Source organism: Bombina bombina, chromosome 4 (genome assembly GCF_027579735.1).
Source record: "Bombina bombina isolate aBomBom1 chromosome 4, aBomBom1.pri, whole genome shotgun sequence".
Classification (NCBI taxonomy): Eukaryota; Metazoa; Chordata; class Amphibia; order Anura; family Bombinatoridae; genus Bombina; species Bombina bombina.
Genome location: NC_069502.1, coordinates 90,982,449 through 91,270,806, shown reverse-complemented (window position 1 = coordinate 91,270,806; position 288,358 = coordinate 90,982,449). Strand labels below are relative to the sequence as shown.

Below are 288,358 nucleotides of genomic sequence, written 5' to 3'. Positions count from 1 at the left end.
TCATATATAATACTGCTTGGTACTTAGTATGCGTTACATATTACTTATATTTACTTATACATAATACTGCTTGGTACTTAGTATGTGTTACATATTACTTATATTTACTTATATATAATACTGCTTGGTACTTAGTATGCGTTACATATTACTTATATTTACTTATATATAAAACTTCTTGTTACTTAGTATGCTTTACATATTACTTATATTTACTCATATATAATACTGCTTGGTACTAGTTAGTATATATTACTTATATTTACTCATATATAATACTGCTTGTTACTTAGTATGCTTTACATATTACTTATATTTACTCATATATAATACTGCTTGGTACTTAGTTAGCGTTACATATTACTTATATTTACTCATATATAATACTGCTTGGTACTTATTATGCTTTACACATTACTTATATTTACTCATATATAATACTGCTTGGTACTAGTTAGTATATATTACTTATATTTACTCATATATAATACTTCTTGGTACTTAGTATGCTTTACATATTACTTATATTTACTTATATATAATACTGCTTGGTACTTAGTATGCGTTACATATTACTTATATTTACTCATATATAATACTGCTTGGTACTTAGTATGCGTTACATATTACTTATATTTACTTATACATAATACTGCTTGGTACTTAGTATGCGTTACATATTACTTATATTTACTAATATATAATACTGCTTGGTACTTAGTATGCGTTACATATTACTTATATTTACTCATATATAATACTTCTTGGTACTTAGTTAGCATTACATATTACTTATATTTACTTATATATAATACTGCTTGGTACTTAGTATGTGTTACATATTACTTATATTTACTTATATATAATACTGCTTGTTACTTAGTATGCGTTACATATTACTTATATTTACTTATATATAAAACTGCTTGGTACTTAGTATGCTTTACATATTACTTATATTTACTCATATATAAGACTGCTTGGTACTAGTTAGTATATATTACTTATATTTACTCATATATAATACTGCTTGTTACTTAGTATGCTTTACATATTACTTATATTTACTCATATATAATACTGCTTGGTACTTAGTTAGCGTTACATATTACTTATATTTACTCATATATAATACTGCTTGGTACTTATTATGCTTTACACATTACTTATATTTACTCATATATAATACTGTTTGGTACTAGTTAGTATGCTTTACATATTACTTATATTTACTTACAGGAAAAACTATACACCAATTTATATTTATGAGGTGATTGCTAATTGACTGATACACTTAAAGGGACATTCCGGACAAGATTGGAATCCACATAGATACATTTAAGATTTTGAATAGAAAATTATTTGTAATATACATGTATAAGCAAAAAATACTGTAGTAAAAGTTATAGCTGTGTCAACAATGTATTTACGTATGCACCGTGTACCAGCATTTTAAACACAGCAATTGCTCAGAGAGCCTAAGGTGCTTGTACCATCTGGTAATGACTCTATTTTTTAATTGCTGCCATAAGCAAGCCCCACTGGCGCTCTATGGAGCTGTAGTATTTACAATGCTAGTGATAACTTTTACTAGAAGCATATTTGCCAATACATGTATACTACAAATATTGTATACACCAATCACGGTTCCATAAAGGATAAGTCCATATAATCAAGAGGATAGAGGACAACTACAAACAGTGTATGTGAACTGTTCCTGATTAGGTCTCTGAGATATTTTTATTATATCTGTGCATTTGGTGTTTTTAATGTACTTTATGCTTTTAATAAGTATAGTTATACCAGCTTATCATAAGATATACTGTTTGCCTACCAGTAGGTGTGCGCATCACATAGAGCTTAAAGGGACATGAAACCCAAATTTGTTCTTTCATGATTTAGGTAGAACAAACAATTTTAAACAACTTTCCAGTTTCTTTCTCCTGGTATGCTTTGTTGGAAGAGTAGCAATGCACTACTGGTTTCTAACTGAACACATGGGTGAGCCAATGACAATGGGTATATATATGCAGCCAGCAATCTGCAGCTAGAACCTAGGTTCTTTGCTGTTCCTGAGGTTTCCTAGCTAAACCTTTCAGCAAAGGATAACAAGAGATGGAATCAAATTAAATAATAGAAGTAAATTGGAAAGTTTTTTTTAACCCCTTAATGACCACAATGTACCCTGTATGTCACTGGTCGTTAAGGGTTTTTTCAGGACATAATAGCACAAGTCTAGCAAGAACACGCTATTAATGCCCTCCCTCCAGCAGGCTTTGTGGAATAGAGCAGTCTCAACGCTAGTGGCAAGACCATGCTATAAAACAATCAAGTCCCAAAAAAAGGCCAATGACATACAGGGTACGTCGCTGGTCCTTAAGGGGTTAAAATTGTATTCTTTATCTGAATCGTGAAAGAAAAATTTTGGGTTTCGTGTCCCTTTAATGTAGCTCTATTCCACGTGAGTAGAAGATCTTCTGCTTTTAATATTGAGATGTCACAAGGTGGAATCACACTATGATTTATATTTTGTTTTTTTGAGGATCATTGGAATACTACACTTGGAACACTTTATTATATGAACATATCCTTTTAGAAGTTGTGATTGGTTTAAAAAATAGTTTGTATATTGCATTATTATCACATTTATTTCAATTGTATTTTTATTTTGTGAGGTTTTTTGCACATTTATTCAGCTAAATTATAAATATGTTTCTATTTAATGATGTAATTCATCTATGTGCATTTAAATTTTGACCGGAATGTCCCTTTATTTCCCTGCTATTGGTTTAAGCTAACACACCCTTATGAGAATATATATATATATATTTTTAAAGTGCATACAAACTTTAATCTTTTTGATGCTATTCTAAATATCTACCATGCACCATTTTCCTATTTACCATGCCAGATATGCAAACACAATCCTCAAAAAGCTTTTATTTTCTCATTCTGCTCTTTTCCACTTCTCAGTATTCAATAACAGTTATGAAAATGCTGCAGTAAACTCTATCACGTCTCATTAAGATAATGCATCCATTAAATATAACCATCACTCTTTTCAAAGATAGAGAGAAATCAATTGTGTGCACTACATGCAGAGATTCAGCTGGTACGGGCAGGTTCTTCAAGGTCTGTCAGTGACAAAGAGAAAAAAAAATACCACCTTAGAAAATAGTTTAAGTTTAAATTAAGTGACAGTAACATAAACATTTATGCTGAGCAAATAGTTGTATGATTTGAGCCCTATGAGGTATATACAGAGAGGGTAATGATGAAAAAGGCTGTTTATCTCACATATGACAAGTGGGTACTTGTAGATTAATATGGCGTAAGCGTAATATTGATCTCCTCCCTGCACATTACGAATAAATAGGTGTTCCATAAGAGTTTGATGGGCGTTCCATGGGAGTAACCTATTTTTAAGTGGGGAAACATTTTTAAAGCACTGCCCTCCATGTTAGATGCACATTTACAGCCATGTCAGTCTCGCAAGCTTTTCAGTGGCGAGAATTTCCATTGTGAGAAATCTATTAAATCTACAGTGAAACTTATTTTAGATGTGCATTATTTGAAATGTTACCACACAAAAAAAAATTTTTGTTTGAACTAATGCACAGTCTATGTTGTGTAAACATACTTTAAATACTGCCCCCCCCCCTTGAACAAGTGTTTTCGAGCGCAAAAAATGTCTGCATAGGAGCCCAGCTTCCCATTCTATGCACGGTCTGTCATTGCGGTTTTGAGAGCTGTAAACTTTATGGGGCATATTTAATAAGGTGCGAGCGGACGTGATCCGATATCAGCATTTATCATTGCACCAGCAGTTCTTGTGAACTGCTGATGCAACGCCGCCCCCTGCAGATTCGTGGCCAATCATTGGCCGCCAGCAAGGGGTGTCAATCAGCCCGATCGTATTGGATTGGGTTGATTTCCGGCGATCTCTACTTGCCGCATAAGAACAGGCGGACAGGTTATGGAGCAGCAGTCTTTAGACCGCTGCTTCATAACTTGTGTTTCTGGCGAGTCTGAAGGCTCGCCAGAAACACGGGGCTTCAAGCTCCATATGGAGCTTGATAAATATGCCCCTATATTTTTTTAATCACTTGGAATACATTTTGCATGTTTTATCTTTTATCTACTACAGTGTGGATTGTGCTTGGGACATTCTTTGTATTTTTATTACTATTTGGTGTTTTGGACGAAAACGCAGACTTTAGCACATCCCCCCCCCTAGACACCTGATGTCATCCCCACTCTCCTGTGTGCCGCGAATCTACATGAAGCGGGTAAGACAGAGCGCACCGCTTCTTTGTTTGTTTACGAGATTGGAAACAAGTGGCAATGTTTTCGGACTTCGCCACTTGTTGGAACAGAGAGGGTAAGCCCACTTTCTTTGAATATATTGCCAGATACTTTGATCATGAGGGCCTCTGAATCATAAAAGTTATGAAGTCTATGCTCCTTTAATTTTACGCTAAAAGATTAATGCTTGTGGTGTGTAGTGCGGTAAAACATGTTTGCACTATGTTGTAGGGGAAATAAGTCAACTGAAAACAAAGAATTAAAGAACTGACTATGGTACCTTGTGTACTATACTGCTTTTTACAAGAAAGGCTTTCTCTTTCTAACACTGATTTACAAGCACACATCAGCAATAAATATTGACTACAATTTGTCACTATTTCATGTCAATGAAAAGACACGTCAAGATTTCTAGTAAAACAGATAGCAAGTTTACCATGTTACAGCAGCATGAGATAAGGGCTGAGAGGCTATTCATTAAACTGACATATTGTGGACTGCTGTGGACAGCATTGTTTAACACCTGAGAAACAAATAACACAACTTTTTTCTTTTTTTTTGTGGAAATACAATGATCTTTTCCCATGCTGCACCTAAAGTACAGAATTACATTTAACTGCCTTAATCATCTAAAGTTCATCTCAAAAACCTTGCTGACTTATATTTACCAAGAATTAATATTACAAAAGGATTGCGGAGAAGATTTCACATTAAATCTTCCAGTTATTTTGATCAAATATTTTAGGCACCACTTGAAAACATTACCCTATGGTCTCAACTTGTTAGACAGACTCTCATTTCTAGCAAGGGTAGATTCAAAATGTGCCAACCAGCTTATTCTGGTAGCTTTACCAAACCAAGGGTAGATTCAAAAGGTGCCAGTAAGGTTAATGAACAAGTTTACCACTAGCAAGAAGTTAAACCTCTTTTATGTTGATGGTCTGCTCTATCTGTTGAATTTGGATTTATCTGATTATTGGAAGTTCCCTGAAATGACACCCCCCCACACTACAGCATGCACCACTGTAATTAACCCCTTCATCACCACAATGCTTGCACTATAATACTTTCTACAACAATTATTCTTTTTATCAAAAAAGACAGATGAAATATGTATCTCCATTCATATATATAAAATAAAGAAAATATTAAAAAATTAAATAATCTAAACATACTTTATTAAATATATATATATATACAGTATATATATTCTTAGTACAAAAATAACTCACAAGCAATTCATTAAATACTTTGTAACTGTGTTACAGCATGCCTTTGCCCATACTAATCTTAAAGGTACATTGTGCCTTAGAAAATAACCTTTACTGTGTTCCCAATGATTCCTTTGATTTGTTGGAGTGTTTTAATTTGTTTACATATAGTTCATTTACCTTTATTTTTGCATATGAAATAGCATCTTTGCTTGTTGAAACATTCACTAAAAAGTTCAGTACTGCAGTAATGACTACAGAAATGCTTCATAAATCTCTTAGTGGGGGATGGGAAAGGGGCCCAGCCCTCCTGCACCAGCTTTAAATACCTGCTGCTTGCTTGAGTATAATACCTCTCTAGTCATATGAATTACAATAGATACGTTTTTTAATATTTTCCCATTATCTTTCTCATTATTGATTAAATTGATAAATTTATGGGTTTGAATCATTACATATATTTTTATATTGTATAATTTTAGCTCTCACTTGTGGGATTTTTTGAGTAATTACTGTCATTATTTACCTATACCACTCTCAATGCTATACCTGCTACAGTAATTAATATGTACACTGCACAAAACCCACACCTAGGCAAATAACCCTGTCCAGCACAAGTCCTCCCCAATAGTACCTAACCCCCCATAGGTCTAACTCTTCCATAAGACTAACACCCCCCTAGGCTTGCCCACTCCAGAAGACCTAAATCCCATAACACATAATTAACCCACCCACAGAAGGAACCTTACAAACTACCCTCCATTCACATGCAACTTCAGCCAAAGAAATCATCAACCATAACAGTGCTAGGCTTCTGCATACCTCCCAACATTAGCTAGATGGTGGTTAAAGTACTTGTGAGCATTGTGTGCACTGGTCACACCTATCCTCAAAAAACCTTCCCTTGATCCTACCTCCCCATCCAACTACCGCCCTATTTTCCTCCTCCCTCTTGCCTCAAAGCTTTTCGAAAAACTAGTATATGCACGCCTATCCCACTTCCTTACATTAAACTTTATTATTATTATTATTATCAGGTATTTGTAGGACGCTAACAGATTCCGCAGCATATCATGATAATTATGAGATAGCTTCAGGCACACTGTCACACTGGGAACTCCCCTGTTTAGCCCAGCAAACTCCTCTGTCTTTCCACCTTTTTGAAACTAAACTGTTTGTTTTATTTCACATGGAACATAAAACAGGTTATTATACAGCAAGAATAGGGGGTTACTAAGGACACTTGCCAGAGTAGCTAGTTGCAAATTATTCTAACAACCAGATGTAAGGAGCGAACATTCAGGTCTACCCACCTTCATCCCTAAATCCAAAATGTAAAGTAGTGAATCTGCCTCATACAATGTTCACACAGAGGGGCTGAATTATCAAGCTCCCATCAGGCTCGCCGCAAACAGCAGTTATGAAGCAGCGGTCTAAAGACCGCTGCTCCATAACTTGTCCGCCTGCTCTAAGGCTGTGGACATCAATCCCCCAGATCCTATACGATCAGGCTGATTGACACCCCCTGCTAGCGGTCGATTGGCCGTGAATCTTCAGGGGGCGGCATTGCAAAGCAGTTCACAAGAACTGCTTGTTCAATGATAAATGCCGACAGCATATGCTGTTGGCATTTATCGATGTGCGGCGGACATGATACGTTACATTGTATCATGTCCGCTCGCACTTTCATAAATCGGCCCCAGAGAATCACTAAGTAATGGCTCTTTAATAATATAGTAAATACCATAAATAGATAACAGCGAGTAAAGGACAATAATGTGGGGAGGAGAAATAATAATAATATAGTTATAAACCCTTCTTACCACCCGTTAGTAAGTGATAGATGCTACTCTCTTGCATGACTCAAATTCAGTCCTCCACAAGATGCTAAACTAACAGCTCCTGTAGCAAGTTGCTCTCAAATGACTGCCAAGCTCCACTTAATACAAATAGTGCCTATTGGGGTACTGAAAAGTACAAGCACCACGGCTGGCACACACTTGCAGGAGCAGAATGTGTGCAACAAGGTAACTCTCCTGTTTAGGATTGGGGGGACTCAGGGACATAAGCAGATGACTGAGAGACTCATGACATAACCCTTGATTCCAGGCCTGCCCTGGTCATACCTGCAACTTTGATAGTCAAATTTGATAGATATATATGTGGAAAATATGAATTTAAAATGTTGAGAATGGGAACTGGTGGTGGTGGGGGGCAGATTTGCCAGAGCGTAGGGCAGCACAAAAAAAAATATTTTCACAGAGCTGCATAAAATAAATGTGGAAAGTAAAAGTAAAACATGGCAGCTAATTAAGTCTACACTACTGATGACAATATTGCTGGGCAAAAACCACCCCAGTCTTTCAGGTTGCACGGTGCCCCCTGATTGTGCTGATGATCAATAATACAATTAAATAACCCTCCGCATATCTGAACATATCTGATTTTCTCACCTAGCCACAACCCTAGAATGCCTAGCCCAACCAAACAGAAACACCACTGGACCTCCAAATCCGCTAACCATGAAACACCAGCAACTCTGCCATATGATAAAATGCTTATTTCAGTCTTGCCAGTGTCGCCAATCGCCTGCTGGGTGAAATTTTATATAATGTGGCTTCCCCTTGCTGTACAGATGAGTGGCAATGTGCCTTCCATACAATAGTATAAGGCTCGCTGACTTTTCACCAATCCAACCACTTCTATATTAAATGTGCATCTCGGCAGTGTGGAGGGGGTATGTTTGAAAATCATGTTTACACAACATAAAATGCACATTCAATGAATATAAAAATGGTTTCTGTTTAGTAAGAGTTCAAATAATATATATGTAAATTATAAATGCAGTTTATTTCTTACAATTCCAAATCTCGCTACTGTAACGGTGGAAAGACGGGCATGTGTGAAAAGGTTCGACTAAGCTGGCAGATATTGTTTAGAATATTAGAAATTCCTTTCCCAATATAATACAGGTTACTTCCTTGTATGCCTATACTGTATATCTGCTATGTATACAATCACCATTGTTAATTAGGAACCAAAAAATCTATAGGAGCTGGGGGGATTGTGGGTACAGGCGTACATCGCAGATATTGAGGGTCCGGTTCCAGACTGCCGCAATAAAGCAAATATAGCAATTAAGTGAGTCACACTAATATTGTTTGTTTTCTAGTGCATGTAAAAGTTATATTTACACTATACTGTAGTCTATTAAGTGTGCAATAGTATTATGTCTAAAAAAAACAATGTACATAACTTAATTATAAAATACTTTATTGCTAACAAATGCTAACCATCATCTGAGCCTTCAGTGAGTTGTAAGATTTTTGCTGGTGGTGTATATACTGTATATAGGTGTGTATATATGTGTCGATATGCGTAGTCATGTGCATTTATGTGTATATACTGTATATGTATATATGTGTTGATATGTGTATATATGTATAAATATATATATGTGTGTATATATGCAATAAAACGTAGTCACAAACTAATAATCTAAATTTACAGGACACCCACGATCCACATCTCCCTCAGATTCCATCTCCCTAATCACCTATGGGATAACATTTAAGTCTCTTTCCCACTGCCCAGCTTAAAGGCACACCATTCTTAATTGCCTCCTTTACTGAGGCACTAGTCTGGGCTTCTGACTGGTGGCCCTGTTATCAGAGTGCCAGCTACAGTTCCACACGACCTGACTGGAGGTAACTACTATAGTCTGTTAAACAATCTTTATAGTGCACAGTGCAAAACACCTAAATCAACCAGGCCCACATAAACCTCCTCCTTTTGTCCAATACTCCTTGAGGCCTACCATTTTACCCAGGCTTAAAGACCCAACAATAACTCCATTGCACAAGGCTGTAGCACCCCCACTAACCTTCTGCATACCAGCCATAGTGCTCATCATTATACAGCGACTGTGACTCCATCACCTACCACAGACACCCACTGAGGTTTCCTAGTGCTATGGCATCCACACAGGCCTAGAATATTTACCAGCCTTCTATAACCCACCTACTCTTCCTGTTTAGCCTTTCTCCTCCCTTACTGCCTGCGGGTCATACCCCTATATTCTTCTCCCACATCACCTATAGGTGGCACTTCCCCAGGAGAGGGGCACATTCAAATTTATTCTGATCCCCAATCAGTTGATGATCTCATAGGAACCCCCTCAAGGATCAACCACCTCCTACAATGCACAGGAACACCCCTGCAAGTCAGTACAATCTCACCACTAGTCTAATCAACTAACCACACAGTGCTAGCCACCTTAAGTCGGGGGTGCCGGACATACTTCTCCCAGTTCCCATCCACCCCAGGGAAGATATAACTCCTAAACTCCATACTCTCATAAAGGTGAGATAATTTACTTCTCAATATGGCTCAATCTACAAAGAAAAAACAAAAGAAGCAAGATAACCCTAAAAGAACTTAAGCAGACCACTTCAATAGTAGAAAATACTGTGACTATGAGATTTCAGATGAAGACTCCAGAGAATCCAATCTTTACTTCCAGGAATCCATAGACCTGAAAATCAACTTACAGACAGGCCTACTTGCCTCACATTCCTCTATACTTGATTCCATCAAAGCCTTATCAGATAAAATTGATATTCATTACACATATCTTAAACAAGATCTCAAGACATCAGTCAGTGAACTCAAAAGAGTTATCTCATCACTGGGAGAGCGCACGGAAACCCTGAAGAGGAAACATGAAGATCTCAATGTAGACCATACAAACTTACTGTCCTATACCGAAATCTGGCAGAAATGATATCAGACCTAGAATCTAAACTTGCAGACCTTGAGGAAAGGTCACGCCATAATAATATAAGGATACGGGGTATACCTGAAGACATTGGTACTGCAGAACTCTCTACTTGGCCTATTCAAAGAACTACTTGGAACCCTTCAAGATCATAATCCTCTTATCGACAGAGCTCTTCTCCCAGGAAATACAGCCTCAGATACACCTAGAGACGTTATCATTAGACTGCACTACTATACCTTCAAAGAGAAACTCCCTAGAGCCTTGTTTCCCAATAAAAACTTGAAGGAACCATACCACACCATTCAAATCTTTCCAGACCTATCGCCACTTACCCTAGCTAAGAGGTGTTTATTCCAACAGTTTACCCAGTGTCTATGCCAAAATAATGTGAAGTATAGATGGGGCTTTCCTGTCAAGATATTCTTCCAATTTGAAGACCACTCATACAACATCTCCTCACCGGATCAAGGCATGAAACTTCTCCAATCACTAGGCCTTCATTACCCTACAGATCAGAATATTAAACCATCAGAGAACTCAGATCAGAACACCAAACCACCTGAGAACTCCAATAAACTTAATACTGCTGCTCCTGAGTGGCAACCGCTACCCAGAAGATCAACCAAACAATCTAAAAGAAAAGAAACAATACACCTTAGGGAAGTTACTTAAATCCACATCTCCTCTTTTTTCATTGGATTCAACACCCTATATTGATCTTTCCTGGACACCTAACCACCTGACATATTTCCGCATCCTGGTCCTGACTCCATATAGGAATTAACATATCCTTTTCCTAAAAAATGTATATTGTTAGTTTTTGACGTTTATAGATGTTTTGCTCCATAATATATGTTGACCTTGTGACTCTGATTAGGGCTTAACATATACTCTACCTAAAAATATTATGTTTGCTTAAGATTAGTGCTTCTGCCTCAACTGCACTTGGTTCACCGTTATTTAATGTTTTACACATGTGATCTTAGTATTTTAAGCCTAAAATGTGTACAGGTATTACTTAAGCTTTACATATTGGGGGGTAGTTATCAAGCTGTCTACTTTTCTGGCTTCGCCGGCCCAATACGCCCGCCTAAGCTCGCCTACCTTTGACGCCGCGGACCTTGAATACGTTCGCCTAAGTTATCAAATAAAGCTGTCAAAAAGCCGCGGGGCGATGAGCAGCGGACTGTGACAGTTATCACTCATCCGATCTCGCTGCCCTTCGGCTTTTTCCCAGCTTTATTGCTAGCCTGTCACTAAGCACTCACACTAAACTACACTGTTCTACCCCCTATACCGGCGCCCCCGGAGCCCCCCGCAACTAAATAAAGTTACTAACCCCTAAACCGCCGCTCCTAGACCCCGCCGCAACTCTTATAAATGTATTAACCCCTAAACCGCCGCTCCCGGACACCGGTGCCACCTACAGTATACCTAGTAACCCCTATCCTGCCCCCCCTACACCGTCGCCCTCTATTATAAAATTATTAACCCCTATCCTGCTGATCCCGCACCTCTCCGCAACTAAATAAATAGTTTAACCCCTAAACCGCCGCTCCATGAACCCGCCGCAACCTATATTAAACCTATTAACCCCTAACCTGCCCCCCTACACCGTCGCCACCTATAATAAATTTATTAACCCCTATCCTGCTCCCCACTACGCCGCCGCCACTGTAATAAAATTATTAACCCCTAAACCTAAGTCTAACCCTAACGCCCCCCTAACTTAAATATTAATTAAATAAATCTAAATAAATTAACTCTTATTAACTAAATGAATCCTATTTAAAACTAAATACTTACCTGTAAAATAAACCCTAAGATAGCTACAATATAATTAATAATTATATTATAGCTATCTTAGGATTTATATTTATTTTACAGGTAACTTTGTATTTATTTTAGCTAGTTAGAATAGTTATTAAATAGTTATTAACTATTTAATAACTACCTAGCTAAAAGAAATACAAAATTACCTGTAAAATAAATCCTAACCTAAGTTACAATTAAACCTAATACTACACTATCATTAAATTAACTAAATAAACTACCTACAAATAACTACAATTAAATACAATTACATAAACTAACTAAAGTACAAAAAATAAAAAAAGCTAAGTTACAAAAAATAAAAAAATAAGTTACAAACACGTTAAAAATATTACAACAATTTTAAGATACTTACACCTAATCTAAGCCCCCTAATAAAATAACAAACCCCCCAAAATAAGAAAAATCCCTACCCTATTCTAAATTAAATAAATTTCAAAGCTCTTTTACCTTACCAGCCCTTAAAAGGGCCATTTGTGGGGGCATGCCCCAAAAAGTTCAGCTCTTTTGCCTGTAAAAGAAAAATACAACCCCCCCCAACATTAAAACCCACCACCCACATACCCCTAATCTAACCCAAACCCCCCTTACAAAAACCTAACACTAATCCCCTGAAGATCATCCTACCTTGAGTCGTCTTCACTCAGCCGAGCCACCGATGGAACTGAAGAGGACATCCGGAGCGGAAGAAGTTAATCCTCCAAGCGGCGCTGAAGAAATCTTCCATCCGATGAAGTCATCATCCAGGCGGCGCTGAAGAAGTCTTTGATCCGGCCGATGTCATCTTCCAAGAGGCGCTGAAGATGTCTTCTATCCGGGCGAAGTCATCTTCCAAGCCGGGTCTTGAATCTTCCTTCCGCCGACGCGGAACCACCTTCTTCACCGACGGACTACGACGAATGACGGCTCCTTTAAGGGACGTCATCCAAGATGGCGTCCCCTCAATTCCGATTGGCTGATAGGATTATATCAGCCAATCGGAATTAAGGTAGGAAAAATCTGATTGGCTGATGGAATCAGCCAATCAGATTGAGCTCGCATTCTATTGGCTGTTCCGATCAGCCAATAGAATGCGAGCTCAATCTGATTGGCTGATTGGATCAGCCATTCGGATTGAACTTGAATCTGATTGGCTGATTCCATCAGCCAATCAGATTTTCCTACCTTAATTCCGATTGGCTGATAGAATCCTATCAGCCAATCGGAATTGAAGGGACGCCATCTTGGATGACGTCCCTTAAAGGAGCCGTCATTCGTCGTAGTCCGTCGGTGAAGAAGGTGGTTCCGCGTCGGCGGAAGGAAGATTCAAGACCCGGCTTGGAAGATGACTTCACCCGGATAGAAGACATCTTCAGCGCCTCTTGGAAGATGACATCGGCCGGATCAAAGACTTCTTCAGCGCCGCCTGGATGATGACTTCATCGGATGGAAGATTTCTTCAGCGCCGCTTGGAGGATTAACTTCTTCCGCTCCGGATGTCCTCTTCAGTTCCATCGGTGGCTCGGCTGAGTGAAGACGACTCAAAGTAGGATGATCTTCAGGGGATTAGTGTTAGGTTTTTGTAAGGGGGGTTTGGGTTAGATTAGGGGTATGTGGGTGGTGGGTTTTAATGTTGGGGGGGGGTTGTATTTTTCTTTTACAGGCAAAAGAGCTGAACTTTTTGGGGCATGCCCCCACAAATGGCCCTTTTAAGGGCTGGTAAGGTAAAAGAGCTTTGAAATTTATTTAATTTAGAATAGGGTAGGGATTTTTCTTATTTTGGGGGGTTTGTTATTTTATTAGGGGGCTTAGATTAGGTGTAAGTAGCTTAAAATTGTTGTAATATTTTTAACATGTTTGTAACTTATTTTTTAATTTTTTGTAACTTAGCTTTTTTTATTTTTTGTACTTTAGTTAGTTTATGTAATTGTATTTAATTGTAGTTATTTGTAGGTAGTTTATTTAGTTAATTTAATGATAGTGTAGTATTAGGTTTAATTGTAACTTAGGTTAGGATTTATTTTACAGGTAATTTTGTATTTCTTTTAGCTAGGTAGTTATTAAATAGTTAATAACTATTTAATAACTATTCTAACTAGCTAAAATAAATACAAAGTTACCTGTAAAATAAATATAAATCCTAAGATAGCTATAATATAATTATTAATTATATTGTAGCTATATTAGGGTTTATTTTAAAGGTAAGTATTTAGTTTTAAATAGGATTCATTTAGTTAATAAGAGTTAATTTATTTAGATTTATTTAATTAATTATTTAAGTTAGGGGGGCGTTAGGGTTAGGGTTAGACTTAGGTTTAGGGGTTAATAATTTTATTACAGTGGCGGCGGCGTAGTGGGGGGCAGGATAGGGGTTAATAAATTTATTATAGGTGGCGACGGTGTAGGGGGGGCAGGATAGGGGTTAATACATTTAATATAGGTTGCGGCGGGTTCAGGGAGCGGCGGTTTAGGGGTTAATACATTTATTATAGTTGCGGTGGGCTCCGGGAGCGGCGGTTTAGGGGGTAATAACTTTATTTAGTTGCGGCGGTGTAGGGGGGGTCAGATTAGCGGTGTTTAGACTCGGGGTACATGTTAGGGTGTTAGGTGTAGACAGCTCCCATAGGAATCAATGGGATGTCTGTCAGCAGCGAACTTGTACTTTCGCTATGGTCAGACTCCCATTGATTCCTATGGGATCCGCCGCCTCCAGGCTGGCGCTTTGAAAACCAGGTACGCTGGGCCGTAAAAGTGCCGAGCGTACCTGCTAGTTTTTTGATAACTAGCAAAAGTAGTGAGAATGTGCTGCACTTGTGTGCGGAACATCTGGAGTGACGTAAGAATCGATCTGTGTCGGACTGAGTCCGGCGGATCGAAGTTTACGTCACAAAATTCTACTTTTGCCGGTCTCGAGCCTTTGATAACTAAGGCGAATCAGCCTCGCCACAAATACGCTGCGGAATTCCAGCGTATTTGAGGTTGACGGCTTGATAACTAGGCCCCCATGTCTCTATATATAAACCTGTATTACATTTAATTACAAATATTGCTATTATAATACTTTAATCTAAAGCTCCCATCCATTAATAGTTAGACAAATGTTTTACATTTAATTTTAAGTTTATTCAAACCTCCATGAATATACCCTACCTAAAAATGTTATATGTTTGCTTCAATTCAAGATTAGTGCCCTCACCTTACCTGCACTTGTTTCACAGTTATTTAAAGTTTTATACATCTGATCTTGATATCTCAGACCGCAATTAATATAGGTCCTATTTAAGTTTATATTTTATGTTTATAGCTAAAATCTGTTCTGCATTTAATCCTTGGTTTACTCAAAGATGCCTGAGCATACCTTAGGTGTCCCAACATACCTTCACTCTAGGACATATACCAACACTAATATAACTCAGGACATAGAACTGTAGTCTACTCACTCGTGAATAGGCCTATCTCACCCTTAAGTCTATAGTCCATATAGCTCCATACACTTTTCTGTCATCTTACCAACCTCCGGCATAACTGATAGAAATGTGTACTCCCTCCTCCTCTGGTACCCACATCTCTATTCTATCAGCATACTCTCCTACTACCATACCTGACATATCTGCTAACACCCCAGGCTTCCTCATAAATACCTACTACTAACCTCCCATTCACTACTTATAGCCGGCCCTACCGCAGCCACCTGTTAATATAACAGGCCCATACCACTCTCTCAAAAATATGCTCAGTGTTCTCTCCATACCATATTATGCCTGCTGACTTATCCCACTCAAAGTTTACATTAGCACCCAAATACTGTTAACACTCATTTAGATATGTTGGCACTTTCACCACATATTTTACTCCTAGAGGCCAATTTATCAAAGGTCTTGCGGACCTGATCCGACAGTGCGGATCAGGTCCGCAAGGCCTCGCTGAATGCGGAGAGCAATACGCTCTCCGTATTCAGCATTGCACCAGCAGCTCACAAGAGCTGCTGGTGCAACGCCGCCCCCTGCAGACTCGCAGCCAATGGGCCATCAGTAGGGAGGTGTCAATCAACCCGATCGTACTCGATCGGGTTGAATTGCGGCGATTCCTGTCCGCCTCATCAGAGCAGGCGGACAGGGTTATGGAGCAGCTGTCTTTAGACCGCTGCTTCATAACTGGTGTTTCTGGCGAGTCTGAAGACTCGCCAGAAACACAATCCCCTTCGAGCTCTATTCGGAGCTTGATAAATGGGCCTCCTATTGTGTTTCTTAGTAACACGCACCTACACCAGATTACTATTCCCTTTGACAAACAGTATGTTGAACATAGAAAACAGTATATACTTAAAATGAGATTCCTCTCTAATGTATCCATTTGCATTTCGAATGTAAAAGAAGATTTGACTCTTGAAAATCATCTGGATTGTAATGTTCCTTTGCTCTTGTTCCCATTGTAAATCGGCATACACTTAAAAATGCTAACCTTCATCTGAGCCTTCAGTGAGTTATAATCATGTTTATTTGTGTATTTATATGTGTATATACAGTATGTGTATTCAGGTGTATTTATGTGTTTATATGTGTATATACAGTATGTGTATTTAGGTGTATTTATGTGTTTATATGTGTATATATACAGTATGTGTATTCAGGTGTATTTATGTGTTTATATGTGTATATACAGTATGTGTATTTAGGTGTATTTATGTGTTTATATGTGTATATATACAGTATGTGTATTCAGGTGTATTTATGTGTTTATATGTGTATATATACAGTATGTGTATTCAGGTGTATTTATGTGTTTATATGTGTATATACAGTATGTGTATTTAGGTGTATTTATGTGTTTATATGTGTATATATACAGTATGTGTATTCAGGTGTATTTATGTGTTTATATGTGTATATACAGTATGTGTATTTAGGTGTATTTATGTGTTTATATGTGTATATATACAGTATGTGTATTCAGGTGTATTTATGTGTTTATATGTGTATATATACAGTATGCGTATTCAGGTGTATTTATGTGTTTATATGTGTATATACAGTATGTGTATTCAGGTGTATTTATGTGTTTATATGTGTATATACAGTATGTGTATTTAGGTGTATTTATGTGTTTATATGTGTATATATACAGTATGCGTATTCAGGTGTATTTATGTGTTTATATGTGTATATACAGTATGTGTATTCAGGTGTATTTATGTGTTTATATGTGTATATACAGTATGTGTATTCAGGTGTATTTATGTGTTTATATGTGTATATACAGTATGTGTATTCAGGTGTATTTATGTGTTTATATGTGTATATACAGTATGTGTATTCAGGTGTATTTATGTGTTTATATGTGTATATACAATATGTGTATTCAGGTGTATTTATGTGTTTATATGTGTATATATATTGGAAAAATGGCGCTGATTTGTAAAAAGAGCAACATCTGCGAAGTGCAATAAAGCAAGGTATGCCTGTATATTGTACATTTGTATATAGTTTTATATGTATGTATTATACTCTAAAGTACTATATTATGTATTTTAAATATGTTTATTTAAATAATCATTTATTTAATTTTTAACATAGTCTTTTCTTTTTAGGAACAAGATTTTATTTACAAGATATTAATGTCCTATAGGAGACAGTTGCTGTAGCTTTTTAGATTTACAATAGTACATTTTATACACTTTATATAAAATGTTTTTAAAAACGGCTTTTTTAACGTTATAATTGCATAGCTACTACAGGTTTACACTGTATATGTTTAGTTCTAATATCACAACCACACTATACCAAACTTGTTATATTTTAGTAACACATTTATTTCAGTGCAACTGTAATATTAGCGGTAGACCAGCTCAGAACTGAGTAAACTTACTTTTATTTATATTCTAATATTGCAATTGAACTATACCAAAGGTGTTATTAAAATAGGAATTCTGAGACCCTCATTTTAAATATCAGCAAAAAAAAAAAAAAAATACAACTTTTCGTGTTCATTGTATTTAACTGGCTAAAAGACTTTTAGGTTCCCCAAGTGATATGGACGGAAGCCTAGCTCCTTTGATTGTTCACTCTAATGATATAAAATAATATGTCAGTAAGGTGAAACGCATGTGGCTAATAGTCACACCCCTGCAGGGAATTAAACATTTGTACCGAAACAACTTTAACGCATAAAAATTAAAGGGGCATGAAACCCAAAAGTTGTCTTTCTTGATTTAGATAGAGAACACAATTTTAAACAACTTTCCAATTTGCTTCTATTATCAAATTTGCTTCATTCTCTTGATATTCTTTGTTGAAAAAACAGCTACGCACTACTGGAAGCTAGTTCACCCACTGTGTGAGCCAGTAGCACGAGGCATATTTGTGGTGCCACCAATCAGCAGCTCTGGAGCCTACCAAGGTATCGTTTTCAAAAAGGGATACTAAGACAACAAAACAAATTATATATAACAAATAGTGTTTCAAATCCTATACACTATCTGAATCATGAAATAAATAAAAATGAGTATCATGTCCCTTTAAGTGCTGCACATTAATATAGTAATGGATGTGGTGACAAGTGTTTTTTTTTATAGGCATGAACTACTTTCTGCATACATTAACACTTATTCGCTGTAATTATTTTTTTATTGGTCAAACTACACTGTCAGAAAAAAGGGTACGGTTGGGGTCTGTTTGTGAACACTTAGGGTACAACTGCTGTAGTTGTACCCTCAATGAATCATAATTACACCATAAGGAACTAATATGTACCATTTAGCGGTAAATAAGGTAGAAATATGTTTCCAACTGTCAAAGGGTCCATGTCTGTACCATTTAATCCCCCCAAAAAGGTACAATCACTTGTGTGACTAAGAGGTTGAGGAGGATGGGTGGTTCAAGGCTGTCAAATCCTGCAAGTCCATATCATTTGTACAGATCAATTATTCATATTCACATAACTGTCAGTCACCCAAAATGAATGCAACAAACATGTTGTACAGCAAAATAATTATGTTCAATTGCTGTTCAATACTTAAAGGGACAGTCTACACCAGAATTGTTATTGTTTAAAAAGATGGATAATCCCTTTATTACCCATTCCCCAGTTTTGCATAACCAGCACAGTTATATTAATATATGTTTTACCTCTGTGATTACCTTGTATCTAAGCCTCTGCAGACTGCCCCCTTATCTCTGTGCTTTTGACAAGCATGCAGTTTAGCCAATCAGTGCAGACTCCTAAATAACTACATGAGAGTGAGCATATTGTTATCTATATGACACACATGAACTAGTACTGTCTAACTGTGAAAAACTTTCAAAATGCCCTGAGCTAAAAGGCGGTTTTCAACGATTTAGAAATCAGTTTGATCCTACCTAGGTTTAGCTTTTGAAAAATACCACCAAGGGAACAAAGCAAATTTAGTGATAAAAGAAATTGGAAAGTTGTTTAAATTTTCATGCCCTATCTGAATCATGAAAGTTTAATTTTGACTAGACTGTCCCTTTAATAACCCATATATTCAATGATACTGTGTTGCTAGTTCTAAATGGCAAACAAGCACTTAACATTTTAACGTTTATATTTAGAGCATCAAGATGTTAACTCTTAAACATAAAGCAAATGTATTAACTAAAATTACAAATAAAAAAAAATGTGTTTTAAAAGGACAGACTACATCAAATTTTTTCTTATTTAAAAAGATAGATAATCCCTTTATTACCCATTCCCCAGTTTTGCATAACCAACACAGTTATATTAATATATGTTTTACCTCTGTTACTACCTTGCATTTAAGCCTCTGCAGACAGCCTCCTTATCTAAGAGCTTTTGACAGACATGTAGTGTAGTCAATTAGTGAATACTCCTAAATAACTCCACGGGAGTGAGCACAATGTTATCTATATGACACACATGAACTAACACTGTCTAACTGTGAAAAACTTTCAAAATGCCTGAGCTAAGAGGCGGTTTTCAACGGTTTAGAAATCATTTTGAGCCTACCTAGGTTTAGCTTTTCAAAAATGCCACCAAGGGAACAAAGCAAATTTGATGATAAAAGTAAATTGGAAAGTTGTTTAAAATTGCATGTCCTATCTGAATCACGAAAGTTTAGTTTTGAGTTTACTGTCCCTTTAAACTCTATAAAATAACAAGTGCTGTTTAAGAACCAGTTTTATAAAAAAAATAATTGTAACCGTTCCCCAGTCACATACATGGACATTGTGTAACACGCCATAGCGCCATCTGTTGGTTGAAAGTTCCTTGACATGTGTAACACAGCTCCATCTATTGGTAGAAGGTTCATCACCAACATGTGTACTGGGGAAATAGACTCAGTTGCATATATTTGGTATAGAGTGACAATTCAATGTATGGTTGTGAGTTTTATCATTTATCCCTCCCCCGAATCCCCCTTCTTTTTGTTAGAGTTATATTTTATTATTATTATGTTGTTTTCTATGGCCTAGATTTGGAGTTTGGCGTTAGCCGTGAAAACCAGCGTTAGAGGCTCCTAACGCTGGTTTTAGGCTAACTCCGGTATTTGGAGTCACTCAAAAAAGGGTCTAACGCTCACTTTTCAGCCGCAACTTTTCCATACCGCAGATCCCCTTACGTAAATTGCGTATCCTATCTTTTCAATGGGATCTTTCTAACTCCGGTATTTAGAGTCGTGTCTAAAGTGAGCGTTAGAAATCTAACGACAAAACTCCAGCCGCAGAAAAAAGTCAGTAATTAAGAGCTTTTTGGGCTAACGCCGGTTCATAAAGCTCTTAACTACTGTACTCTAAAGTACACAAACACCCATAAACTACCTATGTACCCCTAAACTGAGGTCCCCCCACATCGCCGCCACTCAATTAAATTTTTTTAACCCCTAATCTGCCGACCGCAACCTACGTTATACTTATGTACCCCTAATCTGCTGCCCCTAACACCGCTGACCCCTGTATTATATTTATTAACCCCTAATCTGCCCCCCACAACGTCGCCGCCAGCTACCTACAAAAATTAACCCCTAATCTGCCGACCGCAAAGCGCCGCCACCTACATTATAGCTATGTACCCCTAATCTGCTGCCCCTAACACCGCCGACCCCTATATTATATTTATTAACCCCTAATCTGCCCCCCTCAACGTCGCCTCCACCTGCCTACACTTATTAACCCCTAATCTGCCGAGCGGACCGCACCACTACTATAATAAAGTTATTAACCCCTAATCCGCCTCACTAACCCTATAATAAATAGTATTAACCCCTAATCTGCCCTCCCTAACATAACCGACACCTAACTTCAATTATTAACCCCTAATCTGCCGACCGGAGCTCACCGCTATTCTAATAAATGTATTAACCCCTAAAGCTAAGTCTAACCCTAACACTAACACCCCCCTAAGTTAAATATAATTTTAATCTAATGAAATAAATTAACTCTTATTAAATAAATTATTCCTATTTAAAGCTAAATACTTACCTGTAAAATAAATCCTAATATAGCTACAATATAAATTATAATTACATTGTAGCTATTTTAGGATTAATATTTATTTTACAGGCAACTTTGTAATTATTTTAACCAGGTACAATAGCTATTAAATAGTTAAGAACTATTTAATAGCTACCTAGTTAAAATAATTACAAAATTACCTGTAAAATAAATCCTAACCTAAGTTACAATTAAACCTAACACTATACTATCATTAAATTAATTAAATAAAATACCTATAATTACCTACAATTAAACCTAACACTACACTATCAATACATTAATTAAATACAATATCTACAAATAACTACAATGAAATAAACTAACTAAAGTACAAAAAATAAAAAAGAACTAAGTTACAAAAAATAAAAAAATATTTACAAACATAAGAAAAATATTACATCAATTTTAAACTAATTACACCTACTCTAAGCCCCCTAATAAAATAACAAAGACCCCCAAAATAAAAAATGCCCTACCCTATTCTAAATTACTAAAGTTCAAAGCTCTTTTACCTTGCCAGCCCTGAACAGGGCCCTTTGCGGGGCATGCCCCAAGAAGTTAAGCTCTTTTGCCTGTAAAAAAAAACATACAATACCCCCCCCAACATTACAACCCACCAACCACATACCCCTAATCTAACCCAAACCCCCCTTAAATAAACCTAACACTAAGCCCCTGAAGATCATCCTACCTTGTCTTCACCTCACCAGGTATCACCGATCCGTCCTGGCTCCAAAATCTTCATCCAACCCAAGCGGGGGCTGGCGATCCATCATCCGGTGGCTGAAGAGGTCCAGAAGAGGCTCCAAAGTCTTCATCCTATCCGGGAAGAAGAAGCGATCCGGACCGGCAACCATCTTGATCCAAGCGGCATCTTCTATCTTCATCCGATGACGACCGGCTCCATCCTGAAGACCTCCACCGCGGACCCATCTTCTTCCGGCGACGTCCAACTGAAGAATGACGGTTCCTTTAAGGGACGTCATCCAAGATGGCGTCCCTCGAATTCCGATTGGCTGATAGGATTCTATCAGCCAATCGGAATTAAGGTAGGAATATTCTGATTGGCTGATGGAATCAGCCAATCAGAATCAAGTTCAATCCGATTGGCTGATCCAATCAGCCAATCAGATTGAGCTTGCATTCTATTGGCTGATCAGAACAGATTAAAAGCCAGAGGATACGACGAGGAAGGGTTATATAGAACCTTTGAGGAGATTAAGGACTGGAAAACACCAAACAAATTGCACTTAGATAACATTAAGGACACATCTGAAGGAATAAGACATGCCAATATTAAGGGTAACCAGAAGGGTTATTTGGATGAAAGGAGTATTGTCTTTTCAACTCAATATTCACCCCAATACAACTCCATATGTAGTATCATTAAAAAGCATCTACATTTATTGAAGGGTGATGAGGTTTTACAGTCTTATGTTAAAGATTGCAAATTCGTTGCAAAAAAGCCACCTACGTTAGCCTCTAAACTATCCCCCAGCTTAGTCAAAAATGAGATCAGACCTAGTGCTAATTGGCTTAGGGGTATAGGGAATTTTAGGGCACATCTCACGAATTGTTTAACTTGCGATACTATGGATTACACTAACAAGTTTAGTAGCAAGACCACAGGTGAATCCTTTGAGATGGATTTCTATGCTACATGTCTTACTGACTATATAGTGTATCTATTGGATTGCAAACTTTGTGGGGCCCAATACGTGGGACAATCGACCAGGACTCTCACAGATCGAGCTTGAGAGCATTTAAGGGATATAAAGAAATTTAATAAAGATTCGGCTGTTGCCAAACATTTTAATCTCTTTCATTTCACTAATGTACCCAGTATCAAAATTAAGATCATAGACCTAGCGAGAACCCCACCCAAGGGGGGGAGACAAATCAAAAATTCTGGACAGAAAAGAACTTTTCTGGATTTATAAATTAAAGACCAGGTCCCCTTTGAGTATTAATTTGGAATGGGATATGAGATACTTTGTTGACTAGAATACATCTTATTTAACATATTGAAAGCTATACATATATTTTCCTATTAGTATATATTTTAGTATGCATCTCAATAGTCTCATAGGAATTCTTTTCTCCCTTATAATAAATAAATAAATAAATAAATAAATAAATAAATAACTTTCTCCCCCCAAAACACCTTTCCCCCCCCCCAACCCCCCTTCCATCCCCATACTCCATTAACTTCGGTGTAAACACACTTGTAGTTTTTGGTATATAATGGAATATTGTTAGGTCCTCTCTATTTAGAGTTGATATTAATATGCAGCAATTCATGTCATTTATGACATTTGTATTTGTGTATTTGATTTGTTCATTTAATTTGAAATATATGTCTTTATATGATTATATGAATACCATTGATTAATTTATCTTGCAAACTTAATATGATGTTTTGCAAACATGTTAAAGTGTTCAATGGTGTTCTATGTTTCATATACACATGTTTATACATATATGTTTCTTGTTTTCTATTTTTCTTGAAGGTGCATACATTTATAAGCATATTTATATTATTTATATTGTTTGTGTATGTACCAGATTCTGCTACCCCTTCACAAGTATTTTGTATTTTGTTTTTATCTGATCTGCTTCATTGACTGTGGACACACACCTCACAAATCAAATGCACAAGCTGATAACCAATGATTGCATTATTTAACTAAATGAATGTTCTCATTGGTGTGCTGCCCCTTTAAATGAAGCAGCTGTTTATACTTGTCCCCAGCATCTATGATTAAGCGCAAGTATGCGTGAAACATGTTAGACTGCTGTCTCCTTCCCTGTTTGTTTGTGACTTTGTTCACCTTCATGTGTATTTTTTAACATTGGAAATAAATATACCGTTTTACTGATGCTCAGTAGCCTTCCACCTCTTCTTTTTGTGCATTTTTTGCGGTAGTCCGCCGCTATCCTTTGGTTGGCTCCACACCATTCCCCTTGTTCATACATGGTTTGACCCACACTGCTTCCTGTACCCGACGGATCATCACTGCAGCAGCACCTTCCTCCTCACTAAGGTTAGGGGTGTTTAGACTCGGGGTACATGTTAGAGTGTTAGGTGCAGACGTAGGAAGTGTTTATGCATAGCAAACAATGGGGCTGCGTTAGGAGCTGAACGCGGCTTTTTTGCAGGTGTTAGTTTTTTTTTCAGCTCAAACAGCCCCATTGTTTCCTATGGGGGAATCGTGCACGAGCACGTTTTTGAGGCTGGCCGCTTGCGTAAGCAACTCTGGTATCGAGAGTTGAAGCTACGTTAAATATGCTCTACGCTCCTTTTTTGGAGCCTAACGCAGCCTTTATGTGGACTCTCAATACCAGAGTTATTTTTATGGTGCGGCCAGAAAAAAGCCGGCGTTAGCTTTTCGGGTCGTTACCGACAAAACTCCAAATCTAGCCGTATGTTTTCTATATATTTATGTTTTCTGTGGCAGGTCACCCTAAATTTAAATTTTTTATAGTCTAGTATAGAGTGATAGAAAACACTTTAAGAAGCTCTTTTTGGAACTGGTTGTTTAGCCTGGCTCAATCAGGTGGTTCTGTAGCAGTCTTTGGAATTGCTACATGGCTACAGTTAATACAAACTTTTTTTTAAAGCTGCAGTGTGGCTATTATAATATTTCCTGAAAAAGTACACATTAATTGAATGGATAGTTGAATGTTATATAAAAAATTTAATGGAACAGCATTTGTAATATGCTGTCTTGAGTACAAATTTGCCATCATGAGGTAAAAAGGGCTTGTCACTGGGGCTGTACCCTTAAAAGGCCAAATTTGCACCATTTTTTTAAGGGTACAATATGGTACCATAGGACTGAGGTCCAATCTAGCCACCAAAGGTACATATTTGCCTTTGAAAGGTACAATCTGCAAGGGTACCAATTTGTACCCATTTTAAAGGGTACAGCAGGTGTACCTTTGAGGGTACTGCCCCAGTGACAAGCTGTTGTACCCCTAAAGGTACAATTTTTGCACATTTTTTCTAACAGTGTACCCGATTCCATGCTATTTTTGGTAGAGCAAAGGCAGATTTGTCGCTGGGCTAGATAAGGCTTGTCACTGTCATTGTTTTGCAGTTATCTTATCACATCTCCTGAGACTAATAAGTGACAGATATTTTGCAGGGTTAGGCTTGTGCAGTCTGCAGTGTGCACTGTCAATTCTCAGAATTGGAAAACCCATAATTCAGAGTTAAATAAAACATTAATAAATATTGTAAAGCTTTTACTGTAACTGCACATAATTATACTTTTTATATTACAACATACAGATGTTCTATTTCCCTATAACTGTTTGGGAAATTCAGCTATGTATGTCTAATCACAGATATAACTACATAGTAAGGCTTAGATGACAAGTGGTGCACAAAAATAGCACACTTGTGCATTAAAGGGACAGTCTACACCAGAATTTATATTGTTTAAAAATTTAGATAATCCCTTTATTACCCATTCCCCAGTTTTGCATAACCAACACTGTTATATAAATACGCTTTTTACCTATGTGATTACCATGGGGTCTATTTATTATAGTGCGGACGGACATGATACGATGTAGCGTATCATGTCCACCGCACTAATTGCCGACAGCATACGCTCTCGGCATTTATCATTGCACCAGCAGTTCCTGTGAACTGCTGATGCAATACCACCCCCTGCAGATTCGCAGCCAATCGGCCACTAGCAGGGGATGTCAATGATTTCTGTCTGCTGCCTCAGAGCAGGTGGACAGGTTATGGAGCAGGGGTGTTTAGTCCGCTGCTTCATAACTGCTACGGAGCTTGAAAAATTGACCCCCTTGTATCTAAGCCTCTGCAGACTACCCCCTTATTTCAGTTCTTTTGACAGACTTGCATTTTAGCCAATCAGTGCTGACTCCTAGGTAACTCCACGAGCATGAGCACAATGTTATCTATATGTCCCACATGAACTAACGCCCCCTAGTTGTGAAAAAATGTCAAAATGCAGTCAGATAAGAGGTGGCCTTCAAGGGCTAAGAAATTAGCATATGAAGCTCCTAGGTTTGCCTTTTAACTAAAAATACCAAGAGAACAAAGCAAAATTGATGATAAAAGTACATTGGAAAGTTGTTTAAAATTGCATACCCTATCTGAATCATGAAAGTTTTTTTTTTTACTAGACTGTCCCTTTAAAATCACTTGAGCGCAATCAGCAGTGATTCAATTTCTGCACTCATATTACAAGTCTGCAGGTACCCTAAATCTCTGAAATATTAGACTTCTATAGGAGCATTGTAGTAAAATCCATGTCCGGTATTGCTTGAGCTCTAATTTGCAGTTGCATCCCCAGAAATTTCTTCTTGGGGGGATGGGACAATTTCAGCATGCCCACTGGGGATTTGGGGGTGAGGTAGAGACTGGGTGTATCAAGCCGTCAGGAGCTGCTGCAGTGCCTGGACAGAGTGGTGGTGGGAAGCCACAGTTGGGGGGCACATGAAGGGGCCAGCCATTATGCTAGGTGGGCTAGTGCCCTGCCTGTCCCCCCCCCCCCCCGGCGATGTCACTGCTAAGCCGAGGGTGCATTAAGCCGATGGTGCAGAAGAAGTGCAGTTCTTCATGTACCTCTGTGCTATGAAGGGGCAGAACTACCATTGCTGTAGCAGGTGGAGTGGCACCAGGGCCCAATGGCTGGGGGTCCCATAGCAGCTAGTTATGTTTATCTATGTATTTATCATTTAAGTTGTGTGCTGTCCTGAGTAACATGATGTGGTCCTGCCTTTTTCCCAGCATATCTGCTCTGTATACACTACCCAGCTGTTAGTCAATTAGTAACCGTCTCAGTTATCAGATCAATCTCACGGTATTGCAGTGTTTGTGTTCAAGTCATCCGTATTTTACTTAAGTCACATAACGTTTATTATTATACTTCTTTCATTTGTTATTAGATATTGTTGTTAATGTCATATTGTGCCTGATTTATAAATTAAGCTTTATCATAGGTATAAACTTTAACAGAGGAAATAGTGGGGTCCTACTGTAGGAATATATATAAATATATACTATATATATATACAGAGAAGCATATTATGGGCTCGATTTATCAAGCCCCTACGGCTGCAAGTTCTCACAAGAACTTGCTCGCCGTAATTTATCAAGCAGCGGTCACCAGACCGCTGCATCCCTAAGCTCTTCGCCACCTCTAAGGTGGCAAAATTCAATCTCCGCGGTCGAGTCAGACCGAGGAGATAGACAGCTCCTGCCCGTGCGTGATTGGCTGTGCGCAGGCAGGGGGGGCGATTGCACGAGAGCGCAAAATTGCACTCGTGTGCAATGTTGATTACCTGCGGGTAATTTCGCCCCGCCACAGGCGAGCTGAGGCGCACAGGGGCGCGTATACGTGCCCCTGTACGCCTCAGCTTTGATAAATCTAGCCCTATTTCTATATTGCTATGGGGGCAATAGCATTTTTGCACCAGGGCCCTTTGTTGAGTAAGTCTGTTACTGGTGCTATGCTAATAATAATAATGGTTTACTTCAGGTTCACTTGTAACCTGGCCGTTCTTAACAATCTCTTGGCTAAGCTATAAGGTTTCTCTAACAAAGCAGAAATGTACGATTTTACCACAAACCATATTCGGTGTGGAAAGCATAAAATGCATTGTTAACAGTGAGCACAGTTTCAGATATAAAATAAAAGTACCAAATACAAACTCAGTTGATTGATTTCACACTCATGTTAGGAAGACTCATATCTACAGGTGATTAGTGCCTAGAATGAAGTGACGAGAGAGTTTCACAGAGCTGCATTTTATTCACATCTGAGGGCAGACTGACCTCATGTGGAGAATTTCATAAATATTACACAAGTTGGAAATTTGAGAGACACTCAAGAATTTTCATCCAAGAGAAAACATTTTAACACGTACTAATGTTTTTTTGTTTGTTTTGTTTTGTAAAACAGGAGTTGCTTTATCAGGAAAAATTTTGTTTTTTTACTTGTGAGGTAAATCACCAGTTTAGCACTTGGAGCTCTCCTTATAAGTTAGTGCACAGTCAAGCCTTAAGAATGACTATGCACTTTCTGTTAGCTTTGTGATCACATAAAGAGCTTTAACATAACCTTTTGTTCATGCAAACAGTATTTATATGTTTATGAGTTTATGGTCTCTTTTGTGAATAGAGATGGAAATGCAAAACAACCCTCATGTTCACATTGATTTTGCAGAAAAAAATAATCCCATAGACCTTTGCAAATCCTTACTATCTCTGAAGGGTTAAAACATATCTAATATGGTATAACATTTCCTTAACCAGGCTTCTTGTGCTGGGTGAAGGGAGTATGGGAAGTAACTAAAGGACTACATGGCAATATCATGTCCCCTAAAGACCCCCAGGGGCAGTGATGGTTCTATGGAGCTGTGGGATGTTTTGCTCCTTCATTGATTACTGAAGCACCCCCAGAGCTTATAGATACCAGCTGCCCTAAATTTGCCAGGTAGAGTCTTTTTTACCTGTCTTGTGCTCTCTGCAGGGCAGGGAGAGAGGTAAACGAGAGAGAGACTGGGGTCTTGATGATCCGTAACTCGGCGGCACTGGAGAGAAATCTCAACAAATCTTTAAAGGCTATGTTTGAGCATTATTTTGCAATGTAGGTTTCTCACTTTTACATCCAGAACTCTCCATAGAGATAAGCAATTCTCAAGAAAAAAAATGCCTTTCTAAAAGTCTTTGAAGGACCCCGCGGTACTGACAAGACGTATTAGATCATCTCGCCAGAACAGAGAGGTTTAGATTGTCAGGATATTAAATAAAGGCAGGTAGTAGAATGAGATCCTTCAGCAGTACCACTGTGTCAAAGCCAGCAAGTGATGCATTTGACAGTCGCCTTAATGTTTTTCAAATGATGATATATACAAGCTGCAGGTTATAAAATGTATTGGAAATATGCTCATATATGTTTATTTTTGTATATGAAACAGCTGGTTATGCTCAGTGAAACCACAACCTATTCAAAGTGGCTGAGCTTGAAGGGAGAGCATACCCAATTATCTTAGCTTTTTCTCTATACACAAAGGCTTCCTTATCTTATCTCAGCCTGTATACACAAAGGTGCAATAAATAGATAGAGCAGATGAAAATGTACTTTTTAAAGGGACATTAAACTGCTGGGTACAACTACAGTAGGTTGGTTACTTCTTACCATGCTATTGGTTTTCTCCTATATCTGCAGTTCTCTTTAAAGCTGCATCCTATCATAGGAGAAGTGCACTTTATCTTACTGGATTTTTGTCAGCAGTACCTTTCTCTTTAGTGAAACTCACATAAAAGAGGGCAGAAGCGCTACTTTTTTGCAGTTTTTTGAACATTTTAAAAGTTGCATAAAAAGTTTAAGCTTTATGATGGCGGTGCTCAGTAAAAAGATGCAGAGCTTCACTAACTGATACTTGCAAGGGGTTATAAGCATTTTGTTATATAATAAATAAAAACTTCATGCTAAAAGTACCTTTATTTGCCCACAAGTTTATGCTGAGCTGAGCACCTATGGCCGCCCACAGCAAAATGCTATTTTTGAATGAGGTGACATTTCCACCTCCTAGCCAATAGCTGTGTTTGCCTTCTGGCATAATGCATTATACTTTTAATACTCTATAACTGGTATAACAAGTAATTGGAAACACATTAAGGAAAACAATTATTTTACAGTGCACTGACCCTTTAAAGGGGCAGTATACACCAATTTTCATATAACTGTATGTAATAGACACTAGAATAATATGCATAGATACTGATAAAACCGTTTTAAAAATGTTACTTAGAAGCTCCCAGTTTAGCTCTGTTGAAAAGGTTAGCTGGAATACTCAATGAAAGTGGTTGTATACCAAAAAGAGAAGATACTACCCGCCTCCCCTACATATAATAAGACCCTTTACACAAACAGGAGCAAGCTGCAGTAGGTAGACATCAGTATATTTCTAAAACTTTGGGGCTTGGTTAGGAGTCTGAAAATCAGCGCAATGTTATTTAAAAATAAGCAAAACTATACATTTAAAAAAAAACAAAAAAAAAAACTGTATGGTCTATATAAATGGATCATCTACAAAACATTAATGCAAAGAAAAATCTAGTGTATAATGTCCACTTAAGCAGGTTGCCGCAGGGACGGGGGGGGAAAGAACAATTTTTCACACAAATTAAAGCAAAAGGGGTAAGAAAATCCCATTCTAGCAGGGAGAGTCAAGAATGTAATACACAGACAAGCTGCAGTTGTGCCTATCTTTGTGATCAATAAACAGCCAATGACCAAGGGAAATCTATGAAACCATAAACCTATGAATTATTATGGTCACTAGAACATTATGTATTTAGAAATGTTTGTATACAATCATTATCACTTCCTGTTTGTTTAAAGGGACGTCACCTACATTTTTTATATCATGATTTAGAGCATGTGCAAAACACGGGAGCGAGTACGGACGAAAAAAATAACTGTGAGCACTGCAACATGATGACGATCCTTGTGACGAAATAGGGGAGGGGGCAGGCGGACATTTTTAACAGGCAGAGACGCAAAAAGTAAGTAGAATTACTTATAAACGATTTATGTTACAAAATTGGGCTAAGCGTTTGCAACTTTATAGGAATGAATTATGACAAATTTAGGGTTGACTGTCCCTTTAAGAAAATTTCCATTCTACTTTTATAATCTAATTTGCTTAGTTCTCTTTGTATCCTTTGTTGAAAATCATACCTAGGCTAAGGAGCTAGCTGCTGATTGGTGGCTGCACATATTTGTCTCTTATCTTTGGCTAACTGATGTGTTTACCTAGCTCCCAGTAGCACATCCCTGCTCTTCAACAAAGGATGCAGAGAGAATGAAGCAAACATTATAACAGAAATAAATTGCAAAGTTCTTTAAAATTGTATGCTCTATCTCACTGGTTTTCAAACTGTCCTGAGTCCTCCAGGCCACATTTTGTGGATATCTGAACAGGAGCACAGGTGAAATAATCAGCTGATTAGTACAAATGTTTATTTTACCTGCTCTCATCCAAGGTAATCCTGAAAATCTGGCCTGTTAGAGAGGCCTGAGGTTTAAAAACCACTGCTCTATCAGAATCGTGAAAGGAAAATTTGAGGTTTGATTGTCTCTTTAACCCAGAAAACTATGATAATATCTCCACCTAGTGGCCAACAAAAAGCACTGAAACCATTTTATTTTTACTAATGTGCTTTCGTTTAATCAAAATTAATATCTGAAAGAATGCAGAAGGAAAACTGACGAAAATGAATGGATATTGCCGAATTATTCAATATTACTTTGTTTTCTTAAAAATGCTAAAATACCTATATATGCTGAAGAGCAACCCGCTCCTCTTCACTCCAGATCCCGGCCCGCTCTAACTATAGTGTATTCCCCGGGAGCCGAGCGTGCTAAGCGTCCGGTTAGTGCGGGGCTAGTTTCTAGAGTGAAGAGGAGTGGGTTAGCGCGCTCTAACTATAGTGTATACCCCTGGAGCCGAGCGTGCTAAGCCTCCGGTTAGTGCGGGCTAGGTTCTAGAGTGAAGAAGAGCGGGTTAGCGCACTCTTTGGCACCTGTAGGTATTTTAGGAACAGGTCAATTTTCCCCCTATTCTTTTTAAACATTTATATTCGTTTAATGAAAAAAATGTAAATGTTTAACTAAAATTCGATACTCGTTTTAGTGCAGTCAACGAATATTGGAGGAAACTAATTTCTCTGAATTTTCATTACAAAAATCTCTAATGTAAAGATATTATTTTTTTCTACCTGCTGTCTAATTCCACTTTTTTACACCAAGGGGTTCAGTGTATTAGCATTAAACATTATGTATTAAATGAGGTGTTAGTGCCACTGTCAGCTTCACATTTAGCCATATTGTGTTATGTGTGTGTGTCTATATATATTATCACATTCCACATAAACCTGTAGCTTTCTAACAGTAAAAAAATCTCATAATTTATTCATTGCATCCTTTGATTCAGTTAAGACCAAACATATATATTATTTATTATTGTTTGATCATTTTAAGGTCTTTGGGCTCCATGTACGAAGCAGCGAAAGCTGCTCCGGAGCCTTTGCATATGCGAGCCTGCTTCCCGCAATGTAAGAAGCAGCGGTCATTAGACCGCTGCTTCCTACACCCTACGCCACCTCTTAGGTGGCGAAGCAAAATCACTGAGAGCACACTCGCTCTCGGTGATTGACAGCCCCTTCAGTCGCGTGATTGGTCGCGCGATTGAAGGGGCGGGCAATACACACTCCGATGAGTGTGTAATGATACATACGGGCAAGCGGATCAACAGATTCGCTGCCCGTGTGTAGCGGAGGCGGGCGGACAGCTTCGCAAGTTAAGAAGTTGTCCGCCCGCCGTTTAGTACATGGCGCCCTTTATCTGCAGCTATGTACTGTATATCATGTAAACCGATGTTACTGTGTGTAATACATTCCTGGAATACATTACAATTATTAAACAAACAAGTGAAATAAGTAGACATATGCATTTGTTTTTGGAATATTGGTCCATTCGTCCATTCTGCGGCATACGGAGTGGACGAATGGAATGGAATAGAAAATTAGCTCCTTCATTTGCAGTGATGTACAGGGGGTCTGACCATTCATGTGTGCAAATTTTCCAGTCTAATTCTTAAAGAGCATCACTAAATGATTGATGTGAGGGCCAGCCAATCAGATATAAAATCCCAAACAGGCTTGTCCAATCCACTGTTAACCTATAATAGGGAGGTGTTAGTCTAGTGAGCATCAGCCATCTTCTAGTTATTTTTACTTCTGGTTTTGACCAGAGCAGTGGTGTGTGCCTGTCTCAGCTTGCTGTGCTGTTTTTTGCTGTAAAATTGTGCAGAATAATAGTCCAGATTGCAGTTGGTAAAGGAGGGAGTGTAATGTAAGGAAATGGGATAGGCATACATGTACTAGCTTTTCGAGAAGCTTTGAGACAAAAGGGAGTAGGGAAATAGGGCGGTAGTTGGATGGGGAAGGATTTTTAAGGATAGGTGTGGCCAGTGCATGATTTAGAGATGAGGGAAATATACCAGTGCTGACGGAGAGGTTTAAAATGTGTGTGAGTTTAGGGGTAAGGGTAGAAGAGAGGGAGTTCATGTTTACAGTAAATACACAGTTTAATCTACTAACTGCAAAGGGCTCCAATGCACTTATATATATATATATGTGTGTGTACATATGTATTTATGTCTTTATATGTGTATATATGTCTGTAAATACATACAACATAGACATATAAATACATATAAAAATATATAAATCTGCACTCCACACTGTAAATGGTAAATAGTGGTGTTGGAAAAATAGCAATCACCACTCCAAGTGCTTGAAGATTAAAAAATTATCCAGCATAAGGTTATTCAAAATAATTCCAAAATGCATCCGCAATAAGGAGCACAAGACACTGAGACCTTCTTATGTGTTTATATATAAAAATGGCTACAAACAAAGATTGAGCTTAAAGGAGCTATATAAGTATGTCCCTTTAAACTAATTAGTACATATTGCCCTTTATAAATCGAATATAGGTTTACAAAAATTCAGAAAACCTGGGACATCAATCCTCCTCAAGGGATACTTAATTCAGCAATCTCCTAAACGGTGCAGTCCATGCAGGGATGGCCCAGAGAGTGTGCCTTAAATCCTGCAACAAGTAAGACTATAGGAGGCATTGGAGTTATATCCCTTCTGTAGCAATGTAAGATATACACCCAGGAAATTTCTCAGGATATTGCACGTCATAGGGATTTACCCAAAGCATCTGAAACTAGTGATGTCGCGAACCTAAAATTTTGCATTCGCGAACGGCGGACGCGAACTTCCGCAACTGTTCGCCAACAGGCGAACCAGGCGAACCGCCATAGACTTCAATAGGCAGGCAAATTTTAAAACCCACAGGGACTCTTTCTGGCCACAATAGTGATGGAAAAGTTATTTCAAGGGTACTAACACCTGGACTGTGTCATGCCGGAGGGGTATCCATGGCAAAACTCCCATGGAAAATTACATAGTTGATGCAGAGTCTGGTTTTAATCCATAAAGGGCATAAATCACCTAACATTCCTAAATTGTTTGGAATAACGTGCTTTAAAACATCAGGTATGTACACTACTGTTACACCAGATATGAGTTGCACTGGGGTGACACTGTGCCCTGGCAGGCAGGCACTGAAACGCACACGTGTGAAGGAAACTGACTGCTATTATTTAACACAGTCAAAAAAGTGTTTTTTTTTTTTTTAAATCTACACTACTGTTACACCAGATATGAGTTGCACTGGGGTGACACTGTGCCCTGGCAGGCAGGCACTTAAACGCACACGTGTGAAGGGAACTGACTGCTATTATTTAACACAGTCAAAAAGTTTTTTTTTTTTTTAAATCTACACTACTGTTACACCAGATATGAGTTGCACTGGGGTGACACTGTGCCCTGGCAGGCAGGCACTTAATAAACGCACACGTCTGAAGGAAACTGAGTGCTATTATTTAACACAGTCAAAAAAGTGTTTTTTTTTTTTTTTTTAAATCTACACTACTGTTACACCAGATATGAGTTGCACTGGGGTGACACTGTGCCCTGGCAGGCAGGCACTTAAACGCACACGTGTGAAGGAAACTGACTGCTATTATTTAACACAGTCAAAAAAGTGTTGTTTTTTTTAAATCTACACTACTGTTACACCACATATGAGTTGCACTGGGGTGACACTGTGCCCTGGCAGGCAGGCACTTAAACGCACACGTGTGAAGGAAACTGACTGCTATTATTTAACACAGTCAAAAAAGTGTTTTTTTTTTTTAAATCTACACTACTGTTACACCAGATATGAGTGGTGGCACTGGGCAAGTGGGCACAGTATACGCTGTGAGCCTGACACACACGCTGGCAGGCAGGCAGGCAGGCAGGCAACTGCAATTAGATTACACAGGAAAAAAAAAAAAAGCAGCCCTAAAAAGGGCTTTTTGGGGTGCTGTCCTTACAGCAGAGATCAGATGAGTCCTTCAGGACTGTAGTGGACACTGAATACACTAGCCTAGCTATAGATTTTCCTACTAAATCAGCAGCAGCTACACTGTCCCTCCTAACAATGCAGCTTCCGAATGAATCTAAAATGGATGCTGTCCAGGAGGTAGGAGGGTCTGGGAGGGAGGGTCTGCTGCTGATTGGCTGGAATGTGCCTGCTGACTGTGAGGTACAGGGTCAAAGTATTACTCAATGATGACGAATAGGGGACAGATCGAACATCGCATATGTTCGCCCGCCGCGGCGAACGCGAACATGCTATGTTCGCCGGAAACTATTCGCCGACGAACAATTCGCGACATCACTATCTGAAACCCTTTATCCATACAAACTTGTGCAAACATAAAAAACACAGGTAAAGTAGTACCGCATTTGTTGTGGTTGTCCTCTGGTTGCTCTATCCCAAGTTCTTAGCAGAGCACTCAAGTGGAAGTCCATGCCCCTTCCCCAAGTCTGTGTGGGGAACGCACCTACATTCTCAGAGATTGCCTGCACCAATTGTACATCCAACAGGCTCATAAAGACCGGTGGCTGGCAGCTTCAAAGAACTCCTCCAGTAGCGTGTACAAACAGCTAAGCAGTACATTGTCCCTTTAACCTGAGTGGCTTAAAGATTTATTATGATGTAATTGAAAACTAATTTATAGCAAGTAGTGGCTATTAGTAGAGCATACAGTACCTCCCAACATTTTCATGACTACTGAAAGTTGAAGAGACCTATGGGTGGTTGCCTAGTGGCATTTTATGGACAAAGCTGTGATGGGAGATGTGAGCCATGGGTGTGCAGTGACATGGTCAGCTGTGTTGTGGGCAGATCCTGGACAGTTCCATCCTGGTTTTGCTCTGAAGAGAAAGCGAGAGCAGGGACAATGGAATAGGGTCTGCATAAAGGTCATTTGTATTTAAAGGGATATTAAATACATGCTAGACATAATGATGTATTCAAAGCAAAGATCTGCCTTAGAATAATATGTAGAAGTATTTAGTTGTTTAAATATTAAAAATATAAGCATATAGGTAAGTATTTTAGCTTCTATAAAGTAACTGGTGCCGTCATGTTTGAACTAAAAGTTGTGTAAAATCCCTTTTAATTTATCCTATGTTCCACACAACCTTTTCTGGACAGTCTCTTTTATTGACTGTTTTATTATCTTCAGCAGGGGAAACAGACATGGCGGCACTCATTACTTACTTAGTATAGAAACTCAGTGGAATTTAGGAAACCAACAATGTTCAGAGTTAAATTACAGGAAAAAGAGACAAAATAAATAATGAAAGTATATTGCAAAGTTTTTTAGCTACACATATTTAAACATTTTATAAAATAAATTATGCTTACCCGATAAATGTATTTCTTTCATGGTGGTGAGAGTCCACAAGCAATTACCCATGGGGTTTCAACTCCTGGCCACTAAGAGGAGGCAAAAGATTTCCAGAGCTCTAAGAGAATTTAATCCCTCCCCGATCCGATATGCAGCGTCGCCCGCAAAAGCCGGCGACGCCAAATTTTGCGCTGGTTTGGTATCACATATACGGCGTAACCTAGAAGTTACGCTCGTATATTTCTGCCTTCAGCTGTAGTTTTTTGGGCCATAGACAGGTATACCAAACCAGCGCAGTTTGGTATCCAATATACAGCGTAAGGACTTATGTGGCAAAAATGGAGAAATCTTATTCCATTTTCACCTCGCCACAAAATGCAGCCGTAGTAAGCCTTACGCTCTCTATTGGAGCCCCGTAACTCCCTAAACTAGCTGCCAAATAAAACCTAACACCTAACGCTTGCGCAATGTCTATCTACCTGTCATCCGCGATCTGCTAAATAAAACCTAACACCTAACGCATGCGCAATGTCTATCTACCTGTCAACCGCAATCCCCCGCCACAATCTAATAATAAAGTATTTAACCCCTAAACCGCCGCTCCCGGACCCCGCCGCCACCTACATTAAAAGTATAACCCCCTAATGTGATCCCCCTACACCGTCGCCAGCTACATTACATACCCCCTAATGTGAGCTCCTTACACCGCCGCCATCTACATTATCTACCCCCTAATGTGTGCCCCTTACACCGCCGCCATCTACATTATCTACCCCCATTATATGAGCCCCTTACACCGCCGCAATCTACATTATCTACCCCCTAATGTCAGCCCCTTACACCGACGTCAGCTACATTAAACTACCCCCTAATGTGAGCACCTTACACCGCAGCCAGCTACATTAAACTACCCCCTAATGTGAGCCCCTTACACCGGCGCCAGCTACATTAAACTACCCCCTAATGTGAGCTCCTACACCGCCGCCAGCTATATTAAATTAATTAACCCCTAATCTAATCCCCCTACACCGCCGCCAGCTATATTAAATACATTAACCCCTAATCTAATCCCCTTAAAGTAATCACCTCTATTACCAGCCCTTAAAAGGGCCTTTTGCGTGACATTGCCCCAAAGTAACAGCTCTATTGCCAGCCCTTAAAAGGGCTTTTTGCGGGGCATTGTCACAAAGAAATCAGCTCTTTTGCATCTAATCTAAATCCCCCTACACCGCCGCCACCTATAATAAATGTATTACCCCCTAATCTAATCCCCCTACACCGCCGCCACCTATATTAAATAGATTACCCCCTAATCTAATCCTCCTACACCGCCGCCACCTATATTAAATAGATTACCCCCTAATCTAATCCCCCTACACCGCCGCCACCTATATTAAATAGATTAACCCCTAATCTAATCCCCCTACACCGTTGCCAGCTATATTAACTATATTAACCCTAATTATATTAGGGTTAATCTAGTTAATATAGTTATTATATTATATATATATTAACTATATTAACCCTAATTATATTAGGGTTAATATAGTTAATATCGTTATTATATTATATATATATTAAGTATAATAACATATCTAACTCTAACATCCCTAACTAAATTCTTATTAAAATAAATCTTATTAATATTATTAATTAAAATATTCCTATTTAAATCTAAATACTTACCTATAAAATAAACCCTAAGATAGCTACAATGTAATTAATAATTACATTGTAGCTACAGTATTTTAGGGTTTATATTTATTTTACAGGTAACTTGGTATTTATTTTAACTAGGTACAATAGCTATTAAATAGTTAATAACTATTTAATAGCTACCTAGTTAAAATAATTACCAATTTACCTGTAAAATAATCCTAACCTAAGTTACAAATACACCTACACTATCAATAAATTAAATAAACTACAAATATCTAAACTAAACTACAATTAAATACACTAAACTAAATTACAAAAAAACCACTAAATTACAAAAAATAAAAAAAGATTACAAGAATTTTAAGCTAATTACACCTAAGCCCCCTAATAAAATAACAAAGCCCCCCAAAATAAAAAAAATTCCCTACCCTAATCTAAATTACAAAAGTTAACAGCTCTATTACCTTACCAGGCCTTAAAAGGGCCTTTTGTGGGGCATGCCCCAAAGAAATCAGCTCTTTTGCCTGTAAAAAAAACAAAACAACACCCCCCCCATTACAACCCACCACCCACATACCCCTATTATAACCCACCCAATCCCCCCTTAAAAAAACCTAAGTCTAACTCCCAAGTGCTCCTTACCTGTCCTGAAGAGCGGCGGAGAAGGTCCTGTTCCAGGCGGAGATGTCTTCTTCCAGGCAGCGACCTCTTCTTCTTTCAGGATCCAGCCGGCGCGGAGTGGAGGAATTGAAGACCGATGACCGCGGAGCTGAAGACCGTCCATCTGGAACCAAAGACCTCTGGAACTGAAGACCGGAGCCGGAACGTGGAGGATCCTCTTCATGCGATCGCCGCCGTACACTGAATAGGAATTCAAGGTACGCGATTAAAAATGGCGTCCCTTGAATTCCTATTGGCTGATTTGAGCCTTCAAATTCAAATCAGCCAATCGGATGCGAGCTACTTTAATTCTATTGGCTGATTTGAATAGCCAATAGAATAAGAGCTACTGTAATTCTATTGGCTGATTAGAATAGGAATATTAGGAATATTTTAATTAATAATATTAATATTAATTAGATTTATTTTAATAAGAATTTAGTTAGGGATGTTAGAGTTAGATAGGGTTATTATACTTAATAAATATATACATATATATATATATATATATATATATATATATATATATATATATATAATATAATAACAATATTAACTATATTAACCCTAATATAATTAGGGTTAATATAGTTAATATATATAATATAATAACTATATTAACCAGATTAACCCTAATATAATTAGGGTTAATATAGTTAATATAGCTGGCGGCGTTGTAGGTGGATTAGATTAGGGGTTAATCTATTTAATATAGGTGGCGGCGGTAAAGGGGGATTAGATTAGGGGGTAATCTATTTAATATAGGTGGCGGCGGTGTAGGGGGATTAGATTAGGGGGTAATACATTTATTATAGGTGGCGGCGGTGTAGGGGGATTTAGATTAGATGCAAAAGAGCTGATTTCTTTGTGACAATGCCCCGCAAAAAGCCCTTTTAAGGGCTGGTAAAAGAGCTGATTTCTTTGGGGCATGCCCCGCAAAAAGCCCTTTTAAGGGCTGGCAATAGAGCTGTTACTTTGGGGCAATATCACGCAAAAGGCCCTTTTAAGGGCTGGTAATAGAGGTGATTACTTTAGGGGGATTAGATTAGGGGTTAATGTATTTAATATAGCTGGCGGCGGTGTAGGGGGACTAAATTAGGAGTTAATAATTTTAATATAGCTGGCGGCGGGGTAGGAGCTCACATTAGGGGGTAGGTAATATAGATGGCGGCGGTGTAAGGGGCTCACATTAGGGGGTAGGTAATATAGATGGCGGCGGTGTAAGGGGCTCACATTAGGGGGTAGGTAATATAGATGGCGGCGGTGTAAGGGGCTCACATTAGGGGGTAGGTAATATAGATGGCGGCGGTGTAAGGGGCTCACATTAGGAGGTAGGTAATATAGATGGTGGCGGTGTAAGGGGCTCACATTAGGGGGTAGGTAATATAGATGGCGGCGGTGTAGGAGCTCTCATTAGGGGGTAATATAGATAAAATAGGTAGCGGCGGTGTAGGGGGCTCACATTAGGGGGTAATATAGATAATGTAGTTGGTGGCGGGGTCCGGGAGCGGCGGTTTAGGGGTTAATAACTTTATTAGGTGTGGCGGGGTCCGGGAGAGGCGGTTTAGGGGTTAATACATTTATTATTATTAGGAGAGTGAGGGGGATAGCGGATAGAGGGGTATATGTGTCAGGCTATGTTTAGCAGGCGTGTTAGACAGTACGGGTGATTTAATAACTTAGTCAGGTTTTTTATGCCGCAGCAGTTTCTAAAGTGCCGTAAGTCACTGGCGACTCCAGAAATTTGTACTTACGCAGATTTCTGGACATCGCTGGTTTGTGAGACTTACGGCACTTTAGCCTCTGACGGCGCCGAATATGGGATAGCTCGAGTTGTGAGCTGAAACTACAGAAACTGCTGCCTGCAGAGCTTTCCTACCAAACAGATCAAAGTGGTAGACTTTAAAAAAAGTATATTGCTGCCTTGCAAATTGTTCAGTATAAGCTTTATTCTTTAAAATCCAAGAAGAGTAAACAGATCTAGAAAAACATTTAGAAAAGACTATCCCACCTATCCCGCCTCCAAGTAAACCTTGGTAATCAAGAGATGTGGCCAAAAAGCTAAAGAAACAGATGTAGTCTTCTGACCTTTACGTGGTCCAATGGACATACAAATTAAAGAATTGTCCAAAAACCTTTCGGCTAGATTTAGAGTTTTGTCAGTAAAGACCCGCGTAGCTAACGCTGCTTTTTTTCCCAACGCACCCTTCCAACAACGCTGGTATTTAGAGTTGTCTGAGGGCCTAACTTAGCTCCACTTCAACCCTCAATACCAGCGTTGCTTACGGTAGCGGTAAGCTGGAAAAACGTGCTCGTACACGATATCCCCATAGGAAACAATGGGGCAGTTTTGGCTGAAAAAAAACCCTGCAAAAAAGCAGCGTTCAGCTCCTAACGCAGCCCCATTGTTTCCTATGGGGAAACACTTTCTAAGTCTACACCTAGCACCCTAACATGAACCCCGAGTCTAAACACCCCTAACCTTACACTTATTAACCCCTAATCTGCCGCCCCCGCTATCGCTGACCCCTGCATATTATTATTAACCCCTAATCTTCCGCTCCGGACACCGCTGCAACCTACATTATCCCTATGAATCCCTAATCTGCTGCCCCTAACACCGCCGACCCCTATATTATATTTATTAACCCCCTAATCTGCCCCCCCCAACGTCGCTGCTACCTTACCTACACTTATTAACCCCTAATCTGCCAACCGGACCTCGCCGCCACTATAATAAATGTATTAACCCCTAAACCGCCGCACTCCCGCCTCGCAAACAATATAATAAATTGTATTAACCCCTAATCTGCCCTCCCTAACATCGCCGCCACCTAACTACAATTATTAACCCCTAATCTCCCGCCCGCACCGTCGCCGCTGCTATAATAAAGTTATTAACCCCTAAACATAACTCTAACCCTAACCCTAACACCCCCCTAACATAAATATAATTTATATTAAACGAAATAATATTCCTAAAAGTAACTAAATTATTCCTATTTAAAACTAAATACTTACCTATAAAATAATTAATAATTACATTGTAGCTATTTTAGGATTTATATTTATTTTACAGGCAACTTTGTAAAAAGTTCCCTACCCTATTCTAAAATACAAAAGTAATCAGCTCTTTTACCAGCCCTTAAAAGGGCTTTTTGCGGGGCCTTGCCCCAAAGTAATCAGCTCTTTTGCCTGAAAATAAAAATACAATACCCCCCCAACATTACAACCCACCACCCATATACCCCTACTGTAACCCACCGAAACCCCCCTTAAAAAAACCTATCACTAACCCCCTGAAGATCTCCCTACCTTGAGTCGTCTTCACCCAGCCAATATAATTTTTTCTACCTTAATTCCGATTGGCTGATAGAATTCTATCAGCCAATCAGAATTCAAGGGACGCCATCTTGGATGATGTCATTTAAAGGAACCTTCATTCTTCATTTGGACTTTGTTGGAAGAGGATGCTCCACGTCGGATGTCTTGAAGATGGAGCCGCTCCGAGCCGGATGGATGAAGATAGAAGATGCCGCCTGGATGAAGACTTCTGCCCGTCTGGAGGACCTCTTCTTCCCGGCTTCGATGAAGACTTCTGCCCGTCTGGAGGACCACTTCGCCCGGCTTCGTTGATGACTTCGGCCAGGCTGGGTGAAGACTTCTCACGGTAGGGTGATCTTCAAGGGGTTAGTGTTAGGTTTTATTAAGGGGGTATTGGGTGGGTTTTAGAGTAGGGTTGGGTGTGTGGGTGGTGGGTTTTAATGTTGGGGGGGTATTGTACTTTTTTTTACAGGTAATAGAGCTGATTACTTTGGGGCAATGCCCCGCAAAAGGCCCTTTTAAGGGCTATTTGTAATTTAGTATAGGGTAGGGCTTTTTATTATTTTAGGGGGCTTTTTTATTTTATTAGGGGCATTAGATTAGGTGTAATTAGTTTAAAAAACTTGTAATTATTTTATTATTTTCTGTAATTTAGTGGGGGGGTTTTTCGTACTTTAGATAATTTTTTTAAATTGTATTTAATTGTATTTAGTTTAGGTAATTAATGTAATTATAGTGTAGTGTTAGGTATAATTGTAACTTAGGTTAGGATTTATTTTACAGGTAAATTTGTCTTTATTTTAACTAGGTAGTTATTAAATAGTTAATAACTATTTAATAACTATTGTACCTAGTTAAAATAAATACAAAGTTGCCTGTAAAATAAAAATAAACCCTAAGCTAGATACAATGTAACTATTAGTTATATTGTAGCTATCTTAGGGTTTATTTTATAGGTAAGTATTTAGTTTTAAATTGGAATTATTTAGTGAATTATAGTTATTTTATTTAGATTTATTTAAATTATATTTAAGTTAGGGGGGTGTTAGGGTTAGACTTAGGTTTAGGGGTTAATAACTTTAATATAGTGGCGGCAACATTGGGGGCGGCAGATAAATGTAAGTAGGTTGTGGCGACATTGGGGGTGGCAGATTAGGGGTTAATAAATATAATGTAGGCGTCTGCGATGTTGGGGGCAGCAGATTAGGGGTTCATAAGTATAATGTAGGTTGCGGCGGTGTCCGGAGCGGCAGATTAGGGGTTAATAATATAATGTAGGTGTCAGCGATGTTGGGGGCGGCGGATTAGGGGTTAATAAGTGTAATATTAAGGGTGTTTAGACTCAGGGTTCATGTTAGGGTGTTAGATGTAGACATAACTTTTATTTCCCTATAGGAATCAATGGGGCTGCGTTAGGAGCTTTACACTTTTTTGCAGGTGTTAGGCTTTTTTTCAGCCGGCTCTCCCCCATTGATTCCTATGGGGAAATCGTGCACTAGCACGTTTTGCCAGCTCACCGCTACCGTAAGCAGCGCTGATATTGAGGTGAGATGTGGAGCAAAATTTTGCTCTACGCTCACTTTTTTGCGGCTAACACCGGGTTTGTAAAAACCCGTAACACCAGCGTTGTCTGTAGGTGAGCGGTGAGGGAAAACTGCTCGTTAGCACCGCACAGCCTTACCGACAAAACTCGTAATCTCTAGGCATTAGGGTTTATTTTACAGGTAAGTATTTAGTTTTAAATAGGAATAATTTATTTAATGATAGTAATATTTATTTAGATTTATTTAAATTATATTTAAGTTAGGGGGTTTTAGGGTTAGACTTAGGTTTAGGGGTTAATAAATTTAATATAGTGGTGGCGACGTTGGGAGCGGCAGATTAGGGGTTAATAAATGTAGGTAGGTGGCGGCAGTTTAGGGGGTCAAATTAGGGGTTAATAAATATAATGTAGGTGGCGGCGGTGTAGGGGGGCAGATTAGGGGTTAATAAGTATAATGTAGTTGGCGATGGTGTAGGGGGGGAAGATTAGGGGTTAATAAATTTAATGTAGGTGGCGGTGGGCTCCGGGAGCGGCGGTTTAGGGGTTAATACGTTTATTTAGTTACGGCGGGGGCCGTTAGCGGCGGGATAGGGGTTTATAACTTTTATTTAGGTGGCGGCGGTGTAGGGGCGGCAGATTAGGGGTTAATAAGTATAATGTAGGTGGCGGCGGTGTAGGGGGGGCAGATTAGGCAGAATTCCAGCGTATTTGCGGTTGACGGCTTGATAAATACATGCCATGGTGTCTACATTTCTGTGTGGTTTGCTCTGGGGTTATTTAGCTCCCCTCAGCAGAAATAGGACTATTGCACTTTAAATGGCTAAGGCTCTGTGACGGAAGAGGATTCTCAGGCCCAAAGGCAACCATTCAACTTGTTTCTCCAATATAACATCCCACTTCACATGCAGTGCAATGTATCATGTATACCACATTTACAGATATACATGAATAAGCCCCTCTCATGTTATAGGATTTCCTCTTGTGATTAGCTGTGCTGCTTTCACAAATGTGTTGACATAGTTTGCAGAGAGCTTTATTGCAGTACTTGGTTCCATTCTGAATGTTCTTTTTATCAAGAGGTAGCTTCCTGTGGACCATATACCTTTAAACCAATGTAAAAAAAAGTTAATATTTATATTAATATCTTCTATCAGATGGTGTTTCTATGAGTGTAGCAGTACATAATAATGTATTTATGTTATGATGTCTTCAGTTGTGCTTAATTCAATTGAGCTTGAGCAAATGTATTTACTTTCTACTTGTAAAACAAGCTCAAATGAACGCACCTGCAATATTCTGATATTGTGCACGATAATGTTAGTGCGCCACTTATAATCTAGCCCTAGGTGTGTACGGCCTAGTAGATAATATTCTATTTGGCCTGATTAAGATCACCTACCTTATCTTCTTTGAGAGGCTAAAGAGAGGAGTATGGGGGGGGGGGGTTGGCCTGGGATCAGTGGACATTTTAGGGCATCTGGAGTCAATGTACCCCATTGGAGTCAGATGGTGGTTCCAGTGGCTGGTCTTTTTTTTCTCTAAGGAAGATGGCAATCCTACCCACTATACAGAGGGCAACATGATAGACCTAGGTTCATATCTTTAGCATCCTAGATTTTCTGTAACCTGTGTGTCATCTCTTAAAAGCCAAAACAGTATTAGTGGGCAGTGCAGCCCATAGTTAGATCTTTTTTCTTTTCTAAGACGTGTATCTTGTCTCCTTAACTCTGCAGTTGTAGTCCAGGAACTATTTATTTGTTTGTTTATTATTATTTTCCAACAAATAGACACGTACCTATACACATGAATAGTACAAAGATAAGTTTAATGATACAAGTTTATACAAAACATGATTAAATGAAAAGAGGACTTCATAATAAACACACAACCTAGATAAGTGAGATGCTAGAAAGACCAGGGCCTCAGCAGGCTGTGGTCATATGAAAAAGGTGTTAGGTATAGAAGAGGTTGCATTTGTAAAATAAAAGGGCAAAGTAGTTTTGACTTGAGGAATTAATCAAGAGATATAATAAGATGTAGCTAATTGCCTTAACTGTGACAACTGTAATTACAGATAAGTAGGGTGGGTGGGATGATAGAGTAGGAGGGAAATTACATGTGTGAGGATTCCAGGTGAGCACTGTAACGGTAAATCTGTAAGATTTGTGGATGGAAGATGTTTTTAAATCACAACAAAATGTAAACTATATATTATTGCATTATACAATAAAATGCACATAAATAAATCATTGTATATACATGTACAGCTCCAATAGGTTTAATAGTGAGTTGTTGTTTTTTTTCTTTATTTTCATGGTAGATCACAGACATGATGAATATGTGAGCGTCCCCTGGGAGTAACCTGTATTTTAATGGGAAAACATTGTAGTGAGTTTCTAATATTCAAAGCACTGTGCTCCATGTAAGGTGCCATATCAGTCTTGCTAGCTTTTCGGTGTCAAGCATTTCTTGTGAGAAATCTAGAGAATGTAAAGTGAAAGATTGCATAGGTTAGGTATTATTTGAGGTGTCACTACACAGAAACCATTTTTTGTTTAAGTGAATGCACAGTCTATGATGTGTAAACAAACGCACTTCAAATACAGCCCCCGCTCCCTCACCAAGATCGGAGATGAGTGCTTTTTTTATGTAAGAGGGTCAGCCCTCTTTCTTTGACTATTTTTCCAGACACACGTATTGCGAGACTGGTGAGGCCAAAAAAGCAATTTCTTGTAGGTCTGTCAATGTTTTGTTCATCAGGGCCTATATGTTTAAACCCCCACAAAGGGTTTAAACACATAGTCAACCTAAACGTCCTGCTTTGAAGCCATATAGAACAGCTGATAACATGCAGGAAACAGCTGGTAAGCCAATTAGCAGCAGCAATTGCACGACCCTACCAATCATGTCTGTGTTTAGCTCTAACAAATCAGAGCATAACATTTTTGCACAAGAATATCCCTTTAAAGGGACAGTCTGGTCAAAAATAAACTTTCATGATTCAACTAGGGCAGGTAATTTTAAACTACTTTCCAATTTACTTTTATCATTCATTTTGCTTTGTTCTCTCTGTATTCTTAGTTGAAAGCTAAACCCAGGTAGGCTCATATGCTAATTTCTTAACCCTTAAAGGCCGCCTCTTATCTGAATGCATTTTGATTTTTTTCACAACTAGAGGGCGTTAGTTCATGTGTGTCATACAGATGACATTGTGCTCATGCCCGAGGAGTTACCTAGGAGTCAGCACTGATTGGCTAAATTGCAAGTCTGTCAAAAGAAATGAAATAAGGGGGCAGTCTGCAGAAGCTTTTATATAAGGTAATTACAGAGTTAAAAAGTGTATTAATATAGCCATGCTGGTTATACAAAACTGGGGAATGGGTAATAAAAGGATTATCTATCTTTTTAAACAATAAAAATTCTGGTGTAGACTGTCCCTTTAATTTAATTCACTTTAGATATGACTTAAAGATCCGATCAGACCCACTTTTCTGACCCCACATGAGACACTTAAACAAAAATGTGGCAGTCTTATGTTGTGGAAACAGTCACATAATTTATTACAATATATTTGTTAAGCAAACAATAATGCAACCATTTTACAACAGTACAATAAAATAGTTTATAAACCCCTATATTTAATTGTAACTATTATCTCAAAAAATTTACTAATTGCTCCATTAGCTGCCATCTAACTTAGAGGAGCCTTTATTCCACTTTACACATTTAAATCCTGATGACTTGGTGGGAAGGGGTTATTAACAGCCATGAACTCTAACCAGACAATATTTCCTTTTTACATGCTCTTTCACCCAATTGAAGGACTTCCCCACCTCTACTGTCACAAAATACACAATATGTAACAGAGACAAATGAAAAAGGAGGTTGAATCACTTTTCTCCATGATGACCCTAGTAAATCTCCCCCCTAATTTTCCTTAAAAGACCCTCAACTGTTGCTTGACCTACTGACCGCTTCCAAACTAAAATGTACCACCCATTTACAGTCTCAAGTTACCCCTCTCCCTAAAACTTCAGCTATAATATTATCACAACATGATCACAGACCACAACATATCACTTTTGTGATGGCCACAATACCACCTGGTGTCCAGGTTAGAGTTAGGTATGGTTATGGTTTTGTTGCCATAATATTGCCCACAGTATTATCTCACTGACTGAAATATTGGAGGATGTTGCATTGTATATGAGACCCCTCTATGTCAGCCCAAGGTTTCTATCTAGAAGGGACCATTTTAACAGAACAATCATATGAATTACAAATATAAAACATAGTCATGTCAGATACCAGGTCATAGAGAAAACAATCTTAAACCAAATGTTGGCACTTTTTTCTGCATTCAGAATTGCATGTCTTTATCACTATATTGTCTAAACAAAGGCATAACTTAATAATGTACATCAACGTTGGTAAACTACAAAGCTATTTAGTCAATTACAGATATTCTTATGTTTAAATCAATAACTATAAAATTAAACATGGCTTAACAGTCTCAAGAGACTTAATGTACCCCCCAATAATTAACCCCCATCCTTCTTGGTGATATCTGGGCATCATTTAAATGCAGCAAAGTTGAGGACCTTAATATTGCAGCAACACTGTTATGGCCACATACACTATACTGCCTGATATCACTGAAGTTACTGTTAAGAGTTACATCAGGTGACAAAGTACACAAAAGCACACTGAATGCCTCACCTGGGACATCTATAGAATTAACAATTGTAAAACAATTATATTATGATTTACAAATAGTTAAAATAATTCATGTCAGATATCAGTACATAAAGAAAATGATATATTATAAAAAAATCTTGATACATTTCAACATTCTAAAACGCATGTTCTTTTGCATGACTAAATAAACAGTGCAATATTGTACTAAAGCAATTAAACTATAAATCTTTAAATAATTGGCAAATATGCTACCTAATGCCTAAATTCATGCTTTTCTACCTCAACCCTGATGTGCCACCAAAACGGCAAGATTTTAATGGTTTTACCAACTGTGTATAGATAAATCCATCTTGATGATTATGGGACAATCAGAACTAGATAAGAGAAACTCTGGTTTAACAATGAGTAGACAACATGCAGATGGATTAAAATGTGCAAAATCACTTTTTAAAAAACAAACAAACAAAAAAAATGTTCACAATGAAATCATTAAGAAAAAGCCACAGAATATAATTTTATATTTTACAATAAACCTAAAAGTGTTGTATACAATTTTAAATAATACTAAATATGAGTTTAAATTTGTCTCGGTACATATTTATGCAAAGATCATAACAATTCACTGGACATATTACATCTAAACATCTTTGGCTGAAGCTATGTTCAGGCTTTTCTGTTTAGATTTTCGAGGGAAGTATTATAGTCACATAATAATACTAATGATAAAAACAATAATAAAAAACAATAATACAGTCCCAATTTTCTCAGCTTTTTTTGGTTATAATATTCTGAAGTCTTTTTATAGATAGAGATTTCAATTACTAGCCAATCCTGCAATTGGCTGAAGACTTTTATAATTTCATCAGTTTGACATCCACATTTGAACAAAAAACAGCATTTACTTATGGTTCATCTTCATATTGTTTTTCTGTTGCTGTACTAAAATCTTCCATAACAGACTGGAGATACTCAAAGGTGGGTCTGTCATCAAGTTTTTCCTTCCAACATCTGAGCATGATGTCATAAAGTTCTGTAGAACAGTTCTCGGGGCAAGGCATGCGATAGCCTTGGTCCAGTAAACGAATAACTTCAGGGTTAGTCATACCTAGAAGCCATAAATGTAAAAAAAAAGTCAGTTGCTATTTACCTGGACAATGACCCCCATAGAACTTATGAACATTGCTTTAGATAGTCTACTGTGGTTCAAAACTGGGAAATGATTTAATCTCTTAATGGCTACCAATGAATGCAGCCTCCTTTTTACACAATGTATTACAGCACTCTTTGGCAGCCCAAAGGGATGTCTTAAATTTTGCTATTCGCTTCTACATTATCTTTGACAAAAGTTTCTAGTTTTCACAGTCAAAATGACTTAAGATAGACAAAACAAAGAAAAAAAAACTCCTCAAATTTAGAACATAATTTATGTTGGCTACCATGATTGCAGACAGGGCCAGTTACTTTCTCATCAAATGGTGGTCTCAATTCCTGTATATGGTGGTGTTTCTTTTTTAAATGGCAATTACTGATATATATATATATATATATATATATATATATATATATATATATATATATATATATATATATATATTGCAATTGATATCTATGTTAATTTGAAAAAGTCAATATGTTGTAGATAAATGTTTTTTTGTGTTTATACATTTAATTGATGGTGACATGTGCAGTATCATTTGTTATTTAGGGCTATTCGATCATCACCAAAAAGGGCTTTTGTTGTTGTTGGTATGAGGTCATCTTGTTTTTTTGGGGTACAAACATGCACAAACCAAATGGCCGATATCGTGATTAAGTATTCCATGTGTGTTATAGGTTGATCTGTGTGTGTGTTGAGTATTTATCAAGGGCCTTTGGCTGTTTTGATGTATCCATTTTCTTGATAGCTTGTGGTTGAATGGATTGTGATCACTGAAGTCAATGCTGTCCATACATTTTACATTGTGAGTGTTCCGGTGTCAAAAGGTATATTGGGAGCCGAAAAACAACTGCCTTTCCAACTTATTTTGGAAGATGGAATTTAATGTAATAAGCCTTTCCAGTCTTATTTAATTAAAGAGTGTCTTCCAAGGTCAAACTCATTGTAGTATTTAGAAGCGTTTTTAATGATAGATAAATATAATTAAAAAAAAATTCACCCTGCTATGTATGACCACTGGCATCTATATGATAGACAGGAAAAAAAGACTTCCCAAGCATCCTAAATCTTGTAAGAATATCACAAGTTGTGAGGTTTTGCCCAATTCCTACCTGTGCACCAGTTTTTAGGGAGTCCCAGATCCACCCAGAACATGCTTTATGCCAACACACCTAGTCCCATTTATGAAAAAAACTAAGCTCCACACATGACCCAACTGCAACTCTGTCTCTCCCACCTGGCCCTTACCACAAAATGCTAGTTGGCCACAAGTTCTCTAACCTCACCAGAAACTGTTGAAAGCTTCCAAGAAATGTTGGGAGGTGAACCTCTTGTTAAGCTTATTGGCTATATTAATCAAAACAGTTATCCACATTGCAATGATAAACATTTCATTAGCTATAATAAGAAATAATATTGGATGCAGATGATTATTTTATGGGAATCACCATTTCAAAGATGATGCACTATGGTAGGGCTATAACTTTGCATTATACCTGGGTAAGGAATGCGGCCATATGTCACAATTTCAGTAAGAAGGATTCCAAAAGACCATACATCTGATTTAATGGTGAAAACTCCATAGTTGATAGCTTCTGGCGCTGTCCACTTAATTGGAAATTTGGTACCTGCATTGGAAAATGGAAATTTATATTGGGTTAGCAGTAGAGATGGATGGGAGATTTTTGATAATAAGGGGCCGAATTATCAAGCTCCAAATGGAGCTTGATGCCCCTGTTACCGCGTGAGCCTTCAGGCTCACCGGAAACAGCAGTTATGTAGTATGCAATTACTCTTGTAATATTGTGTTTTATGTATTTTACTGTTTTCCTTCTTGCAAAATGTTTCATATACTCATGGTTCATTTCGCTACCTCTTGACTGTTCAACAAACTATCACCTAGATTACGAGTTTTTGTCAGTAAGGCTTGCGGTGCAAAGAGCCTTTTTTCCCACCGCTCCCTTAAGACAACGCTGGTATTACAGGTTTTTTTAAACCTGGCATTAGCCGCAAAAAGGTGAGCATAGAGCAGAATTTAGCTGCACATCTCACCTCAATACCAGCGTTGCTTAAGTCAGCGGTGAGCTGCCTAAACATACTCGTGCACAATTTCCCCATAGGAAACAATGGGGCTGAGCTGGCTGAAAAAAACCTGACACCTGCAAAAAAGCAGCGTTCAGCTCGTAACGCAGCCCCATTGTTTCCTATGGGGAAATGAATTTTATGTCTGCACCTAACACCCTAACATGAACCCCGAGTCTAAACACCCCTAATCTTACACTTATTAACCCCTAATCTGCCGCCCCTGCTATCGCTGACACCTACATTATATTATTAACCCCTAATCTGACGCTCTGGACCCGGCCGCCACCTACATTATACTTATGAACCCCTAATCTACTGCCCCCAACATCGCCGACACCTACATTATATTTATTAACCCCTATTCTGCCCCCCCCCAACGTCGCCGCAACTATATTAAATTTATTAACCCCTAATCTGCCACGTCGCTGCCACTATTATAAATTTATTAACCCCTAAACCTAAGTCTAACCCTAACCCTAACACCCCCCTAGCTTAAATATAATTTAAATACATCTAAATAAATTTACTAAAATTAAAAAAAAAATATTTCTATTTAAAACTAAATATTTACCAATAAAATAAACCCTAAGATAGCTACAATATAACTAATAGTTACATTGTATCTAGCTTAGGATTTATATTTATTTTACAGGCAACTTTGTATTTATTTTAACTAGATACAATAGTTATAAAATAGTTAATAATTATTTAATAACTTCCTAGTTAAAATAAGTACAAGAGTAGCTATAAAATAAACCCTAACCTAAGTTACAATTACACATAACACTACACTATAATTAAACTAATTACCTAAACTACCTACAATTAATTACAATTAAGTTAAATAAACTAAATTACGAAAAACAAACAAACACTAAATTACAGAAAAAAAAAGGATTACAAGAATTTTAAACTAATTACACCTAATCTAATCCCCCTAATAAAATAAAAAAGCCCCCCAAAATAATAAAATTCCCTACCCTATACTAAATTACAAATAGCCCTTAAAGGACCAGTCAACACAGTAGATTTGCATAATCAACAAGTGCAAGCTAACAAGACAATGAAATAGCACTTAGTCTGAACTTCAAATGAGTATTAGATATTTTTTCTGACAATTTTAAAAGTTATGTCTTTTTCCACTCCCTCTGTACCATGTGACAGCCATCAGCCAAACACAAATGCATACACGTACCATGTGACAGCCATCAGCCATTCACAAATGCATACACACTTATTCTTGCACATGCTCAGTAGGATCTGGCGACTCAAAAAGTTTAAATATAAAAATACTGTGCACTTTTTTTTGAATGGAAGCAAATTGGAAAGTTGTTTAAAATGGCATGCTCTATCTGAATAATTGAAGTTTAATTTTGATTGAGTGTCCCTTTAAAAGGGCCTTTTGCGGGACATTGCCCCAAACACAACCAACCCTACTGTAAAACCCACCCAATCCCCCCTTAAAAAAACCTAACACTACCCCCCTGAAGATCTACCTACCTTGAGCCGTCTTCACCCAGCCAGGCACAAGTGGACCTCCAGAGGGGCAGAAGTCTTCATCCGATCCGGGCAGAAGAGGTCCTCCAAGCGGCAGAAGTCTTCATCCAGGTGGCATCTTCTATCTTCATCTATCCGGAGCGGGTCCATCTTCAATCCAGGTGACGCAGAGCCATCCTCTTCAAACGACGTCCTAACACTGAATGAAGGTTCCTTTAAATGACATCATCCAAGATGTCGTCCCTTGAATTCCGATTGGCTGATAGGATTCTATCAGTCAATCGGAATTAAGGTAGGAAAAATCCAATAGGATTGAGCTTGCATTATATTGGCTGATTGGAACAGCCAATAGAATGCAAGCTCAATCCTATTGGCTGATCCAATCAGCCAATAGGATTGAGCTCGCATTCTATTGGCTGATTGGATCAGCTAATAGGATTTTTCCTACCTCAATTCCGATTGGCTGATAATTTATTTAATTGTAGTAATTTTATTTAGATTATTTTAAATTATATTTGTTAGGGGGGTTAGGGTTAGGTTTAGACTTAGGTTTAGGGGTTAATACCTTTAATATAGTAGCGGCGGCGTTGGGGGTGTCAGATAAGGGGTTAATAAATGTAGGTAGGTGTCGGCGCTGTTAAGGACAGCAGATTAGGGGTTAATAAAAATTTAACTAGTGTTTGCGAGGTGGGAGTGCGGCGGTTTAGGGGTTAATATATTTTTTAAAGTGGCGGCGATGTCCGGTTGGCAGATTAGGGGTTAATATATTTATTAAAGTGTTTCCGATGTGGGGGGGGGGCTCGGTTTAGGGGTTAATAGGTAGTTTATGGGTGTTAGTGTACTTTGTGGAACTTTAGTTAAGAGTTTTATGTTACGGCATTAGCCCATAAAACTCTTAACTACCAATTTTTAAATGCGGTAGGAGTCTTGACAGGAGAGGGTCTACTGCTCACTTCTTCCAAGACTCGTAATACCAGCGTTAGGCAAATCCCATTGAAAAGATAGGATACGCAATTGACGTAAGGGGATTTGCGGTATGCTCGAGTCGCAGAAGAAAAGTGAGCGGTATACCCTCTTCTGCCAGACTCGTAATACCAGCGGGCGTTAAAAAGCAGCGTTGGGACCTCTCAACGCTGCTTTTTAAGGCTAATGCCAAACTCGTAATCTAGCCATAAATTTTTCATTTACTCCTTCCCCTCACCACCTACTACATCCATCGCTCTTACTCATACTAACTGATGGTGATATATCCCCCAATCCCAAACCCCAACCACTTCCTAAACTTGCCCACCCATGTATGTCTTGTCTTTGACCTAAACACCAGAACTTTGAAAACCGTATCCAAGTACCTTTTGTAACTAAAGCCACCACCCCCATCACTTGTGTGCTCTGGAACTCTCACTCTGTGTGCTACAAGCTCACTTCTTTCCACAACCTCTTCATCCCCCACTCCCTAAACCTTCTGGCTCTCACAGAAACCTGGCTCTCTTGCTTTCCCTGTTTCACTGTCACATGGGGGTCTCCACTTCAGCCACACCCTGAGACCTGGAAACAGGCAAGGAGGTGGTGTAGGTATTTTACTGACCAATCTATCTGTCACTATAATTCCACTCTTACAGCAGTCCTTGACAATTTGGCACCGCCTACCATCGCTCAAAGGTCATGCGGTGATCCTCAGCCATGGCATACTCATCTGACACGCTACCTACATAGATGTTCCCGCACTGCTGAGCGACCTTGGATAAAATCCCATTGTTCAGCTGATGACCTTCACTACAAGTTCATCTTAAACTCCTACTATTCTGCCCTTAACCTCTACAACCAGGATTACTTCTCTACTCTACGTCTATTCTTCCCTTTTAACACCCTTCTCCACCCACCTCCACCTCTTATTCCCACTTCTCTCTCAGTTCAAGATTTTGCCAACCACTTCACCAAGAAAATTGATTCAATCAGAAATAAAATCATCTCTCAACACAGTCTCCAACCGCCTCAACCGATCATTGATATCCAAAACCTACAAAGCCACAGATTCAACTTTTTTGCTCCTGCAACTTAGGAAGAAGTTTCTGCCCTTATATCCTCCTCTCACCTCACTACCTGTCCCCTTGATTCCATCCCTTCCCAACTACTACCCACCCTCTCTCCTACTCTTACTCCTATCCTCACACATATTTTTAATCTCTCCCTCAGCACTGGTATATTTCCCTCATCCCTTAAACATGCACTAATCACACCTATCCTCAAAAAAATTGCTCTCGATCCATCATCCACATCCAACAACTGCCCTATTTTCCTACTCCCCCTTGCCTCAAAACTTCTTTAAAGGCTAGTATATACACGTTTATCACATTTTCTCACATTAAACTTCCTCCTTGATCCAGTGCAATCTGGATTTTGCCCCGACACTCAACAGAGACTGCAATCATTAAAGGGGCAGTCTACACCAGAAGTTTTATTGTTTTAAAAGATAGATCATCCCTTTATTACCCATTCCCCAGTTTTGCATAACCAACACATTTATATTTTTTACCTCTGTGATTACCTTGTATCTAAGCATCTTCTTACAGCCCCCTGATCACATTACTTTTAATTATTATCAATTGACTTGCAATTTTGCCAATTAGTGCAGTGTCTGCCACAAGCCACGGGCGTGATCACAATGTTACCTATATGGCTCACATGAACTAGCACTCCCCTGTTGTGAAAAGCAAATATAACTCATGTGATAAGAGGTTGTCTTTAATGACTTAGAAACAGGCAGACATTTAGAGATTTCAATGTTATAAAGTATATTAATATAACAATGTTGGTTGTGCAAAGCTAGGGAATGGGTAGTAAAGGCATTATCTATATTTTTGAGCAATAACAATTTTAGTGTTGACTGTCCCTTTTAGTTTACTAATAACCTACTGACAGCAAAATAAAAAACAAACACTTTTCTCTGTTAATCCACCTTGATCTGTCTGCAGCCTTTGACCACACTCTCTTGCTCCAAACCCTCCAATCCTTTGGCATCTGCAACACAGCCCTCTTCTGGCTCTCCTCTTACCTGTCTAACCTTTAGTGTAACTTTCTCTGGCACATCCTCTGATCCTTTACCACTTTCTGTTGGGGTACCACAAAGCTCTGTCCTTGGTCCCCTTCTCTTCTCAATTTATACATCATCCTTAGGTTCCTTAATACAGTCCCATGGGTTTCAATAACATTTGTATGCTGATTATACCCAAATCTACATCTCTGCACCAGACCTATCCCCTTCCTTACTAACTTGTGTCACTTACTGTCTTTCTAATATTTCATCCTGGATGTCCTCTCACTACCTTAAGCTAAATCTCTTCCAAAATACCTACCCCCAACTTTCTCAAACTTTTTATAATAACATCATTACCCCAACCCGCATACTAATATCTTGGGGGTCACACGACTCAGATTTCTCTTTCCCTCCCCACATCCAGTCTTTGGCCCAATTCCTGCCGCTTCCACCTTAAAAACCTCCTAAATTAGCCACTTTGTCACACAAGACACAATTAAGACTTTAATCCACCCTCATCATTTCCTGCCTTGACTATTGCAACTCCATCCTATCCAACTCCGACCTCTCTAGCTGCCGTCTATCTCCCTTACAATCCACAATAAATGCCTCTGCCAGACTGATCTTCCTTACATGTCACTCCTTATCTGCTGCACCTCTCTGCCAGTCCCTTCACTGGCTTCCTCTAAGCTCCAGAATAAAACACAAAATCCTGACTCAAACTATTAAAGCTCTCAATAACACTGTGCCTCCCTATATCTCCAACCTCATCTCCAGATACTCTCCCTCCTGTCCCCTTTGCTCTGCTCATGACCTCCTTCTTTACTCCTCTCTTGTTACCTCCTCACATTCTACTGCCACATGATTTTTGCAGCAAAGGTCCTCTAATGAGCAGGGGCACAAGAAAATTACTTTAGCTAGCACAGGTGTCTCCTAGCAACCACTTCATATGTTAACCTTCCTGTAGAGACCACAGCCCCCTTCTGAGGCTGTGACAGAAAGTAATGGACCCTACACAAATTAAGTTAAAGAAAAAAGAATTAAAAGATAAAATGCTTTTAAAATCATGAATAATTCATATTGCAATTTTTTTTATTAAGTATAACTCACTGCTTAGTTTTAATTATTACATCAATATCTCTTTAATCACATTGTTTGGTCTGAGGCACAAGTCATGAATCCTACGCTGTTTCCAGTTCCCCATAATGACACTTGCTACAGCAAATATCAGTTAAACTCACCCAAATTCCATAAGGTCTTGTTTTGTTTTTTCCTATGAAAGTGGAAGTCTGCTGTTCTCACTATTACAGAGAGAACCTCTTACTTCTGCTTTTATATGAAGATTTTGACACACACTTTTAGCCAAATACCAAACTCCTTCATTAAACTTAAATATCAAGTTGGTGACATGTAAGATTCATTTTAAAGATGTCATGCAACAGCTTGCATGCTCCAGATGATAGGAAGTAGGTTTTGTAGGCAGATAAGAATTAGAACGCCCATCTGGTTTGCTCATATTCCTATCTGAAGTGTCAGTTCAACGTTTAGCATAATAATTGCAGATTATCTGATTTAAAACAAATCTTTCAATGTTTCTATCATATTGCCATATATATTTTTTTCTTTGTATTAAAATCATCAAAGTTCTGATGATCGAATGTCCTCCGATGCAGCAATGTATTCCAAACGGATCTGCCGTAATGTCGAGCGAGACGGCAAAATATTTCAAGCTGCCGACATCATTGTTAACAGGTGGCATTACTGGGAGGCGTTTTACTAAACATCGCAATGGGATGAATACATTGTTTTTTCCCCCTTAGGTTTTTTAGGTTAAGATTTTTTTAGAATAGGTTTTTTTTATTCACAAAAGAGCTTTATCTGCTTTAGGGCAATTCCCTACCAAATGTCCTAAGGGCAATCTTTTTTTAGGATAGGGTTTTTTTTAACGGTGAATTTTAGGATAGGTTTTTTTAGAATAGGGATTTTCGGGGCAAAAACTGTCCTCCCCAACAGTCCAGGTTTTCTGAATAACCTTAGAGGAGAGCAGGTAAAATAACAATGTTTATTAATCAGACGATTGTTTATCTAGTTCAAATATCCTCAAAATGTGGCCTGTTAGGGAGGCCTGAGAACGGGTTTGAAAACCAGTGCTTTAGGGCAATGCCCCACCAAATACCCTTATAAGGGCAACCTTTTTTTAGGATAGGGATATAGGTAGGATTTTTTTTTAGAAAATATTTTTTTAAAATATAAAAGAGCTAAATCACTTTAGGGCAATGTCCTACAAAATGCCCTTATTAAGGCAATTTTTAGTGTGTTTTTTTTAAGATAGCATTTTTTGGGGGCTGGTGGTGTTTACTTTGATTTTAGAATAGGGATTTTTTATTTTAAATGTAAAAGAGCTGTAATTACTGTAGGGCAATGCCCAACCAAATGCCCTTCTAAGGGCAAATGTTAGAGTAGGTTTTAGCGTTGGTATAAGGTTTTTTATTTTGGGGTGGGCTCATTTTAAAGGGACATTAGCTTTAGGATATTCATAACGGGGGGGGGGAGGGGATATTTTTGGTAGTGTTTATTTTTTTGTAATTTTAGTGTTCATCATTTGTAACGTAGGGAGTGTTAGGTTATGGGTCTGGGCGGGTTTAGCTGTTAGGTAGTTAAAGCATGTATGGGTATTTTGCATTGGGGGTGTGGTGGTTTTGGGGGTAAATAAGTTAGGTGGTTTCTTGTGGTGGGGTGATGTGGAGGTTTAGGGGTTAATAGGTTAGGGGTGGTTAGGTCTTTAGGTTATGGCAGATTTTTTTATACAATGAATAAAATAATATGCATTATACATGAAAAATGCATATCATTTTAACATTGTATTTAAATGTATTGACTAGCTTCTATAGTTACAATGAGGAATTTTTTTGTCTTTATTAGTCAGGTATAGCGAAGACATGACGTAGATGCAGGCGTTCTGTGAGAGGTAGTTGGGCATTCCAGGGGAGTATCCTTCATTTTAATTGGGATACATCGCCAGTAGTTTAATATATTCCAAGGGCAGCCCTGCAGGTTAGGTATAAAATTACAGCCATATTTGTCTCGTCATCTTTTCAGTGTAAGGCAGGTTAGGTGTAGGGGCAGGATACCCAGGCATTATCTGAAGTGTTCCTACACAGAAACTGTGTTTTGCCTGCTATGTAGGAACACTTCAAATATGGTAAAACAAATGGGGATGTCGGAGAAGTTAAGGAGAAGCCTTAATCCCTATTATTTCCAATGGGAGACACATCACCACTCACCGGTACTTTGCGGGTCCGTCCCTTTTATTTGAATATATCGGCAGACCGACAAAGTGTGAGCCTGGCAAACCCAAGCAGGTAGTTTCTCGTCGGTTTGTCTATGTTTTGAAAATTGGGGCAAAAGTCTTAATCTCAATTATGTTCTAATGCTGCCTGGGGAAAAGCCATTCAATCATTTTGGCTGCAACTGCTAAGAACGATTATCCCTTAATGCAATTCTTGTGATGCTAACACATTGTTCCTGCCTATAATATCTGAATGCTACTAGCAGAAGGAAGCAAAGCAATATCTGCTGACGAAATTTAATATCACACAATCAATCATGTGTGCAGCCCTCCAGCCTGTTCTCATACAAGCATTTGTGAAGGAGCAGGGCTCGTCAATAATTCTATACAGATCAGTCTAGTATTTCCTAAGCCACCCCTGATGTGGTGGAAAGGTTAGGAAGCAGCAGTTTTATGGTTAAATAGTGGTTGCAGGTTTCATGAGCAATCCTAAATTGCAAGACCTCCAAAGCTGCATCCTCAACTTCATAAATAAATCCCAAGGTGGATGACATGTCAAGTTTCTTTTGGGACATTGTAGCATGATAAACCTCACCTAACCAAAAACTCATGTTGGTCTTGAAGATACTGGTGAAATTACCTAGTTCCCCAATCTGTGCAGCTATACTGTTTGCAAAGTTTAGCCTGGACTACCCACAACTGAAAATAATTAGGATACAAATGCATTGAAGCCCTTTTATTGAAGGATACCTGAGTGTATTATGTTCCATCTTATCTCCAGATCTGCAAAGTGTTACAAGTCTAACCAATACTGTCTATTACCTTATTTTCTCTATGTATAACCTGAGCATCATTTTATTATCAAGTATTATTCTTTATGATACATTGTAGCCTTACCCTCTTTTGCTATATATTCACTGTCAATGATCCTGGCAAGTCCAAAATCCGCTATTTTACAGGAAAGAATATCAGAAACCAATATGTTAGCAGCTCTGAGGTCCCTGTGAATATAATTCTTCCGTTCAATATACGCCATTCCCTCTGCAACCTGCCAAAACAAAATAATGAAGGAAAAAATACCAAAAATAACATATACAGTCCAGTTAACAAGATTTTTTTTTAAAAAAACCTTCAATTCAAAATTAAATAAATAAAAAATTAAACATTAAAGCCTAAGATATTAATAACAAGTATATATAGACAAATATTTATACTCTGTATGAGCTTACCTAACTTGTGAACAATTATGCTATAATAATTGTAGAGGAGACTCTGATCTTTATGAATTCAGGTTTCTATATAAAAAAATTAGATTTAATATCTCAAAATCATCCTGCATTTTACAGGACAGTCCCAAAGTAAGAGATAAGCTCATTTAAGGGACACTAAACTGTAAGATTATTATTATTTTCATTATTAATAATAATAATAAAAAATGCATGTAAAGAATTGCATTGCAATTACCCTTGGACTTACCTTTAGTGCTGTGAAACCAGCAGCCATTGCTTAGTCGAGCCCTGGTCAGGTGCTTCTATCCTATGCTTGCTACCAGCCTCCTATCCGTAGCTTAGTTTTAAACCTAACAGAGCAGGTGGTATAGCCATTTAAAATCTGCACCACCCGCTCCATAGACTTTAGTTCTGCATTTGAGGCTGTAGATCCAGTGGGTAGCTTTAAATGCAGAACAGTGTGAGTCGCTCTTTGTTTTGTTTTTTTCAAAAGCTCCCACCAGGGGTCTGGCAGAGGGCTCAAGATCGAATCAAAGAACAAGGAGCTAAATGATCCTTTACTGCCAGTTTTATATTAATAAAGACCGTTGATTGCTACAATGCAACACATTGCATGTATTTTTAAATGGACAATGTACTGTAAAATGTACACTCCCTACTTTAGCTTTATTTTGTCATTTGAAATAGTTACTTTTGACTGTGGTATTTCCACCTATACTGAAAATTTCAATACTTAAGTATTGGCTATGGAAAAGCTATATAAGCCTAACCAGAATAAGAAATTATGCTTTCAGTTGGAGGTAGGAAAGATAAGTGATAAAGGGCCAGATTACAAGTGGAGCATTATTTAACGCTCTCGCTCGAGCATTTACTGCACTAGAAGTAAGCTTTTTGCTTGCGTCAGGTTGCGCTCATATTATAAGTTGAAATTAAACTATTTTTGCTTGCGTGCTAACTCAGCGAGCAAAAAAAGGAAAAAACATAGAATATTGTGCGTGCGTTTTCCCATAGAAGTTAATGGAGAAAAAAAGTAGACACAAACCTGATTCTCATGTGCGCTAACCGGACATGAAAATATGAATATTTCACATTCCAATGTTCTTCACATAACAGAATATGTTCTATTTATATATATACACACATACATACTATATATGTATATATATATATATATATATATATATATATATAAATATCTATTTAGAAATACTTAGAATATATTCTGCTATGTGCAGAACATTGGAATGTGAAATATGTACAGTAAATACATAGTTAAAACTTTTATAAAAATGAATATTGCATAAATATGTTTTTTTCATGTTTTCATCTACTTAACTGCAAAGGGTTCCAATGCACTTATATATATCTATACATGTGTACATATGTATTTATGTGTTAAATATATGTATAAATATCTGTAAATACATATAAACACATATAAATACATACTGTATGTTTTTTTCTAACACCTGAGACCTCATTTCTTTGAGCCCTTATATATATATATATTTTTTAAAATAATTTGTACTAGACAGTGTTATTATGGGTGTAACTGTACGTTGTAATGTATTTTTGATGTGTTTTGTGACACTTTTTTGATTCGCAAAACAGTTAACCGGAGCTATGAGGACGCGCTAACTCAATGAGCGTTACCTTGAATTGCACTCAAGCAATCGTGTTTACTTTCAACTTGTAATACAAACGATAAACCTGATGCGTGCAAACACCCGCGATAAACCCCTTATCGCTTTTTTGCGCTCCACTCATAATCTGGCCCAAAATGTTCATTTTCTATTGTTCTCTTTAAGAATACAGACAGAAATGATATAAGGAGGGATTGTTGTGCATAAATAGTGATAAGATAAAGATAATTGATATCCCTATGACCAGAGCCATTTTTAATGGGTTGTGGTTTCAAAGGGCATAACTGGCTAGTTCATATACAAAAATAAACCTTAAGGAACAAATTCCCATACATTTTTTACTCTTAAGCTGGCATAATAAGTAATTGCAAAGACATTGAGGGGCATCCAGTTTTACAGTACACTATCCCTTTAACATTAACATTTATGGCTAGATTACAAGTGGTGCGCTATTTAGTGCTTTTGCTCTAGCGTAAACTTCGCTAAAAGTAAGCTTTTTATGCTCATCAGGTAGTGCGGGTATTACAAGTTAAAAGTAAAAAGTTTCAAAGTCCTTTGGTTACTCGCCGTCTGGTTTTGATCACAAGCTAACCAAATGACTTCAAATATTGCGACCATGTTAACTTATTCTCCCCCATTGGCTTCAATGGAATGCATAGAAGAGAACACCTAGCACTTATTGCTCGCACACTAACCCGACAGGATTTAGGAATATTTAATATTCCAATGTACTTCACAATCACATACAGAAATATTAATAATATTATTATATTCCTATATAACTGTATTGACCTATATATTTATTCCTATAGATTTATAGGTATATAAATCTATTTCACATTACCATTATCAGATATATACAGTATATAGAAATATACATTTAGTAATAAGAATTAAGATTTTTGTATGTGAAGTACATAGGAATGTAAAATATGCGTAACGTGCTTTGTGTTTTGCACAATATGTCTAACGGGGTGTCGGGTTAGCGCACGTAAAGAATTAGTAATCTTAAAGCACATTCTTGAAATATCAAATATAAATATTAAAAAATATTAATAATATTATTATACACATTTTAATTATATATATATTATTTTTTTTACAATATGTATAATAATTTATAACAACTATTATTAATTTCTCAGTCAAACGCCTTGACATATACCACATCCTTTTTCTAACCGTAAGTTATATTTTAAATTTATCATGTTTATATAAGATTTATATTAATATGTTTTACATAACTTTTATTGTAGCCCTAGCACTTTACTGCAGGTCTCAAGTTGCAGTAACTTTATTATTGCTATTATGTGTTGCGCTCGAGCACAAAGTAAAGGCGCAATGGATTTGAAATACCAGATTGTGTACTAATCCTAGTGGGGCCCAGCAATATTGATAGCCTGCCCAGAGAGCAAAGAGGATGTTTTGAAATGTATAGTCGGGGCATGTCCCTGAAACGCGTTGCGGATTGTGAATTCTGGCCACATTCACTTATAGTGTTTGGGAGCAATTTGAATTGTCAACTTTTCCCTATTTTTAGTGCAAAAATTGTTTTTATTACTTTTATATTGTGAACACATTAGAAAGTTAAGATGTATGTGTGCCATTTAGGTATATTTTATGGGGAACTTTATAAAATGGTGATTATATCATAAGGTCATTGTTTATAGTTACATCATTTAAGGATATTTTAGTAGTAATTTGTGTTTGTAATTCTCTATAACTGTTCTTTTTTTACAAAATTTAATTTATTTCATTTTCTTACTAAGGAGTCAAATTTTACATAATAACATAATTTATGTAAGAAAAAGAAAAACATATTATTTAAGCGTTATCTGGTTTTGGTTTTCTTTATTTTAATGCCATAAGTGATTTAGTGAAAAGAGTTTAGTTGCTAAATATATATTAAAATTAGCAATAAACGATTTTGAATTACTAATCTTAAAACTTTAATTGCTTAAGTGATAAATTAAAGGGAATCTAAAAAAAACAAACATTCACGGAAGCAGAGGCAATGGGAAAGCGCTCTCCGTTTTGTCTCTGGTGTGGGTTGCGTGTCATCTAATTGGCTATGATGCCCCCAATATGTGGCTATAGGAGCAGCCAGCAGGGTTTCTAAAGCACACAGTTCTATTTTACTTTGTTAACCACTTCTAACATTTATGTCTTAGGCGCTTTGCTTTTTCTTTTCTTTTTTTGTTTGTTTATTATTCCTTTTAAAATATGGGCCCCATTTTTCATTGTGTGGGCAGACACGGTTCACAGGGAATATATCTGCCCAGAATTGCAGCAAGCATATATCTTGTGCAGCCAATCTCGAGAGAGCAGGGATTTTAATCACCCTGGTCAGATTAGTCCAAATGGTTGTAAACTTACAAAACAAAAAAATGACATGCTCTAATTTGTTAGATGATGTCATTTTAAAGCTAGATACCCTGCACTACTATGGGGTTAAAAACAGAGTTTAAGTAACATTTAGAACTCGCAGAGCACTGCAGGTACCAACTGGAAACTTCTGCTAATCCAATCTGCAGTGCTAGTCGCATGACTCAGCTGCGTAACTAGCGCTATTGATTGAATTAGTGTCAGTTTCTTCTCAGGACCTGCAAAGCACTCATGGTCCTCATAGAAAAATTGCCACTTATCCAATCAGCAGTGCTAGTTACACTGAATTGTGCGACTAGCAATGCTGATTGGATCAGTGTAAGTTTCTGCTTGGGACCAGCCCTGCTCTAAGCTAGTTACTTAACTAATTTGTGTAATTAGTGATGTTGATTGGATCAGTGGCAGTTTCCGCTCAGGACCAGCAGTGCTCTGCGGGTTCCGAGAGGTACTTCTACTGAATGTTTAACTTCTTTGCGGGGGCTAAACATATAGTAGTGCAGGGTCACTAGTCTTAAAAGTACATGCTCTAACAAATTATGGTATTTTAAGCACCACAAGCTACCTCCGCAGGTTGATTAAACGAACCTTATAAGCATGGGCACCCGCAGAAATTTTTCAGGAGGGGGCAAAAAAGTTGCTAATTGTATACATGAGCTGCAAATAACTTTAAACATGGTAGCTTATTGGTGTCAAAAGAATGACTCAAAAGTGCTTATACTTAAATATAAGGCCTTGCTTCTCAAATATAATTTGAAAATCTTGGAGCCAGTCCAATACAAAATTTTTGGAAAATATATATCACAGGAAAAGGTTTATTCCCAGGGGCTTTAGAGTAAAAAATGTCCCCACTATAGGGAGGAACAATACTGCCTTTTGTGCAAAATGGTGCAGTATCCTTAATAAGTGTTCTTTGGATCTCATGCTTCTAGTGATTGAAGAAGTAAGAGCACTTAGGGCTAGATTTATTAAAGCTGAGGAGTACAGGTGCGCGTATAGGCGCTCCTGTACGCCTCAGCTCGCCTGTGGTGGGGCGAAATTACCCGCAGGTATTCGCCATTGCACACAAGCGCAATTTTGCGCTTGCGTGCAATCCCGCCCCCTGCCTGCGCACAGCCAATCAAGAGCGGGCAGGAGCTGTCAATCTCCTCAGTCTAACTAGACTGTGGAGATTGAATTTCGCCACCTTAGAGGTGGTGAAGAGGTTAGGGAAGGGGTGGTCTGGTGACCGTTGCTTGATAAATTACGGCGAGCAAGTTCTTGAGAGAACTTGCAGCCGTAGGGCTTTCATAAATCTAGCCCATAAGGTAAAGGCTGAGGCTGAAAGTCAACACTTTGAGGAGACCTATAAATCAACATTGAAAGTGGATCAAGAACAGAACTGGTTAGAGAAACTAACAAAGCAAATACAGGAATTCGAGACAGAATTGACCACCTATAAAAACCGCAAGTGGGATACTGTCACTCTGGATTATAAAGAGAAAAGAGTATATAGATGGTTGCTGTCTTTTGAGGAAGGACAAACTCTGATTGATACCAGACCTAGAAGACCCCGCTACTTTAGGCCATGTAACATTATCATGGAAGATACATCGGGAAACAGCTCTGACTCAGATCTACCCTTGAACATAGGGACCCAAAAGAGAGTTTACACCAGTGGAGTGGTCACACACTCAAAAAACTTGGGAGGCACAGGACACATGTCAGGAGAGGGTGTGGTAAGAGGAAGACCACCCAGATCAAGGAGAATGTAGCTCCACACATTGTTAGCAACTTGAGTTCCTACCCATTGTGACCTCTTAAATCCAGGATATTAAATAAGGAATCTTCTTTTAAAAAACATTTGACATGTTTGTTGATTTACAAAAATGTGAATGCAATCTGAGATTAAAAGAGCACGTTGGAGTTACTACAAGAGATGCTATACAGTTTAAACAAAAAAGCCGGTTTGACCCTACTAGCTCCAACCCTAGTATTAAAACTTATGCTAGGTTATTGGTTGAACAGACTCAGACCAACTGTGCACAGGCTATACCTCAGTGCCGCAAAAATTGTCCAAAGAGGAAAGGATGGCGTTGGAAGTATTAAGTAAGAGGACCTCATCTTCAGAGAAGCTAATAAGGGTGGTGTGCTGGTGATTACAAACGACTTCCACACGACCCTACGAGGATATTTAAGTCTCAGATTGATCGGGTGTTGAATTTGGCTCTGCAGGAAGGATTGCTGGATAAGAATGAGGTGAGCTTCATGACAGTACAGCATCCTCACATTCCAGCTTTTTAAACTTTACTGAAGGTGCATAAACACCCCACCTGTCCCCCTGGGAGGCCAATAGTGTTGTCTATTGGTTCACTATTGCAACCAATTGCTACATATCTGGATAAGATCCTTCAACCATTGGTACGCAACATGCCATCTTTCCTTTTGGATTCAATGAGTCTGATTAAGGAGATTAAACTTATTCCTAACATTTAAGAACCCTTGATGCTGGTGATACTTAATGTGGTGAGCCTGTACATTGTGATTCCCCATGTACAGGGGCTCATGGCCATTCAGAAGCAATTAAATCGCTATCCCTATGTGGGACCTCCAGTGGAGCTCATCTTGGAGCTACTTCAGATGTGCCTAACCAGGAACTATTTTAAATTAAAAAAATCTTATTACTTACAGCTTATGGGAATGGCGATGGGGTCTAATATGGCCCCATCATACGCCAACCTGTATATGGCTCAGTTTGAAGAGTGGGATACAGATCTATTCAAGCATCATCAAATAAAGTACTTGAAGAGGTACATTGATGATTTGTTCCTACTATGGAGTGGTACTGAGTTTGAATTGCAGAATTGGTTTAAAACACGTAATAAAGCCATCCGTCTCAACAATTCAAGATGACATTCCATGAAAGGACCGTTGACTTTCTGGATCTGAGAGTGTATGTGAGGGAAGGCCAACTCCACACAAAGTTATTCAGGAAAGATTACGGACAGAAACTCCTTATTAAATGCGACCAGTTGTCATCCTCCATCACTATCTCTCAGTTTAAAAGGGTGGTGTGTAATAACAGTGAGACGGCCCAAGCCCAAGATCAACTGAGGGAAATGAAAAACAGATTTCTACAAAGAGGTTACAAAGAAAAACATATCCAACAACATCTCAATACTTTTTTGAATATGGATCAGGAAACGGCCCTTTTGACATCTTAATGACAGCAACAGGAAGAGAGAATGATTCTCACGACAGCCTATACTGCGGACAAAAGAGGACTGCCACAGCTATTAAAACAGGACTGGCACACTGTAGAGTCTGACAAGAACTTGCCATTTAAAGATTTTCAACACCCTAAAGTGGGTTTTTAGAAGATCCCAATCTATTAGGGGCATTCTAGTAAAGGTGGATCCGGTACATAGCTATAAGACAGCCACCTGGCTACAACAAGTGAAACCTGGCTTTTGTAGATGTGCTGGATGCACTACTTGCAATGGCTTATTAACCACCAAATGTTTTACCCATCCAGGTACCAATAGGAGATTAAAAATCCCACATAGAGTAACCTGCACTACGACCTTTATCATATATTTATTACACTGTCAGTGGGGGTTATTCTATGTCGGAAAAACGGTGGATGAACTCCGGATGCATATGGCCATTTATCGCACTTCAATTAGAGCTGCCATAAAAAATCAAGAGTCTGAACAGCCTGTGGCTCGGCATTTTGCTCTGAGTGGCCATACCGTTGCTGATTTGAGGTATGTCTTCTTTTGATGGCATATATTATAGAATGTGACAGCCTAGCATACTGTTTATTTTGGAGTTCCTCTTAGGTTAAGATGTTTTTAGCAAAGTTTAGCTAGCAGTTTGTGACCTTGACTATACATGCTAGATTATATATAAATTGTACTTAGGACTACTGCTAGGCTCTATTGTTTCAGTTTATAGTTGTAGTAATCCCTGAAAAAGAGTATATTTGATTGTTCTCTGTATATTAATAGAATGTGTGATACATTGAGTGCATTAATCCTCCTACTATATATGTGTGTATATATATACAGGGAGTGCAGAATTATTAGGCAAGTTGTATTTTTGAGGATTCATTTTATTATTGAACAACAACCATGTTCTCAATGAACCCAAAAAACTCATTAATATCAAAGCTGAATATTTTTGGAAGTAGTTTTTAGTTTGTTTTTAGGGCAATATCTGTGTATGCAGGTGACTATTACTGTGCATAATTATTAGGCAACTTAACAAAAAACAAATATATACCAATTTCAATTATTTATTTTTACCAGTGAAACCAATATAACATCTCAACATTCACAAATATACATTTCTGACATTCAAAAACAAAACAAAAATAAATCAGTGACCAATATAGCCACCTTTCTTTGCAAGGACACTCAAAAGCCTGCCATCCATGGATTATGTCAGTGTTTTGATCTGTTCACCATCAACATTGCGTGCAGCAGCAACCACAGCCTCCCAGACACTGTTCAGAGAGGTGTACTGTTTTCCCTCCTTGTAAATCTCACATTTGATGATGGACCACAGGTTCTCAATGGGGTTCAGATCAGGTGAACAAGGAGGCCATGTCATTAGATTTTCTTCTTTTATACCCTTTCTTGCCAGCCACGCTGTGGAGTACTTGGACGCGTGTGATGGAGCATTGTCCTGCATGAAAATCATGTTTTTCTTGAAGGATGCAGACTTCTTCCTGTACCACTGCTTGAAGAAGGTGTCTTCCAGAAACTGGCAGTAGGACTGGGAGTTGAGCTTGACTCCATCCTCAACCCTTTACCAATCCAGCCACGGGCCCATCCATCTGGCCCATCAAGACTCACTCTCATTTCATCAGTCCATAAGACCTTAGAAAAATCAGTCTTGAGATATTTCTTGGCCCAGTCTTGACGTTTCAGCTTGTGTGTCTTGTTCAGTGGTGGTCGTCTTTCAGCCTTTCTTACCTTGGCCATGTCTCTGAGTATTGCACACCTTGTGCTTTTGGGCACTCCAGTGATGTTGCAGCTCTGAAATATGGCCAAACTGGTGGCAAGAGGCATCTTGGCAGCTGCACGCTTGACTTTTCTCAGTTTATGGGCAGTTATTTTGCGCCTTGGTTTTTCCACACGCTTCTTGCGACCCTGTTGACTATTTTGAATGAAACGCTTGATTGTTCGATGATCACGCTTCAGAAGCTTTGCAATTTTAAGAGTGCTGCATCCCTCTGCAAGATATCTCACTATTTTTGACTTTTCTGAGCCTGTCAAGCCCTTCTTTTGACCCATTTTGTCAAAGGAAAGGAAGTTGCCTAATAATTATGCACACCTGATATAGGGTGTTGATGTCATTAGACCACACCCCTTCTCATTACAGAGATACACATCACCTAATATGCTTAATTGGTAGTGCTTTTCATGTTCCTGTGCTATATATATATATATATATATATATATATATATATATATATATATATATATATATATATATATATATATATATATATATCAAACATTGGTCAAGAAGAGAAAGAGGTTTATGGTAAAATCTCATCATAGACTGGGAATTCAGCACTCTTTTTCAAAAAAATAATCAAAGCAGCAACACAAATTACATTTGAAAAAAGGTAATTTTTATTCTCACACTGTGCTGAGCGCAGGTCCGTTAAAATGGCAACAACCAATCAATAGGATAAAGAAAAAAATTGTGGTTAAAAACAATGAATATATAGTACAAGATATATACAAAAGTTTAGAAATGCTAGGACCGGTCCATGTGAAAAGACATGCATTTAGTGGAAATAAAGTATTGCTAGAAATATACCCAGATATGTAGTGCTGTTATAGATATTATAGCTGGCTAAGCACAGGATGCAGTTCTCAATTTCTTTCATGTAATTAGCAAGAGTCCATGAGCTAGTGACGTATGGGATATACATTCCTACCAGGAGGGGCAAAGTTTCCCAAACCTCAAAATGCCTATAAATACACCCCTCACCACACCCACAAATCAATTTTACAAACTTTGCCTCCTATGGAGGTGGTGAAGTAAGTTTGTGCTAGATTCTACGTTGATACGCGCTCCGCAGCAGGTTGGAGCCCGGTTTTCCTCTCAGCGTGCAGTGAATGTCAGAGGGATGTGAGGAGAGTATTGCCTATTTGAATGCAGTGATCTCCTTCTACGGGGTCTATTTCATAGGTTCTCTGTTATCGGTCGTAGAGATTCATCTCTTACCTCCCTTTTCATATCGACGATATACTCTTATATATACCATTTCCTCTACTGATTCTCGTTTCAGTACTGGTTTGGCTTTCTACTACATGTAGATGAGTGTCCTGGGGTAAGTAAGTCTTATTTTCTGTGACACTCTAAGCTATGGTTGGGCACTTTTATATAAAGTTCTAAATATATGTATTCAAACATTTATTTGCCTTGACTCAGGATGTTCAACGTTCCTTATTTCAGACAGTCAGTTTCATATTTGGGATAATGCATATGAATAAATAATATTTGCTTACCTTAAAAATTTGACTTTTCCCTGTGGGCTGTTAGGCTCGTGGGGGCTGAAAATGCTTCATTTTATTGCGTGTTTCTTGGTGCGGACTTTTTTGGCGCAAATTTTTTTTTCAGTTTCCGGCGTCATACATGTCGCCGGAAGTTGCGTCATTTTTGACGTTTTTTTGCGCCAAAGGTGTCGGCATTCCGGATGTGGCGTCATTTTGGCGCCAAAAGCATTTAGGCGCCAAATAATGTGGGCGTCTTTTTTGGCGCTAAAAAAATATGGGCGTCACTATTGTCTCCACATTATTTAAGTCTCATTATTTTGTGCTTCTGGTTGCTAGAAGCTTGTTCTATGGCATTTTTTTCCCATTCCTGAAACTGTCATTTAAGGAATTTGATCAATTTTGCTTTATATGTTGTTTTTTCTATTACATATTGCAAGATGTCCCACGTTGAAGCTGAGTCAGAAGATACTTCTGGAAAATCCCTGCCTGGTGCTGGAGCTACCAAAGCTAAGTGTATCTGCTGTAAACTTTTGGTATCTGTTCCTCCAGCTGTTGTTTGTACTGTTTGTCATGACAAACTTGCTAATGCAGATAATATTTCCTTTAGTACTGTTACATTACCTGTTGCTGTTCCGTTAACATCTAATACTCAGAGTGTTCCTGATAACATAAGAGATTTTGTTTCTAAATCCATTAAGAAGGCTATGTCTGTTATTCCTCCTTCTAGTAAACGTAAAAAGTCTTTTAAAACTTCTCATTTTTCAGATGAATTTTTAAATGAACATCATCATTCTGATACTGATATTGGTTCTTCTGATTCAGAGGATTCTGTCTCAGAGGTTGATGCTGATAAATCTTCATATTTATTTAAAATGGAATTTATTCGTTCTTTACTTAAAGAAGTCCTAATTGCATTAGAAATTGAGGATTCTAGTCCTCTTGATACTAAATCTAAACATTTAGATAAGGTTTTTAAATCTCCTGTAGTTATTCCAGAAGTTTTTCCTGTCCCTGGTGCTATTTCTGAAGTAATTTCCAGGGAATGGAATAATTTGGGTAATTCTTTTATTCCTTCTAAACGTTTTAAGCAATTATATCCTGTGCCATCTGACAGATTAGAATTTTGGGACAAAATCCCTAAGGTTGATGGGGCTGTCTCTACTCTTGCTAGCGTACTACTATTCCTACGGCAGATGGTACTTCCTTTAAGGATCCTTTAGATAGGAAAATTGAATCCTTTCTAAGAAAAGCTTACTTGTGTTCAGGTAATCTTCTTAGACCTGCTATATCTTTAGCGGATGTTGCTGCAGCTTCAACTTTTTGGTTAGAAGCTTTAGCGCAACAAGTAACAGATCATAATTCTCATAGCATTATTATTCTTCTACAACATGCTAATAATTTTATTTGTGATGCCATCTTTGATATCATTAGAGTTGATATCAGGTATATGTCTCTAGCTATTTTAGCTAGAAGAGCTTTATGGCTTAAAACTTGGAATGCTGATATGTCTTCTAAGTCTACTCTGCTTTCCCTTTCTTTCCAGGGTAATAAATTATTTGGTTCTCAGTTGGATTCTATTATCTCAACTGTTACTGGAGGGAAAGGAACTTTTTTACCACAGGATAAAAAATCTAAAGGTAAATTTAGGTCTAATAATCGTTTTCGTTCCTTTCGTCACAACAAGGAACAAAAGCCTGATCCTTCATCCTCAGGAGCGGTATCAGTTTGGAAACCATCTCCAGTCTGGAATAAATCCAAGCCTTTTAGAAAACCAAAGCCAGCTCCCAAGTCCACATGAAGGTGCGGCCCTCATTCCAGCTCAGCTGGTAGGGGGCAGATTGCGTTTTTTCAAAGAAATTTGGTTCAATTCCGTTCACAATCTCTGGATTCAGAACATTGTTTCAAAAGGGTACAGAATTGGCTTCAAGATAAGGCCTCCTGCAAAGAGATTTTTTCTTTACCGTGTCCCAGTAAACCTAGCGAAGGCTCAAGCATTTCTGAAATGTGTTTCAGATCTAGAGTTGGCTGGAGTAATTATACCAGTTCCAGTTCTGGAACAGGGGCTGGGGTTTTATTCAAATCTCTTCATTGTACCAAAGAAGGAGAATTCCTTCAGACCAGTTCTGGATCTAAAAATATTGAATCGTTATGTAAGGATACCAACATTCAAAATGGTAACTGTAAGGACTATCCTGCCTTTTGTTCAGCAAGAGCATTATATGTCCACAATAGATTTACAGGATGCATATCTGCATATTCCGATTCATCCAGATCACTATCAGTTTCTGAGATTCTCTTTTCTAGACAAGCATTACCAGTTTGTGGCTCTACCGTTTGGCCTAGCTACAGCTCCAAGAATTTTTACAAAGGTTCTCGGTGCCCTTCTGTCTGTAATCAGAGAACAGGGTATTGTGGTATTTCCTTATTTGGATGATATCTTGGTACTTGCTCAGTCTTCACATTTAGCAGAATCTCATACGAATCGACTTGTGTTGTTTCTTCAAGATCATGGTTGGAGGATCAATTTACCAAAAAAGTTAATTGATTCCTCAGACAAGGGTAACCTTTTTAGGTTTTCAGATAGATTCAGTGTCCATGACTCTGTCTTTGACAGACAAGAGACGTCTAAAGTTGATATCAGCTTGTCAAAACCTTCAGTCACAATCATTCCCTTCGGTAGCTTTATGCATGGAAATTCTAGGTCTTATGACTGCAGCATCGGACGCGATCCCCTTTGCTCGTTTTCACATGCGACCTCTTCAGCTCTGTATGCTGAACCAGTGGTGCAGGGATTACACAAAGATATCTCAATTAATATCTTTAACACCGATTGTACGACACTCTCTGATGTGGTGGACAGATCACCATCGTTTAGTTCAGGGGGCTTCTTTTGTTCTTCTGACCTGGACTGTAATTTCAACAGATGCAAGTCTGACAGGTTGGGGAGCTGTTTGGGGGTCTCTGACAGCACAAGGGGTTTGGGAATCTCAGGAGGTGAGATTACCGATCAATATTTTGGAACTCCGTGCAACTTTCAGAGCTCTTCAGTCTTGGCCTCTTCTAAAGAGAGAATCGTTCATTTGTTTTCAGACAGACAATGTCACAACTGTGGCATACATCAATCATCAAGGAGGGACTCACAGTCCTCTGGCTATGAAGGAAGTATCTCGAATTCTAGTATGGGCGGAATCCAGCTCCTGTCTAGTTTCTGCGGTTCATATCCCAGGTATAGACAATTGGGAAGCGGATTATCTCAGCCGCCAAACATTACATCCGGGCGAATGGTCTCTTCACCCAGAGGTATTTCTTCAGATTGTTCAAATGTGGGGACTTCCAGAAATAGATCTGATGGCCTCTCATCTAAACAAGAAACTTCCCAGGTATCTGTCCAGATCCAAGGATCCTCAAGCGGAAGCAGTGGATGCATTGTCACTTCCTTGGAAGTATCATCCTGCCTATATCTTTCCGCCTCTAGTTCTTCTTCCAAGAGTAATCTCCAAGATTCTGAAGGAATGCTCGTTTGTTCTGCTGGTAGCTCCAGCATGGCCTCACAGGTTTTGGTATGCGGATCTTGCGTGGACTCTTCCGTTAAGACCAGACCTTTTGTCGCAAGGTCCTTTTTTCCATCAGGATTTCAAATCCTTAAATTTAAAGGTATGGAGATTGAACGCTTGATTCTTAGTCAAAGAGGTTTCTCTGACTCTGTGATTAATACTATGTTACAGGCTCGTAAATCTGTATCTAGGGAGATATATTATAGAGTCTGGAAGACTTATATTTCTTGGTGTCTTTCTCATCATTTTTCCTGGCATTCTTTTAGAATTCCGAGAATTTTACAATTTCTTCAGGATGGTTTGGATAAAGGTTTGTCTGCAAGTTCCTTGAAAGGACAAATCTCTGCTCTTTCTGTTCTTTTTCACAGAAAGATTGCTAATCTTCCTGATAGTCATTGTTTTGTACAAGCTTTGGTTCATATAAAACCTGTCATTAAGTCAATTTCTCCTCCTTGGAGTTTGAATTTGGTTCTGGGGGCTCTTCAAGCTCCTCCGTTTGAACCTATGCATTCGTTGGACATTAAATTACTTTCTTGGAAAGTTTTGTTCCTTTTGGCTATCTCTTCTGCCAGACGAGTTTCTGAATTATCTGCTCTTTCTTGTGAGTCTCCTTCTCTGATTTTTCATCAGGATAAGGCGGTGTTGCGAACTTCTTTTAAATTTTTACCTAAGGTTGTGAATTCTAACAACATTAGTAGAGAAATTGTGGTTCCTTCATTGTGTCCTAATCCTAAGAATTCTAAGGAGAGATCATTGCATTCTTTGGATATTGTTAGAGCTTTGAAATATTATGTTGAAGCTACTAAGAATTTCCGAAAGACTTCTAGTCTATTGTGGTGGTTATGATTTTTTTGTATAAAGCACAATTATTCCAATTCCTTATTTTTTATGCTTTCGCACTTTTTTCTTATCACCCCACTTCTTGGCTATTCGTTAAACTGATTTGTGGGTGTGGTGAGGGGTGTATTTATAGGCATTTTGAGGTTTGGGAAACTTTGCCCCTCCTGGTAGGAATGTATATCCCATACGTCACTAGCTCATGGACTCTTGCTAATATGAAAGAAATGAATTTATCAGGTAAGTTCTTACATAAATTATGTTTTTATTTATGCAGACCTAAGTAGGTTTTAGTAGAACTGAACATTTGGAGTTACTGCACCTGTGCATAGACGCCTATATCTTAAACGTATAACCAGTTTGACAACCAAACATCAAAGCTAGAATGCTAGATATAGCATAACTACATATGTTATATACATCAACACATAAGAGGTATATAGTATAAAATAATTATGCAGATTTTATATGATACCAAAAGAGCCAAAACAGTGGACATACATAATGTAATAAGTCTATAGATAGAAAATAGACTGGAATGTCTTTCTGTAGGTATCAAGTTCCCCTATAACAAGGAAAGTTATATGTGGCAGCTTTCAAAGAGTCACTTGAGCCAAGATAAGCAAGGATGTATGATGTATCATGTAGTACTAGAAGCATAGGAATTAGTAGTGAAAAGAAAATGTTTTTGACAAGGAAAGAGATGGAGGAAGATATCTTATGTTAGTTACTATACCCCTCTGTCAACTGCACCCATCTTGTTTAAATCACAGCGAGGTAGAAGCAAAAGTTGTGAAAAAAATAATGGCACAAAGCAAAGATGCAGGAGGATACTAAGTGTGTATATCCGTATCCCTCTGTGGACTACACATGATTGCTGCCAAGCTTCACCGCTCTTCCTTCCATCTGACAAAAAGGTTTTACAGATGGAGTATGGAATCCGCTGCACAAGTCAAACAGATAGCCTCTATGTCACTCAGGACAGTTTCCGGAATGAACAAACTTGCTTAGGCTCACAAACTTCCTTGCACGCATACGTTTCTCTGCCATCCGATCCACAAACAAGCGTGTCGGGTCACATGGGACGGCCAGCCAATTGCCCCCTCGTCACTAGAGAGGCGGGGCTTCCTCAGGGCTTTGTGAATTGACGTATTCTTGGTCTAATTTAAACCATACAAATTCCGCCCTGGAGAAGAACCTTATCATTATTGCCACCTCTGCCATTAGTTATACCTCTGTCTATGCCTATCACCCTCATGCAGTCTGAGCTGCTATTATGGAAGCTTTCAAAGTGTCTTGCCACACTGCTATTTTGTACTTTATTCTTAATGTCATCTCTGTGTTCAAGAATCCTGTCTTTCAATAATCTCTTTGTTTTCCCAACATAGAAACTGGGACAATTACAGCTAAGTAGATATACTACTCCTTCCATATTACAGTTAAAGAAATATCTTAGCTTATAAACCCTTTCGGTACAAGCCGAAAAAACTTTAGTTTTTGTCATGAATTTGCAGGCTACACATTTCTTACAAGGGAAGTTACCTATCAGCTTTTGGCTTGAAAGTCAATTCCTTTGAAGAGTAATAAATTTACTTCTCACAAGTTTATCTTTTAGATTAGGGGCTCTTTTTGCTGTCAGAGTTGGAGTTTTACCAACCTCCTTCACTACATTCTCATCATTAAGTAGAATTTTCCAATTCTTTTTAAGAATCTCCCTGATCCCATTCCAATGGCACTTATATTTCGTCACTAGATGATGTTATTTCTATTTTCTTTTTCTTTTGGAAAAAGGAGAGTTTCCCTGTCAGTATTCCTTGCTTCATTATTTGCACTTTTTAGAATGCATTTAGGATAGCCTCTAGCTTTAAATCTGTCCGTCATTAGAGCTGCGTGTTTGTCATACTTAGATCTAGATGAACAGTTTCTGCGAAGACGCAGAACCTGTCCCTTAGGGATACCTTTTATTAAATGATTAGGATGGTGACTTTTTGCTGAAAGGATAATATTTGTTGCAGTCTCCTTGCGGAAATTTTCAGCCACTAAGGTATCATTCTCAACCTTTATATCAATATCTAGAAAAGAAAGATTGGGAAGGTACACAAATTGAGTTGAGTACATTTTTTGAGGATCTTATCTCGAATGACAGAAACATTGTTCTCATGGTAAACTCCAGTAAGGTCAATCTTTCTTTTCTAGATATTGATATAAAGGTTGAGAATGATACCTTAGTGACCGAAAATTTCGTCAAGGAGACTGCAACAAATAGTATCCTTTCAGCAAAAAGTCACCATCCTAATCATTTAATAAAAGGTCTCCCTAAGTGACAGGTTCTGCGTCTTCGCAGAAACTGTTCATCTAGATCTAAGTATGACAAACACGCAGCTCTAATGACGGACACATTTAAAGCTAGAGGCTATCCTAAACGCATTCTAAAAAGTGCAAATAATGAAGCAAGAAATAGAGACAGGGAAACTCTCCTTTTTCCAAAAGAAAAAGAAAATAGTAATAACATCAGACTAGTGACAAAATGTAAGTGCCATTGGAATGGGATCAGGGAGATTCTTAAAAATGATGAGAATGTAGCGAAGGAGGTTGGTAAAACTCCAACTCTGACAGCAAAAAGAGCCCCTAATCTAAAAGATAAACTTGTGAGAAGTAGATTTATTACTCCACAAAGGAATTGGCTTTCAAGCCAAAATCTGTTAGGTAACTTCCCTTGTAAGAAATGTGTAGCCCGACAAGACTCCTACCGCCAAAAAAAGTCAGTAGTTAAGAGCTTTATGGGCTAACGCCGGAATATAAAGCTCTTAACTACTGTGCTCTAAAGTACACTAACACTAATTAACTACCTATGTACCCCTAAACCGAGGCCCCCCCCCCACATCGCCATCACTATAATAAAATATTTTAACCCCTAATCTGCTGACCGGAGACCGCCGCCACCTACATTATACCTATAAACCCCTAATCTGCTGCCCTTAACATCGCCGACCCCAATATTATATTTATTGACCCCTAATCTGCCCCCCCCCAACGTCGCCGCCACCTAACTACACTTTTTAACCCCTAATCTGCTGACCGGACCTCGCCGCCACTATAATAAATGTATTAACCCCTAAACCGCTGCACTCCCGCCTCGCAAACACTATAATAAATAGTATTAACCCCTAATCTGCCCTCCCTAACATCGCCGCCACCTACCTACAATTATTAACTACACTTTTTAACCCCTAATCTCCCGCCCGCAACGTCGCCGCTACTATAATAAATTTATTAACCCCTAAACCTAACTCTAACCCTAACCCTAAAACACCCCCTTACATAAATATAATTTAAATGAAAAGAAATAATATTCCTAAAATTAACTAAATGAATCATATTTAAAACTAAATACTTACCTATATAATAAACCCTAATATAGCTACAATATAAATAATAATTACATTGTAGCTATTTTAGGATTTATATTTATTTTACAGGCAACTTTGTATTTATTTTAACTAGATACAATAGCTATTAAATAGTTAATAACTATTTAATAGCTACCTAGTTAAAATAAATACAAAATTACCTGTAAAATAAATTCTAACCTAAGTTACAAATACACCTAACACTACACTATCATTAAATTAATTAAATAAATTACATACAATTACTTAAAATAAAATACAATAAAATAAACTATACTATAATACAAAAAAAAACAAACACTAAATTACAAAAATTTAAAAAGAATTACAAGCAGTTTAAACTAATTACACCTAATCTAAGCCCCCTAATAAAATAAAAAAGTCCCTCAAAATAATTTCCCTACCCTATTCTAAAATACAAATGTAATCAGCTCTTTTACCAATGTTCCGATCAGCCAATAGAATGCGAGTTCAATACGATTGGCTGATTGGATCAGCCAATCGGATTGAACTTCAATCTAATTGGCTGATTGCATCAGCCAATCAGATTTTTTCTACCTTAATTACGATTGGCTGATAGTATTCTATCAGCCAATCGGAATTGAAGAGACGCCATCTTGGATGACGTCCCTTAAAGGAACCTTCATTCGTCGTTAGTCCGTCGGTTGAAGAGGATGGCTCCACGTCGGCTCCGTTGAAGATGGCTCCGCTCCGTATGGATGAAGATTGAAGACGCCGCCTGGATGAACACTTCTACCGGATGGAGGACCTCTTCTTTGCTGCTTGGATGAAGACTTCTACCGAATCAAGGACCTCCTCTGCGCACCTTGGATGAAGAATTCGGCTCGGCTGGGTGAAGACAACTCAAGGTAGGATGAACTTCAGGGGGTTAGCGTTAGGTTTATTTAAGGGGGGGTTTGGGTGGGTTAGAGTAGGGGTGAGTGGGTGGTGGGTTGTAATGTTGGGGGGGTATTGTATTTTTCTTTTCAGGTAAAAGAGCTGATTACTTTGGGACAATGCCCCGCTAAAAGCCCTTTTAAGGGCTGGTAAAAGAGCTGATTACTTTTGTATTTTATAATAGGGTAGGGAATTTTTTATTTGGGGGGCTTTTTTATTTTATTAGGGGGCTTAGATTAGGTGTAATTAGTTTAAACTGCTTGTAATTCTGGCAGCAAGATGAAATATCTTGTTAGCCAATCACAAGAGACAAAATGTGTGCAGGCACCAATCAGCAGCAGCTCCCACTAGTGTAGGATATGTGCGTATTAATTTTCAACAAGGGATACCAAGAGAACGAAGCACATTTGAAAATAGAACGGAATTTAAAAGTGTCTTAAAATTACATGCTCTATCTGAATCGTGCAAGTTTAATTTTGACTTTCTGATTCCTTTAAATACATAGCATTGCAAGGTCGATAGTATAAAAATTGCATGCTCCAAGAAATTAAAGCATATCATTTTTCAACAATTTTGGCCCTTTAAGGGCTAGATTATGGGGCCTACCTATCAAGCTCCGAATGGAGCTTGATGGCCCGTGTTTTTAGCGAGCCTGCGGGCTCGCCAGAAACAGCAGTTATGAAGCAGCGGTCACAAAGACCGCTGCTCCATAACCCTGTCTGCCTGCTCTAATGAGGTGGACAGGAATCGCCGGAATTCAACCCGATCAAGTACGATCGGGTTGATTGACACCCCCTGCTGGCGGCCGATTGGCTGCGAGTCTGCAGGGGGCGGCGTTGCACCAGCAGCTCACAAGAGCTGCTGGTGCAATGCTGAATACGGAGAGCGTATTGCTCTCCGCATTCAGCGATGTCTGTCGGACCTGAGCCGCACTGTCAGATCAGGTCCGACAGATATTTCTTAAGTAGGCCCCCATGAGTGTAGCTCTATCATTTGCAAGCAAGTGATTTTGGGTTTTTGAGGCAAGACAAGACAAGTTAAATCCCGCTAATACAAGTTGAAAGTAAATGTGAACGCGAGAGCGCAATCGTGATTTATGCTAAAATGATTACTGTGACTTTAGAGCTCTGGTTAACTGTTAAACAATTCAAAAAAGTGTCACAACCTAGCTCTCTATTGTATTGTAGGTGTCTCTTCAAATGTATAACCCTGTATAATAAGATAAACAGCTCTCATGCTTAAATGTGTCTTTCCCTAGCCACATGCCCAGATTGCCCCCACCAACCTTCCCTCACTACACCCACGGTATACCTGCAACTCTGCACACAGGCAAGGTTTTCACTTTATAAATGTATTGTTACATGTAATATAATTTTTATAGCCTTTGCCTATATAATTAAAAAAGACCTTCCTTTCTCATTAACCCATGCGGACAGGGATAGAGAAGGTAGATTCTTAGGCATCACAGGGCTCCTGTACGGCCGCCCCATAACCTTAGTGAACGTGTATGCTCCAAATAACGATCAGATCCCTTTTTTTCGCAGCACTTTCAAGAGAATACTTGATTTAGCAGTAGGCTCGATATATTTAGCAGGCGATTTTAACTTTCCATTACAACCCGCAAAAGATGGCTCTAACCCCAAAATTACAGTGTCAAAAAAGACTTCTACATACTTATGGAAAAATTTAAAAGATCTTAATCTGTACGACGTCTGGCGCTTAATACACAATGACAAAAGAGACTACACTTTTTTCTCCCATCCTAACAAAACATACAGCAGGCTAGATTACATATTCACTAATCAGAAAGGTCTTCCTTATGTTCACAAGTGTGAAATTTCACCTACCTCATGGACTGACCACTCAGCAGTTAAATTAAAATTCTCATGGCCCGAGATACCAACTGAACCATATATATGGAAATTAGATTAAACCCTTTTAAATGATCCAAAACACGTAGATACCCTTTCCACACTCATATCGGAATATTTTACATTCAATACTAATTCTATAGCAGATAACTATAAGATTTGGGAAGCACATAAATGTGTTGTTCGCGGAGAATTAATAAAAATGAAAGCACAAGTACGACAGCATGCCCGTTCATTATATAGGGAATTATCCGAGACTTTCTCAAGACTTGACCATACATTTAAATTAAATCCGACTGACCCCATAATAACACAAGAATATAACTCGGCACGTGCAGTTCTAGATACATTTTTAGATATAGAATATCAAACGCTTTGTAGGAAAACTAATAGCCTATTTCATTACGAAAGCAATAGAGCAGGTAAACTTTTGGCTCGCGCATTAAAAAGAAGTGATTCAAGTCATTCATTTATGAAATCCAGCACCCGCTTCACAAAACAACAGCAGTTACCACTAAGGACATTATGCAGACCTTTCAAGGGTACTATGCCAAGCTTTACAACATAACTGACACTCACCCTTCTGAGGAACACTTATTAAACCTCACTTCCTATATTGTGCAATGCCAGATCCCTAAAATCGCACAAGACCAGTTAAAAGATTTAAACCTAGAAAAAAGCAAATTATAGGCGCTAAAGGACAGTACCCAGCTTAACTAGTGAATTCCCCTCCAAGAATACAAAGTGGCAAAAGCAATGTGAAAAAGTGAAGTTAAGCGCTCAAAGCACGGGTATATCTAAGAGAAGTGTATTTAAATAAAGGGACCAGTGTCCAGTATGTAATCAGCGAAAAAATATATTCATCAAAGTATTTATATGTGATAATATATAGGAAGGAGTATATATATATATGTACCAGAACAGAGACAGAGGCGTAAATATAGTTCAAATGGAAAATTTCCAAGGCAATTTATTATACTAATAAAACAGAGGTGTCAAGATGTCTAAAATGATACAAAATGATACAATGTAAATACATTGTTTTACATTGTATCATTTTGTATCATTTTAGACATTTTAGACATCTTGACACCTCTGTTTTATTAGTATAATAAATTGCCTTGGAAATTTTCCATTTGAACTATATTTACGCCTCTGTCTCTGTTCTGGTACATATATATATATTCCTTCCAATATATTATCACATATAAATACTTTGATGAATATATTTTTTCGCTGATTACATACTGGACACTGGTCCCTTTATTTAAATACACATCTCTTAGATATACCCGTGCTTTGAGCGCTTAACTTCACTTTTTCACAAAAGATTTAAACCTACCAATCTCATTGCAAGAGTTAAAATTTGCAATCACCTCATTACCTAATGGGAAAAGCCCGGGCCCAGATGGTCTTTCAGCTAAATATTATAAAACCTTCTCCTCAATCCTCACCCCAGTTCTCACTTCCCTCTTTAATGAAGTCTCTGAGAGCAATCCATTCCCTCCCTCAATGCTGGAAACCCAAATTTCTATAATCCCCAAGCCGGGTAAGCCCCCAACCACACCGGCAAACTTTAGGCCGATTTCCCTACTTAATGTAGATATCAAATTGTATGCTAAAATTATTGTGACCCGAATCAACACACTTCCCCCTTCTATAATTCATATAAACCAAGCTGGTTTCATACCTACACGTGAAACTAGAGAAAACACCTCAAAAATTTTAACTATAATGGAATATGCACATAGACAACAGATCCCCTCCGCATTCATATCAATGGATGCGGAGAAGGCCTTTGATAGGCTGGATTGGCTTTTCTGAAACAAACCTTATTTGGGTTTGGATTTGATCACAAACTGGTGGGAAAGATCTTTGCCCTATATAATAAACCACAAGCTAGGATTAAGTTAAACGACACTATCTCAGAAACATTACAGATCTCAAATGGGACCAGGCAGGGCTGCCCACTCTCACCTCTACTTTTTGTACTTTCAATGGAGATATTAGCTTCTTATGTGAGAAATAATGCAGATATTACTGGCCACACTATAGGGAATACCGAATATAAAATAACACTTTATGCGGATGACGTATTCGTCACCCTCACAAACCCTGACTCATCTATCCCTGCTTTCATGCAGCTTTTACAAACATATGGCCACTATTCTAACCTGCGAATCAATGTCGCAAAGTCGGAATTATTGAGTGTTCACTTAGAGCCTATAGCGGTAAAAGATATACAACAGCAGTTTCATTTCAGAATCCAGGAGAAAGCAATAAAATATCTTGGCGTCTACATGTCCCCAGTCATGCAGGAAACATTAACACTGAACTATAAAGCCCTCACAACACATATTACCTCCATGTTTAGAACCTGGAGCGATAAATTTTTATCATGGCTCGGCAAACTAAATGCAATTAAAATGATAATTTTGCCTAAAATATTGTACCTCCTATAGACCTTGCCGATACCTCTCCCAGATCGAATGATATATCGTCTTTAGAAAATGTTAAACTCCTTTGTATGGTCGCATAAGCGACCACGAATTGCTACGGCCACATTATACCGCCCCAAAGAGCTAGGAGGATTGGGAGCCCCAAATATATTACACTATAGATTTGCGACTTTTCTAGCTAGGATAGTGGACTGGTGCAAACATGCAGCCAGTAAAGAATGGGTTCAGCTGGAACACCACCTAACAAACAACACTACCTTAAGTGGACAATGTTGGCTCCCACCCAATCATAGAATATTGTTGTGTACGACCCCAACAATCACAAGAGAAACCTACAGAATTTGGGATACAATTATAAAGAAACACAAACATATTTCAACAACATACTCACCCCTAACCCCAATGATAGGGAACCCCACATGCCCAATACAACTCAGGGTACGTGGTCAACATAGTGTAGGGATTGATGAGGCATTACCAGCCTATTAATTTTTTCAAGATGGGAAAGTTAAAACACAGCCCGAGATTATTTCTGACTGCGGAGATGTATTTCAAAACTGGTTAACGCACTCACAAATCCATCATTTTTTATCTACGCACCCTTTCAAGACACAATTGAAACGCGCCCTAACTCCCTTTGAAAACTTATGTACAGTACCGCTGCCTAGCAGAGGCATTCTTTCTCTCGCGCATAAACAAATAGTCGCATCTTATTCTAATACCATGCCTACTTATGTGGCTAGATGGGAAAAAGAGATAGGGGACACTCTACCTACACAAACATGGTTATCCATATTCTCCCACATGAGTAGGTCTTCCTCATCTATATCCACATTAGAAATGAATTTGAAGTTAATGTGCAGGTGGTATTATACCCCAGCGTGCTTGCACCAGCTCTTTCCTAACACCCCGGCACTGTGTTGGAGAGGCTGCCAAGACATAGGGACACAGTTCCACATATGGTGGTATTGCTCAATAGCGAAGGAATATTGGGAATCCATAAAGAAAGAAATTGAACAAGCGTTACAAATCCCTTTGACTCATAATATATGGATCTTTCTCTTTAACCATTTCCCCAAAATTAAGTGCAAGCTTAGGCTCGCATTATTGACACTAATGATAAACTCAGCTAAAAAACTGATACCTCTCAATTGGAAAAAGAGGGAGCTTCCAACAATCACGACTTGGAAAGACACAGTAACACATAACCTACACCTAGAAAGATACCACTATGGGCAAACAAATCGACTGGACGATTATTCCTCTATCAGTTTTATATGGGAGGAATATTTGAATGCTGGACTGACTGAATCCCAAGTGACTTAACGCATGGGCATGACCGAGAAGGTGTGGTGGGTTGCTCTAATTTAGGTCATAGGGTCCATTTGATTTTCCTACTTTGTAGATTTATAGATTCTTAAGACTTAAAAGAGGAATGCTAGATTTTAAGGTAGCCACTCTTTCATGACGGCTGGTACCCTGGTACAATATTATTATTGGTACAATATTAATATTAATATTATTGGTATTATTATGATTATTATTACAATTGTCACTGTTGTTATTTTTTTTTATTATTGTTATCATTATTAATGTATTCTCACTTACTGTTTATCTCCATATTCACTTTGTTATTTCATTTTTACCCTGCAATGAAGGGCATTATATCTTGTTTGTTTGATTGCGGAGAAATGACAAAATTACAAATCCAGAGATAAACACTTCCTTTGATTGAAAATGAAAAAGGGACTTTGGAAAGGGTCCTTAGCCTAGGGAGGCAAATGTCTCCTACTCTATAACTGTATTCTCAATGTAAAGTGACACTATGTTTCTATATCTGAATTTGCAAGGATTGTGGTAATTTGTGATCACACCTATGCTCTGTATGTTTTTATTTTTCTTTAATAAAGCTTGTTTTGAAAACTCAAAAAAAAAAAAATATATATATATAATTAAGCACATATCTCAAAATTTCCAACTAGGCCTATGCCTAAGGCAGCACTAAATATTACATATATCAATAAATTTTAAAATATAATAATCCAATTTTTTTTAGGGACAGGAGAGTCCAAATTAAACTTGCATGATTCAGATAGAGCATGTCATTTTTAGATTCTTTTAAATTCACTTCTATTTTCAAATGTGCTTCATTCTCTTGGTATCCCTTGTTGATAAAGAATATGCACATATCGTACAATAGTGGGAGCTGCTGCTGATTGGTGCCTGCACACATTTGTCTCCTGTGATTGGCTAACTAGATGTGTTCATCTAGCTAACAGTACTGCAATGCTGTTCCTTCAGCAAAGGACAACAAGAGAATGATGCAAATTTGATAATAGAAGTAAATTGTATGTTCTATCGAAATCATGAGAATTTGTGGAGGTTTCCTGGACCTTTAAATAAAACAGTCTTTCATTAATTCAATGTATCTTTGTTTTGTGACCTCTATATCAAAAGCAAGCAACTGCAAATAGCCCAGTTTTTGCTTGATAAATAAAGGTGGAACCTGCCTTACAAAAAATTGTATAATAAGCCATATGTTACTATGCAGAGGTATTTTACTGGCAGTTTGGCCCCCAATTTTTTTTTACAAAAAATAATCTAAAAAGTGATCTAAAAAGTGATGATAAAGGCATCTCATGTGTATTTAAAAAAACAAACAAAAAACATACTACATATCTTGACATAACAATGAGTGTATAATATGGAACTATGGATGCAATATGGATGCAGTGGACTTCAAAGGAGGAGAAGGAGAGAGATGGATGAGGATGGAGGTGCTGATAGGAGCAAGAGGGGGATAGTAAGATTCCAACACCGCCACCATGTCTCTCACCTGACCCTCACCAAGGTTACTAACGATCTTTCTGCTAAAAACAATGGCCACTATTCTATACTTATCTTACTTGACCTGTCTGCTGCCTTTGACACTGTTGACCATCCCCTCCTCCTATGGACTCTCAGCTCCCTTGGGCTCTATGACATTTCCCTCTCCTGGATCCACTCTTATCTCTCTAATAGGTCCTTTTCTGTCTCATTTGCTCCACTGCCTCTGTCTGTTGGAGTACCTCAATGCTCTATTCTAGGCCCTCTACTCTTCTCAATTTATTCATCCTCACTGGGTAAACTTATCAGTAGCTATGGCTTCAACTATCACCTCTATGCTGATGATACTCATCTACATATCCACCCCTGCACTCTCTCCTTCTGTCCTTTCCCACATCAGCGACTGCTTATCTGGCATGTATTCCTGGATGGCCTCTCACCACCTAAAAATCAACATGTCCAAGACTGAGCTTCTTCTAATTCCCCCCATCTAATTCTACTCCAGTTTCTAACTTTACTATCACTGTTGGTGACACCACTATCTCCCCACCACCCCAAGTCTGCTGCCTAGGAGTTACACTTGACTCCAATCTGTCCTTCATACCCCACATCCAATCGCTCTCTTAATTTCATCCTGTCGCAACCACCTACGCAATATCTCCAAAATATGTCCTTTTCTGAGTGCTGAAACTAATAAACAGCAAATCCATTCCCTAGTAATCTCCCGGCTTGACTACTGTAACAACCTACTAACTGGCCTTCCTCTCTCCCACTATCTCCCCATCACCCCAAGTCTGCTGCCTAGGAGTTACACTTGACTCCAATCTGTCCTTCATACCCCACATCCAATCGCTCTCTTAATTTCATCCTGTCGCAACCACCTACGCAATATCTCCAAAATATGTCCTTTTCTGAGTGCTGAAACTAATAAACAGCAAATCCATTCCCTAGTAATCTCCCGGCATGACTACTGTAACAACCTACTAACTGGCCTTCCTCTCTCCCGCCTCTCCCCCATTCAATCCATCCTAAATGCCTCAGCTAGGCTAATCCACCTCCCCCGACGCTCTGTATCTGCTGCACCCCTCTTTGAGTCCCTTCACTGGCTCCCCATTCACAGCAGAATTAAATTCAAAATTCTCAATCTGACTTACAAAGCCCTTACCAATGCAGCCCCCCCATACCTGTCCTCACTCATCAACAAATATACTCCAGCCCGTCTCCTAAGATCCAACAATGATTGACTCCTTGCCTCTTCTACCATCACCTCCTTTCATGCTAGACTACAGGACTTCTCTCGTGCGGCACCAACCCTCTGGAACGCACTTCCTTGAGCTGTCAGACTTTCCCCCAACCTCTCCTCCTTTAAACGCTCCCTAAAGACCTTCTTGTTCAGGAAAGTCTATCACCAAATCAGTAACTAATGAATAGTGATGTTGCGAATAGTTCGCCGGCGAAAAGTTCCCACGAACATAGCATGTTCGCGTTCGCCGCGGCGGGCGAACATATGCAATGTTCGATCCGCCCCCTATTCGTCATCGTTGAGTAATACTTTGACCCTCTACCTCACAGTCAGAAGACACATTCCAGCCAATAAGCAGCAGACACTCCCTCCCAGACCCTCCTACCTCCTGGACAGCATCCGTTTTAGATTCATTTGGAAGCTGCATTCTTAGTGAGAGGAGGGACAGTGTAGCTGCTGCTGATTTAATAGGGAAATTGATAGCTAGGCTAGTGTATTCAGTGTCCACTACAGTCCTGAAGGACTCATCTGATCTCTGCTGTAAGGACAGCACCCCAAAAAGCCCTTTTTAGGGCTAGAACATCAGTCTGTTTTTTTTTTGTTTTTCTCCTGTGTAATCTAATTGCAGTTGCCTGCCTGCCAAGCCACTTGCCCAGTGCCACCACTCATATCTGGTGTAACAGTAGTGTAAATTAAAAAAAAAAAAAACTTTTTTGACTGTGAAACATCAGTCTGCTAGTGTAATCTAATTGCAGTTGCCTGCCTGCCAGCGTGTGTGCCAGGCTCACAGCGTATACTGTGCCCACTTGCCCAGTGCCACCACTCATATCTGGTGTAACAGTAGTGTAAATTTAAAATAAATAACTTTTTTGACTGTGAAACATCAGTCTGCTTGTGTAATCTAATTGCAGTTGCCTGCCTGCCAGCGTGTGTGCCAGGCTCACAGCGTATACTGTGCCCACTTGCCTAGTGCCACCACTCATATCTTGTTTAATAGTAGTGTAAGTGTACATTTAAAAAAATAAAAACTTTTTGGACTGTGAAACATCAGTCTGCTTTTTTGTGTCAGGCTCACAGCGTATACTGTGCCCACTTGCCCAGTGGCACCACTCATATCTTGTTTAATAGTAGTGTAAGTGTACATTTAAAATAAAAGACAGGCAGAGGCAGGCCACCCCGCAGGTGCCGTCGTGGTCGTGGTGCTGTGATTCCCTTTGGCCCTAGAATAATGTCCAGTGTTCAGAGGCCATGTACCATGAACTCGAAAAGTTCTGAGGACATAGTTGACTTTTTAACACAGGACACCCAATCTTCTATAGCTTCCGCTCCGAACCTTGAAGCACCATCCTCCTCCAGCTTATCTTCGGGCAGCACCTCTCAAGTTACCACTCGCCCGCCTGCCGCCACCACCAACACTAGCACCACAGCTGCTTCACTTGATCTGTCAGAGGAGTTATTTACACATCAGTTGGAAGAAATGAGTGATGCACAACCATTATTGCCAGAGGATGTAGATAACAGGGATATGTCTCAGTCAGGCAGCATTACACACATGGACGTACAGTGTGATGATGATGATGTTGTACCCTCTGCGGGAGTTTGGTCTGTCACTGTGAAGCGGGCGTAACCCTTCCACTACCTGATCGATACAACATCATACCTGATGTTTTAAAGCATCATTTCAAACAATTTAGGAATGTTAGGTGATTTATGCCCTTTATGGATTAAAACCAGACTCTGCATCAACTATGTAATTTTACGTGGGAGTTTTGCCATGGATCCCCCTCCGGTATGCCATAGTCCAGGTGTTAGTACCCTTGAAACAACTTTCCCATCACTATTGTGGCCAGAAAGAGTCCCTGTGGGTTTTAAAATTCGCCTGCCCATTGAAGTCTATGGGGGTTCGCCCGGTTCGCGAACTTTTGCGGGAGTTCGCGTTCGCAGTTCGTGAACCCAAATTTTTAGGTTCGCGACATCACTACTAATGAATTCCACTTGCTTAATAGTTGCCCTCATCTAGCTCCATACTAACATCATTCCCACCTTTGCAGTCCCCACCTCCTGTTTCTCACCCTCCTACCCATTTAAATTGTGAGTTCCCACAGGAACAGGACTCCCAATTCCCCCTGTATTTGTTTGTTAAATTTTGTCTGGTGTCTCATATTGTACTGTCCTTTTATCTTTGTTACCTATGGACAATGCTGCGGAATCTGTTGGCATTTTATAAATAAAGAATAATAATAATTATAATAACTACATATATGTTGCAATTAATGTAATTTATTATATTTAGAAGTCATGCGTATATGCAAACAACAGGCTGAGCTTGATGGCAAGGAGCAGCAGATGCTAAACGTAACGTTTATAGTATTGTTATTATGATGCGTTTTTTCCATGAATCTGACGTCGGTTGGAAGCATTAACTTACGCGAAAAGAGCGTCTGCACACATTTGTGCAAAATATTTCTATTTAAACCTAGTACTAAAATGGAGCCATAAACTACTTTTAACTGTTGGCAACTTCGATAGCTTATAGCTCTACTTTTAACAATTCAATGGAAAAAAAACCTCAGTTAGGAAAAGTGTCTGTCCCCGTGTTAAATGGTTGCTGAAATTACTACTAGTCCAGTCCCTTCATATCCTCCCATTTTCCCTTTATAATGAGGAATATGCTTCTGTGCAGTAGGATGATATAAATAGTAATAAAGAGGACACCACTTCAAATTTAAGTGGATAAATATTGAGTAGGTCAATGGAAACTAAAGTAAATTATAATACTATTAAATATATATCTCTCATAGAGCTATAACTGTTTAGTGTAGGTTAGAATATTTAAAAGACCAATCAACATAAAACCAAAATAAATGTACAGCCGCATAGATAATGTGCTGTTACAGAAAATTATTTTTCTTGATTTTTAATGTAATTTGAACCATATAGTCTAACAAAAGGGACAACGTTTTTACTATTACACTAGAGTAACTATCAATTTCTGTAGATTTTGTTTTATTGCATTCTGATTCTAAATACATAGTAGTTTAGGTCAATTTAGCCATAGAGAAACGTTACATTTGATTGCAGATAATACAGATAGTGGGGAGTAGTTATCAAGCCGTCTACTTTTCTGACTTCGCCGGCCCAATACGCCCGCCTAAGTTCGCCTACCTTCGCCGCCGCGGACCTGAAAAAATACGCCTAAGTTATCAAATAAAGCTGTCAAAAAGCCGCGGGGCGATGAGCAGCGGACTGTGACAGTTATCACTCATCCGATCTCGCTGCCCTTCGGCTTTTTCCCAGCTTTATTGCTAGCCTGTCACTAAGCACTCACACTAAACTGCACTGTTCTACCCCCTATACCGGCGCCCCCGGAGCCCCCCGCAACTAAATAAAGTTACTAACCCCTAAACCGCCGCTCCTAGACCCCGCCGCAACTCTTATAAATGTATTAACCCCTAAACCGCCGCTCCTAGACCCTGCCGCAACTCTTATAAATGTATTAACCCCTAAACCGCCGCTCCCGGACACCGCTGCCACCTACAGTATACCTAGTAACCCCTATCCTGCCCACCCTACACCGTCGCCCTCTATTATAAAATTATTAACCCCTAAACCTAAGTCTAACCCTAACCCTAACGCACCCCTTACTTAAATATTAATTAAATAAATCTAAATAAATTAACTCTTATTAACTAAATGAATCCTATTTAAAACGAAATACTTACCTTTAAAATAAACCCTAATATAGCTACAATATAAATAATAATTATATTCTAGCTATCTTAGGATTTATATTTATTTTACAGGTAACTTTCAATTTATTTTAACTATGTACAATAGCTATTAAATAGTTATTAACTATTTAATAGCTTACCTAGCTAAAATAAAGAGAAATGTACCTGTGAAATAAATCCTAACTTAAGTTACAATTACACCTAACACTACACTATACTTTAATAAATTATTCCTATTTAAAAATAAATACTTACCTGTAAAATAAACCCTAAGATAGCTACAATATAATTAATAATTATATTATAGCTATCTTAGGATTTATATTTATTTTACAGGTAACTTTGTATTTATTTTAGCTAGTTAGAATAGTTATTAAATAGTTATTAACTATTTAATAACTACCTAGCTAAAAGAAATACAAAATTACCTGTAAAATAAATCCTAACTTAAGTTACAATTAAACCTAATACTACACTATCATTAAATTAATTAAATAAACTACCTACAAATAACTACAATTAAATACAATTACATAAACTAACTAAAGTACAAAAAATAAAAAAAGCTAAGTTACAAAAAATAAAAAAATAAGTTACAAACATGTTAAAAATATTACAACAATTTTAAGCTACTTACACCTAATCTAAGCCCCCTAATAAAATAACAAACCCCCCCAAAATAAAAAAAATGCCCTACCCTATTCTAAATTAAATAAATTTCAAAGCTCTTTTACCTTACCAGCCCTTAAAAGGGACATTTGTGGGGGCATGCCCCAAAGAAAACAGCTCTTTTGTCTGTAAAAGAAAAATACAACCCCCCCCAACATTAAAACCCACCACCCACATACCCCTAATCTAACCCAAACCCCCCTTACAAAAACCTAACACTAATCCCCTGAAGATCATCCTACCTTGAGTCGTCTTAACTCAGCCGAGCCACCGATGGAACTGAAGAGGACATCCGGAGCGGAAGAAGTTAATCCTCCAAGCGGCGCTGAAGAAATCTTCCATCCGATGAAGTCATCATCCAGGCGGCGCTGAAGAAAAGTCTTCGATCCGGCCGATGTCATCTTCAAAGAGGCGCTGAAGAGGTCTTCTATCCGGGCGAAGTCATCTTCCAAGCCGGGTCTTGAATCTTCCTTCCGCCGACGCGGAACCACCTTCTTCACCGACGGACTACGACGAATGACGGCTCCTTTAAGGGACGTCATCCAAGATGGCGTCCCCTCAATTCCGATTGGCTGATAGGATTCTATCAGCCAATCGGAATTAAGGTAGGAAAATCTGATTGGCTGATGGAATCAGCCAATCAGATTCAAGTTCAATCCGATTGGCTGATCCAATCAGCCAATCAGATTGAGCTCGCATTCTATTGGCTGATCGGAACAGCCAATAGAATGCGAGCTCAATCTGATTGGCTGATTCCATCAGCCAATCAGATTTTTCCTACCTTAATTCCGATTGGCTGATAGAATCCTATCAGCCAATGGGAATTGAGGGGACGCCATCTTGGATGACGTCCCTTAAAGGAGCCGTCATTCGTCGTAGTCCGTCGGTGAAGAAGGTGGTTCCGCGTCGGCGGAAGGAAGATTCAAGACCCGGCTTGGAAGATGACTTCGCCCGGATAGAAGACCTCTTCAGCGCCTCTTTGAAGATGACATCGGCCGGATCGAAGACTTCTTCAGCGCCGCCTGGATGATGACTTCATCGGATGGAAGATTTCTTCAGCGCCGCTTGGAGGATTAACTTCTTCCGCTCCGGATGTCCTCTTCAGTTCCATCGGTGGCTCGGCTGAGTGAAGACGACTCAAGGTAGGATGATCTTCAGGGGATTAGTGTTAGGTTTTTGTAAGGGGGGTTTGGGTTAGATTAGGGGTATGTGGGTGGTGGGTTTTAATGTTGGGGGGGTTGTATTTTTCTTTTACAGGCAAAAGAGCTGAACTTTTTGGGGCATGCCCCCACAAATGGCCCTTTTAAGGGCTGGTAAGGTAAAAGAGCTTTGAACTTTATTTAATTTAGAATAGGGTAGGGATTTTTTTTTATTTTGGGGGGGTTTGTTATTTTATTAGGGGGCTTAGATTAGGTGTAAGTAGCTTAAAATTGTTGTAATATTTTTAACATGTTTGTAACTTATTTTTTTATTTTTTGTAACTTAGCTTTTTTATTTTTTGTACTTTAGTTAGTTTATGTAATTGTATTTAATTGTAGTTATTTGTAGGTAGTTTATTTAGTTAATTTAATGATAGTGTAGTATTAGGTTTAATTGTAACTTAGGTTAGGATTTATTTTACAGGTAATTTTGTATTTCTTTTAGCTAGGTAGTTATTAAATAGTTAATAACTATTTAATAACTATTCTAACTAGCTAAAATAAATACAAAGTTACCTGTAAAATAAATATAAATCCTAAGATAGCTATAATATAATTACAGGTAAGTATTTATTTTTAAATAGGAATAATTTATTAAAGTATAGTGTAGTGTTAGGTGTAATTGTAACTTAGGTTAGGATTTATTTCACAGGTACATTTCTCTTTATTTTAGCTAGGTAAGCTATTAAATAGTTAATAACTATTTAATAGTTATTGTACATGGTTAAAATAAATTGAAAGTTACCTGTAAAATAAATATAAATCCTAAGATAGCTAGAATATAATTATTATTTATATTGTAGCTATATTAGGGTTTATTTTAAAGGTAAGTATTTAGTTTTAAATAGGATTCATTTAGTTAATAAGAGTTAATTTATTTAGATTTATTTAATTAATATTTAAGTTAGGGGGGCGTTAGGGTTAGGGTTAGACTTAGGTTTAGGGGTTAATAATTTTATTACAGTGGCGGCGGCGTAGTGGGGGGCAGGATAGGGGTTAATAAATTTATTATAGGTGGCGACGGTGTAGGGGGGCAGATTAGGGGTTAATAAATTTATTATAGGTGGCGACGGTGTAGGGGGGGCAGGATAGGGGTTAATACATTTAATATTGGTGGCGACGGTGTAGGGGGGGCAGGATAGGAGTTAATACATTTAATATAGGTTGCGGCGGGTTCAGGGAGCGGCGGTTTAGGGGTTAATACATTTATTATAGTTGCGGTGGGCTCCGGGAGCGGCGGTTTAGGGGTTAATATGTATAGAGTAGCTTGCGGTGGGCTCCGGGAGCGGCGGTTTAGGGGGTAATAACTTTATTTAGTTGCGGCGGTGTAGGGGGGGGTCAGATTAGCGGTGTTTAGACTCGGGGTACATGTTAGGGTGTTAGGTGTAGACAGCTCCCATAGGAATCAATGGGATGTCTGTCAGCAGCGAACTTGTACTTTCGCTATGGTCAGACTCCCATTGATTCCTATGGGATCCGCCGCCTCCAGGGGTGGCGGATTGAAAACCAGGTACGCTGGGCCGTAAAAGTGCCGAGCGTACCTGCTAGTTTTTTGATAACTAGCAAAAGTAGTGAGAATGTGCCGCACTTGTGTGCGGAACATCTGGAGTGACGTAAGAATCGATCTGTGTCGGACGGAGTCCGGCGGATCGATGCTTACGTCACAAAATTCTACTTTTGCCGGTCTCGAGCCTTTGATAACTAAGGCGTATCAGCCTCGCCACAAATACGCTGCGGAATTCCAGCGTATTTGAGGTTGACGGCTTGATAACTACCCCCCAGTTTCTCATATTGCACCTCATTTTAATTTTATTCCCTCATTTTCAGCTAGATTACAAATTTGTGCGTTTGTCTTTTAACGCTGAAAATATGGTACTTTCAGCATTAAAACAGCACCAAAGTCATTACAAGTCTTGTCGGTATAGGTGTACCGCAAGCCTTTTAGCCTGTAACGCAACGTCAGTACCGCACTCGTAAAAATTATCGGCTAGATTACGAGTTGTGCGTTAAGGTAAAAAAGCAGCTGCTTTTTCACTACCGCTGCTACTACGAGTCTTCAAGGTTTAGGGTCACCGCACAATTCTTTGGCCTTACTGCAAAACAACTTACGTAAACTTTGTAAAGTCTTTTTTCTATGGGACTTCCATAGCGCCGGTATTACGAGTCTGTCCTGGGAGGCCAAAAAGTAGGCGGTACACCCTACCCCGTCAAGAGTCCTAACGCATTTAAAAGTCAGTAGTTAAGAGTTTTATGGTACAATGCTGTAACATAAAACTCAGAACTAAAGTGCTAAAAAGTACACTAACACCCATAAACTACCTATTAACCCCTAAACCGAGGCCCTCCCGCATCGCTAAAATAAAATTTTAACTCCTAATCTGCCTCTCTGGACACCGCCGCAACCTACATTATATTTATAAACCCCTAATCCACTGCCCCCAACATCGCCAACACCTACATTATATTTATTAACCCCTAATCTGCCGCCCCCAATGTCGCCGCAACCTACCTACACTTATTAACCCCTAATCTGCCGCCCCCAACGTCGCCGCCACTATAATAAAGATATTAACTCGCAAACATTAGTTAAATATTATTAACCCCTAATCTGCCGTCCCTAAAATCGCCGCGACATACCTACATTTATTAACCCCTAATCTGCCGCCTCCAACGTTGCCACCAATATACTAAATGTATAAACCCCTAACTACCTAGCTAAAATAAATAAAAAAGTACCTCTAAAATAAAACCTAACCTAAGTTACAATGACACCTAACACTACACTATAATTAAATAAATTAACTAAATTTAATACAATTACCTAAATTAAATTAGCTGAAAAACCAAAAAACAACAACACTAAATTACAGAAAATAATAAACAAATTACAAAATATTTAAACTAATTACACCTAATCTATTAGTCCTATCAAAATAAAAAAGCCCCTCAAAATAAAAAAAAAACCCTAGCCTAAACTAAACTACCAATAGCCCTTAAAAGGGCCTTTTGCGGGGCATTGCCCCAAAGTAATCAGCTCTTTTACCTGTAAAAAAAAATACAAACAACCCCCCCAACAGTAAAACCCACCACCCACACAACCAACCCCCAAATAAAATATCTAAAAAAACGTAAGCTCCCCATTGCCCTGAAAAGGGCATTTGGATGGGCATTGCCCTTAAAAGGGCAGTTAGCTCTTTTGCGGCCCAAAGTCCCTAACCTAAAAATAAAACCCACCCAATACACCCTTAAAAAAACCAAACACTAACCCCCTGAAGATTGACTTACTGTTCTGAAGATCCGACATCCATCCTCAAGGAAGCGGCAGAAGTCTTCATGCAACCAGGTCGAAGTCCTCAACAAAGCCGGGAGAAGTCTTCATCCAAGCCGGCGAAGTGGTCCTCCAGACGGGCAGAAGTCTTCATCCAGATGGCATCTTCTATCTTCATTCATCCGACGCAGAGCGGCTCCATCTTCAAGACATCCGACGTGGAGCATCCTCTTCATCCGTCGACTAAAGACGAATGAAGGTACCTTTAAGTGTAGTCATCCAAGATGGCGTCCCTTAGATTCCGATTGGCTGAATGAATTCTATCAGCCAATCGGAATTAAGGTAGAAAAAATCCTATTGGCTGATTGGATCAGCCAATAGGATTGAAGTTCAATCCTATTGGCTGATCCAATCAGCCAATAGTATTGAGCTTACATTCTATTGGCTGATTGGCCCTTTTAAGGGCTATTGGTAGTATAGTTTAGGCTAGGGTTTGTTTTATTTTGGGGGGGGCTTTTTTATTTTGATAAGGCTATTAAAATATCTGCAATTTGTTTATTATTTTCTGTAATTTAGTGTTTGTTTGTTTTTGTACTTTAGCTAATTTAATTTAATTTAATTTAGGTAATTGTATTTTATTTAGTTAATTTATTTAATTATAGTGTAGTGTTAGGTGTTATTGTAACTTAGGTTAGGTTTTATTTTACAGGTACTTTTGTATTTATTTTAGCAAGATAGTTATTAAATAGTTAATAACTATTTAATAACTATTCTACCTAGTTAAAATAAATACAAACTTGCCTGTAAAATAAAAATAAACCCTAAGCTAGCTACAATGTATCTATGAGTTATATTGTAGCTATCTTAGGGTTTATTTTACAGGTAAGTATTTAGTTTTAAATAGGAATTATTTAGGTAATGATAGGAATTTTTAGTTAGATTTATTTTAATTATATTTAAGTTAGGGGGTGTTAGGGTTAGACTTAGGTTTAGGGGTTAATACATTTAGTATAGTGGTGGCGACGTTGGGGCGGCAGATTAGGGGTTAATAAATGTAGGTAGGTGGCGGCAATGTTAGGGACGGCAGATTAGAGGTTAATAATATTTAACTAATGTTTGCAAGGAGGAAGTGTGGCGGTTTAGGGGTTAATATGTTTAGTATAGTGGCGGCAACGTTGGGGCGGCAGATTAGGGGTTAATAAGTGTAGGTAAGTGGCGGCGACATTGGGGACGGCAGATTAGGAGTTAATAAATATAATGTAGGTGTCGGCGATGTTGGGGGCAGCAGATTAGGGGTTCATAAATATAATGTAGGTGGTCCCGGTGTCCGGAGCGGCAGATTAGGGCTTAATAAGAATAATGTAGGTGTCAGCGATGTCGGGGGCGGCAGATTAGGGGTTAATAAGTGTAAGATTAGGGGTGTTTAGACTCGGGGTTCATGTTAGGGTGTTAGGTGTAGACATAAATTTTATTTCCCCATAGGAATCAATAGGGCTGCATTACTGAGTTTTACGCTGCTTTTTTTGCAGGTGTTAGACTTTTTCTCAGCCGACTCTCCCCGTTGATTTCTATGGGGAAATCATGCGCAAGCACGTACGACCAGCTCACCGCTGACTTAAGCAGCGCTGGTATTGGAGTGAGGTAAGGAGCAAAATTTTGCTCAACGCTCACTTCTTGTCTTTTAACGACGGGTTTGTAAAAACTCGTAATACCAGCACTATAGGAAAGTGAGCGGTGAGTAAAAACTGCTCATTGGCACCGCATAGCCTCTAACGCGAAACTCGTAATCTAGCCGTATGTTTTTTCATGGGATTCCCATAGCGCTGGTATTGCGAGTTTTGCGGTGAGGCTAAAAAAACAGTGTTACAGTCTAAAACGACAAGATCCTTACCGCCATCTAAAGTCAGTAGTTATAAGTTTTACGTTACAAAGCTGTAACATAAAACTCATACCTAAAGTGTTAAAAAATACACTAACACCAATAAACTACTTATTAACCCCTAAACGAAGGCCCTCCGAAACCCAAACACTATAATACATTTATTAACCTCTAATCTGCTGCTCCCGACATCGCCGCCACAATGTTTTTTATTAACCCCTATTCCGCCACTCGCCGACATCGTCACCACTATACTAAAGTTATTAACCCCTAAACCGCCACACTCCCACATCGTAAACACTATTTAAGTATTATTAACCCCTAATCTGCCATTCTCCCACATCGCCCCCGCTATACTTAAGTTATTAAGCCCTACACCGCAAGCCATTATAATAAACCTATTAACCCCTAAACCGAAAGCCCCCACAACAAAATATTATAAATTAAACTATTAACCCCTAAACCGAAAACCCCCCACATCGCAATAAACTAATTTAAACTTCTAACCCCTAAACCTAACGCCCCCCCTAACTTTATATTAAAATTACAATTTCCCTAGCTTAAATTAAATTAAAACTTACCTGTCAAATTAAAAAAACTAAGTTTAAACTAACAGTTAAACTAATATAACTATTAAACTAAAATTAAACTAACTACCAATTAAATTAAACTAAAATACACATTAAAAATTACAAAGTATCTAATTACAAAAAATTAAAAAATACTAAGTTACAAAAAATAACAAACACTAAATTATGGAAAATAGCAAACGTAATTATCCAAAATAAAAAAGAATTAAACCTAATCTAATAGCACTATCAAAATAAAAAAGACCACCCAAAATAAAAAAAAACGTAGCCTACAATAAACTACCAATGGCCCTTAAAAGGGCCATTTGTGGGGCATTGCCCCAGAGATATGAGCTCTTTTACCTGTAAAAAAAAACACAAAGACCCCCCCAACAGTAAAACCCACCATTCAACAAACCCCCCAAAATAAAAAACCTAATTCTAAAAAAACCTAAGCTACCCATTGCCCTGAAAAGGGCATTTGTATGAACATTGCCCTTAAGAAGGCATTTAGGCTTTTACTGCCCAAACCCTAAACTAAAAAAAAAAAAACACCCAAAAAACCTATCACTAACCCCCGACGATCCACTTACAGTTTTTGAAGTCTCGCTTGAACGATCTTCATCACGGAGTTGAAGTCCTCATCCAGGTGGCCTCTTCAATCTTCGTCCCGGTGTTGAAGTCCTGATACAAGTGGCGAGAAGTCTTCATCCAGGCGGCCTCTTCAATCTTCATCCAGGTGGCATCTTCTATCTTGATCCCAGAGTCGCGGAGTGGGTCCATCCTGAAGACATCCGGCGCGGAGCATCCTCTTCATATGGTCGCTGCCATACACTGAATCTACAATGCAAGGGACATGACTCAACATGGCGTCCCTTGCATTCCTATTGGCTGAAAATTTTGAATCAGCCAATAGGAATTAGGGCTGCTAAAATCCCATTGGCTATTCAAATCAGCCAATAGAATTTAAGCAGCTCTCATTCTATTGGCTGATTCATTAGTTTTTTTTTTTAAATTGTTCTTTATTAGCCAACATAGAGGGCAATTTATACAATGATGCAGACTTGATTCGTAGCATTATGAAAAGAAAACAACTATCATCTTCTAAAAGTTCAACTCAAATAACAAGGAAAGAAAAAAAAAAAAGGAAAAAAAAAAAGCAGGTTATATTAATTATCCACTAACCGACAATTTTCCTCAAAAGGAGAAATGAAAAAGTAGAAATATTTTCCTTTGAGTCTACAAATAAAAAGAAACATTCTTGCCACAAGCCATCTTATGTTGGGGTTTTCTGTTTGAGATAAAAAGAAAAAGAAAGAAGGGAAGAAAAAAACAAAAAAAAAAAACAAAACCAAAGAGAAAAAAAAAAAAAAAAAAAAAAAAAAGGGAAGGGGGGAACGCCACTCTCCCATCTCCCCCACCAGTCCGTCTACCATATACCCAGCAGGACTAGTTCTGAATTTTGAAAAGGGAAGATCATGTATTCTCTCTCACTTTCAGGAAGTGACTTAATATATACTGACCATTTGTTAAAGAAATTCCTTATGTCCTCTTCATTATTAATGTCTGTGTCATTCTGTTCTAATAGACATTGTTTTTTCAAACAATTCTGGATTTCCGCCACACTTGGTACAGAGCGCATTTTCCATTTTTTACATATTAAGTATCTAGTGGCTAAAATAGAGATAGATATCATTTTGTCATTAGGATGACGCTTGTTTAAATCATCCATGCATAATATCACCTGTATATATAATGTAAGAGTTATAGATGGAGTTTTAAGTATCCTATTCAGCCAGTATTCTAGTTTGCGCCAAGTGTTTCTCACTTTTGGGCAGAACCAAAACATATGTTCTATGTCAGCTGCTGGGAAAGAACATTTAGGACATTTATTAAAGCTCGAGTTGTGCACCCTAAGACCCTGATTCATCAGTTTTAAACAACTTTCCAGTTTACTTCTATTATCAAATTTGCTTCATTCTCTAGGTATCATTTGATGAAGGAGCAGCAATGCACTACTGGTTTCTAACTGAACACATGGGTGAGCCAATGACAATCAGTATATATATGCAGTCACCAATCAGCAGCTAGAACTTAGGTTCTTTGCTGCTCCTTAGCTTACCTAGCTAAACCTTTCAGCAAAGGATAACAAGAGAAGGAAGCAAATTAAATAATCCACGTCCCTTTAATGTACAGATGCCATTCTGACAGAGTTTTCAGCCCCTTTAAGTATGCTGCAAATGTATCTACCCAGATTAATAGTGATAGCCTAGGGGTTTATAAACGTATCCTCAGTCCTCCCTTACAGGCGAGATTTTGAGGATATCTGAACTAGAGCACAGGTAAAATAATCAGATGATTAGCAAACATGCGGCTAGATTACGAGTTTTGAGGTAAGAGGGGTGAGGTGCTCACTTGAACGTTATTGTCACTGCTCACTTACCTACAGCGCTGGTATTACAAGTTTTCCTAAACCCAGCGTTATTAGGCAAGAAGTGAGCATAGAGCAAAATTGAGCTGCTTAACGCCTAGATTTAGAGTTCTGCGGCGAAAGGGGTGCGTTAGCTACGCATGCTTTTTCCCCCCGCACCTTTTAAATACCACTGGTATTTAGAGTTCACAGAATGGCTGCGTTAGGCTCCAAAAAGGGAGCGTACAGGCATATTTACCGCCACTGAAACTCCCAATACCAGCAGTGCTTACGGACGCGGCCAGCTTCAAAAACGTGCTCGTGCACCATATCCCCATAGGAAACAATGGGGCCGTTTGAGCTGAAAAAAAAACTAACACCTGCCAAAAAGCAGCGTTCAGCTCCTAACGCAGCCCCATTGTTTCCTATGTCTGCACCTAACACCCTAAGATGTACCCCGAGTCTAAACGCCCCTAACCTTACACTTATTAACCCCTAATCTGCCGCCCCCGCTATCGCTGACCCCTGCATTATACTATTAACCCCTAATCTGCCGCTCTGTACACCGCTGCAACCTATGTTATCCCTATGAACCCCTAATCTGCTGCCCCTAACCCCCGCTGACCCCTATATTATATTTATTACCCCCTAATCTGCCCCCCCAACGTCGCCGCTACCTACCTTCATTTATTAACCCCTAATCTGCCGACCGGACCTCACCGCTACTCTAATAAAGTATTAACCCCAAAAGCTAAGTCTAACCCTAATCTGCCCTCCCTAACATCACCGACACCTAACTTCAAGTATTAACCCCTAATCTGCCGACCGGACCTCGACGCTACTCTAATAAATGTATTAACCCCTAAAGCTAAGTCTAACCCTAACACTAGCACCCCCTTAAGCTAAATATAATTTTTATCTAACGAAATAAAATAATTCTTATTAAATAAATTATTCCTATTTAAAGCTAAATACTTACCTGTAAAATAAACCCTAATATAGCTACAATATAACGAATAATTACATTGTAGCTATTTTAGGATTAATATTTATTTTACAGGCAACTTTGTATTTATTTTAACCAGGTACAATAGCTATTAAATAGTTAATAACTATTTAATAGCTACCTAGTTAAAATAATGACAAAAGTACCTGTAAAATAAATCCTAACCTAAGTTACAATTAAACCTAACACTACACTATCAATAAATTAATTCTATCAAGTGGCATCTTCAATCTTCTTTCTTCCGGATCCATCTTCATCCCGCCGACGCGGAACATCCATCCTGGCCGATGACTTCCCGACGAATGACGGTTCCTTTAAGGGACGTCATCCAAGATGGCGTCCCTTGAATTCCGATTGGCTAATAGGATTCTATCGGCCAATCGGAATTAAGGTAGGAAAATTGAGCTCAATCTGATTGGCTGATTGGATCAGCCAATCGGATTGAACTTGAATCTTATTGGCTGATTCCATCAGCCAATCAGAATTTTCCTACCTTAATTCCGATTGGCTGATAGAATCCTATCAGCCAATCGGAATTCGATTGACGCCATCTTGGATGACGTCCCTTAAAGGAACCGTCATTTGTCGGGAAGTCGTCGGCCAGGATGGATGTTCCGTGTCGGCGGGATGAAGATGGATCCGGAAGAAAGAAGATTGAAGATGCCGCTTGATAGAAGACTTCATCCGGATGATGGACCTCTTCAGCCCCCGCTTGGATAAAGACTTCAGCCGGATAATGGACCTCTTCAGCCCCCGCTTGGATAAAGACTTCAGCCGAATAATGGACCTCTTCAGCCCCGGATAGGAGGAAGACTTCGAACCCTCTTCTGGACGGATCGGTGATACCCGGCATGGTGAAGACAAGGTAGGAAGATCTTCAGGGGCTTAGTGTTAGGTTTATTTAAGGGGGGTTTGGGTTAGATTAGGGGTATGTGGGTGGTGGGTTGTAATGTTCGGGGGGGGTATTGTATGTTTTTTTTACAGGCAAAAGAGCAGAATTCTTTGGGGCATGCCCCGCAAAAGGTCCTTTTAAAGGCTGGTAAAGTAAAAGAGCTTTTCAATTTTTATTTTAGAATAGGGTAGGGCATTTTTTATTTTGGGGGGCTTTGTTATTTTATTAGGGGGCTTAGAGTAGGTGTAATTAGCTTAAAATTGTTGTAATATTTTTATAATGTTTGTAAATTATTTTTTTATTTTTTGTAACTTAGTTCTTTTTTAATTTTTGTGTACTGTTTTCCCTCCTTGTAAATCTCACATTTGATGATGGACCACAGGTTCTCAATGGGGTTCAGATCAGGTGAACAAGGAGGCCATGTCATTAGATTTTCTTCTTTTATACCCTTTCTTGCCAGCCACGCTGTGGAGTACTTGGACGCGTGTGATGGAGCATTATCCTGCATGAAAATCATGTTTTTCTTGAAGGATGCAGACTTCTTCCTGTACCACTGCTTGAAGAAGGTGTCTTCCAGAAACTGGCAGTAGGACTGGGAGTTGAGCTTGACTCCATCCTCAACCCGAAAAGGCCCCACAAGCTCATCTTTGATGATACCAGCCCAAACCAGTACTCCACCTTGCTGGCGTCTGAGTCGGACTGGAGCTCTCTGCCCTTTACCAATCCAGCCACGGGCCCATCCATCTGGCCCATCAAGACTCACTCTCATTTCATCAGTCCATAAAACCTTAGAAAAATCAGTCTTGAGATATTTCTTGGCCCAGTCTTGACGTTTCAGCTTGTGTGTCTTGTTCAGTGGTGGTCGTCTTTCAGTCTTTCTTACCTTGGCCATGTCTCTGAGTATTGCACACCTTGTGCTTTTGGGCACTCCAGTGATGTTGCAGCTCTGAAATATGGCCAAACTGGTGGCAAGTGGCATCTTGGCAGCTGCACGCTTGACTTTTCTCAGTTCATGGGCAGTTATTTTGCGCCTTGGTTTTTCCACACGCTTCTTGCGACCCTGTTGACTATTTTGAATGAAACGCTTGATTATTCTATGATCACGCTTCAGAAGCTTTGCAATTTTAAGAGTGCTGCATCCCTCTGCAAGATATCTCACTATTTTTGACCTTTTCTGAGCCTGTCAAGTCCTTCTTTTGACCCATTTTGCCAAAGGAAAGGAAGTTGCCTAATAATGCTGCACACCTGATATAGGGTGTTGATGTCATTAGACCACACCCCTTCTCATTACAGAGATGCACATCACCTAATATGCTTAATTGGTAGTAGGCTTTCGAGCCTATACAGCTTGGAGTAAGACAACATGCATAAAGAGGATGATGTGGTCAAAATACTAATTTGCCTAATAATTCTGCACTCCCTGTAAATACTTACCTATAAAATAAACCCTAAGATAGCTACAATATAACTAATAGTTACATTGTAGCTAGCTTAGGGTTTATTTTTATTTTACAGGCAAGTTTGTATTTATTTTAACTAGGTAGAATAGTTACTAAATAGTTATTAACAATTTACTAACTACCTAGCTAAAATAAATACAAATTTACCTGTAAAAAAAAAACCTAACCTGTCTTACACTAACACCTAACCTTACACTACAATTAAATAAATTACCTAAATTAAATACAATTACCTAAATTACAAAAACAAACAAACACTAAATTACACAAAATAAAAAACAAATTATCAGTTATTTAAACTAATTACACCTAATCTAATAGCCCTATCAAAATAAAAAAGCCCCCCACAAAATAAAAAAAAAACGTAGCCTAAACTAAACTACCAATAGCCCTTAAAAGGGCCTTTTGCGGGGCATTACCCCAAAGAAATCAGCTCTTTTACATGTAAAAAAAATACAAAACCCCCCCAACAGTAAAACCCACCACCAACACAACCAAACCCCCCAAATAAAAACCTAACTAAAAAAACCTGAGCTCCCCATTGCCCTGAAAAGGGCATTTGCATGGGCATTGCCCTTAAAAGGGCATTTAGCTCTATTGCTGCCCAAACCCTAACCTAAAAATAAAACCCACCCAATAAACCCTTAAAAAAACCTAACACTAACCACTGAAGATCCACTTAGAGTTTTGAAGTGCCGACATCCATCCTCAATGAAGCCGGGAGAAGTCCTCAACGAAGTGGCAAGAAGTCCTCAACGAAGCCGGGAGAAGTCTTCATCCAAGCCGGCAGAAGTGATCCTCCAGACGGGCAGAAGTCTTAATCCAGACGGCATCTTATATCTTCATCCATCCGGTGAGGAGCGGGTCCATCTTCAAGACATCTGGCGCGGAGCATCCTCTTCTTCCGACGTCTAACGAAGAATGAAGGTTCCTTTAAATGATGTCATCCAAGATGGCGTCCCTTGAATTCCAATTGGTCAAAAGGATTGAGCTCGCATTCTATTGGCTGATTGGATCAGCCAATAGGATTGAACTTCAATCCTATTGGCTGATTGCATCAGTCAATAGGATTTTTTCTACCTTAATTCCGAATGACTGATAGAATTCTATCAGCCAATCGGAATCTAAGGGATGCCATCTTAGATGACGTCACTTAAAGGTACCTTCATTATGTGCTAGTCGTCGGATGAAGAGGATGCTCCGCGTCAGATGTCTTGAATATGGAGCCGCTCCGCACCGGATGGATGAAGATAGAAGATGCCATCTGGATGAAGACTTCTGCCCATCTGGAGGACCACTTCTGCCCGGCTTGGATGAAGACTTCTGCCCGTCTGGAGGACCACTTTGCCCGACTTGGATGAAGACGTATCCCGGTAAGTCAATCTTCAGGGGGTTAGTGGTACGTTTTTTTAAGGGTGTATTGGGTGGGTTTTATTTTTAGGTTAGGGACTTTGGGCGGCAAGAGAGCTAACTGCCCTTTTAAGGACAATGTCCATCCAAATGCCCTTTTCAGGGCAATGGGGAGCTTAGGTTTTTTTAGATAGTATTTTATTTGGGGGGTTTGATGTGTGGGTGGTGGGTTTTACTGTTGGGATTAGAGCTGATTCTGAAAGTAATATTTTTTATCTGCTTTTAAATAAATCTTTGAGTAAAAACTTCCTTATTTGCAGCATGATAAGAAACAGACATATTAGTTTCACGCTGAAGCTGTGGCTTTTGCACAGGATAACAAATATTAGTTATTTTTAGCTGCTCCTCAATGAAATAGTCGTTGAGTCTTACACTTGCTTGCTACAGTGGAAAATAGAGCATGGCTTCCTGTCGTGATGAAAATCAGTAATAAGTAACCACAAACAATATTTGTCTAATTTTATCCCTATTTTACCCCAGATGAAATGACATAGAAACAAACATCTTACTGCAAGAAAAATATCTATATTTACTGGTTAAAGGAACATGAAACATAAAAATGATTTCACAATTCAGACAGAACATACAATTTTAATCAACTTTCCAATTTATTTCTCTTATCTAATTTGCTTCGTTCTATTGGTATCTTTTGTTGAAGGATACCCAGGTAGGCTCAGGAGCTAGTTGCTGATTGGTAGCTGCACTCATATACCTTTTGTCATTGGTTTGTCAATGTGTTCAGCTATCTCCCTGTAGTGCATTGCTCCAAGAGAATGAATCAAAATTAAAAATAGAAGTAAATTGGAAAGTTGTTTAAAATTGTAAGCTCTATCTGAATGTGAAATATTTTTTTTTGGATGTCATGTCCCTTTAAGCTGTAATAGAACAAACAAGTGTGACTTGTCTTAATATATTTTAATCAGTTGCAATTTTTGCAGATTAATATAAAAGTAAGAAATATGCATATATATTTTTTTTGTCTTGATGCCTGCATTTTGCTAACTTCAAAGCCCCCTCAGATATAGAGCTGTTTAGTCTCACTATGAGCCCGATTATCTAACATTCACCAGATGTGTTAAACCTGACACTCTAATGGGCAGACCTCAGGGAATTCTCAAAAGAAGGGGGCTGTCCCTGCAAGTTGCAAGATGTCTCCCATAAAAATAATAGAATGGAAAGGGGAACTTTGTTAGGAAGAGTGAAGTTAGCAGGAAGCAGGGGTACACTTTGATCATTAAATACTGCAGCCAATACAAATCAGCTTACCCTGTTTTTAGTGTATAGTATCTTACATTTGCTTCTAAATTCGTATGCATGTTCTTATATTAGGGTAATTAGTATTCTGCATATTTTGACAAAATCTCACTATTTTTCAGTTTGCAAGATAAAACAGCGAGATCTGCATTGGGAATATATTTAGAGAATACTTCAGTCCTCCCAAAAATATTTCAGCCCATTAGCAGAGATGGAGAAACCCTATTTACAAGAAATAAAATAATCATCTTTGAATTTTGTTTTCTAGGTATAAATTTCACAGCACTTTTGCATGTGCAGTATAATTTTATTACCAGTTCTGCAGTTTGCTTTAAATGTTTGTTTTTTTTCCCTGTGTAATTACAATATGAATTTCAATCTTTTAATAAAATATGATTTTTGCAGAACAATTCCTTATTTTACTGACATTTAAAAATACTATTTTTACTGCTTTTATTAGACTATTTCATTTATTTATTTTGTAGGATTTTTAAATTATGATTTCTTGCAATGTGTGCACCTCCTTCACATACTTAGTTTGTGAAACGCTAGGATTTACCATTGGAACAAATAAAGGGGACTTTCATTCATGAAGTTTAAAATACTTCATGATGAAAGCTCCTTTATTTGTTCCAAACGATCGCCATTCTGAGCAGCTAAGGCAGCCCACTGGCAGAATGCTATTTTCCCTATTTGGCTGAGAGGTGACGTTTCCACCTCTTAGTCAATAGCCGTGCGGGAAATCCAACTTGCTTTAGCAGCTCAGAACGGCGATCGCTTGGAAGAAATAAAGGAGCTTTTATCATGAAGTATTTTATACTTCATGAATGAAAGTCCCCTTTATTTGTTTCAATGGTAATTCCTAGCGTTTCCCAAATGCTAGGATTTACCATCACTTTAAATGCAGGGCACAGATATTTACAAAAGACGCTGAGCCTGATGATCAAAATTTTGCCGGATCAGGTGTGAACAGCTTTGCCACTCATTACAAACTACCCTCAGAGAATTGTTTAATCAAAAAGGGGCTGTTCCTGTGAGCTGTGAAAAGCTCCCCATAACAATTAATTGACTTAATTGGAAAAGGAAACTACAATGAATAGAGTGACTTTAGTAGGGAGCAAGTGGCGCACTTTAAAAATTAAATACTGCAGCCAATTCAAGTTAGATTGCTCTGCTTTAAGCTTAAAGTATTTTACAATTGCCTCTGTTCTCATATTTATGTGTTTTACCATTAGGATAATAAGTGTTCTGTGTAATTTGTAGACATGTATTTGTTTCATTACAAATGCAAATTCATAATGAAAAATAGATACAAAACGAATATCCAAGCGAATGCACCAATTAAAGAAAAGGAAGAGATACTGATAAAATTCGTCCTTATTCATAATTTTTTTTCTTATGGCCCGGTGCTTTGCTAATAGGAGACTAAGCGCAGTGGATCACAGAGCCTCCGTTAAAGGAGAAGGTATTTAAGCGCAAGCCCTGGGATCTGCTGCACTAAGCCTCCTATTAGCACAACCAGGGACTCTAAAGGCTGTGACACACTGCAAGCGATGCAGTGCGAGGCGATGCAGCTGCTTCGCACCGCGTCGCATCGCTTCTGAAGTTCAATTATTTCATCTCTGAGCGCTCAGCTACGCAACCTGACGCAGCAGAGTGCTCAGAGATGAAAAGGCAAGACACACTGAGCGCGCACAGCCGCATCTACATGCTGCGCACCGCTCCGCTTGCAGTGTGTCACAGCCTTAAGAAGAAGGGTTGAGATTGACACGGCTCTTCAGCGCACTAGATGTTAGTATATAAAGCTGCAGGTGAAAATTTTTACCCGTAGAAGGAACATTTACATTTGTTTAATAAAAACGAATGCAAATGTTCCGCAAATATTCGGAAATTGTTTTGTTTAAATAAAACGAATACCGAATAGTACAGCAGTAGAATAGTCAGGGAAACTAATTTCCCCAAATATGCACGGATTCAGCAGAACCTAATTTTTTAGCGCTTCTCATTTCTAGTATTTTTTTGACAGAATCTCATCACCTTTCAGATTGTGAGAAAAAAAAAAAAAACTGAAAAAAATATTATAAAATACAATGGAAACATTTAAAAAACACACTTTTTCTAACTTTTGCCCTCGAAATCTACACATCTACAACTACCAAAAAACACTAATGTTAAATAGTTTCTAAATTTTGTCTTTGCTTTTTTGCAAGTTATAGGGCAATAAATACAAGAAGCACTTTGCTATTTCTAAAGCTTTTTTTTCTTCAAAATTAGCAATAGTTACATTGGAACACTGATATCTGTCAGAATTACCCTTCACATGTATATATTTTTTTTAGTAGACAAGGGGTTAATTAGGTAGCTTGTAGGGAGCTAGTAGGATTAATTTTAGCTTTAGTGTAGAGATCAGCCTCCCACCTGACACATCCCACCCCCTGGCCCCTTCCTGACCCCCCTCAAACAGCTCTCTTCCTTCCCCCACCCCCCAAAGGTCACCCCCATCTTAAGTACTGGCAGAAAGGCTGCTAGTTTAAAATAAAGGGGTTAAAAAAATAATATTTTTTTTAAATATATATTTTCTGAGGGGTACTATCCCCCCTTACCTCCCAATCTCCCTGACCCCCCAGCTCTCTAACCCTCCCCCTTTACCTATTATCCGCCACATTAGGTACTGGCAGCTGTCTGCCAGTACCCATTTTGCCATATATATGTATATATATATATATATATATATATATATATATATATATATATATATATATATATATATATATATATATCTGTAGTGTAGCTGCCCCCTCCTTTCCCTACCCCCGTACCCCCTCCCAAGTTACTTCCCTACCTCTTTACCCCCTCCCAGGTCATTTCCCATGAAACTAAATGTAAAATACCCCCCTCTCCCTCCTTCATGTTGCACTAAAGTGCAGACTTTCTGTAGTGTAGCGGTCTCACCCGCCCCCTCCCGCCTCCTCACATCCCCTCCCGCCTCCCCCAGCAATGAGCCGCCCACTCGCCTCTCTCCAATTCCTCCCACGCCACCAACGATCAGCACCATCGCTGGCCGATGCAGAGGGGGCCACAGAGTGTCCCTCTCTGCATCGATTGCCTAAAAAAAGGTATTGCACAATGCCTCAACTTCGAGGCATCGCTGTAATACCCTGAAAGCATCTGACATCGATCACAATCGCTTCCAGTGCTTGAAACACCAGAGGACATGCCAGGCACGTCCTTGGTCATTAACTGACACCCAATTTAGGACGTGGTTGACACGTCCTCAGTCTCCAAGGGGTTAAAGGGGTAGGAAAGTAAAAATTAAAGGGATACTAAACCCATATATTTTCTTTAATGATTCAGATAGAGCATACAATTTTAAGTAACTGAGTAATTTACTCCTATTATCAATTTTTCTTTGTTCTCTTGCTATTTTTATTTAAAAAGCAGGAATGTAAAGCTGAGGAGTCAGCCCATTTTAGGTTCAGCACCCTAGATAGCGCTTGCTTATTAGTGACTACATTTAGCCTCCAATCAGCCAGCGCAACCCAGGTTCTGAACCAAAAATGGGCCGGCTTCTAAGAGGAGTAAATTAGAAAGTTGCTTAAAATTGCATGCTCTATCTGAATCATTCAAGAAACAAATTTGGGTTCAGTGTCCCTTTAAATATTCATGATTCAGATAGAACATGCAATTTTAAACAACTTTTCAATTTACTTCTATTATCAGTTTTGCTTTGTTCTCTTGGTATCTTTTGTTAAAGAGTAAACATCAGGGCCGCCACTAGAAATTTTGGGGCCCTTGACTAAACCATTGATCAGGCCCCCCCCTTTGACATGTGCAATTTTTGACCAAGTGACTAAAACGTATATGCACTTTATTCTTAAGTGTCTATTTAAACTTGCAAATGTTGTAAAGGTAGTAACATACAAACACCAGTCATCCCAACTCTCCCTGACGTTCAGGGAGTCTCCCTGATTGTAATAGTGGCTCTCTGATGCCAGCAAATGGAATGCAATCTCCCTGAAACTCCAAGTACCATGATCCATTGTGGCCCAAATCCGGAAAAGTGTTTCTTAAAGGAATGCCTTTAATTGCTGGGACGTTATAGAACCCTCAAAGCATGCATCAGTAACCAAAGAAAGATGGATGTGGCGCTAGTGGATAAGCAAAGGTATCTAGATGAATAAAAGAAATTAAACTAAATAAAAATGCTAGTTTCAATACACATACTTAATGAGATTTAATACACATAAATACTAAGATTAAATACACCAAAACAATTCACATATAAAATAATAAACACAATATATATAAATCCTATACCACCGGTGGTTAATAATAATAAAAATGGGGTTGTTTAAAATCCGCTAAATTGCAAGAGTAGTCCATTCAATTTAAAAACTGTGCAAAATCTGATCAGACATCCATATTTTGAGGCAATACAGGAATCAAAAAGCAGTTTGTGAAGTCTCAATCTCCAGTGGTTAATACTGTCAGTGATACAAGTGTTGTAATATAAGTTATTGTAAGGTGCTGCTGGATCTGGGAGAGGGGTGTCAATTACCTTGAGAGCGCGACCACCTTCAGGACAAGGCTTCAGTCCTTGCTACAACGTTAACCAGTGTCAACTCCAAGTAGGTGTCCCGGTCGGTCTCAGGTTCCCTTACCCCTCTGTTTCAATCACGATCCGTCGGCATGTGACGTAATCAGCTCTGTGTACTCCGGGTGATCACGTGTTCGGATATGCGCCAATCAGCTGGAGTCTCCCACGCTGTCAATCCTTTGGCGGTTGGTTTAAAAGTTTTTAGACAGTGACAGAGCGCTCTGGTGTCTTTTGGTTTAGAAGTCAAGGAACAGACATACACATCTACGCGTTTCAGCCTCAATGCAGCCTTTATCAAGATGTCTTTTCTAGTTCCCATATTGTCTATTTATACCTTTATCAATTTCCTGTTTGCCACACTAATCAGTCGTTGATTGGTTAGTTAAATGTTTCCTCCATGTTTTTCTTTTATATTAGCTCTTCAATAAACGATGATTCTTTTAACGGATCTTTTATCATTGCTTCAATAAAAAGTATATGTATATACATAACCTCATAAGTTAAAGAACAATCTAATCTTGTTTAAATTATATAAGTAGAAACACACATTTAAAAGTGTATCAAAAAATGAACAACAATAAAATCATCCTAAATTATAATAAATGTATATATATAAATATAAATCTGCTCATATAAGTTCGCATGAATTATCCACTCTCATATACTGTATGATTCATTCGTTAATAGAATATGAGCTAGTTCTTATTTTCTCTATAAATAGTGTTAATTTTACCATTGCATATAACTTATATAGTTCCATTTCATTTTTTCATATTGCAGAGGAATCAATAGATCACAATGTAAAATCCAATAAGTTACTAAAACTGATGTAAAGACAATGTAAAAGAGATTAATAAATTAATTTAAACTAAAAATTTCAAAAAATATCCTATATGCAATACTAACCCTATAATAACTCAATATTAAATATAAAATTATTATGATGTCAACAATACATAAATCTAATTAATATTGGTTCTAAAACTAATGTGATAACATATGTAAAAGACCATATTAAAAGACTATATATATTCCTTATTTTATAAGTGAAAGTTAATAAAACCGAATTAAAAATGTAAAATGATATATTTAAAAATGATATTTAATGATATTTAATGATATTATTTAATGGTATTATTAATGGTGGGATTTTTAGGGTCATGGGTTCATGGTTAAGAATACTTAAAGTGGTGGTTTCCATATCTCTATCAGTATGGAATCTAAAAAAGTTAATGAATAAATGGGTTCAAATCTAATTCTACATTTAAGCCTTCTGGATTAATGGAGCCAAAATTATAAATTAGTTCGGCTTCATTATAAAGGATTAATTTTTCATAATCCCCTCCTCTGGGGTCTTTTTTAATTCTTTTTATACCCCACCATTGGAGATCTATTGTATTGCTCCCATGGTGTTCTTTAGCTCATATTCTATTAACGAATGAATCATACAGTATATGAGAGTGGATAATTCATGCGAACTTATATGAGCAGATTTATATTTATATATATACATTTATTATAATTTAGGATGATTTTATTGTTGTTCATTTTTTTATACACTTTTAAATGTGTGTTTCTACTTATATAATTTAAACAAGATTAGATTGTTCTTTAACTTATGGGTTTATGTATATACATATACTTTTTATTGAAGCAATGATAAAAGATCCGTTAAAAGAATCATCGTTTATTGAAGAGCTAATATAAAAGAAAAACATGGAGGAAACATTTAACTAACCAATCAACGACTGATTAGTGTGGCAAACAGGAAATTGATAAAGGTATAAATAGACAATATGGGAATTAGAAAAGACATCTTGATAAAGGCCGCATTGAGGCTGAAACGCGTAGATGTGTATGTCTGTTCCTTGACTTCTAAACCAAAAGACACCAGAGCGCTCTGTCACTGTCTAAAAACTTTTAAACCAACCGCCAAAGGATTGACAGCGTGGGAGACTCCAGCTGATTGGCGCATATCCGAACACGTGATCACCCGGAGTACACGGAGCTGATTACGTCACACGCCGACGGATCGTGATTTAAACAGAGGGGTAACGGAACCTGAGACCGGCCGGGACACCTACTTGGAGTTGACACTGGTTAACGTTGTAGCAAGCACTGAAGCCTTGTCCTGAAGGTGGTCGCACTCTCAAGGTAATTGACACCCCTATCCCAGATCCAGCAGCACCTTACAATAACTTATATTACAACACTTGTATCACTGACAGTATTAACCACTGGAGATTGAGACTTCACAAACTGCTTTTTGATTCCTGTATTGCCTCAAAATATGGATGCCTGATAAGATTTTGCACAGTTTTTAAATTGATTGGACTACTCTTGCAATTTAGCGGATTTTAAACAACCCCATTTTTATTATTATTAACCACCGGTGGTATAGGATTTATATATATTGTGTTTATTATTTTATATGTGAATTGTTTTGGTGTATTTAATCTTAGTATTTATGTGTATTAAATCTCATTAAGTATGTGTATTGAAACTAGCATTTTTATTTAGTTTAATTTCCTTTATTCATCTAGATACCATTCCTTATCCACTAGCGCCACATCCATCTTTCTTTGTATTTCTTGTGTTAGAATTGCTTTCTTTTGATGTATGCAGGTATAATATTGGTGTAAAGAAGTTTGAACCCGTCTTGTGTTTTTTTGTATGCATCAGTAACCAAAAAGCCCCCCACTGATTTTAATAAACAAAAACACAAATACTACCTTATTTACTGCACGTAATTAAACTTTGTATTCTAAAATATTTAAGGATTCAACAACAAGCGTACAATCACTGGAAAATAGGTTTGTTGTATGTGGTTGTGCAATAAAGCTACTTTTTATGTGACTTTAGTTTGAAGCTACTTTAGTGATAAGTCTCTATCTTATTTAGGGTTTCAAGGTGTCCAAAATATAATTGGGGGGGGGGGCAGTAGCGGGTGAAGCCCCCTCCCTGAAATTAGTTTTTGCAGGTTGGGATGTCTGAAACACACAGACACACTCATACACTGAAACACACACACTTACACATAAGGATTCACATATAGACACTCTAGCAGAAAGTAATATAGCTCACTGGGAAAGTTAGCAGGAAGCGCACATTAAAGGAACGTTAAACACCTCAAGATATTAATGTAAATGGTTAAATTGCATGTAGTAAAATTACTTTGCAATATACTTTCATTATTTATGTTGTTCTCCTTTCCTGTAATTTGAATTTGAATATTGTGGCTTTCCAGTGCATGTTAAACATGGAAGTGCAGACACAGCTATATTCCACACAATCATTGGTTGCACACTCTAGTAAGCCATTTATTATCATTCCTAATTGGCCCCAGCAGAAAAAGTAACCTAAGGACATTCAATTTACCCTTATTTTTTAATATTTAAACAAGTAATATCATTTTTAAGAATACGTGTACAAATTATTCTCAGGCCTATATTGTTCATATACATCTGCTTTACTGTTAGAGTAATGATAGGTGTTTTGTGCATTTTGACACCTTTAAGTTTGTGGTGGAAAAACTGTGAAATCAGCAAGGGGAAAATTATTAAAGAATACGGCAGACCTGGCTGAGAAATTTCAGCTGCATCCATGAAGCCCCTCTTCAGCCTAGCAGAGGTGGGCAAAACTAATTTTACAATAAGGTAAATAATACGCTTTAAACTTTGTATTATAAATACATATTTCACAGCATTTTGCATCTGAAGTGTACTTTTATTACAATTTGCCATTGTACACTTTAAATAATTTCTTTCCAGCACAATTTCAATACAAATTTACATTTTTTTTAAAAAAAATAAAAAAAAAAAGATTTTTCAAGAACAATTTCATCACAAAAGAAATAATACATTTACTGCATTTTTGAATATTTAATTTATTGGGTTTTTTTATATGATTTTTAAATTATTATTTTTTTGTGAGTCCTATTGCAATGTATGTTTCACCTTCACATAGTTGAAAGCAGGAAACGTCCCTTTACATAACACACTGATCTCAAGGTAAAAACGGCATTTAGAGAATTCGGATAAGGGCTTTGTAGAACTGGCGAGAATTCTAATAAAATCGCATAAGCCCAAAGAGATTTATAGAATTGGACCCCATATAAAAAATTACTATATCAGATAACTTGAAAACCTTAAAGTATAGTTGTTAAAAGTACAATAAGTTAATATTAACTTATCAAATATTTAATTATACCTAAATGACAATGAGACTTTTACCATTCCTATTATTTTTTAAGGCATTAATAGAAATAATTAAAGTGATAGTCAACAACACCAGCATTTTTGTTGTTTAAAAAGATAGATAATCCCTTTATTACCTATTCCCCAGTTTTGCATAGCAAACACTGTTATAATAATATAATTTTACCTCTGTGATTACCTTGTATATATGCCTCTTCAGAATTCCCCCTTATTTCAGTTCTTTTGACAGACTTGCATTTTAGCCAATCAGTGCTCATTCCTAGGTAACTTCACGTGCATGAGCTCAATGTTATCTATATGACACACATGAACTAACACCCTCTAGTGGTGAAAAACTGTCAAAATGCATTCACATAAGAGGCAGCCTTCAAGGTCTAAGAAATTAGCATATGAGCCTCCTAGGTTTAGCTTTCAACTAAGAATACCAAGAGAACAAAGCGAAATTTATATGCCCTATTTGAATCATGAAAGTTTATTTTGGACTTGACTGTCCCTTTAATATAGTTTTAAACAAAACAAAATATTTTTATTTCTAAGGATTATTAAATGATACAAAAATAAATTTAGATTTTAAATTATCCATGCCATTCTCAAAAATATTGACCAATAGGTTGAAACGGATATGTTAAATAAAAACAATCTTTAAATAATTATCAAATATAAATAAAAAGAGGGATAAAGCTCTCAACTATCGTAAATATTGCAGGATTATCATTGGTTTCCCACTGCCCCTCCCACAGCTTCCATGGCAAATGTTAGATTCCAGGACTGCCCTGGTTCCGCTCATAACACACAAATACGCTGTCCACTATTCATAAGGCCCGCCCACTATTGATACGACCCGCCCACTATTAATATGACCACCCACTATTCATATGACCCGCCCACTATTCATATGGCCAGCCCACTATTCATATGACCCACCCACTATTTATATGGCCTGCCCACTGCATAGTTGTGCTCTTCCTGTTCTTGAAAGCCTGGGGCTGGTTAGGATTAGCTATTTTTTAACACTACTTTGCTGTCAGCTGTAATTTTATCTCAAAAGTAATGAGTGATGATTTTCTTTCTAGAAATATTAATTTAAACATTTCAAACATTAGAAAATATACAATTTCACAAACCTGTGCTGCCATGTCAACCAGCTTTGGGAACCGTAGCCTTGCACCTTCTTCTGACTTTAGAAAGTCTAATAAACTTCCTGGAAAACAAACACACAAAAAAAAAGATCAAATAGAATATTAACACACCTCTTATTTAGAGCCAGATTACGAGTGAAGCGCTAACAGTTACGTGCGAAAAGGGGTTTATTGCAGTTTGCCACATCCGGTTTTCTGTTTTTTAACGTGATTGCTTGAGCGCAATTTAAGTTAACGCTCATCGGAATAGCACGTCCTAAGAACTCTGGTTAACTGTTTTGCGAAACAAAAAAGTGTCACAAAATACTTCAAAAATACATTACGAAGTACACTTACACTCATAATAAAACCATCTAGTAAACATTATTAACAAAAATATTGCACAAAAAACTTATAAGGGCTCAGGTGTTAGAAAAAAAAGGCAGACAAAGGACTTTAACATTAATATACATACATATACATGTCTAAAGATGTATATATATATATATATATGTGTGTGTGTATATATATATATATAATTATATATGTGTGTGTGTGTATACATATTTATTTATATGTGTATATATGTTTGTACAGACATATATACACATATAAACCCATAAATACAAATGTACACACATATAGATACATATATAATTCCTTGGAGCCCTTTGCAGTTAAGTAGATGTAAACATGTAAAAGCATATTTCTGCAATATTCATATTTAATAAAGTGTTATACTGTGTATTTACTGTAAATATTTCACATTCTAATGTTCTGCACATAACAGAATATGTTCTATGTATTTTGAAATAATTATTGCTATATATATCTGTATACATCTATATCTATATGTAATTATGTATAGGTATAGATGTATGTAGGTATAAATATATATTTGTGCTAAATACCATCTAATATATATAGAAGAACATGTCCGGTTAGCGCCCTTGAGAATATGCAATTGGGTTTGCATGCGAGTAGGGTGTTAGGTTTGTTCCACTTTTTTAGCTCAATTGACTCCTATGGGTGAATACGTTATCGACTGTGCGATATTCTATGTTCGACTTTTTACACACGTCGGATTATAGTGCGTGGCTGAAAACATTTACTTTCAACTTGTAATATGAGGGCTACTCGATGTGCCCAAAAAGCTTACTTTTAGCGGAGTTAGCACTCCACTTGTAATCTGGCTTTATTGTTATACTCAAGTCATGTATTCATATATCATTCTACAGTTTGATGTTTGGAATATGAATGTTAAATGAGAGACCATAAAAAGTTTGTTTGAAATATTTATGAAATAATGACTTACTTTCCTGCTATTTACAATATATGCCATAGAAAAATGACTAGGGTCACCAACTTTTCTGAAAAAAATATCGGCTATGATCATTGGTATAAATTTTCATAAATAACCAGGAAGCATAAATTAGGTTCTAAAACTGCTAGGAGCAAATTTTAATAATCATAGTTTTATAATTAGATTCTAACACACTAAGAATAAGTTTCATCATGATATCATCTTTATTTCTATATTTTCAACTTTGACCTGAACCCTAAAAATACTGGACGCACTAATAATAGTGCAGGATGCAATATTTCGCTGGACTGTGCTAACATTAGCATGCAACTTGATATTATAAATCGATGGTAAACTGCATTGACCAGAGAGCAGCCGACTTTGCTTAAGCGCAACCTACACTTTCAATGGATTTCACGAACACGCTAATTTTACAAGTTGAAAGTTATGCAACTTCAGACCTGAAGTAAACTGTAAGGGTTAAAACAAGGGTTAAAGTGGATATAGTATATAGTAAGGTATTTAAATACAGTTTGTGTGTGAGTGTGTGTGTGTATATATATATATATATATATATATATATATATATATATATATATATATATATATGTATATATATATATACATATATATATATCCCAACATAGCAAAGTCGACATTTCAGCTGTTCTAGACAGCCTTTTTCAAGACAATCTATAATCAAACATATAATATAGGTAAAAGAATATGCATACAGTCAATATACATACTACCATATACATTTCACAGTGTGCAAAACATGCATCTAATAAATACATAAGAAAACACCTCTGTTATCTCCCCTTATAAGTAACCACCCCTATTAGTGTGTTAATATTATGCTAATAATAAAAACATCATGAATAAATGCAGCTACAAAATGTGCATGCATCAATCTAAAAACTAGCAAAAAAGCTGTTTATATTATATGAGACAAAAAGTATATACACTGACAGTGTATATACAAAAAGTATATACACTGTTACAGACCAATGTTTATATTTTAATTGTCAATGTAAGTGAAGCACTCAAAATACAACACTGTTGCAACTTTAAATTACATATTATTCCCGATCAGTTTAGCATTGTTACCCCTGTATACCAATTAAACCGGCATACATATAGTATCAAAGCATATCAATCATTACACAGTTGTAACTATGCATTCAAACATAGTTTTATCTATATCTGCATCATAACTCAATACAAAGAGACCACACATTATACTCTGCATAACAACATGATGTAAAGAGACCAGATATTTACCTTACTGTTTAGAACATAATGGCTGAAAATGCCATGAATCAGGATACAAGTGTGTGTACACCTGGGCAATTCATTGATGAAAGGGGAGTTAGTGCATGTCTCTTTTGGATGATATATATATATATATATATATATATATATATATATATATATATATATATATATATATATATATATATATATATATATATATATATATATATATATATATATATATATACAGGGAGTGCAGAATTATTAGGCAAGTTGTATTTTTGAGGATTCATTTTATTATTGAACAACAACCATGTTCTCAATGAACCCAAAAAACTCATTAATATCAAAGCTGAATAGTTTTGGAAGTAGTTTTTAGTTTGTTTTTAGTTATAGCTATTTTAGGGGGGTATCTGTGTGTGCAGGTGACTATTACTGTGCATAATTATTAGGCAACTTAACAAAAACAAATATATACCCATTTCAATTATTTATTTTTACCAGTGAAACCAATATAACATCTCAACATTCACAAATATACATTTCTGACATTCAAAAACAAAGCAAAAACAAATCAGTGACCAATATAGACACCTTTCTTTGCAAGGACACTCAAAAGCCTGCCATCCATTGATTCTGTCAGTGTTTTGATCTGTTCACCATCAACATTGCGTGCAGCAGCAACCACAGCCTCCCAGACACTGTTCAGAGAGGTGTACTGTTTTCCCTCCTTGTAAATCTCACATTTGATGATGGACCACAGGTTCTCAATGGGGTTCAGATCAGGTGAACAAGGAGGCCATGTCATTAGATTTTCTTCTTTTATACCCTTTCTTGCCAGCCACGCTGTGGAGTACTTGGACGCGTGTGATGGAGCATTGTCCTGCATGAAAATCATGTTTTTCTTGAAGGATGCAGACTTCTTCCTGTACCACTGCTTGAAGAAGGTGTCTTCCAGAAACTGGCAGTAGGACTGGGAGTTGAGCTTGACTCCATCCTCAACCCGAAAAGGCCCCACAAGCTCATCTTTGATGATACCAGCCCAAACCAGTACTCCACCTCCACCTTGCTGGCATCTGAGTAGGACTGGAGCTCTCTGCCCTTTACCAATCCAGCCACGGGCCCATCCATCTGGCCCATCAAGACTCACTCTCATTTCATCAGTCCATAAAACCTTAGAAAAATCAGTCTTGAGATATTTCTTGGCCCAGTCTTGACGTTTCAGCTTGTGTGTCTTGTTCAGTAGTGGTCGTCTTTCAGCCTTTCTTACCTTGGCCATGTCTCTGAGTATTGCCCACCTTGTGCTTTTGGGCACTCCAGTGATGTTGCAGCTCTGAAATATGGCCAAACTGGTGGCAAGTGGCATCTTGGCAGCTGCACGCTTGACTTTTCTCAGTTCATGGGCAGTTATTTTGCGCCTTGGTTTTTCCACACGCTTCTTGCGACCCTGTTGCCTATTTTGAATGAAACGCTTGATTGTTCGATGATCACGCTTCAGAAGCTTTGCAATTTTAAGAGTGCTGCATCCCTCTGCAAGATATCTCACTATTTTTTACTTTTCTGAGCCTGTCAAGTCCTTCTTTTGACCCATTTTGCCAAAGGAAAGGAAGTTGCCTAATAATTATGCACACCTGATATAGGGTGTTGATGTCATTAGACCACACCCCTTCTCATTACAGAGATGCACATCACCTAATATGCTTAATTGGTAGTAGGCTTTTGAGCCTATACAGCTTGGAGTAAGACAACATTTATAAAGAGGATGATGTGGTCAAAATACTCATTTGCCTAATAATTCTGCACTCCCTGTGTATATATATATATATATATATATATATATATATATATATATATATATATATATATATATATATATATGTGTCTAGATATGTCTATATATGTGTATACATGTTTATACATGTGTTTGTAGGTTTAAAAATGTATTTGCACACATACATACATGTATACACATATAAGTGCATTATCTATCTATATCTATCTATCTATCTATCTATCTATCTATCTATCTATCTATCTATCTATCTATCTATCATCAATATATATATATATATATATATATATATACACACACACACACACTTTTTAGCCCTTTCCAGTCAAATACCTTGAAACATGGAATATATTTTAATATGTTTTAATGTGTTTTTAATATAAATACTTTGTATTCCTATGTTCTTCAGTTAGAATTTTTTTTTCTTTTTATGTTTTAATAAATAATTCTACATATATCTGTATTTACAATATATGTCTATATCTATAGCTGTATGTATTTATATAGATATATAGGTATAGATATATATTTAACAAAAAATGTATATATATATATATATATATATATATATATATATATATATATATATATATACTGTATATATATATATATTAGGCCATACGATAGGGCAGTCTATGTTTAAAAAACTACAAACTCCAAAGCTAATATTACAAAAAATAAAAAATTTAAAATTAAAGAAAAAAATAAACAAAGCTATCCAAAATAAAACATTTAAACCTAAACTAATACCCCTATAAAATAAACCCCCCCAAAATAAAAACACCCCATAATCTATCAATTAACTCCCAATAGCCCTTAAAGGGCCTTTTGTAGGGCATTGCCCTAAAGATATCAGCTCTTTTACATGTAAAAATTACAAAGTACCCTCTAACAGTAAAACCCCCACCCAACCAACCCTCTCAAAATACAAAACTAAGTCTAAAAAACCTAAGCTACCCATTGTCCCTAAAGGGGCATGTGTATGGGCATTGCCCTTAAAAGGGCATTCAGCTCTTTTACTGCCCTTAAAAGGGCAATCAGCTCTTTTACAGCCCAAAAAACCCTGATCTTAAAAAAAAAGCCACCCCAAACATTTTTAAAAAAAGCCTAAGCCTAAGCCCCAAATAGGCACTCACCGTTCCTGATGTCCGGCGGTGAAGTTCTTCTTCCAGGCAGCTTCATCATCTTCTATCTTCATCCGGAGCGAAGGCGGTGCGGAGCGGTCTTCCCCGATGCGCTGATCCGGAGAGGCGGTCTTCAGCGGCGGTGATCCTCAGCAGTTTGGAGGCTCCTCTTCATCCGATCTCCGTCGTACACTGAAAATTGAATGCAAGGTACCGCATTCAATTTGGGGTACCTTGCATTCCTATTGGCTGAAATTTTGAAATAATCCAATAGGATTAGAGCTACTGAAATCCTATTGGCTGATTCAAAAATGTCAGCCAATAGGAAAGCAAGGTACCCCAAATTAGATGCAGCACCTTGCATTTAATCTTCAGTGTGCGACAAATGATCGCATGAAGAGGAGCCTCCACACCGCTTTGGACCACCGCCACTGAAGACCGCCGCTGAGGATCCGTGCATTGGGGAAGCCAGCTCCGCACCTCTGCTCCATGCCGCCTTTGCTCTGGATGAAAATAGAAGATGATGGAGCTACCTGGAAGAAGACCTTCTCTGCCAGACTTCAGAAATGGTGAGTACCTTTTTAGGGGTTAGATTTAGTCTTTTTTTAAAAAAATAAATAAAATTATTGTTAAGATTAGGGATTTAATGGGCTTGTAAAAGAGTGGAATGCCCTTTTAAGGGCAATGCCATACAAATGCCCCTTTAGTGGCAATGGGTAGTTTAGGTTTTTTTAATGTTAGTTTTTTTATTTTGGGGGTTTGGTGGGTGGGGGAATTAGTATTTTTTAAATGTAAAAGAGCTGTTTAATTTAGGGCAATGTCCTACAAATGCCCTTTTAAGGGCTATTGGTAGTTTAGTTTAGATTATGTGGTGTTTTTATTTTGGGGGCTTTTTTATTTTTATAGGGATTTGGTTTAATTTTTTTTATTTTTTGTAATTTTGATTAATTTTTTTAGTAATTTAATGTTAGGTTTTATTTTTAAATTAATGTTAGTTTTTTTTAATTTTATTTGTAATTTAGTATTGAGTTTAATTTAGGGGGTGTTAGGTTAAGGGGCTGCGATGTGGGGGTTTGGTGGTTTAGGGATTAATATTTTAATTATGTTATTTGTTGTTATTTAATTTGTGGATTAGGGGTTAATTACTTTATTATTTTTCAATGTGGGGTTGGCGGTTTAGGTGTTTGTTAATACTTGGTGCAGGAGGTCAGGTTTTTTTTGTTATACTTTGTGCGGGTGGTTTAGGTTTTATTTTTAAAATAATGTTATTTTTTTATTTTAATTGTAACTTAGTATTGGGTTTAATTTAGGGGTGTTAGGTTAGGGGGTTTAGTAATTAAATTGGTTATTTGCGTTGGGGTTTGGCGGTTTAGGAGTTAATAGGTTAATTAGGTTTATTGCGATGGGGGGTTGGCGGTTTAGGGGTTAATAGGTTAATTAGGTTTATTGCCATTTGGGGGTTGGCGGTTTAGGGGTTACATTTTTAATTATGTTATTTGTTGTTGTTTAATTTGCGGATTAGGGGTTAATAACTTTATTATTTTGCAGTGTCAGGGTTGGCGGTTTAGGTGTTTGTTAATACTTCGTGCAGGAGGTTAGTTTTTTTGTTATACTTCGTGTGGGTGGTTAGGTTTTTTTTATTATTTTGTGCGGGCAGTTACGTGTTTTTTTATTTCTTGTGGGCGGTAACGTGTTTTTTTGTTATTTCGTGCAGGCGGTTGCATGTGTTTTTGTTAAGGCTTCGTCTGCATCCAGGTGGATTCCGAAAATGGTAGGGTAGTGAAAGAATCCACGATTATAGTATAGATATTTTATATATATATATATATATATATATATATATATATATATATATATATATATATACGTATATAGTTAGATATTTAAAAATAAAAACAACATTTTCGTCTATGTGAAAAACATAGGAATTTGAAGTATTCCTAAAGCAGCTTTGGGTTTTAGCGCAGTTGGTTTAGAGCAGTTTTGGATTAGCATGCTAGTGATAACTAATAGTTTTTTTCTTCGACACGCCCCATAGAAGTCTATTGAGAAAGCAGGTTAGCTTGGTTGCTGTGCCGGCGATCTTAACTAAGATGGTCCTCGGCAGTGAAATAACAGCACAGTGCATTTGCAGTGGCCATCTTTGTTAAGGTTGTCAGCTGACCAGTATTTCTAATAGGCTGAGACAGGCGCCCCACTATGTACTTCAACTTGTAATATGTGTGCTAATATTGTTGCGATCATTTTTTAATTTGAGCGCAGTTAAATAAATTAGTGCACCACTTGCAATCTGGCCCCAAATCTGTAAAACACCAGCTGGGTGGATACCCTGAAAATTATTTTTTTTAAATCTATTTTTTACGTTGCTGTTTCCTGCAAACTAAAAGCTAAAAGTTATTTGACAACAAAAATGGTAGAATTTGCATGGTTATAATCACATTTAAAATATATGTAAGTGCAAAGCATGCCAAACAACTAAAAACAGGTCTAGCACAGAGTGAAATCACTGGAATGGCTCAGCACTGAAACAGTCCAGGAAAAATGCTTCTTGTACAAGCTCTCATTGTTTTAGAGACTGACTTTGCTGTGTCTTTGATCTGTGGGGCATATTACTAGTGATCAAAGGCGGACACATTCACTTATTATTACCAGGATGGTAGGCTCAGCTATGTGGTCCTCCTCTCAGAGTTCCAAAACCACACAGGTCCCTCGTGCATCTCTCCAGCAACTTCCTAAGTGCAGTGGCCCTTCAGTAACTAAAAACCTCAACTACCATTGGGTAGACTTTATCAAGAGAAAAGGGGCACTGTCTCTTTGTATCTTTATAGATTTTGACTGTAAACTTTTGGGCAACAGGACAAAGCAGAATTGCCTGAATTGCAGCAGCACTTTGAATTTAGAAGATTGATTGCTAAAACATTAATAAAAGTAGTAACATAATTTAATTTCATCCACATTCATAATATATGTTTTTTTTAATATTTTATTAATATATTATTTGATATAAAAAAATCCTTATTTCATGTGCTCCTCAGGTTACATGGAAAACAAAAGCTAAAACTTATTAGCAGAGCAATTTCCTCTACTGATGCCTTTTCTGGGTTTGCTCATTCTTTCTATTCCCCAATCCCCATCTTTTCCCCATCATCCATAATTTTCTTTGCCTTCATATACATTTTTACCCATTTTCAATTAATAAAAATAAAAGTCTTATAATACAATCAGGATTCAACCACAGATGTAGATGTAAAACATACATATACATGTGCAGCTTGTAGATGCTGATATTGCATATGAGATATGACATCAGCAGGTTTCTGAGATAGTGATTGGCCATGCTAAATCTAAGAGAATGCAACCAAATAATTCAATATGCTAAAGCACTTTTCCAAAAAAAGGAGAGAGAAGCTTAATTTGGAGAAAATCAAACAAGAACAAAGTGATTTTATTGTTCTAGATGACTTTATTAGATACATTGGTAATTGCTTATTTCATTCTCCACTTTATTAATGATTTTATTTTTTACCTTTTTTTTAGTTTGTTTTTAGTAGCTAGGGCACTGTAAATACTTTAAACAGCTTATTATATTCTGTTTGAAGGTGCCAATATCTATACCTTGCTTCTGAGAACATGCACACCCATTGTGATCATTGTAATAACACTGCTGCTGGGCACAGCTACAATACCATAGTTGCTACTCACTATGCTATTGATTTTCTTCTTGTACTTGCACCTCCCTTTTAAAAGTTATTTAACCCGTTACAGATGGCTGTTGGTACGGTAAAGCTCTGCATCTTCATACTGGGTGCAGCCATTTTGGAGCTTAGATATTCTTGCACCCTTTACAGAAGTAGTGCACATTCATAGAAGTTTTTTCACAGCTTATTGTGACTTTGGATTAGCATTCATTATACATAGATTTATGTTATGAGATGCAGGACACAGCATAGAATGTACAACGCTATTTTATTGCAGAGCATAGAAGTATACAGCTTGTACAACACATCTAACTTGGTAACTGTGACATAGGCAATAATGGCTATAAGCCACGCCCCCATCCAAAGACGTCACCTCCCACTCTCAACACATCTTCCCCTTTTTCAAAAGACAAAGCATACATTTTTTTTAGAGTACATTAATTAACAAGGTATACAAGAAGCATACAAAAATAGTTTTGTTTAGTGCATAACAAATAACAAGTTAAAGAAATTATATATATGAACAACAAGAAATACAATCCTGACTTGACCATCGGGGTAGACTACCCTAGTCCACAGTGACCATGGGATTATTCTGCCCATTCTTCTGGTCACTGCTCTAACTAGTGCTAATCCCGATATCGGTCTGGAAGTTTCACCACTCTTCCACTTGACGTCACTTTACATGAACTGTACTCTGATACAAAAGAAGGTGATTGAGAGTCTGCTGGAAGCAAACAAGCATCCCCGCTGTGATCTTGCTGAGGGGAAGGCATCCCTCTTAAAACAGGTGATCCCACCGGCATCCAGTCCCAAACTCTCAGGTACTGGCTGAAGATGTCTTCTTTTTCGATGTGTGACTGTCCCTCCATCTGTAAGGACTATATAAGACCTTGGTTCTGGAGAGTGTCCAATTACTGTAACAGGCATCTTCCATTTCTTCTCATCATCCAGTTTAACTCTGACACTTTGCCCTAGATTCAGCTCCTGCAAGGGCCTCACAGAGTGTTTTCTGTTGTAGAAGAATCGATAACCCCTTTTAGCCTCTTCATCCCTCCTAAGGACCTCATCCCGAGGAACAGAGCTGGTCGGCTGGAAGACACCCACAGAGAGTAAAGTGGTGCGAATCTGATGTCCCAGCATCAGCTGTGCCGGGCTAAAACCCGTGGCTTGGATGGGAGTCGCCCTATAGGCCAAAAGAGCTAGGTACAGCTCAGATTGCTTCAAAATTAACTTTGTTGTTTGAACTGCCCTTTCAGCCATTCCATTGGCCTGCGGGTAATGTGGACTTGACGTAGAATGGACAAAATCATATTCACTGCTGAAAGAACTGAACTCCATGGAAGCAAACTGCAATTCGTTATCACTCACTAACTCCATTGGTATGCCCCACCGGTCGAACAAGCTCTTGAGATGAGTGATAACGGCTTGACTGGTGATCTCATTCAAGGGTGCAATCTCCAAATACCTGGAATTGTAGTCAATCACGACTTGGTACTTTTTCCAGTGCTGTTCACACAAATCAGCAGCTATTTTCTGCCATGGGCCTGCAGGCAGCAGAGTAGAAATCAAGGGCTCCCTTCTCTGAGTAGGCCAGTGTTCGCGGCAAAAGGCCCATTTTGACACGTGGCTTGCAATGTCGGAACTGATCCCAGGCCACCATACTGCCGTAGCTGCTCTTTCTCTGCACTTTATAATGCCTAAGTTGCCATCATGAGTCCTGCTTAACATCTCCTGCCGCATGCTAACAGGAATAACAATGTGGTCCTGGAACAGCACCAACCCACCTGCTCCGTGAGCTGCGACCTCTCTGACTGGTAAGAACTTAAAGATATCCAGGCTGCCCTGCTCTCGGGCCAACCTTCTTTTATGTACTTAATAACTCCTTGAAGGTCTGTATCTAAACATTTTCTTATTTGCTCTAGCTTCCCTGATGAAATGGATTTGGATGCCAGAACTGAATCCACATACACTTTCACATCTGATTCCGTTGAAGATTCTTCAGCAGCAGTCAGTGGGAGCCTGGAAAGTGTATCTGCCACTACCAGTTGTTTCCCCGGCACATGCACTGCCTAAACATTGAACCTGAGCAGCCTCATCAGAAGTCTCTGGCATCTTAGGGGTGTTTTGTCAATATCATAGGAGTTGATTAGAGAGACTAGCGGTTGATGTTCAGTCTAAATTTCTCTAAACCCACTAAGTAACGCTGGAAGTGCTCACAGGCCCAAACTTCAGCCAGGAACTCTTTTTCAATTTGGGCATATTTTGACTCAGTCAGCAGCCGTCAGTGTACGGGAACAGTAGGCAATGGGCTGTAGTTTGTTCTCATTCAGCTGCAGGAGGGCGGCACCTAGCCCAAAACTGCTCGCATCAGCACTAACCACAGTGTTTTTAGAAGGGTCGTATAACCCTAACACTGGGGCAGACCCCAGCAAGGACTTGACCTGTACAAAAGCTTCTTTCTGTGAAGGACCCCAGACCCAGGCAGCATATTTCTTCAACAACTCTGTGATAGGGTGTAGTACTGTGGATAAATCTGGAAGGAACCTGCCCACATAATTCACAAGGTCCAATATTTGACTCAGCTCGTGTACATCAGAAGGACTTTTCATCTGTTAAATAGCAAGGGTTTTATCAGGGTCCGGCTTGATGCCATCTCCATTAATGATATGACCAAAGTAGCATAACTCAGATTTTCTAAAATGGCATTTCTGCCTAATTTCAGCCCGGACTCTCTAATGGTCCGCAGCACACAGCTCAATCGCTGGTCATGTTCTTCCAATGTAGACCCATACACTAAAATGTCATCCATGACGACTGCCGTGCCCTTGTGGTCCTTTAGGAGGGAACTCATCTCTCTTTAAAATATTTCAGGAGCAGAGGATATCCTGAAGGGAAGTCTCCAGAAGCAAAACCGACATACCGGTGTAAAGAAGGTAGTCAGTTTGCAGCACTGTGGATCTAGAGGTATCTGCCAGAAGCCCCTGGAAGCATCCAGTGTAGAGATGAGCTTTGCCTCAGCCAGTTTCGGAGCTATGTCTTCAAGCATCGGCAGCACATATCTCTCTCTCTTCAATGCCTCATTCAGCCTTTTCAAGTCTACGCAGATGTGCACCTTCAGATTTTTCTTCGCAACAGGCACAATGAGGGCACACCAGTCAGTTGCTTCAACAACCTCTTCAATAACTCTCATATTCTTCATACGCAGAAGTTCCTTCTCCACTTGAGGCATGAGTGGGAACAGAATTCTACGAGGACTGGTAATGCTGTATGGGACTGCATCACTTTTAAGTGATATACGACTGGGTTGCAATTCAGTAGGCCCAATTCACCAAACATGTCTTCTGAAATCTCATTCACTCTGGCGACAAGGCCCAAACCACAGGCTGCTTTCCTGCTCAATAGGTTAACACCAGGGACAAAACTATAGGGGGTGCACTGGGCCCCCAAGGGTGGGGGCCCAGCTTAAAAAAAAATAAAAAATGTTTTAAATAAAAAAAGTTGACCTGCCACTGCCTGCACTGATATCATGTGAGTGTGACATGATGCTTCACTAGTCTCTCTGACTAAAGGGATTAGTCTTTCTGTTTTACCTATTGGTGTTTATGTATGTGACTGTGTGTGTATTTATGCATGTATGTGTGTGTGTGTGTGTGTGTGTATGTTTGTGGAACCAGCAAATTACAGACCTTGTTACTACAGCATGGGGGGAGGAGGTAAACAGTGTCACTATACAGTACCACTATATACAGTACGGGGGGCTGGACTATGTCACAGACTACTGTGGTCACTTTATAGCGGGGCGGGTAGGGTCAGGCCAGCCATCTCACCGGCAGATTACAGACTGTGTCACTGACTCTCTATATACAGTACTGGTGGGTTAAACAGTGTCACTATATACAGTAATAGGGGGTCAGACCATCTCACAGACTGTGGGCACAGGGTACCTCCTTTTGCAGACATGTAATCTGATTCACATTTTTTTCTGTGTTAAATGTTAAAAAAAAAGAAGATATGTATGAAATTCACTTTTTGGGGGGGTGCTTATTAGAGTCTTGCACCTGGGCCCTGTGGTTTTTAGTTACACCTCTGGTTAACACACTGACCTCTAATTACATGTACCCAAATGATGAACTTCCTCTGCTTGTACTCACAGCTGGCAAGAAATTTACCTGCACAATCGATGTGGCCACCAGGACTATGAACTTTCGTTGTAACTTTCGCCAGCTGAGGCTGTCGAGGCTGTTTTATGAATGCTGCAAGGGACATAACAGTGATGTCTGCTCCTGTGTCAATCTTGAAGGCAACCTTGGCTCCCATTACAGTAAGGGTAACCCGCCAATCTTCGTCTGAACCAGACCGTTCAACAACAGACCCTACAAAGGACACTTCTTGACCCTCCTGGTCACTATCCACCTGCATCTCGTTAATGTATTCAGTTTTACACGCCACTTCAAAATGACCCATTTTATTACACTTCCTACATCTTTTATCTTCAGCGGGGCATACAACATTCTGATCATGGGTACGGTTACACTGCGTGCAGCGAGCCAGCTGCGCCCATCCACTTTTGGGCCTATCTGTTGCCCTTGGTCTACCGCTCACACTGTGCCTTTCACTAGCAGCTCTCCTTAAACTGCTGCACTTCATCCACAATACTCTCAGACCTCAGATCAGCACTTTGCTTTTTCACCAGTTCACTCTGGCAGGTCATCCTAATAGCCCCATCTAATGTTAATTCAGCCTCCAACTGTAGCTTCAGTGAGACCTCAGCATCTGCAATTCCTATGACTATTCTGTCTCTGATTTGCTCTTCTTTAGAAACACCAAACTTACAGAATGCAGCTAGTTCATACAGGCTGCGCACAAATTACTCCACAGATTCTCCCACATGCTGAGCACATTTGTGAAAACAAGCCCTCTCATGAATCACATTTCTTTTGGGCACAAAGTGAGCACTGAGTTTGTTAATTACTATATCAAAGTTAAATTCTTCCCCTTCTTGGAAAATAAAAGCATTGGACACTGGCTCCACATCTTTCCCCATAGAGTATAAAAGAGAATTAACTTATACTTCACCACTTTCCTTGTCCAGCTTGGAAGCAATCCTGAAGCGCTGAAACCGCTGACGCCATGTGGGCCAAGCTGCAGGCTGAGAGAAATTACTCAGGAAACAGAAGCACAGGCAAGAACTTCTGATACCATGTCATTAGATGCAGGATACAGCATAGAAGGTACAACGCTATTTTATTGCAGAGCACAGAAGTATACAGCTTGTACAACACATCTAACTTGGTAACTGCAACATACACAATAACGGCTATGAGCCACACCCCCATCCGTTGACGTCACCTCCCACTATCATCGCGATTTACTTTGCTCAATATTATTTGTCTGACCTTTTTTTTGTTTTATTTATGTTATGTAACATAAAAATTGTATAAAAATTGCATTAATTTAAGTCTCCCACTCTATATTGTGTGTGCTAACCCTTAGCACATGATAAAGCTGTGAGAAAGTTGACAACACCATTGAACTGTAAATATGCACCATTTCTGTAACAGGATACAAGAATACCTAAGCTCCAAGATGGTGGTGTTCAGTTTGAAAATATGCAGCTTTACCAATTAGTCCCTGTAAAGGATTAAAATAAGAGAACGGCTCCGAAGAGAAGCGCAGAAACAGGCGGAAAACTTTAACATGCTGAGTAGTAAACATTATGTTGAAGTTTTGTCCAGCAGTTTAATGTTACTTTGAAGGGACATCAGACACTAATAAATTTATAAGCACAGTATTTAGGTTATTCCCCCCCCCCCCTCTATTCATGGGTGCCGCCATCTAGGGCCCCACACTTGGTAGAGTCAGCTCTTCCGCCATGTTGAAATCTAGATTTCCCTGCATTCCAGTGCAGACTTGTTTGATCAGATACCTGCAGTGTAACCTATGTTCCAAAATGGTGGCACCCATAATTAGAGGAAGGTACATGAAATGTATTTATTGTTTAATTTCCCTTTAATTATGTTATATATCCCTTTTATATTATTTTCTTGACAAAGGCTAAACGCTGAAATGCTTTGATCCCTTGATCTCACTTCGAACCTGCAACAGAGCGGATTGAGAAGACGGCATTGTTCCATATATTGCTGTTGTGGAGTTGCAGGTTGTGAGAATAAAACCTTCTATAGAAGCGCACTGAGGCAAACGCATAGGAGAATTGTGATAGCGCTTGATAAATCTTGCTCTATATGTGATTTTATATTGTCCATATTAATTATTTTATTAATTGAACTTACAGTATATATAATTTTTATCCAATGTCCAAATGGCTCTCTTTAGTACTACCTATTGGCTAGATTACGAGTTTTGCGGTAAGAGCTGCTCAGTACTAACTTGCAAGTTATTGTCACCTCTCACCTCCCTATAGCGCTCCTATTACAGGTTTACAAAAACCCAGCGTTAGCAGGCAATAAGTGAGCGTAAAGCACAATTGAGCTCCATACCGCACTCCAATACCAGCACTGCAGTGAGCTGTTTTTACGTGCTCGTGCACGATTTCCCCATAGTTATCAATGGGGAGAGCCGGCTAAAAAAAAGCCTAACATCTGCAATAAAGGAGCGTAAAGCTCCATAACGCAGCCCCATTGATTCTTATGGGGAAAGAAAATTTACGTTTACACCTAACACCCTAACATAAACCCTGAGTCTAAACACCCCTAATCTTCTGCCCCGACATCGCCGACACCTACATTACACTTATTAACCCCTAATCTGCCGACCCCGACATCGCCGCCACCAACCTATACTTATTAACCCCTAATCTGCCGCCCCCGACATCGTCACCACCTACATTACACTTATTAACCCCTAATCAGCCGCCCCCAATGTCGCCATAACCTACCTACACTTATTAACCCCTAATCTGCCGCCCCCAACATCGCCGCCACTATACTAAAGTTATTAACCCCTAAACCTAACCCTAACCCTAACACCCAGTAACTTTAATGTAATTAAAATAAATCTAAATAAAACCTACTATTAATAACTAACTAATTGCTATTTAAAACTAAATACCTATAAAATAAACCCTAAGCTAGCTACAATATAACTAATAGTTACATTGTAGCTATCTTAGGTTTTATTTTTATTTCACAGCTAAGTTTGTATTTATTTTAACTAGGTAGTATAGTTAGTAAATAGTTATTAACTATTTACTAACTACTTAGTTAAAATAAATACAAATTTACCTGTAAAATAAAACCTAACCTGTCTTACACTAACACCTAACCTTACACTACAATTAAATAAATTACATTAATTAAATACAATTAACTAAATTACAAAAAAAAAAAACACTAAATTACACAAAATAAAAAAGAAATTATCAAATATTTAAACTAATTACACCAAATCTAATAGCCCTATCAAAATAAAAAAGCCCCCCCAAAATAGAAAAAACGCTAGCCTAAACCAAACTGCCAATAGCCCTTAAAAGGGCCTTTTGCGGGGCATTGCCCAGAAGAAATCAGCTCTTTTACCTGTAAAAAAAAATACAAACAACCCCCCAACAGTAAAACCCACCACCCACACAACCGATCCCCCCAAATAAAAACCTATCTAAGGCCCTTTTAAGGGCTATTGACAGTTTAGTTTAGGCTAGGGTTTTTTTTTTATTTTTGGGGGGCTTTTTTATTTTTATAGGGCTATTATATTAGGTTTAATTAATTTAAATATTTGATCATTTCTTTTTTATTTTGTGTAATTTAGTGTTATTTTTTTGTAATTTAGTTAATTGTATTTAATTAATGTAATTTATTTAATTGTAGTGTAATGTTAGGTGTTAGTGTAACTCAGGTTAGGTTTTATTTTACAGGTAAATGTGTATTTATTTTAACTAGGGAGTTAGTAAATAGTTAATAACTATTTACTAACTATTCTACCTAGTTAAAATAAATACAAACTTGCCTGTGAAATAAAAATAAAACCTAAGATTGGTACAATGTAACTATTAGTTATATTGTAGCTAGCTTAGGCTTTATTTTACAGGTAAGTATTTAGTTTTAAATAGGAATTAGTTAGTTATTAATTATAGGTTTTATTTAGATTTATTTTAATTACATTAAAGTTAGTGGGTGTTAGGGTTAGGGTTAGGTTTAGGGGTTAATAACTTTAGTATAGTGGCGGCGACATTGGGGGCGGCAGATTAGGGGTTAATAAGTGTAGGTAGGTGGCGGCGATGTCGGGGGCGGCAGATTAGAGGTTAATAACTGTAATGTAGGTTGTGGCGATGTTAGGGACAGCAGATTAGGGGTTAATAATATTTAACTAGTGTTTGTGATGCAGGAGTACAGCAGTTTAGGGGTTAATATGTTTATTATAGTGGCGGCGATGTCCGAAGCGGCAGATTAGGGGTTAATCATTTTATTTTAGTGTTTGCGATGCGGGAGGGCCTCGGTTTAGGGGTTAATAGGTAGTTTATGGGTGTTAGTGTACTTTTTAGCACTTTAGTTATGAGTTTTATGTTACGGCGTTGTAACATAAAAGCCATAACTGCTGACTTTCAGTTTACGGTATGGATCTTGACGGTATTGGCTCTACCGCTCACTTTTTGGCCTCCCAGGCAAACTCGTAATACCGGCGCTATGGAAGTCCCATTGAAAAAGGACTTTTGGAAAGCTGTGGTAGTTACGTTGCGTTATGGCCAAAAAATGTGCGGTGCAGCTAAAACCTGCAAACCCCGTAATACCAGCGGTAGTGAAAAAGAGACCTTAACGCTGCTTTTTCACTCATACCGCAAAACTCGTAATCTAGCCGTATGTTTTTAGTTTCCTATTTGGTGTTTCTCACTATTTTGGCAGTATAGTGAAGTTTAAGTAAGCAGTATTTGGGTCATTTAGGAATATTGGAAATTGTTTTTTTGTGTTTGTACCCTTTCATTATTTTGCCTGACCATATATTTTATATGAAAGTGCCCCATCTGTTTCCATCTAAAACATATACAGTAACTATTACTGTTGCAAAACCAATATGTAGAAAAACTTCAAATTAAATATCGATTACAGGTCATTTCCAGAACTTGAAGCTATGTTGCCTTACCTTTGGCCATGTATTCTGTCACAATGTAAATTGGTTCTTTGGTAACCACCGCAAATAGTCTAACCAATTTATCGTGCTGGAGCATTTTCATCAGGTTAGCCTCCTCTATGAATGACTCAGGAGTCATATTGCCTTCTTTCAAAGTCTTAATAGCAACCTTTGTGTGATTTTTATAGTATCCTAAATGAGCATAAAGAAAACAAATTAATTAAGAATATTAAGCAATAGGATTTTTTAGATTCACAACAATGAACTGAATACATTTGCCCTGACATATGACCCAATAATCTAAAGGTCTCTGGGCTGGCGAGATTATTAAAAAATGCTCAAAGTACTTCTATTTCCCTGGTGGAACGATCTAAAGACAATTTTTACCCTGAAAACAGGGTGTCTTGCTAAGGGGCGTATACTGCATTTTCATATGGGAAGGAGATACAGTACATACATTACAAAAGTGCACAACAAAATTTGTATCTTAAAAATATTACAAAACAAGCAATTGAATAATTTACTAAAAATATGCAAGAAAAAATTGCCCCTGTGAGGGTCAGCATGAAAAACACATTTTATCTGTGCGAAGTTTACATTATTTTTGGCATCTTTTCATTTTAAAGTCTATGTAGTGTATATTTGCAATATGAATATTGACTGATGATTACTGATGACTGAGTAGTTATATTTGATAAATTTCCTATGTGGTAAAATTTTGGATTCCCCTCATCATTAAATAATAAGTTTCAAGTTTTAAACAATTTATATTTTTTAATAACTTATTTTATTTATTTTATTTGTATTTAATATTTACTGATATTGCCTGTTGAATAACTTAATTTTGGATCAAGAATGTATTAGTACTTATTACTGGATAATTGATTTATTTATTGTTAAAATCATATATTTTGTGCTATTTACAAAGGAAATATTGTAATGTTAGTAGTAATTTTACTTTATATAGATGATTAATTATTATGGTACTATTAATCATCATTTTTTTCAGGAAGTCAACAGTAACGATACCTTTCCTATTTCCGTCAACTATCTCCTTTTGCTCATTTCCCTCAAATGCCACTCAACCATAGACCTATAGCAACTCAAATGGCACGCACAATTTTTCTACCACATTGGTGTCACTTCTCTCTACCACCTATGTTTTTTAGCTGCCAAGACCTTGTGACTTCACAAAGCAATACATTGTACTGATTTTCAGACTCCTAACGAAGCCCCAAATTTTTAAATGTATACTGATGTATACAGATTCCTGCAGCTCCTATTTGTATAATCTGTCTTTTCATATGCAGGGAAGAGGGGAGAAGGGGAGTGTCTGCGCATCATGTTTTCTCAGCCCCTTTCACAGAGTGTCCCAGGTTAAACTCATCAACAGTACTAAACTGGGAGCTTCTAAGTAAGTTTTTAAAAGGTTTTATATTGGATTTTTAGATCCTATAGTAAGCATCTGTGCATATCCTTCTTTATAGTAATGTCTATTACATGCAGTTATATGAAAGTTGGTGTATACTTTCCCTTTAATTTGCAGCTCAGCACAGCTGATTCTCGTTAGATCCAATTTAAAAAAGTGCGAGCGGGCATGATCCTCTGTAGCAGATTAGAGGTGGCCTTCAAGGTCTAAGAAATTAGCATATGAACCCCCTAGGTTTAGCTTTCAACTAAGAATACCAAGAGAACAAAGCAAAATTGGTGATAAAAGTAAATTGGAGATGATTGGGGGCGGAGCCCGCGAGGTAGAGAATGGCCGCACAACGCTGAAGCTCTAGCTTAACCGACCTCCTATAGGCAACCAACAAGCAATCTATGCCTACGCTAAAGAACTGACAAAAGTCCTGCAAAGATATGCGTTCCCTGCACTGAGACAGACTAAAGCAGAGATGCTGCAAAGTTAAAGGAATATAAAGTCAGCGGGGACAAACATTTAAGAAGCAGTCCACCTTCACCTGGAAGCGGTAACAAAACACACACCTCTAACAGCTGCTAATAGAAAACAGCCAAAAAGTAAAGGTGAGGCTGTGAGCCATACCTGGAGAAGACCTGGGCGTATGCCGGGAAATAGAGGATAGTGCCGCAGCCGGAGGAAGAGTCAAGTCCGGAGGAACTTAGTGGAGGGTTGCCTGGATCCAAACAGCAGAGCTGCGGATGCGAAGAGAGGAAAAAAGTAGCCACATAGCAATTTAACCTGCGCTAGGTAAAAGGTTGGATGAACCGCCGCTGAGCAATAAGATCTATTATGGACAGAGTATAACAGCAGCGGGGGCTATACATGGAACGGAAACTACCAATCCTAGCTCAGGTAAAAACCGCATCAGGATCAGGCAGTAGTAACCCCGGCCCAGAAGAGATATTGCAGACCCAGAGAAGCTGCCCATAAACGGGAAGGAGACAGGAGAGGAACTGCAATTATTGACACTAAATCAATATCATTATTGCCGGACCGCAATAGACCAAGGCAGCAAGAGCTTAGAACTAAGGGAGCTGCTGCAGGCGGAGGAGAAGATTATCGGGGCACAGTCCAGAGTAAGATAGTTTGCCCAAAAATATCAGCACAGAGGATTACCTGTAAACAGATAAGCGGCCACAGATCGCTAATGCTGGCCAATTTTCACAACAAAAGGGCCAAGTAGGATCAAAGCTGCATTGGATTAAAGGAGAGGCCACGGACAACAGTGGGACTTTTAAAGAGGAAAAGGGACATATTGGCCATTTGGGGCAAAACAACCTTCTCAGGACAACTGGATATAAAGGTAGAATTTTTCTTTGTTTTAATTTGGGGATTTTATAAACAAATATAAAGAGGTGAAGAAAGGAATGTGAAAAGAAAGGCTAAACTGAGACAATCTAATAAGCAATATTAAATATATATTGTGCAGTATTTCAGTTTGTCATAAAAAGAGGCCCTAAACAGATACAAGAAGGGGTAAAATAAAGTTAAAAACCGGTAAAATTTCCGGTAGGAGGATACAAGAGAAAGTGTAAATCTTAAGAGCTGTTACCGTATTTAAGGTCCCCTACAGCTAAAATAAACGGAATTAAAAATGGCCTCCAAAAAAGCAAACTAAACAAGATAAAGGGGTTAAAAGTAACACATCTAATGCCCCAAAGGTAGATGCCTATTTTAAATCAGCAGAATCCTCTCTACTGAGTCAATCTCCAGAAACCATGTCACCTCACAGACAAGCTTGTAACACCCCTGATCCTAAATCATCCCCACTAACGAAAGCAGATCTAAAGTTACTACCTACTAAAGAGGATATACAAACCCTTCTGGAAGAAATTAGCTAGGTTAAAACCTGCATAAAAAATGAATTCTCCATGATTAAAAAAGAAATTGTGGAGATAGGGAATAGGGTGGCCCAATTAGAAGAAGAAAAAGAACTAGCTACTACCTCCTTTGAATCTTTATCCCATCAATGTAAGCAGCAAGGAAAGGCCTTAACAATTTTACAAAATCAAGTGGAAGACCTGGAGAACAGGCAGAGGAGATCAAATTTAAGAGTTAGAGGGATATCAGAGAGTGTCTCACACATAAACTTGGAGCAATATTTGTTAGAATTCTTCACTACATTGACAGGGGATGAAACATACACCACCAAGACCCTAGAGCGCTGCCACAGAGCAATAAAACCTAGATTAAATAACGGAGACCCCCCTAGAGATGTAATAATTAAAATGGCTCACTATAAAGATAAAGAAGCTATATTACAAGCCGCAAGAAAACAACAAATTATCAAGTATGAAGGACAGTTAATCCAGATATTTACAGACCTCTGCCCAAGGACATTACAAAAAAGAAGAGAGCTTAGATTTTTAACATCACACTTAAACCAATTGAATATCCCTTATAGGTGGGGTTTCCCTTTTGACCTAAAAGCCACATCAAACGGTAAGACGGCCATTCTACATACTCTGGAGGAGCTTAAAACCTTCTGTGAATGCATTGGGGATTAGCACCTCGGAAAGCAATATAACAAAGGGCCGAGAGAAAGAGAGAGGGAATTCCTCACAAAATAAATCTACTCCTTATGAGATAGTAACTCAACAATGGACTAAAGTTCCTGGTGGGAAAAAACAACAAGAGAAGGAAGTCTCCCAAGAGAACATTAACTTTTCACTAATACCTGAATAATTTTTTATGTGTAATAGAAAAATACAATCCGCCCCTTCTTTTCCCCCTTTTTTTTTTTTTTTCTTATAATGTGCATGAAATAGGATCACTGATTATTAAAAAGTTATAACCTACTTAGGGTATATATAAGGGTAGGCACAGGGTTTTAGGTTTTACTAAAGAATTATATGTTTTTACAAAGATATCTTTTGCATATCACAATTGTTGATAAAGGTGGGGGGTCTTTCCCCCCCCTCTTTTTTTTTTTTTTTTTTTTAGAAGTCACGTTACTACAAATGTTTTTTCACCTCTCACAATGGCTGTGCAATATGGCTAAGAAGTCACATGGTATTATAAAGATTATTTTCACATATCACAATGGTTGATAAAAATGGGGGGCCTTCCCCCCCTCCCCCTTTTTTTTTTTTCTCTTTTATAATATGTATGAAATAGGAATAGTGATTATTAAAAAGGTATAACCCACTTAGGGTATTTATAAAGGTAGGCACAGGGTTTAGGTTTTATTAAAGAACTATATGTTATTATAATTATATATTTTTTTCACATACCACAAAGGTTGTTAAAGGTGGGGGGGCCTCCCCCCCCTCCCCCTTTTTTTTCGCCTCTCACAATGGTTGTTATGGATAAGAATTCACATATTATTACAAAGGTATTTTTCACATATCACAATGGTTGTTAAAGGTGGGGGGCTTTCCCCCCCCCCTTTTTTTTTTTTTCTCAGACACATGTTACTACAAAGGTTTTTTCACCTTTCACAAGGGTTGTGCAATATGGCTAAGTAGCCATATGTTATTATAAAGGTATTTTTTTTTTTTTCATATCACAATGGTTGATAAAGGTGGGGGCTTTCCCCCCCTCCCCCCACTCTCCGTTTTTTTTTTTTTTTTTTCTTCCCCTCTATTTTTTTTTTTCTTCCCCTCTATTTTTTTAGCGTCACGTGTCATATAACAGGGGTTGGGGGAGTAATAATAACAAAAATAATAAAGAAGGTTAAATCTAGGTATAAGTTAAATAACTTTACATAGTAAAACGCTAAAAGAGTATGGGTCATAGAATGTATATTTATCATAAATGTTATCTTTTCTAATTGGTTGCCATAGGAGGAATTCCATCTTTTTTGGATTTATTTCCCCTATTTTTGATGAATAAATGTTGGTTATATGTAGTGTGGTCCCTTTTTTTTTTTTCTTTTTTCTTCTTCTCGTCCCCTCTCACCCTCAGGCTACATGCATTATGCAAAATACAGGGCATATGGAAATAGTAATTAATGTCTAAGAGAACTATACGTATAATATCCCAGAACGTAAAAGGGCTTAACAGTCCACAGAAAAGAAGCCTGGCATTAAATAGTTTTCATAAAGAGAAGGGAGATATTATATTTATTCAAGAGTCTCATATTTCTAGTAACAACACGCCAAATTTTAAAAATAGGTATTACCCAAAGATATATCAGAGCATTAACCAGAGAAAGAGAAATGGTGTAGGTATAGTGATACACAAAGACATATCCTTTCAACTCATTCAAGAGGAAAAGGACGAGGAGGGGAGATTTGTTTGTTTAGTAGGGTTGCTATATAATAAACCAGTAACCTTAGTGAATATATATGCACCAAACAGAGGTCAGAAGTTATTTTTCAAGAAAATCTGTAATCAAATATTAGACCTTCAGAAAGGTACGCTAATCCTAGGTGGAGATTTTAATATCCCATTAGAACCCAAAATAGATTGCTCAAAATCTAGAAGTAATATATCGAAATATATTATTAAAACATATAAAGCTAACCTTTTATCTCTATCCCTGCTAGACGTCTGGAGGACCCTCCATCCAACTATAAGTGATTTTACCTTTTACTCAGCACCACAAAAATCCTATACACGGATTGATTATTTTTTAATAGATCAGAAGAGTTATATATTAGTTAAAAGCGCCAAAATTCACAACATAACCTGGTCGGACCACTCAATGTTATCAATGGATCTGGAGTGGCCAGATAAACCAATAATATCATACCAGTGGAGATTAGATGACAATCTTTTAAAGGACATCCAAATAAAACAAGCCATTGAAAACTCCATTGAGACATATTTTAGTATAAATAGCCCCGTAGATACCTCTTTATGTACATGGTGGGAGGCGCATAAGGCTGTAATAAGGGGGGAATTTATAAAACATAAAGCGAGAATAAATAAGAACTCAAGAGAGCACTATAATAATCTTTTGGACTCTCTTTCTAAGATAGAACACAAACATAAAAAAGACCCCTACAATAGCCAATTAACTGAATTCCTTAAGGAGGCTAGAGTAAAATTAAATAACTATTTGATAAAAGGGGCTCAACGTAGAGCGATACAACTTAAAAAAATATTTTTTAATGGTGGTAATAAGGCGGGAAAACTTCTGGCAAGGGCAATTAAAAAAAGGTCATTACAAACATATATCCTCAAAATAAAAGACAAACAAGGCAATTATAAGGTAGGTAGTCAAGATATAGCTAAAGAATTTCAGATATACTACCAACAGTTATATAACCTGGATAACCAAAAGAAACCTGAAAGTTTCTTAGAGGATAAAATAAAATATATAGAGGAGGTAAAAACTCCCGTATTAACAGAAACTCAAAAAGAAATGTTAGATGAGCCTTTTTCCCTACAGGAGATAAAGCAGATAATCCAAAACCTGGTTATAGGGAAAAGCCCTGGGCCGGACGGTTTCAGTACAAGTTATTATAAGACATTTTCTGACCTATTAGCCTCTAAATTATGGGAATTTTTTAATTCTCTTAACCAGGAATCGGCGTTCTCAAAAGAAATGCTAGAAGCAAGGATAATAGTATTACCCAAGCCGGATAAAGATCCTAGCGAAACTGCAAACTACAGACCGATCTCGCTGTTGAATAACGATATAAAAATTTATGCTAAATTAATATCTAATAAAATAAATAAGTTGCTACCGGATATTATGAATAGAGATCAGGCCAGGTTTGTGCCAAGAAGAGAAGCTAGAGATAATACTATTAAAGCATTACATTTAATAAAATATGCTAAATTACATAAAATACCATCAATAATATTATCTTTAAATGCAGAGAAAGCATTCGACCGGCTAGATTGGTCTTTTTTGCAGTTGACACTTGAAAAATTCGGTTTTTGGGAAAATATTAGACAATGCATTTCTTATCTATACAAATTTCCTTCTGCCAAAGTGAAAATTAATGGCATACTCTCGGAATCAATTAAAATCTCCAATGGTATGAGACAGGGGTGCCCTTTGTCACCCCTGTTATTTGTTCTATCCATGGAAATATTAGCAATAAAAATCTGTATGGATAGTAATATTAAAGGCATTAATATAAGGGATCAAGAATATAAAGTAACATTATATGCAGACGATGTATTATTAACATTAACCGAGCCGGTGAGGTCTATTATAAAATTAGAATACCTACTCCAAGAGTATGGGATATACTCAAATTTTTCAATTAATAAAAATAAATCGGAAGCACTTAAGATTTCGTTATCAGAAAGGGCCTATCAAGAATGTAAAACACATAGTGCATATATCTGGAAAGACACCTCATTAAAATATATAATAAAACTATCGCTAGTTTATTTAACAACTAGCGATAGCAAGCTCTTTTCTGAAAATTACTCTAAACTACTAACAAACTTACAAATAGATTTAAAAAACTGAGCATCAAAGACATTGTCATGGGTAGGCCGTATACATACAGTAAAAATGAATATTCTCCCTCAAATCTTATATTTATTTCAGACAATTCCCATAAATATTCCATACATGTATTGCATTAACCTTAAAAAAAAAAAAAAATTCATTCATCTGGAAACAAACAAAGCCGAGAATTAAAAGATCAATATTATATATGGGTAGGAAAGTAGGTGGTATGGGGGTACCAAACATTCAAAATTATTACAGAGCAATAACATTGCAAATAATTTTAGATTGGCATATTAATGATAAAAATAAAGCATGGATATTGCTAGAAAATAATTTGGTATCCCAACAGCCACTGAAAGATTTTATTTGGACTGCAGTAGGAAGTAAACCAATAGGTATTAAACAATTTCCAATAATTGATCATACCTTTAATAATTGGATCAAAATAATAAAAGAATCTGTTAATATATCAACAATCCCTTCCCCTCTATTACCAATAACAACGAATATAGAATTTCAGGGGGGACATATTCCTAGGTATCAGAACCAACAAACGCAATTAGATCTTATACCTTTAACCCAATTTTTGGAAAATGGTAGACTTAAGCCCCAAGGAGAAATAATGAATTTAGCTAAAGGCAGATACGGTAATTGGTTTAAATATTTACAACTGTATAACTTTTTGGAACATCATCCAGAAAGAGCAAAATTAACTCAACAACTAACGAATTTTGAAAAAATTTGTCTCACAGAGGCTCCTATTAAAAGTACCATCTCATTCAGTTATAAAATACTTATGGCCCCTGAGGAGAGTATAAAACACGTATATGTACTAAAATGGGAAATGGAAACAGGGATTCAATTAGAAGAAAAAGAATGGCTAAAAATATATAAAAATACAGCTGGCTCTTCTTCATCTTCTAATATACAAGAATTAAATTATAAAATCCTTGCCAGATGGAACTTAACCCCGGCTAGGTTGCATAGTATCTACCCAAACGCTTCCAACCAATGTTGGAGGGGATGCGGGAGGGTGGGTAGTATGCGGCATATCTGGTGGGATTGCCCCCTGGTTAGAAATATTTGGGAAGAAATTTCGAGGTGTATCCAAAGGATAAGCGGGATAAACGAGTTCCAATTAGATATCTATTAAATATCTATACAGCCTTACTAAACAAACCTATCATAGGTATTTGCAGAATAAGAGCTAAATTAATAAACTATATATTAAATGGCACAAAATCTATAATAGCCAGAAATTGGAAAAAAAACCTATGTCCCTGAGAATAAAATAGTTATTGATAGAATTAATGAACTTTTGATACTCGAAGAATATGAATATCTAAAAACTAATAAGGAACATATATTTCAGATGATTCGTTTTTACTGGGATGAATATATGAATAGACTAGAAGAAGGGTAAAGGATTGGGGCCTGGAGGGTGAGGAGGGGAGTTTTTTTTTCCTTTTTTTTTTTTTTTCTCTTTCTCGGGACAAACTTTGGTATATATGTAAGAGGAACAACTAGCTTTATATCATGTTTATGATTATACACGAAGTTTGTTCAAGTTCATGTGTAAATGTTGTATGTTATTGTAATGGATTGTTGTGTATAATAAAAATTTATAAATAAAAAAAAAATTAAAAAAGTAAATTGGAAAGTTGTTAAAAATTACATGACCTATTTGAATCATGAAAGTTTTTTATGGACTTGACTGTCCCTTTAATTGTTAGACTGAGCAGCAAGATGTGGCCATCCCATTACAAAAAACATTTATTATATTAAAAAAAATTAAAACCGCTGGCAAGCTTTTTTGCTGTTAAGACTTTTGCTTAATCCAACACTCCAATCTTCATTTTCCTCCAGACCGAAAATATTTCAGTAGTTTGCAAACTCAATCATTTAGGTGGAATCAAATATGGGGAGCTATCACAATCACTATATAAATTGTCTTTCTCTGCCCAAGCAGGAACATTTAATGAAGGACTATCTTCTAGGTCTCAAACTCTTCAGTGTTTTGGAGTTCCCACTTTTTGAAGAATTTGAGTTAATGTAAATTGAACTTGTTCCTCATTCTTCAAACACTAAAAGGTCATTTCACTCTGGACATTTTTGAATCTCATTTACATTTTCAGCTTTCCATACTTACAGTTAGTAGCCAGATGATGATCACAATACAGCAGTGATCAACACACTCCTACATATCTGGTGACACGAGGGCGCCCAAAAATGCTAACTTTCCACATGTTTCAGATGGCATAGCAAGTCATCTGGATGGGATATGGTTCCCATTACAAGGGAAATTACGCCCAAAATGTTTTTTTCCATGATTCAGATAGATCATGACACTTTAAAGAACTTTCTAATTTATTTATATTATCAAACGTTTATTGAAAGCAGGCATGTAAGCTCAGGAGTGTTCACATGTCTGGAGCACTTTATGGTAGTATTTCCTGCGCTAGAGTGCTCCAGACACCAACCTAGATATATATTCAACAAAGAATACTAGGGAACAAAGCAAATTTTATCATAGAAGTAAACTAGAAACTTTTTTATAATTGTATGCTCTGTCTAAATCACAAAAGAAAGCAATTTGGATTTCATATTCCTTTAAGATCATGTATACCAAATGATTAACTATTTAGTTATTCTATTTGAAGTAGGTTTGACCTATAGATATATTAATGTAGCATGATTGGCTAGTTCAGTGACTTATTCTTTAATAAATGTCATGGCCATAACTGCTGAGTATGTCCCATAAATAGAAGAATCTACATTTTATTAAAGACACAGAGATTAATATTTTCTCCTTTTTATTTAACCTACCCAATATGTTTATCATTTACCTCTGTTATCCATAGCTAAAATGTGATTATATTTGTGCATATATTTAATACTTTTTTCCCAATTGCCATCACCTAAAATTCCATAATATTCAAATTAGTATACCTATATGGATGTAAATATGTTCTCCTTTGCCCAGGATTGATGATGTGTTCTCATTTCTGGTTCCAGGTTACTCAGCAAGGTCCAAGTTTTTCTCAAAACTTCAATCAAAATGTTATTAACTGATATGGTCATATATGTTCTAAGTTTCTAGACTTCTTTCAAATATTTTCTATATATGCATTAAAAAGAGAGACAACTTTGACTGTTTATGGACATTAATTTGTTTGCTGATTGGTCATTTTTAGTTGCAGCTTTTAGATTTGTGTTTTCATTGGCCAATATGTTCTGGTCACTTATCTCTGGGTTATTCAAACCCTAAATTTCTAACTCATTTGTTTCTATCTCCATTTGCCTAATAAAGTTGTGGTTTTAACAGTAAAAAAAAATAAAAAAATATTTGTCTTGTGTTTTTAATAAATTGTAGATTAATGTGTCAAAAAATTAGGGTCATCCAAATTAAATTACCTAACTTGTTTTGGGTTGGATTATTGGTTTCACCTAGCAAGAACAATACTTATTAGCTGAAATACTGCAGCACGATTTGAACCAAGGATCTTCTAGTTTAATGAAAAACAACTTTTGGTTCCATAAAAAGAATTACAAGTTAAATATGCCATGCTAATAACACTTACCCATCCATACTTCACCAAACTGTCCTGCTCCAAGTTTCTTCACTAATTTCACTGACTCTCGTGGGATTTCCCATTCATCAGTCTTCCATTCACTTTTAGATATTGGCGGACAGGGCTGCGTGAGTTTCTGACATAGACCATCAGATTTTACTAAAAATATAAATAAATACTTTTTCTAAACGGAATTACACATATTATAATAGAATATACATCATAGTGAAAATATATCTCATTCCTACTCATGAAAGTTTCTAAAAACATTTGAAATATGGCCCAGTGAATATTCATCATAAACACTCTCTAACCAGTGGCAGGGCAGATATGAAGGCTATGCACATCCAGTTCTTTCTGTTGCAAACCACTTGACCTCATTGGAAAATAGAAGATGCAAGTGCTTTGTTACACGCGCTGCTTTGGTCATTAGTTACAAGAAAACATCATGAGGACTCTAATCCTCTCAGAAATTAAGAGCCATCTTAGTAAAATAAGTTTGTCTCTTTCATTTTGCAGTGCATTATTCTTAAATAGATTTTGCCTGGCGAGTGTGTGTGTGTGTTTATGCTTGTGATTGTATGTATCTATATGTTTATATGTGTATGCATAGTTTTCTTTCTAGACTTGTGCAAAGGCAAAAAATTCAGTTTGGCCAAATTTTTCAGAACAAATATTCAGGGAAATTAGTTATAATATTTGTTGCTGTGCTATCCAGTATTCATTTAGTTTTAAACTAAACAAATAATGAATATTCCTTAAACACTTATTCATTTTGTTAAACAAATGTAAATGTTCCAAAGCTACAGGTGAAAAAGTTCAGCTCAGTGGCATAACTCCCAACATTTCAAAATCCAAAAGAGGGACCCCCCCCCCCCCACTGAGCAAATGTGTAATATGTGGTGGGCAGGAGCAGGGATGAGGTCTGGGGAGTGGGCTTAACAAGTGGCAGAATATAACACACATTATTTTTTATTTTTTTTTAAAGTATAAGCACTCTGAATACTGTCTTTTGTTACTAGGGGGCTGATTTATAGTTGCCTAGGTAACCACACCAAGCCTCCTTCCCCAGTCTGCAACCGGTAAAGTGTGCAGACTTTGCTTGAAGCAAACGTTTTAACTGCAAGCAGAAGGAATATTCCTAAAAAAGTTAGTCTGCTACTTTTTTTTTTGTACAGTGTTTTCTTATGTTTGTACATGGTACTCCCGAGCTTTAGCCGGAATTAACTGCTCTGTGTAAAAAAAAGGCATTTGGAACAGTATATATAAATCCCACAAAAACTTTAAGCCTGTATACAATTTTCAAATAATTTACTTATGCTGCAGAACGGTTCAGAGACCACTACAGATCACTCTGCAAAAAATTAAACTATTCAGCTTAGCAGACAGCAGACACAGTGCCCTGTCTTCTGCTGCTGTGCCGGCACCCTCCCTAACCCCGCACCGCCACCACTCAACCCGCACTGTGCCCCCCCTCCCCCGTTACACACAGTGATCTGACTTTTTTCTGCTTTTAATTGTAGCAACGGTTTGATATAAGCTTGCCCCTTCACCCTCCTGCCTGGGTATTAAGACCGCCTCTCTAACATGCACAATAGTGCTAGGAGCAAAACCCATCATACAACTGTAAAGCAATAAATTGTGTATAAACAGCCTGAGATTAAAGGGGAGATAAATCTCTAGTGATGCTGATAATCTGACTCTGAGTCTCAACTTCTCTCAGATCTTACCCATGGCCAGAGTAGTCCTGACAGCCGTCCTCAGAGACTCAGAGCACACTGCCACACTCCACTAGTAAGAAGACACAGTGAGGCTCCTGAGGTGACTAGCCAGAACTTCCAAGTTAGTCCTCGAAGCGACACCTTGGCAAGGTAGCTGCCTTCTCATGCCTGAGCCAACACGGCACACGGCATGCAGTCAAATGCGCCAAAAACCACTGACTGTGTATAGGTAGCATGTGGTCACATGATGGCCATGTATGGGCCCAATATAAAACATTTTTTAAATGCATGGGGCAATGCAGGACAGATGTCAATCATCCAGGGACAGCGGGACAGACCCCTAAAATCTGGACTGTCCTGCGAAAATCGGGACAGTTGGGGGGGTATGCCAAATGGTGTGTGGCGCTAACATGCTCCTCTTTATTACAGAGGCAGGTGAACGTGGCTAAGTGAGCTAAAGGTAAGTATGTTAAGCATTTAAAGGTAACAAATGAATATTGATGAATTTTGTTAGTATTTATTCATTTTCTTAAAATTTTGGGGTTGAAACGAATAGTCCTGTTTGGTTAACGAATTAGCTTTCGTCAGTGTTTATTAATTTTCTTTAAATTTAAAAGCCAGTGAGAAATCAGACCTTAAAGGGACAGTATACTGAAAAATAGTTTTTCGCTTATTGTGTTTACAATTGCTTTTTTTTACCAACTGCAGAAAAAAAAATGTATGAAAAATAGATTTTTATGTTTTTTGTGTATATTAAAGCTCTGATTTTGTGTTTTGAAGCCACAACCTAATAAAATAGGTTGAGCTTGTAGGTAGGGATGGGCGAATGTGTAAATTTTCGAATTTCGAATGTAGAACGAATGTTATTACCGAAATTCAAATTCTAAATCCGAATGTCTATAAGAACGAATATTCTTAAAAATTCAAAAATCGAATGTTATTTACAGTTTTCGAATGTCACTTTCGAATTCGAATGTTTATAATTATATTGAATGTCCACATTCGAAATTTCGAATTTAACATTCTATTTAACAAATACTATTCAGAAGTTCAATAGTTCATGTGGTAAGGCGGGAATCTAGTAAATTGATACATAATAGATACAAATATATCATTTCGAATGTTTCCATATCGAATATTGCATAATTCGAATATTACATTTAAAGAAAAAGCATTAGAAATACTATTACAATCTAAATTCGAATTTTTCGAATTCGAATACACGTATTGCATAATTTGAATATTACATTTAAAGAAAAAGCATTAGAAATACTATTACAATCTACAATCTAAATTCGAATTTTTCGAATTCGAATATTGCATAATTCAAATATTACATTTAAAGAAAAAGCATTAGAAATACTATTACAATCTAAATTCGAATTTTTCAAATTCGAATATTGCATAATTCGAATATTACATTTAAAGAAAAAGCATTAGAAATACTATTACAATCTAAATTCGAATTTTTCGAATTCGAATATTGCATAATTCGAATATTACATTTAAAGAAAAAGCATTAGAAATACTATTACAATCTAAATTCGAATTTTTCGAAAAGAATATTTTCGAATGTAATCGTAAAATTCGAAACCGAACATTCGAAAATCGAATGTTAGAATGTTATGTAAACATTCAAAATTCGATTTGAACGAACGAATGTGTTAAAATTCGTGCCGTTTTTCGAATGTTGCGAAATATTCGCCCATCCCTACTTTTAGGTATAATCAGATCTCATTACTGTATCACATTGTATACATATACCTGCTTCTTTATCTTATATCTGTGCATAAAACAATCACCAGTACTTGGAGAGAACAATGGAAAATCAACATTGTATTACCTTATCTCTGCTATATCCCACTGGGAGTGTAATTTCTTCTGCTGGCTGTGTTTACAAAGCTTATCTATAGCTGGGACCTGCGGCCACAAACTTTCAGAATAGGTGGGGATACCACATGCTAAATCAACTATTTCAAATGCCAATATAAGGGTAAAGGAGCTACTTGTATACAATTTAATACACTCCAGCAGGTAAAGTGGATCATTGGGAACAAATTAAAGGGGAGAACATTTTTGAGTAAACTGTCCCTTTAAGGGCCAGCAGCATAACCTATTAGCTTCAAAATCAAAATAAATAGATTTAAAATGCCAATTATATATAAATCTGTATGTGTGTTGATCTTTGAGAGTTGCACTTCCAATCAAATAAATAAAATTCTGAAAAGAGCCAAATGACTCTTCCTGCGGCCATGTTAGTCAATAGTCATTTGTTCATACAAACAAATGATTAATGCATGAACCTAATGTTTACTCTCTGTCTAATCTTTTTATACAATTAGTGTAACATGTTTAAATAGTATTTTTATTGCATGATATTACTTTTAAGAGTTCTCTGTCCCTTTAAAGGGTGTAAGTGATTTGTGCGTGTATGGGGAGGGACCAGAATGATAGTTTGGGAGTAGTGTTGATTCCTAACCAACATTAAAATGCACTAGTCCCCACTAGCTTATAATATACTTACTGGAATAATGCTGCACCAGTTCTTGCAGAGAAGAGAATGTAAATGCTGGAGAAATATAATATCCTCCACCATCCAAAGTTCTGATCTTATAGTGTTTGATTATGTCTCCACGAGATGGGTCATTGTCCCGAACTGAAAGTGAATATGTGCCTGGAAAAAAAAAAAAAGATTAGAAAAAAGAGCTGTTTTAGGCACAGTATGAAATTGCTGGTATATAATTTTGGCAAAACAATATAATGATCCTAAAACTGTGGGGACTAGACTCCAATGTAACCCACTCTTTAGAAATGGGACAAGGTCTCAAATGAGTAAAAACAAATAGTGAGTGACCACGTCACTATCAACTTGCAGTCAAAATCCTGGTGCCTCCAAAAATCTGTCATGGATAAATTGCAACATTTGGCATCAGCAGTTTATTCTAGACATGTGCGCAGGGCCGCCATCAGGGGGTGACAGGGGTGACTCCTGTCAGGGGCCCAATGAGCCAGGGGGGCCCCATGAGGGAAGAACTAAAAAAAAAAAAAAAAAATTTTTTTTTTTTTTTTAATTTTGGCAGCCACCAGTGGGTACTACAGCAGAGTGCTAATTGAGCATGGGAAATGTTATTACAAGGAGTAAAGTATTAGCATTTGAGAGGATTTCTTAGTGTGCACTAAACCACTATGCTCAGTGTGAAACAGCCTTGGCACTTTGTACAGTGTGTGCCTGAGTCAGACGGCAGATCACTTTAATTTGAAGAGGAGGTAGGACTTACTTAGCAAATGTTTTTTATTTCTTTGTGCAATTTTGGATTGTAACTTCAGTGTGGTAGTAGTTGTATGGTGGGGCTAGGGGTCCATAAAAACACATTTTTTAAGCAGCAGTGTATTTATGATTATTTCCCAATGTGTAGAAATTCTATATTTAAAACCATGCAGAAATGTTTCCTACTCAATACACAAATGGTAGATGCCCTTTTGGCAGATATGCATTTTATATATATATATATATATATATATATATTACATTCCAGTTTACTGCCCCTTTATGCAAGGACTTTCCAGATGCAAGGAGGCATCTTATCTAAGATTTTTACATCTGCATAAAATGTTATACTCTCAGACTAAGTTTGCTCAGTGTTTGAAATGAGACAGGTTAACTTAAAACTGTTCAGTTTACACTACAGCTGACTTAGTTTTGAAATACATACCAACAAGCCTAAATCCTGCATTTAACCAGATCTAATGGTATGAGTACCACAGCTTATGGTCCCACCAAGATCATATAGAGTACAGCATTTTCAAAATCCATAAGTACAGCTGACAGATGGGAACATTTGTACACTATATTTGAAGTGGTGCTCTTGGTTGGGGAAAATAGGGAAAAAACAAACAAACATATGTCAACCTTTTAAAGGTACTTTTCTTCATCTAGCCATCTACCCAGCTCATTAATGTACAATTTTGAATTCACAGAATTATTTTTGTTTGCACATTTACAAATATGATTCTTTAAAAAGTGATCTCTTAATTTCTGCAATTTTTTATCATGCATGTCACACACTGTTGATTTAGGGGATGCAAGGTGCATAAATGTTTCCTCCTGTGAGTGTTTCTGTGGGTGTATGTGTTTATGTCTTTGTGCTTTGGTTTGTGTCTCTATGTGTATGTATTTTTTATCTGTGGGTCTCTCTGTGAGGGTGGGTGTGTATGTCTTTGTGCATTTTCTGTGGATGTCTGTGAGTGTGTGTGCATAGGTCTTCGAGCTTTTTCTATGGGTGTCTCTGTGAGTGTGTGTGTGTGTATGTATGTCTGTGTTTTCTGTGGGTGTCTCTGTGAGGGTGTGTGTATATCTTTTTGTGTTTTCTGTGGATGTCTCAGTGAGAGTGTGTGTATGTATGTCTTTCTGTGTTTTTCAGGTGGTTGTCTCTCTGTGTGTGTGTGTGTGTGTGTATGTCTTTGTGTGTTTTCTGAGGCTGTCTCTGTCGGTGTTTCCTTGGGTGTATGTGCAAGTTTGAGTTTGTGTGTGTGTCCATTGTCTGTTCCTTTTTAGGACATTTTTACCTTACTACTAATTATTCACATCTTTCTACAGACTTTGAGACTAACAAGACCTTTAAGGAAGTAACCAATCCACCATTTAACCTGTAAATTATTGTTTAGTCAGTTCAGGGCCCTTCCGTTCAGCCACTGCATGCTGTTGTCATAATTTAGCTGTCATCTTCCTTTACAAAAAGATAATCAGAACTCCATATTTTGTTTTCTAAATCTCCTTTTTTTACAAAACTGTAGTTTACCTCATTACTTGTCAGGTCAATGTAAACAAGTGCTAAGTGTCTGTTTGGGTTTCTGTGTCTGAGTGTGTTTGCTAGAGTGTCTATATGTGAATCCTTATGTGTGAGTGTGTTTGTGTGTTTCAGTGTATGAGTGTATCTGTGTGTGTGTATGTTACTACTTTTACAACATTTCAAAGTATAAATATACGTTTTAGTCACTTGGTCAAAAATTGCACATGTCAAAGGAGCGGGGGGGGGGCCCTGATCAATGGTTGAGTCAGGGGCCCCAAAATTTCTAGTGGCGGCCCTGCATGTGCGATTCGGTTCGGTTCCATTTGGAAATTCGGAAAATTCGGCGAATTTCCGAATTCAAATGTTGCCGAATTTTCCGAATCGAACCTAATCGAATTGAATCGATTCGTAAATTCGGATGCCCATTGGGATTACACTAGTATTATACAGTATGTTAGGTTAACACCTAATATACAGTATAATACTAGTCTAATCCCACCTAACACTTACCGAATTGCCGAATTTCCGAACCGAATTGAACCGAATCCGAAACGAATCGATTCGAAATTTTCCGAATTCGAATCGATCCGAACCGAACTTCGAAAAAATTCTGAATCGATCCGAACCGAACCGAATTTTTTCGCCATGCACATGTCTAGTTTATTCTCATTAAAAACGCTTTATATTTTCCTCTTATGAATTTACCCGCTCATATGGGTTGAGTCTTCAGAAAACCCAGATCTTCTTATCTTATCTCACTGTCTCTCTACAAAAAGACCAATACTTAGGTACTGAAACTGTCATAAGTTGTGGTTTCAGTGAGTAAAACAAGATATTTCAATTGCAAAATCGTATGTATAATACTCTGATTGTATTGTAACTGCGAACACATTAAAGGGACAGTACACACCAATTTTCATATGACTGCATATAATAGACACTACTATAAAGAAGAATATGCACAGATACTGATATAAAATCCAGTATAAAACCTTTTAAAAACTTACTTAGAAGCTCCCAATTTTGCACTGTTGATGAGGTTAGGCTGAGACACCCAGTGAAAGTGGTTGAGAAAGCAGGAAGAGCAGACACTCCCCCTCTCCCTCCCCTGCATATGAGAAGACCCATTACACAAACAGGAGAAGCAGGAATCTGTAGACTTCAGTCTACATCTGATACTTTGGAGCTTGGTAAGGAGTCGGAAAATCAGCACAATGTTATTTAAAAATAAGCAAAACTATAAATATTTCCAAAACATCCCTAGATGGGCTATATAAATGGATCATCTACCAAACATTTATGCTAAGAAAAATCTAGTGTTCCTTTAAGGGAAACAAAATACTGTACCTTGTCAATTCTCAGCATAGCCTTTCCCAAGCAAACTTAAATTCCATTCTATCAGTGTCTCTCTCCCTGCTCTCCTCTTTGCTATACACATTAATTTGACTGACTTTTTACTTATTTATGCATGTCTTTCTAAATATTATTTCTCCAGAACTCTTCACAATGTTTAGGCTAAAGTATTTTCAAAGAGTGACAAGTTTACTAAGCAACTGACAAGGACAACAGGTATGACTTTAAGTAGCTGAATTTGAAGAGAATTTTGACCCCGAAATATTAAATATCCAATGACCTCAGATAGAGCATGCAATTTTAAATGACTTTCTAATTTATACAAAGATTTCACATTACCATTTCAAATAAATATTTGTGAGCAAATTACATCATTTAATATCAATAACAAATAAAAAATATTCATAGTTTTAGTAGGAACCACCCATGATATGGTCTAGTGTGCGGTTGTCTAACACGAGGCAGGCTAGCAACTGCTATATGTAAAGATTAGTGCTTAACAGTAGCAACTAATGAAAGTCAATTTGATGTGCGGCAGTTAAAAAAATACACATTTAAATGCATTCATGCGCCTTTAAACACAAATTTTCAGTGCTAATGTTTATTATTTCCTGTTAGATATCAGCAACATCCCTATTTGTAGATCTGTTTGCTGACAAGAACCAATTTATTCTCATCTCTGCCCTTCTAAGACTGCAAAGCAGTAGTCATTATATTTATGCTGAACCAGAGCTTTTGTACCTAGGAAATATATTCAGGGCCAGATTACAAGTGGCACTAACTTCAGGACTTCTATGGGGTGCGCTACAAAAAGTCTTATTAGTAAACGCAGCACGCTAATCCGACACTGCACTAGATCAACTGTGCTAAAGCCGAAGTTGTATTAGGAATACTTTACATTCCTATGTTCTTCACATAGAAGAAAATGTTCTTTTTATTTTTAAACAGAAATTTCTATAATTTGTATCTATCTATCATCTATCTATCTATCTATCTATCTATCTATCTATCTATCTTTGAATATATATAAAAAGTATGTAAATTTCAGAGTCCGGATAGGAGAAATATATAAACATAAAAAATGCATATAGAAACTTTAAGGTTTTTCTGATTATTATGCAAATTTTGGAAAATTAAAGTGACATGAACCCTAATTTTTTACTTTTATGATTCTGATATAGCATGTGATTTTAAACAACTTTCCCAATTTACTTCTATTATCTAATTATTTTTGTGCTCTTGATACAAAAAGAAAAACATACCTAGGTAGGTTCAGGAGCTGCTGATTGGTGACTGCACATATATGCTTCATGTCATTAGCTCACCCAATGTGTTTAGCTAACTCCCAGTAGTGCACTGGGAGTACACAGGAGCCGAATTATTCTGCGCGAGTCTTCAGACTCAGCCGGAAACAGCAGTTGTGAAGCAGCGTTCTATACAATCAGCTGATTGACACCCCACAAGAACTGCTTGTGCAATGATAAATGCCAACAGCGTATGCTGTCAGCATTTATCGATGTGCGGTGGACATGATACGCTACATCCTTTTCGACACAATTCATCTATCTATACAGATTTGGGAGAGACTGTGGGAAGGCTGCGGTTCCACCATTAAAGGGAAGTATCAATCCATATTGTATACCATTGTTCTCAATTTTAAAGGAAGACGAATATGCACAAGTGAAAAGAAGTGGATCAAAAGTGAACCTGCGCCTCCTTTTCGACACAATTCATTGTATCATGTCTGTCCGCACTTTTATAAATCGGCCCCATAGGCTTTTTCAGTATTATTTTTTTACTTCCAACCAGTACTGCAATAATCCTCATTGTTTGTGGCATTCTTTCTGTATATATGATTGAAATGACTTTTAATGACTTTTAAAAAATATACTACCAATATATACTGAGCTAGAGTTAAAGGGATATTAAACACTTTGAGATGGTAATATAAAATAATAAATTATATATATATATATATATATATATATAAACAATAAATAGTTAGAGCCCAGCACCATAAGTTTCAATACTGGCTTCCAGCTTGTGTGCTCGTTACTGTGGAGTATCAGCCACACTCCAAAAGATACAGTCCATATATGCAAAGTGTAACAGCACCACAGCACAGTCTTACTTCTTAGAGGTGAAAAATTCTTTTATTGAGGTACAACAACCATAAAAAAGCGACGTTTCGGATAAACATCTGAAATATACTTTTATTTATTTTGTCCCCTCTTCCTGTAATTCCATTCTGAAATTGTGAGCTTTTCAGTTCCTGTTAGAAAGTGCAGAACACTGTTATATTCCACACAGCCATTGGCTGCACACTCTAGTGACCTATTCATAACTGTCCCTAATTGGCCAACGCAAAAAGATAACCTAAGTTACAATATGGCAGCTCTCATTATTTTATAGACTGTACACTTATTTTGCCAATATTTAAACAGCTAATGAAACTTTAAAAATACATGTTATTCTCAGACTAATCTTTTCTTTGAATGCATTATTTTATCTAGCATTTATTTAGTGTTTAATGTCCCTTTAAGGTTGATTCCAAAATTTAGACCTGATCCCAGGTGAATACATTTAGCTGAAATGCATTACCAAAATGTATCCAGGTGAAGCCATAAAATAAAATGCCCCAAATGAAATAATACCAGTGGCAACATGTACAGCAGAAGACAATTTTTTTGCACATCATTTAAAAGGAACTTTAAACACCTCTATATTATTTGAGTTATCTTTAAGAAAAAGAAAAAAGCATTAAAAACATAAGTTTGCAGCTACAACTGACGTCTGCATTAATTGGAGAGCGCAAGACGGGGAACATCCCTTCCGTCTGGATTTGTTTGCTCTTCGTATACAAACATAAGGACCTGCTTTAATCACTTAGTTGATGCCACTGAGCAACCATTTTTAAAGGGACGTTATACACCTCTTGCTTTTTTTTAGTTTTGTTTTTGCTCTGATTTTGTATATTAATATATAGAATATAATATATAATATAATATAGAATAGAATATTGCACCTTGAGAGACCAAAAAGGAAATTCTATAACCAAGGTTTTCCAAATGTTGCAAATCAAATAGCTGCTTCAGGCATTCTCTTTTTGGCCTCTTTAGGTACAATATTTACACAGAAAGAAAGAAAAATAAAAAAATTAAATACCCCCCCTCCCCCCCAAAAAAAAACCACCTCAAAATGACTCAGGTAGCTCCATATGTTTGTATATAAAGAGTGAAATTGCAAGAAGAAAGGACTTGCCCCAACCTTTGCTCTCCTATTAACACAGGCATCAGTTGTAGCAGCAAACTAATGTGTTTTAATAATTTCATATCTTCTTAAAGATCCCCCAAATTCTACAAATTTTATTCGAAGTGGAACACCTTTAATTTACTATTTTTTATGAAATACATTTTAGATTAATGTTTCTGCATCTCTTTAAAATGGTGGAACTTTGTCTCCAAGAATGTATAACAAGTTGTTTTCATAGATTACCTTGACTTGTTTCGCTTTCACGGATAAGAAATGTCCCAGATTTGCTTCCGGTGCACCTAGTTGTCTTCAGCATCTCTTCTGCTGATATTTGAAAAAACCATCTGCTTATCGAAAGAAAAAGAAAGAGAAACTTATGTTTTAGATACAGACATGGACGAGAAAAAAGTTACAGTGAATATTATTATTGAAATAGGGATATATATATAATATATATATAATATATATATATATATATATATAATATGAAGGACGATAACCAAGTTTGAATTGCTATTTATTCATAGAATGACAACATCCACAGTACTTTGAAAACAAGGGTTGTAGCGGTTTCATGATATTAAAGGGAAAGTCTTGTCAAAATTATCTTTCATGATTTAGATAGGGCATGCAATTTTCAACAACTTTCCAATTTACTAGGTAGGCTTATATGCTAATTTCTAAACCCTTCAAGGCCGTCTCTTATCTCAGTGCTTTTTGACAGTTTTTCACAGCTAGACAGTGTTAGTTCATGTGTGCCATATAGATAGTATGGTGCTCACTCCTGTGGAGTTATTATTGAGTCAACACTGATTGGCTAAATGCAAGTCTGTAAAAAGAAACTGAGGTAAGGGGCAGTCTGCAGAGGCTTAGATACAAGGTAATCACAGAGATAAAATGTATATTATTATAACTGTGTTGGTTATGCAAAACTGGGGATTATGTAATAAAAGGATTATCTATCTTTTTAAACAATAACAATTTTCAATTAGACTGTCCCTTTAAGGTAATGTTTCAGGGACACATTTGAATAGGAACGTGTTATCTTGCAGTTCAGTGGCCCTAAACTAGACTTGTGCATTAATGAAAATGTGTTTCAGACGAATCTTTTGCAACGAATATTCTGAAAAATTAGCAGTTCATGTGTTTGCACTGTTGGTATTGGTTTAGTTTAAAATGAAGCGAATACTGATTATTCGGAAAAAGGTTTACATTCATTCTCATTAAACAAAAGTAAATGATCCTTTACTACAGGGGAAAAAGTTATTTGCAGAAAGCAAATACAGAGTTTCATGCAAGAAATAGAGCAATAATAATATGTTCAAACACAGAACATTTTCTTTTGGCACTTTAACAGGACAGTCTAGTTAACTTTCTAATTTACTCCTATTATCAATTTATCAATTTTTCTTCATTCTCTTGGTATCTGTATTTGAATGTAAGCTTAGCAGCTGAACCATTTTTGGTTCAGCACCAGGGTAGCGCTTGCTGATTGGTGGCTACATTTAGACTCCAATCAGAAAGCACTACCAAGGTGCTGAACCAAAAATGGACCGGCTCCTAAGCTTACATTCCTGCTTTTTCAAATAAAAATACCAAGAGAAAGAAGAAAAATTGATAATAGGAGTAAATTTGAAAGTTGCTTAAAATGGCATGCTCTATCTGAATCATTAACCCCTTACGACCAAGGACGTGCAGGGGTACGTCCTCAAAAAAAAGGCAGTTAACCGCCTGAGGACGTACCCTGCACGTCCTCGGTGTGGAAAGCAGCTGGAAGCGATCCTGCTCGCTTCCAGCTGCTTCCGGTTATTGCAGTGATGCCTCGATATGGAGGCATCCTGCAATAACCCTGCATGGCCATCCGATGCAGAGAGAGCCACTCTGTGGCCCTCTCTGCACCGGACATCGATGGCCGGTTATCGTTGGTGGGTGGGAGCTGACTGGGAGGCGGGCGGCCATCGATGGGCCGTGTAAGGTGGAGGGGGGGCCGCGCACGGGCGCGCGCGAGCGTGCACAGAGGGTGGCGGGCGGGGCGCGTGCACGGGGCGGGAGCGGGTGGGATCCGCTATACTACAGAAAATGAGAATGTAACTATGTAGGGGAAAAGGGCAAAATTAAAAAAATAAACTTCAGTCAAAGGGATCTTGGAGGGGTGGGGGGGGTTGTTCTTGGGTGTGGGGGGGAGCTACACTACAGATAAAGGGATTTTTTCTTAAAAAAAGCACATTTTTTTTCTAAGCTGGGTACTGGCAGACAGCTGCCAGTACCCAAGATGGGCGCCCATTAAGGCAGAAGGGGAGGGTTAGAGAGCTGTTTGGTGGGGGGATCTGTGAGGGTTGGGGGCTAGGGGGGGATCCTACACAGCAGCATATGTAAATATGCTAAAAAAAACCCCTCAAAAAAGCTCAAATATCCTTTTATTTTAGTACTGGCAGAGTTTCTGCCAGTACTTAAGATGGCGGGGACAATTGTGGGGTGGGGGAGGGAAGAGAGCTATTTGGGAGGCATCAGGGGGTCTGATGTTTCAGGTGGGAGGCTGAGCTCTACACTAAAGCTAAAATTAACCCTGCAAGTTCCCTACAAGCTACATAATTAACCCCTTCACTGCTAGCCATAATACACGAGTGATGCGCAGGCAGCATTTAGCGGCCTTCTAATTACCAAAAAGCATCGCCAAAGCCATATATGTCTGCTATTTCTGAACAAAGGGGATCCCAGAGAAGCATTTACAACCATTTGTGCCATAATTGCATAAGCTGTTTGTAAATGATTTCAGTGAGAAACCTAAAATTGTGAAAAAGTTAACGTTTTTTTTTATTTGATCGTATTTGGCGGTGAAATGGTGGCATGAAATATACCAAAATGGGCCTAGATCATAGTTGGGGTTGTCTACTACACTACACTAAAGCTAAAATTACCCCAAAATGCTCCCTACATGCTCCCTAATTAACCCCTTCACTGCTGGGCATAATACACGTGTGGTGCGCAGTGGCATTTAGCGGCCTTCTAATTACCAAAAAGCAACGCCAAAGCCATATATGTCTGCTATTTCTGAACAAAGGGTATCCCAGAGAAGAATTTACAACCATTTATGCCATAATTGCACAAGCGGTTTGTAAATAATTTCAGTGAGAAACCAAAAGTTTGTAAAAAATTTGTAAAAAAGTGAACGATTTTTTGTATTTGATCGCATTTGGCGGTAAAATGGTGGCATGAAATATACCAAAATGGGCCTAGATCAATACTTTGGGTTGTCTACTAAAAAAAAATATATACATGTCAATGGATATTCAGAGATTCCTGAAAGATATTAGTGTTCTTATGTAACTAGCACTAATTTTGAAAAAAAAAAATGGTTTTGGAAATAGCAAAGTGGCTACTTGTATTTATGGCCCTATAAGTTACAAAAAAAGCAAAGAACATGTAAACATTTGGTATTTCTAACTCAGGATAAAATTTTGAAACTATTTAGCATGGGTGTTTTTTGGTGGTTGTAGATATGTAACAGATTTTGGGGGTCAAAGTTAGAAAAAATGTGTTTTTTTCGATTTTTTCCTCATATTTTATATTTTTTTTTATAGTAAATGATAAGATATGATGAAAATAATGGTATCTTTAGAAATTCCATTTAATGGCGAGAAAAACGGTATATAATATGTGTGGGTACAGTAAATGAGTAAGAGGGAAATTACAGCTAAACACAAACACCGCAGAAATGTAAAAATAGCCTTGGTCCCAAACGGACAGAAAATGGAAAAGTGCTGTGGTCATTAAGGGGTTAAAGTTTAATTTTGACTAGACTATTCCTTTAATGTGCATTGCTATTTGGCAATCAATTGATTGAGGAATTTTAAAGTGCAACAAATGTTCTAAGTTTACATGGCATGGTGCACATGCACAGGCAAACAATATATTGGCTGCACCTCAAGAGAAGCTAGGGAGCGAATACGTCAACATTTGTCGGATATAAAAGGTCTGAGGGCAAAGTCCGAACTGGCAAAGCACTTCATCAATAAACACAATTGTTCTAACTTGACATTCAAATGGATGATTTTTGGAACACATCATGAAACCCAAAAGAGGGGGAGATTTAAATAAATTGTTACTGAAGAGGGAGGCCTTTTGGATCTTTACCCTGGACACCAGGGTTCCAAAGGGTTACAATTCAATTTATGATGTTGTTAATTTCTGGGAAATAATTGGATTAACTATAAACATAGTCTCCCTTTATATGTACATTTTATACTACAGTTTAAATTTTACTATTAGTAGTTTGCTCTCAGGCATAGTTCAAATCCTAATTATAGGACATTAAATTGCCCCATATTTCTACAATTCACATGATAGCAGGAATAGATGACAAGTGTATCACAACTTTGCTAATTAACATTAAGATGCAGGGGCAACTAAAAGTGCTTAATTCCAAAGAGTATCATTCCTATCGCATATTTCTGACAAGTCTAGTGGAATCTTTAGAATTCAAGCAATATTTTTGTTTTTGTGAAAGCACACAACTTGAGTATTAGGACATTGGGAGGAGTATATGGAAATTGAAACTCTGTGGAGTGATTATCCACTTTCAGGAATTACCACCCTATACCTTAGCATTTCTTATTATCAGTATTTATTCATTACAATATTCCAAGTGGGTATACAGCACCTAAAAATGCTACCTTTAACATTTGGTAGCCGAATTCAGGATAGATGCTCATCAGCATGTAGACACATGTAGGAAAGGAATAAAATAAAATAATTTATGCACATAGAAAGGTATTTTGTCAAGTCGAGGATATGGAGTTATTGGTGTTTATACTTCAATCATTTTCCTCCTTCTAGCCTCACAGTGGAGAGTGTGACAAATCGCAATACGTATATTATTGTTTATTTACCATGGGAGCAATACTTATCTTACCTATATGATAGCCACCTAACAGTTAAAATTTTATATATTCAGACATAAGGTGAGGAAAGTCATCAAAGGGTTAAAGTAAGGAATCTCAGATAGCTTTTTCACTCGTTTAGTGATTAACCAATGAGGATGTAGCACAGGGTATTTATTTTTTAACAAAGGTGTTTTAAAAATATCTATGATTAAGCTACGGCCGAAACATGTAAGATTTTGACCGTGTGCTATGTTTGTGAGCTGCAACTTTAGCAGCCATGTCGTTTTAATTTGTCAAATAAATTTGGACTTTTTAATGGAAGTTTCGTGCTGGCTGAATTTATCATTTGTTGCTTGAAGATATTCCCTATACAGCCGTGCACCTTCAAGTCCGGAGTCAGGCAGCACTACAAAGAAGAATTTTCTCTTGAGGGTTTTTCCCCTGATTGGTGGATTAAAGTTTCCTGAACGAGTGAGGATTGGGCGCTTTGTTTGGCGCTATCAAGACAGGACTGAGCAAGCTGCGGAGGAACAAGCTGTTGTACAGTGACGGCTGATTGATCCCCGAGAAGTCAAGGAGGTGAACGTCTGGGACGCTGAGCGTGCTTAGCCCTGTGAGGTACTGTCGACCATGACACTTCGGAGGGTTTGACGCCAGGACACCTAGCAAGTAAGTTCTTACCCTTGACTGGGGGAAAATACCCGACAGCTGTTTACCCTTTTGCGGATGATTTCCTCTCCTCACATACAGCGGTAATAGAGGCCAAGTACAGGATATCATTGGCCATTCTAGCCGCTTTTTCAGGAAACACTCGATCATTTGAGCACAGGCTCTTGGGGTTCCTTTTTTCTAACTTGTATATATCTATAGCTATATATAATCATGTGTATCCCAAGAAAAGCCAGCACTCTCCGGTATTAAGAGCAATCAAATCTCTTTAATGCAAATTGTGACGATTCTGGGTTTCACCCCTGTCCTCTTGGGGACTTTATTGATACATTTGCTTTGCACCCCGGCCAGCAGTGGTAATTTCGAGAGTGCTAAACCAGGCTGGATTATATATATATATGTATATATTTATATTGTACCAAAATATCATCAGATACTAATTTGCTTCTCTGACTTCTATGGGGGAATATATCACAATATACTAATTTCAGATTAGCGCAAGAGCAAAAACTTTTTACTTTCAACTTGTAATGCCTTAAATGCTGCTCCACTTGTAATCTGGCCCTTAGTATTTTATTATTTCTATGGTGAAAAGATAAATTAAAACAAATAAGGAAAAAAGTGTATCTAAAACGATGGAGAAAAGGCAGAAGTGAGAAATGCATGTGACCTGACCCAAAGGAATAAAACAAAACAGGGGAATATAGTAGGCAATTGTTTTAAAAGCATCATTATTTAGTGAATATACAAATTGATATATTAATTTATTTTAATAGAGGCTATCTTCCTTTTGTACAGAAACACTGTGTTGTGATCTGTGACTCATTGATGTTCTCTATTCCATAAATAATACAAAGCTTTGGATTCTATCAGACATATACGTATTCCAAGATTAAGTTACTATAAATTGCACCACTTATATATGGGGTAAATATATGAAAAAAATGAAAATAAGACTATATGGCAAAGGCTAATAAAGGGTAGGTTAAACATGACAATTAAAGAGACATAATACTCATATGCTAAATCAAAGTGATGCAACATAACTGTAAAAAGCTAACAAGAAAATATCACCTGAACATCTCTATGTAAATAAGATAATATATTTTACCTCAAAATGTCTTAAGCTCACCAGAGTAAGTTCTCTGGTAACTGTTCTACCTCAGCTACAGTCCAGCTGCAGGTTGAGAAAAACAAACAAACAAACAAACAAAAAAATAGCCAATCGGCATCAGCAGTGCTGAGGTCATGCTATGCTTTGCTGTGATTTCATGGGATTTCATAGTAAAGTACCTTAAACTGAATAGGGAAATAACATGACTGTGCCTGCACATGCCAGATGCACACTCCCTTGCACGTCATAGGACTAAAATCCTGATTCGCTGCTTAAAGTCCGTTTACAATGGGGGTATGATTACTTAGAACATTTTGAGATAAATATATTCCTTTTCTTTATAGAGATGTTCATTTCCTAGTCAGCTTTTCAGTTCTGCTGCATCACTTTCAAGTGCTTCAACATTTTGGTACCAAGTCCCTTTAATTACGCTCATCTCTAGAAACATATGTGAATACAAGGCATTGAAAATAGACCTAAAGGTACATGGAACACTTTGAGCGGATGGCATAACTTGTTTAATTATGCATATTATAAACTTTGCTGTATATTTTTATTATTTATTTTGTACAAATGTTCTTTTAATTTTATTGAAAATTGTGTATTTTCCAATTCTGAGAATAGGAAGTGCACCTTAGTATTCACAAGTCTAATCCTGCTTCATTTAATTAAACCCAGCAGTAGTGATAAGATAATGCACTGCAAGAAAAGTGCATATTTTCTTAACAAATGGCAGTGGCAAGCCCAATGTACTCCAGCAAGGCTACTGAAAATCATCTTAGAATTACAACATGTTTAATGTCACTTTAAATATGGCTGAACAATCAATCAGTTTGTTATGATATGTTACTTTGCAATCTGTTTATTATATAAAGATCTGCTTCAGATTGCAAAAAACATCATCCTGACTATGTCAACACTTTATTGTTATCAGATTAGGAAGTAGGAGATATATATTTTGTTACTTATCAATAACATCTTTAAAAATGTGAGTCATCAATCAGTTGTGTTGTGGAAGATTTGGATTTCCTGTTGAAATTATTTGCAATTTTTTCATGTGTAGAAAGCATGATTACCAGACACCTTAACATTCACCAGGCGTTTCACTTACTTTTCCATGTCCAAACTATCAAAAGGGGAAACAAAGTTGCTGGGTACGTAGCCTTCACTCCCAGTAACAGTGGATTTGGCAAACCACCAGTCTCCATTGCTGCAAAACATTTAGAGACAATTGTTAGTATTAAAAAAACATGTTCTGGTGTGCGATCCCCTAAGCTTTTTATATTAAAGAGGCATTTTGCTCAATGATTGTTGGTTTTCCACAGGAAGAAGAAGCACTTAAACATATTGGTCTAGATTACAAGGGGAGTGCTAATTAAACGTGCACCCGTAAAGGGATAGTCTAGTCAAAATTTAACTTTCATGATTCATATAGAGCAGGCAATTTTAAGCAACTTTCTAATTTACTCCTATTATCATTTTTTTTCTTCGTTCTCTTTTTATCTTTATTTTAAAAAGCTGGAATGTAAGCTTAGAAGCCGGCCCATTTTTGATTCAGCACCAGGGTAGCGCTTGCTGATTGGTGTCTAAATGTAGCCATCCAATCAACAAGCGCTACCCAGGTGCTGAGCCAGAATTGGGGCCAGCTCCTAAGCTTACTTTTTATATACTTTGTATAAAGATACCAAAAGAACGAGGAATCTCTGGTCAGATCTCAGGGTAATTTGAAAATTTCCCCCCAATTCCCCTTAAAATAAAGTGTAATGTTGCTTTTTAAAATAAAACTAAAGTAGCATATTTTTTTTTTAAATAATAACTGCATGAAGCAGTTTTAAGGGCTTAAAGATTGCGGATGTGAGGTGTAAAAAAAAAAAATGGTACTGAAAAGTGCCTTTAAATTGCAGTGTATGGGGACTGTGTTTTTGCTCAAAATATATATGTATATGCTTATACTCAGAAATATATATGTATAGGCTTATACTCAGAAATATATACTGTATGTATATGCTTATACTCAGAAATATATACTGTATGTATATGCTTATACTCAGAAATATATACTGTATGTATATGCTTATACTCAGAAATATATATGTATATGCTTATACTCAGAAATATATATATGTATAGGCTTATACTCAGAAATATATACTGTATGTATATGCTTATACTCAGAAATATATACTGTAATGTTATATGCTTATACTCAGAAATATATACTGTATGTATATGCTTATACTCAGAAATATATATGTATATGCTTATACTCAGAAATATATATGTATATGCTTATACTCAGACATATATATGTATATGCTTATACTCAGAAATATATACTGTATGTGTATGCTTATACTCAGAAATATATACTGTATGTATATGCTTATACTCAGAAATATATACTGTATGTATATGCGTATACTCAGAAATACGTATATATGTATATGCTTATACTCAGAAATATATATATATATGTATATGCTTATACTCAGAAATATATATGTATATGCTTATACTCAGAAATATATATATATGTATATGCTTATACTCAGAAATATATATGTATATGCTTATACTCAGAAATATATATGTATATGCTTATACTCAGAAATATATATATATATATGTATATGCTTATACTCAGAAATATATATGTATATGCTTATACTCAGACATATATATGTATATGCTTATACTCAGAAATATATATGTATATGCTTATACTCAGACATATATATGTATATGCTTATACTCAGAAATATATATGGATATGCTTATACTCAGACATATATATGTATATGCTTATACTCAGAAATATATATGTATATGCTTATACTCAGACATATATATGTATATGCTTATACTCAGAAATATATATGTATATGCTTATACTCAGACATATATATGTATATATATTCATATATATTTACACTTAGCTGCCCAACACTGCGCGACTTACCCCCTTTGATGGGCTAAGTTCTGTGCCGTTTCTCACGGCATCAGGACGAGGCTCCCATTGTGAGTGCAAAGCTTCCATGCAATGCAAATGCAAGGTCGCATTCACATTGCGCTGAACTTATAATACGAGCGCAGATTTGCAGTGGGAGCTGCCATGTTGTAGCTTAGGTTACCTTCTCTGCTGTGGCCAATTAGAGACAATTATAAATGTGTCACAAGAGTGTGCAGCCAATGGCTGTGTGGAATATAACAGTGTTCTGCACTTCCCTTTCTAACAGGAACTTAAAAGCTCACAATTTCAGAATGGAATTATAGGAAAGGGGGACAAAATAAATAATGAAAGTATATTGCAGAGTTTTTTCATAAATATGATTTATCAATTTTATATTACCATTTCAAAGTTTTTAATGTCCCTTTAAATTCCATCAGTTTTAAAACATTTTTTTAGCAAGATATAAGATTCACATACAGGTTCTATTGAATCCAATCCCTTATCTGATAGGTATAGTGAAGATTTGTACTTAGTATTAACCAATGAGCACTATCTGAAAGCACCTATTTGCTAATAAGCATTAGTAGGAAGCATAAATGATACTCCTGTATTGGTTTAAACTAAAAGATTCTTTATTTCAGATTTCTCCATCAACAATATGTTTAAAGGCTGCTCTTTTTAATGAACTATACCATATTATATCATATGGCTGACTCATTTAAATATATATGTTGGAGGAAAGATATGATGAATTAATAGAAACCCTTTTCAACTGCATAATAATAGACAGATGATTTTTTTTTACATTTAGAAGTTTCAAATGTTTAACTAATTTGGAATTAAGACAGATCTCAGTCCTAGTTAAACATTTAAACCCTTGCATACTTCAGTAGGTCACATGTACACTCATTAGGAGATAATGATATTGTGTAGCAGCACTCAGAGAACGTGAACACATCTTACCTGCATATGGTAGAGCAGTAAAACAGATGAAAAAATAATACATAATATGTAATCAATTGTATCTAGTCAAATTTACTGTATAGTTTAGATTTTGGCACCCATTTAACAAGCTCTGTAGTGAGCTTCTGGGCACGTGTTTCTGACGAGCCTTCAGACTCGCCAGAAACAGCAGTTATGAAGCAACGGTCACAAAGACCGCTGCTCCATAACCTGTCCGTCTGCTCTGAGCGGACAGACATTGAGTACGATCGGACTGATTGACACCTCCCTGCTAGCAGCCCTTGGCCGCGAGTCTGCAGGGGGGCGGCGTTGCACCAGCAGCTCTTGTGAGCTGCTGGTGCAATGCTGAATACGGAGAGCGTATTGCTCTCCACATTCAGTGAGGTCTGGCGGACCTGATCCTCACTGTCGGATCAGGTCCGGCAGACTTTGTTAAATAGAGGCCTTTGTCTTTATGTTCTTTTAAATTTGAGGGAGCTTGTTAAGACATTTCTTGACAAATTAGTTCTACATATATCTCTGGAACACTGAAACATGAGATATTATGATAAAATTGTACTTACTCAGATATGAGCTGTAGTTTTTCACCTTTCTGCAGCTGTAAATCCCCATGATTGGCAGGAAAATAATCGTATAAAGCTATAAATAACTTCTGGTCTGTGCAAACAGAAAATGGTTAGAAAACGTATCAGTGAATATACAGTCACATTTCTTGAAGGCGCATTTAAAGGGACATGAAACCCAAAAAAAATATTTCATGATTACGATAACTCAGTTTAAAAAAAAAAAAAGGTTAAGGGTGCGGCTTAAGAACTTTATGGAAAGGTAATTTTAAGACACTAGTGCCCAGTCACCTACCGAGCATCCAGTATTTGTTGGTGGACAGCTGGCGAACACTACACATATATCTATATATATATATGGTTTTGAATACAACATGTTTTATTGGACGTTACCCATTAGGGATCACTCAACATACAGATCCTTAAACCAGTGATGTAATCACTTAACCCACAACATTTATGTTTGTCGTTATTCCTGCACATCGGTTTGATGCATTCTGATCAATTATCTATTTTTTCATTAGACTGGGCCTTTAAAGGAGTCTGAAGGTCAAAATTAGCTTTCATGGCTTAGATAGAGCATGCAGTTTTAAGAGATATTTTAATTTGCTTTGGTCATAAAATTTACTTTGTTCACTTGGAATTGTTTGTTAAAAAGGCTCAGAAGTAGCAATGCACTTCTGGCAACTTGTTGCTGATTCGTGCCTGCACACATATGCTTTCTTGTCATTGGCTCACCAGATGTGTTCCACTAGCTTCCAGTAGTAAATTGTTACTTTGGAGCTTTGTGTTAATCCTTTTGCATTTCTTTTTCCACCTCTACGGCTCTTTAATAAAAGTGATGATTTCATGAATCATGTTTGAATATTCTATCCTACAACCATAGGCCTCCGGAGGGGGACAAGGGGGGGGGGTGACTGCCCCCCTTGATTTTTTCCTTCAGGTAAAAAGTAAGGCACACTGCACAGTATACAGCTAGATTAAAACAACCTCTTCGATGTTACTTTTAATTCAGCTGAGTGCCAGATTTTCTGGGTTGTGTTAATATCACTAAAAGCAGATATCTGTGAGTGCCCAGGGCTGTGAATTTTGCAGGGTCATGAGAAATGTACCAGGTCCGGGTTGAGAGTACAGTCCGTTTCTGTGTTTTGTATGTGTCAAGGGAAATTACAAAAGCCTGTGTCACCCTTGTTTTTATCTTGGTATGTTTGGTTTGTAATTAGCTCTTCCATTTTGCTTTTAATCTACCTGTGTGCATGCAAGAGAGTGCCAGACTTTCTATGTGTTGTTGTGTGTGTGTGAATGGCCGGGATGGTGGTACTCAGTACCAGTGCGTTCACTCTCCAAAAAATGGTGTATATAAATAAAATATTTTCTCTCCATATTGCAGCTCCAACAATTTTGTTTTGGGCTGGCTCCAAGATTTTCATATTATATTTTACAAGCCCAAGTCCCTCTTTTGACAAAAAAATAGCTACTAGGTTTAAAATTATTAGCAGCTCATGGGGTCTAGTTATCAAGCCGTCAACCTCAAATACGCTGGAATTCCGCAGCGTATTTGTGGCGAGGCTGATTCGCCTTAGTTATCAAAGGCTAGAGACCGGCAAAAGTAGAATTTTGTGACGTAAACTTCGATCTGCCGGACTCAGTCCGACACAGATCGATTCTTACGTCACTCCAGATGTTCCGCACACAAGTGTGGCACAATCTGACTACTTTTGCTAGTTATCAAATGACTAGCAGGTATGCTCGGCACTTTTCCAGCCCAGCGTACCTGGTTTTCAAACCGCCGCCCTGGAGGCGGCGGATCCCATAGGAATCAATGGGAGTCTGACCATAGCGAAAGTACAAGTTCGCTGCTGCCAGACATCCCATTGATTCCTATGGGAAATGTCTGCACCTAATACCCTAACATGTTACCCGAGTCTAAACACCCCTAATCTGCCCCCCCACACCGCTGCAACTAAATAAATGTATTACCCCCTAAACCGCCGCTCCCAGAGCCCACCGCCACTATAATAAATATGTTAACCCCTAAACCGCCGCTCCCAGAGCCCACCGCAAGCTTTATACATATTAACCCCTAAACCGCCGCTCCTGGAGCCCACCGCAAGCTACTCTATACATATTAACCCCTAAACCGCCGCTCCCGGAGCCCACCGCAAGCTACTCTATACATATTAACCCCTAAACCGCCGCTCCCGGAGCCCACCGCAAGCTACTCTATACATATTAACCCCTAAAACCGCCGCTCCCGGACACCGCCGCAACCTACATTATACCTAGTAACCCCTATCCTGCCCCCCTATACCGCCGCCCTCTATAATAAAGTTATTAACCCCTAATCTGCCCCCCCTACACCGTCGCCACCTATAATACATTTATTAACCCCTATCCTGCCCCCCCTACGCCGCCGCCACTGTAATAAAATTATTAACCCCTAAACCTAAGTCTAAACACTAACCCTAACACCCCCCTAACTTAAATATTAATTAAATAAATCTAAATAATATTTCTATTATTAACTAAATGAATCCTATTTAAAACTAAATACTTACCTTTAAAATAAACCCTAATATAGCTACAATATAAATAATAATTACATTGTAGCTATCTTAGGATTTTATTTTTATTTTACAGGCTAATTTCAATTTATTTTAACTAGGTACAATAGCTATTAAATAGTTATTAACTATTTAATAGCTTACCTAGCTAAAATAAAGAGAAATTTACCTGTAAAATAAAAACTAACCTAAGTTACAATTACACCTAACACTACACTATACTTTAATAAATTATTCCTATTTAAAACTAAATACTTACCTGTAAAATAAACCCTAAGATAGCTACAATGTAATTAATAATTACATTGTAGCTATTTTAGGATTTATATTTATTTTACAGGTAACTTTGTATTTATTTTATCTAGTTAGAATAGTTATTAAATAGTTATTTACTATTTAATAACTACCTAGCTAAAGAAATACAAAATTACCTGTAAAATAAATCCTAACCTAAGTTACAATTAAACCTAACACTACACTATCATTAAATTAATTAAATAAATTAACTACAAATAACTACAATTAAATACAATTACATAAACTAACTAAAGTACAAAAATAAAAAAAGCTAAGTTACAAAAAATAAAAAACATAAGTTACAAACATTTTAAAAAAATATACAACAATTTTAAGCTAATTACACCTAATCTAAGCCCCCTAATAAAATAACAAAGCCCCCCAAAATAAAAACATTCCCTACCCTATTCTACATTAAAAAAGTTCAAAGCTCTTTTACCTTTACCAGCCCTTAAAAGGGCCTTTTGTGGGGCATGCCCCAAAGAAAACTGCTCTTTTGCCTGTAAAAGAAAAATACAACCCCCACACCAACATTAAAACCCACCACCCACATACCCCTAATCTAACCCAAACCCCCCTTAAAAAACCTAAACACTAATCCCCTGAAGATCATCCTACCTTGAGTCGTCTTCACTCAGCCGAGCCACCAATGGAACTGAAGAGGAAATCTGGAGCGCCAGAAGTGATCCTCCAAGGGGCGCTGAAGAAGTCTTCCATCCGATGAAGTGATCCTCCAAGCGGCGCTGAAGAAGTCTTCCATCGGGCGATGTCATCTTCCAAGCGGCGCTGAAGATCATCTTCCATCCGGGCGATGTCATCTTCCAAGCGGGGTCTTCAATCTTCTTGCTTCAGGATCGATTTTCATTCCCGCCGACGCGGAACACCCTTCTTCCCCGACGGACCTAACGACGAATGAAGGCTCCTTTAAGGGACGTCATCCAAGATAGTGTCCCTTCAATTCACGATTGGCCTGATAGGATTCTATCAGCCAATCAGAATTAAGGTAGGAAAAATCTGATTGGCTGATTGAATTTGTTGTTAGTTTATGTAATTGTATTTTAATTTTTAGTTATTTGTAGTTAATTTATTTAATTAATTTAATGATAGTGTAGTGTTAGGTTTAATTGTAACTTAGGTTAGAATTTATTTACAGGTAATTTTGTATTTCTTTTAGCTAGGTAGTTATTAAATAGTTAATAACTATTTAATAACTATTCTAACTAGCTAAAATAAATACAAAGTTACCTGTAAAATAAATATAAATCCTAAAATAGCTACAATGTAATTATTAATTACATTGTAGCTATCTTAGGGTTTATTTACAGGTAAGTATTTAGTTTTAAATAGGAATAATTTATTAAAGTATAGTGTAGTGTAGGTGTAATTGTAACTTAGGCTAGTTTTTATTTTACAGGTAAATTTCCTCTTTATTTTAGCTAGGTAAGCTATTAAATAGTTAATAACTATTTAATAGCTATTGTACCTAGTTAAAATAAATTGAAAGTTACCTATAAAATAAAAATAAATCCTAAGATAGCTACAATATAATTATAATTTATATTGTAGGTATATTAGGGTTTATTTTATAGGTAAGTATTTCGTTTTAAATAGGATTCATTTAGTTAATAATAGAAATATTATTTAGATTTATTTAATTAATATTTAAGTTAGGGGGGTGTTAGGGTTAGTGTTAGACTTAGGTTTAGGGGTTAATAAATTTATTACAGTGGCGGCGGTGAAGGGGGGGCAGGATAGGGGTTAATAAATGTATTATAGGTGGCGACGGTGTAGGGGGGCAGATTAGGGGTTAATAAATTTAATATAGGTTGCGGCAGGGTCCGGGAGTGGCGGTTTAGGGGGTTAAACTATTTATTTAGTTGCGGCGTGGTGCGGGATCAGCAGGATAGGGGTTAATAACTTTATTATAGAGGGCGACGGTATAGGGGGGGCAGGATAGGGGTTACTAGGTATAATGTAGGCTTGCGGCGGTGTCCTGTGAGCAGCGGTTTAGGGGTTAATACATTTATAAGTGTTGCGGCGGAGCCTAGGAGCGGCGCTTTAGGGGTTAGTAACTTATTTAGTTGCGGGGGGCTCCGGGGGCGCCGGTATAGGTGATAGAACAGTGTAGTTTAGTGTGGGTGCTTAGTGACAGGCTAGCAATAAAGCTGTCAAAATGCCGAAGAGCAGCGAGATCGGATGAGTGATAACTCTCACAGTCGCTGCTCATCGCCCCGTACTTGGTGCGCAGGCTTTTTGACAGATTTATTGATAACTTAGGCGTATTTTTTTCAGGTCTGCGGCGGCGAAGGTAGGCGAGCTTAGGCGGGCGTATTGGGCCGGCGAAGGCAGGAAAGTTGACCACGATGATAACTACCCCCCATGTGTACAATGAACAACTCTGTCTGCTTCACATGTTGCCACTGAAATTATTAGGTTATTCTAATTTTTTGCCCCCACCCGAGAAAAATTTCTGCAGACGCCCATGCCTACAACCTTAAATTTATATGTTGTACTCTTTGTTCTCTAATATTTATTTATTTATGTTTTTCTGAAAATGCTTCTTTCCAAAATATAAGTAAATCAGGTATTACTTACAATATCAGCCAGCTCCCCTCTATAGAAGCCCCATCTTGCAAGTTTATTTGAGATCATGAACCTTTCTTGTACAGTTTTTATTTTGTTGACAACTCTTAAAATCTAATTTTTAGACATGGAACACATTTTACAGAGATGTACATGATATTCTAGGTTTGGTCTGATTAGTGATCTTTAACACAGCATTGTGTACTTCTCTTTTTTTTGTGCTAATATTCTTTCTGTATAACCGAAAGCCCCTAATATTTTCCAGTTCTGTTGTATAGAAGAAATTGCCTGAAATATACATTTCTTTCAGTGTTACTATGACCCAAAACTAACTTAAAGCATTATAAAGTCAATAGTGCATCAAAAATGAGTTATATTAAATGAACACACACACACCACTCACACATACAACCACATATATAATAAACAAGCACAAAACCATACAGTACAACCACATATATAAAGGCACACACACTACTATACCCACACAAATAAACACACAGACACTAAATGCACACATGCACAGACACATATATAAACACCTCTTCACAAATGCACACACATACACACTCAAACACAGACACATACACACATTCACATACACATTTTAAAAAAATTAAAGGGACATGAAACTCAAAAAAAATTTCCATGATTCAGACAGAGCATACCCATTTTAAAAATAAAAAGGTTTCAGTTTATGTTATTAAACTTTGTTCTCATGGTATTAATTGTTGAAGAGATCTCTAGATAGGTAGAGTGCACATTTCTAGAGCAGAACATGTCAGGAAACACTGCTGCCACCTTCTGTTCTTGCAAATGTTTAAGGGGATACTTATAAACTGCTGACATATATTGGTTCTACCCACATGCACACTCATACACCTTCCCCCTACCAGGCATTTCAAAAAAGATGCCAGGAGAACAAAGTGTATTTGATAAAAGAAATAAATTAGATTTTTTTATTTTTTTATTCTTACACTCTATCTGAATCATGAAATAATTTTTGGGGGTTTTATGTCCCTTTAAATCTCTAGAAAACATGGACAAACATACATACAAACACAACACACACACTTCTTGTACTACATACACATAGTCTTCACACACACACACACACACACACATATATATATATAACCGCACTCTCACACACACACACATACATATATATATATATATATACACACACTCACTCCTCACACACAAACACACACACAAACACACAACACACACATACACAGACATACACAGACATACACACACCCCATATACACACACATACACACAATTATAGTGAGCCAATTAAAAAACAACCAACAGTCACATTGAAATGTCGGTTTTCTTCCACAGAAATGACCGGACATAAAACCTAAAATAACGGACTGTCCAGTCTAATACCGGACACCTGGCAACCCTGACACCCACACACCAAAGCACACACACACAAAAACATATGCACAAACACACAAAGCACACAAACACACACACATACACATACACACAAACACAAATGCACACATACACACAAAGCACACACACACATACACACACATTTAACATACACACATACTCACAAAGTTACTGACTGGCTGATAAACAAAAGACTCCCACAACCATGTTGGTGGGCAAAGAGATATATCTAAGATCCTAAAAAGATAATTGACCATGCTTAATATGTAGATGTGGAAAGCGGAGCAGTCAGGCAGCTTAGCATAGCTCACAATATTGTGTTTCTTCATCCTAGGTTTGTTCTGCATCATGTTTGCCAGTTGCAGTAATACCTCTTGTTTGTTACCTTAAGCTTGTTATATAGAAAGAAGGAAGGGAATCTGATTCTTACCTTTGTTCATCGGTCTCTTTTGAATAGCAGGGTTCATGGTCGGCCTCATTGGGATCTAAAAAAAATAATATAAACCTCTCATATACTCGTAGCATAATTGAAGTGTTTTTCAACCTTGTGATATTGTGCTGACTTTTGCTATGGTTTGCTTGTGTTCAAAAGAAGATTATATGATACAGAAAATTGGGAATACAAGACCTATCTCTCTCTGATATAGTTATAACATGGAGCTGAATACTGGTCAAGTTCATGGAACATGCAATCCCTTTTATTTAATATGCATAAGGATATTTGTCTAGTTTTCTCTCTGATCGACTGACCATCCCATCCACCCGTCTGCCTATTTATATATATTTAGGTATTAACTATTAAATTACATCTCTGGGGAGGCACTTGCCCTCCAGTATAATCATTGCCCCCAAATATGGCCCCTCAACTGTGATCATCTCTCCCAGTATATAGCGTTTTCCTATGATATAAGAGGTTTATAGTGGGTTGCCTCAGCAGGACATATTTCCCATTCTGAATATCACAAAGAATATTTTCTATTGGACTAACCAATATTTGGATATAACATATAGGATCCGTTGCTTGAATTACAATTTGCAAATATCTTTTGATTCCTCTATAGTTAAAATTGACCTTGGAAACAGTGAAAACATGCTATATAATCATCACTTCCCTGGAAGCTTTATTATTAATTATTATTGACCGGTCACTTTGCTGTATGTGGTTGCCTAGAAATAATTGTTGTACCTATAGTAATAACTTTTTTTTCATTTCATGTATTTATTCCTGTCTAGCGTGACATATGCCATACACATGGTTGAAATTGTATTATAATCAATGCTGGTTAGGTAGACTGGTGACCCCAAAAGGGACGATTTTTCTTTATTATATATATATATATATATATATATATATATATATATATATATAATATATATATATGTGTTCTATATATTACTGTGTATATATATATAATCTGTATATATATATACTGTGTATGTATGTATATATTTATATATATATATATATATATATATATATATATATATATATATATATATATAAATATTTATACACAGATGTGTTTTACCACTACCACTCCCGTCACCCACCATATGTCCCTCGGGGCTTCGGAAAACTCTGAGAGGTATCTATCTATCCAATTTTGTGGCGCTATACAAATAAATTACAATAACAATCTATTAGCATCCCTTTCCATTGGAAACTGTTTGTAAAACTTAACCACTAAAAAAACTGACTGTGGTTTAATTAATTTTCACAATACGATTTGTAACGGATGTGATAAATTGGATTAGCTGATATTTTTGATACCTTATCTGACTATAGGGCTTAATGATCTAAACTTGGCCGGATCAGACGTGGTTTTTCACACCAACCCTCGCAAGGACTGCCTTAGTGAAATTATCTTTAAAAAAGGAGGCAGTTCCTGCGAGTGGCAAGATGTCTCCTATAGAAAAGTAATGGAGCTCGCTGGAAAGGGTAATTTAACTGGGTAGAGGGAAGTTAGGAGTAAACAGGGGGCACTTTTAAAAATGAAATCCTGCATCAAAAACAAATCACATTGCACTTCTTTCTGCATATAGCATCTTACAATCGCTTCTATTTATGTATGCATGTGTTTTTATATTAGAGTATAACTTTTAGTTTGCGAGAAAAAAAATGAAGATTTGTGGGGTGGAAATGTTTAGATAAATACGCTTGGATTTGAGAGACAATTTCATACACTCCCCATGGCATGCCAATGATCAGCCCATTCTTATGATAAAACAAATTACCCTTTTTATTTCTGTACATATAAGTATGAATTTGTTTTTGCACATTCAGTGTATTTAAATTACGATTTACAATGTGCATATATAATAAAATTTGTTCCTGTGTAATTTACATAACCATTTGACATTTTTTATAAAATACAATTTTTGGTAAAAAAATGTGTTATGATTTTTGAAGCACTTTAACAATACCAATTTTATTCTTGGATATTTTTGTTGTGAATGGTTCAATTATTATATTTGTATGTTTTTCTTAAATTACGATTTTCATTGTACACTTTTGTAATGTATGCATCTCCTTCCACTACGATACATGCATCGTACGCCCCTTTTCCACCAGGGAAATAGAAGTATTGGCGAGCGGACTTTAATAATCTTACCAATCCTTGAGACCTTTAGATCATCGGGCCCACAGTGTTAATTTGAATCCCGCACATTGTGATAGGTGATTTATATCAACCTTAAAGGGGGCAAATCTAAAAACTTCGCCGGCTAGACGTGGTTTTCCATGTTGCACTCGGAGGGGTAGCTGTAATGGAACTCTATAAAAAAGGGGGCTGTCCCATAGAAATAACGAGAGCTCTCTGCTATGTAAAAGTTTGCAATGAAGGAAGAAGTACAAATGGAGAAACACAGCGTATGTTTAACCTTTAATATTACACATAAACACAAATCAAATTACGCTGTTTTCAGTGAACTGTACCTTAAAAATTGCTGTTCTTGTTTTGTATGCATAGCTTTTCCTTTTAGTGTAATTAGTGTTTTGAGTATTTTGATTAAAGCCTCCCCACCTTTCATTTTGCAAGAAAATATCTGAGATTTGTAGGGCCGAAAATGTTTAAAGAAGTAAGCTGTATTTTGTACTTATAAGTACAACTTTCTATGGCCTAGATTTGGAGTTCGGCGTGTAATTATTTTTTTATAAAAAGGGCTGTTAACGCTCCGCGGGCTTTTTTCCTGGCCGCACCATAAAATTTAAACTCTGGTATCGAGAGTTCAAACAAATGCTGCGTTAGGCTCCAAAAAAGGAGCGTAGAGCATTTTTACCGCAACTGCAACTCACGATACCAGAGTTGCTTACGGACGCGGCCGGCCTCAAAAAAGTGCTCGTGCACGATTCTCCCATAGGAAACAATGGGGCTGTTTGAGCTGAAAAAAAAAACCTAACACTGCAAAAAAGCAGCGATCAAGCTCCTAACGCAGCCCCCATTGTTTCCTATGGGGAAACAATTCCCTACGTCTGCACCTAAACACTCTAACATGTACCCCGAGTCTAAACACCCCTAAACCTTACATTATTAACCCCTAATCTGCCGGCCCCCGCTATCGCTGGACCCCTGCATATTTTTTTAAACCCCTAATCTGCCACTCGTAAAACCGCCCGCAACCTACGTTATCCCCTATGTACCCCTAATTGCTGCCCTAACATCGCCGACCCCTATATTTATTTTTATTAACCCCTAATCTGCCCCCTCAACGTCGCCGACACCTGCCTACACTTATTAACCCTAATCTGCCGAGCGGACCTGAGCGCTACTATAATAAAGTTATTAACCCCTAATCGCCCTCACTAACCCTATCATAAATAGTATTAACCCCTAATCTGCCCTCCCTAAACATCAGCCGACACCTACCATTCAATTATTAACCCTAATCTTCCGATCGGAGCTCACCGCTATTCTAATAAATGGATTAACCCTAAAGCTAAGTCTAACCCTAACACTAACACCCCCCTAAGTTAAATATAATTTTTATCTAACGAAATAAATTAACTCTTATTAAATAAATTATTCCTATTTAAGCTAAATACTTACCTGTAAAATAAACCCTAATATAGCTACAATATAAATTATAATTATATTATAGCTATTTTAGGATTTATATTTATTTTACAGGCAACTTTGTAATTATTTTAACCCAGGTACAATAGCTATTAATAGTTAAGAACTATTTAATAGTTACCTAGTTAAAATAATAACAAATTTACCTGTAAAATAAATCCTAACCTAAGATATAATTAAACCTAACACTACCCTATCAATAAAATAATTAAATAAACTACCTACAATTACCTACAATTAACCTAACAATACACTATCAATAAATTAATTAAACACAATTCCTACAAATAAATACAATTAAATAAACTAGCTAAAGTACAAAAAATAAAAAGAACTAAGTTACAGAAAATAAAAAAATATTTACAAACATAAGAAAAACAACAATTTTAAAACTAATTACACCTACTCTAAGCCCCCTAATAAAATAACAAAGCCCCCCCAAAATAAAAAATGCCCTACCTATTCTAAATTAAAAAAGTTACAAGCTCTTTTACCTTACAGCCCTGAAACAGGGCCCTTTGCGGGGCATGCCCCCAAGAATTTCAGCTCTTTTGCCTGTAAAAAAAAAACATACAATACCACCCCCCCCAACATTACAACCCCACCACCCCACATACCCCTAATCTAACCCAAACCCCCCTTAAATAAACCTAACACTAATCCCCTGAAGATCTTCCTACCTTGTCTTCCACCATCCAGGTATCACCGATCCGTCCTGGCTCCAAGATCTTCATCCAACCCAAGCGGGGGTTGGCGATCCATAATCCGGTGCTGAAGAGGTCCAGAAGAGGCTCCAAAGTCTCTCCTCCTATCCGGCAAGAAGAGGACATCCGGACCGGCAAACATCTTCTCCAAGCGGCATCTTCGATCTTCTTCCCATCGGAGCGAAGTGGCAGGATCCTGAAGACCTCCAGCGCGGAAAACATCCATCCGGACCGACGACTGAACGACGAATGGACTGTTCCTTTAAGGGACGTCATCCAAGGATGGCGTCCCTCGAATTCCGATTGGCTGATAGGATTCTATCAGCCAATCGGAATTAAGGTAGGAATTTTCTGATTGGCTGATGGAATCAGCCAATCAGAATCTAGTTCAATCCGATTGGCCGATCCAATCAGCCAATCAGATGAGCTCGCATTCTATTGGCTGATCGGAATTCGAGGGACGCCATCTTGGATGACGTCCCTTAAAGGAACAGTCATTCGTCGTTCAGTCGTCGGTCCGGATGGATGTTCCGCGCTGGAGGTCTTCAGGATCCTGCCACTTCGCTCCGGATGGAAGAAGATCGAAGATGCGCTTGGAGAAGATGTTTGCCGGTCCGGATGTCCTCTTCTTGCCGGATAGGATGAAGACTTTGGAGCCTCTTCTGGACCTCTTCAGCACCGGATTATGGATCGCCAACCCCCGCTTGGGTTGGATGAAGATCTTGGAGCCAGGACGGATCGGTGATACCTGGATGGTGAAGACAAGGTTGGAAGATCTTCAGGGGATTAGTGTTAGGTTTATTTAAGGGGGGTCTTGGGTTAGATTAGGGGTAACTTTTTTTAATTTAGAATTAGGGTAGGGAATTTTTTATTTTGGGGGGCTTTGTTATTTTATTAGGGGGCTCTATAGTAGGTGTAATTAGTTTAAAATTGTTGTAATATTTTTCTTATGTTGTAAATATTTTTTTATTTTCTGTAACTTAGTTCTTTTTTATTTTTTGTACTTTAGCTAGTTTATTTAATTGTATTTATTTGTAGGAATTGTGTTTAATTATTTATTGATAGTGTAGTGTTCGGTTAATTGTAGGTAATTGTAGGTAGTTTATTTAATTATTTTATTGATAGGGTAGTGTTAGGTTTAATTATATCTTAGGTTAGGATTTATTTTACAGGTAAATTTGTTATTATTTTAACTAGGTAACTATTAAATAGTTCTTAACTATTTAATAGCTATTGTACCTGGTTAAAATAATTACAAAGTTGCCTGTAAAATAAATATAAATCCTAAAATAGCTATAATATAATTATTATTTATATTGTAGCTATATTAGGGTTTATTTTACAGGTAAGTATTTAGCTTTAAATAGGAATAATTTATTTAATAAGAGTTAATTTATTTCGTTAGATAAAAATTATATTTAACTTAGGGGGGTGTTAGGTGTTAGGGTTAGACTTAGCTTTAGGGGTTAATCCAATTTATTAGAATAGCGGTGAGCTCCGATCGGAAAGATTAGGGGTTAATAATTGAAGGTAGGGTGTCGGCGATGTTAGGGAGGGCAGATTAGGGGTTAATACTATTTATGATAGGGTTAGTGAGGCGGATTAGGGTTAATAACTTTATTATAGTAGCGCTCAGGTACCGCTCGGCAGATTAGGAGTTAATAAGTGTAGGCAGGGTGTCGGCGACGTTGTGGGGGGCAGATTAGGGGTTAATAAATATAATATAGGGGTCGGCGGTGTTAGGGGTAGCAGATTAGGGGTAATAGGGATAACGTAGGTGGCGGCGCTTTGCGGTCGGAAGATTAGGGGTTAATTATTTTAAGTAGCTGGCGGCGACATTGTGGGGGGCAGGTTAGGGGTTAATAAATATAATATAAGGGTCGGCGGTGTTAGGGGTAGCAGATTAGGGGTACATAAGTATAACGTAGGTGGCGGTCGGCAGATTAGGGGGTTAAAAATTTTAATCGAGTGGCGGCGATGTGGGGGGAGCTCCGGTTTAGGGGTACATAGGTAGTTTATGGGTGTTAGTGTACTTTAGGGTACAGTAGTTAAGAGCTTTATAAACCGGCAGTTAGCCAGAAAGCTCTTAACTCCTGCTATTTTCAGGCGGGCTGGAATCTTGTCGTTAGAGCTCTAACGCTCACTTCAGAAACGACTCTAAATACAGCGTTAGAAAGATCCCATTGAAAAGATAGGATACGCAAATGGCGTAGGGGGATCTGCGGTATGGAAAAGTCGCGGCTGAAAAGTGAGCGTTTAGACCCTTTAATCACTGACTCCAAATACCAGCGGGCGCCCAAAACCAGCGTTAGGAGCCTCTAACGCTGGTTTTGACGGCTTCCGCCGAAACTCCAAATCTAGGCCTATGTGTTTTTAACAATTAACACAATTTATTCCTGTGTAATTTAAATACAAAGTTTACGTTTATGATAAAATACGATTTTTGGTGAACAATTTTGTTACGAGTTTTGATGCACCTTAAAGGGACATTAAACACTAAACAAATGCTAGAAAGATTGATGCATTCAATGAAAAGATTAGTCTGAGAAGACCCATGTAGATATCTTTTTTAATGTTTCATTAGTTGTTTAAATAGTGATGAAATAGGTATAACGTTTAAATGTCTATAAAACAATGGGAGCTGCCATGTTGTAACTAAGGTTACCTTCTCTGCTGTGGCTAATTAGGGACAGCTATGAATAGGTCACTAGAGTGTGCAGTCAATGGCTGTTGTGGAATATAACAATGTTTTCAATTTCTAACAGGAATTGAAAGCTCACAATTTCAGAATAGAATTAAAGGAAAAGGGGACAAAATAAATAATGTATCTTGCAGGCTTTTTTTAAATATATATTTAATCATTTTATATTTTTTCTTCATATTTTTGTGTGAATGGTTCAGTTATTTGGTTTGTATGATTTTTAAATTTTGATTTTTAATTCAGCACTTTTGTAATATTTGCATCTCCTTCACATACAAAAATGCAGTATACTCCCCTTAACAAAACACCTCACCTAGATTATGAGTCTTGCGTTAGCCTTAAAAAGCAGCATTGAGAGGTCCCAATGCTGCTTTTTAACGGCCGCTGGTAGTACGAGTTGGCAGGTACAGGTGTTCCGCTCACTTTTTTTCCGCGACTCGAGCATACCGCAAATCCACTTACGTCAATTGCGTATCCTATCTTTTCAATGGGATTTTCTAATGCCGGTATTACCAGTCTTGGAAAAGTGAGCGGTACAGCCTCTCCTGTCAAGACTGTTACCGCATATAAAAGTCAGTAGTTAAGAGTTTTATGGGCTAACGCCGTAACTAAAACTCTTAACTAAAGTGCTAAAAAGTACACTAACACCCATAAACTACCTATTAACCCCTAAACCGAGCTCCCCCCCACATCGCAAACACTTAAATAAAATGTTTAACCCTAATCTGCGAACTGGACATCGCCGCCACTTTAATAAATATATTAACCCCTAAACCACCACACTCCCGCCTCACAAACATTAGTTAAATTTTTATTAACCCCCTAATCTGCCGTCCCTAACATCGCCGGCACCTACCTACATTTATTAACCCCTAATCTGCCACCCCAACGTCGCTGCCACTATATTAAATGTATTAACCCCTAATCTAAGTCTAACCCTAACCCTAACACCCCCCTAACTTAAATATGATTTAAATAAATCTAAATAAAATTACTACAATTAACTAAATTATTCCTATTTAAAACTAAATACTTACCTGTAAAATAAACCCTAAGATAGCTACAATATAACTAATAGTTACATTGTAGCTATCTCAGGGTTTATTTTTATTTTACAGGCAACTTTGTATTTATTTTAACTAGGTACAATAGTTATTAAATAGTTATTAACTATTTAATAACTACCTAGCTAATATAAGTACAAATTTACCTGTAAAATAAACCCTAACCTAAGTTACAATTACACCTAACACTACAATATAATTAAATTAATTACCTACATTAACTACAATTAATTACAATTAAATTAAATAAACTAAAGTACGAAAAAAAACACTGAATTACAGAAAATAATAAAATAATTACAAGTTTTTTAAACTAATTACACCTAATCTAATCCCCCTAATAAAATAAAAAAGCCCCCCAAATAATAAAAATCCCTACCCTATACTAAATTACAAATAGCCCTTAAAAGGGCTTTTTGCGGGGCATTGCCCCAAAGTAATCAGCTCTTTTACCTGTAAAAAAAAATACAATACACCCCAACATTAAAACCCACCACCCACACACCCAACCCTACTCTAAAACCCACCCAATCCCCCCTTAATAAAACCTAACAATAACCCCTTGAAGATCACCCTACCTTGAGACGTCTTCACCCAACCAGGCACAAGTGGTCCTCCAGACGGGCAGAAGTCTTCATCCTATCCGGGCAGAAGAGGACCTCCAGACGGGCAGAAGTCTTCATCCAGACGGCATCTTCTATCTTCATCCATCCGGAGCGGAGCAGGTCCATCATCAAGCCAACCAACGCAGAGCATCCTCTTCTTCTGATGACTCCCGACGAATGAAGGTTCCTTTAAATAGGATTCTATCAGCCAATCGGAATTAAGGTAGGAAAAATCCTATTGGCTGATGCAATCAGCCAATAGAATTGAAGTTCAATCCTATTGGCTGATCCAATCAGCCAATAGGATTGAGCTCACATTCTATTGGCTGTTCCAATCAGCCAATAGAATGTGAGCTCAATTCTATTGGCTTTATTGCATCAGCCAATAGGATTTTTCCTACCTTAATTCCGATTGGCTGATAGAATCCTATCAGCCCAATCGGGAATTCAAGGGACGCCATCTTGGATGACGTCATTTAAAGGAAACTTTATTCGTCGGGAGTCGTCGGAAGAAGAGGATGCTCCACGTCAGTTGGCTTGAAGATGGACCCGCTCCGCTCCGGCTGGATGAAGATAGAAGATGCCGTCTGGATGAAGACTTCTGCCCGTCTGGAGGACCACTTGTGCCCGGTTGGGTGAAGACATCTCAAGGTAGGGTGATCTTCAAGGGGTTAGTGTTAGATTTTATAAAGGGGGGGTATTGTATTTTTTTACAGGTAAAAAAGCTGATTACTTTGGGGCAATGCCCCGCAAAAAGCCCTTTTAAGGGCTATTTGTAATTTAGTATAGGGTAGGGATTTTTATTATTTTGGGGGGCTTTTTTATTTTATTAGGGGGATTAGATTAGGTGTAATTGGTTTAAAAATTTGTAATTATTGTTTTATTTTCTGTAATTTAGTGGGGGTTTTTTGTACTTTAGTTTATTTTATTTTATTGTATTTAATTGAATTTAGTTTAGGGATTTAATTTAATTATAGTGTAGTGTTAGGTGTAATTGTAACTTAGGTTAGGTTTGATTTTACAGGTACTTTTGTATTTATTTTAGCTAGGTAGCTATTAAATAGTTAATAACTATTTAATAACTATTGTACCTAGTTAAAATAAACACAAAGTTGCCTGTAAAATAAAAATAAATCCTAAAATAGATACAATGTAACTATTAGTTATATTGTGGTTTTGTTAGGGTTTATTTTATAGGTAAGTATTTAGTTTTAAATAGGATTAATTTATTTAATTGTAGTAATTTTATTTAGATTATTTTAAATTTTATTTAAATTAGGGGGGGTGTTAGGGTTAGACTTAGGTTTAGGGGTTAATAACTTTATTATAGTGGCGGCGACGTTGTGGGCGGCAGATTAGGGGTTAATAATTGTAGGTAGGTTGCGGCGACATTGAGGGCGGCAGAGTAGGTGTTAATAAATATAATGTAGGGTTCGGCGATGTTGGGGTCAGCAGATTAGGGGTTCATAGGTATAATGCAGGTGGCAGCGGTGTCCGGAGCGGCAGATTAGGGGTTAATAATATAATGCAGGTGGCGACAATGTCGGGGGCGGCAGATTAGGGGTTAATAAATGTAAGATTAGGGGTGTTTAGACTCGGGGTTCATGTTAGGGTGTTAGGTGTAGACATAAAATGTATTTTCCCATAGGAAACAATGGGGCTGCGTTTTTGCAGGTGTTAGGGTTTTTTTCAGCCGGCTCAGCCCCATTGTTTCCTATGGGGAAATCGTGCACGAGGACACGTTTAGCCAGCTTACTGCTACATTAAGCAGCGCTGGTATTGAGGTGAGATGTGGAGCTAAATTTTGCTCTCCGCTCACTTTTTTGTGGCTAACGCCGGCTTTCAGAAAACTCGTAATACCAGCGTTGTTTGTAGGTGAGCGGTGAGCATAAACTGAGTGTTAGCACCGCAAGCCTTACCGACAAAAACTTGTAATCTAGCCGTTCATTTGCAGGGTAAAAATTGGCTTTAGACAATGCCACCATGGAAGTAGAAGCACTGGCGAGCATTCTTACAGAATCTCACCAGCCCAGAGAGCTTTAGAGAATCGTCTCCTTAGTGATTTGAGTCAGTATAGTCAAACACACCTATGTAATTCCATAAACCTACTTCTCATTAATATGTATTGAAGCACAGGGTGAATGATGAGTCCTAAGCAATTGGATCATGTTATATAGGAGTTACCATATACTCATATTGACCAAACCTCAGTTAATCTTGTCTATTATTGTATCCTGGTCTTAGAGCTATTAAATCTAATGAATAAAAAAAGCAATTTCCTAATAGAAACATTTCTGAAAGTCAGCAACTAGCTACACAAACTGCTGCAGGTAACATATATAATGTATATAGACTGTGACAAAATATACTTCTTCCATACTTACAGGGGGTGGCTGGGAAGGTTTAGATAGCGGTTTGGGTTGGAAAAACATGTTGGCGTGTTGTTGATCTTTCTTTTGTAGTAGCTTTTTGCTGCCAGATATACCCATCCTTTAAAAAAAAATACAATTGCAATTAAGAAAAAACAACAACATATTTTAATCAGTTTTTTTGAGGCATATTTTGATTCAACAATATATATGATCAAATAGTGTGCAAGGAGTTACTCCAGTTTTGCAAAATGTGAGGGAATTTTACCAAAATGGGAAATGGTTTTAAATTTGATTTAATTTTAATTTATTAAAATGTTTGATACACAGACTAATCCTCCAGCTGAAGTGCAAACAGTGGATTTAGTAAATTAATTCCTAACACAATTAATGTTTACACTAGGGAGAACATCTTCATTGAGATGTTTATTTATGGTGTCGTTTTTCAAGCAAAACAAAACTGACAAAAAACAACTGCTGGTTAATAACTGTAAAACGGCAGCTGTGTCGGCGGTAAAACCACATTGTAAATAACACTTTAAAAATAAATAGATGGGGTCCTTTATAATCCATTCAAAAAGATGTGTTTAAAGCTTATTAATCACCCCTTGCTTAAACCATGAAACTTTCCCTCAACTATAATATGTGATTATTATAATGTTTACTTATAATTACATAAAATACCCTAATAATAAACTTAAACAGGAAACATCTTGCATTAAATGTTTTATTATATTTTATACATTTGTACAAATTTGTCCTAGTAGTGTCACAGCAACAGGGAACATGGGGTTAATTATTAGTTAATTAGTATAAGTTTCCCATTGGTTAACAGAACTCTAACTGTTTCTGAGAGAGTGCCGTTACTGTACACATGAAATGCATCAGACTAATGGTGCTAATTGCTCTTCAGTACTTAAACAACTTTATCATCACTTCATTCCTAGCCTGTATCATGTTTTTAATGTATTAAACATATTAGAAAGATGGCTGGAATATCATGGACAGAGATTCTGATGATGCTGAGATCTTGTTGCCCATGGCAACATGTGCCAGAATGCTGTAAGAAAATCTTAAAGGGACATTGTACAGTATATTTTTCTTTGCATAAATGTGTTGGGCCCTTTGGCTGTGTTTTTGTAAAAACGTGTAGTTTTGCTTATATGTAAATAGCATTGAGATGGTTTTCAGACTCCTAACCAAACCCACAGTTTTAGATGTATACTGATGTACACAGACAACATTGCTGTACCCCTTTAAAACAGTAACATTTCAGCAGCTGGACTATTTTAGTCAGGACAACATTTCCATAGAGAAATAGCTATTTTGAGAGTTGTGCTTCTTTTAGGAGTAAGGTATAACACATCAAAAGACAGAAGGGTCAAGATCGGCAAATGTTGACATTTCTGACGTAAAATACGATCCTGCGATCTCAATCCGACGCAGATCGATGCTTGAGTCATTACAGATGTTTTGAATTCACATTCAATTCTATTTGACACTTTTCCCAATTTATCAAACATTTAACAGGTACAATCTCGTCTATTCTGACGCAGCGTATCTAGTTTTCAATCCGCCACCCTTGAGGTCGCGGATGCCATAGAACTCAATGGGAGTCTGAAAACACAGAAAGCTTATGTTCGATGCTGCAAGAGAATTAAGTATATTACATAATAAAAGTAAATTAGAAACTCTATTAAAATTGTATACCCTTTCTAAATCAAACAATATTATTGCTCCACATTTGGTGCAGTAGTAGATATAGGGATACAATTGAAAAATACATTACTACTTATGGATTATGCTACAAATGTGACTCTCATTACAAAGCAAAGGGGCAATATTATTTCTACAAATTTGTTGAAAAGTTTTGCCCCAAACTTGTCGCACTAATAGATATAGAGATAAAATTGAAATACACAACATAATATAGCTAACTTCCTTTTTATTTTTTTGTGAAAATCTATGTTCACCATGTTTAAGCCATGTAATACAAGTCTCATTCTCCACTTTGCACCAATTTTGACGCAACACTTTTCTCACCAATTATGACGCAAACTCCTAAACAACCCACACACTAGTGAATTTTTCAACCACTTTTGATTGGAATATGCATAATCACATGATTTATGACATCAGCTAATCTGATTCAAATCTACATTTTAAACTATCACTAACAAATCAAATTGCTTGATACTTGTGTCATTGATCACTCATCAGAACTTGTAAGTGTGATTTGTTACATTGGGGCATATTTATCAAGCTCCAAATGGAGCTTGATGCCCCGTGTTTCTGGCGAGCCTGCAGGCTCGCCAGAAACAGCAGTTATGAAGCAGCAGTCACAAAGACCGCTGTTCCATAACCTGTCCGCCTGCTCTGAGCAGGCGAACAGACATCGCCGGAAATCAACCCGATTGAGTACGATCAGGTTGATTGACATCCCCCTGCTGGCGGCCGATTAGCCGCAAGTCTGCAGGGGGCGGCGTTGCACCAGTAGCTCTTGTGAGCTGCTGGTGCAATGCTGAATACGGCGAGCGTATTGCTCGCCGTATTCAGCAAGGTCTGTCCGACCTGATCCGCACTGTCGGATCAGGTCCGACAGACCTTAATAAATATGGGCCATTGTGTATTATACTTTGAAAGTATGTATATGTGAATTTAGAATTAAAGATAAACATTGATGCTGACATTAGGACACACGGTGTAATATTTTAGACAATGATTTTAAAATTCAAATTGATGTTTGATTCAATATAATCTTAAAATGATAGCTCAAAGTGATAGCCCACCTAACATTAAACTGTCATGATTCAGATACAGCAGAAATTAAAATCACCTCTTTACTGTCATACTATTTTCAGTGTATTTCTTCCTTCTCTTGAATTTCTTTTTCAGTAAGAAATGTCATCTTATATGCCAGCCCATTTTATAACTCATGTGAAGGGGTGGTTTTTAAAACTAGATTGCAATCAGGAGGGGTAACACAGGTACAGAGAAAAAAATGGCCTAGCTCTTAAAATATCCATTAATTGCAAATACATATGATACTCTGATTACATGTTATATTTGCAATTATTCCTGCTCAGAATAATAATATATTTACACTATATACATATAGTTGTATAAATAAACACAGAGATATGAAAGACAACATTGTTTAGAACAAAAAAAGGAATTTATGGACATGTAAATATGTTTGCAAAAGGTTTCTGACATAACACACACACACACATACTTTTTATATATATTATATATATATATATATATATATATATATATATATATATATATATATATATATGTGTGTGTGTGTGTGTGTGTGTGTGTGCAAAGATGTATGTACAAAAAAACATGAGATAAAAGCATATCATGACTTCTAGAAATACAAATACACAATAATTTATGTAAAAGTATCATATAACAGATTTTTTTGTATAACAAATACAAATAAAAAATAACTTTCTATGAGATATTGTTTGTTGAGGTATAAATGTAGCTATTTCTTGGACATTAACAGTTGAAAAATAAAAGATTAGCTTTAGAGAAATGTGCTTGCTCATGGACAGTAATGAAATGGTATAAATAAAGTTGGGAAAAACCTGAATAACCGTGACATCGATTACTGTTAGTTAACAACAGTCCGATGCTCTTCACACCGTACTTGACGCGCGTGTTTTTTACAGCTTTTTTGATAAATAAGGGTATCGTATTCAGATCCGCGCCTGCGATGTCTGGCGAGTGTATTGACGCCAGCGAATGCACTGAGATTGACGCTTTGATAAATTGACCCCATAATCTAAAAAAAAAACCACCCCAAAAAAAAATAAAAAAAATATCACTAACCCCAGGAAATCTACTCACAGTTCCTGAAGTCGGGACATCCATCTTCATCCAGACGGCAGATTAGGGTTATTTAGACTAGGGTTTTATGTAAGGGTGTTCGGTTTTAACGTAACTTTCTTTTCCCCATAGACATCAATGGGGTTGCGTTACGGCGATCGCCATTCCGTGATCGCAGGTGTTAGTGTTTTTCTAACACTTTCTCTCCATTGTTGTCTATGGGGGAAAGTGTGCACGAGCACGTACCGCACAACAAAAGAAGGTTTTTCAGTAACTTGTAATGACAGCGCTATGGAGAGTGTGATACCGCTATTTTTTTTTCGTTATTTACGCACCCGGTTTAGCGCATAACTTGCAATCTTGCCGTATGTTTATAAGATATAAAGAAGACAATATTGCAAATAAAATTTTCATCAGAATCAATACAATGCAAATGCAATACTTTACACATTCTAGATTTGGTTTCAAGGTAACAAGGTAAAGAAGTGCATATAACAAATTCAATTGTAGAGGTCAAGAAGCTTTATTTTTTACTTATATGTCCCTTTAATAATACAAATTACTGTCTTCAATATTTTCCTTTTAACATTAATTATTTCCGAAGACCTCTTCCTCTCTATGAAATCTTTATTAATTGTGTTAAGCAGCTTTATCTTTTTTTGTAATTTGAACCAAAACCTATACTGTTAAAATTAATATTGCATTACTCTCTAGCCAAAATGTTATAAACATGAGGCAGCAGCAATAATCACCCTCCCAGTGGGGGGTGGGAGCAGACATTTTTTTATCTTAAATAGCTGTTTTTTCTCATTGAACCGTTTCAAAACATAACTATTGAGTTTTGCATTTAGAGTGAGATAATATGAGGACTACTCTCTCTGCAGACTCAGTTCATTTAAATGGGCATGATAACAATGGATGATGATATTTAATTAGAAAAGCAGAATTTAAACTTATGATACATTTCTTACTTTTGGGATGCGGAGATTCCATAAGTGTCCATAACATGCAGGGATTTCCTGCCACTAGGAGGAGGTCAAGAACCCTCACAAGAGCTTTAATTCCTCCCCTCCTCTCCCCACTCAGTTTACGTATAGCCAAGCAGGGGAGAGAGATAGAAAAGGTAGGAAGACAGAAAGCAGGGTTAAGAGGTACATCGCCTATCTAGTAAAAATGCAGGCAGGTCCTATGGACTCCTCATCCCGAAATATTTTTTTCTATTGGTAAGTATAAATTCTGTTTTCTTTTGTAAGATGAGGAGAGCCCATAGGTGTCCATAACATGTGGGACAAAATATTGATAGTTCCTAGTTGCCGAACACTGTGGCCTGAAGCACTTTCCTGCCAAAAGAAGTGTCAGAAGAAAAAAAAAATAACAAAAATATATTTTTTTTAAAGGTATGAAGAGAAGACGAAGTTGCTACCATGCAAATCTGTTCCAAGGAGGCAACATTTTTGAAGTCCTCAGTAGTAGATACAGATCTAGTAGAAAGAGCAGTTACTCTTTTTGGAGGCTTAGAAATAGTCTGTTTTAGCCATGATACCAAGTCCACCGCTGTATCCTTTTGATTCTTTCTGGGACCTGAAAAGTCGACAAACTTGATAGTGTGCATAAGTTTTAGACTCTGACTGCATCCAAATTGTGAAATAGGCATTCCTTAGGGTTAGAAGGATTTGGTCACAGAGAAGGAACAGCAATTTCCTGATGAATATTTTCTAAAGACACTACCTTCGATAGAAAATCATATTTAATCTGAAGGACCATTTTATCTTGATAAACAATCAAGAAGGGGTGATCAGAAGACAGCCCAGATAATTAAGGAACTCTTCTAGCAGAAAAAGTGGGTAGAAGAAAGAAAACCTTCCATGAGAATAACTTTAGGTCAAAGGAGTGCATAGGTTCAATGGGGGATCCTTGAAGAACAGAAAGAACCAGACTCAAATTCCAAGGGGAAGAAATGGGTGTAATAACAGGGCGAATTCTCACCAAGGCTTAGACAAAGGTTTCAACATCAGGTAATTTGGCCAGTTTTTTTGTGAAACAAAACAGATATTTAAAGAAATAACCAATAATTCCTTATCTAGTCCATCTTGAAGGAACTGAAGAATTCTAGGGATTCTAAAAGATTTCCTAAAAAACCCTCTATAAGAACACCAAGGTAAGTAAGCTTTCTAAATGTTATGATACATTTTCTGCGAAAAAGGCTTTCTGGCTTGCAGTAAAGTAGAGATAAAAGAATCTGAGAAACCTATGTTTTTGAGAACTAGTCATTCAACCTCCATGCCATCAAATTTAGAGATTTGAGATCCAGATGATACAAGGGTCCTTAAGACAGCAGATCTTTCCTTTGGGGTAGAGCCCATGGAGGAAGAGTTGACATCTGTATTAGGTTCGCATACCAAGTTCTGCTGGACCACGCCGGAGCAATGAGAATAACAGAAGCCAATTCCTGTTTGATTCTTGCAATGATTTTTTAAAGAAGAACAAACAGAGAAAATAGATAGACCAGACAAAAGTTCTAATGACAGACTAGAGCATCTATTATGTGAGCCCTTGGCTCTCTTAACCTGGTGCAATAAACCGGAAGTTTGCGGTTCAATCTGGATGCCATGAGATCTATTTCTGGAAGATCCCACCTCAGAGCCAATTGATCTAACAGTCCTGAAGAAGAGACCATTCCCCTGGATGGACGGACTGACGACTGAGGTTCTGCATCCCAATTATTCACTCCTGAAATGTGAATGGCCTCACAGTGACGTTGTCTGACTGGAATCGAATGAATTTATACTGTTTGAGAAGGGGTCAAGAATGAAGGGTGTGAAGAATCCCAAGTTCTAGGATGTTGCTCTGCATTTTATATTGGGCGTTGCCATCTTGTAGCTCATGTATTTGTTGCCTCCTGTGACAGAAGCAGTTCATTTTCACAGACCTTTGCTGTTACTCTTGTCAGTCAGCTGGAGACTGGGATACCAGACTGTACTTTCTGCACTGCTTTTTTGTAAATTCCAGTATTTCTATTTATTCGTTAAAAATGTCTCACGGATAACGCTATGTGGCGCCCCTTCATTCCTTATATATTAGAGCTCTGATGTTACTGGCTAGTTGACAGTTGTACCTTGCACTTCAGTTTAGCTCACATAATAGAGAGCAGAAATTTCAAATTTTTGCAGTTTTTTAAAAGTTACATAACAAATATAAGCTCCAAGATGGCGGCACCCAGTGTGAAGATACAGAGCATCACTAACTAATAATTGTAAAGGGTAAAATAAGAGAATATTACATTAGAACACCCGTATCAGTTATCCGTATTTATCGCAGCTCAAAATCAATAAATGGAAAATATATGGCTTATCTCCTTTTGTCCTCTGTACCCATGCTGGCCCTCATTACTGGCATCCACCCTCTAGCGTTCTCTCTTTCCACATTTGTTGCCGCATTATCGAAGCATTGTAGTGAAAATAACCCTTAGGGCTAGATTTATCAAAGCTGAGGCGTATACACGCCCCTGTATGCCTCAGCTTGCCTGTGGAGGGCCGAAATTACCCGCAGGTAATCAATATTGCACACAAGCGCAATTTTGCGCTTACGTGCAATCCCGCCCCCTGCCCATGCACAGCCAATCACGTGCGGGCAGGAGCTGTCAATTTCCTCGGTCGGACTCGACCGCAGAGATTGAATTTTGCCACCTTAGAGGTGGGGAAGAGGTTAAGGAAGTGGCGGTCTGGTGACCGCTGCTTGATATGTTACGGCGAGCAAGTTCTTGTGAGAACTTGCAGCCGTAGGGCTTTGGTAAATCAAGCCCTTAATTCTGCTTAATAATGGCCTCAAAGCACAAAAGTAGTGATGCCTATAGTTCTTCAAAGCCTATTATCTCCGGTTTTGGGGATCCACAGTCGGTCTTGGAACATATCACTAACGACCCTGTAATGCTATAAGCTAGATTACAAGTTGAGAGGAAAAATATTTGCACTTTTGTGCTTTAGCATCACTTACGTTAAATCAGTAATGCTTCCCTCAAATCATGTATTAAAAACGTTTCCTTATCATATAGCATATCCCTTTAATTATGTTTTAAAACGGTTTTGTCAATAGTGAACATTTGTTTTAGATGTATTAAGTATAATTATAACTTAGCTACTTTATTTCCATGTCATTTTTATGTTTTGTTTATTTTTTTAAGCGATAAAGCTTTACTTCAGGTATAAAAAAGTACAATATTTGTCAGCAAAATTTTGTATTGCACTCAAACGCAACACTTAACTCACAACGTGTAATAAAAGCACTAATAGCACTATCCGTGCTATCAATTAAAAGTATAGGGCACAATAAAAAATGTCAGCCATGTTAAGATTCTCTGGTTAACTTTTTTTTTACCACCCACTTGTAATACCTCATTTGCAGGGTTAAACACATTTTTGTTGTAAACTGTGCAAATTGGTTTTAACAACCATCTCCATTAAAGTCTTTAGAGATGTTTTATGTTACCACAAGTTTACACACAAAAAATAATAATAAATGATAATAATCAGTTAACTCCAGGGGGTCCATTTATTAATGTGCGGACGGACATGATCCGATATAGCGGCTCATGTCCGCCGCACATCGATAATGCCGACAGCATACGCTGTTGGCATTTATTATTGCACCAGCAGTTCTTGTGAACTGCTGGTGCAATACCACCCCCTAGCAGGGGGTGTCAATCAGCCCGATCATATTCAATCATGCGGATTGCTGTCCGCCACCTCAGAGGGGGCGGACAAGTTAAGAAGCAGCGTTCCTAGGACCGCTGCCTCTTAACTTCGGCTTCAGCCGGAACTGAAGCAGAGTGGGTTGGAGGCAGCATCCGCTGTTTCTTAAATAGACCCCCTGAGGTATTTCCAAAATGAACAGAGCAAATCTACTTCTATAACATGTTGCTTTCATCTCTGCCTTAGTGCACTGGAGCTCTTTTGTTCTCTGATAACCAGCTCTAAAAAGCTATAAAGTTTTTGCAAGACCGTGGCAATTAAGTCTACTGTCCTGTTTGTTTTGATAAATAAAACAATTGTTTATTTATTAGGGGCTCCCACAATGGTATTTTAAAATGTACCCACTAAATCTTTTAGTTTATGTTATATATCTCTTGCAAGAATCTGTGCATGACCACCATATGTGTAATATATGTCTAGTCTCTCTGCATCCCCCAGTGGAAATGCCATTTGACGTCAAATTCTTGTAAGAATTTCCATGTGTTTTAACCCCTAGAGTGTGATATGTTGTACTGTGCTCAGAGAGGAAGGCGTGTCTTCCCCCAATACTGCAGCCAGAAAAGGACACTGCAGTCTTTTTCCCCAGTGTGATAATCACAGAGAACAAGGAAGTCCCAGCAGCTGCAGTTATAGCTAGGGTAAAGACTCATATCTTAGCACTCAGATCACTTACAAGAGGGGATTCTCCCTTTTTCAAATAACAGGGTCTCGTTTACCCTTAAAATGCAGATAATCACTGACAATTTTCAATAGCCTACAAGAGAACTTAAAGTTCTATTTTCCCTGAGGGAGAAAAAGACCATAACAGAGCCCTTATCTCCCTCCTTGTTTGTTCTTGAGGGACAAGTGGCCCTTTATTTGAAATGGAAGAATGAGGGACCACCAGTCTCCCTATGATGCAGATGATCACCATTAAAAATTGTGATCACCAACCCCAATAGAAACCAGGTATTTTTAGTGGCCCCTACCACTCCCTCTTACTTCATTAGAGGGGTATGAAAATTCCCCTTTCAAATGAGGGGTCACCTGCCCAAGGTACTATTTAATTTATTATATGATGGACAGTGGGTTCAGAGAAGCCCTTATCCACTAAACACAGTATACAGCAGTCACAATATCCCTTACATGAATTATAAAATCGCTTATTTTCAAATAAAGGATTTCATACCCCTTTAGGTAACAGGATCTGCAATAAGATTTCTGGGCTATGAAATGAATCAAAATAAGTACTAGAACAGGGCAAGAAAAGATAAGAAGACCCTCTTTCAAAGAGTGTCATATGCCCAGGTAACTATTAGCTGATCTCCATGGTAACAGCGATCAACTGACAAAACCATAAACATATGGAACAACATCAGGGTGTGGGGTATCCCATATGCTGCCCCCCACAATATACTGACAAACTTTAAAATGAGTCCTGCCAGGTGATTGCCATAGCAATAACAAATACCTTATGATTATGTCCTCACTATATAAATATATAATAAACCCCTCATTTAAAAGAGTGAGGTTGCACAATTCAAATAAGGGGTTTCATGCCCTTATAACTGTCAAGTGATTGTTATGTTGTAATGCTAGGGCTTACACATTATTGTTTCCCAAAACGAATTCAAAATCAGGAATCAAGCAGATGGGAGAGCCGGGCAAGTGTAGAAATAGATGATATGTTGTGAAATAATATATACAATAATTTCTGGTGCATAAAATGTCTGGAGTTTCTTTTAATATTTTTGCTGCTGTGGGTGAGTTTAGTCAGTGGCACGAGCAAGAATACGTCGTCAGAATGGGTTACGCAACCCCTCTATAAAAATCAAAATGTTGTGTAATTTTAACATTTATCTAATACTTTTTTCTTAGATATTTTATTCCAATTCACTCTCTGTATAAATAATATCAAGATAATGAAAAAAAATGATAAATACTTTTTCGGGTTTTCAATTATAAATTGTTATTGAACTATATAGATACATAATCCTATATCCTACATGTATTTATAAGGTCAACTGACGCTGAAGGCGGGACTATAAAATAGCGCTGGTATTACAGGTTGTGCGGTGAGGCTAAAAAGCTTACGTTTCAGCCTTTACTGACAAGATCGGTTCCGCCATCTGAAAGCAGTAGTTATGGACTTTGTGTAACAATAATGTTTCACAAAACACATAACTAAACTTTTACAAAGTACACTAACACCCATAAACTACCTATTAACCCCTGAACCGAGGCCCTCCTACATCACAAACACTATTTAAAACTTATTAACCCCTAATCTGCCGCCCGCCCACATCCCCGCCACTATAATAAAGTTATTAACCCCTATTCCGCCGCTCCCCAACACTAACTAAACCTATTAACCCCTGAACCGCCAGCCCCTCACATCGCCACTACTAAATAAATCTATTAACCCCTAAATCCATAACCCCTAACTTTAAATTAAAATTACAATATCCCTATCTTAAAAAAAATAAAAACTTACCTGTGAAATAAAAAAAAAACTAAGTTTAAACTAACAATTAACCTAACATAACTATTATACTAAACTATTATACTAAAATTAAAATAACTACTAATTAAAAAACTAAATTACACATTAAAAAAATACCACTACTTAAGTGTAAAGTTCAAAAAATAAAAAATACTCAATTGCGAAAAAAATAACAAACACTAAATTACGAAAAATAGCAAACGAAATAATCAAAAATAAAAACAATTACACCTAATATAAAAGCCCTATAAAAATAATTAAAAAAAACAACAACAAAAAAGCCCTAGGCTACAATGAACATTAACAAACACACAAGCAGTGCGCTCTATCATGTCCTCACCGCATATGAACAGCACTTCCGGTATTCGGCACATAGGAGAGTGGGGATGACATCACAGTCACATGAACCAGTAGGGAACAGTAGCGTATCCGTCCTATACGCTAAACAAGTAAGAGATCCAAATACAAAAAGTAGTAGTTCCAATGCCGGTTAAGAGTAGAAAGTTCCTTTATTGTCATGCACATTAAAAACACCAACGAGCACAGTACAGTTCAGCTAAGGCACAGCACAAACTGACCAAGACTCAGATAAAATAATACAAGTCAAAAGGGAGGAAAGCTGCGCTCCTTATGCAGCAGACATGTTTCGTGCTTGCCAAGCACTTGTTCACTGCTTAAAGGAGCAGCAACTGCCTTCCACTTAAATAGGCTACAGCTGTGATGAAAATTTAAAGATGTATAATGTCTAGATAAATTTAAACATAATGTATGATTATCTCCCTCTTGATAAGTATACAAATTATATAAATATATAGTCCAACCAAATATTAATAAGGAAATACAGTGAAACTGGTATATATATTAAGGGCTCCATGTACTAAGCAGTCAGCGAGCTACCCGCAACAAATCTCGCGTCAAAACTCGCAAACTGATATGTACAAAGCCGTCAATTATGTAAAAACTCGCATCTTTAAAATTGCGAGCGTACTTATCCGCCAAACCTCGCTACCTCTCCATTTTTTACTGTAATTAGACACATTTGACCACCAACTCGCCAAAAACGAATGTACTAAAAAATCTATTTGTCCGCTCGCGTCAATCTCTGCCCCCACCTCGTTATTTTTGCCTCGCCACCTTTTAGGCAAGGTACAAAACAATAGGAAAGCCACTCTAGACGCCAGTCTATACATATATAAAAGGCAGTAATATCAGCATTGTACTTACATTGTTCATTTCAGCAGCTATGGAGAGAATTCTGTTTTTGTTTATTCTCCGTTTGATGCAAATCCGGGCTAGAAGACAGAATACTGGAAATGTAGCTAATCGATTGGTTAGAAGAAGGAGAGTTCGTGTCCCCCGTGTATTCCTTCCACGGGTTGGTTTGCACGGCCTTTCTAACCGAGAGATCATACAAAGATTCCGGCTTGATCGTGAATCGATATTACACCTGTATCGAGAGATTGAAGATCATTTGGAGCCGATGACTGCTCGTTCACAAGCTATTCCGGGACTTCTGAAACTATTAGCTGCATTGCATTTTTTTGCAACAGGCTCCTTTCAGGCAGTTTCTAGCGTCATTATTGGAATGAGTCAATCTGCTTTTTCACGCCACTTATCCAAAGTAATAGGGGCTATGATGGTTATTTTTCATCGATATGTTTGTTTGCCATCTACCCCTGAAGAATGGCAATCTATCAAGTCAAATTTCTATAGGATGGCTGGGATGCCCAATGTCCTAGGTGCCATAGACTGTACCCATGTTGCTGTAAGACCACTTCAAGCTCGTGAGGAGATCTATAGGAATAGAAAGCATTTCCATTCCTTGAATGTCCAGATGGTCTGTGACCCCCACATGAGGATTATCAGTGTCCGTTCTAACTTTCCTGGCTCCTGTCATGATTCTTACATTTTAAGGCAGACTGGGTTATACCGGAAGTTCGAGGACGGAAATATGCCTGACGGATGGCTTCTAGGTAAGCATAACTGGCGTCTAATTTGTCTCTCATTTCAATGTACCAAAATTGCGCCCAATTTTTCGACTGTAATCTGTATAGTTTAAATTTGTATTGTATAGTTCTGAATCTTTATAATTATTCTTATATTAATATTTATATTTATTATATCTTCTATTAGGAGATGGAGGGTACTCATGTACAGAATGGCTGTTGACTCCCTATAACAACCCACAGACCAGAAGTCAAGTACGTTTTAATGAAGCTCACCGATCTACCAGGGGGATTATTGAGAGGACTTTCGGTATTTTGAAAATGCGGTTTCGATGTCTTGATCGTTCTGGTGGTGCTATGCAGTATGCACCAGAGAAAGTTGCAAAAATTATATTGGTTTGCTGCATACTGCACAATATTGCAATTAAAAGAGGCTGTCCATTAGAAGATGAAGATCCAATAGATGCTGATGATTTACCAGAAGAAATATGTGTACAACAATCTAATAGGCGTGGAAATGCAATAAGGGACATGGTTTCAGAACAATATTTTTTGTTTGAGGATTAAAGTTTCAGTTGATCAACAAAAAACTTTCTTTATTAACTTGTCTCCATTTTTTTTTTTAAGAATTAAGGTTATTAAAAATCACTCATGATAAACAGTTAAATACATAACAGTTGTTGCTCTTCAATTATCAAAGGTTTCAAATAAATAAAGTTTATGATCAAAGTTATTACAGACAATATATTATAGGTAATACATTGTCTTTGTGACATCACACTAGTGTCATTATCTATTTAAGGTTTCTATGCAATACTGGTTTGAAAATAAACACATGGGTGTTATCTTTAGGGATCACTATATTAATAATCAACAAATCTTTAGTTACGTTAGACCATTAAAAAAAAGGCAGTATAACACTATTATTGTACAATCCCTTATACATATATGCAACATAAATGATTACTGTATTTGGGGCCTAAATGGCTTGTACAATCCCTTATACATATATGCGAGATAAATGATTACAGTATTTGGGGCCTAAATGGCCTATATAGATTCGGATACTGAAGCGTAAGAAGTCAGATAATGTTATTTTAAAGAAATATATATTGGAGACAATGACCTATCATAACTTTAAAAAAAACATTTACGTCAACTATGTTGTACATTTACCTCTTAAATCACTGTCACAATCATCCGTTATGCCAGTGATGATCTCTGGTCCCAGACGCTGAACAAGCTTCTGCTCATAATCATTGAGGTCTGCCACATATGCTGGTCCACCTCCGGTAGCACGTGCCAAATTTTTTTCTCTGGCCAATTTAGCTTTGGCGAAGCGTTTAATGTCGTTGTAACGCTTCTTCAGCTGATCGACATCCTTTTTTCCTGGACCCTGGGCACTAACAGCGTCGCTGATCCTTTGCCAGATCTGCTTCCTCCTAGAAAAATTTGTCTGTTTGACACGACATCCAAACAAATAATCATAAGAGTCAATAATCATGTCAATCAAAACGACGTTTTGCTGATGAGAAAAGTGTGGATTCTTGGATTTTGAAGCGGTTTCAGATCCAGATGAAGCCATATCAAAATTGTAAATAAAGATCACAAAAACGAGCGCTCTGTAATCACTCTCCAAAAATTTTGGAACAATAATAAAGTTGTTTAGAAAAGTTGTACATTTATAGGAGCAAAATTCTATTCCCGCGACTACTATGATGTTCATGACACCTTACATGTCACGTGTTAACAATTGGTCAGACAATTCAACTGAAAGTTAAGTACATCAGCTTAGTCGCGGCGAGCGAGGCGTCAAATTTATCAATATTCCGCCACTGCTCGCGGCGGGCTAGACGTGTCTATTTATTGTGGGATTATTAGTACATAGCTACAGCGGACACCATTTCGCCCGCGGCAAGTAACGGCGAGTTTAGCCGCGTCTAAAATGACGGATGAATTGACGGCTTAGTACATGGAGCCCTAAATAAAAAATAGTAATAGTAAACATTAGGAGGTTACAAATTGATGCTTGAAAAGGCCAAACTACCTAAGGTAGTGACATTTATCACTGAATACCTATAATTTTCATATTTGTTCAAGACCTCAAATATATATTACTCAGATTTGATTACAATATATCAATGTGCATTCAGCACATAAATTTGTTATCATATAGATATCCCTATATACAAAGATCTATGTCTCTTCTGAAATTCAGACCATGGGGCATAGATGTATTTAGGGTGAATATCCAATAAACCTCTCTTAGATTAAGTTTATTCTGTCTATTACCACCTCTTCTCCATTGCGGGACATGATCAATACCCTGCAGGGATAGTAATGATGTATCAGAATTGTGAAGAGTCTTGAAATGTCTCGCAATGGGAGTGTCAGAGTCAGGATCCTCTATGGAACGTACATGTTCCAAGAAACGATCTTTTAGGGGTCTTTTAGACCTCCCCACATACTGTTTGGAACACCCCCTACATGTCAGGAGATAGATAGTATGAGTAGTGGCACATGTTATGCAGAACTTGATTTGGTGTACTTTTCCGGTATTAGTAGAGGTAACAATTCACCTTCATTAACAGATTCACAAGTTTTGCATATTCTGTGTCTACACTTGAAAAAACCTTTTTCTCTGTTCGAGCCAACAGTCCTGTTTTGTTCTTGGTAGATCAGAAGGGGACACATAATTACCTATGTTTTTTCCTTTTTTAGAAATAAATTGACAGCCTTCACTGACTATTCCTTTAAGGATTGGGTCAGTGTACAAAATTGGTAGCGATTCCTTAATTATTTCACAGATCTTATTATATTCAAGACTGTAAGTCGTGATAAATTTAGGTTTATCAATTGTCAAATAATCTTTATTCTTATTTTTGTTTTTGTAATGTAACAATGTGTCCCTTGGTATGGTGTCTACCTCTTCTCGAGCTTTACTTAGTGTAGTCTCATTATATCCTCTCTCTTTCAGTCTCTGAGTTATAATGTCTGCTTGCTTTTTATAATTACTTTCATTTGTACAGTTTCTTTTGGCCCGAATATATTGGCCTTTAGGAATTCCCAAAAGGGTGTGTCTTGGGTGACAGGAGTTGAAATCCAGAATAGTATTTCCTGCCGTCACCTTTCTGTACAGGTCAGTTTCTATAGTCCCTGTATCTACATTGCCAAAAATGGTAATGTCCAGAAAATCAATTTTGTCTGAACTTTGTTCACCCGTCAATCTGATATTGTGGTCATTATCATTAAGGTAGGTACAAAATTCATATACTGTGCTATCTGCACAGTCCAAGATAAATATAAGATCGTCTATATATCTGGCAAAAAACATAATGTTATGCCGATAGGGGTTTCTATCCCCAAAGACGTGGAAAAGCTCCCACCATCCCATAAAGAGATTGGCGTAACAGGGGGCAAATTTGGCCCCCATAGCAGTTCCACGTCTCTGGAGATAGAAACCCCCATCGAACATAAAAAAATTGTGAGACAGAAGATATTCAATGGAGTTTAACAAAAACTGTTTAGTTGCTGGGTTGAAGTTACTCTTATTATTTAGAAAGTAATCTATTGCCTGTAGTCCCTTGACGTGCGTGATCAAAGTATATAAAGAAGCCACATCCAACACTAGAAATCTATAATTAGATTTCCATTTCACCTTTTCCAATTTTAACAGTAAAGAGGTGGTGTCCTGTATAAAGCTGGGTAGTGACTTAACAATAGGTTGTAAAAAACTATCGACCAAATCTGAAAGGGGTTCATTCAAAGAGCTGATGCCAGCTATAATAGGACGCCCAGGGGGGTTAACAATATCCTTGTGTATCTTGGGAAGATAATGATATATAGGAGTGACCGGATGTTCAGGAACCAACATATCTTTAGTGGCCTCAGTTATGATGTTGTTATATCTGGCATATGAAACTAGACCAACCAATTCTTTCTTAAAATTAGATGTAGGGTTATCCTTTAACCTAATATATACTTCCCTATCCTTTAACTGGCTATTAGCTTCTTTAATGTAGTTGACCCTATCTAGGACCACCACATTACCCCCCTTATCAGAGGGTCTTATAGTGATGGTGTCATTTTGATTCAATTTATTTAAGGCGGCTCTTTCCTTAAAGGACAAATTCATTTTACTACATTTAGGTGTACTATTCAGTATCCTAAGTTTGTCCTCAACCACCTTTTGAAAAATCTCCACAGCACTAGATCTAGAATGTACAGGGTAAAACTCACTTTTTTTCTTAAATTTACTCAGATTGATATTACCTTCTGCTATCTGACCCTCAGTATCCACAGCATTATCGTTTAAAAGTTCCTGTAAATCATTAACACAACAGATATCAGAAAAAGTCATATCATCTTGATTAACAGTATTCTCCATTTGTGTATTCATCAAATTACTGGTTCCTTCCTGTGCCCACTCAGCATTAATAAAATGTTTACGCAAAATTAATTTGCGCACAAATTTATTAGTATCCACAATTGTGTTGAACAGATTAAAATGCTGAGAGGGGACAAAATTCAACCCTTTAGACAATACTCTTTGTTCCACTGCAGTGAGATGTACACTAGACAGATTCAAAACATTATTGTCTTTTACACATATTTCTTTTTTCGATTCCCTGCCCTGGTTTTGTAGTAATTCGACTGTTTCTTTGAGGTCTCTTCTACCCTCTCCTCTCTCTCTTTGTCTACAGTCTGTTTTTTTGCCTTTCCCCCTTTTGCCTCTATGTATGTTTTCTTTTTTACTGCTGGGAGAGTCTCTCGCTGATCGTTTTTTGAGGCACTAGTAGATGGCATTTCTTGTGGGGTCTGTAGAACAGTGGGAATGGGTTCCTCAATATAGTTATCACCATCAGAAGACTCTATTTCATACTCTGTATCAGTATCAGAGAAGGTGACCTGTTTTTTAGACTTATTCTTTTTATTTTTTTGCCATCTCCTTCTCTTTTTTGGGTCTCCATTTTCATAGGAATCCCATCTATAAACAGAGTGATGGTCATAATCATGTTTGTCCCTAAGAATTTTTCCAGACTTGAATTCCCAAAGCTCCTGACGAAAAGTTTGCATATTTTTTTCATATTGTTTGTCATACAATTTAAACTCTGGATCTTTTTGAACTGCTTTTAGTTTTTCCTGTATCTCTTTGATCTTTAACAATAGATCTACCCTTTGTTTCTGTTTATATTTGATGAGTAGATCAATTAAAGCAAATGAGCATGTATCTAATATGATGTTCCATTTCGTCATAAAGTCAATATCAATCACTCTGAAAGATGGAAACTTTCTGATACGTAATCCTCTAGGGATATGTTTGTTATTTTTGTATATAAGGAAAGTCTTAATGTCCAGTTCCAATTTTAAATCCCTTTTCCTCAGAGCGTCAATTTCATAAAAAAGGCTGTCAATGGTATATACCACTTCCTCCTCAATATCATATTGCGTGACAGTCTCTTCAAAATTAGTTAGGACATAAGACTCCTCTTCACTGTTATCCATATTCAGTTGGAAATTGGCGTGTATATAGATTTTAAATGGTCAAACGGTCAATTATAACAAAGTGCTGTGCAAAAGTGCAAATGTGCATATGTAGAAGCTTGCTGTACCAAAAACGTTTGGAAACATAAATTCAGTTGTAACCAAGTGCTGTGCAAAAGTGCAACTATGCATATGTAGAAGCTTGCAGTATCAAAAGCGTTTAGGAACATAAACTCACCCACCTCATCTTCAGCCGATGTAACCCTGGTATGTACTGTCCTTCCATGTGAGGATCCTTCCAGAGAGGCAGCTACCGCTATTCGAACGGCAAAGTAGAGACACTAGCAAACACACAAGCAGTGCGCTCTATCATGTCCTCACCGCATATGAACAGCACTTCCGGTATTCGGCACAAAAGTAAAGTAAAGTAAAGTTACAAAAAATAAAAAATACTCAATTGCGAAAAAAATAACAAACACTAAATTACGAAAAATAGCAAACGAAATAATCAAAAATAAAAACAATTACACCTAATATAAAAGCCCTATAAAAATAATAAAAAAAACAACAACAACAAAACCCTAGGCTACAATGAATATTGCCCTAAAGAAATCAGCTCTTTTACTTTGACAAAAAACCCACCACCCAACCAACCCCCCCAAAATAAAAAAAACTAACTCTAACAAAAACCTAAGCTACCCACTGCCCTGAAAATGGCATTTGTATGGGCATTGTCCTCAAAAGGGCATTCAGCTCTTTTACATAAAGCCCAAGCCCTAATCTATAAAAAAAACATCCAAAAAGTTTTAAAAAAACCTAACACTAACCCCCGAAGATCGGCTCAGTTTCTCAAGTCCGGACATCCAGACAGCAAGTAGTCGTCATCCAGGCGACATCTTCTATCTTCATCCAAGCGGCGTCTTCTATCTTCATCCAGGTGGCGTCTTCTATCTTCATCCCGGCGGCGTCTTCTATCTTCATCCCGGCGGCGTGGATCGGGTCCATCCTTGAAGACATCCGGCACGGAGCGTCCTCTCCATTCGGTCACCACCGTACACTGAATCTTCAATGCAAGGGAGCCTTTTCAAAATAGCATACCTTGCATTCCTATTGGCTTATTTGATTTTTGAAATTCAAATCAACCAATAGGATGAGAGCTACTGAAATTCTATTGGCTGTTCAAATCACAAATAGGATGAGAGCTAATGAAATTATATTGGCTATTCAAATTAGGGCATATATAATCCACTACTGAAAACTACTTTCTGAAAATAGTCAAGAAAAGACCAACACCTTTTAAAGGGACACTGCACTATAAATTTTGTTTACCCATAATGCATTCCAGATTATTGTTATACAAATAATGTATTAAATATATGGGAAATGGGACTTCCGGTGGGTGGAGCATCCGACTAGCAGTATCGAAAAAGAGCTCAGTGTATCCAGCTCTTAAGATCGACAAAAACTACTGCTATCCACCTCTCCCACGCAATAGCCTTGCTGGGCTGCAGATTGTCACAAGCCCCAACCAGCTTAAAAGCGTGAAGGGCCTGTTATCGCCCTTACCCTGTGAAGCACCACACACAGTGAAAGGCCGAGCCTCCCAGGTGCCATATTGGAAGCAGGGCCTCCTCGCCCATGCAGTCATGGCACTCTTCAAGAATCCATTAAGCTTCCAGCCACAAGCAGTGAGGAAAGGGTGAGTCGGTACAGAGCGCAAACATAGCCAGAAGGCTGTGGAGGCTGAAGTGCATAACGGCCATTCCTTGCCTGACAACCATGGCACCTCACGCATCCTAGGGAGTAAACGGCAACCTCTGCTGTCATTTCTGTACCCAGAGGGTCAAAGACCTACCAGGTAGACACTACATAGGGCGTGATAGCAGCACAGCCCAGTCCACACTAGGAAAGCAGCCAAGACACCTCATTTTGAGACCTACACTCATACACAGAGCCACAAGAACTGCTCCTTACAGTAAACTGGTGAGAGGAGTGGGGATATACAAACAGGTTTAAACGTTACACCATAGAACATAAAAATCTGCACTTGCTCCTCCACTGAACAAAACAGCTAGCTATACCCCCTGAGATTTTGCTCAAGACCATAACTTTTTCAGCTGTATTTGCTCTGTCTCCTTGGGGATGAGACCTGCAAGAGTGGAAATATAAACCTGCAGTGACACCTTATGGACATTTGAAGCCTTTGTGGCTGAACTTTCCTACTATAGCAACCTATCACATAACCTGTATGAGGCTAGATCAATACTTTACAGCAATTTCTAACACATTGGTGGGAAAAGATGGCCTCCAGAAATAAGCATACAGATAAAAAGCGACTCCCAGCAGAGGTGCATGCTGAGACCCCGCCTTCTTCTTCTTTTTCCTGCCAAAGATGGAGTCCTTTCAGGCGGGAGTGGACACTCTTACTAGCGAGGTGCGCCAGTTCTTTACAAGAATTTCCCAAGCAGAACAACGTATATTTGATGTGGAGGACAGACAAACCTCAACTTCCGCCTCCCTAAGAAAGCTTCAACGCCAAAATCAAGCACTGCAGGAAAAAGTAGACAACCTCGAAAACTGGAGTAGGAGAAACAACCTCCGTGTTGTGGGGGTCCCTGAAATGGTTAAAAGTAAGGACTTGATGGAATTCACAGCGCTGACACTCCCTAAACTGTTGAAAATGAACCCAGATCACCTATCCCTAGATGTGGAGAGAGCTCACAGCATAGGCCCAGATAATGGCCTTAAAAAAACATCTAACTCTAGGCCATATCAGGTTATATTCAAGTGTCTCAACTATCAAGAAAAAACTTGCCTTGCTACGCGCATACAGAACCCACTCAGGGGACCTCGTCTTTGAGGAGAAGAAACTTCTAATTTTTCAAGACTTCTCTGCAGAAGTGTCTAAGTTACGTAAAGACTTTGCTCCTCTGTGCTCTCACCTATATAAAGAGGGGAGACAGGCTGCTTTGCTGTACCCCGCCAAGCTTAGGTTGTAGACACCCTCTGGAGCTAAATTCTTTTGCACCCCCAAGGACCTGCAAATCTACCTGGATACGGAAGGACAAAGTAATGCTGGGTGATAAGAGATGGACTTCTCAGAACCTGCTTCCACCACATTAGGGAGAGACAGATGTCTCAGGAACTCTGTTGTACTAAGAATGCCCTCATAACAAATTACTAGACTACCCTGGTACTCCTGGGGTCTCTGTACAGCTTGAGAAGAATCCTGACATCTGGGATCCAGAGATATGTACTCTCCTCTAGCCTTCTCTGCCTGTGCGGCGGGGTTCAGAAGGAAAAAATGATGTTGCCCCTATTGTTATTGCACTTTTAGTTATTGCTGGTTTCACTTTAATGTTATGTTTCAGTATAGGTGTAATTTTACCTCATCTTTTAGTACAGGTATAGTTTGTAGCCGCAGCTTTAAGCTCTATAGTTAGACCAAATGTATTCCTTCCTATAGTTAGATCTAGAGTTGACAGTGGCATCTCCCTTCGAACCAAGATAAAATGCTTACTAGTAACTACCTTGGGGTTACTTGAGGTGTCAAGGAATTTTTTAAGAATGCCTTTGTGTAACATGTCAATGTTCTTGTTTTCTTTTTCCTTACAGGAAGGGTGTCTTTGCTCCGGGGTGAGTCTACAGCACGAGAGACTCGGTCTTCAGGGGGCCTGCACCCTGGTTTACCTGTGTTTCTCCTCACCACCTCAGTGTGAGTACCCAGCCCCGACACACCCTACCATTGCTAAATGCAACATGGCTCTACACTGCACTCACAACCACTCACGTAGTAGCACTTTAGTCCCCCCTCCAAGACAAGCTATTGTAAATCTTGCAAATTTTCATAGACAACCTGCTTCCCCAGAGGTTGATACCCGTCAGCGCTTAAACTATGGTGCTGAGGTGTAATATCATCTCATGGAATGAGATTATTTGAATTCTGTACAAGCAGATATAGCACTTCTCCTAGAGACCTATCTAACCCAGGAAGAGCATGATAAAATAAAGACTAGATGGGTGGGACACATTCTAAATACACCAACAGAGGGTAGGAAGAGGGGGGGTAGCGATTTTGGTCAGAAAATGAATACCACTTACATTCACGGACATGTACGCTGACGTAAAGGGCCAATACATAATTACCAATCTACACATAGCATCCAAAACGTACCTACTTTCTAATGTGTATGTTCTGAACACCCTCCACCAAGTTTTGGCACCACCTGCAGTCATTTCTTGCTAGACGTGAGTTTTCAACCATTATTGGTGTAGATTTTAACTTGGCACAAATGTTCCCACTTGACAGATTTCTGGAGCCAACATGAACCCAAGTCCAGCATATCAATACACAAAGGCAAAAGGGAGAGGCTTAATAGACCTTATGGTTTAGAGAGGGTTTGGGGTTGGTGGACCTTTGGAGGTTGCGTAATCCACAGGATAGGAATTTCACATGTGTTTCCAAGTCACATCATACCCTATCCAGAATCGATTACTTCCTCACATCCCAGAGTCTTACACTCATCATTTAATCAACTAATATACACCCAATTACCATCTCAAACCATGCACCTATTTCAATTATGCTAGATCCCAATCTCAAAGACTGCCCACATAAAACATGGAGGTTCCCCTCTTATCTTTATAAGGCTGATTTTTGCCAGCAATTACGCTCTTTCTGGATAGACTATAGCACAGACAATGCACAACATCAGAATGATTTAGACCTGTTTTGGCATGCATCTAAGGCGGTCCTGAGAGGTAGGATCACAGCTTACACTGCACATGTCAAAGCCACAGCCTAAAAGGTCACTACTCAAATGCTAAAAAATCTCACAGAAGCCTACAATGCTTACCTACGCCACCCTACACACCAAACTCGACAACACTACTATACATTAAAACAGGAGAGGGACACTCACATACAGATAGTGGATAATGCATATGCGGTCTACCGGCAAGGTAAATTCTAGATATGGCAATAAAGCCGGCAAACTTATGGCAAATATGGTTAGAATAGTCTCGACCAAATCAAACATACCAGTGATTAAAACAGACTGGGGTCTCCATAAAGACACCCCTACAATCATGAAAGAATTTGTGTCCTTTTACACTAGTCTGTATGCCAAAAAAAAAGATTTTAGAGACAGACAAGCTATTTTTCTGGAATAATATAACCATCCCAAAATTAACGCAGGAGCAACAATCCTCCCTCAATGCCCATATACGAACCCAAGAAGTAGTTGCTGTCATTAAGCATGCCAAATTGGGAAAAGCGGTGGGTCCAGAAAGTCTTCCTATCGAGCACTATAAAATCCTCAGCGCCGACATAGCGCCTACCCTATCGCTATTGTTTTCTGAGTGCCTATTGGGAAGATCAAAACCTGATCCTAGGTTTACAGACGCTAATATCTGTATCATACCAAAGCCAGATAGGGATCCCACCCTGCCCTAGTCTTACAGGCCGATCTCACTACAAGCTTTTCGCCAAAATCCTGGCGGTGGTCCTTCCATCTTTAGTACACGCAGAACAGACAGGGTTTGTCAGACAGCGCTCCTCAGTTACCAACTTGAGGAAAACGTTGGCAGTTATCTCACAATACCACCATGCACAAAGCAACCCCTCTGATACCCCCTTATTAGACGCATGCCTGCTCTCTGTTGATGCTGAAAAGACGTTCGAAAGGGTGGAGTGGGATCATCTATACACTACCTTGACAAACTTCGGTATAGTCAGAAACTTCTTTAGGGTAATCCAACAGCTTTACGATACACCATCAACGTCCCTTATTATAAATGGTGGCTTGTCCTCCCCTTTCAGACTTGGAAGAGGAACGAGACAAAGCTGCCTGTTATCGCCGCTATTGTTTTGATCTGACCATTGAGCCATTGACGGGTTATATACGGAAGCATTGCGCAGGCCTCCAGATCAATAGACAACACTTGCATCTTTCCCAGTTTGCGGATGATCTTCTACTTTACATTAGCAACCCCACTTTAAACATACCACGATTACTCGACATTTTGACAAGATTTGGAAACTTTACAGGGTATAAAATTAATGCTGATAAATCGAAAGTAACATGGCTACAGAACAAAAGCAACTCCTCACTTAGCAATACCAATCTCAAAGTCACGTTGGGCTCTTTCAAATATTTAGGCATCCACTTGCATGTCCACCCCACACGTATTTACCACCTTAACATCCAGAAAACTATAACCAATATACAAAGCCTCATATGGGGATGGCAGGGCTTCCACTTTCCCTACATGGCAGGATTGGCCAGATCTTATACCCTCTACAAATGCTCCCCTCCTTACTCCATAACAAAGACTCACAAACCCTCTTTGCCACCTTTGCCTCATTTGTATGGAATCAAAGGAAACATAGGATTAATATGACTAAGTTATCTATGCCATCACATGCGGGAGGCCTCAAATTCCCAAACATTTAGTGGTACAATTGGGTAACCCTAGCTAAAATAGTTCTGGGATGGCTAACTAATTCAGACTATTTCAGCCCCACTGTAGAATCTGACATTGCGGCACCACTCCATTTAGCCTACCTCCCTCACGCCAACCTGTCTAATATTCCTCAGCATATCTCCCGAAATATATTATTTCGAGATACACTGCGAGCATGGAATAAACTGTGTAGATTCTGGGGTAATGATCATAAAGTATCCAGATATTTACCCATACAGGGGAATCCTAAATTCATACCTGGCTACACCACGCGATCCTTCTAGGAGTGGAAGGCCCATAGACTGACCTCTATTGCGCAATTAATTAACCCAACTACACTCCAAATTCTTCCCTTTTATAACCTCCTGGAAATCTATGAAATACCTTCATGTTCGCATATTTTCAATGCAGGCATTATGTCCAGGCTCTTATCTCAGCCAAACTACTTACAATAACAAACTCCAACATGGACAAACTTTGTCTTATAACAAAACAGGGTTCACACTCCATCATGCATGTCTACAACATGATCATTGCTCATCTTGAACAACCGATGAACAATCTCAATCACTTTACAGGAGGTCACTACAAGTTTTTCGCGAGTTTAGAAGGCTACACTCCACTTACTTGAGAGAATCAAATGTTAAATTAATTCACCAAGCTTATATCCTACCGAAATTGAGAACTAAATGGGCCCCCCAAGCGCTAGACATATGCAATAAGTGCTCAGCTACGTCTCCTGACCTTGTACATCTCATGTGGGATTGCCCTAAACTGAAGAGACTATGGGGAAAAGTTGTGTTTTGGCTTCAGAAAATACTACACGGGAATATAGCCTTAACGGCCTCTAGCATTATTTTCTTACATGATACACATGTTACACAACAGCACCAAAAATGCTTGCATTCAGTGATCTTAATGACTAGGAAACTAATCCTGGAATATTGGTTCTCTATCAAGGCCCGCCCTTTTAAGAAATTAATAAATGCAGTACAGGCTCAATTACCTATAGAACAAGCAGATGTCCAAGGGGACCTGGATAAGAGAATCAAGGCATTTGTCCAAAAATGGGAACCTTATCTGTTATACATCCCTCCCCCCTTAAGACTCAAGATCCTGCACCCCTTTTGGAACTCACCATTTATTCTTGCGGAGAACGTATGTGGAAGATGGTGCCCTCCTTCCCCTCCCACAGGTTAGGCATGACAGATAGTACTCTACAATACTATGTACCTGATCACTGTGCCAAGCATTTGCTGGGTTCCCCTGTTGCTGAACTGATGGTGGGGATGGGGGTGAGGGTCCTCGAGCTTGCCCCCCCTTCTTCCTTTCCCCTTCCCCCTGGAGTAAAGATTGAGAGGTATGGCCTTTTATTTTATTTTATTTGCTTAATTACTTAATTAGTTTTTGTTAATTTAATTGTTAGTTATGGTTTTCTTTGTGTGTTGCATCTGGGAACCAGAGTTGTAAGTATAGCATGTGGCACAGAGAACTGACAAGATGAGAAATATATTACACCTTGAACAATATGGCTGGACTGAAGATGCATAGCATGCAATGGAAAGGTTCCGCCTCCAACTAGAGCCAATTTCTATAAAATTGTATGTGCATGCTATTTGTTTGCTATTTGTTAGTTCTGGTTTACCACAGGTGTCATACCTTGGAGCCAAAATTGTTATCACAGCGCATGCCATAGACAACTGAAGAGATGATATAACCACAACCCCTTGGCAAAAATGGCTGAGCTGAAGAAGCATAGCATAAAATGGCAAGGTTCTACTTTTAACTAGAGCTCTTTAATCTAGTTGTATGTACATGTGATTTGTTTGTTTGTTTGTTATTTAAAGTACTTAACAACCGGATTTCTATCTAGACATGGAAATCACATGCTTTTGCGCTGTCGTCCTGCCCCACTGTGGTGGGGGAGGATGTCGCGCTCACTAAACCTATTATGCGAATTCATTGTCTTTGTACTTGCATTTCCCATGTTGCGATGGATCTGGACACTAAATAAAGTTTACAAAAAAATATATGGGAAATGGTTCATTCATGTTTATTTTCGTATTCTGAACAGATAGTTTTGCTCAATAAAATCATCACCTGTTCTTTTCAAGGACATGCTCATACAAATGGGCTGAGCCTACCACCTGCTAATGTGATCTATGGTTGGCACAACTAGTCATATCAGACAAAAAAAAATATCTGTCTATCTCCTATACCCTACTGGGAGATTAATTTGTGCTATTGTCTCATGTTTACATAACTTTTCTGCATAGAAAATGTTTGTTATTCATATGGTGGTTTCTACAGGAAGCATTTTTAAACGACAAAATAAAGGTAAAGGAGCTGTTTTCAAACAATTAAATACTATCTAGCAGGTAAAATGGACCATTGGGAATACATTAAAGTGGAGAGAATTTTAGAGTAGACTGTCCCTTTAATGCCTATATCCTCAACTGGCCCAGGTTTGCAGAAGAGCCAAAATCCTACCCCTTATCTAAAACACAAAAAGGTAATTATTCTTAGCATTGTTCATTTTTGTGACTTGGTTTTGCACTGTTTTTAGACAGAGCTCTATATTCTAGGAATGTAATTTTGAAAGCTATGTTGGCTATTATTGTACAGATAATAAGTTTCACCAAAAATAATTAAAAGTTTATACTTAAAGATCTATAAGCAATTTGGAAGGCTTATATATTAAGCCCCTATTTGAGAATAAATAGTTGAGAATAATACCAGTAGCAAATGATTTAGGTGTCACCAACTTTGTGCTGAATAGGGGGGAAAAATAGCCCTTCTGTCTACTATTTCTTCCCAACTAGCCACACCCACAGATTAAGTTGCCATACCCCTAACTCTGGACTCCCAAATGTACCCATGGAACACTCACAACCCTGCCCCCCATTTGCATTGACTACCCACAGAAAACCCTTGTGCTTTCCTTACTCATTCAAGATAAGTGTTTGCCTGCTGGAACTACTATTGCTGTATAGTCGTGGATAGTTAACTGGGTGGAATTATAGGTAAAGGACTGATGATAGATCAATATAAACAGTTAAGTGCATGTGATTTATGGGAGAATTACAACTGGCATACCAATGGGTCTGGTTTCTGAGCATGTATTGAATAACATATTTATCAATGATATATAAACAAAAGTTGGATGCATAGCTATGAAAGATACTTTCAGAAATATAAATAAACTAATAAGGTTCTGCCTTAAAAAAAAAAAAAAAAATAGAAATACTATAACAATGGGTCATAACTTGAAGGTGTAGATAGTTGATAAATAAAATAGATATCCAATAAAAATATTTGTAATAAATACATTAAGGAAATATTATAATTTCTTGAGATATGAATATGGCTTCACTGAAAAAATAATGAAGCTTGAGCTTCACATATTAATTAGGAATTGATCAATATTTTTGTACATATCTTTTTTTTTTTTTTAAATATATTTTATTTGAGAAATTGCAAAGATAACAAAAATATCAAAAGTATGCAACAACATCATCAATACAAGTCGTTACTACAGCTGAGATAATCTCAGGTATCTCTATACAAATGAAGCTGAGGTGTTGCAGTACAAATTTAACATTTCTCTTTTTCCATATTAAAAGGTTATATACATGAACTCTCATAGTTTAATCAAAGGACGATAAAGAACTAGGTAAAGGAGGAGTTAGAAGAAAAGGTAGGGAGAGATGAGATACAGGCTTGGTTAAGGAAAGGGATTGTGGCAGGGATTCATGTATTTCGACATCTTTCAGCTAGGGAATTTTTCCCACCAGGGCGACCAGATCTCATAATAGAAATCCAGTTTGTCCTGTACTGAGTAAGAATATGCTTCCATTTTTAAAAGGAAGTTAACAGTAGCTAAAATCTGTGTGATGGAGGGAGGGGTAGGCAATTTCCATGCTTTCGCTATTTCTGATTTAGTGGACATGAGTACATAAATGGCTAGGGATTTGCGTGCAGGGGGAAGATTTGGAAAGTCTAAATGAAGTAGGCAGGTTTGTGGGCCCAGTGTAGGGGTGATACCTAAGGAATATAGAATGTCAGAGATCTGGAGCCAAATTGGGGTAACCTTGGGACAAAACCACCAAATGTGCGCTTGAGTTCCCACTTGCCCACAACCCCTCCAGCACATGGGGGAGTGAGAGTCATATATCTTGTGTAAGGTGACCGGGACTAAATGCCAACGAACCGTTAACTTATAATGCAGCTCCCACAAGGTTGTGCAATGCAATAATTTCTTAGTAAAAATTAGTTCTCTGTACCAAGAGTCAGCATCAGCCGTGAAATTTAGTTCTGTCTCCCAAGCAATGTATTGTGAGATATTCTGTTGTGAGGAGGGACCCAGTAAGTTCTTGTAATGGAACGACAAAGTTCCTTTAAGTTTGTGGGGTTGCGACCATCTCTGCTCCCACACTGTGACTGGTCTGAGGTTCTTTCTAGGAAATCCCCATGATCTTACTATTGAGCATAGACGGAAGGTCTCGAATATAAAAGATGCCGGGGTTCGCAGATCGTTACAAACCACAGAATGGGATAGTTCATTGGTCTGACCATATAAGTCCGCAATATAATCAACATCGAAGACTTTCCAGCTTGAGATGTGAGAATCAGGCAGGCAAAAGAGGGCACTAGCTATGGTTTGTCTCGGAGAGGGGTGGGGGGCGATCAAATTTAAGTGTCTTATTTGATCCCAAAAATGCAGAGTGTCAAGGATCACCGGGTGTGTAATACAAAGATTTTTCCAGCAGTGGGACGGGACCCAGGGCAAGTCAGTTAAACGTAGGCCTGGGGGAAGGAAGGACTGTTCAACCTCCCTCCAGGAAGCTGGACTCTCATGATGACCCCAGTTTATAAGGTGAGTCAGTCGAGCTGCTTGATAGTAAAGGATGATATTTGGTAGGCCAAGTCCTCCTTTATCGCATGTTCTCTGTAGGGTTTGTCTAGAGGTTCTGGGTTTTCTGCCCTTCCAGACGTAACTAGTGATAAGGCTCTGGAGTTTGTTGAGAATTGGCCTAGGTACATTAATTGGGAGCGATCGAAACAAGTAGGTAATCTTAGGGACAAATGACATTTTGATGGCGGCGATCTTACCTGTCCAGGAAATTTCGCGATAGTCCCAGGAGTACAAAAGTTTTTTCCATTCAGGGAGTCTTTCAGTAAAGTTCTTAGAGATAACTGCGGTCATGCTTGGACAGAGGTGGATACCCAGAAGCTTAATGGAGCAGGGAGACCATTGAAACTTAAATTTTCTCTGTAAGGCAGATAGGTCCCGTGGTGAAACATTAATATGTAGAGCTTCTGTTTTAGATAAGTTGAGCTTATAATGACTAAGGGCATTAAACTGGGAGATAATCTTAAATACAGCTGGGAGAGACCTAGATGGGTCAGTGAGCAGGAGCGTGACATCGTCCGCATATAAAGAGATGGTATGCTGAGACGACCGCATCGAAAAGCCAGAAATACCCGGATCTGCTCTAATAGCCTGAGCAAGCGGCTCGATGGCAAGAGCGAACAGGAGCAGGGAAAGAGGGCACCCCTGTCTCGTCCCATTAGAGATGTCAAAACTATTGGACTGAAACCCCACGCCCTTAACTCTGGCAGTCGGGCAGATGTAGAGAGCCTGAACTGATAGAATAAACTTCTCTGGGATTCCAAAAGCGCGCAGAGTTTCCCACAGGTACTCCCACCTCACCCTGTCAAAAGCTTTCTCAGCATCCAATGACAGGGCGAGCGTGGGAGCATCTTCTTTTGTACTTTCATTCAGAATATCGAGAATACGTTGTGTTGCATCTGGGCCCTCTCTTTGAGGGATGAATCCCACCTGGTCCGGGTGAACCAAGGTGGAGATAATTTGAGCTAAGCGATTCGCAATGATTTTAGCATAAAGTTTGGTGTCGATGTTGAGTAAGGAAATCCGGCGGTAGCTCCCGCATTCTCGAGGGTCCTTACCCGGTTTGAGAATGGTAGTGATAGAAGCTTCGAGGAATTCGCTCTGGAAACAACCTTTATTCTGTACTTCATTAAAGACTCTGCAAAGAATGGGGGAAATCTGAGATGTATAGTGTGGTGACATTTTATCACTGGAATATTCACTTAGCTGTTATTGGGATCCCTTCCCCCAGGTACACCTTTCTCTCTGAACTATAGACACTCCCATTGGTCTTTTTGAGTGGCATTTGATAAGCCACTCCCTTTTGAATTGGGTTATAAAATACTGTAACACCAGAGCCTCTGTCTCTCTATTTTATCCTGCTCCTGCTAAAAGATGGATGATGTTGGACACAGAGAATCTGGCTAAGTATTTCTGGGATAATATTCTGTGTAGCAGTATTGCACAATTAGGGTTAGTGTAGAATAGTTGCCCTGTATCTTAAAATGTGGACTGTATCTGTAAAATAGATTTATATATATACCTGTAAATATTTATCTTATTATTAACATATATTGATTCCTAAATAAACTGTTTGACAAATAATGGAGGACCCCTCATAGAGTTTATTTCACAATTTATCTGTGTTGGTTTTAGTGGTTTCACAATAGAGATTTAGTATATTATATTTAGTAGAAAGTAGAGATATTTTAAATTAATAGATAACCACATTTTGGCGGCCATGAAGTTGTAGATGAATCCATATGCCATTTAGTTTTGCAGGAATCAAATTAATCATGGAAGAAAGAACAAAGAGCGCATCCGGATTCAAGTGAGTTTATTCAACAACAGTAATACTGACACACAAATAGGATAACACTTACAAGATTCCAGATAAAATAGGCATATAGATAATTCGATGCTGACCGGACCACTCTCCACAAGCCCTCCAAGTGGTAGCTGGACCCCCACAGCAAACGACTTAATACAGGTAAATTCACAGTTTCACCTATACGGTGTATATATTAACCTCAACGCGTTTCCCCCGTTTAACGAACGGGCTTTTTCAAGAGGACAGGTGAGTTTAACCTGTGTTGTTAATCCATATAAAGTTTAAATTAGCCAATCAGTATTTTCCTCATGTTAAAGGATAGCACACCCCTTCCTGTGTGACATCCAAATTTAACCATTTGGCTTCTGAACAATACATTGAAAAATACATAAAATTACAAGATAAAAATTCCTTAAAAACATACACATAAAATAATTATTAATTCATCATATTAAAAAATTGATGTATATAAAAAACTCAAAATCATGTGAACAATGTTAAAAATGACCAACCAACCAGATATCCATTAATCTATGCATGGAATAAAATAATGAACCATATCTATATAAAACAAGCATTAGATTATTTACTAAGAACTCTTATTTGTATATAACTGAGTACAAATTTTTAATTTAAGTATACTAGCATCCTACTTAATACAATTGCACAGAGATATTAAATGTACACCAAGTATTGTTCTCACATGTGTGCTGCCACATCTATATCAATGTTCATCCCCAATGGGGTTAAACATTTCATTTTATAGATCCAAAAGGTTTCTAATTTACGTAACTTAAGGAGTCTGTTTCCCTCATTGGGGGGTACCCAATCTATGACCTGTACACGTAAACTACTAGGGTTACAATTGTGTGCATCCATAAAATGTCTAGGCACACTGTGTTTGGGGTATTTTTCTTTGATATTATTTACATGCTCGTATATTCTCCTTTTTATTTTTCTTTTCGTGCGGCCTATATAATATAGGCCACACCCACACTCAAGGAGATACACTACATAGGTGGAATGACAATTACTCCTAATCTTGATGTTAAACTGTTGTGAATGGTCAGAGTTCATAAATGAAGTAGAATTATTGATATGTTGACACATAATACATTTTTTCTTTCCACACTTAAAAGTTCCTTTCTTACCCGTTAGCCAACTGATGTTATTAATACTACTATTCTCTATTGGTTTTTTCAATCTGCTAGGGGCTAAAATATTTTTCAGATTTTTCCCTTTCTTAAATGTTAACTCTGGGTTGTCTCCTAATTGGCTTCCTAAAATAGGGTCAGCCTTTAAGATGGACCAATGTTTATTGAGGATCTTTCTAATTTGTTTTGCTCCCTCATTATAGGTTGTTATAAATCTTACTGTAAGATTTATAACAACCTATAATGAGGGAGCAAAACAAATTAGAAAGATCCTCAATAAACATTGGTCCATCTTAAAGGCTGACCCTATTTTAGGAAGCCAATTAGGAGACAACCCAGAGTTAACATTTAAGAAAGGGAAAAATCTGAAAAATATTTTAGCCCCTAGCAGATTGAAAAAACCAATAGAGAATAGTAGTATTAATAACATCAGTTGGCTAACGGGTAAGAAAGGAACTTTTAAGTGTGGAAAGAAAAAATGTATTATGTGTCAACATATCAATAATTCTACTTCATTTATGAACTCTGACCATTCACAACAGTTTAACATCAAGATTAGGAGTAATTGTCATTCCACCTATGTAGTGTATCTCCTTGAGTGTGGGTGTGGCCTATATTATATAGGCCGCACGAAAAGAAAAATAAAAAGGAGAATATACGAGCATGTAAATAATATCAAAGAAAAATACCCCAAACACAGTGTGCCTAGACATTTTATGGATGCACACAATTGTAACCCTAGTAGTTTACGTGTACAGGTCATAGATTGGGTACCCCCCAATGAGGGAAACAGACTCCTTAAGTTACGTAAATTAGAAACCTTTTGGATCTATAAAATGAAATGTTTAACCCCATTGGGGATGAACATTGATATAGATGTGGCAGCACACATGTGAGAACAATACTTGGTGTACATTTAATATCTCTGTGCAATTGTATTAAGTAGGATGCTAGTATACTTAAATTAAAAATTTGTACTCAGTTATATACAAATAAGAGTTCTTAGTAAATAATCTAATGCTTGTTTTATATAGATATGGTTCATTATTTTATTCCATGCATAGATTAATGGATATCTGGTTGGTTGGTCATTTTTAACATTGTTCACATGATTTTGAGTTTTTTATATACATCAATTTTTTAATATGATGAATTAATAATTATTTTATGTGTATGTTTTTAAGGAATTTTTATCTTGTAATTTTATGTATTTTTCAATGTATTGTTCAGAAGCCAAATGGTTAAATTTGGATGTCACACAGGAAGGGGTGTGCTATCCTTTAACATGAGGAAAATACTGATTGGCTAATTTAAACTTTATATGGATTAACAACACAGGTTAAACTCACCTGTCCTCTTGAAAAAGCCCGTTCGTTAAACGGGGGAAACGCGTTGAGGTTAATATATACACCGTATAGGTGAAACTGTGAATTTACCTGTATTAAGTCGTTTGCTGTGGGGGTCCAGCTACCACTTGGAGGGCTTGTGGAGAGTGGTCCGGTCAGCATCGAATTATCTATATGCCTATTTTATCTGGAATCTTGTAAGTGTTATCCTATTTGTGTGTCAGTATTACTGTTGTTGAATAAACTCACTTGAATCCGGATGCGCTCTTTGTTCTTTCTTCCATGATATTGTCGTTTCTGGTGGAGTGCCTAAGATCTCCACATCTATAGAGCTGCATAGGATTGTGCTGCACATAGCAAGACTGTGACGTCATCATTAGGCGCAATAGAGGAACACGCCAGGCGAGGACGCCGACAACAGAATAGAGCTTCACGGAGCCTACAGCCGGAAAAACTTGGCTGCTCTTTCGTAAATCCACAATTACAGCTATTGGATTGGGTCGGATACACACCCCAGAGACTAGTGACTGTGAAACGGAGGTATTTGAGTGGTAATACAGCACTTGTATCTCGTTCTATTGTGACTGTACTGTTAGCAGTAATTTTGATACATATGAACTGTGGATAACTATCTTTCAACTGGGGATAACATATTAGTAGCGCGGAGTGTTTTCTTTTGTTTTTGCATAGGAATCAAATTAATGTTGATTTATTTTAAATTTAACTGCAGTAAATGTAGATTTGGTGTTTTATAGCAAAGTTTTTGTATGTAGTGCTTTATTTAAAAAGCGCAAATAGTGGTTGGTTTCAAAGGCCTGTTGTATGTTTCTCAAGAAAAGCATGGCTTTAAAAAAACCTGTATTTCTGGTCTGTATAAATTTGCATTTTCATAGGGGAAGCACATAATGGTTGGTTTCAGCAGGCCTGCTGTTTGTAGCTTACTAAATCTTAAATAACCCACACATTGTTATCTATATGGCCAATGTGTACTTTTTGTCTCTTTGTGTTGAAAAGAGATTTTAAAAAAAAGCATGTGATAAGAGGCAACCCTAAAAGGCTTAGAAATCGGCATGTGAGCCTACCTATGTTTGGCTTCGGCTTAGAATACCAAGAGAAAAAAGCAGGTTTGATGATGGAAGTAAATTGGGAAGTTGATTATACTAGACTGTCCCTTTAACTCTTGTATTTTTCTTGTTTTTGGAAACTGGATACTTTTATTGTTGAGCCAGTTTTCTATCAGTTTTCTAATGAATTTTAGAGACATTTCTTTTTACAAAGGATTCATTTCTGTGAATGTGTTACACCCAGAGCTGTAGCTTGCCCTATACATAAATTTAATTCTGAATTGTATGGGAAATTTTGTAGAATTTAAAGTTAAGAAATTACAGTTTAATTAAGCTTTGTTTTGGGTAACAAAGTTAAAAATTTGCATTTCCTGTGTTTGGAGCAGATCCTGGAACCAAAACTACAGTTGAAATTAGCATTTAGAAGTTCTATAGAATCTTCCTGTACTTAAAATATTTTTATAATTTTTCCTCAATTTGGGAAAATATCAGTAAAAAGGATTCCTTGCTTTGCTTTGTTCATTTATTTTATTTAGGTTAGTATTATTGATGGTTCACACCTTTTAAAAGAGAACAATATTTAATTTTTTAATTTTGTTCGCTTAATTTCTGTTTAGTCTGGTGTTTCATTGCCCTATAGAGATTATAATTCCTTGCATTTGTGGCAGTTAAAATAGTCTGGCAAACTATGCTGTGAGAGACACACAATAGTCTGTTCCCCAGATTTAAAATAAAGAATAATGAGCAGCGGTTAGAAAAACTAAATTTAACTATATTACCACCTCTGCTGGAATGCTGACCTGCTTATAAACAGATCTAATTACTACCATTTCTACATGGATTAACTGCTATATAAATATTTTTTTTTTATTATTTTAGTTCTAACGGCTATCTGTTAAAAATGTCTGGAAAAAACTATATTTCACAGGAAATCTGTGATTACTTTAACAATTAAATTCATAAATATAATGGTCCATTCCTCATCCCAGAAGCTAAAAACAACAAGTGTGAAAGTGTTTTAGATATACTAACACATGTATTAAGTCTTAAAAAGATGAATAATAATAAAAGAAAATGTATGATAGCGCAGGAAGTGATTTCAACTATAAAGAGATTAACGGACATTATTGGAGAACTTACAGAGCAAAATAAAGACCTTAAATTAAAGTTAGATAACACACAGACTGACAGAGATTGTATTAAGCTTTCTGCTTTAACTAACACCATACAGATCAGTAAATTACAACGTAAATTAAAATTAACAGAACACATCAGTAACGAATACTCAAACAAAATTACTGAGTTACAGATGAAAATTGAACAAAAAGAAAAAATAATTAGTGATATTTCTGGGAACAATGCAGATAGTGATAACTTACTGCCACAAAGGAAAGAGCCAAAACAATTAGTAAAACAAGATAAAATGCAAATGGGCCCCACTAAAAACCCAAGTTCTGTTCCAATTGCCCCTGTCATAATTTCTGAGAATTTTAGCAACCTGAAAGTTCCTACAGGTTTTTCAAATCAGACTAGGCCAATGACTGTAGCAGATAAAGACATTTTTAAGAAATGGTGGGGCACAATCCCCACAAACAGCTTTAATAACTTTTCACATTGGTTTCACAAGGGAACTGAAAAAGCCATAAAATTAGGTATGAGCATGCCGGAATGGACCGAATTGCTTCAAGATGCCATGGGCCCCTATGCCAACAGGTTATTAGGATTTAATTCAAGTATATGTGATCAGGCTGGCAGGATAGCTAAAACCTTTTTCAATTTTACTAGTCTAGAGAAAGAGATTAGTGAAATTACCATGAGACCACTAGATGGTCCATTTGAAGTAGCAAAAAGAGTTTTATTTTGGTGTGTGCTGCGCCAGCCACAGACCCAAATGGTCTGGGGGTCACCAGCTCACATACAGAGGGTACTTGAAGCTCTCCCCAGAAAATGTCAGGAGTTTGTAAAGCTGTATGATCCAAACTCCACAAACCTACATATGGTGCTCACTAGAGCCGAGAAGTGGTGGAATTATCACCCATACACCATTAAGGCAAATTCTGCAGTGAAGCAGTTAATGGAGAATAATCTGAATATTCACAGGCAGGAATCAGAGAGGGGTAATAGAAGGAATGTTTGTGGATATCAGAATAGTAGAGCATCAAATACAGAAAACTGGAGAGACAGGAATTAAAATGACGATATTAACAGAGGAGAAAATTGGAGGCTGAGGTCAAATGAGATAAACAATAAGGCCAACTTAAGTTATTGGGAACTCAAACAAAAAAACAGGAGAATGAGAGATCAAATTGGGTTTCTAAAGAAGCAACTGACAGAGCTGGAGGGCTCAAATTAAATCATTCATTTTTTTTTTATAAGCATATTTGTTTGCAGTACATTTGTATCGTGTAATGTGTACTTTAGTTTTAAGTTCAATTAATAATTTTAAGTGTTTTTCATTATTAAGTTTTAAATGCCAATATTAAGAATGTATAGTTAATTGATGCATTCTCTTTCTAAAAAACAATAACAGATACCTCCATTGTGATTAGTTTTGGGAGGCCACATGCAATACCATTTCTATGTAAACTGTCTGAAGTCTTATCTTGCAGGAAGAAAACCAATGAAGATAGAAGGCTTCTCACCTTTCCTTCCAGTTTTTCCCCAATAACACATATTATAGATTGTTGTTTTTCAGGTGTCTTCAGGACTGATCTTACCATGAAGCTATGATGGTGGCGTTGGACAAATTAAATAAGTATAATGTATCACAATGGAGATGTAAAATGGTGCATTAGGCCAAAATAATTATTAAAGCATAAAGGGGTAAATAATCATATAAATCAAGCAACATAAGTTAAGTAAGGGTGCGAGTGGGATGATGCAATAACAGAGGCACTTTCCAACTTGAAGTTAATAACTGTGAATGTGGTTTCTACTGCAGATGGAGTGTTGTAGTGTGAAGTAAATATATGCCTGGTTTTAATCTTTTTTTCATTCCTTTGAGGGTCTTGGAAAAAACAAAGTGGTTCAAAGAGAGAGATTTGGTAAAGCAAAAGCAAGAACCAGATGCCAAAAGCAAGGACCAGATGCCAAAAGATGACAGCAAAGAACTTCAGTGAACCATTATAACTTTTGTTTTACAGGCACAATTCACACTTTCTTAATAAAGATTTTACTACACGCATACCCATCTAGTGTACCCACACTCACACACTCATACATGAACTTTTCCCAATATTTAAGACCATTGTATAAATGTTGCTAATGGGGTTTAGCATAGGATTTTGTGTTTCTATGTATAATTTTAAATTAATTTTTATAATGAATTGTATAAAGTTAGATTAGGAATTGACAGTCCTAGGAAAGTACAGAAGAGCTCATATCGCAGAGGGAATGATTCCGAAGGGATGGTGGGAGAATTTCTCCTGTAAGGTTTTCGCTCCCACTGTGTTCTTCTGTACTAGTGGGTATAACTAGAAAACGGGGCAACATAGGAGAAGAAAAAGTGAGGGAATGTGGTGACATTTTATCACTGGAATATTCACTTAGCTGTTATTGGGATCCCTTCCCCTAGGTACACCTTTCTCTCTGAACTATAGACACTCCCATTGGTCTTTTTGAGTGGCATTTGATAAGCCACTCCCTTTTGAATTGGGTTATAAAATACTGTAACACCAGAGCCTCTGTCTCTCTATTTTATCCTGCTCCTGCTAAAAGATGGATGATGTTGGACACAGAGAATCTGGCTAAGTATTTCTGGGATAATATTCTGTGTAGCAGTATTGCACAATTAGGGTTAGTGTAGAAAAGTTGCCCTGTATCTTAAAATGTGGACTGTATCTGTAAAATAGATTTATATATATATATATACCTGTAAATATTTATCTTATTATTAACATATATTGATTCCTAAATAAACTGTTTGACAAATAATGGAGGACCCCTCATAGAGTTTATTTCACAATTTATCTGTGTTGGTTTTAGTGGTTTCACCATAGAGATTTAGTATATTATATTTAGTAGAAAGTAGAGATATTTTAAATTAATAGATTAACTCAGATTAATTTAGATTAATAGATAACCACATATAGGATTTGTAAAATTGGTTCGTGAAGCCATCAGGGGGCCTGGTGATTTAGCTAGTTTGAGGTCTCTAATACCTAAACAAACTTCCTCAAGGGTAATCGGAGAGATCAGATCAGTGATGTTTGATTGATCAAATTGAGGAAGGTTCAGAGCCTGTAAATATCTATGGATGTCGTCTGTATGGAGTGTTTCAGTATAGTCAGAGGATTCCAAGTTATAAAGTTTATAATAGAAGTCCTTGAAGGTTTCGCCTATTGCACATGGGGATGTAACAATTCCACTACTAGAGATGATAGAAGTTATTTTGGCTTGGGCCGTTCTATTTCTTAGTTTCTTAGCTAATAGCGAAGAGGCTTTATTACTTTTATAATAGTAGACTTGTTTTAGTCTTTCTAAGTTGGATTGGGTTTTATAGACTTCCAGTGTCTGTATCTGTTTGGAGATTTCCGAAATTTGGGAACTTATAGGAGCGGAGTATGTGACAGAGAGTTTGTCTTTCAGAGCTCTGAGTTGACAGTTGAGATGCAAGAGAGTCACCCTGAGCTTTCTTAATTTGGGAGGCCTTCTCTATATATTATCCTCTGAGGTATGCCTTCAAGGTGGCCCATACCACCTCCTCCGAGAGCGGAGGTGTGCGGTTTTTAATCAAAAAGTCAGCAATAACAACCTGTGTTTCCTCTTTAATCGCCGGATTAGTGACAAGATAATCTTTGAGGCGCCACGTGAATACTGCTGAATGGGGAGTGTGCTCGCCTAGAGTCACAGTTAGTGAGTCACTGTCTGACCAAGAGACAGACGAGATTTTCGCGTCTGTGATAGTGTCAAGAAGACGGGATCCTGTAAAAAAGAAATCGATCCGAGTATGGGATCTATGGGGAGCTGAGTAAAAGGTGAATTCTTGTCCCTTCGGATGAACCGCTCTCCACACATCACACAAATCGTACTGCTTGAATACATTTTGAAAGGCTGCCGACAAAGAATGTAACGCCCTCTCAGATGAGGAAATCTTAGGGCCTGATCTGTCTATCAGTGGGTCCCATACTAGGTTAAAGTCACCCCCTAGTACCAGTTCTCCCTGTGACATGGCTGACACTGACTCCAGTAGCTGCCTAAAAAATTTAATTTGACCCGAATTGGGCGCATAGATATTTACTAATGTGAATAACTTGGAATTAAGTTTACAAATTAGGATGATAAAACGGGCCTGAGGGTCCCGTTCAATATAAATGGGCTCGTAAGTGATAGAGGAGCTGACTAAAATCGCCACCCCTCTTGATTTGGAAGGAAAAGAGGCTGTAATCACTATAGGAAATTTTCTATAAGTGTATTTAGTATCTGTATTAGCTAGCCAATGTGTCTCCTGAAAGAAGGCTACATCTATTTTATTGCACTGGAGCATATTGAATAACAGACTACGTTTAGTCGGGGAGTTAAGGCCTTGTGTATTATGGGTTACGAGGTGGAGTTGTGTCATTGTGAGTATGGAGTTATGTGAAGAGAAAGAACAGAGAGGGTCTAATTTCCTCCAAGTCCTAATGTTCTAAACTATGAGAGTATAATGATTGTCAAAGTTGAATCTTAAGTCGCCACACAGTGAGCTGGGGGAGGGGGATGCAGCGGGCAAGAGCCGCTCATATATTGGGGGCAAAGGGGAGTAAAGGGAGAAGGGGGGGCGGATTGCTTATTAAAAAGGACTTTAAGTTTCAGGTGGTGTGTCACAGGGAAGGAGGAGCAGACCAAGCGGGGAGAGGGTTGGGAGAGTATTAAGGGAGTGAGGTAAGGAGAATGGAATACAAGGCGGTAGCTATAATAACTATACCGGCCGCTTCAGGACTAAAAGTCCCAATGAGGCTGCACTCAAGGAGGAAAGGAGGAAAGAGTAAGGCTGGATAAAAAGAGGAGGGGGGGTGCCTAGACTGGATCCCCGCTCCACCTAACGTATAGAAGTATGGAAAAGGAGAAACGAGTAGAGAGAGAGAAAACTCTACCAGCTAATTGGCAAAGGCAAACATTTGGAAATAAACATAACAAGGAGATTTAACAAAATAAACACATATAACATTTCAAACCAGAGTATCGAAAATTCAGGCTAAACCCACATATGCACCCATTCTGGAGAGGACAGCTTAGAAGGGCAAAGTCATTACCAATATACATGAAGTATGCTGTGCACTATAAAAGCTGGATAAACCAAGTGGGGTCTTCTGAATCCCCTACACCTACAACAGTCTGGCATTGAATAAAAAGAATGAAATATCTCATTTATTTATCTTCCTAAAGCTGTGTAAAATGTCATGGACAGGAAGGGAAGGATTTACTATATTAAAATTCAAGATATTAGTCTCAGGACCAAAATTATTGAGTGAGGGAGTGAGGGCACAGTATATCTACTGCATTGGAGGATTATGTGGATTCCTCAACCCAGAACCTAGAACTATGTGTGTGAGGATGATCTAAGTCTGTCGAATAACAGGACAAATGGTAAGGGAGAACCAAGAAGGGAGGTAGGGTTTCTTATGTTTTTATGGTAGTGTATAACTCTCTTCAGTTAGGGAAGGGTTAGATGGCTAGAGAGGGTATTAAAAGGGAAATAAATCTAAGGATCTAGAGTTCTAAGCGTATGTGGAGGGACTAGTTAAGACCTTCCAAATATTATATCCTGGAGTAGAGTCTAAATTTATCTCTCTGTAAGTAAGTCATTGTAAATAAGACCCAATAAGCTATTTAGCAGAGGTGAACTTACATCAGTTGTACAGAGTAACAAAAAATAACTTGGAACAAATATTAAACAAGGAAAACTTAGTAGCTATAAAGTAACAACAATGAAATTACAGTACGTTACCCATCCTCCTTCTGCAGGTCTCTGGTTTCTAAACGTCCTGAGATATCAGACTCAGCTGACATACGGTTAATACCATGGTTAAAAGACAAAGGTATGGAGGGTAGGAGGTGAGAAACAAGAGGAGAAGAAAGCTTAGCGGTATTTAGTGTCAATATGGAGGGTATACTCAGATTTGTTCCTCATCTCTAACAGTTAAGAAACCTTGGGGGTGGTGATGAGGAGTCTCTCCTTGCAGAGTGAAAGCTGAAGGCTTGGGACGATGGTCGCAAAGCGGGGTTGTGGCGTTGAGCTTCCTAGGATTTTCCTGGGTGCCAGAGGGTTGGTTATCAGGTTATAGGAGTTTCAGAGATTGCAGAATCTTGAGACCTTGTTCCGGGGTTGTTATAATGTATGAAGAGTCATTGAATTGAAAGAACAGCGGAACAGGGAATCCCCATCTATACTTGATATTGTTGTTGCTCAGACATTGGGTGACATGTTGAAAGAGCCATCTCCTAGATAAAGTGTGAGATGATAGGTTCGGGAAAATCTGTATATCTTGAAAAGGGTCCTTCAAATTTTTATTCTAGAATGACGCCCTGAGCAATCTCTCTTTAAATGTAAAATAGTGCAAGCGGACAATAACATCCCTAGCCGAGCCTGATGGGGCGTTCCTCGGCCTGAGAGCTCTATGAGCCCTTTCAATGAGGTTTTCCTGTGTTGTAGTGTGGCCTAAAAGCTCTGTACAAAGAGCCTGAAGGTGTTTTGAGAGGTCAGCAGGGCCAATGTCCTCAGGGATACCTCTGATTCTGAGGTTGTTGCGATGTGATCTGTCCTCTTGATCCGCTATCTTGGACTCTAAATCCATAATCATTTCGGCAAGGGACTGAGCATAGGCAATCAGGTTGGAGTGGTCTACGTGCAAGTCTTCCAGTTTCTTTTCCAGAGATTCTGTTCTCTCACCTAGCAAGGAAATGTCCCTCTTTAGTTCAGAGACAGAGGTCTTGAGCTCTTGTTTTAATGACGAGTAGTGTGAGTCCATCTTGTTTGATAATTCCTTAATGGATTCGAGTACAGAAGAAGATGAGTGAGCTGTCCTCTCCGAAGAGTGGGATAAGGCTCTGGAGGGCTCTTTCTTTAGAAGATGTAATTGAATCTCTTGAGTCATCATCAGACATGTCTTGTTCAAAGGAGTTCTTATTAGAGAAAAGATCCGAAAGAGTTCGCTTTGGCAGGCCACTGTGTTTCTGTTTCTTCCTTTGTGAGTGGGCCATCGCCTATAAGACAGGCCAGTGATGTCAATACCTTCTCATAAATCTTAGTAGGATAATATTCTGGGTTAGGATGAAGAGCAGAGAATGTGTGTCCAGCACCCCCCTTCTAGTGGCGTTTAGCCCTGCATGAAGTAGCAAGCTATTGGCTCAAAATCAAAGATTTATTCTGGGGAGATCACTCGCTGCACACTTAACTCTCACCTCTTGCCTCTTCCAACTTTCTCAAATACTGCTCCCGAAAGGGCTTTATGGAAATTGCCCCTATCCCAGGGGAATTGCTCTCTGCCGAGCGAGTAGGGAAAAAAGGTTTTATGGGGTATGACCCGTAGGCAATGAGCGCCGACGGGAAAGAGAGGGCAGGAAGTTGTTATAACAAGTAGCTTCAATCCAGAAAAAAGGGAGACAGTGTGGACAGGAGGCTTTTAAAGATTAATTCTCGAGTGAAAGGTAGCCTAATAATGCTTGCAACTAGCTATCACAGTCTTGTACAGGAGGGATATATCCTTTGGGGAGGCTGAATGGAGAGTGGGTTAGCAAAAAGGCTATAGAGAGGACACTGTTCAAGTAGTATGTATAGGCTCCCGTGCTGTTATAGCAGATGATAGGTGGAGGGTGTATGAGGATAGTCTCCCCAACTGACTGTGCTCCTTACAGCTTCAGTGAATCCAGCCTATGAGTAGCAAAATAACACTATGTAGATGGGGTGTCAGAAATGTAGTAAGGGCCTCTGACCTCACAGAAGTAGGTATGGTAGTTTGAAGTGATTAGTAGCGTTAAGCTGATGTTGTTGATGTTGTTTGTGGAGGCTTGGGCACAGAGGTAACAAAGGCAATTAGGCTTGTATAAGCAGGATTGTTTAGGAAGGGTTAATCTGATCTGTATGTCCCTCTATTACAGCAGTATGAGAAGGGAATGTCTTACCCTGATGAGCAGTGAAACGGAGCTTCCTTGTCACTCCGGGGTATTTTGTGTCTCCAGATCAGGTCCGGTCAGTGGGTAGTAAGGAGCCGGTCTCAACAGAGGTTACCAGAAGCTGTGGTAATGTAGTTCAGTGGAGCGGTGCGGGTGTTAGACACTGAAGTGTGCTGTGTTCCTGCCGTGAAAGCGGCACCACTAAAACAGCTCTCTGGGAGGATCGGTGTTGTCACGCTCTCCCCTCTATGGCTGCTAAGAGGCAGCAGTGCTCGTCGGGCTGTGTGTAGGGGCAGCTAGACAGGGCTCTGGGGTAAGTAGACAGACTGTAGTAGTAGGTACCGGGAGAATGAGATCACTTGCCTAATTTGACTCACACGGTCATCCAGAGCCGGACCGGAAGTTTAGTAGTTGCTCCATAGAAAGCTATGGCGTATTAGGTAAGTCACGGCAAAAGTCTGTAAAATGGCTCTTCTGACCTATAATCAACTCCCAGTATGTAGAAGGGAGAGTTCTCCTGAGAGTTAGGGACAAAATGAAGCAAAAATAAAAAAGGAAAAGTAGAATAAAATGAATAAAACAAGACTTGGTCTGCAGAGCTCTAGTATAATGCGACCACCAGATAGCGTGGCAAACTCCGCCCCCCCATTTTTGTACATATCTTAACCCTTTCAGTGTGGAGAATGACAGATGATAATCATCTACACTTAGCTCAGAGTGTCGTGTCATCCTTCACTATGTATTTAGGGCCAAATTAACGAGTGGCACGCTAATGGTTATGCATGAGAGATATCTGGTTTATCACGGCTGTTTGTGCACGTTGGATGTAGCACTCATATTACAAGTTGAAAGTAAATACAAACGTGTGAGCGCAACAAACACGAAACAAAAAAGTGTCACAAAACACTTTAAAAATACATAACAAAGTACAGTTACACTCATTATAAAACAATCTAGTAAAAAAAATATATATTTTTTTAAATTGCACAAATAAGTTATAAGGGTTCAAAGATGTGAAGTCTCAGGTCATAGAAAAAAAAAGGCAGGCAAAGGGTTTTAACATAGAGATACATACATATACAGTACATGTCAAAATATGTATACATACTGTATGTGTGTGTGTGTATATATATATATATATATATATATATATATATATATATATATACAGGTGAAACTCGAAAAATTAGAATATCGTGCAAAAGTTAATTTATTTCACTAATGCAACTTAAAAGGTGAAACTAATATATGAGATAGACTCATTACATGCAAAGCAAGATAGTTCAAGCCGTGATTTGTCATAATTGTGATGATTATGGTTTACAGCTCATGAAAACCCCAAATCCACAATCTCAGAAAATTAGAATAGTACATGCAATCAATAAAACAAGGATTGTACATAGAACAATATCAGACCTCTGAAAAGTATAAGCATGCATACTGTATGTACTCAGTACTTGGTTTGGGCCCCTTTTGCAGCAATTACTGCCTCAACGCACTGCTGAGGTGTTATGGAAGACCAGGATGCTTCAATAGCGGCCTTCAGCTCTTCTGCATTGTTCGGTCTCATGTCTCTCATCTTTCTTTTGGCAATGCCCCATAGATTCTCTATGGGGTTCAGGTCAGGCGAGTTTGCTGGTTAATCAAGCACAGTAATCCAATGGTCATTGAACCAGGTCTTGGTGCTTTTGGCAGTGTGGGCAGGTGCCAAGTCCTGCTGAAAAATTAAGTCAGCATCCCCATAGAGCTTGTCTGCAGAAGGAAGCATGAAGTGCTCCAAAATCTCCTGGTAGATAGCTGTGTTGACCCTGGACTTAATGAAGCACAGTGGACCAACACCAGCCAATGACATGGCTCCCGAAATCAACACAGACTGTGGAAACGTCACACTGGACTTCAAGCATCTTGCAGTGTGTGCCTAACCATTCTTCCTCCATACTCTGGGTCCTTGGTTTCCAAATGAGATGCAAAATTTGCTCTCATCAGAAAAGAGGACTTTGGACCACTGAGCAACAGACCAGGTCTGTTTTTCTTTAGCCCAGGTAAGAAGCTTCTGACGTTATTTGTTGTTCAGAAGTGGCTTGACAAGAGGAATACGACATTTGAAGCCCATGTCCAGGATCCATATGTGTGTGGTGGCTCTTGATGCACTGACTCCAGCCTCAACCACTTCTTGTGAAAGTCCCCAACACTTTTGAATCGCCTTTTCCTGACAATCCTCTCCAGGCTGTGGTCATCCCTGCTGCCTGTGACTCTGGGGACAGCACAGCTTCTTGTGAGTGCCACTGAGCACCCTGGGCTGAGCATGTTGCAGGGTCATGGGATGTGTACCTGGTCCGGTCTAGGAGTGCAGTCCCCTTCCATGTTTTGTATATGACTGGGGTGGTTACATAAGCCTGTGCACCCTTCACTTGTTCCCAGTTTGTTTGGATTGAGAGCTTGCATTGTGTGGCTGTTTTAGGGTCCCAGGTTTTTGGAAAGGACCTTGACGTGGTACCTGGGCTTGTCCCATTTGGCCAGATGCGGTAACTAACCTTTGCATTTTTGCTTTTTATCTTAGCTGAGAGCTTGCTAGTGAGTGCAGGGTTTTCTCTGTGTGTTATAAATATAAATATATAAATATATATATATATGTGTGTGTGTGTGTATTAATATGTGTGTATATATATTTATATAAATAAATATATATATATATATATATATAGAGAGAGAGAGAGAGAGAAAGAGAGAGAGAGAGAGACTAAATACACACAGAGAGAAGCACACTCACAGGAACGAGCAACTGGCTCAATAACATTGTTAGCCTGTTCAATGGTGATGTACCACCTGGGTGCAGCTTCTTTTAGCCCAGTAATGCATTTCACAGAGTAGAACTTTCCTGTAGTATATCAGTCTGATCCAGCACCAAAATGCCAGGCAATTCCTCTCTGAACAAGGAACACAGCAACCACAGACGATCGTTTCGGTCTTCATTGGGCCTCATCAGTGAGGTGTAGCAGTATTTCTCTAAGCACACTGAGAGCAAGGAGTCAACGTCTGGTTTCCTCTTTTTCCCATAGGGAGACTAAATACACACAGAGAGAAGCAAAATAACAAACATAACTGGCTCAATAACATTGTTAGCCTGTTATATGGTTATTGACCACCTGGGTGCAGCTTCTTTTAGCTCAGTAATGCTTTTCACAGAGTAGAACTTTCCTGTAGTATATCAGTCTGATCCCACCTATTATAGTAAGTCCAGCACCAAAATACCAGGCAATTCCTCTCAACACAGCAACCCCAGACGATCGTTTCGGCCTTCATTGGGCCTCGTCAGTGATCGTCCGCCGTACACTGAAGAAAAAATTCAAGGAACCCCAAATTTATTGGGGTAAATTCAATTCCTATTGGCTGAAATTTTCAAAATCAGCCAATAGGATGAGAGCTACTGAAATCTTATTGGCTGATTTGAACAGCCAATAGGATTTTAGTAGCTCAAATCCTATTGACTGTTTTGAAAAATTCAGCCAATAGGAATGCAAGGTACCCCAAATTGATTGCGGTACCTTGCATTCTTTCTTCAGTATACCACGGACGATCGGATGAAGAGGAGCCTCCATGTTGCCAAGGACCGCCACCGAGGACCGTCGCTGAGGATTGCCACATCTGGGAAGACCGCTCCGGACCTCCGCTCTGCGCGGCCTTTGCTGTGGATGAAGATGATGGACCCGCCTGGAAAAAGACCTTTTCCGCCGGACATCTGAAACCGTGAGTACCTATTTGGGTTTTAGTGTAAGTTTTAAAAAAAATAAAAAATTATTTTTTATTTTTTAACTTAGTTTTTTTTTTGGGCACTTTGAAAAAGAGCTGAATGCCCTTTTTTAAGGGCAGTGAAAAGAGCTAAATGCCCTTTTAAGGGCAATGCCCATACAAATGCCCTTTTCAGGGCAATGGGTAGATTAGTTTTTTTTAGTGTTAGGTTTTTTATTTTGGGGGTTTGGTGGGTGGGGTTTTTTTACTGTTAGGGGGGACTTTGTTTATTTTTAATGTAAAAGAGCAGTTTAACTTAGGGCAATGCCCTACAAAAAGCCCTTTTAAGGGCTATTGGTAGTTTAGCATTAGATTAGGGGGTGTTTTTATTTTGGGGGGGTTATTTTCATAGGGATTATGTTTAATTTTTTTATATTGTATAATGTGTTTCTTTTTTTGTGTAGTTTTATTTTTTATTTTTTGTATTTACTACATATAAACTACCCTCTGGGCAGGCTTACCAACTAGTTTGATGAAAAAAGTAAATTGGAAAGTTGTTTAAAATTGCATGTCCTATCTGAATCATGAAAGTTTAATTTTGACTAGACTGTCCCTTTAAGTAGCTGAAAACTTGAAAAATCATAATTATGCAATATTCATATTTAATAAAGTTTATAACTGTATATGTACTCTACTGTAAATATTTTATATTCCAATGTTTTTCACAAAGGGGAATATGTTCTAAGTATTTGTAAATAAATATTCCTATATATACCTGTATATATCAATACCTATATATAATCATAAATATATTTAGGTATAGATATATAAAAAAACATCAGATATTTATAAAAATATATATTTAAGATTAAATAGGACATATTCTATGTGAAGAACTTTGGAATGTGAAAAATTATTTCATGTTGGGTTTAGCGTACTTGAATAAACGCGATCGGGTTAGCGGGCGAGTATGTTTTTTGTTTTGAAGTCTCCATTGAAGTCTATGGGAGAATACGTTAACGTGGTAGCTATATTCGAAGTTCAACTTTTTGCGTGCGTTGGGTTTTTGCTTGCTCGCTAACTTTTTACTTTCAGCCCATAAGCTCTGTCTAGTGAAGTTAACGCACAAGCAGGAGCGAGCGATAAACAGTGTACTACTTGTAATCTAGCCCAAAATGCACAAATAATGTAGACTACGGCAATGCTGAGGTTATCTTTTAAAGTTTCTTTAACATTTCTATATTCCAAACACAACCTCTAATACAACAGAATAGATTAGATAGGTTTCATGATGACGGTGCCCATTACTACATAGCAACTCAGGGGAATTGGAAAGGCCACAGTGTTCAGAGCTAAAATAATGGTGGGAGATTATATTGCAAACTATTTTACTACATATTTTTAAACAATTTACATTGCATTATCAGTGTTTAATGTCCCTTTAACTTTTAAAGGTGTTAAACACATAGTTAAAGAAAGCAAGTTATTTAAACAAAATAGTGTATTTTATTTTTACACTATCGTGTCTCTTTAAGTTAAGTAATTCTGGTAAATTTTGAGGTATTAACCTCAAACCTTGCTGTACAAATTCTCAGACTATTAGATCTCGCAACATTACTGAGCACTAGAATTTTTAATGTTATTTAATCATTCTGTGAAAATTTCATTTGATACAAGAAAACATGCTGGAAATGGTATACAGTGTCTGCTAATAAAACACTTTGTGGTTACTGCAGGCATTAATCTTTGTGTTTCAGACATTTTCTAGACACCTGTTTGTTAATCAGCAGTTACAGTGCGATGAGTTTGATCAACTTCTATAATACATAGGGTGCATTAACATTGTTTTTGCAGATATTGAGCCACAAAGCATTAACCAATTTGCAGGCTTACAATGGGCTGATTTGTCCATTAGACACACTAGGCGCAGTGCCTATGGCCCACAAATGTTTAGAGTTACACAAAAATCAGAAGGAAAACAAATACATTTTAGTTCCTTGTGGTGCACCGTGCAGACAGAAACACTGACTTCTGTGACAGTCACTTCAACTGATCTCAGGGAAACAGGCTACAAAGGCAAAAGTGCCTATGGCCCTTAAAAGGGATGATGCGGCCCTGTATTTATATACTTCCTCATTTCATTTTACAAGTGCATAAACAGTATACAACATACATCTCATAACATTTTTTTATATAAAGATAAAATGTAAAGGTAATCCATTTTACACCAGTATATAATATATCTTAAATGAACGAACTATTAACAAATAACCATATCAATTAGAAATTGAGGCATGTAGATTGCTTAGCTATTTAAGATTCAGCCTTGTCGATGAATTCTTAATTCATAGTTGTAGGTATTCAAAAAAGAAATCCCAGGGTGGATGAAAAAAAAAAAATCAGAGTAAGCAGTTCTTTTTGTACTTCAATTTCACACACTATTAGTTTTTGCTACTTGCAGAGGAGGGAGACCTATATTGTACAACCATCCTCACTAGGGATGGGCGAATGTTTTGCAACATCGAAAATTGAAACAAATTTTAACACATTTGTTGTTTGTTTTGAATTTTGATGTTTGCACAACATTCTAACATTCGTTTTATGTAATAGTATTTCTAATGGTTTCTTTCAATGTAATATTCGATTTGATTTTTCTAATAATTTGAGTCTAATTATGCAATATTTGAATTTGAAAATTCGAATCTATGTATTTGTAATAGTATTTCTAATGCTCTCTTTAAATGTACTATTCAAATTATGCAATATTCAAATTCGAAACATTTGAATCTATATATTTGTAATAGTATTTCTAATGCTCTCTTTAAAGCACATATCTCCATAATTCCAACAAGGCATATGCCTAGGGCAGCACTAAATATTACAAATATTAATAAATTGAAAAATTGAATTAAACAAAACAAAAAAATATTTTTTTCATTAAACAAAACATTTTTCATTTCATTTTATGTTTTAATTAATTCAATATAATTTTGTTTTTCTTTCTCGCTAGAGATTATCCCAGATAACGAGCACAGATGTTAAACGGAAATTTTATAGTGTAAGGTTGGGTTACCATGGCAACAAATTTGTTATGGTGAGATTTTCGAGAAATCCGACGGCATATGGAAGCATTAAATGTAGTCGTAAATTACTTTTAGCTGTCAGCCGCTTCTGTAGCTTAGGGCTCCTTTTTTTACGGCTCAGTGGATTTGAAAACGGGCAAGGTAGCTAGATATTTTGGAAATCACAGGGCAGGCATATTGCTGGTGGTTTTAGCAGATTCTACAAGTAGCATGATGGGGGCATGGTCCAAGACCACTATCTCACCAATTTTAGCATCTACCACCCTGGAAGTCAGAGACAAGAAGCAGATCTATACGTGATAGTGCAGCTGTTACTTTTGACATGCATGAATAATCTTTACCATCAGGGTATAAATGGCACCAGGTATCTACCAGTTTAAGTGAGGAGCATAATTACTGGTATATTTTGGCCTCATATTTACCACTAACTTTAGAAAGCTTCTACAGATCTAGTCTTTCACACAGTGGGTTTGGTGTTAAATTTTTTCCTAGCACAACTAGAGAATCCATAAATGGAGACAGACAGACAAGCAAGATGCTCAAATTTTTTTATTTTTCTGATTATTATTATTATTTTATTATCAGGTATTTGTAGAGTGCCAACAGATTCCGCAGCGCTATAAACATAGGCGGTATACAAGATAACATTTATAGGAATCAGATGGGTAAAGGGCCCTGCCGAGAGTTGCACTGTTGTAGTCAGCTCTTATGAAGGCAATCTACAAACAGATGGGCTCATAGGCCTACATTCTAAGGGGTTCAAGGGGAAAGCAATGGAGTTAGGAAAGGTTAGAGTAGGTTGTATGCATCCCTGAATAGTAGAGTCTTTAGGGAGCACTTGAAGCTGTTAAAACTAGGGGAAAGTCTTGTGGAGTGAGGCAGGGAGTTCCACAAGATGGGAGCCAGTCTGGAGAAGTTCTGTAAAAGGGAATGTGAGGAAGTAACAAAAGAGGAGGAGAGTAGGAGATTGTGAGCAGAGCGAAGGGGATGGGAGGGAGAGTATCTGGAGGCAAGGTCTGAAATGTAGGGGGGGGGGCAGTGCAGTTGAGGGCTTTGTATGTCAGAGTGAGGATTTTGTGTTTAATCCTGAAAGCAAGCGGAAGCTAGTGAAGGCAGAGAGGTGCAGCAGATGAAGAGTGACGTGCAAGGAAGATGAGTCTGACAGAGGCATTCATTATGGATTGTAAAGGAGCTAGGTGGCAGTTAGGTAGACCAGAGAGGTCAGAATTGCAATAGTCAAGGCGGGAAACGATGAGCGAGTGGATTAAAATCTTAGCTGTGTCTTGTGTAAAGAAATGTCTAATTTTAGAGATGTTTTTAAGGTGGATGTGGCAGGCTTTAGCCAAGGACTGAATGTGAGGAGTAAAGGAAAGGTCTAAGTCAAGTGTGACCCCATGACATCAGGCATACAGGGTAGGGGTAATGATGGCAGTATCAACAGTTATAGAAAGTTGGGGGGGGGTGGAGATTTTGGAAGAGGAGGGGAAAATAAGGAGTTCAGGTTCGGAGAGATTTAGCTTAAGGTAGTGAGAGGACATCCAAGATGAGATATGAGAAAGACAGTTAGTGACACGGGTTAGTAAGGAAGGAGGTAGATCTGGTGCAGAGAGGTAGATTTGGGTGTCATTGGCATACAAATGGTATTGAAACCCGTGGGACTTTATTAGGGAACCTAATTATGACATGTAGATTGAAAATAGAAGGGGACCGAGGACAGAGCCTTGAGGTACCCCAAGAGAAAGTGGTAACGGGGCAGAGGATGCTCCAGAGAAGGCTACACTTAATGTACGGTTAGATAGATAGGAAGAGAGCCACAAGAGAGCTGTGTCACAAATGCTGAAGGATTGGAGGGTTTGGAGCAAAAGAGGGTGGGCGACAGTGTCAAAGGCTGCAGACAGATCAAGAGAGAAGTGGCCTGATTAGGAGCATGAAAGTTGCAAAAGGTGTAAACATGGCTATTAATGTCTGCTTTTACTATAAAGTATCTCGCATCTGGGTCCTCATAAGCATTTAATATTTTAACCTGTAACCTTTTACTAAACAATATGTCCACCCCCTTACTAGAGCTATTGTAAGAGACAAACTCCACTTCTCCAATCAAATACCTCTGAAGCTTCAAATGTTCTGCATCTACAAGGTATGATTCTTGTAGGAAGGGTATATCCCCCCTCCTCAGAAAATGAGTGAGAGTTGTTTTGCGCTTAATAGGGGAGTTAATCCCCCCTACATTCCCCCCCTACATTCCAATAGATTAAATTGAATTATAAGCAAGCGGAGGTACAATGAAGAGAGGGGAAAAAAACTCTAGTACTCCATTATCTTCTATTATTCCAGCCACCTTGGGGTTTCCTATGTTTAATGTCCCTTTAAAGGGACACTGAACCCAAATTTTTTCTTTCGCAATTCAGATAGAGCATGCAATTTTAAGCAACTTTCTAATTTACTCCTCTTATCAATTTTCTTCATTCTCTTGCTATCTTTATTTGAAAAAGAAGGCATCTAAGCTTATTTTTTAGTTCAGAACTCTGTACAGCACTTTTTTATTGGTGGATGAATTTATCCACCAATCAGCAAGAACAAGCCAGGTTGTTCAACAAAAATGGGCCGGCATCTAAACTTACATTCTTGCATTTCAAATAAAGATACCAAGAGAATGAAGAAAATTTGATAATAGGAGTAAATTAGAAAGTTGCTTAAAATTTAATGCTCTATCTGAATCACAAAAGAAAAATTTCAGGTTCAGTGTCCTTTTAAGCATAATCCTACTCCCATTTTCATTTAATGTTTATCAACATGGTAGTTTTAGAAGAAAATTAGAGTTTCAGAGCATAAAATAATTATATTGCACATATCACCTTAACTTGGCATTGACTCATCTGCAAGAGTAAATATATTTAACTAATAAAGTATTGATTTTACATGTGTCTGACTACGTTTAATGGAACATGATACTCACGTGATCAATCACTTGAAAGTGATGCAGTGTAACTGTGAAAAGCTGACAAGAAAATATCACCTGAACATCTCTATGTAAAAAAGAAGCTATTTACCTCGAAATTTCTTCAACTCACCATAGTAAATGATCTATGATCCAGAGCTACTTTTTTTTACTGTAATTTGCATGGGGGGAAAAAACAACACCCAACTAGCTTTATCAGTTCATGTGACAGTTATAAGCCAATCACAAATGCATATACATATATTCTGTGAATTCTTGCACATGGTGACTCAAAAAGTGTAAATATAAAAAGACTGTGCACATTTTGTTAATGGAAGTAAATTGGAAAGTTGTTTAAAACTGCATGTTCTATCTGAATCATGAAAGTTTAATTTTGACTTGAGTGTCCCTTAAAAACTAAAAAATGAGGGGGGGGGGAATAATTTCTACAAAATTAGTGCAGCTAAATAAAAATATTTAAAAATAGATTTACTATTTTGTCCTGATTTTAGGAATACCCTGTATGTCTAGTTTCCAAGTAATTTATAGTAAATCTAGGCGAAATACTACAAGGATGGAATTATTGGACTAACGCTAAAAATATGCTATGCTTAGAGTGTAAGCTAAATAGCAGTTGCCCAATCAAAAACAATTATATAAAAGTATATATTTGTAGAATTTAGATACCCCAGGATATTTGGTTAGAGTAATTTTGACACTCTAGATTACAAGTGGAACAAATTTTGGCTGGTTAAATAACCAGCCATTACAAGTGGCTGGTTAATGCTACCGCGAGCTAGCGTTAGGACTTTCTGCTCTAATTCATTAACCAGAGATCAGATCTCTGGTTGATGGAAAAATTGTCCCCCAATTGCTCCCAAAATAAAGTGTATAGTTCCTTTATAAAAAAAAAATTTGCATCTTTATTTTTGTTAAAAATAACTGCATGAAGCAGTTATAAGGAGTTAAACTGAGGGGATGTGGTGTGTGAGAAAAAAACAGCACTGAAAAGTTACTTTACAATGCGGTCTGTGGGAACTGTGTTTTAAACTGGTAATATATATTTATATTCTTATATACATTTATGTGTTAATATGTGTATATACACATATAAACACATACATATACTGTATACAAATATATTCATATACATATATATTTTAAAAATGCTCCCCAACACTACGTGACTTACCCCCTTCACTGCACTAGGTTCTGTGCCGTGTCGAATGGCATCAGAACGAGGCTCCCAGTGGAGACTATGGACGCACGCTCTTGTGAGCACAAAGCTTCCATGCAGTGCAAATGCGAAGTTGCGTTCCCATTGCGCTTAACTTGTAATACCAGTGCACATTTGAGTGCACTGGTATTACTGAGTGGAGCACAAATATGACACCCGCGAAAGCACAATTTTGAGCTCCACTTGTAATCTGGCCCTTTATATTTAACCTTTTATCACCAAGGACAGAAATTAAAACGTTTAGATAAAAAACACTTTATTAAAATAAAATTAGAAATAAAAAACCCACATTTAAAATAAGTTTATTAAAAATAATAGTTACACTTTATTAAAATAAGATTTAACTGGGGGCGGAGCCGACCAGAGAAGAGCATGGGAAACGTTACAAAATAAACTTCTCTTATTTTCAGAAGGGTATTTAATACTTGGAGGTGACTTCAACATGGCCCCTCAATATCCGGCCGATAGGATTAGGCAAAGCTCTGTTCCCTATAAAACCAAAAGAGACAATCTAGAGTCAAAGCTATTCACTAAATTGTTTAGTAACTTGAAACTTTGTGACATCTGGAGGATCCAAAATCCTGATCATAGGGAGTTTACATGTCACTCCAGGGCACATAAAACCCTTTCAAGAATAGATCTAATTCTGCTAGATGAAAGAGCATGTAAAACAAAGATGGTGGCCGGGATTTCACCCATCACCATCTCAGATCACGCCCCGATCACTCTTGATATTCAATTAAATTCTCCAAGTATCAGAAACTCCGGTTTCTTCTTTCCACGTTTCCTAGCAACTGACCTCAAGTTCAAAAACTGGCTTATCTCTAGGTTTCGTGAATATGTATCTTTTAACCAAGAACACATTCTTCAGCCCGCTTTATTTTGGGAGACTGCCAAGGCAGTTCTCCGCGGGGAAATTATAGCTTATTCCATCTCCAGATCCAAAAAATTCAAAAGAAGGGAAAGTGAAGGCAGTCATGAATGCATATAACCGTTACATTTTTCAAAAAACTTCTGAAAATTGGTCTAGGTACATTAAGGCCCTAGCTGTCAGGGACTCTGTTTTACTTTATAAATCGACCCAGAGAGACCTTAGGCTACGTGCCAAATTATACCGATATGGTAACAAAACTGGGAAGCTTTTGGCAAACCTGGTTAAGGCTGATAGATCTTCCTCCATAATAAAGTTTATTACCCAGGGTACTAAATCTCTCACCTCCTCAGAAGAAATATGTAAGGAATTTGAAGAATATTATAAGACATTATACTCCCATAAGGTTTCCAATCTTACTCAGAGGGAAAGTTTCTGGAATAAAATAGTGGTACCAACTTTAACTCCCGACTTAATAGAAACTTTACAATCCCCAATTTCTGAAATAGAAATCTCTATAGCAATCCAAAGGCTAGCCCTTAACAAAGCTCCGGGACCGGATGCGCTCCCGAATGAATTCTACAAAATACTGGCACCAGAAATTACATGCTATTTAACTTCACTCTTTAATGATATTTATATCACTGGTAGTAGCCCTACTAAAGAATTTGTCGCATCATATACAACTCTCATACTCAAGCAGGGGAAAGAACCAAACAAAAAGGAATCATACAGGCCCATTGCACTTCTAAACACAGATTACAAGCTTTTCACAGCTATCCTCGCACCCAGACTTCAATCATTCCTTCCCACCATCATACATAAAGATCAAGCTGGTTTTATTTTGAAGCGAAACTCTTCAGCTAAAATAAGAGAGGTTTTCTTGACTATAGAATATTTTAAGAAAATGGAGGAATAGGGAGGGCTGGGGGGGGGAGGACACCCCTGACAGGGCAATTATTTCTATAGATGCTGAAAAGGCGTTTGATTCGGTACATCATGATCATTTGTCCTTTACACTACAGCAGTTTGGTATAGGAGGTAATATGCTTCGTTTATTTAATAACTTATATAGGAATGCCTCCAGGAAAATCTTAGTAAATGGTGATATGACTCAGGATATAAGACTCGAGAGGGGAACCAGGCAGGGGTGTCCTCTCTCTCCTCTCCTCTTTGATATGGCCATTGAGCCTCTTGCTTTACAGATTCGACATCAATTGCAAGGGATTAAACTAAAAGAAAAAGAACTGCAAATCGCATTATACGCAGATGACGTATTGGTATATATTTCGGATACAGCTAGAAATATCCCTAAACTTCTTGAAATTGTGGAGCAGTTTGGCTCATTCTCTGGCTATAAGGTGAACATCTTAAAGTCTGAGTTATGTTGGCTTAAACAAACCAAAGACTCTTGCGAAAATATTCCGTTTTCTATAGTTCAGGATGCATTCAGATACTTAGGTATCTGGATCTCTCGTAATCCCAATGCCTGGTATGACCTAAATATTGTACCCGACCTTAATAAAGTTAAGCAAGCCTTTAAAAACTGGCAGAATCTCCCTCTGTCTCTATCAGGACGAATAGCACTCTATAAAATGTCTCTGTTACCTAAAATCTTATATGTGCTTCAGAACACTCCACTTGTCTTGAAAATGAAAGATATATTATCCTTTAAGTCCGCTCTTCGCTCTTTCATCTGGCAGAATAGGAAACCAAGGATCTCACTGTCTAAGTTAGTGCTCCCCACAGAATTTGGGGGACTCTCCCTACCAGATATTCGACTAACGTAGTGTTCCAGGCCAGAGTAGCTATGGACTGGCTAGCTAACTCTAACTATGTAACAAGTTTTGAATTGGAAAGTAACATAGCCTCTCCATGCTCAATGATAGCCTTATTACACTGTAATAATAACATACTTCCGCCTGAAATAAAAAAGATAAAATCTATCTATAATCCAATTCTGATGTGGAAGAAGTTATGTTCTTTGTCACACATTGAATTTAGGATTTCAAGGTACTTACCACTTTTAAACAACCCACAATTTCAACCTGGGATACAATCTGCTCTCTTCACTAAGTGGAAATCGCTGGGCCTTATAAATATTTCTCAGCTGTTAGACTTCGAAAGAAGGTGTATTAAAACATTTAACTCTCTTAAAGAGGAACATCACCTTTCTAACAAAAATTTTTATGCTTACCTTCAAGCGAGACACTTTGCTCTTCAATTAACAAATGACTTTGGCTGGGATTGGTCTTTGGGTCTCCTTGAAAACTGGCTTACGTTAGTTAAAAGTGGTATAACTTCGATTTCATATATCTATCAAAAACTGATTTCACTTAAAGGTCCAGATATAATAGAAAAGTTGCAGGCCAAGTGGGCAGCAGCTTTACTGGAAACTTCATTGCAGACAACTGTTGTAACCTCATCATGTCAAGCAATCCCAACTAGGTGTACAAATACTTCATATAAGGGAATTAGTAATTTGGTATGTGAAATGTGAAATTTTCAATAAAATTATCTTGCTTTGTAATATATTATGTTTTACCTGGCCCTGATGATTGTACACTTTGTTGGTTATAAATAAACAATTTAAAAAAATAAAAAAAAATAAAAAATAATAGTTACACTTTATTAAAATAAGATTTAACTGGTGGCGGAGCCGACCAGAGAAGAGCATGGTCGCAAGTTTTTAGAGCTCCGATATTGACCTAGCTGATGGACGACTTATCCGGGGGATAATCTCCACAAAAATGCTTCATGAAGCATAATACTAAGCACTAACCACATAGGGAGGCACAATAAATCTGAAAAAAGACAAACGGAGGCAACATCTTATCGGATGCAATAGCTAAGGCCTAGACAATCGCAGAGAAGCCACATCCACGCTACGCAGCACCGCCACAAAAGAGCTGAACATTGCGGCAGTTCGGGCATTAGCGAAGCACAACCAGAACTTGTATGCAAGGCGACATTATCAGTCGCTAAGATCACATAAGGCTTGCGAGGCTCAGAGGTGGAGGCTTCGAGTGTAGGGCTATCCGCCATTGCTGAGGGACCGACCATTGTGCGTCACCAGCACATTGACACGAAGTGAAGCAGGGTGAGTCACATTAAACATTCTCACCACAGAGGCAGCTTAATATTACAGACTTTGTTTATTACAAATTGCTGGCCTATAATGCATATAAATATAATAAAGTGGCTCACTGTCTTAACAACCTCACATGGTAACAACGCACCCCTGAGAACAAAACAGAGCAGGGTTATCTTTCCTAACTATCACAAAGTAATTAGGCAAATCCTTGAATGTCCTCGAGAAATAGAAATAAGGCAGATAAGCAAAAACCAGCAACCCCAAGTGCAGGGAAGCTCAATGCTTTTTAAGGCTGGCTGATAACATGGGGGAAACAGTCACCTCCTGCATTCTTCCCAAACACCCCACTGCAAGAACCGCAGTATTCAAAAGGGGACAACACACCAATAACGAGAGCTGACCTCAGTTCCCTCCCTACTAAAAACGACTTGACCACATATATGATGCAAGTTAACAAGGCAATCAAGGATGGCTTAGCAGAGGTCAAGCGGGACATCAATGCCTTAGGACACAGAGTCCAACAACTAGAAGAGCAGGCAGAAGAATCATCTACAACAACTGACACCATGAATCTAACCCTGCAACAACAGAATGCCACTATTGTACAGTTGCAAACCCAAATGGAGGACTTGGATAACAGGGGTCGTTGCCAGAATCTCCACATCAGAGGGGTGTCGGAAAAGATCCTTCCAGCTCAGACACCCTCATACTTGCAGAACCTATTTAAGTTTTTATTAGAGCCAGGCAATAATGACAACATCACCATAGATAGAGCTCATAGAGCCTTGAGAGCACGACCTCCAGCTACAGCACCTCCCCGAGACATCGTCCTCTGTTGCCACAAATTCACGGACAAAAAGAAGATAATTCAAGCAGCAAGAAAAAAGTCTCCCATCTCATTCAGGCGAAGATAGTCTTCAAATCTATGCGAATCTCAGTCCTATAACTCTTGCGAAATGGAAAGAAGCACGATATCTCACTCTTCATTTGACTGACTTGGGGATTCCCTACAGATGGGGATTCACATTTTCCATAAAAGTGGTTAAAGAAGACAGATTAGAGAGTCTGAGGACCTGGAGCAATTTTGCAGGCAGCTTGAAATTTCTCAACCTACACTTCCGAGGCTGCGGGATAATCATGATGAAAATGGAACAGCAAACAACCCACGTCCTCAATGCCCAAAATGGGTGACAGTATCCAAGAAAAGAAAGATCTTGTTGCCACTCAGTCTATAGCGAGTACAGATGCTGAAATCACATGAACTGCATAGGACTCACACAAATGATAATATATGGATTCTCACTAGCAGTATAGTATTGCTTAGAAGAGTTAGTTATAGACTTTAGACATAGATTTCATCCCCTCCTAGCTGATGCATCCCTCCCCCCGGGGGAGTCGCTCATTACAGGACTTCAGGCAAACTACTTGCCATTTCCCCCCCCCCTCCCCCCTGTTCTTATCACAGCCCTACCATCATTTGCCCCTTAGGATCTCCGCTTACCATAGGGGATTATCTGATATATAGTGTATGATAGATATAGGTAAAATACGCTTTGTTATGTTAGATATGTTAAGTATTGTTGTTAAAATTAATATTGATTTTGTTTTGTTTTTTAAGTCTGTCTGCCATAGCTCTCCAGAGAAAAGCAAGTTTTCAAGTCATTTGGTGATTCCTCTGTGCTGCCGTCTACTCTCTCTCCTTTCTCTACCACATGAGGGTCAGTTGTCCCCTCCGTTCCTTCGATACAGGGTAAGACTTTATTAAGCAGAAATATATACAACAGAAATGACTAATCCAACTATAACAATAATAACACAAAACGCGAAGGGACTTAATTCACCCACAAAGCGTTCTGTAGCCCTTAGGAGCTTCACTAAACATAAAAATTCAATTATATTTATACAAGAAACCCACTTCCTATCTTCAACACAACCAAGCTTGAAATCTAAGGACCATCCAACAGGATATTTCAATCCACACACCACGAATAAGAGAAACGGGGTGGGTATTCTTTTTCATAGGAACATCCACTTTAGCTTGCACAAACAGTGACAGACAAAGAAGGACAAATATTGATCCTTGTAGGACTATTATTCCATAGACCAGTGACTTTAGTTAATGTATACGCCCCCAACAGTAACAGACACAAATTCTATCAACAATTATCAAAGTTAGTTACAGATTGCAAAAAAGGGACTTTAATATTAGGAAGTGACTTAAATGTAATACTAGATTTAACATTGGATACTTCCACGGGTAGACCATCAACGTGTTCAAGACCACCTAATGCAGTATATAACTGTTTGAAACAATTGGGTATGCTTGATGTGTGGCGTATACAGCATCCCAACCAAAGAAATTACACTTTCTTTTCACACCTGTGGTCTATATACACGCGCATTGACTATCTAATGGTGGATAGGAACCACTTGTCTATTGTCAAAGATTCCAACATACTACCGACTCCTTGGTCGGACCACTCAGCAGCACTTATAACCCTCCAGTGGCCAAATCACCCAATTACTTAATATATGGAGAATTGACGAATCCTTACTCCGATACCCACCCACTCTAGAAGCATTGACAAAAGCCTTACATGAATACTTTACTATCAACACCTCACAAGACATTGATCCTGGCATTATATGGAAGGCACATAAGGCAGTGTTGAGGGGAGAATGTATAAAACATACAGCACATAGGCGAAAAACATACAACAGCACTATTGATTCCTTGACTACAAAAATGAGACAGTTAGAAATGGTACATAAAAACAATCCAAAGGACATACTAACATTTCAACACCTGACTGAGGTTAGAAAGGAATTAAATAAAATTCTAACCAAAGAATCACATAGAAGGGCTTTAGGATTAAAACATTTTTTATTACTACGAGGGAAATAGAGCGGGAACACTGCTTGCCAAAATGCTGAAGATGCAAAAAATAAAGACGCAAATACACAAATTAGTAACAGCAGAAGGATGAGAAATTCTAGATAGTAGACAAATAGCTAATCACTTTGGCTCCTATTACACAGGGCTCTACAATCTCGACTCTAATACAACCACCGAACATCGGGAACAAATGCAAGAATACATTAAAAAAGCAAATCTACCTCAGATCCCACCCCATAAAAAAGATGAGCTGGAATGTCCTATAACCATAGCGGAGATACTATCCGCAATTAAATCCCTACCTTCGGGCAAAAGCCCTGGTCTGGATGGCTTTACGAACACATACTACAAAACATTTAAAAACATAATAGCACCCCACTTATTAAAACTGTTCCAATCATTAGATGATAACAACCTACTCCCACGAGAAATGCTAACAGCACATATTTCAGTAATCCCCAAGCCCAGCAAACCCCCCATAGATACAAGTAGTTACAGACCCATATCCCTTTTTAATTCAGACATTAAGATCCTAGGAAAAATTCTAGCTAATCGGATAAATAAAGTACTGCAACACCTCATTCACACAGACCAAGTGGGGTTTGTCCCTGGAAGGGAGGCCAGAGATAATACCATTAAAGCATTAACATTAATGACATATGAATAACATCATAATATTCCGGCAGTCCTTATGGCGACTGATGCTGAAAAAGCATTTGATTGAATCAATTGGACATTCCTAAAAGAAACTCTAGCTCTAGGGTTCGGGTCAAAGATGATGTCCCGCATATTCAACCTATATACTCACCCCAACGCCAAAGTAAAAGCAAACGGCATGTTATCCAATACCTTTAACATTCAGAATGGGACAAGACAGGGGTGCCCTCTGTCCCCATTCTGTTTATACTCTCCATGGAGGTTTTTGCCGCACATGTTCGGCAGAATCAGGAGATTCAAGGCATTAGTATTGGCCCACATAACTTTAAAATAGCACTATACGCAGACGACGTGTTGTTCACACTTACAGACCCTCTGCGCTCTATACCAGATACCCTTAGAGAAATTGAAATTTTGGGGAAATTTTCTGACTTTTTGATTAATACACAAAAGTCAGAAATTATGAACATATCCCTATCTCCACAAGCGTTCCAATCTATAGCACATATATGCCCCTTAAGAATACAAAGGAAATCGCTTAAATATTTGGGAATTCAACTCTCTCCCATCACCTCTCAGCTGTTTGAAGACAACTATCTTACAATCTCACGCAGCATCCAAAAAGATTTACGCACTTGGGCAGCAAAGCCTATCACATGGTGGGGACGCACACAGAGTGTCAACATGACGACCTTACCTAGAATCTTATATCTTTTTCAGGCCCTCCCTATTCCTATCCCTAAATGGCATATATCCCAAATACAGAAACATGTCAATTATTTTATATGGGGAAAGAGCAGACCTAGAGTAGGTAGAGAGAGCATGTACAGAGCTTTAGAACAGGGGGGACTAGAATTACCATGCATAGCAGACTATCATGACGCGATAACCCTACAGCGAACTCTGGATTGGCACAGATCCAGAGACACAAAGGCATGGGTATCTATAGACTCCCATACACTGAAGGTCCCGGAGGTGGGAGCACTGTGCTGGTTGCCTAATGACCTCAGACCCCCCCCAATGCTCAGACTTGGCCATTCATAAATACACATTTGATACTTGGGATAGTATTATCATATGAAAGAAAGATATCTCTGGGACCCGTTCTCCCTTATTTCCTATTCTGATAAATGCAGAACTGGTGGGGGGACTTGATAAAGGAAAACAAAGACTAACAGAATGGGGATATTCTACACCGCTTAGGAGTTTCACACATAATGGAAAGTTACACAATAGAGAGAATCTGACAACAATCACAGACGGCAGATACTCCAGCTGGCTGAAATATTCACAACTGTCACACTTCATACACACCTCCCCATATAGACAGGATTTCTTGCGGGAACTAATGCCTTTTGAAAACCTTTGCTCCAAAACAGAAGGCGTTAGTCACATGCTTTCTATTTCAAAGAAACTTATACAAGCAGAATATGCCTTAAATCTACCAACATACGCATTAAAGTAGCAAGAGGAAATAGAACATAACATGACAAGGGAAGATTGGGCGAGAATATTTAAAATCACAAAAAAAGCCTCAACGTCACCTCAGTTATTAGAACTGAACTTTAAGGTTATTATGCGTTGGTACCTTACCCCTTCCAGGTTACACTCCACATACCCAAATGCCGGTGACAAATTTTGGAGAGGATGTAGTGATAGAGGAAGTTACCTTCACATGTGGTGGAAATGTGGGAAACTCAGACAGTTATGGGTAGGGATAGAAAAATTCTATCAACAAGCACTGACAAATGACTTCTCACTGACCCCCAATATTGCACTTCTGAATAACATACCAAAACTCTCATGCGCACTGAGATCTGCACTACTGCAAACAGGACTGACAGGAGCCAAAGCGTTAATCGCTCTAAACTGGAGGAACCAGACCTCCCCCAACATTCAATAAATGGACGGAAAAAGTAACGGACATATTGACAATGGAGGAGTATGGCTATTTGAAGAGGAATAAACTAAATTTCCTCGCAGAGGTTAGATTCCTTTGGGAGGATATGCTAGCCAAAACCAGCTTAGTGCCCCCTGGTGGAGACACCGGCAGAATTTATCAGGAAGCATAGAGATCTCCTTAGACCCTCCCCCATACCATCACCACCCTGACAATTGCACAATGTCCCGCACACCTTTAACTTCTGGCTAACATCCCTTATATACATTCAACGCCTGAGGAGACGGTGCAGAGGAGGAGGTTCCCAACATAAGTGATACCCAAGGTCAATTTCATTGCTGTCTGAGAGATGTGTGGCAGACGATTGTCCCTCAAGGATAGAGGGGCTTCTTTTTATTGATTGTTTCTTGTTTAATATATGTTTACTGTTTTAACAAATATTCATCATATTTCACAGCGAAAGGATTAGAAGTTATAATACTCGTCTTAAGGAAATGCTAAACAGGATTTTATACTAATCAGTGAAACTGTAACTGATTGACTCAAATAACCTGTAACCACATTTGTTTTATTTTTTGTTATGGAACGATGAGTTTAAAATAAAGAAAATTTAATTATAAAAAAAATAAAAATAAAAAAATAAGATTTAACTATTTGATTGACATGTGCTGATAGTGTGAAAATAGGAAGGGTCAAAACAAGCCATTGTTTACAAACAATGGCTTGTCATTTATGACATTTGATCACTGTGACTGACTGGCACAGTGATCACGTGATCAATGGCCACTTTATTGGGCATCACTAGACTGCCTCTTTCCTGAGACATCCAATTATAGTCCAGTGAGCCTGATACCAGAATACATTGCAGCATGCCAGTATCTATTTTAATTATACAATCACTATCGGCTAGATTTACGGATAGATTTAGAGTTTGGCGGTAGCCGTCAAAACCAGCGTAGAGGCTCCTAACGCTGGTTTTGGACTACCGCTGGTATTTGGAGTCAGTCAGGAAAGGGTCTAACGCTCACTTTGCAGCCGCGACTTTTCCATACCGCAGATCCCCCTACGCCATTTGCGTATCCTATCTTTTCAATGGGATCTTTCTAACGCCAGTATTTAGAGTCGTGGCTGAAGTGAGCATTAGAAATCTAACGACAAAACTCCAGCCGCAGAAAAAAGTCAGTAGTTAAGAGCTTTCTGGGCTAACGCCGGTTTATAAAGCTCTTAACTACTGTGCTCTAAAGTACACTAACACCCATAAACTACCTATGTACCCCTAAACCGAGGCCCCCCATATCGCCGCCACTCTATTAAAATTATTTAACCTCATCTCCATTTCCATTTCCATTTCTTTTCTGTTTTCTTTTCTTTTCATTTCTTAGTTTTCATTTTACATTTTACATCTTTCACCCTTCACCCCTCACTCCTCACCTATCACTTTTCATATTCCATCTCTCATCCTCTATCCCTCACCCCCCATCTACCATTCCGCATTCATTGTCCCCTTCTCCCATACCCGCCCCCCCCCCACTCCTCCCCTACATTCCCCAGCCCTCACTTTTCACTTTCGCCCTTCATTCTCTGTTTTACGCTGTGCACTGCACACTTGTCGGCTCACCACATTCTTCTTTCTCCTTCGCCTCTCTACCTAGTCCCCATCCTCATCTTCTCACTTTCTGTCCTTCCACCACATAGTTCCCACCTTACCCCTCCATCTCATAACTTCCTCCCCCGCCCCTTTTCCACCGTGTCCCATACCAACCTCTTTGCCTCTTCCATTCCATCTCGACTATCCCGTCCCATCGTTCTTCTCACTTGTCCCTTCTGCCCACTCCTGTTTCCTGTCCCACGCCCCATCCCTGCCCGCTCCCCCTCTCCTCCCGCCTTACCAACACTACCTCACTCCATCTATCCCTGCCCCTATTCTCTCCGCCCAGCGCTTCACCCCTCTACACATCACAGTATCTTACATCGCTGCTCCCCAACCCCTGAAACATAGGATTCATATGCGGATAGGGGACACTTGGCCCCCCGCATACACCTGGCGGAGTAGAGGATTCTCTGCCAATTCGGGGAGGTGGGGCGTCTGGGGAGGTTAGATTGGCATTTTGACAACTCTTATTCTATAACTCTCACCCCTCCTTCTCTCCCTTACCCCTTCCCCCCCTTTTTTTTTTTTTTTTTTTCTCTTCTCTCTTTCTCTCCTCCCTTCCACCTAAGGGCCCTTCTCATAGATGCGAGACATGAAACTATGCACCTTAAATACTAGGGGCCTGAACTCCCCGACTAAACGGAGCTTGCTCACTAAATTTCTGAAAAAACACCATATTGACATAGCTCTCCTCCAAGAGACCCATTGGACGGAAGATATAGCCGCCAGATTCAAATCCATACACTACCCAATTTGTATTGCATCCACATTTCACAAGAAGGCAAGGGGTGTGATGATACTGATAGGCGATCAAGTAGCGTATGAACCTATATACACTGAATGTGATGCTGCAGGGAGGTATGTAATTTGTGTATGCCGGCTTGATTGTGTCCTGTATACATTGGTGGCTATATATGTACCCAACACCAATCAAGCTAGCTTCCTTAGGAATCTCCTCCGGAAATTAGATAAAGTAAAACAAGGCCACACCCTACTAGCTGGAGATTTCAACATGATCTGGGACCCAGAGAAAGATAGAAGGGGGAACACTAAACTGTCAGGAGATAGGAATCGAGACTATACCTCTCAAAAATTTAGGGAACTGTCTGCCCAATATGACCTCCATGATGTCTGGAGGGCTCTTCACCCGGACTCCTGCGACCATACTTTTTACTCGGCTCCCCACTTATCCTTCTCCAGATTAGACTACTTCTTCTGTGACCCTTGGGCACTAAGGAGGGTACGGAGGTCTGTTATAATGCCATGCACATGGTCAGATCATGATGCGGTGGTGGTCGCCTTAGACACAGGAGGTGCCCGAGAGGGGCCCAGGAGATGGCGCATGCCTGATCACTTGTTCCAAGATACTTCCATGCCCGAATGGACCAGAGAAACCATAGAGTTTCTGAAGGTCAACAACACAGGAGAGACTTCTGTCCCCATAGTCTGGTTGGCACTAAAAGCCTACATGAGGGGGCTCCTTATAAAAAAGGAATCACAGCAGAAAAAACAGAGAAATGAGTCCCTGGCACAGTTATACTGCAGGCTGGGAGCATTTAGGAAGAGAGCTGAGAACGGAGCCTCCCCTCTAGATGTCACCAAGTGGCAAGAAATCAAGGCACAAATCCAAAAATTGGAGCTTGAGCAAACGCAAAGAATGCTCAGATATCTGAAAATGAAATTCTACCACAGTGGAAACAAGGCCGACCGCATGCTCGCGAATAAACTTCGCCAAAAAACAATGGCGAACAGAATCTCCTATATCCAGACGGAGGAGGGGAGGTGTTATTCGCCGAGAGCTATAGGCGAAGCGTTTGTGGAGTATTATAGCAAGCTCTACCAGATATCCGCATCGGAGGGAAAGCCAAGCCTCCCTAGAGAGGATATAGTGAACTTTCTACGTGCCCTCAACCTACCCAAGGTTCCGAAGGATGCTGAGGAATCGTTGTCGGCTCTTATTTCTGTCTCTGAGGTGACCCAGGCTATAAAGGGGCTGAAACTACACAAGGCCCCGGGTCCAGATGGATTCTCATCTATCTTCTACAAGAAACTCTCGGAGGAGATTAGTCCCATCCTCATGTCTGTCTTTAATGCAGCCTTCCAGACTGGATGTTTTCCCAGAGAATACTTGGAAGCAGAAATTGTGACCATCCCAAAACCGGATAAGGATCCGAGTAAATGTGCAAGTTATAGACCTATATCCTTAATAAATGTGGATGTAAAACTTTACTCGAAAATCCTGGCCAACAGACTAGCCAAAATACTCCCCTCCCTGATCCATCTGGACCAGGTGGGGTTTGTCCGAGGCCGTCAGGGTTCGGACAATACGCGCCGCCTCCTGGACATTTTTGCTGAATCTAAGTCTCTGGGGCTCCCACTTGTTGCCCTGTCGTTGGACGCAGAAAAGGCCTTCGACAGGGTGAGGTGGGAGTATATGGAAGAAGTGTTGAGGGCCTTTGGGCTTCCGGTCTGTCTAATTAGTGCGACCATGGCACTCTACTCGGGCCCTTCAGCCAGAATCCGAGGAAAGGGGTTCTGCTCTGATCCCTTTGAGATCAGAAATGGGACTAGGCAGGGGTGCCCATTGTCTCCACTGCTCTTTGTGCTGTCCATTGAGCCGCTGGCTGTCATGATTAGGAAAACTGCTGAAATTCAGGGGATGCTGATTCATGATACTATGCAAAAACTCGCACTTTTTGCAGACGACCTCACCCTGTTCATCACGGAACCTGAGACCTCATTGCCGGTTGTCTTTGAATGTTTACGGACATTTGGTGCGATATCGTACTACAAGCTCAACTTTACTAAGACAGAGGCGTTGGCAATAAACTTGTCTATGGAGCAACTTAAGGGGCTCAAGGAGACTTACCCTTTTGCTTGGTCTACGACCGAACTGAAACACTTAGGGGTTATCCTTTCCCCGGACCCAAAGATAGTGATTCGGGCAAATTACGACCCTCTACTAAAAGAATTTGATTCTCTTACTGCGAAGTGGGTTAAATACGAGATATCATGGATCGGGAGGATACAGTCGGTGAAGATGTCCCTCCTCCCCAAGGTCACGTACCTCTTTAGGTGTATACCGCTGGCTGTCCCACAATATATTCTTAATCGTTTCCAGACGATCATAAACAGGTTTATCTGGCAGGGTAAACCCTCGAGGATAGCCATGCAACAATTACAACGGCCTGTTCTACATGGAGGATTGGCAGCACCTAGCATAGGCAAGTACTATAAGGCGGCTATGCTCTCCCACGTGACCGCGTGGGGGGCTCCAGCTGAAGACACCAGGTGGGGACAGCTTGAGCAAGCTGTGCTCCCCTCAGGTCTGTTGCTAGAAGACATCATATGGGTCCCTCAACATGCAGATACACTTCTGGGGGTTGAGAATCCTGTCATTAGAGCAGGCATTAAAATATGGAGAGAACTAAGTGGCTTGACCGGAGTTGCTCCGCACCCATCCCCAATTCATTCAATCAGGGCTCTGCTATCCTGCCTGCCGGAATCCCATGCGCAACTGTGGTCTGGTTGGGGCTTCCGGCATGTCAGAGATCTCTATACACCCCGAGGGTTGGCGATCCAGGCTTCAGACTTGGTGGACATTGATATCCCCAGTTCCACTTTGAGTATTTCAGGTTTATATCATTGTTGATGTCCTGGAGGTTCCAAAAGGAGAAAACCAGAGAATTGACACAATGGGAAAAAAGATGGCTAGTGGGCAAACCCCTAAGCAAGGCGTTGACAATACATTATCAACTCCTATTAGATTCAGAAAGATTCACCAGAACCTTCCGCATTGTGGAATGGGAGAGGGATATGGGGAAGGAGCACGAGGGGTTGGAGTGGCAACAGGCAGTTCAATACACAAGAGCAGCAATCCACTGTGTCTCACTATATGAGCTTTACATAAAACTAGTCCTACGCTGGCATAGAGTACCAGTTAGCCTCAACAAGATGTTCCCACAGACTTCAGACAGATGCTGGAGGGGGTGTGGCCAAAGGGGTTCTCATTATCATATATGGTGGAGCTGTGCGGGAGTCAAGGTAATCTGGGACCAAATAGAGGTAATGTTAGATCAACTGGGGTTACTGCACAGACTGACACCTGACACTGCCCTGTTCCATTTGGGACTAGGAAAACTGGCACAACCTGAGAGAATGCTTTGTATCACTATACTCTTAGCTACGAAACTAGCTATCGCAAGATGCTGGTTGGGAAAAACACAGGTCACACTCTACATGATACGAGATATCATCGAATATATCCGTTCTATGGAGGAATTCTCCTTGAGATCCATAGGCAGAATTGGATTACATGGGCAAGTTTGGGCACTCTGGGATGTAGGAGTCAACAAATAGAAAGATATTTAATATATCTTGGCCTTAAGAGTGGAGATCACAGGAACAGTGCAGAAGATAGCCACCCGCTGCTGGGACTTAGGTCCTTCTCTTCCCCCTCCCTTTTTTTTTTTTTTTTTTTTTTTTCTTCCCTCCCTCTTTCTCTCCCCTGGCTTCCCCTCTTCCCCCTCCCCCCCCCCTTTTTCTCACCCCCTTACTCCTTTCTACACACCCGGACGCCCTGCCACCCGGGTACATTCTCAACCTTTTTACTGTTGAACAAGGTATAGCCTGCCTGGGTTTAGTTAACTGGGTATTCCTTATGCACTCTATCTTATGTTAATTAAATCTAGAGGAGGGGTCATACCCCAGGCAAGGCATGTATGAAACTTCAGTTATTGTTAGTTTGGTTTATGTTTCCTTAACTAAAACTATGTTCTTTGAACTGAGCATTGACAGGGATCAGCCTTCAGGTACTAACTACCTCTGTGAGACTACAGGCTTACAGCAGATAACTCAGATGCATGCACCATTCCCTGTCTGTGAATATGAAGTAATGTAAAATGAGGTATCACTCATGGCTAAGGAATGTCCTCTTTGGATAGTTCACCAGCAATTTACGCAAGTCTAATGACATGTCTGTTTTATTGTTCATTTATGTTTGCTTTCCTGATGTGTATCATATGGACATGTTGCCGTGATTACCTGATGTAAATGACTGTTTTATTTATGATCTTACCTCAATAAAAAGTATTCTTTAAAAAAAAAAAAAAAAAAAATATTTAACCCCTAATATGTTGACCGCACACCGCCGCCGCCTACGTTATCCCTATGTACCCCTAATCTGCTGCCCCTAACACCGCCGACCCCTATATTATATTTATTAACCCCTAATCTGCCGCCCCCGCTATGGCTGACCCCTGCATATTATTATTAACCCCTAATCTGCCGCTCCGTACACCACCGCAACCTACATTATACCTATGTACCCCTAATCTGCTGCCCCCAAACACAGCCGACCCCTATATTATATTTATTAACCCCTAATCTGCCGCCCCCAACGTCGCCTCCACCTACCTACAATTATTAACCCCTAATCTGCCGACCGGACCACACCGCTACTATAATAAATGTATTAACCCCTAAAGCTAAGTTTAGCCCTAACACTAACACCCCCCTAACTTAAATATAATTTAAATCTAACGAAATAAATTAACTCTTATTAAATAAATTATTCCTATTTAAAGCTAATCCTAATATATCTACAATATAAATTATAATTATATTGTAGTTATTTTAGGATTAATATTTATTTTACAGGCAACTTTGTAATTATTTTAACCAGGTACAATAGCTATTAAATAGTTAATAACTATTTAATAGTTACCTAGTTAAAATAATTACAAAATTACCTGTAAAATAAATCCTAACCTAAGTTACAATTAAACCTAACACTACACTATCAATAAATAAATTAAATAAAATACCTACAATTACCTACAATTAAACCTAACACTACACTATCAATAAATTAATTAAATAAAATACCTACAAATAAATACAATAAAATAAACTAACTAAAGTACAAAAAATAAAAAAAGCTAAGTTACAAAAAATAAAAAAAATAATTACAAACATAATAAAAATATTACAACAATTTGAAGCTAATTACACCTACTCTAAGCCCCCTAATAAAATAACAAAGCCCCCCAAAATAAAAAAAATGCCCTACCCTATTCTAAAATTAAAATAGAAAAGCTCTTTTACCTTACCAGCCCTTAAAAGGGCCCTTTGCGGGGCATGCCCCAAAGAATTCAGCTCTTTTGCCTGTAAAAAAAAACATACATACAGTATTGTATGGGTTTTTTTACAGGCAAAAGAGCTGAATTCTTTGGGGCATGCCCCGCAAAGGGCCCTTTTCAGGGCTGGTAAGGTAAAAGAGCTTTTCTATTTTAATTTTAGAATAGGGTAGGGCATTTTTTTATTTTGGGGGGCTTTGTTATTTTATTAGGGGGCTTAGAGTAGGTGTAATTAGTTTAAAATTGTTGTAATATTTTTCTAATGTTTGTAAATATTTTATTATTTTTTGTAACTTAGTTCTTTTTTATTTTTTGTACTTTAGTTAGTTTATTTCATTGTATTTATTTGTAGGTATTGTATTTAATTAATTTATTGATAGTGTAGTGTTAGGTTTAATTGTAGGTAATTGTAGGTATTTTATTTAATTTATTTATTGATAGTGTAGTGTTAGGTTTAATTGTAACTTAGGTTAGGATTTATTTTACAGGTAATTTTGTAATTATTTTAACTAGGTAGCTATTAAATAGTTAATAACTATTTAATAGCTATTGTACCTGGTTAAAATAATTACAAAGTTGCCTGTAAAATAAATATTAATCCTAAAATAGCTACAATATAATTATAATTTATATTGTAGCTATATTAGGGTTTATTTTACAGGTAAGTATTTAGATTTAAATAGGAAAAATGTATTTAATAAGAGTTAATTTATTTCGTTAGATTTAAATTATATTTAAGTTAGGGGGGTGTTAGTGTTAGGGTTAGACTTAGCTTTAGGGGTTAATACATTTATTATAGTAGCGGTGTGGTCCGGTCGGCGGATTAGGGGTTAATAATTGTAGGTAGGTGGAGGCGACGTTGGGGGCGGCAGATTAGGGGTTAATAAATATAATATAGGGGTCGGTGATGTTAGGGGCAGCAGATTAGGGGTACATAGGGATAATGTAGGTTGCGGCGGTGTACGGAGCGGCAGATTAGGGGTTAATAATATGCAGGGGTCAGCGATAGCGGGGGCGGCAGATTAGGGGTCAATAAATATAATATAGGGGTCAGCGGTGTTAGGGGCAGCAGATTAGGGGTACATAGGGATAACGTAGGTTGCGGCGGTGTACGGAGCGGCAGATTAGGGGTTAATAATAATATGCAGGGGTCAGTGATAGCAGGGGCGGCAGATTAGGGGTTAATAAGTGTAAGGTTAGGGGTGTTTAGACTCGGGGTACATGTTAGTGTGTTAGGTGCAGACTTAGGAAGTGTTTCCCCATAGGAAACAATGGGGCTGCGCTAGGAGCTTAACGCTGCTTTTTTGCAGGTGTTAGGTTTTTTTTCAGCTCAAACTGCCCCATTGTTTTCTATGGGGGAATCGTGCACGAGCACGTTTTTGAAGCTGGCCGCGTCCGTAAGCACCGCTGGTATTTAGAGTTGCAGTGGCGGTAAATATGCTCTACGCTCCCTCTTTTGGAGCCTAACGCAGCCCTTCTGTGAACTCTAAATACCAGCGGTATTTAAAAGGTGCGGGGGGAAAAAAGCATGCGTAGCTAATGCGCCCCTTTGGCCGCAGAACTCTAAATCTAGCCGTTAGAGTTTTGTCGGTAACGACCCTCGTAGCTAACGCTGGCTTTTTTTTGGCTGCACCTTTTAAATACCGCTGGTATTTAGAGTTCACAGGCCTAGATTTAGAGTTTGGCGTTAGCCGTCAAAACCAGCGTTAGAGGCCCCTAACGCTGCTTTTGGCCGCCCGCTGGTATTTAGAGTCAGTCAGGAAAGGGTCTAACGCTCACTTTCCAGCCGCGACTTTTCCATACCGCAGATCCCCTGACGTCATTTGCGTATCCTATCTTTTCAATGGGATCTTTTTAACGCTGGCATTTAGAGTCGTGGCTGAAGTGAGCGTTAGAAATCTAACGACAAAACTCCAGCCGCAGAAAAAAAACAGGAGTTAAGAGCTTTCTGGGATAACGCCGGTTCATAAAGCTCTTAACTACTGTGCTCTAAAGTACACTAACACCCATAAACTACCTATGTACCCCTAAACCAAGGCCCCCCCACATCGCCGCCACTCTATTAAATTTTTTTAACCCCCAATCTGCCGACCGCACACCGCCGCCACCTACGTTATCCCTATGTACCCCTAATCTGCTGCCCCTAATACCGCCGACACCTACATAATATTTATTAACCCCTAATCTGCCGCCCCCAACGTCGCCTCCACCTACCTACACTTATTAACCCCTAATCTGCCGACCGGACCTCACCGCTACTATAATAAATGTATTAACCCCTAATCCTCCTCACTTCCGCCTCAATAACCCTATAATAAATAGTATTAACCCCTAATCTTCCCTCTCTAACATCGCCGCCACCTAACTTCAAGCATTAACCCCTAATCTGCCGAACGGACCTCACCGCTACTCTAATAAATTTTTTAACCCCTAAAGCTAATTCTAACCCTAACCCTAACCCTAAATAAATTAACTCTTATTAAATAAATTATTCCTATTTAAAGCTAAATACTTACCTGTAAAATAAACCCTAATATATCTACAATATAAATTATAATTATATTGTAGCTATTTTAGGATTAATATTTATTTTACAGGCAACTTTGTATTTATTTTAACCAGGTACAATAGCTATTAAATAATTAAGAACTATTTAATAGCTACCTAGTTAAAATAATTACAAAATTACCTGTAAAAAAATCCTAACCTAAGTTACAATTAAACCTAACACTACACTATCAATAAATTAATTAAATACAATACCTACAAATAAATACAATTAAATAAACTAACTAAAGTACAAAAATAAAAAAGAACTAAGTTACAAAAAATAAAAAAATATTTACAAACATTAGAAAAATATTACAACAATTTTAAACTAATTACACCTACTCTAAGCCCCCTAATAAAATAACAAAGCCCCCCAAAATAAAAAAATGCCCTACCCTATTCTAAAATTCAAATAGAAAAGCTCTTTTACCTTACCAGCCCTGAAAAGGGCCCTTTGCGGGGCATGCCCCAAAGAATTCAGCTCTTTTGCCTGTAAAAAAAAAAACATACAATACCCCCCCAACATTACAACCCACCACCCACATACCCCTAATTTAACCCAAACCCCCCTTAAATAAACCTAACACTAAGCCCCTGAAGATCTCCCTACCTTGTCTTCACCACGCCGGGTTCACCGATCGATCCAAAAGAGCCTCCGATGTCTTGATCCAAACCCAAGCGGGGGGGCTGAAGATGTCTATGATCTGACTGAAGTCTTCATCCAAGCGGGAGCTGAAGAGGTCCATGATCGGGCTGAAGTCTTCATCCAAGCGGGAGCTGAAGAGGTCCATGATCGGGCTGAAGTCTTCTATCAAGCGGCATCTTCAATCTTCTTTCTTCCGGATCCATGGTCATCCCACCGAAGCGGAACATCCATCTTCACCGACGACTTCCCGACGAATGACGGCTCCTTTAAGGGACGTCATCCAAGATGGCGTCCCTCGAATTCCGATTGGCTGATAGGATTCTATCAGCCAATCGGAATTAAGGTAGGAAAATTCTGATTGGCTGATGGAATCAGCCAATCAGATTCAAGTTCAATCCGATTGGCTGATCCGATCAGCCAATCAGATTGAGCTCGCATTCTATTGGCTGATCGAAACAGCCAATCGGATTGAACTTGAATCTGATTGGCTGATACCATCAGCAAATCGGAATTAAGGTAGGAAAATTCTGATTGGCTGATGGAATCAGCCAATCTGATTCAAGTTCAATCCGATTGGCTGATCCAATCAGCCAATCAGATTGAGCTTGCATTCTATTGGCTGATCGGAATGCGAGCTCAATCTGATTGGCTGATTGGATCAGCCAATCGGATTGAACTTGAATCAGATTGGCTGATTCCATCAGCAAATCAGAATTTTCCTACCTTAATTCCGATTGGCTGATAGAATCCTAGCAGCCAATCGGAATTCGAGGGACGCCATCTTGGATGACGTCCCTTAAAGGAACCATCATTCGTCGGGAAGTCATCGGTGAAGATGGATGTTCCGCGTCGGCGGGATGACCATGGATCCGGAAGAAAGAAGATTGAAGATGCCGCTTGATAGAAGACTTCAGCCCGATCATGGACCTCTTCAGCTTCCGCTTGGATGAAGACTTCAGTCAGATCATGGACATCTTCAGCCCCCCGCTTGGGCTTGGATCAAGACATCGGAGGCTCTTCTGGATCGATCGGTGAACCCGGCGTGGTGAAGACAAGGTAGGGAGATCTTCAGGGGCTTAGTGTTAGGTTTATTTAAGGGGGGTTTGGGTTAGATTAGGGGTATGTGGGTGGTGGGTTGTAATGTTGGGGGGGTATTGTATGTTTTTTTTTTTACAGGCAAAAGAGCTGAATTCTTTGGGGCATGCCCCGCAAAGGGCCCTTTTCAGGGCTGGTAAGGTGAAAGAGCTTTTCTATTTTAATTTTAGAATAGGGTAGGGCATTTTTTTATTTTGGGGGTCTTTGTTATTTTATTAGGGGGCTTAGAGTAGGTGTAATTATTTTAAAATTGTTGTAATATTTTTCTAATGTTTGTAAATATTTTTTTATTTTTGTAACTTAGTTCTTTTTTATTTTTTGTACTTTAGTTAGTTTATTTCATTGTATTTATTTGTAGGTATTGTATTTAATTAATGTATTGATAGTGTAATGTTAGGTTTAATTGTAGGTAATTGTAGGTATTTTATTTAATTAATTTATTGATAGTGTAGTGTTAGGTTTAATTGTAACTTAGGTTAGGATTTATTGTACAGGGTATTTTGTAATTATTTTAACTAGGTAGCTATTAAATAGTTATTAACTATTTAATAGCTATTGTACCTGGTTAAAATAAATACAAAGTTGCCTGTAAAATAAATATTAATCCTAAAATAGCTACAATATAATTATAATTTATATTGTAGATATATTAGGGTTTATTTTACAGGTAAGTATTTAGCTTTAAATAGGAATAATTTATTTAATAAGAGTTAATTTATTTTGTTAGATAAAATTATATTTAACTTAGGGGGGTGTTAGGGTTAGGGTTAGAATTAGCTTTAGGGGTTAAAAAATTTATTAGAGTAGCGGTGACGTCCGTTCGGCAGATTAGGGGTTAATGCTTGAAGTTAGGTGGCGGCAATGTTAGGGAGGGAAGATTAGGAGTTAATACTATTTATTATAGGGTTATTGATGCGGGAGTGAGGCGGATTAGGGGTTAATACATTTATTATAGTAGCGGTGAGGTCCGGTCGGCAGATTAGGGGTTAATAAGTGTAGGTAAGTGGAGGCGACGTTGGGGGTGGCAGATTAGGGGTTAATAAATATTATGTAGGTGTCGGCGGTATTAGGGGCAGCAGATTAGGGGTACATAGGGATAACGTAGGTGGCGGCGGTGTGCGGTCAGCAGATTAGGGGTTAAAAAAATTTAATAGAGTGGCGGCGATGTGGGGGGCCTCGGTTTAGGGGTACATAGGTAGTTTATGGGTGTTAGTGTACTTTAGTGCACAGTAGTTAAGAGCTTTATGAACCGGCGTTAGCCCAGAAAGCTCTTAACTCCTGTTTTTTTTCTGCGGCTGGAGTTTTGTCGTTAGATTTCTAACGCTCACTTCAGCCACGACTCTAAATACCGGCGTTAGAAAGATCCCATTGAAAAAATAGGATACGCAAATGACGTAAGGGGATCTGCGGTATGGAAAAGTCGCGGCTGGAAAGTGAGCATTAGACCCTTTCCTGACTGACTCTAAATACCAGCGGGCGGCCAAAAGCAGCGTTAGGAGCCTCTAACGCTGGTTTTGATGGCTAACGCCAAACTCTAAATCTAGGCCTTTGACTGGCAATCATTGGGACACCCTGTCCCTGCTTGTCTGCTATTTTTGTACTGCCTCTCTATCTGTCCTTAAAGGGACAGTATACACCAATTTTCATATAACTGCATGTAATAGACACTACTGTAAAGAATAAGATGCACAGATACTGATATAAAAATCCAGTATAAAACTGTTTAAAAACTTACTTTAAGATCTCAGTTTAGCTCTGTTGAAAAGGTAGCTGGAAAGCCCACTGCAAGTGGGAAATGAGACACTCCCCCTTCTTTTGCATATGAAAAGACCATTTAAACAAACAGGAGCAAGCTGGAGTAGGTATACCTCGGTATTCTCCTAAAACTTTGGCGCTTGGTTATAAGACTGAAAATCAGAGCAATGTTATTTTAAAATAAGCAAAACGGGGGGTGTGTCCGGGCTATGGCCCAAGATGGTCGCAAAACTGAAGTCTCTGCTCAGAAATTTACATTCTGCCATGTAATCTACACTTATTTTTGCATCACCCACTGCTGTATCTTACAATATCATACAGAAGAGATTCTACTGGAGTGGATGATACATATATTTCTACTGAATATATAGCAGGTCGATCAGGCCGGACCGCTGAGAATCCTGGCAGCTCGAATAGAGAGGGTACTCAGCACCCCCCCTGAGATACCAGGTACGAAGAGAACGCAAGTAATTCTCTTAACTTTTATATTGGGAAAACAGAGTAAGCCAATACTCTCTGCACAGAAATTTATCTGACCATGGAGGAAGAACTATACGTCGCAATATATGCGCTATTTGCTGAGTCTGAGCGGCTCATGAATAAAAGATTTGATCGCCTTATGGCAATAGCAGGAGCCCAGCGTACTGAAGGGGTCTTCTCTGGGCCTGATACAGCGAAAGAATTGAACGGCAGGGCCCTAACAGGTACTGGGGATGTTTTCAGTAAATGTGTCTCATTTGAAACGAGGCAGTTAAAAGATGGCGCCTCTGAGACAAACCTAGAAGAAACGGGTGGATCGATGGTCAGGCAAGAGCGAGAAGTACTGACACCTGAGAAACATACAGGCGTTGGCGGAGGGCCCTTCGTCAGTGCATGGGATATAGCAAAAACAGCGGATATTTATTGAGGTAAAGATTGCTGGGCTGTTGTCACTTGTGGGGTCGCAGTAGGGAGAGCGGCCGGCTCCCGGATGTGTGGCCCTGCTGGTGAACATGGGCTGCGGGCGGCCTGCAGTTGTGCTGCTGTTTACACAGACTCAGTTACGAACTTGGCTCTAAAAAGAACTGTCCGGGTTTCAGAAGGTTCTCAGTGCCGCAGTGCCCTAGTGAAAATTGGTGTTGGGTGACGTTTTCGACATAGTAGGAATCCTGGTCCGGTTGGCCTTGCATAATATCGTAACGGGCTTTTGCACGGTATACCCCCTGGAGTCTAGGACTTGGGCACTTTAATGAAAACTGTGAGGTTTGAAGATGAGGCCCACCACGCTCTAATTTATGTTACTGGACTCTTGCAGCTTGTACCAGTTTTAATGTAACTATCCTTTTGATTGCTGTATTATGCTTAATTTACGTGTCTCTGGGAATCATACTATATAAGTGTATATATAAGAGTGTGAGCAGGTACATATAGTTTCCTCTATAAAATATGAGTATCTTGCATGGCTCTGTTTAACATGTTCATTTGTTTACTATGTGAATTTAAATGTGGGGAAGAGACTTCCCCCATTTCGTTTACAAAAGAGGTGAATGAGGGTCACCAGATATTTATGGTTCCCATATTGTGCAGTGTAATATTTGTATGCTATTCTGTTAAATATTTGCTTACTCCCCCCATATATAAACCCCATCATAGCATACACTGGGTATTTTTTTTTTTTTTTTAGCAGATATCTGCAATCTAGCTCCCCTTGGATGTCAGTCCTATTGCCTATCAAGATGGGGGATTTGGGTCTGGGAACCCGCACTAGTTAAGCACATGGGACTCCTATAGCTAAATATCCCCCAGTGGTTCAGCCGCTATTATCTTTCCGTCGACACATTGGGACACAGGTTTATATGTTTCACATACTTATTCTGTTACGTACCCCTGAAACTGGCCCAAAAATACATGTTTTCTACATAGGTAGTCCCATTATTCTTATTTGCGAGGGGTTTATTAAAATTACTTGGTTGCGATGGTATCTGTGTTTGCTATATTATAAAAATATGAGGTTCTTTTTATGGGTCCCATAAACGGTCTCCTTTATTCTGATATACCCTCTTTTTACAGTGTAGTTCCTATATGGTCCAAAAGGGCCTAGTGAATTAGCAGAGAGGGTTTAAACTTTTACTGGCAAAGTTCCTATTGCGGTGTAGTATTTATAGCATTTTTGAACCTATTTATAAAGGGATGTTTATTAAGTGGAGACCTGGAGGCCTACTCATTTTTATTTTGTTTTACTAACAGGTAAAGTTGGTCTCACATGATATATTAGCAGCTGGGGTGTTCCTCATTTGTATTTTGTTTGTTATAACTTGGGGGGTTCTTTACTTTACTGTATTATTACATGTTGGTTGACTATTTGCAACTGTTTTTATATTGATGAGCTTGTTCAACTGTTATATATACTCTATGCATACTCTACATGTGCCATTTTATTTGACTATGAGTTATGATGAATGTATCATGGACAAGTATAAGCCTGAGTATACTAAGAAATTACTACCGAAATCTAGGCTTAAAATTGGCTATTATTTGTTATATTACATGTTCAATGTCCATTAGAAAATGTACTTTTGTAAAAAGAGGTAATATTCATGGCTAGATAATGTGCTTCCAGGTTTAGACCTGAATAAGATATATAGTCTTGAGAACATGTCTGTTTTATTAGCTGTATAAACTTTACTGTATGTCATATGGGCATGTTGCCATGCTATTTTCTCAAGAATCTGTTTACGTATGTTGTCTTACCTCAATAAAAATTATTTTGGAAAAAAAAAATAAGCAAAACTATATATTTTAAAAAAGCAAAAACTTTCTGGGCTATATAAATAGATCATCTACAAAACATTTATGCAAAGAAAAAAAATTAGTGTATAATGTTCCTTTAAGGGCTTAACAACGGATGCTATACAGGGTTAATGTATAATATTTCAAAGGTTTTATATATTTAAAATTTATATTTATAGGTACCTTTGATATATAAATGATTAGATTAAACTTATTATTTTAATATTTATATGATTTTATTGAATATGTGTATCACATTTTGAAATACTAATTAAAGTGTAAGGCCTTTAACTGAAATGCCATATTGGTTAAGACACCCTGTGAGGCATGGACTAGCTTAGTTTGTTACATTGCTGCTAGTTAGGGGAAAGCTTTTGTCTTACCTATATTCCAGGTATTCAAGTTCTACTTCCTCTTTACCTGCTGGTCTTTCCTGACTTTCCCTCCCTCCCTTCCCTAGCTGATTTTCCTTGTGTTTGTTCCCCTATGTGTTGTAGGATGTGGTGCCGCAGAGCTGACTCCTTCCTTAGGGTTGCTGTAGTTGCTAGTGACTGGCGCATGTGCAATCGCTCTAGCCATTGTATTGTAAGTCCACGGCTTTAATATTTTGCTTCTCCAAGTAGCTTCAGTGTTGGAGTTTGATTGTCATCCTAGCAGGCGGTTTCAGGGCCCATAATCTTTTGTTCAGAACATGTTGAAGCAAGGGTCAAGCTAATGGAAAGGACATGATACAACAAGTCGGAGCTTGCTATGCCTCTTCCTGTAGATCTGCTGGGACTAGGCTTCTGATGGCATTTGGTGCTGAATTAACGGTTGGAGCCTGACAGGGGCTCCACATTGTAGATGCTACATTTTTGGATCCCTGACCTGCTGCGCATGGAGTTTAGATTAGTATCTCTTGCACCGCCTCTTTGAAACTTTTCCATTAAAACAGTTGATTTTAGTTCATGCAATGAAATTATTATGTTAATAAATGTGACCGTCTTTGGTCTTTTCGTGAACTCTTTGGGGTTAGATATGCTGGACAAATACATTTAATGGGTGGGTTTAACCCTTATTGTAAAGGAATTTCTGTGAAAATATATCTAGTAGAAACAGGTGTTAACTTGAGTCTATTAACATCAGAATTTAATAAGTCAAAATTAATCATCTAAACTGAGCAAAATGTATAATTTTTTCAGCTCAGTATGACTTCAATGGGAGCCAAAAACAACCGTCATCTGTCATTTGGCTAATACAAAAGAAAAACACAACAACTGCACAATGTAATCTTTATCAGCAACCCGTCTTTTGTGAATATTGGCACAACATGTAAGTTTTACAGCAACAATGTAAAATTGCCCATAGTGGCCTATATTTATAATAAACCACACTTGATTTGATGATTAACCAAGTTAGTAAAAAAATAGGCTGAACCTATGGCACCTGTTAGGTGTGATCTGTAACCAATAGAAAGTAATGGAGCTCTGTAGAAAGCAGTGTCTGGCTGACGAAGCTAACATGAATGTAACAGGTACTGATTAAAGCTCTTCCTTCAAAGCAATTATAAATCAAATTCAATACAGTTATAGTTTACCTTATATTCACTACTGACAGTTATTTTTTACTAATCTTTTCTCTTGCAAATGCTGAAATAATGATAGAAATCAGTTAGTTCTGAAGACATAAAGTACATTTTGAATATACTGAGAGCTATAGAAATATTTCAAACACACACAAGATACACCATTGTACAGCCCAACCTTCTGTTCAACATGGATAATACAAATTAAAATGTTTGTGTATATTAGTAATGCTAACTACTCTACATAAATAAAAGTTTGAATTCTAAAGTAAATAAAACTCTAATATCATTGAGTACAATACATTTCTTGATTAAATTATAGTATTTTTTACTTTAGACTTTTAATTTTATGTATAGCAGTTTTAATTTATTAATTTTGTGTAAAACAGAAGATGTAAACAGTTTAAAATACAATGTCCAAGAGCTAGATCAAATATGCTTCTTTCTATTAGATGACCTTTAAAAGTGACAATACTCCAGAATTGGATGCTTGTAATTTGGACTCTCTTTTTCATGCAGCTTGGTTTGACACATTGAGCCCCATTTACTAAGCATGTTATGGACAGGTTTAAGAAAAGAAAAAGGGGCCAATGGCACTACTTGGTAATTACCCTTATTATCCTTAATATGCTTTCCACAAAAGTAAGTAGGTGCACTGGATATAGGTGCTATGTAGTTAAATACAACATGGCAAAGAGATTTAAAGAAAGGTAAATTAACCTATTCTTAAAAAGAAGACAACATAAACAGCACTCAGAGAGTAAATTATAGTGTATTACAACACACACACACACACACTTTGTTAAGCTGATTTTAATCAAAAAGGAAATGACAGTAAAGTACAATACTAAGGGATTGTGCTAATTTAAAACATAACTTTTAATAATAAAAAAACACATAGGTTTAAAATAGGAAAGTGTAAATAAAATCACACTGGCTTTTTAAGTGGATGTATTGGACATAATAAGCGTGGAGAATAGTATGAGTCTTTGAGGTATGTACTTAAACACAACAACGGTATTATGTAGTTAATTCACAAGAGACATTAAATCGTACAGTATTAATAACACTATAAGCTACATATAATACCTGTCTGGTATACTTAGCATATATTGCAGCGGGTAATGGTCACTTTTAGTAGGTCTGACGACGACTGCTAGAATAGTATGCTTCTCACAACATTTGTGATCAATTCTGAGTATTGTTCACCTCAAACATATATATCAAGTAAGTCTGAACAGGCTACATAGACCTGGAGATCGTTAAACCTCCTTCGTTGTTAAGTATATATAGTAATGGTAGCTCTTATGTGTGAAAGGTATCTCCAGTATATCGTTAAGTTTAGTGACCAATCGTGACCCTATAAATATTACCGCTACTCCATAACCTGTCCGCCTGCTCTGAGGAGGCGGACAGACATTGTGGGAAATCAACCTGATCGAATACAATCGGGTTGATTGACACCCCCTGCTAGCGGCCGATTGGCCGCGAATCTGCAACGGGCGGCGTTGCACCAGCAGTTCACAAGAGCTGCTGGTGCAATGCTGAATGCGGAGAGCATATTGCTCTCCGCATTTAGCGATGTCTGCCGGACATGATCCGCTGACCGGATCATGTCGGACAGACATTTGTTAAATAAGCCCCTAAGTGTGATTGTATGTACACTTTCCTATTTAACCCCTTAATGACCGGACCATTTTTCAATTTTCTTACCCTTAATGACAATGGCTATTTTTACATTTCTGCAGTGTTTGTGTTTAGCTGTAATTTTCCTCTTACTCATTTACTGTACCCACACATATTATATAACGTTTTTCTCACCATTAAATGGACTTTCTAAAGATACCATTATTTTCATCATATCTTATAATTTACTAAAAAAAAAAAAATATGAGGAAAAAATGGAAAAAAACACACTTTTTCTAAATTTGACCCCCAAAATCTGTTACACATCTACAACCACCAAAAGACACCCATGCTAAATAGTTTCTAAATTTTGTCCTGAGTTTAGAAATACCCAATGTTTACATGTTCTTTGCTTTTTTTGCAAGTTATAGGGCCATAAATACACGTATCACTTCGCTATTTCCAAACCACTTTTTTTCAAAATTAGCGCTAGTTACTTTGGAACCCTGATACCTGTCAGGAATACCTGAATATCCCTTGACATGTATATATTTTTTTTTAGAAGACAACCCAAAGTATTGATCTAGGCCCATTTTGGTATATTTCATGCCACCATTTCACCGCCAAATGCGATCAAAAAAAAAAAAAGTTCACTTTTTCACAAAATTTGTCACAAACTTTAGGTTTCCAACTGAAATTATTTACAAACAGCTTCTGCAATTATGGCACAAATGGTTGTAAATGCTTCTCTGGGATCCCCTTTTTTCAGAAATAGCAGACTTATATGGCTTTGGGGTTGCTTTTTGTTAATTAGAAGGCCGCTAAATGCCGCTGCGCACCACACGTGTTTTATGCCCAGGAGTGAAGGGGTTAATTAGGGAGCTTGTAGGGAGCTTGTAGGGTTAATTTTAGCTTTAGTGTAGTGTAGTAGACAACCCCAAGTATTGATCTAGGCCCATTTTGGTATATTTTATGCCACCATTTCACCGCCAAATGCGAGCAAATAAAAAAAAAAAAAACATTTTTCACAATTTTAGGTTTCTCACTGAAATTATTTACAAACAGCTTGTGCAATTATGGCAGAAATTGTTGTAAAAGCTTCTCTGGGATCCCCTTTGTTCAGAAATAGCAGACTTATATGGCTTTGGCGTTGCTTTTTGGTAATTAGAAGGCCGCTAAATGCTGCTGCGCACCACACGTTAATTATGCCCAGCAGTGAAGAGGTTAAATTAGGTAGCTTGTAGGGAGCTTGCAGGGTTAATTTTAGAGATCAGCCTCCCACCTGACACATCCCACCCCCTGATCCCTCCCAAACAGCTCTCTTCCCTCCCCCACCCCACAATTGTTCCCGCCATCTTAAGTACTGGCAGAAAGTCTGCCAGTACTAAATAAAAGAGTTTTTTTTTTTTTTTTAAATAAAAATAATAAAGTATTTTAGCTGTGATGGACCCCTGCCTTAGCCCCAACCTCCCTGATCCCCCCTCCAGCTCTCTAACCTTCTCCCCTACCTAATTACCGCCATCTTGGGTACTGGCAGCTGTCTGCCAGTACCCAGTTTGGCCCCAAAAACCCCCCAAAAAGTATTTTTATTTTATTTTTTACTTAAAAAACTATTTCTGTAGTGTAGCAGCCCCCCACAATACCCCCACCCCCACCCCCTCCCAGATCCTTTTATATTTTTTTTAAAAAAAATTCCCTTTTTTTCCCCTTTCTGCCCTCATTCATTGGTGTCAGTGTGGCTAATGGGTACACGTGCACGCGCGCCCCGTGCACACGCACATGCACGCTCATGTGCACACTCGCGCATCGTGCACGTGCACGCGCATCGTGCAAGCGCACGCGCATCGTGCACCCGGCGGACACTGGCACTATCGCCACAGAGTGGCTCTCTCTGCATCGGAGGCTTGTAAAGTGGTATTGCAGGATGCCTCCATATCGAGGCATCACTGCAATACCCTCAGAGCTGCTGGAAGCATTTGTGATCGCTTCCAGCACTCTGTTAGACAACTGACGTACCAGGTACGTCCATTGTCATTAACTGCTTATTAATGCATGACGTACCTGGTACATCAGTTGTCATTAAGGGGTTAAACCTACAGTATGTCTTTTTTTATTAAAAGTTATGTTTTAAATTAGCACAATCCCTTAGAATTGTACTTTACTGTCAATTCCTTTTTTATTAAAATCAGCTTAACAAAGTGTGTGTGTGTGTTGTAATACACTATAATTTACTCTCTGTGTGCTGTTCATGTAGTCTTCTTTTTAAGAATAGGTTACTTCACCTTTCTTTAAATCTCTTTGCCATGTTGTGGACAGGGTTCCTGACTTGGGAACCTGTCAGTCCTGCTTCTCATTGAATGGGCCCCCCAAATGTAGTAAGGAATAGCAATAATATATATATATATACTGCTCTGTATAAGGATTTTAGGATAGATAGATATACTGCACTAATAAAAGGCTCCCCAGCATTAGGATTCTACACAATCTGTACTTGCCTATGTATAGACTGTTTGCTATCATCCCCCAAGCACTTGGACCCAGGTGCCACTGCACCAACAGTAGTTCTGCAGCTGACACTCACATGAGTGTACAATGCTGCCCCCTTTTGTGCAAGAGAAGGGCCTGTCAATTTATAGCCGCCAACTGAGAGGTTACGGAGACTGTAAGAAGCAGCAGTCTGTTGAAAGGGTTTAAAAGTAGCATACAGTGCTTAGTACATTGAGTCCATACTGTACTAAAATGCATTACAAGTCATTTAGATTGGTAAACTAAACTAGTATATAAAACACATTTATATACTGATTGCCAATAGACCAGTGACAAAGTAGCTTAAATGTACACAATTTTTAGGTTGCCAGTGTAGTTTGAAAAAAATGAATTTAAAATGTGAATATTGGTGTAGTCTTGAAGAAGTGCCAGGTGGAGAAAAATGCGTAGACTTTTTTTTTTTTTTTTTTTTTTTAAACCTGGAGTTTGCTCGTCCTTTTTGTTTTTAATGGATTTTGAATAAAGTGCTTGATTTTCTATTTCAGTTTATTTTTTCTTTGTATACTACACCATTATACCACAATCTACTGGAAGTGTGAGCAGAAAGCATGGTACCTCTGCAGAGCTAGTGTAGTTTGCAGCTTGTATAATATGTGGCCCTGTTCTTTATACAGTTTTTGTTTGGCCTGTAAGAAATCCTCTGTGTGCTATTCTATGGATCTTCTATAATTACTTTGATGTCTGTCTTGAGTGGAATGTTTTTGTTGAGAACACTAATAGACTTTGAAAAGAAGGTGGGAAGCCAGTTGGTTGAAACTAAACCCAGACAAAACAGAAGTGCATGTGATGGATAGAGAACTTATGATAACTAAGCTGCAACAAGATCAACAAATTGGCCTAGAATGTGGAGGATCAAAACTTCAAGCCTCAAATCTAGCAAGAAATCTTGGCGTAATGCTTGACAGTGAACTTTCCCTGAAACATCATATAACAGGGACTGCACAAGCCTCATTCTTTCTTTTAAAAAATATAGCCAAGGTCAAGCACCTGATTCCTACAGATCTTCCCAAGATCATCCATGTTTTGCTAACATCACTACTCCATTCCCTTCAGTTGGTACAAAAGTTTACTAACTGACCAGTCAAAATTTTGCCATGTGACACCCATCTTCCCCTCCTTGCACTGGAGGGGACATACTATTCAAGATAGGCCTGCTATCCTACAAATCTCTGCATGATCATTTAAAAGAATTACTGGTGTCCTATGCCCCAATTCGCACTCACAGCACGGTTAAAGAAGCCACCTTCCTGGACATTTTTAAACAAATACTCAAGACCTACCTGTTTTCGCAAGCCTTTCAGGATTAACAACTGTAACTTCTAACCCTTTTATGTAAATGTAACTTGTGCAAAGTGCTTTAAGTCCGACCCGGAGAAAAGTGCTATGTAAGTTGTTATTATTATTATTATTATTAATGTTATTATTATTAGGTGTGCCTGATGAAAGCTCAGCTGCATTGAGTGAACTTTCTTATGATCTAGATACAAGAATTCAAATTTCTATTTTACTTTTATAGAGTTGGAGCATGTTTGATATTTTCCATGAGACAAGTGATGATGGTGTGTTGACATTCCGTGTGGTCTTTTGATGGTTCTATGTATATAGGTGTGTCATTTTCAATTAGGTTGAAACACAGGTTGTGTGATATTATCAGGACAGGCAAAGATACCATGGGAAATATAATGAAGAAAGAGATAGTAATCTTTTTTGTGTTGATTCATTTACAAATACAGTTTGATTTACACTAAAAGGAGACTTTCAACTAGTCTGAGCAATTCTAATTTGTAATATATTAATTGACCCAGTATGTAATACAAATGATAGCAAAAGCAAAAATACGTTTCAGGGTTTTACCCCCTTCGTCACACATTCAAAAAATAGTAACAACCAGTTGTTACTACTTTTTGATTATCTGACGAAGGGAGTAAAACCCCGAAACGTTACAAATAAAGAGGTAAAGAACAAATTCCCGGTGAGTGAATCCATTTTTGCTGTATAAATATATATATATATATATATATATATATATATATATATATATATATATATATATATATATATATATATATATATATATATATATATATATACACACAAATATAGCTTTAGCAATGTATAGGTATGTGTCTCACTGTTAAAGCCATTTAACTGCCTTTATTTTCTAACACCCAAGATCTCATATCTTTAAGCCCATATAACTTGTTTTTGGATTTTATAAAAAATAATTTTTATTAGACAGTGTTAATATGAGTGTAACTGTACTTTGTAATGTATGTTTGAATTGTTTTGTGCAACTTTTTTGTTTCGGAAAACAGTTAACCACAGCTGAGATTGTGTTAAGGATTGAAGCGTAAATGGTGATTGCGCTAGCCCAATCGTGATTTTGCTCAACTTGTATTATCAGTGCAATGAAAAAGGCCTGCAAAAATACGATATCACTTGCACAAAATTGTTTGCACCTCACTTGTAACCTAGCACATTATGAGGTATTTAACATATTTTTTTTAAAATATCATGTTTTGTTTTATTTTTAATTTTTAATGTTTTTAACATATTAAACTTATCACAGTAGATTATTTTAATTTTTTTTTTAAATTAGGTTTTATATGTCATGTGGTCTGGAACTTTTGACAATATTTGAAAAGTATGAGAGTTGTTAAAATCCACTATTCTTCTTGATTTCAGATGTTGCAAAATCAATCAATGAATGAAAAATCAAAAACAAACAACTTTCATATATTAAATTTTTAATAAGATATCATTGAGCAAACATAACCAGTATACCTATTGTGCCTATATATAAATGGCCTTCAGATTGTTTAACACTTTTCTGGTTAATTTAAAAGACTATTTTCCTTAGAGATTGTACAAATGGATTAATGCAAACACCACAATGTTTTGGGGGGGGGGTTTTCTAACATTTTTTTCATCATAATTTTGCTCCATTTTTATGCCATACCCTCTGCTTTTCTGAGATGTGATTTTTGGACAGAGTAAACTTGGTACAAATTATTGTTTAGCAGATCTCATTGATATCAAAGAGAATATTTAATAGTAAAGCACTGTCCAGAATTAGTAGGTGCTAGGGGAAAAATACACTATGTAATCTGCAAATAGACCTTAAAGGGACATTAAACCCAAAATGTTTATTTTATGATTCTGGTAGAGAATACAATTTTAAACAACATTCCAATTTACTTCTATTATCTAATTTGCTGCATTCTTTAGATATCCTTTGTTGAAGAAATAGCAATGCACATGGGTGAGCCAATCACACGAGGCATCTATGTGCAGCCACCAATCAGCATCTACTGAGCCTATCTAGATATGCCTTTCAGCATAGTATATCTAGAAAATAAAGCAAATTAGATATTAGAAGTAATAAATTAGAACAATGTCTAAAATTGCATGCTCTTTCTAAATTGTGAAAGAAAAAATGTGGGTTTCATGTCCCTGTAAAAAAACAAAATCGTAACTGCTAATAATTCATGAATGGCAACTGCATAAATGTGGCCATAGATAGAAAAAAAGGATTGTTTAAAAATAAAATGTTCTGACCTTTAATGGTAAAAAGACATTATTGAAAATGTGTTAATTATTTTCACATTCATTATTCAAGCAATATGTTTAGGTTGGGTTTGACATTCATTTAAAGGTATCTGTTATTAATAGACACACACACTAATATTTTAACAGTTGTTTTTCAACTGAACCGTCTCAGTGAAATATCTGAAGAGGAAATTTGAGTGTTATTTATATTTTATTTTACTGTACTGAGCAGACCACAGACCAATGTATTTTAATCACAGACGTCACGCAGACCAATACAGCTACAAAATATGTAATTGCATGTTCTCTTTTTTTAAAACAAACTGCTTTGCTCAAATTATCAGGAACAAAAACACAAAAAGTAATCATTAAATAAAGTCTATAACTTGCAAAATTGAAGGAAAGTTATTCTACAAAACATTCTGAGCTTGATTTATGACAAACATTTAAAAAATGTCACTGAAACTGTTCTGCCTAATTAAAAAATTTTAAATCGATCACGTTATTTTTTTGTTGTATGTCTCTTAATATATTTGATATACGTTTTGTTATAAATTTCATTTTCATGTATAAATATCTTACATTTTAGCTTTGGAGTTTCTTTTTTGTTATTTTGTTTAACAAAGAAGTGGATAATATTTTTTTTTATTTTTCAGTTTGGCCGAATATTGTATTTGTATTTGTTACTGTTATTTCCAATGGAAACAGCTAATATAGACAATTAATATTAACACAAAATTTTATTAGATAGTAATACTATGGCAGGCCGATGGACAAATAAATGGTAAGACATGCACATCCATTTCAAAGAAGCTTATTAAAGGGACAATTTCTCCCCTTTCATTGGTTCCCAATGATCCACTTTACTGGCTGGAGTCTATTAAATTGTTTACAAGTATTTCCATTACACTTATATTGGCATTTGAAATAGTTTATTTAGCCTGTGATATTCCCACCTATTCTGAAAGTTTTTGGCCTTAAGGCCAAGCTGTGTAAACACAGCCAGTAGAAGAAATTACACTCACACTGGGGTATAGAAGAGATAAGGTAATAAAATGTTAATTTTCCATTTTTCTCTTCATAGTATTGGTCTTTGGAGTACGGCCATAAATATAAGATAAAGAAGCAGGTATATGTACACAATGTGATAACGTAATGAGATCTGATTGTACGTACAAGCTCAAAAATGAGCTATTTCATATACACAAATAAACCTTAAAAAGCAAATCTCATACATTTTATACTTAGCAGCTGTTAAAAAAAAGTGATTGGAAATACATTAAGGGAATAACAATTTTATAGTATACTGTCCCTTTAACTAAACAATATAAGTTCTTCCCCTCATCCATGTACCTTTGTTTGGTAAGAAACAACACTAATGTACTTGGCTGTTCATATATAAAAATAATTGACAAATCGACAAAATTTGGAAGAATATGCATTCGTCCAAATCCTGAATGCACATCTCTATTTAATATTGTTGTTTACTCTGCCACATAGGGTTCCGTTAATTAATCCACTTCGGTTCCACAGCTTCTTTAGAACCACAGCTACTTAAAGGGACATGAAACCCAATTTTTTTTCTTTCATGATTCAGAACAACTTTCATGATTTTAAACAACTTTTCAATTTACTTCTATTTTCAATTTGCTTCCTTCTCTTGCAATCCTTTGCTGAGAGGTTTATCTAGGTAAGCTCAGGAGCAGAAAAAAACCTAGGTTCTAGCTGCTGATTGGTGGCTGCATATATATATATACCGATTGTCATTGGCTCACCCATGTGTTCATTTAGAAACCAGTAGAGCATCAAATTTGATAAAAGAAGTAAACTGCAAAGTTGTTTAAAATTGAATGTTCTACTTAAATCATGAAATAAACTTTTTTGGGGTTTCATTTCCCTTTAACCTTGATTTCAATCATCCTGATCTGATTGGAATGATTGACAGACCCCGCTCGCATGCAATTGGCTGCACAAGCAGGGGTGGCAGCGACTTGTGCAATGTTAAATGCGCACAGCAGATTTTGCCTTCTGGACCCGAGGTCAGGCAGACAAGGTTCATGATAGAAAACCTTGTCCCCCCAGCATTTAATGAATGGAGCCCATAGTATTTAATGGACCACTAAACTTAGTAGAATAGTTATGCAATAAATGCATAGTAAAAAGACAATGCAAAATAACTTCTTATTTTTTACCCATTTCAAAGTTAGATTTATTTTCCTTCCCACTACATCATGTGACAGCCTTCAGCCGATCACAAAATCCATATATTATATATTATGTGAATTCTTGCACATGGTCATATAAAAAGATTGTGCACATTTAGATAATGGTTGTGAATTGAAAAGTTGTTTAAAAATGTGTGATCTATCTGAATCATGAAAGTTTAATTTTGACTTTAGGGGTCCATTAACTGACCACTATGTAGAAAAACACAGACTGACTGTAACTTTGCTGGTATCTGGTCTACAAAATGCCTACAATATTCTGGCATGTACAGATACATCCAACACATATAAAGTAATATTGTCACTCCTGACAGATCCTGAAAAAGTGGAACATGGGAAAACTAATGCAATTAAAAAAACAAAACACAAAAACATTTTTTTTGGTATAATAAATTAAACCAATAAAACATTTTTTAATAATAGCAGCAAAACAAAAAATACTAGATAATGAAATTCAAGGACATCTTGATATTTAATAAAAGATTTATTAAAGGGACCTAAACTCAAAATAAAACGGCTCCTTATAAAACTTAAATTATATCATTTTTGTTGACAGTTTTTCTGCAATTTACTTCTGAACATAGTGCTTTGTCTACTTACGATAGATTGCATACAGCATACTGACATATTTTGTAGTTTCACCCTCTTACTTACTTAAACAGACACTGAACCCACATTTTTTCTTTCGTGATTCAGCTAGAGCAGGCAATTTTAAGCAACTATCTAATTTACTCCTATTATCAAATTTTCTTTGTTCTCTTGCTATCTTTTTTTGAAAAAGAAGGCATCTAAGCTAAGGAGCCAGACAATTTTTGGTTTATACACTGGACAGCACGTGTTTATTGGTGGGTGAATTTATCCACCAATTAGCAAGAACAACCCAGGTTGTTCACCAAAAATGGGCCGGCATCTAAACTTACATTCTTGCTTTTCAAATAAAGATACCATAGAGAATGAAGAAAATTTGATAATAGGAGTAAATTAGAAAATTGCATGCTCTATCTCATTCACATAAGAAAAAAATTGGATTCAGTGTCCCTTTAAAGGTGAATGCTGTAATCAAAGCAACTAACTGGATACAAGATAGACATACTAAAGAGGCTTTTAAGGGGCTTACCCATGAAATGCTCCAAAGCAGCAAAGCCTGGCAAAATTTGCTAACAACAATATAATTTTAAATGTATTTGTTTTGCATGACAATCTTAATGCTCATTTACTCATCTATACTACACATAAATACAAATGTTATGTCTATATCCAAAAAGCATCTTTCAAGAGACATAATACCCATATGCTAAATCACTTAAAGGGAAATTAAAAACTTTGAGATGGTAATATAAAATTATAAATTGTATATATAAAAAACCTTTGCATTATACTTTCATTATTTATTTTGTCCCCTTTTCCTGTAATTCCATTCTGAAATTGTGAGCTTTTCTGTTCCTGTTAGAAATGGAAGTGCCGAGCACTGTTATATTCCACACAGCCATTGGCTGCAGATACTAGTGACCTATTTATAACTGTTCCTAATTGGCAACAGCAGAGAAGGTAACCTAAGTGACAACATGGAAGCACCATTGTATTACAGACACTAACATTTTACACTTATTTTGTCAATATTTAAACAGTTAATGAAACTTTAAAAAGTACATCTACGTGTTATTCTCAGACTAATGTTTTCTTTGGATGCATCATGCTATATAGCATTTATTTAGTGTTTAATGTCCCTTTAACAGTGATGCAGCAACACTGTAAACAGCTGAGTAGAAAATATCACCTGAACATCTCTATGTAAAAAAGGAAGGTATTTTACCTCTAAATTTCTCCAGCTCACCAGAGTAAGTGTTCTGTGAGTGTGAACTGTTATCCTTTAGCTTCAGCTGCATGTTGAAAACAAAAACAAACAGCTTCCAATCAGCTTCATCAGTGCTTTGATCTCATGGGATTTCTTCTTAAATCCTGCGATATTTCATAGTTAACTTACTTAAACTGAGGATTGAAACAACATGACTCTGACGCACATGCTAGATGTACACTCCCTTGCAAAGTCCTTGGACTAGCATCTTGATTGGCTGCCTAAAATACCTTTACAATGGGATGTGGCTACTGTGGAAATTTTGAGTTAAAATATCTTTTTTACATAGATATGTTTAGGTGATACTTTCTATTCAGCCTTTTACAGTTTTTAAATACATAGCGATGGGCAGAAATTTTAAATATATATGTATATAAATATATACATATGTTTTTATATGTTAATATGTGTATATTCATATATTAACACATAAATATATATGTTTATAATGATATACATATATATTTACTGGGAACACACAGTTCCCATAGACCGCAATTTAAAGGCACACCCGCTACGTTTAACCCCTAAAAACTGCCTAGTACAGTAGTTTTTTTTCATTAAAAAAATGCTACTTTTTTCATAAAAAACTAATAGACCCTTAATTTTAGGGGCCTTTGGGTCACTTTTAAAAAATTCTCTGGCTAGTTTTCTGAGCGCTAATTGCTACTGCGAGCTCGCAGTAGCAATAACCAGCCAATTGTAATGGCTGGTTATTTATGGCGTGCCTGTTAACAGGTGAATCTGCACATTTACGGGCTACCGATAAATTAATGCTTCACTTGTAATCTTGTCCTTTGAGTATTAACACAGTCAATATAAAGGCACTTTTAAACCCTAAAAACTGCTTTGTGCAGTTATTATTTTAAAAATTAAAGATGCTTATATTTTTTATATTAATAAAGGCACCATACAGTTTATTTTGGGGGCAATTGGAGGACATTTTTAAAATGAATCAGAGGTCTGACCTCTAGTTCATTTTCAGAGAGCTAATTGCTACCGCAAGCTTGTGCTAGCATTAACTAGCAACTTGTAATGGCTGGTTATTTAACCTGCTCCCGTAAACAGGCAAATTTGCTGTTTAAGGCGCATGTTAAATTAGCGCTCTACTTGAAATCTAGCCCATAGAAACATAGATTTTGACAGCAGATAAGAACCATAGACCCAGCAAGTCTGCCTGATATTTCTTAAAAGTATAAACGTATCTAGTTGGTAGAATAGCCTTATACTTATCTCAAGCTTTCTCAAGTCCCTCACAGTGTTTGTTATTAACCTCCTCTTGTGCATATAGTTATATGTCCGCAACAGTGCAAAAAAAAAACAATGACCTAACATTTCCCTTTAAGCAAGTCATAATGGCATTGGGTATACAATTATAAGGAAAAAAAGTGTAACTTTAGAACATATTTTATTCAACATCTCATCTTCATAATTCTCATTTAGAGTCTTTTATATTTTAATATAAAATAATGGTGAAAGCATTACCTCTATAAACCAAACTAATTTATGCACATTACACCTGCCAGGGATTTACTGGCCTCAGTGATAATATATAGCAATAGATAACAAGCCAGAGAGTAGATGAGGTTCCTCTTACTTTAACGTCCAATAACCCTCTGGTTTTTGCATAACTTTAAAGGGACATGAAACCCACATTTTTTCTTTCATGATTTAGAAAGAGAATGCAATTTTAAACATCTTTCTAATTTACTTCTATTATCTAATTTGTTTTATTCTCTTAATAATCTTTGCTGAAAAGCATATCTAGATATGCTCAGTAGCTATTGATTGGTTGCTGCACATATAAGCCTCATGTGATTGGCTCACCCATGTGCATTGCTGTTTCTTCTAATAAGGATATCTAAAAAAAATGAAGCAAAATAAATAATAGAAGTAAATTGTAATGTTGTTTAAATTTGTATGTTCTATCTGAATCATGAAAGAAAGATTTTGGGTTTAGTGGCCCTTTAACATTGGCTTTTGAATAAGATAGAATGAAATAGTATCATTTTAGTCAGACTGGTAACATACAATGTTATTTTTCTATTTCATCTTATATAGCTTAACTATATCTACATATTTATGTTATCTTACATTTAAGTGTTCCAAAGTTAGCACTTTATGTATGAGAGAGAGAGAGACTAATCAAACAATAAAATACATAAATACTCATTTGAAGACATTTGATGCAACATATGAATATAATTAAAACTAAACTTGTTATTGTAAAATTAGAAACAAAACAATTGATCAAATATTTAGAATTTCTGTAATATTTCCTTTAACAAAGTTGTTGACATTCTCACTAAAAAAATCTGTGAGTTCTATGAAGAACAAATTAAAGATAATCTATGTGAACTAGGAATATGCTATAAACAATTATATTCTTAGCTTTTTAAAAACCTATTGTTGTTAGGACCTTTTTTATACATGCATATTCGGAGAAAGGGCTTTCAATGTATTTAATAATGGAATTTAAAATAAAAGTAAGACTTAAGTGAATAAACTAGACACAAAATACATTGCCGCTTTTATGCAAGCTGAAATCTGTATAGACAATGAGTGATGACATTTTTAAGTGCCCACATTTCCAATATTTTTTAATAATTTTTCTAAAGGAAATGTAAACGCAACACTTACCTTATTCAGTATCAAAACATATTTAGTAATGTATGCAGATATCCAAAAAGGTGAAATAAATGGTTCTATATTGATTGTTTTTTGTGCAAACGATTAGTATCCATTAACAAGACACAATGTTCAGTTTTGCTTCTGACCTGTCAGTTATTTTGTATATGATGTAGTTTGTGGTTTCCTGCCAGTAGTTTGAAGGATAAATCTGTTGTTCGCATGTAATGTTGATGACAAACACTCCAGCACCCAAAATAGAACCCCGGGTGTGGGTTATTATCAATGTTCCAAGATTATCCGCCAATCTTTTAGGTGCCTTGCTTATATATTTACTACATTTAAAATAATAATATTAAAACATCACATAATAACTTAAAGAGGAAATATCTGAGGTGTGCAAAACACTAAAGCCACTGAGGCCAAAACCTATCTATATTTTTATTTTCTGAGAACTGGAAACATGACATGGTTTCATATCTACAAATGTATTTATAAGCTCAATTAAGTTCCACGTTTTTCACGCATTTATGATGTAAAAAAAATCTGAATTTGGAGTGTTCAAGCATGAATATAGAATACATTTATATAAAAAAAGTAATTTCATCATTTTTGTGAAGCATTTCTTCAAACAACGAAAACTGCATTAAAGGGTCAGTATCCACCAATTTTCATATAACTTCATGCAATAGACACTACTATATAGAAGAACATGCACAGATACTGATCATAAAATCAAATATAAAACTTCCAAATGAATTTAGCACTGTTTATGAGGTTAGACTGGGAGACTCGCTGACAGGGGCTGAGAGCAGACACTCCCACCTGCCCTGCATATGAAAAGACCCATCATACAAACAGGAGCTAGCTGGAATCTGTAGACCTGGGTCTACATCTGATATTTTGGGGCTTGGTTAGGAGTCTGAAAATCAGCACAATGTTATTTTAAAATAAGAAAAATTATACATTGTTACAAAAATACTCCCAGATGGGCTATACAAATGTATCATCTACAAAACATTTATGCAAAGAAAAATGTAATTTGCAATGTCCCTTTAAATCCAGCTATTAATTTTGTTTATGACTGGGGAGTACAAATGTATGATAACAAGAAGTTATAGTTTCTGATGTGGTAATCATGGGGTCTAAGGTAGAAAAAAAACAGAACAGAAACTTCCTTTTATGATGCTAAGTATATAATCAAATGTAGTCATCTTTCAAAATACCATGTAGCTATAATTTATGTTCAATTGCACATTATGGTAAATGATGTTTTCAATCACTTTTACCTTGTAAATTTAAAGGGACAGTAAAGTCAAAAGTTAAACTTTCATGATTCAGATAGAGCATGCAATTTTAAACAACTCCAACTTACTTCTCTTTTCTAATTTGCTTCATTCTCTTGGCATACCTAGGTGGGCTCGGGAGAAGCAAAGTACTACTGGGAGCCAGCTGCTGATTGGTGGCTTCACATGTATGCCACTTGTCATTGGCTCAACTGATGAGTTTAGCTACCTCCCAGTCGTTTATTGCTGCTCCTTCAACAAAAGATACCAAAAAATAAAGCAATTTATTTATTATCTTTTAGAGTGGATATTTCTGGCCCCTCTGTAAGAAGGTTGGGTCAAGAAATTTGATATCAGAGAAACAGGTATAAAATGTTGTGTTTAACATAGAAACAGAATTTGACGTTAGATAAGAACCAAAAAGGCCCATCAAGTCTACCCATATTACATGTTACTTTTAACTTAGGATAGCATTCTACATGTCCCAGGCATTTTTTAATTCCTTTACAGTCTTTGGGGCATATGTATCAAGATCCGAATGGAGCTTGATGCACCGTGTTTCTGGCGAGCCTGCAGGCTCGCCAGAAACAGCAGTTATGAAGCAGCGATCACAAAGACCGCTGCTCCATAACCTGTCCGCCTGCTCTGAGCAGGCGGACAGACATCGCCGGAAATCAACCCGATCGAGTACGATCGGGTTGATTAACACCCCCCTGCTGGCGGCCTATTGGCCGAGAGCTGCTGGTGCAATGCTGAAAACGGCAAGCGTATTGCTTGCCGTATTCAGCGAGGTCTGTCGGACCTGATCTGCACTGTCGGATCAGGTCCGACAGACCTTGATAACTAGAGGCCTTTGTGTGTTTACCACCTCAAATAGAAGTTTATTTCATGAATCCACCACCCTTCCTGTAAAAAAATGCTCCCTAAAATTTCTCCTGAATCTGCTACCCTCTAACTTTAGATTGTGACCCCTTGTTTTGGCATTTATTTTTTTGTGAAAAATGCTTTCAGTTTCATATATTTGAA

General features: G+C 37.8%; 1 protein-coding gene across 1 annotated transcript; it reads right to left on the bottom strand.

Annotated features, from left to right (window-relative positions):
• Positions 1–47,667: 47,667 nt before the first annotated feature.
• On the bottom strand, positions 47,668–159,522 carry BLK (BLK proto-oncogene, Src family tyrosine kinase). Its single transcript, XM_053709547.1, has 8 exons — positions 159,432–159,522; positions 152,318–152,467; positions 148,082–148,231; positions 136,690–136,869; positions 118,429–118,505; positions 60,793–60,943; positions 51,487–51,618; positions 47,668–49,939 (listed from the first exon to the last, which is right to left on the bottom strand). The coding sequence occupies exons 1-8, from the start codon at positions 159,502–159,504 to the stop codon at positions 49,737–49,739; spliced, it is 1,116 nt and encodes a 371-aa protein (XP_053565522.1). The 5' UTR covers positions 159,505–159,522; the 3' UTR covers positions 47,668–49,736.
• Positions 159,523–288,358: the final 128,836 nt, after the last annotated feature.

Coding starts and splice junctions, on each gene's coding strand:
- BLK (XM_053709547.1), bottom strand. CDS start 159,504: ATGCTGAAGACAACTAGGTGCACCGGAAGCAAATCTGGGACATTTCTT. Junction 148,232..152,317: donor ACTGGTGCAGCATTATTCCA/GTAAGTATATTA, acceptor TTATATTTTTAG/TAAAATCTGATGGTCTATGT. Junction 136,870..148,081: donor GTTTGGTGAAGTATGGATGG/GTAAGTGTTATT, acceptor ATGCTCATTTAG/GATACTATAAAAATCACACA.